The 239,769-nt window shown below is 41.2% G+C and overlaps 7 protein-coding genes, 1 long non-coding RNA gene and 2 other non-coding genes across 19 annotated transcripts; 5 read left to right on the plus strand and 5 right to left on the minus strand.

Moving 5' to 3' along the window:
- The first annotated feature begins 14,493 nt into the window (after positions 1 to 14,493).
- Positions 14,494 to 14,600, plus strand: LOC129504060 (U6 spliceosomal RNA). Its single transcript, XR_008663295.1, has one exon. It is a non-coding gene; the product is annotated as a U6 spliceosomal RNA (small nuclear RNA).
- A 7,464-nt stretch (positions 14,601 to 22,064) lies between these two features.
- NFKBIZ (NFKB inhibitor zeta) lies at positions 22,065 to 51,286 on the minus strand. 2 transcript variants are annotated; one of them, XM_055316260.1, is made up of 12 exons: positions 51,145 to 51,286; positions 30,515 to 30,657; positions 29,967 to 29,997; positions 29,744 to 29,847; positions 28,866 to 29,647; positions 28,069 to 28,174; positions 27,554 to 27,700; positions 27,297 to 27,360; positions 26,822 to 26,991; positions 25,834 to 25,944; positions 25,536 to 25,703; positions 22,065 to 23,472 (listed from the first exon to the last, which is right to left on the minus strand). In XM_055316260.1, the coding sequence occupies exons 2-12, from the start codon at positions 30,644 to 30,646 to the stop codon at positions 23,419 to 23,421; spliced, it is 1,869 nt and encodes a 622-aa protein (XP_055172235.1). In that variant the 5' UTR covers positions 30,647 to 30,657; positions 51,145 to 51,286; the 3' UTR covers positions 22,065 to 23,418. The 2 variants fall into 2 exon arrangements, with proteins under 2 accessions (XP_055172235.1, XP_055172234.1); XM_055316259.1 differs by lacking the exon at positions 51,145 to 51,286 and adding an exon at positions 33,026 to 33,343.
- Positions 51,287 to 55,212: 3,926 nt separating this feature from the next.
- Positions 55,213 to 105,755, minus strand: NXPE3 (neurexophilin and PC-esterase domain family member 3). Of its 3 annotated transcripts, XM_055315859.1 has the most exons (8): positions 105,350 to 105,755; positions 104,938 to 105,044; positions 102,082 to 102,271; positions 98,892 to 99,197; positions 78,364 to 79,118; positions 70,625 to 70,698; positions 61,520 to 61,726; positions 55,213 to 59,175 (listed from the first exon to the last, which is right to left on the minus strand). In XM_055315859.1, the coding sequence occupies exons 4-8, from the start codon at positions 98,982 to 98,984 to the stop codon at positions 58,625 to 58,627; spliced, it is 1,680 nt and encodes a 559-aa protein (XP_055171834.1). In that variant the 5' UTR covers positions 98,985 to 99,197; positions 102,082 to 102,271; positions 104,938 to 105,044; positions 105,350 to 105,755; the 3' UTR covers positions 55,213 to 58,624. The 3 variants fall into 3 exon arrangements, with proteins under 3 accessions (XP_055171834.1, XP_055171835.1, XP_055171836.1); XM_055315860.1 differs by lacking the exon at positions 102,082 to 102,271; XM_055315861.1 differs by lacking the exons at positions 98,892 to 99,197; positions 102,082 to 102,271; positions 104,938 to 105,044; positions 105,350 to 105,755 and adding an exon at positions 86,859 to 87,002.
- A 4,045-nt stretch (positions 105,756 to 109,800) lies between these two features.
- On the minus strand, positions 109,801 to 147,757 carry CEP97 (centrosomal protein 97). Of its 4 annotated transcripts, XM_055315857.1 has the most exons (14): positions 147,613 to 147,747; positions 147,404 to 147,537; positions 145,099 to 145,150; positions 134,554 to 134,726; positions 132,352 to 132,494; positions 131,561 to 131,719; positions 130,296 to 130,397; positions 128,089 to 128,202; positions 127,338 to 127,504; positions 124,730 to 124,894; positions 123,075 to 123,208; positions 120,226 to 121,000; positions 117,160 to 117,235; positions 109,801 to 115,744 (listed from the first exon to the last, which is right to left on the minus strand). In XM_055315857.1, exons 4-14 carry the CDS (start codon positions 134,594 to 134,596, stop codon positions 115,040 to 115,042), a joined length of 2,583 nt encoding a protein of 860 aa, XP_055171832.1. In that variant the 5' UTR covers positions 134,597 to 134,726; positions 145,099 to 145,150; positions 147,404 to 147,537; positions 147,613 to 147,747; the 3' UTR covers positions 109,801 to 115,039. The 4 variants fall into 4 exon arrangements, with proteins under 4 accessions (XP_055171832.1, XP_055171831.1, XP_055171833.1 ...); XM_055315856.1 differs by lacking the exon at positions 147,404 to 147,537 and having other exon boundaries at positions 147,613 to 147,757; XM_055315858.1 differs by having other exon boundaries at positions 120,226 to 120,823; positions 147,404 to 147,747.
- Positions 133,890 to 145,150, plus strand: LOC129503648 (uncharacterized). The gene is made up of 3 exons (XR_008663230.1): positions 133,890 to 134,477; positions 139,285 to 139,368; positions 142,356 to 145,150. It is a non-coding gene; the product is annotated as an uncharacterized LOC129503648 (long non-coding RNA).
- Positions 147,758 to 147,817: 60 nt separating the features above from the next.
- Positions 147,818 to 153,475, plus strand: RPL24 (ribosomal protein L24). Its single transcript, XM_055315863.1, has 6 exons — positions 147,818 to 147,913; positions 148,040 to 148,115; positions 148,621 to 148,731; positions 151,449 to 151,585; positions 151,978 to 152,041; positions 153,349 to 153,475. Exons 1-6 carry the CDS (start codon positions 147,909 to 147,911, stop codon positions 153,427 to 153,429), a joined length of 474 nt encoding a protein of 157 aa, XP_055171838.1. The 5' UTR covers positions 147,818 to 147,908; the 3' UTR covers positions 153,430 to 153,475.
- Positions 153,476 to 156,266: 2,791 nt separating this feature from the next.
- On the plus strand, positions 156,267 to 189,165 carry ZBTB11 (zinc finger and BTB domain containing 11). Of its 2 annotated transcripts, none has more exons than XM_055315853.1 (11): positions 156,267 to 156,593; positions 165,019 to 165,254; positions 165,933 to 166,164; positions 177,282 to 178,126; positions 178,370 to 178,549; positions 181,073 to 181,318; positions 182,643 to 182,787; positions 183,465 to 183,582; positions 185,967 to 186,125; positions 186,241 to 186,416; positions 186,980 to 189,165. In XM_055315853.1, the coding sequence occupies exons 1-11, from the start codon at positions 156,284 to 156,286 to the stop codon at positions 187,495 to 187,497; spliced, it is 3,165 nt and encodes a 1,054-aa protein (XP_055171828.1). In that variant the 5' UTR covers positions 156,267 to 156,283; the 3' UTR covers positions 187,498 to 189,165. The 2 variants fall into 2 exon arrangements, with proteins under 2 accessions (XP_055171828.1, XP_055171829.1); XM_055315854.1 differs by lacking the exon at positions 156,267 to 156,593 and adding an exon at positions 157,236 to 157,812.
- Positions 166,400 to 166,537, plus strand: LOC129504039 (U4 spliceosomal RNA). Its single transcript, XR_008663276.1, has one exon. It is a non-coding gene; the product is annotated as a U4 spliceosomal RNA (small nuclear RNA).
- Positions 189,166 to 194,456: 5,291 nt separating the features above from the next.
- Positions 194,457 to 210,708, minus strand: PCNP (PEST proteolytic signal containing nuclear protein). Of its 2 annotated transcripts, none has more exons than XM_055315864.1 (5): positions 210,589 to 210,708; positions 204,769 to 204,983; positions 201,476 to 201,550; positions 197,372 to 197,427; positions 194,457 to 196,272 (listed from the first exon to the last, which is right to left on the minus strand). In XM_055315864.1, exons 1-5 carry the CDS (start codon positions 210,650 to 210,652, stop codon positions 196,146 to 196,148), a joined length of 537 nt encoding a protein of 178 aa, XP_055171839.1. In that variant the 5' UTR covers positions 210,653 to 210,708; the 3' UTR covers positions 194,457 to 196,145. The 2 variants fall into 2 exon arrangements, with proteins under 2 accessions (XP_055171839.1, XP_055171840.1); XM_055315865.1 differs by lacking the exon at positions 210,589 to 210,708 and adding an exon at positions 205,007 to 205,128 and having other exon boundaries at positions 204,769 to 204,931.
- Positions 210,709 to 220,648: 9,940 nt separating this feature from the next.
- Positions 220,649 to 225,105, minus strand: TRMT10C (tRNA methyltransferase 10C, mitochondrial RNase P subunit). 2 transcript variants are annotated; one of them, XM_055316242.1, is made up of 2 exons: positions 225,038 to 225,105; positions 220,649 to 222,176 (listed from the first exon to the last, which is right to left on the minus strand). In XM_055316242.1, the coding sequence occupies exon 2, from the start codon at positions 222,165 to 222,167 to the stop codon at positions 220,902 to 220,904; it is 1,266 nt and encodes a 421-aa protein (XP_055172217.1). In that variant the 5' UTR covers positions 222,168 to 222,176; positions 225,038 to 225,105; the 3' UTR covers positions 220,649 to 220,901. The 2 variants fall into 2 exon arrangements, with proteins under 2 accessions (XP_055172217.1, XP_055172216.1); XM_055316241.1 differs by having other exon boundaries at positions 224,944 to 225,082.
- Between the last annotated feature and the right edge of the window lie 14,664 nt (positions 225,106 to 239,769).

Genomic DNA, 239,769 nt, shown 5'->3' on the forward strand with positions numbered 1-239,769 from the left:
GAGAGAGAGAGAGATACACACAAAGGAATATTATTCAGCCATAAAAAAGAAGAAAATCCTAAAGAAGGAGGAGGAGCCAGGGGTTGGGGGGCGGGGAGGAGGAGAAAATCCTGCCATTTGCTACCACATGGGTGAATCCTGAGGGCACTATGCCAAGTGAAATAAGTCACAGAGAGAAAAACAAATGTTGTATGATCTCATATACGTGTGGAATAAAAAATAAAAAATTAAAAAAAAAAACACCAAACTCCTAGAAAAAGAGAACGGGTTGGGTTTTGTCAAGGGTAAGGGGTAGAGGTAGGGAAAATGGGTGAAAGAGGTCAAAAAGACACAAACTTCCAGATCCAAGATAAATAAGCCGCGGGAGATAATGTATAGTACGGTGCCTACGGTTAACGATACTGTATTATGTACTGGAAAGTGGCTGAGAGACTAGGTCCTCCAAGTCCCCTTCACAAGAAAAACAAAACAAAACAGCAAGGTGAGGGATGTTGAGCCTACGGCAGTGATCGTTGGCAATACATACACGTATCAGATCACTACACTGCGCATCGCAAGCCAATATGAGGCCATGGGTCGGTCATATCACAATAAAACTGGAAGGAAAAGAAAACAAAACTCCTAGACCCTGCATCCCCTTTTCAGCCTGTCACTTCACAGCCAAGATTCATAAGATTTCAGTCCACATTGGTTTTCCTTCTCTCCTGGGCCAGGTGAGCTGGCCCTGCAGCTGGCCCCTTCAGTCCTCCTGCCCCCCCAGCAGGAGACACATTGAAATCATGGCCTTATGGGGCCACTGGGCAGCACCCGACCCTGTGGGCCAGATGAAACTCCTTAAAGCATCATCCTCCTGGATGTTCCTGGACGTCGTTCTGTCCTCCTTTTCCTGGTCCTCAGACTGAGCCCCCCTCCAGCTAACAGCCCCCACGTCACCTCTTCATGTCTAGTCCCAGATTGTAGGACAGCGCTAACATCGAATAAACCTCTGGAAATACTTGATAGCCGGGTTCAAATAATGCAGTGGTTTTCCGCCCTGGCTCCCCCTTAAATTCAGCGGGATCCTTTACAGAGGTACCGATACCTGCCCCCCAACAACTCGTGATTCTGATTGCACGGGCCTTGGATGAGCCCCAGTTAACCGTATCTTCTAAGAGCTTCTCAGGTGCTCACCACTAACCCTGTCACCCCCAGCAGGGACTCTAAGGACAGGAAATTTGCAAAATGCATAACTATCATTTTAGAACTTAACCCTTTAGTTAGAGTTCAGGTGGAGCTTTAGAATTCTGAGGCAGTGAATCTTAAGGGTCTCGTTGCAAGTTTACACTGGAAGTTGCTCACAAGTCGGCTCATCCATCGTCGCGCAGTCCCAGATTTCTCCTACCCTTGCTCAACCCGGAGCCCAAGAAACCCACGAAGTCACACATTTTGTCAGACGCACAAGTGGCCTGATGGCTGCAAACCTGGGAGGTTTTTTTCTCTCTCTCCCTTTTGAGTCTGCCAGGATTCTTGGGAGTGCCTTTGCCCCACCTTCCCCCGGGGTTTCCAAGTACCAACAGGCCCAGACCTTTCCAGAAGCTCTGGCCCTTCCTCTCCCTCCTGCCTTAAGGGTGCAGAGTCTGCTGTGTGCCTGTTAACTGTTTACCAGGGAAGCGTCTCTCACAGGGTTGGCGTGACCAGAGAGGCATATTCACACAGAGGCAGTTTTATTTGTTTCGTGTACTTTATTATTTGACTATAGTTGTGGTTTCTGGGGGTTCAGGGTGAAGAGGTGGGGAAGGAGTTGGTCAAAAGAGGACTGGAAGTGTAGAAACAAAACAACCAGAAAGAGCTGTGAGACCCAACCACACTGAGAAACAATTCCATCCACCTGGTCCCCCCAACCCCCCACCGGTTTCCTTCCAGATTTTGCTACAGCCATCCACCCACCCACTTCTTTATGTCAGACAGGGAGACAGAGAGGTAATGATTCAAAACTGCATCTTGAATTGGGACCAACCTGCTGTGTCCAGGTGGCTTGGACAGTCATCTTAGGAGCAAGGGGACGGTGTCGTAAAGGTCTGAAAAGTGACTGTTAAAGATTCTGGGAATGGCATGTTGCCAGGAAATTCAGGAGGTCTGGATGTTGCCCCCCACCCCCGATCCTTCTCAGCCAAAACACAAACAAAAAAACAATAAACAAACAAACAAAAAAAAAAAGCCTCCAAAATTCAGTTCATGGAAGTTCAGTCCTGACCGCAAAACTCGAGGTCAGATTGTGTAGGGGTCTTCATACCGGGAACGGCTTAAGAACCTACCATTTCTGCTACTGTTGATAAAGATCAGACCCTACCTATTGACTATATTGGGCAGACGAGCCAAAGGAAGGGTAAGAGGGGGGGCAGGGAGGCAGCACAACCCCATTTGCAAAGGGCAGCAAAGCACACCAGGGTGTGATGACGGCACAACAGAAGGCACTGGTCCAGCATTTGCCAAAGGCAAGGGTTGCTGCGCTTGGATTTCAGCCCTAGTTTGTCCCCCTTCTCCCCCATGAGAAAAGGGTAAAGTTGTCCACCGGCTCATGCTGCCTGTGGGGGGGGGTGCCTGGGGGGGCCCAGCTACAGCCACAGAGGCCCTAAGGTCCTTTTGGGCCAGAATCAGGGACAACAGCCACATAGATTGTTTTCCTACCTCCAGGGATCAATCGATCTATTCCATCTACATCTTACTTGTTCATTCCAATTCAACCTTTTAAGATAAAAATATGTTTAAAAACTAAAATATGAAGTTCACTGGCAAATTTTGAGGCTCTATTAAGTACGCAGCTCAGGGATAGGTTTTCTGAAGGACAATATTTACTATGAGGGGGAACTAAATTTGAGAGAAAGCTAAAGAGTGGAGTCATCTAGATAGGAAATATAAATAGGGAAAAAAATAGAAAAATCAGAACATTCTGGGACCCTCTGGAGGTCTTCCTTTCTCCCCAGTGATGACCATGGAGCCTCCTTCTTTGTAAAGAACCAGACCTTCCCAGCACTGTCTGGGTACTCCCTGGCTTGACTCATTTTCACCCAAGGGTAGGGAGGGCAAAAGGAGAGTGAGGTATTTGTGGAGGTTCAGCCACACTTTTAAACGTGCCCAGCTCACATTCGGATCAGTGTGGGGTGTGGTGTGGGTTTTATAGCTGGCTGCCTCTCCTCGGTGATTAATGGAGCTCCACTGAGACCTCCTGCTCCCGGCTCCTCCTCCATCTGGGCTAAGAACCAATGGTTCTCAGGCTCCAGCTGAGAAGCTGGTATGAAGAAGGTTCCTATGTAGTCAAAGACGACAGGGTGATGAAGACCTGACACCCTGCTAACTGTGGACCCCCCGAGTTGTTTTCCGGGACCCAGACAGCCGTATGATGCCAACACCCTTACCAGATCCCTGTGCTCTTGCTGGGCAAACATGAAATCAAATCTTACCCTCCCTAGCCTTGCTGTGGACCACGGCCCACCCTCCACACAGTCTTCAAAGCTTTCTAAGCTACAACCTGACCCGGATTCTTCCCTGACTGACTTATGTCTGGGGTCCCTCTCTCCCACATAGCAGCTTTTTTGAACAGAATTCAAGACCCTCCGAGATCCAGCTCTTGCCTCTTTCCGCCGTCTCATTTCCCACCACTCCCGGTCTCAAACTCTGCCTTTTGTTGGTATCTTTCTCTCTTTCCAATGTTTGACACACACATACCACCCCCTCCCCACCCCCCATGAACCCGTACTATCCAAAGGTGTGGTCAGTCCTGGGGTTTTCCTAAGCTAGAGCAAGGAGAGGCCAATTTTCCAATATGTGCATTGAAGCCATGAGGAAATGGCAGGTTCTCACTTACTACGTTGCCAGATGCAAGCAACTCACTGTAGGCCCCTCCAGATGGCACTTTTTTGTGGGGAAATTAGCCATGCAACACCTATTTTGAAGCCATTGTGATTGGCCCTCGTAGGCCTAAAAGGAACATTATGGAGGAAGACTTCAGGCAGTGCTTTTCCTGAATGACCCCCACCCCGGGAGGGGAGGAAAGGCTGCCCTCCTCCCCCGGTTCTAGGGAGCAAAGGCGCACTCTCAGTGGAAGACAACTGCAGAGCATAGCGCATGGATCTGTGAAAGTCCTACACTAATAGTACCCCCTTTTAGTCAGGCTTTCCTCACCTCCTCTCCATCTCGCTGACACCATGTCTGCCAAGTTTAGTATTTCATGGTCACTGGGCCTGGATATAAGATTTAATAGAAAATAATCAAATTTGTTTGAATTTCCATTTCTTTGAATCTTTATATTAAAATCACATATTTTTTTTTCTTGATCCACTGGAGAAAATAGAGGTCTTTCTCTGGCAGACATTGCTGATGCATTTTCTTTTAGGTAATACGTAAGCTTTATATTACAGATCCCATCACCAGTCACTTGGAAATTCCTCATCTTTGTCAAGTGCATCATATTTTATTCTAGAGCATGTATTATTACATTTGGTCTTCCTATCAGTCCCCACTACTCCAGATTTTTCTGAATTACAACCCAATCCTGTTACCTCTGTGATTTAGTTACTTTCCCTTTCAACCACACAAAGTCCAGGCTCCTTGGCATAGCACACAGGGCTCTCCAAAATCTGCCCTTTGCTTCTCATTTCTTACCCTCCAGATTTCATACTGTTGCGGCTGACGGAAGATAGAATACTTTCTTATACATTGATGCCTTCATATATTTTCCCTCTCTCGGATTGCCCTTTTGATCTTTGCCTACTTGGTGACACTATTTGTCCCTTGAGAACCAGATCTAGTGTCTTCTGTTCCATGGAACTGTCCCTGGCCACCCAATGGTAGAATTGATTACTCTCTCCTCTGAGTCACAACTTAAATCCCCATACTTATTTCTACTATGGCACTTGTTGCACTGATTTGCAATAACTTCAGTATGTCACCGGCTCCTCTAGTAAGCTGTGAATGCCACAGGAACAAGATACTCATTGTATTAATTTTTATATGCTCATTGCTTGCACAACAGCATTGCCGTCCATCTGTAAATTGTTTTTTAAAACTATTTTTTTAAGATTTTATTTATTTATTCATGAGAGACACAGAGAGAGGCAGAGACACAGACAGAGGGAGAAGCAGGCTCCATGAAGGAGGCCGACATGGGACTCGATCCCGGGTCTCCAGGATCAGGCCCTGGGCCAAAGGCAGGCACTAAACCGCTGAGCCACCCGGGCTGCCCTGTAAATTATTTTTAAATAAATGAGTAAGAATGAATTGCACAGGGTCAGTAAGAAGAAAGAAGACTATTGGTCTGTTATTATAATTCCCATTTAACAGAAGAAGAAACTGGGCTAGAGGCTAGACCTACAAAACTGAAGGCACTTAAACAAAAAGCTTAGAATCTAATAGCTATACTACGAAACAGAGGCAACACAATACTAGGGAAGCTCAGAGAGATTAATTTCCAATTGGGAGGATATGGGAACTGCCATTCTATAGATCCTTAAAGATGAGTAAGAATTAAACAGTAATGATGAGGGCCATATTCAAACTTTGAGGGGCACCCGGCTGGCTGAGTCGGTTAAGTGTCCGCCTTCAGCGGACACTCAGGTCATGATCCCAGGGTCCTGGGATGGAGCCCAGCGTCCAGCTCCCCACTCAGCAAGGAGTCTGCCTCTCTCTATGCTGCCTTCACCCCGCTGCTTATACTCTCCGTCTCTTTCTCTCTCTCAAATGAATAAACAAATAAAATCTTGAGAACAATGGATCTTGAAAAAAATTTTTAAATAAAACTTTTCTGAAATGCAGGAGTAACAAATACAAATACAAATGAAAATAAAGAGGAAAGCCTACTTCATAAGAAACAACATGAGCAAAGGCACAGAGCTGGGAGTCTTGAGGGAAGGTCATGGAGTTCACATGACCACAGTTAGTCGCAGTGTCGTGGGAAACAAGGTCAGGTCGAGTTCCATCAGGCAGATCCTTGACATTTTGACTCTGCAAAAGGGAGGCTTTGAGATCAGAAAATCATTTTCCTTTATAAAAAGCTCTTGATAAAAAATATATATATATTAGAACAACCAGAAATTGGAACTCCTCAGGCAGGATTGCCCATGTTTTACCACAATTTATGTTATTCAGCATGATCATCTACGTCACCTGGCTTCAAATGACATTCCACTCCTTCCAAAATCAACTCTACTCTAATGAGCAAAAGTTAACTCCCTTGAAGGCATTAAAAAAAAAAAATCAAAAGGCTCCAAAATAATGAAATCCCAAAAGCTTAACAAATGGCAATAATGTAGAAACACGCTTTCATTTTGAAGGAGATGGGCTGCATGTGGATATACAAATCCAGGTGTGTTTGTCAAAAAAGAAAATCATATTACTCTAGAGTCAATAACGGGGATGTTTAAAGCATGTACAAATCTGTGTGGGAAGGGAAGGTATATAGATGTCAGAGATGTGAAAACAAAGAGTAGAAAAATAACACATTGAGTGCCAGAGTTTTCATATCTCTCCATTGGCAACCACAGCCTCTTACTCTTCAGATAAAAGGGTGTCCCATTCAGCCACCAGCCAAAACCAGAGTAATGATTTAACTTGCAGCATAATCATGAAGCACAACAGGGCCTGCCTCTTCCTTCACTACCTCCCCAGGCCAATTCTATTAAACTAAAAAAAAAAAAAAAATTTTCAATTATAATAAATACTATGGGGAAGAAGTAAACAACTTTCTAAAGTACCATATTTATTACTCTTACTATCCGTATATGAACTTCTCCCATGACAGAAAAAAGAAAAATATTTACTAATCTTTCAAGAATGGGGTGAAATTTAAATAATTGATGTGACTAAAAGCTACAGCTCCATAAGGGTCAACCCATGTTCAATGTTCTTTTGTTAGAATTAATGGAATCAGCTGCAGAAAACTATAGCTCATACTTTAAATAGCACTTTATTACCAAATCTGTCTCATAACCACAACAGGGAACCAGCAAAATGGTCTTTGTTTTTTTAAACAATTTTGTTGCAGTGGTTGCTCAGCAAGGTTTTAGAATAGCCTTCAGGGAATCTCACTGGCAAGACCATCAACTCATGTGGATGATAGAGTCATAATTATTCAAATCGGGTTTTGTTTTAGTATCTCAAATGTTCTCTCTCTTTTTTTTTTTGTAACAAATAATGTATTTCCTTCTCCTTTTTTTGATACTCAGCAGTTTCTCACCAAGATGATTTCCCTTTTCTGACCATCCTAACATAGACCTACATAGAACGATCCCGGAGACTTCATAAAATGACTGTCCTTGTTGAAACAATGCCCAGACTCAGGACTTCTGAAATGCAAATTACAGGGCTGACTGGTCAAGAAAAGAGGAGTTGGAGTGGGTGAGGAAGGCCTTGGCCACTACTTTCATCCCAATGAAAGTTCAGGAGCCAAAGTGTCTCAATTAGAGTCGAGACCAATGCTCAGGACCAATTTCTCAGACCAGTAATAGCCCCCCATGCGACGGTGTGAAGGAAACAAAGCAAATGAGACAATACATACTAAAACTTAATTTGCAGAAAACACACAAATTTATGTCTGCATATTTTAAAGGACGTTGCCCTTTAGAGAGCATTTGCCAGACACGCAAGCATGGTCACAGCAGCTCGGCCTTTTTAGGACAATGTCAAATAAGATATTTGCCCACACATGTTTTTGCCAAAGTACAGACAAGCAGGACAGGAATCCATCTACCAAGAGAAATGCCTCAGGTTGTTTGCTCTTGACAGGCTCAACTTTACCTACTCTTCCAAATGAGATTTGTTTTCCTTCTCAGTGTCACCTGGTAGATCTACCCTCGTGTCTGCCCTACTCTGGGAGAGCACAGTCAGTCACCAAGAGTAACTCTAAGGCCCTTCTAAAAGGGTTTTCCATCCAAGGAAAGTATACAATTTATTGGGTCTGTTGTCTACCCGCTGCTTTACATATGTATTACTCAACCTGTGCAAGTTATGGGTGATAACATTTTAAGGGGAGAACACGAAGGCTTGGTAGACCAGATGGCATGCTCCAAGTCAGACAACCAGGAAGGTCTCACCCTGCTGTGAATGGCTCCAATGCCATTACCATTTAGAAGACAAGAGAGACTGTAAGACTATGTCTTACCCAAGTGATCCCTTAGCAAAAACCTTGAGTAATATTGTCTGGGCTTGGCAATAGCAGGTATTGGGGTACTGTACTCTAGAGGGACGAGGGGCAGGTCAGAGGTCATTACCCACCCCATTTACATTTACATTTGAAATTCAGGGATGCATGGGGGGGAAAGTAGCCCTGGATTATCCTGGGCTGGCAACACATAACCAGAGAAGCTCTTGAAAGAGTGGGACAAACGTGATTTCCAGGGATCGAACGCAATACCTCTAAGTTACCTTCCTTTTTGTATTGGGCACACTGTTCGAATTTTCCAAACCTCGAGGTAATTATGCCTCATTATTTAAAAAATAGTTCAATTTCTACTAATTGCCTCAGCCCCAGAAATGATGCAAAATTGCTCTTGTCAGTTTCAGGAAATCTTTTCTTCAAAAACAAACCACGGCGATCCACCACCCCTGGGACAGCTAACCCTCAGGTTTCTAAAATGTGCTGAGGCATTTCTGCAGTCTGCCACTGGGCCTGGGCGTGTAGCCCTCACCCTCAAATGTCCCAAGATCAAAATAGTACCTGGAAAATGGTTGCCTTAAAGGTCTCTCTGAAAATTCCATGTGTCTCAGCCATCTGGTGTAAGTTATTTACTAGTCAATGAAAGTTCAATGAAAGCCCTCAGCTACCACCATTCTCCACCCTACCACGAGACCCCCCTAATTCCAGAGCTCATCCAGCAGAAAAGGCTATGGACATGGAAACCAAGTCTACCTTCTGGAGACCCGAACCAAACCTGGAGAACTGAACCAACGTTCGGAATTCGACTCATAGCAGAAAGCAGGTTAAGAGACAGCATTCCACATATCTGTCCACCTCTACAGGCCCCTGTGCATCTTTTATCTCTGCTCAGCCTCCATCCTATTTGTACAACCACACGTCAAATATGTCCAAACTTTAGGTTGGCTGGGGTGAAAGTCTATAAAGCCAGGACATAAGTCATAGAAGGAGGGTGCAATGATGCAAGCTCAACGTTCTCTCCAGTGCGTCTGTGGTACTCCACAAACTCAGTTCAGTGGAATCTTCACCCCAGCAGAATTTAATAGTACATTTTCCAGCACACTCCTCATGCTTTTCTTCAGCCTGACTCCTTCTTGGGTGCCACCTATGCTTTCTGCTCATGAGTGTTTCCCACAAGATCAAACGGACATCCAGACATCAAAAATAGATGAGGTTTGGGACAGATGGTCCCAGTGTTTTGAACCCATTTTTATGGAAATGCTTTGGTCCATCAACAACCTCGGAATGCCAAGGACGTCTTCCAGAATGATCCCATTGTCCTGTCCTGCTCCAACAATCCAAGGAAAAAGAGTTTTCCTTCTTTGTGTATCAGAATCACCCAAAGAGATGGTTATGCATTCATCTTCCCAGGGTCCATACCAAACCTACTGAACCAGAGTATCCAGGAGTAGAAATCAGGGCTGTTTTAACAAGCTTCCTTATTGATCCTAGTGAAAATGAAAATTTGAGAGAAATATCACTGCAACCTAAATTAGTAATATGAAAATTTGAAATCAGGGTGCCAAACACTTTCTTTACAACTTAGATCTTTCCTAGAATATATAACTGTCCTAAGAGATGACAGTTTCCTTTCCAGAGAGCTCCAAGATTATACTTGGAGGCATTCAACAGGGAGTCCCACCCAGACCCAAATCCTGGTCATAAGGAGATGAAGACACAAACTATTGCCTCCTATCTCCCACCTTCCCTCACTCCTGACCAAGAGCTGACTGATCACAAATATGATTACTTTGTTAGTAAGAATCCTTTCCTACACTAGTGTTTGCTTTTTTATGATGAAAAGATGTGATGAGTTGGACAGAATATTTTTAGAGGATTTATTGTCTTCGTTTTCCCATAGAAAGACTGTATCTCCACTTTAATGGTAAATACATTGCACCCAAACACCTTAAGACTAAGATAATTGAGGTGAAAGTCCATAAAGTTAATAGGGCACTGAATACAACTGATAAATAGCTGACTAACAGCATGACCTATAGCGAGTTCAAACCTGAGCACATAATGAGAGCTTTGACTTTACTCTGAGCCTCAATGGAGAGGAAGCTCAAAGCCAGTTAGCCACGAATGGGAAATTCATGTTCACTTTCGACATCTCCTATTTTCCCCTTTTTCACTTCCATAGTTGCAAGTTGAGTTTCTATACGCAAACAGCCCTGGGTAAGCCCAGTTGAAATAGTGCCAACTAACCAGGTCACACAGATATAGAAGCATAGCGACTGATGGAAGGTTAGAGAGAACTTCAAGTGACCATACAAAATAGGATCATTAGCTTCTCATGAAAATGGGAGAGTAGTTGATAGAAATTTTCCAAAATACCAAGAAAAGATAAATGTAAAACAGGTCTGTATAAACCATTAAAATGCTCAGGTAGTAATACAATATAAACCTTTCCATTGATGCATTCAGCAAATGTTTGTTGAGCACCTACTGTATGGCAGGCACTGTGCTAGGCACTGAGGATTCAAAGATGAGTAAGAAACAGATTGGGCCTCAAAGAGCTGTGTTTGTAGTGAGTGGAGACAAATATGTGAATGCAGGTGTGCAATAAGGAACTATGGGTGTTAGGCAGACGGGTGGACAGGTAACTACCAGGACAAAAGAGGGAATAGTCAACGGGTCTTTGGGAAGGCAGGAGATAGCCTGTATAGTCTTCAATCATTAGTAGGCGTTCACTGAACAGATAAAGCCACCAAAGGCTTTCAAGGCAGCATGAACAGAAGCTTTTAAAAAGCCATAAAATGCATGGCACATTTATAAAATGTCAAATAATCTGGAACACCACAGAGTGCAAGAAACAAGACCCTGAAGAATGATGACCCTGAAGAAGTAAGCAGGGGCCTCATGAAGAGCTCTGAGTAGCATGCCTGGGTACTGAGGCTCCAGAGGTTACTACCAAAGAGCTCTCAGTCTTCGAGTCTGAGTTCACACTGGGTGAAATGTAGAGATGAAGTGTAAGCAAGGAAGTATCAGAGGCAAGGAATCAGGGCGGAGGCCATGGCAATGACCTAGACAAGATCATGAAACTGAATTAAAGCAGGGGTAGGGAAATAGAGGTGCGTACAGATGTTAAGAGCTACTAAGAGAGCAAAAACAATAGGCCACAAACAAAAGCCCAGGTGACCTAGTGTCTCTCTTCTTATTCCTAAAGTAGTCAAGTCTAGTTTATTAAATGAAATGATTCCGTGTGGAGCATAAATTTGGTGTGAGGCAACTATCTGCATTAATTTCATTTCTCTGATAAAATGTACAAGAGTACGATTGAGTGGTAAGACAGCTGAAATACACACAAGGCAGGATGGAAAGAAAAGAAGGGCTCAGGGTAATATAAAATAAGCAATTCTCAGGAGTTGCCAGAGGTCAAAGGTTGAGGGTAGAATTTGGCCACAAAGGGTTACTAAAAGGGAATTTGTAGGGGGGGGGTGCCCACAGGAAACAGATAAAATTACTCTATATCTGGACTCTTATGGTAGCTGCATGACTTTTTTTTTTAAGTAAAAACTCATAGACCTATACACCAAAAAGAATGAATTTCTCAGAATAGGACTCTGAGAAAGGAAACCTACTTACTCTTGGATATTCATTCATTCATTCAACAAATAGTACATACTCCATGCCAGAAACTGTTGCATGTTAGATACATGATGGGAAATGGGCCCCATGGAGCCTGCAGTACATTGGAAAAGATATTCACTAAAGAAATATTTCTGTAAATTCAATTACAATTGTGATAGAAAAAAACTAAAGAGCAACAAAATAAGAAAGCAGGATCCCTGGGTGGCGCAGCGGTTTGGCGCCTGCCTTTGGCCCAGGGCACGATCCTGGAGACCCGGGATCGAATCCCACGTCGGGCTCCTGGTGCATGGAGCCTGCTTCTCCCTCTGCCTATGTCTCTGCCTCTCTCTCTCTCTCTCTCTCTCTCTCTCTCTCTCTCTGTGACTATCATAAAATAAATTAAAAAAAAATAAAAAAACAAAATAAGAAAGCATGCAACAAGCTTCCCTGAAGTAGTGATGTCAAAGCTAAACCATGGGGGGGCCTGGGTGGCTCAGTTGGTTGAGCACCTGACTTGATTTTGGCTCAGGTCACAATCTCGGGGTCACGAGATGGAGCCCTGTGTTGGGCTCCACTCTCATCATGGATTCTGCTTGAAAGTCTCTCTCTCCCTCTGCCTCTCTCTCTGTGTGTCTCTCATGAATAAATAAATAAGATCTTTTTTAAAAAAAAACCTATTAAGGGATCCCTGGGTGGCGTAGTGGTTTGGCACCTGCCTTTGGCCCAGGGCGCGATCCTGGAGACCCGGGATCGAATCCCACGTTGGGCTCCTGGTGCATGGAGCCTGCTTCTCCCTCTGCCTGTGTCTCTGCCATTCTCTCTCTCTCTCTCTCTCTCTCTCTCTCTCTCTCCCTGTGACTATCATAAAAAAAAAACAACCTATTAAAAAAAAAAAAGATTCTCACTCTCCCTCTGCCCCTCCCCCTGCCAAAAAAGCCAAACCCTAAGGATAAGTCAGGTTGACTAAAAGTGAAGAGGATGGTCAAGGGAGAACGCCACATCTGGGAAGATCCTGAGGTGTGAGCTCTCGCATATTATGCACTCTTGCATACTCACACACACTCACAAATACCCTCACAAACTTCCCTTCTCATGTACACAGTAATAAATTTTCTGTTTCTTTCTAAGACCCTTTCTGCTGTGTACATTTCCATAATGGAAATTCTTAAGGACTTCCTATAGACCTCCTAGAACTGCCACTTAGCAGATATGACACCCCAATAACATTATTTTACCTATATGTTCCCCAATTTGGGGCCCCCTACTCAGCAGGGAGTCTTCTTGAGATTCTCTCCCTTTCTTTCTGTCCTTCCCCCACCAAAATAAATAAATAAATCTTAAAAAAGAAAAAAAAGACTAACACTTTAAAAAACCCAACAATACCAAGTATTAAGGAAGGTGGACAGTAGCTGGGTCTCCTCCACACTGCCAATGAAATTGAAAAATCATACAACCGCTTTGGAAAACAGTTTGACAGTTTCTTTTAAAGTTAAACAGACACTCATCATCTGAACCAGCTACTCCATGCCTAGGCATTTACCGAAATGAAACAAAAATCATAGCTCCACACAAAGACTGTCCTTGCAACTTTATTCCTAACAGCCAAAAACTGGAATAATCCAAATGTCCACCAATAGGTGAATGGCTAAAAAAAAAAAAAAATAGGTGAATGGCTAACAAATTGTGTCATTGATACTACCCAGCAATAAAAATATCCTACTATTAAATGCGACCACGTAGACGAATCAAAACGTCATGCTGAGTGAAAGAGACTGAACACCAGAGTACATTCTGTATGGTTCCATTTCTATGCTGTGCCAGAGAGGCAAAAACTAATCTATAATCTAATCTATAGAAATCAGATCAATGGTTACCTGGAGCAGTGAATGGAGAGAGGGATCGAGTGCAAGGGGTGTGTACAAGGGAACTGCCTGGTTGATGAAAATGTGCTGTCTCTTGAGTGTGGTGATGGTTGTGTGGGTGTATGCAGTTGATGACCTATACATTTAAAAACACCTTTTACGGTATGCAAACTATACCTCACAAAGTCAATTTTTAAAAGGATAGTTGCCTAACTCTTTAAATTAGAAGCTGTAGCTTCATCATCATCCTGCAAGGAGTCATTCAGCAGTATACTCTATAAGGAACAAGTTCTTTATGAACCATACGCAGGCCCCCCAAATAAATGTCTAACCATGTGTTTGTGTAATATGTGCAGGGCTGCAGACACAGCTGCCCATTAAACTGTCTCCTGCCCATCGTCTCCGATTCTGAGCCGCAGAAGAAACTGTAATTTCAGTTCCCATCTACCTACATATCCTCATTAACTATTTGTTAACCAATTCCCGAAGCAAGTGAGTCTCTGTGTTTATTTTTTAAGCAAGTTCTATCATCAGAAATCTTGGCTGCCTGCAGAGCTTAGGGGTACATCCCCTCCCTACAAAACCTTCCCAGATCAGAGGTAATGATTAGTCCGAGTGTATAACGAACCAACACTAATACCAGCCACATAAGCTGCTCTAATTACCTCCTGCTCCTCAAGGACCCTCCTAAAGACTTAAAAAAAAAAAAAAGGAAAGCTAGGCCTTATTCTCCTTGAAGTTTTCCTATCTGTAGTCAGAAATTGATGGACCAAAGCAAAGCATCATAAACTAAGGGCACCGCTAGCCTGCGCAATGACCACACATGTTGAGTGCCTCCATCTGTTGGAAAACCTCCCTTATGGATTTGGAGCCCTAATAAGGTAGCAGGTTGCTCACTTCAGCAGAACATGTACTAAAACTGGAGTGATACAGAGGACATTAGCATGACCTCTGCACAAGGATGACACACAAAATCCTAAAAAAAAAAAAAAAAAAATAGAAAAAGAGAAGAGACTTGTGGTTACCAGAGGAAGGGAGTGGGGGTGGGGAAATTGGGTGCAGGTGGTCAAAAGGTACAAACTTGCACTTACAAGATAAGTAAGCACTGACGATGCATTGTACCTGATGACTGTAGTTAACATTGCTGTGTGGTACATCTGAAAGTTACTAAGAGAGCAGATCTTAAGAGTTCTCATCATGAGGAAAAACAAAAAATGTTAACTATATGAGGTGACAGATGGTAACTCAATTTCCTGTGGCAGTCATTTCAGATGCATGGATGTCAAGTCATTATGCAGCATATCTTAAACTTACCTACAGTGCTGTATGTCAGTTATAGCTCAGTAAAACTGAGGGGAAGACAAATAGCAGAAATTGCATAAAACTTACCATGAGTTCAAATCCTGTGTTATCTACTTTATTCGTTTTCCATGGCTGCATAGCAAATTACCACTAACACAGCAGCTTAAAACACCAGCCATTTATTATCTGACAGCTTGGCAGGTCCGAAAACTGAATGGTCCTGGTGGTACTCTCTGCGTGGAGTATCACAAGGCCAAACCACAGGAGTCAGCTGGGCAGGGCTCTTATCTGAAGGTTCTAGAGAAGAGTATGCTTCCAAGCTTATTCAGCCCATTGGTAGGATTCAGTTCCTTGGGCTTGTAGGACTGAGATCCCATTTTCCTTCTGGCTATCTGGGAACTACCTGCATTCCTTGGCTCATGCCCACCCCCCTTCCTTCACCTTCAAAGCCAATAATTGTAGGTGTAATCCTTCTCAGGCTTAGAATCTCTCTTCCTCTTCTGTGACCAGCCAGAGTACTTTAAAGGACTCCCTTCCTTTAAAGGGCTCGTGTGATTAGACCAGGTGCACCTGGATAGTCTCCCTACCTTAAGGTCGACTGATTACTAACCTTAATCACATCTGGAAAATAACTTTGGTCATGTAACATAGCGTAGTCACAGGAGTAACACCAGGGGTAGACACTACGAATCCAATCCTAGAATTCCACGTATCATACTGATGCTAGATTTTGTGCAGCACCACTGACCTTTCTTGTAACCCTAGAGATACCATTCACCCAAACATCTTAAAGTTGTCTTTAAAAACAAATACTGCCAGTCAGTGACTCAGAACCTACTACCCAGATTACACTAATTAAGACTAGAATACCATTAAATATACACACACACACACACACACACACACACACACACCAGACTTTAAGGAACTATGCTTAAATCCCAAGGGTTCAGGGCAGAAAGAAGTCAGTATGAGCTGGGAAAAGCTTCATAGAAGTGACACCACCCAAGCAGAGCTTTCTAGGATGCAGAGAATTTGGGTAGGCAAGAGCATGACCAGAGACGGGAAAAATCAAGGCATCGGCTGAGTAGTGAGGAGACCCACCTGACAGCCTATTTGGGAATAATGGATAACCAAACAGATGGGGGAAACTAAAGAAAAGATGGCTTTGTAAATCAGGACGAGAGTTTGCATTTGATTCAATAAGCAATCCTGAGCCTTTGAAACCTTCTTAGGTTTCATAAAAGTATGCCAAATAGTTAGAAATTGTTGGATTGGTGAGAAAAATAAGATTAGAGAAAGAATAATTAGAAAGCTATGGGAGACACAAATTGCTTATCAACTAGAAATACACACTGACATTCTGTGATGAGTGGGGTGGGCTTTCACATCTTTAAGAGAAAACGAAGGGGGAAGAAACAAAAATAATAAAATGATTATAACTGATGAAGTTTCCTGATAGGCACATGGGGTCCCAAACACTATTCTGTCTACTTCTGCATGTTTGAATGTTTCCATAATAAAATGGGGTTTTTTAAGCCTATTGTGGTAATCAAGGAATGAAGTCCTAAAAACCTAGACATAGGTGGTGGCAAGGAAAATAGAAAAAAAAAAAGATTAATTCAACAAATATTTTTACCTTGATAACAGATTTGATATAACAATGACACCCGAGGGAAGAAAAGAAAAAACTGATTCATTTGGAAATAAAACGTCTTAAAATGGAACCTGTCAACTTTCAATGAAGTTCTTCATTAGTCTGTATGATTGAAATGTGTATAGAAATTAATAATCTGTAGAAGTTAAGTTTCTGTCTATAAATCTTTGTCTACTGCACCACATGAAAAAAAATGGACAGATTTTTGTTAAGTTTAGAAGGTCTGTTTGGGAAGAGCAGCCTATTAAAATTATAGCTTTGTCCGGCCTATAGAAAAAATAATTTTGTAAGCCCCTGGAAGTGTCTCATTCATTTATTTTTCTTTTAGACACAGCAATGTGGTATGTTAATTTTAAAGTTTCCTACCATTGAGTCCAGAATTCGATCTCTTTGAAAAATTATCCAGGAATTTCCTGGGAACAAGAATCCAAAAGGCCAAATGCTTTCCTTTTTTCCCAAGTAATATATTTTTAGTTTTCTACAAAACTGCCATCCTGAGGATGAACAAATCTTTTTTTTTCTTTTTTTTTTTTTTTTTTTTTTTGAGGATGAACAATTCTTATTTCCATGTCTGTGAGAGCCTACAGAGGAGAATTTTTTGAAAATGTTAATGTAATTTTAGAAGGAATACATCCTAGGGCAAAAAGGGAGAGAAAGGTTTTTAAAAGATGAATGAAAGTGATATCCTGGGTAAAACAAACATTTGGAGCCATTTCAGAAAGACAGGCCCTCGATGAGCAGACTCCCACTGAGACAAATAAATGCTCACACTCAAACCCCAAGTCCCCAAAAGACAGGGGCAGTTCACCCCCAGAGCAGCCGACACCTGAGCTTCCACGAGAGACGCCTGAGTGAAGTAGCCCACACTCTTCCACAGGGGCTTGACGCTGAGGGTCTGCTGGAGAGACGTTTGGCTGCAAACACAGAGAAAAGGCCAAGGCATTAAGACACCATGAGGTTGAGAAAAGAAGCAATGATTTCAAAAGTATGCTCCAAATCGCTTCAGCTAAGACATCTAATATTATTTCATAATCTTAAAATGTGTCCCTATTATCAGAACCCAAAGGTACTAAGCCGTTCCTACAGGAAACACATACTGGATTCAGGTACCAAGTACCCAGAACTATTGAAATCTCTACTTTCGAATAAATAGCCAGAATCCTGTCGCTTGAAAAATTAACATCTAGACCTAAAATGTGATATTTCAATGGATTTTGGCAAAGTGGTTCAGTATTTATTGTCTGAAACCACAGATTTCCTGGAGTTGATCTTTCACTTTCAAATGTCTCTGGTTTCCAGGAAGTGCCTACCCTGCTTTTATCATTACAAGGTCAGATGGTCAAAAATGAAAGCATGTCATTTATGATTATGGTGCTTTTTAGGCAGTGTGGTCAAGGTGAAGAGAAGCAAGTTCATTCACATGCATACCAGAGAATGAAATGGTTGATGATGATCAAAGACGCTTTCCTGTAAGTTTCGAATAATTAAAGTTTGACCATTATAATAATTTCTAAATTATTATACAGCCCAATAATTATTTTATTGTTTCTACTAAAGTTTGTCAACGTGAAATGAGTCTCCTGGTCAATGCCAGTTATTACATCTTAAAAAAATGAAATGGGAAAAAAAATAAAAAATAAAAAATGAAATGGAGACGATAGATCACATCTTAAACCAAATATGTATAAAAAATGCTCGTAGATTCTGAAGACAGGACTACAGTGTTGCTCAAAAAGAAGTATTCATCTTAACCATTTTATAAAAGGGATAACAGTAGAAGACAAGATTGTAAGGCCCCTTTCCCTGGTGTAGTGGTTTAAATGGTGGCCCCCAAGAAGGCAGGTCCATGTCCTCAGAACCTGTGAACCTTACCCCATTTGGAAAAAGGGTCTTTGCACATGTAGTTAAGAATCTCAAGCTGAAGTCCTCCCTGGATTATTCGGTGGGGCCTCCATGCGATGACAAGGGTGCTGCTGTTAGAGGCCCACAGAGGAGAGACCCGGGCGTGGAGGGGAGAGCTACGTGAGGTGGAGGCCGAGGCCCGAGCGACAGGGCCACGGGCCCAGGAACACCTGCCTGCAGCTGCCGGAAACTGAAACAGGTGAGGAGGGATCCTCCTCTAGGGCCTTTGGAGGAAGCACGGTTCTGCTGACCCCTTCATGTCAGGGCTCTGGCCTCCACAACTGTAAGAGGGCACATTTCTCTCGCTGTCAGCCGCCGGCTTTGTGGTAACTTGTTACATAGTCCTAGGAAACTGATACACCTGAGGATTAAAAACCAAAATGACCTCAGAAAAAGGAAAACAAAAAACAGATTTGGTGACTCCTGATCTGTCAACGCTGCTTCCTCTAACATGCACGCCTGGCACGTAGCAGGCATTCCTCAGTTCGCTACCTTAGCCCCCTGGGTGTTCCAGCAACTCATTCTGTTCCCACCACATGGCCACTGTCCAGCCACACGTGCTCTCTTCAAAGTCTGCATTTCCTAAATAATTTAGATGAAAGCTGCACTTAAATCATCTTCATATATACCTGCCCGGAGCTCTGAAAACCCTGGGAAATTCTGACTCGGGAAGTCTGAGGTGGGGCTGAGGCGCTTGCACGTTTCAGAAGCTTCTGGAAAGGTGCTGATGCCTACCAGATGCCGAGACCTTGGCCCTAGCGCATTCAGCAGCTGAACTAGCTGTTTGACTCCCCGTCGATCCCAAACCCAGTTGGGCTGGGAGGCCAAGAGAATGGGGAGCCTGGACTAGAGGACACAGCCTACACCTAAGAAAGCTGGACACGCTTCCAGAACAATCTCCGGTCGCACTGCGCCTGCAACTAAGGATTCGGGGTCTAGCAAAGTCCGGAGGGGACCAGAAAACAGACGAAAACCAGGGCTGGTGTAACCCTGGAGTATGAATGTATTTCTGCACTAAAAATTGTAATCCCATGTGGGGGATAAAATAGTGACACATCAAAGTATGAAATATGCTGCGAAAAGAGAAAATAAAAAAAATAATAAAAAAATAAAAGAAATAAAAAATTAAAAAAAAAAGAAAGAAAAAATAAAAGGGCTGTAAAGGTAAACCCAAGTATTTACTGACTCCTATGCGTCAGATACTGTGCTATTCTGACAATACTAAGATGGTCCCTCCCTCCTCTCAGGGGCAGGGCCAGGGCACCACCAGGACAGACAGAAACCTAGCAGTCGGGCGTAGCCCCTGCGGACCCCCATACCCCCACACCCCCGCCTGATCTCAGAGGAACCAGGAAGGCCGGGGCTGGGGCGACGGCTCCCCAAGGTCACACTCACCACACAACTGATGCTATCAGGACGTGCATGTCAGTGGTGCTGAGTTTAAGAAGTTGACATTTATTAAAGGTTAGAGGAGTCGGCGGAAATTCTCCTCTCCTCATTATGTAAAAACGTAGAAAGGATATTAAATGTTACTGATTTGATTAACAAATAGAACTGGAAGCTTTGGTCTCTGGCCTTTGAGGGGATTCCTTACTGAAAGACCAAACTACGGTCCTCGGGTTAGTCCTTTGCAAAAGGAACCACCTGATTTTAAAAAGAGCACAGCCAGGGACACCCGGGGTGGGGGTGGGGGGCTCAGTAGGTTAAGGATCCAGCTCTTGATTTCGGTTCAGGTTGTGGCCTGGGGGTCGTGGGATCGAGCCCTGTGTGGGGCTCAGCGTGAAGTCTGCTTGAAATTCTCTCTCCCTCTCCCTCTGCCCCTTCCCCAGTCCTTCCCTCCTGCTCAAATAAATAAATTCTTAAAAGTAAATAAACAGGGGTGCCTGGGTGGCTCAGTTGGTTGGGCAGCTGGCACTTGGTTGTGGATGGCTCAGGTCATGGTCTCGGGGTCCCAGGGCCCCACTCCACGCTCAGTGGGGAGTCTGCTTCAGGATTCTCTCTTCCCCGCTGCCCCTCTCCCTGCTTGCTCACTCTCTAAAATAAACAAATAAATCTTTTAAATAAATAAGGAGTACAACTATGCCCATTTTCATTAACGTACCATTGATTTCACGATTAGATTACACGGCTGAGTCAAGTTCAAAACTGCTATTAGCTCATTATTGCTTAATAATAGAACTTTGGCTCAAACCTGACTTCTGCCCAGAATCGGTGATCCCAACCGGCATCGGCACACACTCATACCTTCATACACTCATTTACCCCATTGTTTTATGAGCTCCTTGTACGTGCCAGGCGCTGTAGCAGGCACTAGGTTGCGGTCGAGCACGTGGTCTTGCTTTCTGCGGGGCTCATTCCTTAAAACAATACCAAGAGCCACTCCGCATACCTCGGCAGCAGATCCTGCTCATCAATCACAGCGCCCTCTCCGGCCAAGCCCCGGGCTGCTTGAGCATGTTCCTCAACATGCCTCTCATGAGAATGCTACCGTCAGGGCTGGAACCCAAGATGAAACTAATTGGCCATCCAGATGCTAACGAAACTACACTGAATCACTGGTGGTTCCCCCAAAATACTATTGTCTTGGTTCACATCATTTTCTGTTTCTGTCCCTTTCGCCAGCCCCTCCTCCGCCTCTAGGAATGTCCAAATCAACTCTTCTGAAGATACAGCTCACATGCTCTACCTTGAAGTCTCCCTACTTACTTCTCTCTCAAAGATATTCTCCTTCTGAATCTCTAGATTTCTCCCCCCCTTTATGCTACCTAGTAGAGCGCATGCCTTGTTTGCCACATATACATCTTAAGAAATAGGCCTTTTGTCTTTGAATGCCTCATATTATCCATTATACAGCTTTGCACACCCACCCACACACACACAAATCCTATGCCTGCCAAGCACTGGTTCGATTAATTATGACAGACCTTGAGAGGCAAGCTCGCTTGAAAAAAGCTCACTGTGTAGCTATGTTCCACAGGGGCCTCTCCTTTCTACTGTTCTGGTTATCAGGTTGCAGTGAAACGCAATGGGAGATACTGTATACAGAATTTGCATATATATGCATAGGTACACTTTTCCAGAGAAAAGATTCATGACCTTTACCAGATTCTCAAGAGCTTTTAAGAATACAATGTATGTGCAGTAACTGATGCTAACAGATGTTGGGATGTTAGTTCTCACACATCAAAATGGCATGTTGGGAAGGAGAAGGACCCCGTTTACTGCCCTTCCCAGGCTGACATCTCTCGGGATGATCCCGGTCATCTCCTGTTTTTCCTGTGCTCACTGTTCCCACAGAATAAAGAATGAAAAATAAAGTCACAAACATAAAGGCTTTTCTGGCACATGAACTTCTAAATGATCAACAGTACCTATTTAAGGCTTCATGATATTCTCAGAACCTAATAAACCTCTATGAACTTGGCAAATAATTTTTTATGTTAAACTTTATATACCTTTAGGAATCATGTTCTTAAAAAAAAACCCAAATTAAAATATATTAACTAATTTAAAGGTATTCAGATTAGTAATTAATAGCACTTTTTCAACCTAGGGGAATATAAATAAGGGACTGGGAAAAGAAATGCACATCCTTAAAATGTAGAGTATTATTGAATTAATGTTTATTTAAATCCATGCATGAGTTTTTCCATGAGTTCACATCACAGCCGTATTTACAGATACCAAATAACTATAACTTTTGTCCACAAGACATACTGGGTCAAACAATGTGATCGATCCAAAGGTCAACTTTTTTAGTAGGATTTAGCTACGAAGACGATAAATCAGCCAAGCTACTTGTGGGACTTTTCATTTAAGAAAAAAAAAAAAAGCTTTTTAATGAATCAAATTTATTACAGTGAATTAGTGTGCAATCAAAACCAAATACATTCCTCGGGGTATGCCAGAGGTAAGCAAAATAATATTAACAGAATCAAGGTTACTAAAAAATAAGGCGTTTTTTTCTGAATGGTAATATAAAATATCATGCTGTGTTATCACTACTTAACAATAAAAAAAAAACCAGTAAGACATGTTTCAGTATTGACTTTTTGATGTTCCCATAAAGGTAAAACAAAATTCCACCAAGTAAATAATAAATTCTAGAAAGAGAACACAAAGAGGTATCCTCTTTAAGAGCATGCAATTCCTTACAAATACCATGCCTCACCTCCATGCATGAGTAAAAGCATATGTACAATTCAAACAGAGCTCGATCAGCCACTAGGGGAACGATTCTCCATCTGTTTCTTCTACAGAGATGGTAGATGGCTGATTACACAGCTCTTCTGAATGTGCAGAATTTTTTTTTAAATAGTGACAGTTCACTTGTTCTTCTGTTTTACTGATTTACATTTCAAATGTGGCCATGTTAATGACCAAATATGTACAAACAAAAGACAAAAACAACAATTATATACAATTTGCGAAAATCGAATTTTAACCATGGTACACTTCATCTAGTCCAACGCCTAGACGCTTTCCAACACCAGTAACGACTATCAGGTACTTCATCAGGCCAAATGAAGCCTCACGACTACATCCAGATTGATTTTTTTCCCTTTCAAGTGCATTCCTTTTTCGTAAAAACAATGTTTACAGTTTACTTGCTTTTAAACTGGCAATCGCTACACAAGCAATGCCCTTTGCTACAAATCAAAGCCTTGTCCTACCCAAAAGCTACTGTTAATTGAAGTCGATTTTACCATTCAAGATTAAATTCAGATGTGTAGATCCCAGATACCTGGGTATGAAATATTAAAATCTGCCAAGAGGAATTAGGTATTTTTCTCCTTTTCCTTTAATATAACCCACTATATAATAGTGAACTAAATATGTTTGTTTCATAGAAACAACTTACATTTGCCAATACAGGGCAAATGGTCTATGTACAGATACATTAGGACTGCCTAACTGACAGTGAGTGTTGCCGACCAGGCTCCAAGCCAGTGGAGCTAATACGGTGGAGCTCTCTGCTGAATGGACTTTCCCTTCAGGATACGTCGGATCTGGAAGAGAAATAAATAGATTTGTGAGGTTTCTTTCTTATGCTCAAGGTACCGTATTTCCTTCAGCGTTTGATCCCTTTTTTGTACACTCTACACCACTCCTATCAACTTGGAAGTAAATAGATGAAGAAGTACGCAACGATACCCGTCCAGATTTTAGGGTGACTTTAAAAACTACTACTGTAACTCCTTTCAAGCTTATTAGAGCTCTTCTATAATGATCTCGGAGTACAAGAAAGTACAGCATCCCCATTAAGAATTATCTAAAGTTGAAAATCTCCGATGATGTCATCCTTTCCTAATCTCTACTCATACTACTTGTGAGAACATTTCACGTAAGGCCGCAGTTATGGCATATTGTGGTATCTCACCCATATCAACGTCTGCTTCAACTAACAAGAACCCAGAATCCACTTCATAAACATACAGGTTAATCTTTAATACACTTTAAAAGTGAGAACAGCTGTCATGAGATCCAATTAAAGCATCTGCACAAAGGGACGCCTGGGTGGCTCAGTCAGCTGAGCGCCTGACTCTTGATTTCAGCTCAGGTCACGATCTCAGGGTCGTGAGAGCGAGCCCCGCAGCGGGCTTGGGATTCTCTCTCTCCCTCTCCCTTTCCCTCTACCCCCACCTCTGCTCACTCACAGGCACTGTCTCTAAAGTAAAATTTAAAAGCCTTAAAAAATAAATAAGTAAATCATCTGTGCATAAATGTTCGAATCACAGGAGAGCCCCTCGGTTCACTCAGAATCTAGTGATTGATTTTATACCCCAGTCTGACAAATGTCATTATCTATCTCCTGGCCCACAGCAGATTAAAAGCAACCAATTGGAGGAAAGAAGATTAGGGCAGGGGACGCCACTGATAGCTGCTGGGATGGGAAACACGATGACCAGAGCCTGACCACAGAAGCAAAGGAGAAAACCCTCCCCTTAACACACAAGACACAAAAACACAAAAGCAGAAAGGAAGAGTAACAGAAGAACAGGGAAAAGCCAAGTGGCTGCCCAACTCTCATCCCTGAGAACACCGCTGGATGGCTGCACACCACAGTGAAGCAGGAGCAAACACTGGGGGCGGGGGGGGGGGTAGGCCTGCCATTTACTATTATTCGATGATGATTCCTATCTGTGCAACCTCTCCAGCTCCATTTTCTCAGCTGAACCTTCACACTGCGACGTTTTTGGAACTATTAAATGGTGTAACAAACAGGAGAACTCTAGAAATTATCAAGAGATTCACTTGAAGTTACAAAGAGCCCCACAAATAGGGTAACAGCCTGGTCACAGTGAGGGCTGTGACTCAAAGAAAAGGCTAAACTGTGTTCTGTGTAATTTTGTGATTATCAAAGTTTGTAACGACCTGCCCACAGCCGCAGTCAACCTCATTTACCTCAAGGAAAGATTTCCATCAAAAAATCTTACGTTCTGAAAAGACTCAGTTCTCGTTATCAGTTAAAGTTGAGTCATGTGAAGCTTCAATCCCCAAAGACAATATATCACCGTATGATGAGTGAAGCCTAACTTTGTTTCAAATATCTGTAGGTTCTAAATTATGTAACCAACCTTCCATTTTCGGTTTAGTATCCGTTAGTAGACAGAAACAACTAGAACAGGGAATGTTTACTGAGCACTCACTACATCCCCAGGACTATCCTGAATGCTCTACGGAGACGGAATGATAGAACTTCACTCACGATCCGAAGACCCATCACTTGTAGACCTAAGAATCTCTTTTCTCAATGTCTGCAGGAACCTTGGTGCCTCCTCTTTCATCAGCTTCCAACTATTCTGACTTCACTCTAAACCCAACTTTGTGTTAGGAAAGGAAAGACTGACCTTTGACCATTCTGGGTCCCTAGATAACACTCAAATTTCTTACTGTTTCTTTAGCATCAGAGCAATTGACTCCACAGTTGGTACAAAGACACTGTGAGACGCGGACGCTGAGAGGGCACCTCTCAGAGCACCCACTGGCCTCTGCCCTACACAACCTCGTCTCCCTTTATGTTTCAGGCCAAGTGCCTGAAACGATTTCCTCTCCCTTCTGTCACCCTCACCTGTTCTCCCACGGGACCATCAGGAACCAAATGCACTGGCTGTTCATTCTCCAAGTTCCGAGTACTTGGGTCTGCTCCCTTCCTCATCAACAGCCTAACTGCATCCAACTGTGTCACCCGATACTGAAGGCTGGCAGCAACATGGAGGGCAGTGTTTCCATTGTAAGCCTGAGGACAAAGAGATAAAACGACACCTCTCAGAGAGGGAGATTGCCAGGCAAGCAGCTCAAAAGCTCGAAGATGGTATAAAAGAGGTCATTCCAAGTCTAATGCAGTCACCAAAGCTTTCTAGACGTACCTTTGCATTCACAAAAGACAGGCAACTGGGCAGCTCCAAAAACAGGCGAATGAGTTCCAGATTTGCTTCTTCTGCTGCCAAATGCAAGGCTGTGCGACCACTTTTACGATCCTTAAAAGAGGCAAAGGGGGGAGAACAATGAACATCCAGACACCACATCTGGATACGCTTTCTACCCAGGCTCACAAGTGTCTGACTCACTCTTGGAGACTCACCACAAATTCTCCCAACCCCACAAAGCCTTCCTTCATCCCAGACTAAACGAAATCTCCTATCCCTCCTAAATTCCCCATCAATTTCCTATAAATCGCCTATCATCGTCTGCTTTTATATACAGGGTGGCCACAAAACGTAGAAGCACAGCCGATACTATTTTATCAAGTACTGTAATGCAAAACAATAAAACATTTATTATGTATTCGCCTGTGTTTCCAGACTTGGTGGCTACCCTGTATACACACACAATTAGCTGCATCTCTCACCTCTTTGGCTTCCCCAGGTCTAAAGTAGCTTCTGATTCAAGCACTCTTCCCCCAGAGCTCCCAACTCAGTGCCTTGTACATAAGAGACACTGAGTAAATAAACCTCAAATTTGAGAATAAAATATTTTCCAGTTTAAAAACCAGATGTAAGTCCAGACCCCACAATGATGGAACAACTCTTACAAGAAATCACTACTTCTTGTGCTTAGTATGTGAAAATGGAAGCCAAAATAACAGTATCAATTTCAGGCATTTTCTTTTCCTTTTCTAAACAAAGACAAATTTATTTCACAGCTTAATAATCTTTTGAATAATCATCCACAAATTAAAAGCAAATTCAGAAAGCTGATGATTTCAAAAATCTAAGCTTAATTATCCATGCATTGCTACTCACTCCATTAATTTAAAAAGAGGGAAAATAGTTTTAATTTATACTCGGGAACAAGGTCTTTGGCTACAACCCCTTTTCTTCCCTATCCTATCTCCAACCTCTTCTGAGAACGTACCTTAGCTTCCACTGCTGCTCCCATCTGAATCAGACATTTGATGGTGTCAACCAGACTCTTGTTCTTCAGTAAAAGCTCCTGAACTTCAGGTGAATGGGGCTGTTGGTTTCTCTGAAGCTCATGCACCACAGCATTGTGCGCCACAACCGCACAGTGCAGAGGAGTCAGGCCTTAAAAAAAAAAAAAAAAGTGTAATAAAGCAATAAAGCAGTGGTCAAGTACCCGCCAGGTCTTTCTGTTGTTCCACAATTACAAACCCTGAGGACGGTCTCTACCATGACCTACAAATGGCCTCTCGGAGAACTGGTAAGGCAATCTGAATATTCCCTCCGTGGCGTCTCAGTGCTAATTTTATCTGTAGAATATTTTAGCTTTAATGGCCTCCCTTCCTTCTTGGTATGAAACTTAATACCCTTAGAACTGATGGGTCCCACTCTCTAAATGGGTTTTCATCCAATAAAATTTCTGTTCTTACCATCATAGTTAGTTGCCTCAAGATCCAAAAACTGATTGCTCTTCACTGCTCCCTTCTGAATTGCCTGCGAAATTTTAAAAAATAGACACATGTTAGCAAAAGACAAGTTACACGAATACGTACTTATTGGTATTGCCAAGAAATGAGTAAGCCGACTCAAAGCAGGTTACTGCAACAGGCTACCTACATCTGGCTTCTCTTATCCGAGCCCTACCTCTTCGGCCCTGTGATAGCAGAAGCTGGCTCGAGGCTCTTACCTGAAGCACCTGGGAGTGACCTTTCTCGGCACAGACGTGCAGGGGGGTTCTTCCCCAGCAGTCAGTGGTGTTCACCTGGGCCCCAAGGTTCACCAGATCCTGCACGATGAGATGCTGATTGGCAGCCACTGCCACCTGAAAGGCACTCTGTGGACATTCAGATGGAAAAAAAGATTTTGTTTAAATATGTAACCCTACCCTCATGAGGAATATGAACCAAAACTAAGAACGGAAAATAAATCCTATTAATAAGCTCAAAGATACTGTAACACAAGGAAACTAACATAAGCCTAGGGTGTGGCTTTATTACACCCAGTTAGTCTTTGGTCAAATAACTACAAAGTTAACGTTAATAACTTCAAGCTTGATGATGGCAAAGAATCAACATCTCAAAGTTAATATTAACTCAACTCCCTCGGTTGGGAGCTCTAAAATGACCCGCACATAAATATGAAACTTCTCAGTGTCCTCTTCCCCATGACATCTCTGCCATTTCACTCGGACGAGGTCCTCACCTGTCCGTTGTGCTCTTTAATATCCAACATGTGAAGCGCATTCATTTTTCTTGCAAGGACGTAGGAAAGTGCCCTCCTCCCCTGGGCAACAGCAATATGGAGGAACCTGGGAAACAAGGAAAGAAAGAGGTGATTACTTCTGACTTCACAACGTTCATCTTTAAAAAAAAAAAAAAAAAATCTACTTTAGCCCCTTTCTTGATACGTTGGTGCACTCAAAAGAAACAGTACAGACGATAATTTATCGTTTCTGTTGGGTTAATAATACATCTGAGTTGCAACAGATGTGTTAAGTTACCAGAAATAGTAAGAAGAATGCCAAGCACCACACCGATGGCCTTAAGTCTATTATATCTAATATTCCTAAAAACCCTATGAGGGAGGTCTTTCCACTTTACGTGTCAAGAAATTGAGACCTAGAAAGGTTAAATAACTTGCCCACGACCACAAAGATGTCATGACAGATTAAGATTTAGTCTACAAGTCACCTCACAGGTGATGGCTGACCAACTAATCACGATCTGTTTTTGCTCTATAGACACAATCCACGCTGGTCTTTCAAAACCAACTATTCAAAGACACGTATGTTTTCATTAATTGAGAAGAGATCATCGGTTCAGACGGAAAATAAGAAGAAAACTCCTGAAATATTAGCAACAGCAATTTCTACCTACGCTCGTCATCCCGATTAGCCACTTACTAAGTAAGGTCCAGCCTGGTACACCCTAGAGAAATTCTGTGCCCACTGTATCCAGGGAGTATGGTTTATCAAATTAGGTTCAGAAAGGGATACTCACGTGTCACCATCTGCATCCTTTGAAAGAAACTGGTCTTGGGAGATATTTGCCAACTTGCTTTCTTCTTGCTCTACTTGCCACTGAAAAAAGGACTTCCCTAACTGTGTGGTGTTCCCTGGATTTCCGATGATGTTCTGGAACGGCACTGAGGTGCTTAGCGTGGTAGCGCCCGCATCATGCCCCACCATGGCCTCACAGGCACCGTGTGGCATCATGTTGAAGTTCTGCAGGGGGGACTCATTTTGTTGCTGAACACTGGGGGGATTCTGAATGGGAACAGCGATATTCTCCGATTCCCGACTATTTAGAAGGGATGCAAAACATTGATCTGGGCAGAACTGTGGTTCTTGACCCTCACAGAAGTTCGATTCATAGCTGGGGGACTGGGAAGTTCTGGAATAAGGACCGTACTCCAGAGCTGGGCTGGGGGTGTAGTGCTGTGGCGGCAGTGGCTGCTGCAAGTGCTGGCTCTGTGGAGAATACTGGTACAGGGAGGCCTGATCCATCATGTGTGGAGAGCTGCTGACTTGGAATGGTTGGTATTTCTGAGGCGGAGAGAAGATCTGCCCTCCGTGGAAGTCCTGACACTGTTCTCGGGGGGAGCCCTGAGGGACCACCACTGGGCTCATCCAGCTAACTTGGACAGTATTTAAGGACACCGGGCTGCATTCATTCTTAATGTTGATTATGTTCTGAAGCAGATCGGCGCTGCTGTCCTGTTTGGATTCACCGTGATGAACATCTTCCATGCTCTCTGCAGGTGTTGGCGTTTGAGGTGGTGTCTGGAAAAGGAGAAAAAGTAGGTTGCGTGCTCTCTTTCAAAATCATTCCAGGAAAAATTTCCAAGCACATTCAGGGGAAAATAGTGAGATACTTACCAAAAACTGGGTATGTAACACAGCTGGCCTTTTGCAAGCTGGTCCATCAGACAACGAATCGGGTCCTTTCCTTTTCCCACTATATGGTACTGTGTTCTTCAATTCTATACCCCGAGAAAGGAATGTGGAATCAGTGATCACCTTATTTTCTAAATTTTACCCACAACCCCACTAAGCTATTTAACCCTAAAGCCCCCATACTATGAATAGAAGGAATGCTTACCTGTGAATTGCTCTCTGTTCACACTTTGTGTCTGTAAGGGAAAAAAGTTTCCAGCTTAGTGCACATCAAAATGGTTTCCTACTTAATAAACATCAATAAAGCAGACTTATCTCTACCACTCTTCACAGCTCATCAAACATCTTTGATAGTTATCCCAGCAGTATTCATTTTCTATCTTAATTTTCATTCTATCTTGCAACTTTCCCCGTTTTCACTTTCATCTTGTTCAAGTCAAAGACCAAAATCAATAAGCCATTTGAGTTTTCCCTTTCTAGTCAAGTTTTCCCATCTCAGTCGAACCCCCATGAATCCGTGGCCTCCAATTTGCCTTCATTTATTCCTTCATTCATTCATTAAAATTTCTCTTGTGTGCCTAGTACCGGGGGCTAAGTGATAGGAATACAGCGGACAGAGACCAATATGCCCGCCATCCTATGACGCTGTGGTGTTGTCTACAAAGACCTACTGGACCGAGGTCAGCCGAGAACAATAAATACCCCGACAGAATAACCTCCCTGGCCTGACCCAGAACAAACAATAGGTGGCACCTTAAAATCATCCAAAGCTTGGCCAGAAGCCTTCTGTTTATGACTTCGGATATGCAGCAGGAGTTCCTTCACCGAGTTCTTCACACGAACGCCTTGAAAGGGTCCTCTCTGTTGCCTTCCAATAACCCCCATATGGGGTTCAACTGTTCAAAAGAAAACGAAACACATCCCAATTTAATCTCATCACAAGCACAAATCTTGATAATCTCAAAAGCACAGCTGTCTAATGTCTGAAGTCCCCAACCCACAAGACTGCAAAGCCCTTCCGACTCTCTCCGGTCAAAGGCCTTGCAGGTCAGTCCCCAGCCCTGCTTAAGGATTCTTCATTTGCTAACACCTTTCTCCACCAGGCACCTAAGAAAATAAAGCTCATAAAGCTGTGGTTTGGGGGGTGGGGGGCTGGGCAGAGCCAACAGATAAACCCGAATTAAACCTCTTTGTCTTTGAGTCCTAGACATCCAAAAGACAGAGTCGCAGGTTTTGCCACCCTCTCACAAATCTTGACTGTTTTATAAACCTTAAGGGAGCAAGCAGTAAGTGATGGATTTTTAGCTTTTTCAAAACAAAGGCTTTATGTTTTGAAGAAATTTAAAGTCTATTCATTCCACTCACCTAGGAGAGCACAAAACTTCTTCCAAAGACCTCAGTGTGCCAAAGCCTAACAATTAACAATGTCTTAGATTTATTATTTCCCTCAGTTCAGCTCTGCCAAGAAAGCTGCTTAAATTCACTAAGCTTAAACGTACACACACAGGATTTCCCCTCACCAGTGGTTTTTGGAATTGCTCACCTAGGCCTTCTAAGTAGAAAGCAAACAATCTCATCTCAGTTTAACTTCTAAAAGACACTTTAAAATGCAGCCTAGGAGTACAGCATTCCAGTCCTGACGGCTACTATGTCACAACCTCTTGGGATGAGCTGAACACAAAGTAAACATGCAGAAAGTCAGGAAATGAATAATTGAGCCACTGTGGAGAGTGGGAAAAAGAAGATGAGGCAGGAAACGCCTAATTTGAATATGCAGAGATACAGATATACCATAAGCAGATGAGAGGAAACACCTCTAGGACGGAGCAAATTAAACGACCAGTTGATCTGATGTTTAAGTTTAGGAAAATCCTGCCAGCATCTAACACGGCATTTCTCTGGAATGACAGCAGTTAATTCGACGTCACGGGGAGAAAAATTCGGTTTCAGAAATCCCCTACGTCTATGTGGTAAACCAAGGAACCAGCATAACAGTTTCAGCCGGAGGAAGAGCAAACGTGAGAGAAAAGGTTCCAATACACACGTACACACGCACGCACAGAGTTTTCACATCTGCTATCCATTTAACACACGGGGAGCACCTTGCAAAATCGAGTGGCTTAAGTTACTTTTTAAGTGACAATGAAAAATCACTTTTTAAAATGAAAGAAAGCCGAAGCCCAAGTGGCTAGCAGGAGGGAACACCTGAGCAAGAACGTTCTTTAAAATCACGCTGAGCACTTTCCAGGACTTGCGATGGCCTAGGCGTCCCTTGACCTACCCACAGCGCCGACCTGTTTTCCTGCAAGTTATGCAACTACGTTTGATAAGAAAAGAAACTACCCGATTCACAACAGAAGAAAGGAACCCTTATGGTTTGCTTTAGGATTTGCTCTAACCATTCTAAGGCTCAAAGAATAAAAACAAGACCACAGAAATTCGGGGCAGACTTCTGAAATCCCAAAACGTCAGAAACAAAAGGCCTAAGCCGAGCTGGCTTTCCGTCCAGTGTCATCTAACATCTTGTTAATGGCAGTTTCTTTTCTTTAGCATAAGGTCTTAACATTTTCATAAATACTTAAAAAAAAAAACAAATTGAACTTGAAGTCCTCAAACCTCACTGGTGACCACAAGAAAAGTTATACCTACAGCAGATCCAAAAACTCGCCCCAAGTATACGAACTATGGCTTAATAATTTCTTTTTTCTTTTTCTTTTCTTTTTTTAAGAAAGAGGAACGGGGAGAGGAATCCACTGTGGTTCACCCCCAGCCCTAGACGTGGGCGCTCTGCTCTCGGGGCCCTCGGCGGTGCCGGCCGGGCGGGGGGGGGGGGGGGGGGCGGGCGCCGGGGTTCACACACGGTCAAAGGGCATCGACTCCAGCACACGCCCGGCCCGGGGCAAGTCCGCCTTCCCGGTGCGGGGCGGGGCGGCGTCCTGCGCAGGGGGGGGGCGGGGGTGCCCCAGGGGTGCCGGGGACGCGGGGTGCCCCGGGTGCCGGGGACGCCGGAGGTGTCAGGGTGCCGGGGGTGCCGGGGAGGTGCCGTGGGGGTGCGGGGGGTGCGGGGTGCCCCGGGTGCCGGGGACGCCGGAGGTGTCAGGGTGCCGGGGGTGCGGGGGGTGCCGTGGGGGTGCCGGGGACGCGGGGTGCCCCGGGTGCCGGGGACGCCGGAGGTGTCAGGGTGCCCCGGGTGCCGGGGAGGTGCCGGGGGTGCGGGGGAGGCGCCGGGGGTGCGGGGAGGGTGCGGGGGGAGCCGGCGGGTACCTGGCGGCCGGTCCGCGCGCGCGCAGCCCCTGGGCCGGGCGTCCACGGCGCCGCAGGAGGAGGCGGCGGAGGCGGAGGAGAGGTCGGAGGAGTCGGAGGCGGGCGAGCCTGGCGCCGAGGCCCCGGGCGGCGAGGCGCCGTAGAAGCAGGCCAGGCTGAGCGGGCTGCTCATGAGGCCGCCGTCTCCGCCGCGCCGCTCGTCCAGCGCCTTGTCCACGATCATGCTCCCGGGCCTCGGGCTCGCGCGGGCGGCGGCGGCGGCGGCGGGGCTGGGGCTGGAGCTGGGGCTGGAGCTGGGGCTGGAGCTGGGGCTGGGGCGCGGGCACGGGGCGGCGCCGGGCGGCGCGGCTTTTCTAGGGGCGCGCGGGGGCGGGGACAGGGGCCGCCGCCTCCCGCCTCCCGCCTCCCGCCTCCCTCCCGGGCCCGCCTCCGGATGCGTCCCGTTTCCAGGAAAATGTACAGGATGAGGCAACGTCCCCCGCCCGCCCGCCCCGCCCGCCGCCGCTCCCTCCCGCAGCCCGACCCCGCCCCGCCCTGGTCCCCGACGGAGGCCGACCGCGCGGGGCTGGGGGGGCCGCGGGGGGGAGGGGGAGGGGGAGGGGAGGGGAGGGGGGGAGAGGGAGAGAGGGAGGGCAGGGGAGCGGGGCCCGCGGGGCGGGGGCGGGGGCGGCCGTCCGGGTTCCGGGCTGGGCAGCCCACCCCCCTCCAGCCCCTCCAGCCCCTCCAGCCCGGCTCGGGCTCGGGCTCCAGGTCCGGGCGTCGCGGGAAGGTCCCCAGGGCCCGGCGCCCCCAGCGCCCAAGCGCCCCCCCAGCGGCCCCCCCGAGCGGGCCCCCCCGAGCGCCCCCCCAGCGGCCCCCCCGAGCGCCCCCCCAGCGGCCCCCCCCAGCGGCTCCCCCGCCGAGCGGCCCCCCCCGAGCGCCCCCCCCCGAGCGCCCCCCGCCAGCGGCCTCCCGGGGCTGCCCGTTCCCCGACGCGCCCGCCGGCAGCGCCCACCAGGTGCCGAGCCGCGCTCGCGTCCCCCAGCCACAACCCGACACCTCGGTGTTCTGGGGGCACGGCCTGGGAATAAAAAACCGTGCCCTACCTCATTTCGTAGCGAACTGAAAAACACACACGTGCGTGTCTGTATCTCAATACACCTGATTTGTCCGTGTTTCTGCATTTTACCCGGCAAACAGAAATTTCCAGCTTTCCTATCTTAAGTCCGTTTTACCGATGGAGTGACACAATTCGTTATTGATGTCCTAAATCTTGTGAAACCCATGGCTAGGAGTTTGCAGCAGGAGAAAATAATGAATGATTAAGTCCCTCCTTTCAAGTACACCCTGATCTCGTGGAAACGATAAGGGAAGCACGTACACGCTACATCAGAAGAAACCAGCTATGATTAAACATCGTGAGGGATACAAAGTCCAGAGTGTCCTAAAAAGAAAGACAAAAAGTGGTGGAGGAAAAGAGGACACGAGGAAAAAATCTTTGCAAAGGAGGCGGCATTCCCTACAGGGTGGGTGGGAATTAAACCAAAAGCACTTACAGGAAGAAGGATCAGCTTGGGGGGGAAAAAAAAAAAAAGAATTGGAAGAGTCAGATAAAAGCTTGCAGTCCCTTCCAGGGTAGTCAAAGGAAAGATGGTAACACAAACGGTAAAGGCAACTTGCTGCCTTTGGGGGGAGCACCTCCAGTGGCCGACTGACACACTGGGTCTTTAATTAACACTGAGCGAACCTGAAAGAATTTGGGGCAGGCAAAATTAACCTGGAAGCTGCTTAGACTTAGGGTAAGACTGAGGGGCCAGAGGCCATTAGGAATCACTGCAATGGTCCAGGTGGGGAGAACGGACTCGACCCTGGTACAGAGGCAAAGAGGAAAGGAAACGGAAAGAAAGGGCTGGACAGCACTGCCAAGACCGAATCTACAGGGTGGGACCAGTCGGATGTGGGCAGCAATGGAGGGGGGGCCCAGCCAGGATGGGGTGGGGGGCCCGCCTGATGACCAGGTGAACAGGGATGCCAGCTTCAGCTCAGAAGTAAATCAACAGAAGCAAAATGCCAGGGTTCCAGGAGGGAAGGAGGGGGACAGGAAGATGAGGAGCTTGAAATTGTTACTCAGCATTAATAGGTGATAGAGGACCCTGCTGGGCGAGCCAAAGGAAATATTTACTTGTTCCCCCACAAGTGCTGTACTGCCTGCCCCCCAAAAACTTCTTGCTGCCTTTCCCCCCCCCCCCGTTTTTGGATCCGGGTAACTTCAAAAAATAAAAAATAAAAAGGAAACAACTCCCTTTGTATCTGCAGGAAATACAAGACTCCAGTAATTGCAGTTCTTCGGAAACCAAAATCACTTAAAAGACGCTCCAAATGAGATGTTGGGTTTTCTCAGTAAAGTTTATTCAGATCTTTTTTTTTTCCTCCCCACTAACATTTTATGTATAAAAAGGCCTTAAATGTCTATCCAAACAAGTTCATGCACAAATATTTTTTACGAAATTAATTCTCCCCCCCCCAAAATTATTTCTGGTTTCACCTGATATATAAAAACCCAAGCTCAAAAGCATAGCTTCTGGAGAACTCATCCATCTATAAATACTACATAAATAAATATGGTCAGCAAAAGACTGATGTTTCAGAATAAACATTCAAAGTTTTCCATAAAATCACAGAATCAAAGCAATCACACTGTTTGAGGAGACCACAAGCCCCAATGTCCAGAAGCCCTCCCACACGCAGTCAAGAATCCTCGTTTGATAACATCACTGCAAAAAGATCTAAATATACTTTGCCTTATTTTACATGTTGAAACATAAACTCAATTTGGTCTATTAGGCTGAATGGTATGACACTACCATTGTCCTAATCAAATATGATAGAACATTCATTCACTCTGTGAGAGACAGCTACCATGGTTATGAGGTCTCTCTGGAAAAGTCCACTGAGGCCAACTGCCAGCACCAACCAGACAGCCATATAAGAAAGCCATTCTGCAAGCAGATCCTCCAGCATGTCAGGCCTTCAGGTGACTGCATTGACCAACATCTTGATTATAGTCTTAGGAGCAACCTTGAGCCAGGATTCCCCCAAAGCCACTTCTAGGTTCCTGACCCCAGGAGCTATATTTAAAAAATGAAGCCTTGAGCATTTGTCCAAGGTCACACTGCTCATCACTGGGGGAAGAGATTAAAATCCTCATGTGTCTGACTCTAGAGCCTGATCTTTTACTTTAAAAGGAAAATCAGAAGACTCATTTCCTCAAGGCTCAGATACTCCATCTACATATAAAGATAAGAAAAAAGATGAAATGACATATCAGGGAGGTTCCCTGACTCATAGAAGGAGAAATCTGCCCCAAAGCAACTGGAAGACACTGTAAATAAGAAATAAAAAATATGATGATGGCTACCTTTCCCTAATTCTATAGATGTTAACAATTATTGTCTATAAAAAATTACCTTATTGTATCTTACAGGATAGAACATTTCTGAATAGTATGGTGCCAATTAAGTTGTAACACCATTTTGAGGTCAATCACTCAAAGTTTTTAAAAAGGTACTGAATTTCTGAACATAGATGTAATAAAATTTTCAAAAGCCAAAACTTATTTGGTGCAACTTTCCAGGTTGGAGATGAAAAACCCAGTGAAGTATCTCATGGGGCAAGTTATTAGAGTGCATTGGCTGAAGCAGTAGAAGAATTTATTTTGCTAAATGCCTTTTAGACTTTGAAAAAAACCGCAAAAGAAATAATGGCCCTGCCCTTTCCAATGATACAGCAACTCATCAAATTAAGATTCGACTGCAAACATGAAAGCCGATCTTGTCTGCAGTACTGCACTTTTTTGCCTTAGAAATGGATAGATCTACAGACTGTCTGGACTTGCTATTTTGGTTGTATTAATCAGGTATTAGCACTGGCTAATCACCAAAGATCTTTTTTAAAATTTTATTTAAATTCAATTAATTAACATGTGATGTAGTATTGGTTTCAGAGCTAGGGGTCAGTGATTTATCAGCCATATAACACCCAGTGCTCATTACAAAGATCTTTTATATGAACACTTGAAAACAAACAGAAGAGATGCTGAAACATTCAAAGTGTACAATAATCTTTTTGAATCTCATCCTTTATCCCAGAATAATTGTACTGAAATTTGCACTGATGGTACAAAAGCAATGGGGGGGTGGTGGTAAACTCCTGGTGCCTTAACAACAAATCAAGGCAGTGGCAACAAAATGAAATAGTAGTCATTGTATTCAACACCACTGGCAGAAAGGGAAAAAATTTAAAAATCTAGTTTTACTTAAAGTCCCACACAAAATAGTTACAGTAATTAATTGTATTAAATATTGAGTCTTGAAATACACATATTTTTAATATTCTATGATGATTGTCTGGAAAAGCACTTGGTCCATTAGGCTGAAAGAATTAAATGAGAATATACTGCCATTTGTTCTACTCCAATCCCATTTAAGTTGTGAGTTGAACTAGTCACGATTTTTCATGGAACACCAATTTACTTGACTGACAAATTGTGGTTATTCTGACTTGGATGTTTATCAGTTTTTTTGTTTTCTTTTTTCTAATGAACAAAGTAAGCCTGTCGTGTTAAGAAATAACTGACAGTATTTATCCCCAATGATAAAATCCAATCCTTCAAATGAAAATTCTAATTAGGGAACTTTCTGACATCCTGAGCTTGGTATCTTCCCAGTATTTATTTTTTAGTTTTTTTGGTGTGTGTGTGTGTGTGTGTGTTTTCTTCAAGATTTTATTTGAGAGAAAGGGAGAGAGAGTGCACACAAACAGGGGGAGGGGGCAGAGGGAGAGGGAGAAGCAGACTCCCTGCTGAGGACTTGGTGCTCCCCAGCCTGGACTTGGGGCTCCTCTGGGTCCCAGGACACTGAGACCACAACCGGAGCCAAAGGCAGACACTTAACCAACTGAGCCACCCAGGCGCCCCTTTAAGGTTCTATTTTTTTAAGTAATATTTGCACCCAACGTGGAGCTTGAACTCACAATCCAGAGATGGAGTTGCATGCTCCATCACCTGAGCCAGCCAGGCTCTCAGATACCTTCCCAGTATTTTTTTTTTAAGATTTTATTCATTTATTCATGAGAGACACACACAGAGAGAGAGAGGCAGAGACAAAGGCAGAGGGAGAAGCAGGCTCCATGCAGGGAGGCTGACGTGGGACTCAATCCCGGGACTCCAGGATCACGCCCTGGGCTGAAGGTGGCGCTGAGCCACCGAGGCAGCCCACCTTCCCAGTATTTGAGGATGTTTTTGTTGAGGTCAAAGGTGTTATGTTATTAACAAATGTGATTTTTTAATATTATATAGCAAAATGTGGTAATATTTGGAAAATTTGCATAACTCAATATTTTCCAACTGAAGAATGTAAGACATTACAAAACCACACATGGTTAAAAGATCATTCAAGGTGAGACAGAAATCAGTAGATATTAATGTATTAAGAGTATAAAAACATTCACTGATACGGTTTCAGGTTCCACATCTCATTTATCCTTTGATGAACTACCAATTATCTGGCATAATATTAAAGAATAAGGAGGCCTGGGTGGCTCAGTGGTTGAGCGTCTGCCTTCAACTCAGAGCGTGATCCCGGGGTCCTGGGATCGAGTCCCACATCAGGCTCCCTGAGAGGTGCCTGCCTCTCCCTCTGCCTATGTCTCTGCCTCTCTTTCTGTGCCCCTCATGAATACATAAATAAAACCTTAAAAAAAAAAAAAGAAAAAAGAATAGCCACAATTATCTGAAAAAGACCACTAAAACATTTCTTCCTTTTCCAGTTACATAGCTATATGGGGCCAGATTTTCTTCATAGATTTCAACCAAAACAATATATTGCAACAAATTAAATGCAGAAACATATAAGAATCTATCTTCTTTGAAGTCAGACATTAAGAGACTTGCAAAAATGTAAAATAATACTGTTCTTCTAATTTTTTTACTTTTTTACATTTGTTTTTGAAGTCTAATTACATTAGATATACAACATTACATTAGTTTCAGATGTACAACATATTGAGCCAACAATTCTATACGTTACTCAATGCGGTCCATGATAAGTACAGTCACTGTCACAATACATTGTTACTTAATATTATTGACTGTATTTCCTATGCTGTACTTTTCATCCCTCATTTTATAACTGGAAGCTTGTATCTCTTAATTCCTTTCATCTATTTTGCCCATCCCCCTACTCACCTCCCCTCTGGCAGCCACCAATTTGTTCTCTGTAGTTAAGAGTCTGGTTATTTGTCTGGTTTGTTCATTTCTCCTATTTTTTAGATTCTAGACCTAAATGAAGTCATATGGTATTTGTCTTTCTCTCTGTCTGATTTATTCCATTTAGCATAATGTCCTCTAGCTCTATCCATGTTGTTGCAAATGGCAAGATTTCATTCACTTTTGAGGCTGAGTAGCAGTCCATCACACACACACGTACACGCACACACTAGATCTTCTTTATCCATTCATCCTAGGTGGACACTTGGTCTGCTTCCAAATGTTGGCTATTGTAAACAATGCTGCGATAAATACAGAGGTGCATGTATCTTTTTGAATTAGTGTTTTCATATTCTTTAGGTAAATACCCAGTAGTTGAATGACTGGATCAGATGGTATGCTTATAATACTTTCAGGAAACCTCCAAATGTTCTCCACAGCAGCTGCCCTAATTTACATTCCTACTAACAGTGCAGGAGGGGTTCCCTTTTCTCCATGTCCTCCCCAACATTTGTTATTTCTTGTCTTTTTGATTCTAGCCATTCTGACTGGGATGATACCTCATTGTGGTTTTGAGGTGCATGTTCCTGATGATGAGTGATGTGAGCATCTTTTCATATGTCTCCTAGTCATCTGTATGTCTGCTTTGGAAACATGTCTACTCAGGTCCTCTGTCCATTTTTTGTCATTGATTGTATTTTCAGTGTTGAGTTGTGTAAGCTTCTTTACATTTTTTCATATTAACCTCTTATGGGATATATGATCTAAAAATATCTTCTCCCATTCACTTGGTTGCTTTTTTGTTTTGTTGATGGTTTTCTTTTTGCTGTGCAAAAACTTTTTATTTTGGTGTAGTCCCAATCATTTATTTTTGCTTCTGTTTCCCTTGCCAGAGGAGACATATCCATAAATATGTTGCTAAGGCCAATGTCTAAGAGATTATGACCTATGTTTTCTTTTTTTTTCTTTTTTTTTTCTACCTATGTTTTCTTTTAGGAGTTTTATGGTTTTAAGTCTTACCTTTAGGTCTTTAATTTATTTTGAGGGTTTTTTGTATGGTATAAGAAAGTGGTCCAATTTCATTCTTTTGCATGTAGTTGTCCAGCTTTCCCAACATGCACCATTTATTGAAAAGACTGTCTTTTCCCTATTGCATACTCTGGCTTCCTTTATCCTAGATTAACTGACCACATAAGCCTGGGCTGTATTTCTGGGCTCTCTATTCTTTTTTTGTTGATCTTTGCATCTGTTTTTGTGCCAGTATCCTACTGTTTTGATCACTATAGCTTTGTAGTGTATCTTAAAATCTAGGATTGTGATAACCCCCAGTTCTGTTCTTCTTTCTCAAGATTGCTTTAGTTATTCGAGTTATCCATTTTTTTCTGGTTTAGAAAATACAGTTTTTCAAATAGGTAAGTAAGCATCTTTTTAAAATTTTATTGAAAGACATATTGTTTCACTCAAACGTGGAATATAAGAAATAGTGAAAGGGATTATAAGGGAAAGGAGGGGAACTGAGTGGGAAAAACTGGAGAGAGAGACAAACAATGAGAGACTCCTAACTCTGGGAAACAAACAAAAGGTTGCAGGAGGGGAGGAGGGTGGAGGGATAGGGTAATTGGGTGATGGGCAATGAGGAGGGCACTTGATGCGATGAGTACTGTGTGTTATACTACATGTTGGCAAAATGAATTTAAATTAAAATAAGCATTATTTTTTTTAAATTTTTATTTATTTATGATAGTCACAGAGAGAGAGAGAGAGAGGCAGAGACATAGGCAGAGGGAGAAGCAGGCTCCATGCACCGGGAGCCCGACGTGGGATTCGATCCGGGGTCTCCAGAATCGCGCCCTGGGCCAAAGGCAGGCGCCAAACCGCTGCGCCACCCAGGGATCCCCAATAAGCATTATTTTTTAAAAAATTTATTGAAAGAATGCAGGTAGTATCATGATTCAAACTAAAATTCCAGATTGTATTCATAATTGTTGAACACCTGGTTCTGGAACTTTCCTCTCCTCTTCATTTCTATTTAAACTCTCCAAGACAGGCCTTTATCTCTCACCTGAGCCAAATAACTATCCATCAACCTTCCCCACTTAAAACCTATCCCCCAGACTGCCATGAGCATGTCATACCTATGACCAAATCTATTAATTGCCCTACCTTATTTATGAATCCTTCGATGGCTCCCTGTCATCTTCAGTAGCAAGTTCAGTCTTCTTGGAATGGCAAGTGTCCAAGCCCTGCCTTCCTCACAAGCCTCAATTTCCTCATTAGCTGCAGTCATACATAACTGAATAGAGTTTTTTGCCATAGATCTGACTGTTGTTCCCTCTATGTGAAATATTTCCCCTTCCTCACCTGGCCAATTCATGCTCATCTTTTCCAAGACTCAAGATTAACATCCACCACCCCTGGAGCCTTCCCTGACCCTCCACCTCCCCATGCTCACTCTCACCCCCAGTCTGGCTTAAAGCTCCTTTTCTGTGTTTCCACAAAGACACAAAGACCATCAGAACTCTCAAGTTGTGTTGAAATTACCCATTTAGGAGTCCATCTAATCTACTCTACCATAAACTCCCTTGTAAATAGCCAACCACCTGTTAGTACATATTTAATTGAATGGTGCATTTTTAAATAGTTACACTTTCAATGGTTATATAAGTGCCTACAAAATATCTTCCATCTTGTCTCTTAGTACACAAAATCTAAAACATTCTTCGAGGTGGATGGAACTGGAGGGTATTATGCTGAGTGAGGTAAGTCAGTCGGAGAAGGACAAACATTATATGATTTCACTCATACAGGAATATAAAAAATAGTGAAAGAGATTATAGGGGAAAGGAGGGGAAATGAGTGAGAAAAATTAGAGAGGGTGACAAAGCATGAGAGACTCCCAACTCTGGGAAACGAACAAGGGTGGTGGAAGGGGAGGTGGGCGGGGGGATGGGGTGACTGGGTGACAGGCACTGAGGAGGGCACTTGATGGGATGAGCAGTGGGTGTTATATGTTAGCAAATCGAACTTCAATTAAAAAATAGAGAGAGATAAAATAAATAAAAATGAGGTATTTAATATGCAAAAAAAATAAAATATTTACTATCGGGTGCATTATAGAAAAGTTTGCCAACCCCTGCTCTAAGCAACGGTGCTCAGAGGCACAAGAGTGTCATGGCTTTGAAACCTGCAGATCCGGCTCTAGCACTGACCAGCTGTGCGACCTGTTCCTTAATTTCTGAGCCTCAAGTCACTGACTGGGTGGCCTAAACAATGAAGACTTATTTTCTCACAGTTCTGGAGGCTTAGAATCCAAGATTAAAGTGTCAGCATGGTTGGTTTCTCCTAAAGCCTTTCTCACCGGGTCCATGGGTGGCCTTTTGTATGGCACTCATCCCTAGTGTGTCTTCCTCTTCTAATAGGGACACCAGTCAGATTGGATTAGGGCATGTCTTAATGGCCTCACTTTATCACTTCTTTAAAAGCCCTGCACCAAACACAGTCACATTCTGAGGTACCAGGGGTTAGAGTTTCAACATATGAATTTGGGGTGGGGGGTGGGGACACAATTCAGTCCATAACACATAGGTTTGATGTAGCTGGATTTTAGAGGTGAAAACCAAGCACAGGGCTTTAGTTATGATATGGGCAGTCATGGGGTCCAACTGTGGTCGAGCAGGGAAAAATATGGGTGTCGTGGTGTTCCTAAACAACCTTCAAGCTGCTCTTGGTTTTGTTTTTTTTGTTGTTGTTGTTTTTTTGTGGTTTTTTAAGATTTATTTACTTATTTGAGAGAGCATGAGCAGAGAAGCAGAGGGAGAGAGAGAGAGAATCTCAAGCAGACTCCACGCTGAGCGTGGAGCCCCACACAGGGCTCGATCTCACAACCCCGAGATCACAACCTGAGCCAGTGAGCAGAAACCAAGAGTTGGACGCTAAACTAACTGCACCACCCAGGCACCCCTCCAGCTGCCCTTAAATGTGATGGTACTGAGAAGGAGGACCTGCGGGGTAGGTGGGAAGCATTTTGGACAAGGAACTATTAGGACTTTTCTACCGCGGAATAAAGGTGCTGAAGGAGTTCAATCTTTAAGTCCTCTAGAGATTTCTAGAAAAATGAAGATAATCTTTTAGGTGGGGGTGGAGAAGAAAAGAGGGAATATGGCAAGTCTGGTTTTGGATCCCTTGATTATACACGTGGCAACATGGAATTAGGACTCAGAGAAATGGTCAGAGCTGGAGATAGGAATCTGGAGTCTTCAGACAGGTCAGAGTTCAACCTGTGGGAGTTGGGGAGCTTGCTCAGAGTTCAAAAACATCGGAGACAAAAACTCTCAGTTCTCAAACTGCTTTGCTGTCTCATAGGTTTGGGAAATAGTTTCACATGACCTCTCCAGCTAATGTAGCATATCTGGTTCTCTCCCTTTGCCTTCTTTGTCTTCATAGCCCATTATTACCCCCCTGGCATTATATTATATAGCTATTTGGGTGTTGTCTGTCTCTTCCAGGTGAGCGTAAGCTCCGTGAGGACACAGACCTGTCTTTCTGTTCAGTACTCTGGAAGAAAGCCCAGAACCGTGTACGTGCTCAATAAATATTTACTGAGTTAAACTATAAATAGATTAATTTTCATAATCAATAGAATTAAATTTAATAATAGATTGCTGAATACTGTCTTTTTATCTTTTCTTAAAATAAAATCTTGTTCTTTAACAAATACCTTTGGATAAATGAACACATAGACGCATATATTTGAGAATCTTGAAACATACAACCTAAAAACTTAGTTTTGTTTGTGTTTTCCCTTAAGTCGTGCTTTCCCCAAATCAAGAGCACCTAACCTCTGCTCTGCAACAGTATTTATTTATGAGAAAGTAAATGTGACTTTCTTTAAAACTCCAGGCATTTTGCAATCTGGTTGCTCTTATCAGACGATCTGCTTGCATCTACTTTTCTTCCTTTTTAAATTTTCATAGCAGGTTATTCGTGGTGTTATTGGTTTCTATCAAGTCTCTGTTCCTTTTACTCACTGGACCTGTACTTTAAGATTCCTGGATCATTGTACTTATGTGGGTGCCAACAGTCCATATAAACATACTTTATCACTTTTCTTTATAATTTTCTCCAGGGGGCTGCTGGCTATGGTACGGCGTCTCATGACATACAGCTATAGGTAAAATAGGCATTTAAACCAAGTCCGCCCTCCTTCTTTTTTCTAAGGAATCATAATGAAAGAAAAATCTGAATCAGTCTGTATTTCATACAGGTGAAGATTTTTGTAAAATTCCAGCCTCTTTTTCAGGTAGTATGAGTGGCATAATTGGCACTAGAATTATGGGATAAAGTAATTTAAAGCAGTTCTCCGACAAATGGGGAATTCTCCGTACAGGTTTAGCAGAAACACTGAGGAAGGGACGCCTGAGTGGGTCAGTGATTGAGCGTCTGCCTTTGGCTCAGGATCGGGCGTGATCCCAGGGTCCTGGAATCGAGTTCTGTATCAGGCTCCCTGCATGGAGCCTGCTTATCCCTCTGCCTATGTCTCTGCCTCTCTCTGTGTGTCTCTCATGAATAAAATCTTAAAAAAAAAAAAAAAAAAAAAAAGATAAACACTGAGGAAGTGTGTTTTCAAGGGCCACATGACCCTTGAATGACATTTTGATGACAGTGGTAGCCAGAGAGCACCTTACTGATGGGAGTATACCATTATCTCTCAGGTGTGCTGAGGGAAATAAAGGGCTGAGAATCACTGGTCAGGCCTGCATTCTGAGAGTTAAAATAAACGGAACACATGAAAAACATGACTGGTTTTTATCTATCCTCTACTCTTTAGAGGATTGGGATTTTTGGGGGGGTTTTGGGTTTTTTGTTTTTTTGTTTTTTTAGTTTTTTGGGTTTTGGTTTGGTTTTGTTTGTTTTTGTTCCTCCAGACCGTGCTTGCTAGAATTTTATGGAACTTTTAAACTGTAAAGGAAAATATAGGCTGACGGGAACAGGACAAGTCCATAAAACCCAGAATGAGGTCAAGAGATGAAATTTGAGCACACTTGTCAGAAACAGAGAAAAATGGAAAGACGTTAACAGGAGAACCTGTTTACTAAATCTCATGGCCAATTTAGTGAATCTTTATCATTGTTTATTATAGTAATAGTTTTCTGACTTCCAAATTCTATCATGATTTTTAAAGCTCATTTATTTTTAAGTAATCTCTACACCCAACATGGGGTTCGAACTCACAATCCCAATATTGAGTCTCCTGCTCTCCCAACTGAGCCAGATAGGCACCCCACACAGTTGTGATTTTATTTTAATACGTTGGGCTCCTTCCTAACCAGTCCGCATAAATGTGAAAGTGCTCTGCGGGGGGGGGGGGGAATGCTGTGGAGATACACGTTATAACTAGACAGGTTTTTGTCCAATATGTAATCTATCCCTCCCTGGTCCTCCCAACCACATACACACAAATAGGCGGTATATGACCACTCAAAGGTCATAATAATTACAGGAGCAAGAAAGGAACTAAAAAGTATTACATGTCGAGGATGTGTCAAATACTTTACCTATATGGTACATTATCTTGTGTGATTTTAGCAATTTGATTTAGATACTAATATGCCAGTTTATGTGTGTCCGTGACATCATGTTATGGCAGCCCTAGCAAACTAATGCGCTCTCCCATCATACTTCCATTTACTACTCAATATGCAGTCTTTATGAGTGATCCTGGAAAACAGCACACTAATTCTTGTTCCTACCTTTTTTTTTTTTTTTTTGAGGGCGGGAGAGGGACAGAGGGGGAGGGAGGGACAATCTTAAGCAGGCTCCACCCAGTGGGGCTCCATCTCACAACCATGAGATCATGACCTGAGCCAAAATCAAGAGCTGGATGCTTAACTGAGTGAGCCACCGAGGTGCCCCTCTTGTCCCCAACTTTTATCCAAGCTAGAATTACTGCCTGATTTTCTTCATCCCTTGCTTAAAAGCATAGGGTTTTGAAGTCAAACAAACCTGGATTCAAATCCCAGCTGCATTCACTTAACTAACAGCTTTAATTAACTTCTCTGAGACTGTTTTCTCATCCATAAATGGAAATATTAACTATATCCAATCAGTATGTACGTTATAATATGCCTAGCACAACTCCCAGCACACAGTGTACAGTACACATTCAACGATGATAGTTGCAATTACTATCCATTTTTCAAAGCCCCATTTAGTACTTGATTGTTAAGCATTTTGGCTTCTCTGGACCACCAGCCAAACTTGACGAGAATATAGAAGGAGGGAATCATGGAGCCAAGTTTGGACTGGACTACAGTCTTGATGCCACTGAAAATGTTGGAGTTCATGTGATAAGCCACGGGGAGCCATTCAGGATTTCTAAACTGGGAAAAACATGACCAAAGCCGTGCTTTAGGAAAGACAAAGCAGCAGGTGAGACAGGTGATCAGGAGAGACAGTCCACAGTGGGGACAGGTACTAAAGGATGGAAGGAGCGTAGTGCCTATGGGAATAGAAAGTGATGAATTGTTTAAAAAAACATTTCAGACAAATAATCTATAGGGCTGGCAACAGACTGAACACAGAAAGATAGGAGAGAGTCAGGAGTACCCAGCACCCTAGGACTGATACAGTGGTAGCACCATGAACAAAAATACGAGCCAGGTGACGGAGAGTGTGGGAGGCATCGAGTTTGATTTTAACCTCCACGCGCCACTCCCCGTGCTGCTCCTACCACCGCATCTCCCACCGCATCTCGCCCCACATCTGCAGTCCGATCAGGGCAGTCTCCATGCCCTTCCCTTCCAGTAAAACTTCAAGAAGGCGAAGGCATTTCAAAATTAAATCACACTGAGACATAAACAGTCATCTGACTATTTGCATTTTAAAAGAGACCTCCCCAAACGAGCCACCATGAAATGTGGATAACTGACAAACACAAGAGAGGTACGAGACGCAGAGGGCATGTCCTTTCAACATTACTATCACCAGACAGTTCCCTTCCGACTTGCTACAAACACTTCGGTTGGCTGCAACCTATCTAGCACCATCTCTGGATTTACACATTAGTGTTGTATCTAAGACTCCTTTTCTCGTCTTAATGCCGGATGATGTTCAGGACCACAGATAAACAGAACTGTTTTCATTGCCTGTTTAAAAGATATGAAACATCAGCACAGAGCAGCAGGCCTGGGAAGGTCCGTGATGCATCAGTGTCTGCCCCGTTCAGATAGTTTCAGTTCATGTTACTAGAGATGCTAAGGGGACACTCAGCAGCCTTGCCCAGGGATCATTTTTCATTTCCTCCAACCCTTGTCTTCCCTATTTAAACCCACCTCCTTTACCCTCGACAAAGGTATGAAATAGAAACTTCTTACAATCTTCAAAATATTTTTTTCACAGATTAAAAAATGATTTAAAATTCACTATTTTTTTTCATTCTGGGTTATTCCGATTTTTTTTCCACATTCTGTGTCCAACTAAAACTCATGGAGTGACCATTGCTTACACTGTGGAGGAGAGAGGAGGAGGCGGATGAGAGGAAGAGGAAAGTGAAAATCTGAAGTCACACAATTCCCTTCCTCAAGGTGTTCCTGGTTTAGTTCATCTTCATCCACATCTGTGGATCACCTCTGTAGCTCTCATCCTTGAGCCTCCCACCAGCCTCTTGAAGTTTCTTTTAAATGTGGGAATCCATAGCAAGGGGCACACATTTTCAAGAGGATCTGACCCAGATGGAATCTAAGTGCCTTCCCTCCATGATTCTCATGGGAGTTATTCACAGCCACGCATTTGTTTGTGTGTTCACTGTAGTATGTGGACAGGTGAGGGTGAGGCTGATTTGTTTTAATAGTCGTAGTGCTGAGTCATTCAGATTATTTATTCTCAATTTCCTATCATTTTCTGTCGTATATTCATAGTACAAACACTTTGTCACTGCACTCCACCAAACACGGCTGAAAATGAGTTAAAAAGCAAGCACCACGGTGCTATAGAAAACAGTACAGCAGTTCCTCAAAATATTAAACATAGAATTACCATAAGATCTAGCAATTCCACTTCTAGGCATCACCCAAAAGAATTGAAAGCAGAAACTCACAGATTCTTATACACCCATGTTCATCGCAACATTATTCACAATGACCAAAAGGTAGAAGCAAGCCAACTACCTGGCTATTGAGGGATGGATGGATAAACAAAATGGGGAATGTATATACAATGGGATATTATTCAGCCTTGTAAAAGAAGGAATTTACAACACATGCCGTAACACGGATGTACCTGGAAGACATGATGCTAAGTGAAATAAGCCAGTCACAAAAGGACAAACACCCTATGATTCCATGTCCATGAAGCACCTAGAATGGTCAACTTCATAGAGACAGAAAGGAGAATGGTGGTTGCCAAGGGTTGGAGGAGGGGGAAACGGGGAGATAATGTTCAGTAGATGTGGATCTTCAGTTTAAGACAACGAAAAATTTCTGAAGATGAATAGTAGTGATGGTGGCACAACAATGTGAATGTACTTAATGCCCCCTACTATACACTGACAAGTAGTTAAGATGGTAAATTTTATGTCACATTTCTCACAAGTTCTTAAAGTATTAAAAACACTTAAGGATATAATAGAAGAAAATATTCCTGAAGTCAAGAAATGTGGGGGAAAAAATCAGAAATCATCCCTCTTCTGGAGGCAGATACTTTAAACAATTGTGGCAAGGATGCAGACACAAAGCAAGACACAAAGAGAGAACAAGTTAGGGAAAAATCTTTTTGACTTCAACTGAATAAGTGTATGTAGAACATTTACAGTTGTTTGTCCAAACTTGTTCTCCTTAGCACACCCCCTAAGGAGATTGTCATTTCTTCCCTAGCTGTCCCCTGATGAAAGTTTAAAACCAGAGATATACTCTGTATCTGTTTACGTGCTATTAGGGTCCTTTACAAGGCCACAGACCACTGTAATATAGAAGATATTTCCTTCCCCCAGAACCAATTTTCCCCAGTTGGAGACAATACAACCCTCTAGGAGAAGGCATGGTTTACTGCATTTGCCACTCTAAAAAATAAGTGCCATGACAAATAGCAAGTTTGACTGAAATAATCACAGGACTGGGGATGCACACTTACTAACCAATGCTAAGATGCGTCGAAAAGTCTTACGCCAATATTAAAAGTTTCTGCACGCTACTAAACCTCTGAACAAAAAGCGAGAAACTCATTTTTAGTGTCTTCCTACATCCGGAAGTTGCAATTATATAGGTGCAATATTTAGGTGGTTGACAAACATTTTGAAAAGCTTAATACAGATATTCGGTATCATGTGAATAATACAGCATCACCACTGCTGTTTAACATAATCAAGCAGAATTTACTTCTCTACGTGGTACAATGACATACACAGATTTTAAAGAAAAGCTCCATAATTGTTCTTATTAACTAGAACTGAAGGAGCCTTAAAATTCTGCTACTCAAAGTGTGGACGTTGGGCAAGCCTATGATCACGTGGGAACTTATTAAATATGCAGAATGATAAGCTCCGCCTTAGACCTACTGACACAGAATCTGTAGTTCAACCAGATCTCCAGATAGCTCTCATGCATATTAAGGTTTGAGACGAACGGCCTGTAAAAGACAACTATTGAAATTCTTTCCTAACTCATCAGAGCATTTTGTTTTTTAACCAAGTAGATTAATTACCCCACTCATAATACCATAGGGCCTACAGGAAAGGTAAACTAGAAAATGAGCATATGAAATTGTTTAAAAAAAAATATCGATAGGCACCCACAGTTCCTCTTCAGAAGCAGTAGCAGCGGGCCCTTCACCAGAGCTTTGACTAGCGATGCTCTTCCAAGCCTTAGCTTTCTAGCACAGAAGGAAACATCCTTCGAGGAGCAAGGGAGGAGCAAGGGTGACGAAGGGTGGGATTCCCCTTTCTTTGTAACCCCAAGTGTTGTGTCCAAAAATGGCTTCTCCCATCCACTAGCCCAACCATTCTCACCGTTCCACCAGATGGCTTCACTCTTGGAGGTATGAAAGATTTTCCTACGGTCTTCTTGAAACACCAAGGCTCATATGGTTATCAACCAAAACTTTACCAGTTAAATCTGAACAGGAAGCAGGGGGGACCCAGAGGGGAGCCAGAGAAAGGGAGGGACCCTGGAAAGAGGTTGATCTCTCCCCTTAGTACGGAGCTAATAGCCCAGTGGCGTGGAGGCAAGGGTACTTACTAGCTACAGAGATCAAATCCAACCTCTGCCACTCACCACCGAGGCGATCTTGAACCGATTGCTCAATATCTCTGAGCCTCAATTTCCTCACCTATAAAATTAGCCTTATTACGTCTACCTCAGATGCTATTACGAAGGCTAAATGAGATCTTGCTGGTCAACTCCCAAAACAAGCGTTCAATACATTTCATTCCCTCCTGCTAACCAACCCCTCCGCCCAGGGAGCAATAAATTATTTTCATCTACCAAATTTGAAAGGAAAGTGTTTTACCTCACAGTCCCAAATTAAAGGAACAGGAAGTGCTTTAATCAGAAACCACATATGCTTGCTTTGATGAGCGGCTTCACCAAAACCAGAGGGGGCACATGCTCTCTGGGCCTGTGAAAGATTACATAACTCTGAAACCGCCAGTCAGCAGAGGGCTGAATTCCCCTCTTAGACATATTCATGTGTCCTCCTCTCACAGAAAGAGTGGAAATTCAAGTTAGTGAAAAGCAAACTAAACCACCAAAATATCTTAGTTCACAAGAAATCGCAGTACAATGCCTATGCGTAAAATTCACAGTAACTCTGAGGCAACTTCAAAAATTGATTTAAGAGATCCAAGAGTCTCAGAATTTAAAAAAAAAAAAAAAAATCCCCCTACCGATTTTGCCTCCATCAGCCAAGGCCAAAGTAACGTCTACCTCCCACTTGGGTATCCGCGCCTTTCTCACCGCCAGGCTGCCTCTCTCACCCTCGGGTAGTGCATCAAATGTGAAGTTCAGCCTCCAGGTCTTCCTGTTAACCTGGGGGGGGGGGGTCAAGAAGCCATCAGATCAGTCTGGTATAAGCCAAAGGGAAATGGTTTTCTCAGGAGCCATTCATTGTAGGTCAATCAGAAAATCTTCCCCCTCATTAGTGCTCTCCAGGGCTCCCTAACTTCACAGCTTCTTTTGTTTTCTGAGAGCAGGACTTCCTTCAGGCCAAAGTAGAATGAGAAAGGTTTGCCTCCTTTCCTCAGGAAGGAAAAGTCTTCGTCTGGGCAACTAAATTATGCTGACCCTGGTGGCCACCTCCATGCGGTGGGGGGGGGGGGGAAGGGACACTGATTTCTTATGCTCCTCATCCCAGACTGACACTCCTGTGGTCCCAGGGCTCTTCCCCTGTACCCTGCCCCACTGTGACTTGAGCGTAGGCCAACTGGAGACCGTACGTTGTATTCTGACTCCAAATAAAAAGACTTCAGGATGATGTTCACGTGTGGATGATCAGAGACTATGGAGGGCAGTGGCTAAACCTTGCGGGTGTTTGGGGGGTGGTGGGGGTGACTGGGTGACGGGCACTGAGCGGGGCACTTGATGGGACGAGCACTGGGTGTCATGCTCTATGTTGGCACACTGAACTCCAAGAAAAAAAAAATCAGTCTTAAAGAAAACCTTGCAAATGTGTCTCTCCTTTTACTGCCTAAACCACCTACTGTCTAAGGAAAACATCTCTCCCCTACCCAGACACTGTGCTGTCTGAAGATCAGATGGCAGATTTCAAGTGGGGAAATCCACAGGCACCAAGTGCTCAAAGTGCCCTACGTAGGGAATGTCATCCTCTTTGGGACACACCCACCCCTTGACAGCCGGTTACAAATCCCCGTGGAGAGGGGGTCTGTCGCGTGCACCCCACCTACGAGGCACCAAGCTCCTCCAAATACTTGATGCAGATTGCCATGGATCTGGGGGTCCGGCCGAGTCACCACACCCTAGGGCTTCCCGCGCCCGGGACCTCGCCTCGCAGCGCTCGCCTCTAACTTCGCAGGGGCGCGGCAGGGCTCGCAGAGGGCGTTACAGCAGCGCGGAAGGCGCGCGCGCCGCGGGCGGCGGGGTCCGGGGTGTCAGCGCAGCCCGGCCCCCCAGCACCTCGGGCCCCGACCCTTCGCGGCCAGCACGAGCCTAACTCCCCCAGACTGGCTCTCCCCCAAGCCACCCACCCCCGCTCCCGCAGCACTGCCCCAAACAGGTCTGGCGACCCACGTAGCAGGAAGGGGTCTCAGAGGAAAGAATCCCGGGGGGGGGGGGCTGGGGGCGAGCAAGTAACGAAAATATACCTGTGAGTGCGCGGAGCACGCCGCGGCCACTCGGTCGTTTCCAGCGGTCCCGGCGCTGCTCGGGGCCCGCGGCCCGCAGCCCTGCGCCAGCCCCGCGTCCGGCCTCGAGGCGGAGGAGGCCGCGCCTCGGCCCTTTATAGCGCGGCGCGCGGGTGGGCACCGGGGCCCGGGCCGGGGGCGGCGGGGCGGGGGGGGGCGGGGGTGCAGGGAGAAGGGCGGAGGGAGGGGGGAGGGGGGAGGGGAGGGGGCGGGGCGGGGCGGGGCGGGGGGCGCGGGCCGGGCGGCCGGCCCCAGGTCTGTGGATTTTTCTCTGCTCGCTGGAAATTCCCGAGCCCGAAAGGTAGCGAGCCGAGTCCCGGACATCCCCCTGGGGGGCGGGGGGCGGCTCCAAGACCCGGCCTGGAATTCCGCCGAGGACCGGAACTCGCCCCTTGTGGATGCCCCTGCGCGAATCCCAAGGAATCCACCCCGGGCGTTAGCGCCGCCCCCTGCTCCCTGGATTCACCTCCTCTGCTAATTGAGCTTTTTCTGCAGGGGCGGGGGCGGGGGGGGGGGCTTCCAGAAGGGAGGAGGTGCGGGGTGGGGGGCAGACACCTCGGGCAGCACAGCTTTTCTGAACGAGCGGCCCTCGCTAAGTAGCGTCGCTGCCGTGGCAGATAACGGGCCACCCATCGAGATGTCAAGGAAGCTGGGGTGCTTCGCGGTTCCGGGGGGCAGGAGGTACAGCCGGGTCAGTTGAAAGAGTCAACTATTGCACAACATTTAAAGGATTTTGCCTGTGACATTTGGTTTCACTGTGACTCCTTTTCCTTTCGGGACACTTGTAATCCCGGTCCTGCTTCCTGCCCCGCCCCCCCCCCCCCCCCCGGACCCCGGGTGCCACAATCCAGCTTGATGATGAGATCGGAATTGTCTGATCCTCCAATAGCACCAGGCATCTAGAGCCCAACACCAGAACGTCCTTAAACCTTTAACAGTATAACAGTAGGATCTTCGTCCTGACTTCCCCTCGTTGGCTGGAGACTATTATTAAAGCAAAATATGAGGGCGCCTGGGCGGCTGGGGTGGAGATCCTGGTGAGTGTGGGGAGATGGGCCCTGCCTGGGGCTCCCTGCAAGGTGCGGGAATGCTTGACAGATCCTCTCCCTCCCCTTCCTTTCCCTCCACTCCCACGTGGCATGCCCACCTGCTCGCTCACTCTCTCTCTCACAAACGAATGGAAAAGATCTTTTAAAAGAAGTGAGATATACTCAAATTCACACTTTTCACAAAAGTTAAGATGTAAATGCACTTAAGAGACCGGTTAGGGATCCCTGGGTGGCGCAGCGGTTTGGCGCCTGCCTTTGGCCCAGGGCGCGATCCTGGAGACCCGGGATCGAATCCCACGTCAGACTCCCGGTGCATGGAGCCTGCTTCTCCCTCTGCCTGTGTCTCTCCCTCTCTCTCTCTCTGTGACTATCATAAATAAATAAAAATTAAAAAAAAAAAGAGACCGGTTAGAAGGTATGTGGTGGAGTGTGTGCACTGTGGCCTTCTGCCTTCTATATCTATCAACTTCTGCCTTCAGCCACCCTCTTCTCTTCCACCACTCCCCAGGCTCCCAATTTCCTAGGTGCTCCCAGTACTCAGGAACAGTGGTCTCACTCTCAGAGAGAAAAAGAAGACCTTCGGAATCCTTTTTTATTGCACACTGGGCAGTCATGCATTCTAAGGGCACTGAGACCACACTGCAGACATAAAGCCTGAAGAGAATAATGCTTACTACAAGAGAATGGATACACTTAAAGTGGAATTTTCTAGCATAAGCAACTAGCTAATGCTAATAAACTGAATTTACCCCAAAGATAATGCTGAGCATCCTTGGGGGTGGGAGTGTTAATGTCCCCATACCACTCTCAGTAACTATTTCCTTTAATAGGCAGGGCCCAGAAGAACACCCACCTCTGGCATGTATTATGGGTATGTAACCGTTTGCTATATATATTCTTGTTACACCCCCAGTGTATCAATCTGAAACTCAATACCTGAAGCCAGGAAGTGTCAGTCAATTGGTATTTAATAAAATGATGGTGCTGAGTGAAATAAGTCAATCAGAGAAGGACAAACATTATATGGTCTCATTCATTTGGGGAATATAAAAATTAGTGAAAGGGAATAAAGGGAAAGGAGAGAAAATGAGTGAAAGTATCAGTGAGGGTGACAAAACATGAGAGACACCTAACTCTGGGAAATGAACAAGGGGTAGTGGAAGGGGAAGTTGGTGGGGGGTTGGGTGACTGGGTGATGGACACTGAGGTGGGCACTTGGTGGGATGAGTACTGGGTGTTATGCTATATGTTGGCAAATTGAACTCCAATAAAAATTTTTTTGAATAAATAAATAAAATGATGGTTGTTCAGAATGGTAAAGCGGATCATATTGAAACACCAAAGGTCTGTTTTATATGGCTAATGAAAGGTTACCCTTAATAACACTTTCAGAAAACATAATTTGCATAGAAGGGCCTTATTATGGATTCTCCCTTTCATAAGTAGCATCAAGTCAATCATTAGAGCTCTAGAATATGAGGAGATCCACTAAGTGAAAGTAATGCTGTCATTCCCAAATAAAAATCCATGGTTTAACCCAATGAAATTGTGTATAAACCACTGTTTCAATATTTTATTATAAACCTAAATGTCCAACTGTAATGACCAACTTAGTTAAGTAATAATAATAGCATTAACTGAACTGCTAGTGGGCAGACTTTTCTAATTCAGTTATGAAGACTAACTTGAAAAATGTATGTTAAATAAAGAACCACAGAACAAATTATATATTATCTGTGATTATAGCTATTTAGTTTTTTAAAAATCCTGGAAGAAAACATATCAAGATGCTAATGCTTACCACATTCAGATGATAGAATTATGGATTCTATCCATAGATTTTCTTTGTCTAGATTTTACAGTTTTTAAGAATAATGATGCCCTTGGGCACCTGAGTGGCTCAGTGGATTAAGTATCTGCCTTCAGCTCATGTCATGAGGGAGTCTAACCCCAGGCTCCAAGCTCAGTAGGGACTCTGTTTCTCTCTCCCTCTGTCCCTCCCTCTGCTTGTGCTTTCTCTCTCTCGCTCTCTCTCAAATTAAAAAAAAAAAAAATCTTAAAAAATAATAATAATGCCCTTTATATTTATAATGGAAAATATATACAACAAAGTATATTATTTGGCTGGCATGCTAATATTCAAAACTATGTGATACTGGCCTAACATAACCTTTTCAGAAGAAATTAAAACACTGTATCTTATTGTTCTGAGAAAGATTTAGGTAATATTCCAAATTCTACACTTAAAGGCATTTTGGGGGGATGCCTGGGTGACTCAGCTGGTTAAACATGGGACTCTTGATTTCCACTCAAGTCATGATCTCACGGTTGTGAGATCAAGCCCTGTGATGGACTCCACACTCAGCACAGTCTGCTTGAGATTCTTTCTCCTTCTCCCCTATTCACGCTCTCTAAATAAATCTTTAAAAAAAATAATAATGGCATTTTTTTTTAAACTTCCACACCAGAGAATAGAAAGACAAGTTAGAGGGATGCCTAGGTGGCAGAGTCAGTTAAAGCATCTTACACTCCTTTTTTCTTTTAAGATATGTTTATTAAGTTCAGAGAGAGAGTGCACGAGTGGGGAGATGGGCAGAGGGAGAGGACAGAGAATCTCAAGCAGACTCCTCTCTGAGTGTGGAACTTGAGGCTGGGCTCTATCCCACAAAGAGTCAGACAGTTAAGCAACTGAGACACCTAAGCACTGCATAAGTATCTGACTTTTGATTTTGGCTCAGGTCATGATCTCAGGGTCATGAGATTGAGCCCCACATCACGGTCTGCACTTGGCATGGAGCCTGGTTAAGAGTCTCTCTTCCTTTCTCTGCTCCTCCCCCGATTCGCACGCTTCTCTCTCTCAGAAAGAAGAGAAAGAAAGAAAGAAAGAAAGAAAGAAAGAAAGAAAGAAAGAAAGAAAGACGAGCAAATTAGAAAAGGAACAAAGTGAAATAGAATACTTCAAGAAACTATGTCATCAAATCTTTAGGGCCTTATGTAACTGCATCAAAAAGTAACAGCAACTGGATAAGATCACAAAAAATCATCTGTACAAACAAGAAGCATCAGTCCAAAGCCCTGGAAAGGTAGTGGAAACTGAAATTCTCCTGAGAAGATGATGCCCCAGCCTCCTCTAGCAATCTTTGAGAAAATGCTCAGAAAGTCCTTTCATGAAAAAGAAAATCTCTCTTCACAAAAGTCTAACAAGTTGTAGTTATAAAGGGCTATGTACTCTCACATACCTTGGTTCAAATTCAAACTCGATTTCCTCATCTATAAAATGTAGCTAGCTAATATTACCTACATTAGGTCGTGATCAGAATTAAATATTAGGGATTAAGCTCCAGAAATAAAAGACAAGCATTATTATTTTCTTAGTTCTATCTTCCTTCTTCCCTTAGTTGTATTTCTCAAAGTATAGAACACTACCATTGCATCAGAATCACTGGACACTTGTAATGAAGGTTGATTCCACAATTCGTGGAGGCATGACCCCTAATTCTGTATTTTTATCAAGTATTCTAGGTGATTCTCAGACACTAAAGCTTAAAGACCATTAAAATGAGGCTATCTTAATATTTTAACTACTTGTTCCTCTTTAGACTCAGAAAATAATAAGAAATCTTGTACCCCTTATATGTATTTTATACATCTGAAGATGGCCCAAAGCTAAGAAAGGAAGATCTTACACTCTCCGTTCTAAGTTAAAACTCCAAATTCTTTGGCCCACTCTCCTAAGACTGTATGTTTTCATGCTCTAAGTATCCCATCTTCATCTCTAAAACCTTCCCAGTCTCTTTATTTGTCCATTTAGGGGAAACTAAAACTAGACTGTTAACCTTGTGGCTAAAAAAGAGAAGAGTACTTATACTTCTAAATGGCCCCAAGTTAACCTAAACTCATTTAAAATTAGTAAGGTAAAGATAGTCAAGTAAAATTGATCATTCAATTATTTTAAGATAGCCAGTAGGAATAGTTTTTTATTTCCAAGCATGAAAGAATGCGTGTACCTTAATAAATACCTGTTCTAGATCTCAATATATAACTTTAATTTCTAATTAGATTTAGATTTCAATTTCTAATGTTGGTATGCAATTCAAAATAACAACCAAAAAAAGAAACACTTGAAATTGATGTACGTAAACATCAGTATTGTTTACATAACAGTCAGTTCTTAAAACCCTCAAACTTCAAAACACAAAAATAAATTTCCATTTATAGATTCCCCCTTCCAGCTCCAAAAGTGGTTATTCTAAAGTATTCATCATGTAAAATGTAGGTGAAATAAGTAACAATCACCCAGGGCAGGTATCAATTCAACACACAGATTTTGTGTACTGCTTTCATATTTTCCTTTTGCTTCTCTTCTAGATAAAAGCAGGATGTCGTAAATATATTCTCACAAGAAAATTCTAATCAAGGATACTGGCCTTTTTGAGCACTTCAGAAAAGGTGAATCATCAAGAGAAACTCCTGAGACACAGCAATTTTCAGCGTGCTACAGGAGCCACCAACCATAAGCCTCAGGAGTTCATCCCACTCAAGATGGACCAACTGTGCTATTCATACAGATAAGCTCAATCTCCTTGACCAGATAAGCTGCAAACACTCCACTACCCACCATTTAGTTCAGAACATTTTTCACATGTTTTAGCATAGTAATCTCCCCTCTCAGGAGAGGCTAATTCAAACCCACTCATTAGCATCTTTGGTTACCAGGGCAATACAGTGAGTAGATGTTGTTCATAATGGTTCTCCCATGGCTATGTAAAGATTGGAAGAAATCCTATAGGTAGATATAAGTGCAACCTGCATTTTCCAAGCTCCTTGTAAGTCTTACATAAAGTCCAGTTCTTTTTGAAATTTTGTACATGTCCATAGCAGCCATCTCTCCATGGGACCAGCCATTAACTTCCTGTAATGCAGGTCATGTGATTCCTCCAGTCCCCCTCCAGGGCAGGCTAGGTCTCCAAGGGGCACACAAAGGACAAGAACATGTCCAGCTGGTTCTTCACAATAACTTCATCTGGATGTAGCTTGTGGGGTAAATAATGAGCCAAGGTCATCTCCCAGGCATCAACAAGATACACTCCAACCCCTGAGAACATCTTCCGAAGGATAGTGTCCAGCTGAAAGTTGTACCAGTCACTGTTGAAAAGGCTCACCTCAGGCCCCAGCTCTTGGGCATTAGCTGTTCGGATGACTACCACGGTCTTAGGGCTTCGATCCAGGAGCTGGACCACTGCTCGACGGATATTCCTAAGCCGCCGGATATACACTTCCAAGGGGAAGGTGCTGAAATGAGACCATATAGCTATGGCAACCACCGTGTTCTTCCCTCCCACGATGCCATTCAGCTCATTTGCCACATAACGGAGCTCACTGCTAAAGACAGTTGTAAAACGGATGGGTGGACCATGGCAGCGATACTTGAGCAGGATGTTGTGCTTCTGGTCCACCGCAAGGAAAGGACCCACATTCTTGGGACTACCCAAGTTAAACTCCACTAAATCTGAAACAAGGAAAACGCAAATGCATAAAAATGTTCAAACCAAACACATATATTATGATCATTCTTAGTAGCTTAAAAGAACTTTTTTTAAAAATAAAAGTATAACAAAAAGGTACAAGTATAGAAAGGAAATACCTATTTCACTGGCCTCAATGGAACTTTATTCTAACATATTATTTAAACCATCAATGATAGATTCTATACCTATGTCCATATACCTCAGAAGTAAAATAACCTGTTGACCTCTACCATTAGGCCAAGAAATCTTCCTGTTTGCACGGACTGCTGAATATTTAAAAAAAAAAAAAATTCAATGTGGCATTTACACACGATTGTTCTAATAGGCAAATACTATTTCTTCCAAGACCAGGGCTATAACGTCTGCTTTTTTAAGAACACGTAATAGTAACCAAATACTTCTTTTTGCAATACATGAAAGAGCAACCCTGTATCTTTTGACTTTTGATTTCACCCTAGGGATGGAAAATCATATTAATATTTTAGAGAATGCCGCTCTGTCACAAGAATAACAAAGCGGCACAAGTTAGAACTCCCTTCTTCCTCCTCATTATCTAGTTGGTGTTTCAAAGTCTAGTCCCCCTGAGATCTTCTGAAGGTCCCAGGAATCAGTGATTATTTCTCTTCTGTTAACCTCTAAAAAAACTCGTATCTATACAATTCATCACTTAACATATGCCCCATAAGAAAAGAGGGCCTGTCTCATATCCTTAAAAGTTCCTACAAGTGCTTTACAGAGCAGAGACTAAATAACTTCTGGCAACCCAAGTCAATTAACACTTCCTAAGCACCTATTCAGCACCAGCCATGTATTGCCATGAGCCAACAATGCTCAGACTGGTAAGTCACAGTCCTTGCTCTCAAGAGGTTTCCAGTCCATTCTGAAGAAGTCACATCACACTATAATTGGCCTACAGTCTTCTTAAGGGTTAAAGTTTCACTCTTCTCTCCATGCAGTCCCAGGTTCCTCTTCTAGATTTTCCCACCTAATTCATAACTATTCAGCATTTGGCCCCACTTAAACTGAATAAACTCAAGTTATCATTTTTTTCTTTTGATTAAGATCAAGCACTGACACAAGGCTTTATCAGGTGAAAATCTGTCTGGAAAGGATACGGTGGAAAGCAATTAAGACACTCAATATGATCACCGCTGTGAAAGGAAATAATGAGCCACATCATTAGAACTTAAGAAACAAACAACTACAGACTCATGGAGGGCCCTGCCTTGTCAGCACCAAACATCAAAACATGTTTAGCATTAGGCCATACAAATTATGTCTCTTTTGCTAGTTCTTAACTTATGCTTTATCAACTACACTCAGCTATGTCTGTTTCAGAAAATCAAGCAAAACAGAAGGAGGAATTAACTTTCTACTTTTGGGGATCATATCTATTTCTTCCTTTCCTTCTAAACATTAAATCTGAAACTACATTGGTGTAAAAAAATAAAAGAGGAAAAGAAAAACAACTCACAATAAACTATGGGAATGTGCTTTATGGAAAGTCCTGCCCATACACAGCCCTCAAAAATAGTTCCCACAGAATTATTTTTCAGCTCTCTACACTATAAGCTGGGTCTTTAGGAAGGTTACTGAGATTCATCCCTCCTCACCTGGTCCATACATCTTCCACGAAGAGGAAAAGGCCTTGAATAAAGGATGGCCCTCCAGTGAGTGGGGCTTTATTCCAAGTCCGGATAGCACCCCCAGAGCTCAGGAGTGAAATCAGGAAGCTAAGAATGCTGGGACTTACCAAAACTCCCTCCATAGGAGCCAGCTCATCTCAGAATCATACCAATGGAATGACCAACAGATGACACTGGGAAGGCTTTGGTGAATAGATGAATTAAAATGGACCACAGTTTGGCTGCTTCCTTCCAGTTAAATCTATTACAAACTTGGAGTCTGACCAAACAGAACTAGGAGAGAATTGATTTCCAATATGTCCACCTCTATTTTAGAGCCCAGATAGCAGAAGTAAAAGACTGCTGTAAGGTGATACTGTCCAGCTGCCTCATTGCAAACATGGAGAAATGAAGACCCAAGAAGTAAATAATGTGTCCAAGATTGCATAGCTAATCAGTGGTAGGAAACTTCAACAAGAACCCAGCACTTCCATCCAATACATCAACCCCACCGTGGATCGGAAACCATCACACATCTCTCCAGGGTTAGGATACCTCTTTAGTCCCACAGAGATATAACTACTTATATCTGATAAGTAGTTCACCTGATGCCCTGATGCCCTTCTTCAGGAACTGGAGTGAAGAAAGCTGATTTTGTGCATGTGGAAAAGAGTTATAAAATAAAATGCAAAGTACCAACCTGGAACAAAGGCAGTAAGGTATTCAAACCACTGCCTGATTGTTGAGTCACCAAATAAATACACCACTTTTCTTTGTAAGCATTCTGTAATGTTGTCAGGGTCATTGAACTGGCGCATCTTAAACTTTCTGGGCCTCCATTGATCTTTATAATAATACCCAGAAGGAAAAATTCCTGAGCCTTGAGATAGTTCTGAATTCTTCGTTTCTGAAAAGAAAGGGGAAAAAGTAAGATATCCTGAAAGTGTCCTCCAACAAACCATAAATGGAAAATGCTCCACGAAACAAAATTATGCCCCTATACTTATTAGTTTGCTGGTATATGGGTCACATTTCCTTACATCACACTTCAAAGAAATCCCAATTTTTCCCCTTGCTATAAATGGTTCTCCTTTGCACAAAAATAGGAAGATCTGAAACGTGTGTGAGGGTACTGGTGGACAGAGGGGGAAAAGAGGACTTTGAGCATTCTCCTCTGATTATACGTGTTTTTCTATCAAAGCCAAAAATAAAAGCAAGCAAATACCATGGAAATGTGTAGATAAAAGAATTGTCCAGTTTTATCCCAGAGTAAGTTTTCATACAAAGGCTTATGAGGTAAGTAATATCTTAGTTCATATTTTACATATGTATAATAAAATCAGTCCACTGCCGCTCAGCCTATTAAAAGGGAAGTTTTAACCTACAGGTCCTGATAATCAAATATGAATTCAGAAGACCACCGCTTAACACAGAGAACAAACCAAATATACCCACTCTCAAGAATTATTCCCCACAATGCAAAAGATTTAGAAGGTCTTTCTGCACAATGTACAGGATTTAAAATGCAGCAGCAGTGTGTACTCATGGTTGTAGCTAGGCTACAACCATGAGTACACAAGCACCAGGACACGTTTCAGAGGGAGAGTCAACATCCTTCTGCCCTAACACCTCCCTTGGAAAATGCTTCTGTAGAAACAACACACTTTACATGCTTCAAAATAAACAGACAGGGATGACTAATATTTCTTGTGAGTTTACTTTGCAATTAAACGTATTATCTCATTTGATGCTCATGATAACCCTTTAAGGTAGATCCTATTGTTACCTCTACCTTTCAGAACAGTTAAGCAACTTGACCTAGACCCAGAGCTAGTAAGTAGCAAAGCCAAGACCTGACCTAAGCAGGTGATCCCCAAAGCCCATGCCCTAACCACTGTGCTACATCACCTCTCAAAAACACATGGTTGTAAATGTAGATTTTCTTTTCGGCTTTTTTCCTGAAGGGGTACACTTACTCATTTCCAACACTTATTCAAATCTACATTCTTCAAAAACCACCAATTATTTTACATCACTCCTTATATGCCCCAAGGGTCAAACTTTTTTTTTTAATAAATTAATTTTTATTGGTGTTCAATTTACCAACATACAGAATAACACCCAGTGCTCATCCCGTCAAGTGTCCCCCTCAGTGCCCGTCACCCATTCACCCCCACCCCCAGCCCTCCTCCCCTTCCATCACCCCCAAGGGTCAAACTTTGATCATAATCCAGTAATTCTATAGTCTCCTCGGTTAATCCACAATTCGAAATCCAAATGTTTACATGACTCAGCAATTTAAGAGTCCTGTATTTGTGACTATTTTCAGCTTATCATCTTGATATTATTCATATTAACTCAAAATTACTTTGATTTTATTCTCTACAAAGAAGATGCTCTATTTGACAGTGCATGTTTCATTTCTTAACTTAGCCATCTGCTAATTCTTTGAGGGCTCAGGGCCTAAGTAGAAAAGTAAATAGCATTTTTTAAAAACTTTACTTGGAAAAGAGAAAGAAAACTAACAACTTTACTTGGAAAACGTGATTATCAAAGAAAAAATTAGGGTGGAGGGGTAAATATTTATCTGGCCTATTCAAAAACAATTTCTCCACATGTTACCAAGTGTGGCTTTACTATGTTGCCACATCTTACCCAAAGCTCCCTCATTACATCAGCATCTCAAGGTTACACAGGCTGCGAGCTCTAGAGCAGATACCTGGGACCCAAAGAAAACATTTACTAGATTGGGAATTAAAAGTGATTTTGAAGTTACAGTTTTTACCATGGTTAATTCAGAAGACTTGACTATTCTGTGTCAAATACATGTTATAAAGAAAAGTATGTATCACACAGGAAACAATTACCACTTCTATTCAAATGTTAATTATATTTACCACCAGAGTTAAGTCAAGCAAAGCAAATCAATTACTGAACCTGACATTAATTCTGTACACGTGCAGCACTAGATAAGAGTAGTTTTAAAGTGAAATGCATGTACCTACATTGCCCTCTTATGGTCAGCTAAGACAAACACATTTCCTATTTTAATAAGACTAATAATAAGCAGGCTGAGGTTGTTTCAAAAGTCAGCATTTCTTTTAATTCCCAATCTAGTAAATGCATTTTACGGAGGAAAACTAAATACTGGTATAGGTAGAAATACCTATAGATTCAAAGATTGTTGAAATGGACCTCAGGCAATGGCTAGTCCAAATCTCTTTTTCAAAAGGTGAAGACTGTCACAGAGTGACTTGCCGACGTTTCTCAGAGAGTTGTAGAGAGACACTTAGTGGTAAAGGGAGTACTGTTTACAAAGGCATACATCATTTCATTACTGGTAAGAGATCTGGGAGTGGGCTTCGTACCCCCAAATGATATCAGTTAGTTGGACTTTATATGTAGGATATGAGCCCTTTGATTTTCTAAGTTAACCAAGTAAAATGTATTATGTACTCCGTATTTTTTCCAACAACGGGAAAGTAGTTGTCTTTAAAACAGCTTTGTCTAATTTGTTATGCTATTACATCAACATCAGAACGACGTCTCATCCAAAAAGGCACTACTAGTTTGGTTTTCACCAAGCAGCATCAAACACTATTTTATCATTCACGCCATCGTTTGGATGCACTAAGTAGTAGAGAGTTGATAAATGTCACTATTGCAGACAAACTTAAACATCAAGGTGTCTTTCACACCTCCCAAGCATGTAAAGAGGTAGCATAAAATGGGGTGAACTTGAGTGAGAGGCTCTGGTTAATATCTGACTCCACCTCTCCAACATGAAACCTCAGGAATCACTTAAACTCATATCTTAATCATCCCCTGCATTCTCAGAGTTTGGTCTAGCATCAGGCACAGAGCAGATCAAAACGAGGACTGAGTCTCTGGAACTTGGTTTCATTATCTACAAAACAGGTAAATGACTAGTTATTTTGAAGGTTTGTTGTGAAAGTTCAATGCTAGAGTAGTATTAATAGTTTTTAATATAAACGGCAACACTGGAATGCTAGAAATATTCTATATGTTCTAAACATTCTATATCTTTATGTGGGTGGTAGTTACACTTTATTAGTTTTCCGTTGCTGTGTGACCACTGACCACAAACTTAGTAGTTTAAAAACAAGGGACATTTATTATCACAGAGCTCCGTCTGTCAAGAGTCCAGGGCATGGCACAGCAAGGTTCTCTGCTCAGAGTCTCACAGGTTGAAATCAGGTTGTCAGCAGGGCTGTATTCCTTTCTGAAGACAAGGAAAGTCTGCTTCCAAGCTTATTCAAGTGGTTGGCCAAATTCACTTCCTTGTGGTTATAAGATCATGTTTGCTTGGTGGGTGGTTGTTTGTTTTTGTTGTTTTTTGGTCTATAAACAACACAGATTTATTTCCTACATTCTAGAGGCTGGAAGGCTGAGATCAAGATGCCAAAATTATAAGACATTCAAATCAAGACATGTCAAGTGAAGACATCAAGCATGGCTGTGTTCTGATGAGAGTTCTCTTCCTGTTCAGAATGGCACCTTCTTGTTTGGTAGAAGGACAAGGGATTTTTCTGGAAGTTCTTTTATAAGGATACTAATCACACCCATGAGAGCACCAACCACAAGACCTAACTAATCACCTCCCAAAAGCTCTACTTCCTTTTATTTTTTTTAAAAGTTTATTTATTTGAGAGAGAGAGAGAAAGTGAGTGAGAGAGAAAGAAAGCACAAGTTGGCGGAGAGGGACAGAGGGAGAAGCAGACTCCTTCCTCGATGTGGGGTTCCGGTCCCAGGAGGATTGTTAGCCTTCAGTTCCTAGAACCTGTCTATATTTTTTTGCCAAATGGCTTCCTCCACCTTTAAAGCCAGCAACAAAGAATCTCCTTTACTTGGAAGCCTTCACATGCTTTGAAGCTCTTCAAGAAGAACCTGGTCCCTGTTGAGGGCTTATCCAATTAGGTCAGGTCTACCCAGGATAGTATCTTTTTTAAACATCAACTTTGTTACATAATCAAAACATGGGAGTGATCCCATCATATCTTAGGTCCTTCTCACACTCAAGAGGGAAAACAAATTATATAAGGGCATGGGTCACTGGGAGTCATCTTAGAATTCAACTACCACAGCTACAAAGACAGAAATGTAAATTCCATTGTACTATACATTTACAATCCATGTGTTCTATTGTGTATAAGATATACCTCAAAAAGTAAAGAATATAGCAAAGGGCTACAAAGATGTTACTGTTTATTCTACTTGCTATTAAATCTAGTTTCATCCCAGACTCTCAGTAAGCTCGCCCAAAAATATGAGCTCTAGTTTAGTTGTTGACGAGGTCAGAACCCATCAAGGCTTTGTTAGGCTATGATGGTCTAGGGACCACAGTTACATGTACTAAGAAAAAGTCAACAGCAATTCTGACACTGAGAAAGCCTATCAGAAACCAGATGCTTGTCCCGATGATTCTTTGCTTCCAACTGCAATTATACCCATGCGCGGGGATTCAAACAATTCAGCAGATTAAACATGCATCTTAGAATAATTTTAACTTATAGGAAAATCAGTTAAAACTAACACAAAAAAAAAAAAGAGAGAAGGGGGAGGAAACCCTTCAAAATAAAAGATTCATAAGCAAAATAACACAAGTCGAAAGAACCTTTCAAGGCCAGGGCAAAGAAAACATAAGATGGGCCTGAAACATCTTTTGGTGCCAGAAAAGTAAGGAAATGCTTATGGGGCGGGGGGGGGAAATGACAGGATGTCAAAGGGTATAGGAGCCAAACTGAAAAAGTTCCCAATTGCCAAAACTGGAGCAATTAGAGCAACAAAATAAATAACAATTGAATTAGGTAATAACTGAAATGATCACGAGTCTGTAGTGACATAAACAAATGGGAAAGAAGGGACAACACTTTCTTACAGAAAAATTCCAATTAATAAGTGTGTTAGGAATGAGTGATTAAAAAATCAGAATTACAAGACGCCTGGGTGGCTCAGTGATTCAGCATCTGCCTTGGCTCAGGGCATGATCCCAGGATCGAGGATCGTGTCCCACATCAGGCTCCCCATGCACAGCCTGCTTCTCCCTCTGCCTGTGTCTCTGCCTCTCTCTCTGTGTGTCTCTCATGAAAATGAAAGGAAGGAAGGAAGGAAGGAAGGAAGGAAGGAAGGAAGGAAGGAAGGAAGGAAGGAGAAAGAAAGAGAAAGAAGAAAGAAAGAGAAAGAAAGAAAAGAAAGAGAGAGAGAGAGAGAGAAAGAAAGAAAGAAAGAATCAATCAGAATTACATACCAGAGAAATAATTGCTGCTGGCAAAATCTCCTAATGAATGCAAAGATTAGTGGGTGAAAGTATAAGCAGGAACAGGATATTTGCATCCTGATGTAAGACAGAGACATCCGGAGAGTAGCTTCCTGTGGCTACTGTAACAAATTGCCACATATCGGGTGGCTTAAAACAACACAAATTTATTCTCTTAACCATTTTGGAAGCCAGAAGTCCAAATTTAGTATCACTGGGTCAAAACCTAGGTATCAGCAAGGCCATGCTCTCTCTGGAGGAGCTAGGGAACAATGTCTCCTTGCCTCTCCTAGAGCAGTATTCTCTGGCTCATGGTCCCTCTCTCCATCTGTTAAGCCAGGGGCATGACATCTTCAAGTCTCTCTCTGCTTCCACTGTGACACTGCCTTCTGCTTCTATATGAAATCTCCTTCTGCCTCCCTCTTAAGAGGACACTAGTGGTTGTGTTTAGGGCCCACTCAGTATATCCAGATAATCTCTCCCCATCTCTAGAACTATTAATTTAACATACATGCAAAGTTTCCTCTGCCATCCATACACAGCAACATTCATAATTTGAGGGATTAAGATCTGGGTATCTTGGGGGGGGGTGGGCATCACTCAGCCCGCCACAGTCTCAAAGTATCTCCCCAGAATACAGAGTCCACATAAAGAGAAGAGGGTAGCCCCAGTGGCCCAGCGGTTTAGCGCCACCTTCGGCCCGGGGTGTGATCCTGGAGACCTGGGATCGAGTCCCACATCGGGCTCCGGCTCCCTGTATGGAGACTGCTTCTCCCTCTGCCTGTGTCTCTGCCTCTCTCTCTCTCTCTCTCTCTCTGTGTGTGTGTGTCTTTCATGAATAAATAAATAAAATCTTAAAAAAAAAAAACATAAAGAGAAGAGAGCCCTGATGGACACCACATGAACCAAGTGATCTAAGTTAACATCATTAACAATACTACTAACATCACGTACTCCCTTAAAAGGATACGGCATCATTTCTGTGCTATTCTTCCAAAAATGTGTAATCTCATGCTAATCATTAGAAAACATTAGACAAATCCAAAGTTAGAAACATTCTAAAAAAATCTGACCAGTGCTCTTCAAAGTGCAAAGGTCATGGAAGATAATGTCATAGAGGGAAGACTAAGGAAACACAGTGATTAAATGCAGTGTGGGATCCTACACTGGATTCTGGAACAGAGAAAGGACATTAGTGGAAAAACTGATGAAATCCAAATAAACTCTACAGTGTCGTGATGTTAAAATCATAGTTTTGAAAGTATTAGGTGGTTATGTAAGGGGAAGGGTGCAGGCTATGCAGGAACCTTGTACTATTTCTGTAACTCATATTTAGGTTTAAATTATCTGAAAACAAAAAAAGTTAAAAAGGAGGAAGAGAGGAAGACAGGGAGGGAGAGAGGGAGGGATGTAAGCCCATGGTTTAGGGTCTTTGATTCCAGCCTGCTGGTCACAAGAGTGGATTGCAGTGAAGTTCTCCTAAACTGTGTGTCTTTGATATTATGTAAGCAACTGCTCTTCTCTTTTCTTTCCAACTATATACCTGCTCTGAGACAGTCTTCTCAAACCAGGCTATTCTGCTCCTATTGATTCACGGTTCCTTTCTACCTCTAAAAATCCATCAAGGGAAGCCTGGGTGGCTCAATCAGTTAAGCATCTGACTTTGACTTGGGTAATAATCTCAAGGTCCTGGAATCAAGTCTAGCAAAAAGGCTCCTCACTCAATAGAGAGTCTGCTTGTCTCTCTCCCTCTGCCCCTCCCCATACTCATTCATTTTTTCTCTCTCTCTCAAATAAATAAAATCTTTATGATAAATAAAAAATAAAAGTCCATCAAAAGTCTCACTGGTTACTAAATCTGCCTTCTCTCTAACCAGAACAGCACATCACAAACCTACAACCACTTCTTGGCTGAACACCAAGACCTGTCATGTACAGGTCAACCATCCAAAGTTCCACCCACTGGCTATTGCACTAGACACGTAGGGACAGGGCAGGCAAGCCAGAAGGCTGGGACTGTAGCAAAGAGTAGCTGTGATATACCAGAATGGGGCCTCCTGAGGTGTCAGACATTAAAGAGTATGAGGAGTGAGGACTATGGGGGATAGATATGGAAGGTGAGACCCAGGCAAATAAAAGATTTCCATTAATGATGTTTCATATATAAATTTTTTCAAATTAGTAACTCCCTGGCTTTCAGTAAATCAAATACAGTCTTTCGCTGGGAAAAGATTGGGATTTCTTGTGGTACATGATGGTGGAGACCAGAGATATAGACTGGCAGCATCCTGGCTGCATCTGGGCCACAGACAAACGTTACTTAGCCATAACAAAATATTTTAAAGTTTTCAGCCAGATGCTGATGTTTTGAAATCTAAAGACATTACACTTAAAGATTGAAGATTAAGACTTCTGATGTTTCTCGTAGGAAAAAAAAAACCTATAGATCTGGCCACACTGTGTCTACATTTCTGCATAGCAGCAAAGCAGATGGAACTGCAGAGAAGCTGTCCTTGCTCTTTGGGTACTTCACCACTCACACAAGGCATGTATATGACTAGTACCCACCGTTACTAGATACATATATTATATACGCAGGCTCTATGGTATCTGTGTTTGCAGTATCTGTGTGGGAGACTACACATAGATGCTTTCAACAACTATAAGGACCTTGCCTGCCATCTGCATAAGCTTTCTAAATAATATTCATCCTTTCTTTCTAAAAATCACCATGGCTATTTATTTCTGTTCTGCAAAAAGAGAACACATACATTTACTCTTCTGAATTCTGTTGTCTTCCTTTTAATAATATCCTATACCAATGGATCAAAATCATGAAGAAGGTTTGTTAAAACACAAACTGCTGGGCCCTACACCCCAGAGTTTCTGATTCAGTAGCCTAAGACCTGAGAATCTGCAATTCTAGCAAGTCCCCGCCCGCTAATGCCGATGTTGCTAATGCAGACATCACGCTTTGAGAAAATGGACATTCGATAACCCAATGCTTTTGATTTCAAAAAATTCCCTGACAATTTTACACACATTTCTTGAATAACTCTAGAACACCACTATTCTCCCACAGAACCTCTGCAATAATGGATACATTCTATATAAAATGCTGTCCAACATGGCAGTCACTAGCTACACGTGGCTCTGAAAGATGTGTGACTTAACTAAATTTTAGACTTTACTTAATTTTAATCAGCTTAAATTTGAAGACTCACATGAGGCTAGTAGCCACCATATTGAACGGTATAGCACTAACAGCTCCTAAGGAGCCAACCAGAGAGGAAAGAGGGCGAAGAAGATAACTTTTACATGCATATATATAGCAGAGTCCAAGATTATGCACATGAGGTCTGATTTATATTAATCAAAAGGTTCTTTTAGTATTTTCAATTGTGCCCAGAGGTATGGCCATGGCATATTAAAAGGAGGAAAAAAGTTTTCATGACATAAGTGAAACCACAAAGCCTCAATCCATTTAGCAAGAAAAACAATAAATCATCAAAGTTCACTCCTTTTTACCTTTGATGCTCGTGGGAATCACAGTCACCCAATCAGGTCCACTGGAGTTGATTGGCATTTTGATATTGACACCACTTTAAAGGGAATAAAAAGAGTACAAGCTTAGATTAAAGAACACTTATTTTCTAATATGTATCTTCATTTGTAAATTAAAACACTGGTGTGATTTGACAGAACCTTAAGATGAAATATTCTTATAAATGTTAACACAATTAATAAACTATGTCTCATAATAAGCAGTTTATATAGACATATAAAGTAAATACAAATTAAATAGGTTTTTTTTATTTTTCACTGCTTCGCACTGAGAGTCTAAGCTCCAAAATGACAAATTCCGGTCTGAATTATTTATTCCCCTTGGGACTCAGGAAATGGCTCACACTGATGAGAATGTCCCTTCTGTTGCTAATTTTCAGGCTACAAATCGAGGCAGCATTAAGTCACATGTTGGATTCCTCAGACCTTGGCCAGAACAAAGAGAAGTCTTACTGGAGACACTCATCACCAGATACACGCTCTTGCAGTACTTTGCTCACCTCTGCTACGGCTCTATTGTGCCTCTTTCTAAAACATACACTCCTCAAAGGCACAGTTTGTGTTTCACTACCCTTTTGTCTTCAGTACTTAGCATAAGCCCTGAACTAGAGTCCACGTTGGGAAAATAACTGATGGAGAGCTGTGTGGAAAAGTGGGGGCGAGTGGAGTCCAGGGGAAAAGTACTGAAAACTTGGTATAACTATGCCAGAAACTGATCACAATAACTAACCTCCTACACTTAGACAGAAAACAAATAACATAAAATGATAACTTTCCAAATTCCTGATACAGGAACTGAGTCATATTTTGTTTCATCAAAAGACAATTCAAAAGAGAGGGGCGCCTGGGTGACTCCATCAGTTAAGTGTCCGACTCTTGACTTCAGCAAGGCATGGAGTCTGCTGATGAGTGTCTCTCTCCCTCTCCCTTTGCCCTTCCCATGCCACTCACCTTCTATTTCTCTCTCTCAAGAGAAAAAAAAATTGTCCTTCAGTAATTCCTACACTTCAAATGAAAAATGGGGGAAAAAAGAGACAAACCAAAAAACAGACTCTTACCTATACAGAACAAACAGATGGTCTCCAGAGGGGAGGTGGGTTGGGGGATGGGTGAAATAGGAAATGAGGATTTAAGAGTACATTTATCTTGGTTAGGACTGAATAATATATGGAATTGCTGAATCACAATCAATATTGTACCCCTGAAACAAATATAACACTGAATGCCACTCACACTGGAATTACAATTTTTTAAAATATAATAAAAAAAGCCCCATTGTGGGCTCCCTGCTCAGTGTGGGGTCTGCTTACGATTCTCTCTCTCCCTCTGCCCCTCCTATCCTACATGCTCACTCTCTTCCTCTCCTACTCCCTTCAATAAATAAATAAATCTTTAAAAATAACAACAATAATAATTTTGAAGCTTCTACTATGTGCCTGGCACTGACCTAGATGTCAGGGATCTAACAGTACACAAAACACACAGCATCTCCTTCTTCATGGAATGGACATTCTAGAATGTGGGGGAGAGAAACAACAAGGAGGAAGGCAGTACAGCTGACCCTTGCACAACGTGGGTATGGACTGTGCAGATCTATTTATGCGTGGATTTTTTCAATAAATACAGTACAGTACTGTAAATGTATTTTCTGTTCCTTGTGATTTTCTTTTCTCTATCTTACTTTATTATAAGAATACAGTATATAATATATATAGCATATAAAATATGTGTTAATCAGCTATAAGGGTTCTGGCCAACAGAAGGATATTAGTAGTTCATTTTGGGGGGATTCAGAAGTTAGAAGTTTCAGATGGACTCTGCGGGTGGCTGGCATCCCCCCCATGACAGTCGTTTTCAAGGCTCAACTATATCAGGAAAAAACAGATTAAGTGACATTTAAGAGAAGATACAACTTCTAAAACAACACAAATAAACTACTTTCATGAGAGAACTTTGAGGTAAGGAAAAGAAGAAAATTTCCCTTTTGTAATTTTCCTGTAAAAATGTTTTAACCCCAATTTGGTCATTGAGAAACAATAAAGCAGCAAATCCAAACTAAGGGACATCCTACAAAATGGTGACATCAAAATTCTTTTTTTAAACACTTAAAGATTCTATTTATTTATGAGAGAGACTGAGAGAGAGAGAACGTGAGCAGGGTGGAGGCAGAGGGGGAAGGAGAGGGAGAAACACTCTGCTGAGCGCAGAGCCCAAAACAGGGCTCAATCTCAGGACCCTGAGATCATGACCTGAGCCAAAATCAAGAGTCGGATGCTTAACGGATTGAGCAGCCCAGGTGCCCCCAAATTCTTAATATTGTAAAAAAAAAAAATAAGAGGAGTGATAAGTCCACTGTGGCCACCAAGTTCTCGCTGGGCTTCCTGACCCTGCTTCCGCTGCTGCTGGACTGGCCACTGGCAGCACGCAGTAGAGAGTTTGTGGGCACCACACACACTGGGTGAGAGACTGATGCTTCCTCTCTTCGCTATAATTTCTTCATGACACCCAAGCCCAGTTCTGGACAACCACAGTATGAGACTCAAGGAAATATCAATGAAGACATGTTTCTTTCCTATGCCTGGTGGTGAAAAGGTCAAACTCTTTGGTCCTCTGGGGATGAAAGTGAAGAACATAGAGTTCTTGGAGAGACAGATGGAAACTCTGAAAGACCTGCCGGAAGAGCTCAAAAACAAACTTCTTGACATAAAAGCAGAGACTTTCACTAACAGCAATTCTCTCACCAAGGAGGACAGAATGATGTGTGAGTTTGGGGCCATCAGACACACCAGTGGATCCTGGCAGTTTGGCTTCAATGGGTGGATAACCTACCTCTTTGATTCAGAGAACAGAAAGTGGACAGTGGTTCATCCTGGAGACTGATCATGAAAGGCTACTGTTGGATAGTGACAGAGATGTGACCAACTTCCTCATGAAGATCTCAAAGAGAGGTTCTAAGAGCTGGCTCAAGGCAAGTACTGGTGCACTGGGATGAAATGCCAGGGACAGTAGTACCATTAACCACGCCTCAAGGCATGGCCCAGTCCAGGGCCTCAGCCATCAGACCTGGCACCCGGGTCTTCCCCCTCTTCCTCAGCTGTGCAATCATAATTGGCATCCAGGTCAGAGTCCTTTAGGGGGACAGACTGGCGAAGCTATCAAGCAGCCCCTGAGAGTGGGGGCCAGCTCAGCAACTCTACCTTTTAGTAGGCTGCCTTTGCATGAGCTGTTTATTTTTTTAGACCACCAGAACTTTCGACCTTGCAAAGTCAGAAACATCAGTCAGGTGTTCTGTGCTACACCACACAGCGCAGCACAGGAAACATCCCATGTCCCTTCTTACATATGGTGGCTCTCCTGTTTAGCATTTTTCCTTGGCTTATTATATGCTTTTTTCTGTTGGTGCTAAGTGATGGGATTCTTGCACTGAAATGTTTAAATGCTTGATCAAGAAATCTCAACAAAGGGCAGCCCAGGTGACTTAGTGGTTTAGCACCGCCTTCAGCCCAGGGCCTGATCCTGGTGTCCCGGGATCGAGTCCCATGTCAGACTCCCTGCGTGGACCTGCCTGTGTCTCTGCCTTTCTCTGTGTGTGTGTCTCTCGTTAATGGATAAATAAATTTTTTAAAAATTAAAAAAAAAGAAATCTCAACAAAGAGAACATTTTTTATCTTCTCCTTTTGTTGTGGAATATCAGGTTCTTCTCTGTAGATGACTTTGTCCTTACAGACAATATTGCCAAAAAGATGTTTGAAGCTACAGAACCTCGGGTTTTTTCTGTGTCCTGAGAAGCAACTCACTTTTTTTTTCTTTTTTAACTTTATTGGGCTATATCTTACATATCATAAAATCAACCCATTACCTCATTGACTTTTAAACAGAATACTTTATAATGTGATTGCTTTCTTCAGTAATTTATTTCCATCTACATATATTTAAATAAACATATCTCTTATAAAAAGTTTTTAAAAAACAAGCTAGAGACCTCTTCCAAATTAAAAGAGGTTACAGAGATAACTAAACACAATGTGATCATAGATTAAAATCAACTAAAATAAATAAATAAATCTTCTAAAAAATAAAAAGAGGTGCCTGGGTGTCACAGTTAACTGAGCATCCAACTCTTGGTTCTCACTCAGGTTGTGATCCCAGGGTCGTGGGATTGAGCCCCTCCATGAGTGTGGAGTCTGCTTAAGATTCTTTCTCCCTCAGGGCAGCCCAGGTAGCTCAACGGTTTAGTGCTGCCTTCAGCCCAGGGTGGGATCCTGGAGACCCGGGATCGAGTCCCACGTTGGGCTCCCTGCATAGAGCCTGCTTCTCCCTCCGCCTGTGTCTCTGCCTCTCAAGCTCTCTCTCTCTCTTTCTTGTGAATAAATAAAATCTTAAAAAAAAAAAAAGATTCTCTCTCCCTCTCCATCTGCCTCATGTTCACCCTCTCTAAAATAAATAAATACATCTTTATAAAACTTTAAAAAAAGACAGCTCTAATGGACATTACAGGGACAACTAGAGAGAATTGTATCAAAGATAAATGTCTCAAGTGCAGTAGCTATGCTCTGGTTACATACTGAAGAGTGTCCATGTCCTAGGAGTTACATACTGCAACATCATGATGTCTGCAACTTACTCTCAAATGCCCAGGGTAAAAGAATTATACATAGGTATACACATATATAAACACACAGAGAGAAAGCGAGAGAAAAAAATGTAGCAGAACAATAACAATGGTGAATCTAAGTAAAAGACATATGGATGTTCACTTTTATTATTCTTGCGGTGTTTCTAATGATCTGAAAAGTTTTTTTAGACAGAGTTAGAAAGAAAAAAGATATTAAATTATGCTACAAATATATGGAATGGAATACTACTCAGTCATCAAAAAATGAAAACTTGCCATTGGGAAAGATGTGGATGCAAAGAGGATATTATGCTAAAAGAAACAGGTCAATCACAGAAAGATAATTATCATGCAATCTTGCTCATATATGGAATTTAGGAAACAAAACAGAAGATCATAGGGGAAGAGCGGAAAAAATAAAACAAGATTAAATCAGAGGGAGACAAACCATAAGAGATTCTTAATCATAGGAAACAAAACGAGGGTCACTGGAGGGGCAGAGGTGGGAGGATGGGGTAACTGGGTGATGGACATTAGGAGGGCATGTGATATAATGAGCACTGGGTGTTACAGAAGACTGATGAATCACTGACCTCTACTTCTAAAACCAATAATATGTTATATGTTAATTAACTGAATTTAAATTTTATTTATTTTTTTAATTTAAATATTAAATAAATAAATAAATACACATGGGAAGCTTTTCATGTGAGGAGCTTACTCTTTCAAGAGGCCTTCCTTTATATTAATAGGATCTTTTAAGCAAAGTACTGTTGTTCCTTCTAAAACCAACATTTTTTTTCCTTAGGAGTAAAGAACCAAAAATTAGATCACCTTAATTGTCCAACTGTAATTTAGGGAACCGAATACCAAGGCTAAGCCTCTTAAATCTTTCTGAATTAAGCAATGTTATGAGCCACCAAGGGAAAAAGGTAAAAATAGGTGTCAGCTTAACATATTCAGGCCATGAGCTCAAAACAATACACCAAAGTGCACCTCAAAAGGTCAATTTCAATCTTTTTCTTTCTAGTTAGGAGGCACAAAACTTCAGAATTTTAACAGAGAAAACAATACAAAAAAAAAAATCAGTATCAGGACTATCAAATGTTTGGTTTCTAAAAGTTCACCTCAAACTCTATTTTCCCAGCAAACTTCCAGGTAAGGAAAATTTCTTATGATTCTACTACAAAGTCTGTTTCTACTACAAAGTGCCATCAGCCAGCCTTATCCAGGACATACAAGTAAGGACAGGGACATACATTATTTCATCCTTCACAATTCATAGGTGTCTTCTAGTTTTTTGTTTGTTTGTTTTTTGTCTTCTAGTTTTAATGGTAGGAATTGATGTCAGGAATATTCTTAAATTTTACAAATCCTCTAGCCTTTTCCCCATTTTTTCCCACATGGAATTTCCATAAATTACAAGCCATGATGGGCAGCCCGGGTGGCTCAGCGGTTTAGTGTGGCCTTCAGCCCAGGGCCCGATCCTGGAGATCGAGTCCCACATCAGGCTCCCTGCATGGAGCCTGATCCTCCCTCTGCCCGTGTCTCTGCCTCTCTCTCTCTTTGTGTCTCTCTCGTGAATAAATAAATAAAATCTCAAAAAAAAAAATTTACAAGCCATGCTTCCTCTTTTTTGCTAAGCTACAAATGCACTGACAAGACAGCTCCAAAAGGGGAGTAACTGAGCAGTCTTCACACATTAGCAGAAAGTACACAGAACTGAAATAATTTGCTCACCGTCACTGATAAACAGCTTGTCTGAGATCAAACCCGGGATAAAATTAAAGCTGAAGTCCTGGTGTACTTACTGAGCCACACAAAAAACTAGTCTTCTGAACAGTACAGTAAACACATTGAGTAGTGCTCCCCCTGCTGGCCTTCCAACAGCATGCAGGAGTCCACCAAATGTGTGTTTAAAACTGGTAGGACCAAAAGCTGACTCCAGGAAAAATGGAAAAATCAGAGGGCTTTATTTTAGAATCTCCCGTAGACTGCAGACCTTATGATAAGTACTTCTCCCCCACTAAGGAATGAATGTATGTAAAACAAAATTTTTTAGGGTTGCCCAGATATACTTAACAAAACTACCTCTCTACCAGGGAATATTTTTTTAAGTACTTATTTCACTAAAAAAAAAAAAAAAAAAAAAAAGACAATTTTACATTCTTTCACATAACTGGACTTTGTGATAATATGGCTTTCTAACTTTTTTTTCCCCCTGAGGCATTGCTATTTTACTTCAGAACTATATGGAATGTTGAAGAAATCATTTTTAGTCATACTGATCCCATACATTCTATTATTTTTCCATATATTGATCACCATGCTGAAAAAATTTTACACTTAGGTTCAAAAACAGAAATTTGTGCACAATAATGCAGAAATTTCAAAGATTATTAATTCAAAAAATATAGTTTGCTGTGGTATTCCTCTGCCCATGTTTATCATTAAATCAACCCAGCAATGTTGTCACATTCATAGTTCTTTTCCTATCAATACATGTTTAATACGTCACTTAAAATTTTTTCATTTTATTAGACATGAAGCTAAGACACTAGCCTGACTACAAGACCTCTAGTTCTTGGGTGATTTTTTGATCCGTTCTGTGAATAAGCAATTTTTCTTATATAACTATAGATATACTATGTGGTTCTGAAGTAAAACATAGATATAAGGGTAAAAAAACAAAACCTCAAGGGTAAAAAGTATTTAATTTAAACTGGAATAAGATCTAAGCTTCACTTTTTAAGAACTATTCACAAGAAGGCATCTGGCTTAGTCAGTGGAGTATGCAGCTTGATCTCAGGGTTGTGGGTCTGAGCCTGACAATGGGTGTAGAGATTACTTAAAAATGAAAAGAATCTTTAAAAAGTTTTTAAATAAATAAATAAAAATAAAAACTATTCAAAAATATAAATATTTATTTTCTTTTCACTACCTCTCCCAAATTAGGACAACTTCAGAGAGATATATGAAGCAAATAACGAAAACAAGAAAGTCTCCTAAATGGGATAATGTCTCCTAACTGGGACAAAAACAATGGAAAAGGACCCTTAAATCACCTCCCAGAACAAGAAGCCCATACCTCTGGAAGAAAGCATTCTCTGCAGTAGTCAGAAGGCCCTTCAGGTATCCTCCTTTGAAATGGTTAATTCTGCTGCTGCAAGGGAGCTTCTTTGGTTTGAAGCAGAACCAGGGTTCTCCAGTGTAGAGATCTGTAAAGTTACACAAGGGCAGACTCCCAGGAAGACACACATTGCACTCCGTGGTTTCAGAAATTCTTCCTGAACGAAAGAGACTCTTGAAATAGACCCTGTGTGGCTTCTCTTCCTGTAGGTGCTGAAGAACTCTGATCCCTTCAGTCGGGTGGACCAGAGATATGGACACTTTAACTTTGCCTGGCCAGAGCAAAGTAAAAAAGACCTTGTAAAACCCATTCTGGTAGTCTACCACTCTGCCCACAGCCCCTGCCTGCAGCTTAGGGGAGTGGATTCTGGCCTGCAGGTAGTCTCCACCATATTTCTTGGGCTTTCTTTGAAAATCCTGTACATGAACCAGCACTTCTAGTTGGCTTCCCACCTTGAAGAAGGCTGCAGAGTTCAAGATAACAAAGTAGCTGGAAGAAGGGTCAGTGCTCTTTAAAAAGGGGACTGGACCCACATCAGGCACCTGCCACTGTAAGGCAGCCAGCAAGGAGTCCTCCTCCATGCGCTCCCGACTGGACAGAGTCTGATGCTCGTAGCCACAGTAAGGATTCCGGCTAATTCCTGTCATCTGGGAGGAAACAAACTGTCCGCTACTATCGATGAATGTGGCTGCAACAGTCTCATGGTCCAAGTACTGAAGAGAAAAACACAAAAACAGAAACCACAGCTACAATAAATGTCCTTCTATCAGCCAAATATATCTCTGCTATAGCTTAATTCTAATAAAACTACTTGGAATGATATTGTTTCAAAAACCAAAGCTCACTAGTTTTACAGGGCTATCTTACTGTAACACAGAGAAATCAATATGAAAAATAACACAGAGAGATCTCCAACCTTCTGTGAATTTTACCTCCAGGAGCTCAATCAGGTTCCCAAAATCAGTATCAGAAGAAAAAAAAAACAAAACAAAACAAAAAAAAAAAACAAAAAAAAAAAAAAAAGAAAGAAAAGAAAAGAAAAAGAAAAAAGAAGAAAAAAACCTTCAAAGCTTCCAGCAGAGTAAGAAGAAAAAGAACCATCTGGAAATATAACAAAGCATTCTATTCTTCTTAACAAGGCCTGATTTCAAGAGAAACTATTTTACCAGAGCCTAACCTATTGGGATTTTATCAGAACTGAACCAAACTGGGGTAAGAGGCATACCCAGCTCCAGCCCATTCTAATCATCTCTCCAACTTAAGGAGTATGGGGAGAGGACTGAAAAGCAATTCTGAAGTTCACAGCCCAGTAGCAAAAGCTCACTAAAGGACTGAGACTTACTCATGGGACTATAAAACGCTTCACCTCACCACCTTACAACTAATCAGTTCCTTTTACCCAGTACATAACATTCAGCTTTCAAAAAAAGAAAACTGGGATCCCTGGGTGGCACAGCAGTTTGGCGCCTGCCTTTGGCCCAGGGCGCGATCCTGGAGACCCGGGATCGAATCCTACATCGGGCTCCCGGTGCATGGAGCCTGCTTCTCCCTCTGCCTGTGTCTCTGCCTCTCTCTCTCTCTCTCTCTCTCTCTCTCTCTGTGACTATCATGAATAAAAAAAAATCAAAAAAAGAAAACTACAAGACTACTAATAGGCAAAAAACATAGTTTGAAAGTACAAATCAAACATCAGAACTAGAATTAGGTATGGCAGGGTTGTTGGAACAATCAGACCAGTAATTTAAAGCAACTATGATTAACATGCTAAGGCCCCTAATAGAAAAAGCAGACAACATGAAAGAACAGATGGGCACTGTAAGGGGAGAGATGGAAATTCAAAGAAAGTATGAAAAAAAAATGCCAAGAATAGAGAACCTAGAAATGGACTCTCAACTCTATGGTCAACTAATCCTTGAAAAAGCAGGAAAGAATATATCCAAAGAAAAAAAGATGGTCTCTTCAACAGATGGTATTGAGAAAACTGGACAGCCATTTGCAGAAGAATGAAACTGGACCATTTTCTTACACCATACACAAAAATAAACTCAAAATGGATAAAAGACCTAAATGTGAGACAGGAATCCATCAAAATCCTACAGAAGAACACAGGTAGCAACCTCTTTGACCTCATCCAGAGCAACTTCCTGCTAGACACCTCTTCAAAGACAAGGGAAATAAAACCAAAAATGAACTACTGGGACTTCATTAAGGTAACAGGCTTTTGCAAAGCAAAGGAAATAGTCAACAAAACCAAAAGATAACTTACTGAATGGGAGAAGATATCTGCAAATGTCTTATCAGATAAAGGTCTAGTACCCAAAATCTAGAGTGCCAAACTCGGGGCACCTGGGTGGCTCAGTCGGTTAAGTGTCTGCCTTCGGCTCAGGTCATGATCTCAGAGTCCTAGGACAGAGCCCTGATTTAGGATCCCCACTCACTGGGAAGTCTGCTTCTCCCTCTGGCCCTCTCCCTGCTCATGCTCACACACGCTCTCTCTCTTTCCCTCAAATAAATAAATAAAATCTTTAAAAAGATAAAAATAAAAAAAGAACTTATCAAACTCAACACCCCAAAAACAAATAATCTTTAGGTCAAAAAATGGTAGACGACAAGAACAGACATTTCTCCACAGAAGACATACAAATGGCCAAAAGACACATGAAAAAATGCTCAACATTACTCAGCATGAGGGAAATACAAATCAAAACCACAATGAGATATCACCTCACACCAGTCAGAATGGGTAAAATTATCAAGTTAGGAAACAACAGATGTTGGAGAGGATGCAGAGAAAGGGGAACCCTCTTTCTTACACTGCTTGTGGGAATGCAAGCTGGTGCAGCCACTCTGGAAAACAATATGGAGGTTCCTCAAGAAGTTAAAAATAGAGCTACCATGACCCAGCAACTGCACTACCAGGTATTTATCCAAAGGATCCGACACAGAGATCTGAAGGGGAAGGAAAAAAAAAAAAAGAGGGAGGCAAATCATAAGAGACCCTTAACTATGGAGAACAAACTGAGGCTTGATGGAGGGGAGGTTGGCAGGGGGAGGGGATAAACAGGTGATGGGTATTAAGGTGGGCACTTGTAATGAGCACTGGGTGTTATATGCAACTGATGAAACATTAAACTCTACCTGTGAAACTAATAATACACCGTATATTTATTGAATTTAAGTTAAATTAAATCTTAAAAGCCTGAAAGAAAGAAAGAAAGAAAGAAAGAAAGAAAGAAAGAAAGAAAGAAAGAAAGAAAAGAAAAGAAAGGAAAAAGAAAGAAAGAAAGATGCCAGACAAAGCAGAGAGGATTTTTAGGGCTGGGAAATGGGAAATCTCCATAATCTTCCCATAGTGTAAACTCTGACAGTTGTTTTGGTAAATTAAAGTGCCTGACCTCAATTTTGATTGCCAAGGCATGAATTTTCAAAGAGGTATCCACTTAAAAGACTGCTATCTCGGAAAAACACAATGCCAGCCACAAGACTAGATAAAGGGCCAGGCCACTACCTGCCTCAATAAGCTCCTTTGCTTTAGAGATCTTGGTAGATTTAGATAAATGACCATTTCCTGTGCTTTAAATTTCCACTCTTATGTTTTAAATTCACTAATAAAAACTGAACCTGTGAAACCCCAGGCCCCTATTCTTAGATTCCCCCCTTAGTAACCCTAGACCTGTACTCTTTCTTTCACTATCCATGATCTCACTGTGTGGCCTCCAGTGTGCTGTATACCCTCCAGTACCCATGAATAATAAAACTTGTTATTTTTTTTCAAAGATCCTTGCTTGCAGTTATAGTAAGAACCACAAGAACCAGTCCAGCAACAACAGTGGTGATCAAGAGGCTGAGACCAGCGCAAAACATTTCCTGTCAATTTTGCTTTAAGCCTACAAGAGACTCATTTTAGACCTAAAGACACCTGCGGATTGAAAGTAAGGGAGTAGAGAAACATTTATCATGCAAATAGGTCCGAATAGCAAAACTTATATTGGACAAATTAAACTCATATTGGACAAATTAGACTTTTTTGTTCTTGTATTGTTTGTTGTCGTCACTATTTTGTAAGAAGGCTCCACACCCAGCATAGAGTTCAATACGGTGCTTGAACTCACGATCTTGAGATCGAGACCTATGCTGAGACCAAGAATCAGACACCAAACCAACTGAGCCACCCAACAGCATCCCTGTTCTTGTATCGTTTTTATCTGCTTTGGTATCAGAGTAGTACTGGCCTCATGGAATGATTTTGAATGTGTTCCCTCTATTCCATTATTTGTAAGATTGTGACAAAGATTGTCATTAATTTTTTTTTTTTAATGTTTGGTAGAATTCACCAATGAAACCATGAGGTCTTGGACTTTTCTGTGCTGGGAGATTTCTGATTCCTAATTCAACTTTCATTCTTGTTATTGGTCTAAGAAGATTTTCTACCTCTTGAATTCAAGATTCATGATTCAATCTTAGTGAACTGTGTGTTTTAGGAATTACCTGGATTTTTTCTTCTAAGTTATCTGAATTTTTAGTATATAATTGTTTATAGTAATCTGTTATCACATGATGTATTTCTGTGCTTCTCTGTTGTGTTGTTTTCTCTTCAATTTCTCCTTTTGGTTTTTGAGTCTTTTTTTTTTCTTTTTAAAGATTTTATTTATTTATTTATTTGAAGGAAAGAAACAAAGACAGAGAGAGCACAAGCACAGAGAGACGCAGACAGAGAGGGAGAAGTAGACTCCCTGCTGAGCTGGGAGCCCAATGTGGGGCTTGATCCCAGGACCTGAAGATCATGACCTGAGCCAAAGGCAGACAGTTACCATCTGAGCCACCCAAGTGCCCCTTCTTTTTTTTCTTACTGTAAACTATTGCTAATTAAAAAAAAAAATTGGTCATTACTTTTAATGTAAAGTAATTATTTATTCTGGTCTCTATTTGTTTCTGATTTTTCTTTGTTATTGCCTTCTCTACTAAATTTCAGCTAAGTTTCTTCTTTTTCTAGTTCCTTGTGGTGTAAAGTTGCTTATTTCAACTTTTTTTCTTAATACAAGCACTCATAACATAAATTTCACTCTAACATCTGCTTTTTTTTTAATATTTTATTCATTTATTCATGAGAGACACAGAGAGAGAGCAAGGCAGAGACACAGGCAGAGGGAGAAGCAGGCTCCATGCAGGGAGCCCGATGTGGGACTTGATCCAGGGACTCCAGGATCACGCCCTGTGCCGAAGGCAGACACTAAACCGCTGAGCCACCCGGGCTGCCCCCTAACATCTGCTTTTACTGCATTCTATAGGTTTTGGAATATTATTTTTTCCTTTTTTTTTTGTTTGCGACATATTTTGATTTGCCATTTGCTTTCTTTTTGGGCCAATTGCTTATACAGCAGTGTGCTGCTTAATATTTACATCTTAAACATTTACATAGATTTTCCAGCTTTGTTTTATTCTTGATCTTTAGTTTTGTACCTCTGTGGTTGGAAAATATATTTGGTATGATTTCAGTCTTCCTAATTTTAATATTTGTTATGTCTTTTTTTATGTGATTTAACCAGGGGATTCTTCTGGGTGTACTTGAAGAAAATGTATATTCTATTTTTCTGAGATGCAATGTTCTATATATACCTTTTAGAACCATGTATTCTGAAGTATGCTTCAAGTTCTTGCTGAAAAAAAAAAACATAACTTTAACAGAAGGTACGCATTTAAAATAAAGCATATCAGGGATGCCTGAGTGGCTCAGGGGTTGAGCATCTGCCTTTGGCTAAGGGCATGATCCTGGAGTCCCAGGATCAAGTCCCACATCGGGCTCCCTGCATGGAGCCTATTTCTCCCTCTGCCTATGTCTCTGCCTCTTTCTCTGTCTCTCATGAATAAATAAATGAAATCTTTAAAAAAATAAAATAAAATACAGAGTATCAGAAGGGAGGTAGATGGGGATGGGTAAAATAGGTGAAAGAGATTAAGAGTACAATTATAGAATTGCTGAATCACTATACTGTACATCTGAAAATCTAATACAACACTGTATGTTTACTATACTGGAATTAAAATTTAAAACAATAAAAAATTTTGCTTTAAACATAAAATTTCTCTTAAAAAAATCTTCGGGGCACTTCACAGACTCAGCCAGTATATAAAATGCAATTCTTGATCTTGGGGTTGTACATTCAAGCCCCATGTTAGGTTTAGAGATTACTTAAAAAAAAAAAAAAGGGGGATCCCTGGGTGGTGCAGCGGTTTGGCGCCTGCCTTTGGCCCAGGGCGCGATCTTGGAGACCCGGGATCGAATCCTACATCGGGCTCCCGGTGCATGGAGCCTGCTTCTCCCTCTGCCTGTGTCTCTGCCTCTCTCTCTCTCTGTGACTATCATAACTAAATAAAAAAATAAAAAATAAAAAAAAAAAGATTTTTTTTTAATTTTTATTTATTTATTTATGAGAGACACAGAGAGAGAGAGAGGCAGAGACACAGACAGAGGGAGAAGCAGGCTCCATGCAGGGAGCCCGACGTGGGACTCGATCCCGGGTCTCCAGGATCAGGTCCTGGACTGAAGGTGGTGCTAAACCGCTGAGCCACCTGGGCTGCCCAAAGATCTTTTTTAAAAAAATAGTCATCAAAAAATAAAAATCAAAAAACTAAAATAAATGACCAAAAGCAATGTAACAGAAATGGAGAGTGCTTTTGAAAGTCTCATTAGTAGACCAGACACAACTGAGTAAATAATCTCTGAGCTTGAAGATATGTCAATGGAAACTTCCAAAACTAAAAATCAAAGAGAAAAAAGGATGAAAAAAATGAGAACAAAGTATTTAAGAGCTGTGAGAATACTTTAAAAAGGTGTAACATGCCCCAACAGGAAAACCAAAAGGATCAGAAAGATAGAAAGGAACAGAAAAAATATTAAGACAACAATGACCGGAAATATCCCTAAATTAATGTCAGATTCCAAATCACCAATCCAGGAAGCCAAGAGAATACCAAGTAGAATAAACACCAAAGAAAACACACAAAAAAACTACATCCAGATATACCATATTCAAACTGCAGAAAGTCAAAGATAAAATATCTTAAAAGAAATCAAAGCAGATTTTAAAAACACTTATTTTTGGAGAAGCAAATATAAGAATTATATCTAACTGCCGAGAAATTATGAGAAGTGGAGAGAAGTGGAGTGCAATGCTAAAGGTAATGAGAAAAAAAAAACCTACAATTCTGTACATTGCAAAATTATCCTTCAAAAGTGAAAAACTAAAGACTTTCTCCAAAGAAATTGAGAGAATCTGTTGTCAGCAGACCTGTGTAACAAAAAATGTTAAAAGTTCTTCATAGAAAAGCAAAAGATATAGATCAGAAACACTGATTTGCATAAAAAAGGGAGAGCATGAGAATAAATAAGGTGAAATAAAAGCTTTTACTTTACATATTTTTTGCCTCAACTAACAATTTATTCTTCAAGAGTAATTACTGATCCATTTTTGTGAATACTTTTCATATTCATAATTTATCTAACAGATAACAATTTGCCCAAAATAATAATAGCAACAATGTATTCAATTGCATATGCATGTGTACATATATGTTTATGTATAACTGAAATAAATGACAATGATTACTGTCATTATACAAAAAACAAGAGGAAGAAATTAGGAACACGTTGTCATTACAAGGTATCTGTACTACCAAAGCAGCAGTATGGTATTGATAGCAGATCTGGATTGGTTGTAAGTGTATACTGCAAACTCTTAGGAAATCACTTAAAGAAGTAAAATAACAAATATAATTGATATAGTAATAAAAGAGAGTAAATGGAATATGTAAAATGCCCAATTAAAACCACAAAAGGCTAAAAAAAGAGAAGATAATAAAAACAAAAACATTGAATAGAAAACAATAACAAATATGATAGGCATTAATCTAACTGCATCAATAATCACTCTAAACGTTAATGAACTAAACGCATCAATTAAAAGAGAAATCGTCAGAGTGGATCAAAAAACAAGAGTCAATTATATGTTGCCTACAAGACACTTGCTTTATCTTTTTTATTATTAAAGTATAACTGACATACAGTGTTGTATTAGTTTCAGATATACAACATATTGATTCAACAATTCTATATATTACTCAATGCTCACCATGGTTAAGTGTACCTACCATCTGCCATCCGACATTATTACAATATTATTGACTATATTCCCTATGTTATATTTTTTGTCTCTGTGACATACATATTTTATAACCGGAAACTTGTACCTCTTAATCCTCTTCATTCATTTTGCCCATTCTCATCCTCCCACTCCCCTGTGGCAACTACCAGTTTGTTCTCTGTGTTAAATCTTTTTGTTTGCTCACTTCTTTTGATTATAAATTCCACATATAAAAAAAAAATAATAAATTCCACATATAAGTGAAGTCATATGGTATCCATCTTTCTCTGACTTTCTTCACCAAAATAATACCTTCTAGCTCTATCCATGTTGTGGCAAATGGCAAGACTTCATTCTTTTTTATGGCTAAGAAAGAGTCCATTGTGTGTGTGTGTGTATACACAAACACTATATCTTCTTTATCCGTTCATCCATCACCAGACATGTGGGTTGCTTCCATATCTTGGGTATTGTAAATAATGCTGCAATAAACATAGAGGTGCATATATCTTTTTGATTTACTGTTTTCATTTTCTTTGGGCAAATACCCAGTAGTGGAATTACTGGATCATATGGTATTTCTATTTTTTTAATTTTTTGAGGAAGCTTCCATACTGTTTTCTACAGTAGCTGCACCAATTTATATTCCCACCAACAGTGCACAAGAATTCCTTTTTCTCTGCATCTTTGCCAATACTTGTTATTTCTTATCTTTTTGATACTAGCCATTCCAAATGGTGTAAGGTTATATCTTAGTGTGGTTTTGATGTGCATTTCCCTGATGAATAGCTATGCTGAGTATCTCCAATGTGTCTGTTGGCCATCTGTATGTCTCTTTTGGAAAAGTGTCTATTCAGGTCTTCTGCAAATTTTTTAATTGATTTTGTTTTTGTTTTTAATATTTTGGATATGAACCCATTATCAGATATATCTTACAAATGTCTTCCCCCACTTAGTAAGATTCCCTTTTTGTTTTGATGGTTCCTTTGTTGTGCAAAAATTTATTCTGGTGTAGTCCCAAAAGTTTACTTTGCTTTGGCTTCCCTTGCTTTAGAATATCTATGCATAAATATGTTGCTAAGGTTGATGTCCAAGAGATTATTGTGTGTTTTCTTTTGGGAATGTTATGATTTCAGGTCTCACATTTAGGTCTTTAATACATTTTGAGTTTAGTATGGTTTAAGATAGTGGTCTAGTTTCACTCTTTCGCATGTAGCCATCCAGGTTTCCCAACAACATTTATTGAAGAGACTTTTTTCCATTGTATACTCCTGCCTCTTTCATCATAGATTAATTGACCCTAAAGACATGGGTGTATTTCTGGGATCTCTATGCTGTTTCACTGATTTATGTGGGGTTTTACTGTTATGAAATTTGGCTTCTTGTCATCAGTTCCTGAAAACACTTCAGAGCCATAAAGGTGAGATAGGTGTCTATTCAAAACAAGCCTCTTTTGGAAAGCACTAAGAATGGCAGCTGGCTGCCAGGCGAACCAACCATGATTAGAGGATTGGACCTTTCGGTCCCACCACCTAACCATCTGGGAAGGGAAGAGTGGCTAGAAGTAGAATCAATTGCCAATGGCTAACAACTTACTCAATCATACCTGTGGAAGGAAACCTCCATAAAAACCCAATAGGATGAGGTCTAGAAAGCTTCCAGGTTGCTGAACACATGGAGATTCAGGGAGAGTGGCGCACACAAAGAATATGGAAGTTCCATGCTCTTGCCACATACATTGCCCTATGCATCTCTTCCATCTGGTTGTTCTTAAGTTATATCCTTTTATAATAAACCAGTAATCTAGTAAGTAAAATGTATCTCTGAGTTCTGTTGAACCACTCTAACAAATTAACTAAACCCAAGGTGGGGGTCCTTGGAACCTCTAAACTATACCCAATTGGTAAGAAGCATAGGTGACAACCCAAACTTACAAATTGCATCTAAAGTTGGGGGGGGGGGTAAGGAAAGAGTCTTGTAGAACTGAGCCGTAATATGTGGGACACAATGCAATTTCCAGGTTGATAGTGTCAGAATTGGGTTGAGTTGTAGACTACCCAGATGTCTAAGAATTACATTGTGGTGTGGAAAAATCCCCCACATACACACTGGAAATTGTATGCAGAATCTTTTTAGTACTTAACACAGAAAACTGCATCTAATATTATACAGTGAGGCAAACTGCAAGGGGGAAAAAAACCAATAACAACAACAAAGCAAAACCAAAAATTATTCTCAATAGCTAGTATTACCTGTTACAAACCACTTAAACAAATGCCTCAGGCTCCCCACCTATGCCAAAACACTTCAAAATCCTATATAAGGTAAATATAAACCCCACACAAAATAAAAAATAACCCCACAATATATAAAGGATTTGTAATGATCTTCTTGGAATCTATATTATTTTCCCTTTCATTTTACACTTACAGACATTTTCAATTAAAAGGATTTCATTAGGAGCCTTCATTTTAAAAGAGAACATGGTATTATTTGTTAATTTTAAAAAGTAATGGAGTAGGGCAGCCCGAGGGTGTGATCCTGGAGACCGGGGATCAAGTCTCATGTCCGGCTCCCTATAAGGAGCCTGTTTCTCCCTCTGCCTGTGTCTCTGACTCTCTCTTTCTCTCTGTGTGTGTCTCTCATGAATAAATAAATAAAATCTTTAAAAAAATAAAATAAAAAGTAATAGAGGAAAACAAAAATGACTGAAAATGTCCTATTAGCAGAATTGACGTCAGCATAACAGCCTAAGATAGTCCTCCTTTTCGTCCCCCTTTCAACAATTACTTAGGCATCTGTCCACAAACAAAAGTGCCTTTATGGGAGTTGTGAGAAACAGAACCATATGCCAAGGGACCCAGGAGTCTCACCCACATGTGCATCTGGTAATAGGCAGACAGACCTCAGCACAGGCTGCAGAAGAGCCAGTGGACCTGCCCCAACTCCTCACGACCACAGTCAGGGAAAACCTGACCTGGGCAGATCCCAGTGAATGAAAACGAATCTGTGGAAATCCAGCCTTCCTCACAGGGAGAGGTTCTGGCCCGCCACTGGTGACGCAGTGCAGCCCCTCCCTCAACACAACACAGTATGGCTGAACTATCTGGGGGCATCCTCTCCCAAAAGGGAAACGGGAGAATAGTGAGTTCATGCTCAGTCCCCCATGCTGTGGAGGGTGCTGCTGGAGAAACCCATATCTCTCCAGCAGCACCCAGAGTACTGAGGCTGGGCCTTCATGACTGGTGGGAGGGAGGAGATCAGGAAAAAGACAAATGAGAATATCCAAAGGCCCTGAAGGGACTCAGTTCCTGCTAACTGCACTCAAAACTTTAGCAGGAAGTTGATCCACAAGCCTATAGGATCATCACCTGACAATCTCCCCACTGGGCCCAAGAGCTAAGTGATAAACTCACACCTCCCCCCTCTGCAACCAGCTCCTCTCATAGGTTTCCACCTGAGGTGGCAACTGTAAGTCTGATAGGTGAGTGCTATCAGAAAAACAGATTGTTATCTATTGGCAAAGAAGAAACCAGAAACTTGAGTTACAGTGCCACTTTCTGGAAAACAAAAAAAGTTAACAGCAGCTAGCCTGGTGGTTCGTAAGAATCAGAGAAAAGATAAAAGCTTAAGAATTGTGCCGCATGAAGAAGCAAAAATGTGGAGATGTTATCCATATAAGGAGACAACCCAGGTACAAAAGGACTAAGAAAGAGCATACCCCGTCTAGAGACAACTAGTATAGATTTGAGGAAGTGTTTGCTACCTTAAATGCAAAAGCAGCAGTTCAAATCTACATGAAAAATCAAGGAAATACATCGTCACCAAAAGATAACAATAATCGCACAATAACCTAACTCAATGGCACAGAATTTAACAAGCAATATGATAAAGAATTCAAAATAGCTGCTTAAGAAAATTCAACAAAGAAAACACAATCAACAAAGTACATCAATAAATTGAGAAATCTACAAAGACAGAGAAATCATAAAAAAGAAAACAAATGTAACGAATGCAATGAAAAATGCCATACAGAGCATCTACAATAGAGTAGATCAAATGGAAGACATAATAAGTAAGGTGGAAAAAAGAAATTTTGAAATAACCCAATCAGAAATGAATAAAGAGAAAAGAATGAAAAAGAATACAGCAAGTCTACATGACCTATAGGATGACAGTAAATGTACAAATATTAAAATAATCAGGATTTGAGAAAGAGCAGAGAATGAAAAGGGGTCAGAAAGTTTATTTAAAAAGATAATAGCGGGGATCCCTAGGTGGCTCAGCGATTTAGTGCCTGCCTTTGGCCCAGGGCGTGATCCTGGAGACCTGGGATTGAGTCCCACATCAGGCTCCCTGCATGGAGCCTGTTTCTACCTCTGCCTGTGTCTCTGCCTCCACCCCACCCTCTGTGTGTGTGTGTGTGTGTGTATGTCTTTCATGAATAAATAAATAAAATCTTTAAAAAATAAAAATAAAAAATAAAAAGATAATAGCTGCCAACTTTCCAAATCTGGGGATATAATTGGATGACCAAGTCCAGGAAGCTAATAGATCACCCAATTATCTAAATTCAAAAAAAAACTTTGACTAAGACATAATATGACACTGTCAAAAACAAACACAAAGAATGCTAAAAGTAGCCAGAAAAAAAGACTGTAATTTCAAAGGGACACCCATTTGGCTATCAGCAACTTTCTCAGCAGAAACTCTTAGGGCCAGGACAGAGTGGAATGACATTCAAAGTGTTGAAAGAAAATAAGTGTTGGCCAAAAATACTGCATCCAGCAAAGTTAGCTTTCAGGTATGAAGGAGAAATAAAGACTGTCTCAGACAAACAAAAGCTGAGAGAGTGCATCACCACTAGATCTGCCTTGCAAAAATGCTAAAAAGAGTTTTTTAAGCTGAAATGAAGACACTAATTGGTGACACGAGAACATATGAAGGTATGCAACACACACACAAAAAGTATATAACACAACAGTAAAGAGAAATATATGGTCAGATTTAGAAAGCTAATTCTATAATAGATTCTACAAAACTCTAATTCTATAAGAGTAGTGTGTTAACACCACTTACCTACAGCATAAAAGTTAAACGGAAAAGCATCAAAAGTAACTATAGCTACTACAGTAATGAATACACAATATAAAAAGAGGTAAATTGTGACATCAAATATATAAATATAAAAGAGAGAGAGTAAAAGAGTGGAGCTTTGTATGCTACCGAGGTTAAGTTGCCATAGGGTTAAAATGGACTGCTTTATCTAAGAGATATTTTATATAAGTCCCATAGTAACTACAACACAACACAAAAACAGAATAGATTCCAAGAGAAAGGAAAAAACAGAGCATACCACCATGGAAACACACCAATTTACAAAAGAAGGCAGAAACAGAGGGGAAAAGAAACTATGAAAATACAAAACAACCAGAAAGCAATTAATAAGATGGCATTAGTAAGTCCCTATATATCAATAAATACACTAAATATATGTGGATTGAATTCACCAAGCAAAAGGCAAATAGTGGCTGAATGGGAAAAAAAAAAAAAACAGACCCAACTATATAGGCAGCCTCCAAGATACTTCAGATTTAAGGATACACATGGGCTGAAAGCAAAGAGATGACAAATGATATTCCATCCAAGTAGAAACCAAAAGAAAGAGGGGGTGGCTATATTTACATGAGACAAAATAAACTTTAAGCCAAGAACAGTAACAAGAGACAAAAAAGGTCATTATATAATGATAACGAGATCAATTCATCAAGAGGATATAATAATTGTAAACATATACCAACCCAACATCAGAACACCTAAATATATTTTATTTATACACATATGTAAATAAAACATTAACAGAACCGAAAGGAGAAATAGACAACAATAAAAGAATAGTAAGGGACTTCAATACTCCACTGTCAGCAGTGAACATCATCCAGACAAAATCGACAAGGAAACACTGGATTTGAACCACACATATAATAGATCAAATGGACCTAACAGACATTTATAAGGCAATCCCTATCAAAATTCCAACGGCATTTCTAATAAAAAAATAGAAAAAACAAAATTTGTATGGAACCATGAAAGACACCAGTAGCAAGAGCAATCCTAAGAAACAAGGATAAAGTTAAAGGTATCATACTTTCTGATTTCAAACTTCACTACAAAGCTATACTACTCAAAACAGTGTAGTACTGGCATAAATACAGAAGAGAATTAAGACCCCAGAAATAAAGCTCCACATATATGATAAACTAATTTTTTTAACTAATCTATATGCCCAATGTGGGGCTCAAACTCATGACCCCAAGATCAAGAGTCATATAACTGAGCCAGCCAGGGACCCCTAGGATCAACTAATATTTGACAAGGGAGCCACAAATATTCAATGGGGAAAGCATAGTCTCCTCCATAAATGGTGTTGGAAAAACTGGACAACAAGCAGATAAATGAGTATACCTCTTTCTTAAACCATTCAAAATGGATTAAAGACTATGTTACAAGGTCTGATATTGTAAAATCCTATGGTGATAATCAAATTGCAATATATAAATATAAAATCAACACTGCTGCACAACTTAAACCTACATGTTATATGTCAATTGTATCTCAATGAAAAGAAAGAAAAGAAAATCTTTCCTTATCTACTGATTACCTATTAGGAAATATTCCAGCCTCCCTCTCTTCTTTAATTGTTGTAAGGATATGACAAACCATTAAGGACCAAACCATGCATGCTTACAACATACCCCCTTTCTACCCATTTCCTCTCTTCCTCTCCTACTCTTACTCTTGTTCCTTGGGTAGCCATCCCAGCTACTCAAGATCAACCAATTTCAGGATACAAAATCAATATGCAGAGATTCTTTGCATTTCTATACACTAACAATGAGACGGCAGAAAGAGAAATTAAGAAAACAATCCTACTCACAGTTGCACCAAAAATAATACAATACTTAGGAATAGGCCTAACCAAGGCAGTGAGAGACCAGTACTCTGAAAACTACAAAACACAATGAAAGAAACTAAAAGATATTCCATGCTCATGGATTAGGAGAATAAATACTGTTAAAATGTCCACATTACCCAAACCAATCCACAAATTTGATCTAATCTCTATCAAAATATCAACAGCATTTTTCACAGAACTAGAACAAACAATCCTAAAATTTGTATGGAACCAGAAAAGACCCCAAACAGCCAAAGCAATCTTGAAGAACAAAACTGGAGGTATCACAGGGTGCCTGGGTGGCTCAGTCATTTAGGTGTCCGCCTTTGGCTCAGGTCATGGTCTCAGGGTCCCAGGCTCAAGCTCTGCATCAATGGGCTCCCTGCTCAGTGGGGAGTCTGTCTTTCCCTCTCCCTCTGCCCCCGCCCCCACTCATGCTCTCTCGCCTCTCTCTCTAATAAATGAATTAAAAAAAAAAAAAACTGGAGGTATCACAATCCCAGATTTCAAGATATACTACAAAACTGTAGTAATCAAAACAGTATGGTACTGGCACAAAAACAGACATATTGATTAACAGAACAGAATAGAGAGCCAGAAATAAACCCATGATTATTTGGTCAATTAATCTTTGAGAGAGGAGGCAAGAATATGCAATAAGAAAAAGTTTCTTCAACAAATGGTGTTGGGAAAACTAGATGGCTACCTGCAAGAGAATTAAAACGGACCACTTTCTTATATCATACACAAAAATAAATTCAAAATGGATTAAAGACCTAAATGGGAGACCTGACCATAAAAAATCCTAGAAGAGAGCACAGGCAATAATTTCTCTGATTTGAAAAAATATATACCTCCTTCTGTTTACTGCAACATTATTTATAATAGCCAAGATATAAAAGCAACCCAAGTATCCATCCATAGATGAATAGATAAAAAAGATGTGGTACATATATACAATGGAATATTACTCAGTCATAAATAGAATGAAATCTTGCCTATTTGCAATAACATGGATAGATGTAGAACACATAACGCTAAGTGAAATATGTCAGAGAACGACAAATACCATATGATTTCACTTATATGTGAAATTTTTTTTCATATGTGAAATTTAAGAAACAAAACAAAGAAAGGGAAAAAAAGACACCCCCCCCCCCAAAAAAAGACTCTTCAATAGAGAGGACAAACTAGTGGTTACCAGAAGGGAGCTGTTAGGGGTTTGGATGAAATAGGTGAGGGGAATTAAGAGTACACATGTGGGAGATATCAGAAAGGGACACAGAACATAAAGACTTCTAACTCTGGGAAATGAACTAGGGGTGGTGGAAGGGGAGGAGGGCGGGGGGTGGGGGTGAATGGGTGACGGGCACGGAGGGGGACACTTGACGGGATGAGCACTGGGTGTTATTCTGTATGTTGGTAAATTGAACACCAATAAAAATTAATTTATAAAAATAAAAAAAAAAAAACAGTTAATATGGGGATCCCTGGGTGGCACAACAGTTTGGCGCCTGCCTTCTGCCCAGGGCATGATCCTGGAGACCCGGGATCGAGTCCCATGTTGGGCTCCCTGCATGGAGCCTGCTTCTCCCTCTGCCTGTGTCTCTGCCTCTCTCTCTCTTTCTCTCTATGTCTATCATGAATAAATAAATAAAATCTTAAAAAAAAAAAAAAAAGAGTACACATAGGGATGAGCAGTGAATAATACACAGAATTGATGAATCACTATAATGTTCACCTGAAGCTGATAAAACACTGTATGTTAATTATACTAGAATCTAAAAAAAAAAAAAAAAAGACCAGCTGAATGACCCATGTAGCCCAATCCAAGAATCAGGAGATACTTGGTGCTAAGCCACATGAATTTTATTCACAAATGAAAAAGAAGGCAAAAAATTCAATTTGCTTAAATTTTCCTAAATGACAACTCTATTCTAGGCCAGTGACAAGGACAACCTCAGGGCCTGCCACCTTTTTAGATTCAAAGCCAAGATGAAACACCACCAATGGTCACTCTGGAGCCACTACCGGTGGTAAACCGGAGTGAACATTACATCCCACATGTTTCACTCTCTGCCTACTGAAAAACAGCACTGTGGTGTGCTGACCTGTCAGCTCGGGGGCACACCTGACTGATCAAGGCATAATCCCAAGTGACTGATCCAGGAATGGGCATGGGACCCAACTCTGGCCTATGAAAATTCAGAAGAGGTTGCTGGAGGTTTCTGGTGGATGCATGCAGCCAAATCCAGACCTGCCAGTGCTCTGGTAACAGCTATCTGAATTTTACTTGCAAATGGAAAAATGCAAGAAATCTCTTCAGAAAGTGAAGAGAACAAACTCTCAAACTGGACATGAACAAGGATGCAACCACCTATTGCTACGATGACATCCTACAATCCAGCCATGAAAGAGGATGCCATGGACAAAAGCTAACACAAAGGAAGGAGGGCAGAGACAAGACACAGAAACAGCCTCAAGTGTGCCCAACTTACCTCCTGACTCTACTGTAAATGACTAATATTCCTTAATAGGAAAGCCAGCCAGAATTAGGTTTCTTCACTTACAGCCAAAGGCCCCAGAGACTGGTGGTGTTTTTTTATAATGAAAGAAATATATGTATTTAAAATATCAATGAATAAGCGGGAAGAAAACAGGCCATGCTCAGTGAGGGCTTATCAGAGCAAGAGTATTGATCCCCTGTACAACTTTTGCTGGATATTGCTTCATATACCTCCCTTTCATATTATGTGGTATTTTTAATGAAAACTGAGTCTGTGTGTTTTAGAAAATGCTCACTCTTATCACAAGAAAAGCATACTCAGGATCAGAAGCATAGGATGGAAAGGGGATTAAGGGATGGCAGACTGCCAACCTTCAGAGCCTTTCCTGCTCCCCCCATCCCTCACCCAAAACTTCTTTATCAATTATCATCACAGTAATAAACTGAACAGTTTAAAAGTCATGGCAATATTCTCATTTTGGACAAGATGATCTCCTTAGGCAGGGGAAATGTTTTACCGTGCTCTACTGAAAGACCTATTTATTATTTTCAATGTCAGAATTGTCTTAATCGTTTATTACTGCCATCTCCTTTCTCCCTTACGCTTAAGCTTGTGTTGGTGGTGAATAATGAGAGCTATTAGTTGTCATTCAGTCCAGAAGTTTTTGAGAACTAAAGTAGGAATGTTAGGGGAATTTTCTCACATTCCTTCCTGACTGTAATAACATGAATGATGTGGGACTCTGACCTACCCTCTCAAGTCTCTCTTTCTCCCTTTCTCTGCCTCCTCACCAAACACAGACCCACACAAGTTTCTCTTTTCTCTCTTTGTATAACCAGGCTATTGAATGTGGTAAAACACATACACATACACACTCACAAAACCAATGAAGATGAGTGCCAAGCACACCTATGGTCCTGAAAGATACTGCCCCTCTGTCAACCTGCGGGGTCAGCTCCATCTCCCAACCCTGTTCTTCAAAGCTCCTACACACAAACCTCCTGCATAGCACCCCCTTCCACCTTCCACTTCCTCTACAGGCAAGAACTACTTCAATGTCCTACCCTCCAGCAGCAAACGTATCTACACTGCCAATCATCATGATAGTTTTCCTTCTTAAGTCAGAGGAAAGAGCAGAGCCCCTCCTACAGAATTGATATTAAAATGGTAACAAGAATACCCACAATGTACCATGTTTCTCATCCTCCATAAAGTTATAAGTGCCAGGGCACCTGGGTGGCTCAGTGGTTGAGCATCTGCCTTTGGCTCAGGTTGTGATCTTGGGGTCCTGGGATCGAGTCGTGCGTTGGGCTCCCAGCAAGGAGACTGTCTCTCCTTCTATGTCTCTACCTCTCTCTGTGTGTCTCTCATGAAAAAAATAAAATAAAGTGTCTTTAAAAAACAAAAAGTTAGGGGGATGCCCGGGTGGCTTGGCGGTTGAGCATCTGCCTTGGGCCCAGGATGTGATCCTGGAGACCTGTAATCGAGCCCCACACTGGGCTCCCTGCATGGAGCCTGCTTCTCCCTCTGCCTGTGTCTCCGCCTCTCTCTCTCTCTCTCTCTCTGTGTGTGTGTGTGTGTCTTTCATGAATAAATAAAATATTTTTTAAAAAAAGTTATAAGCTCCATTTGTGCTCTAGATCCTATTATCTCCTCTCCTTGGTCCATTAATCCTTCTCTTCTCTGGCTTCTCAATTATCACTATCCCCTCAAATTCAAATTCCTCAGACTTCCACTTCCAGCCAGGACAAAGAAACAGTGAAATTAACCCTTCCACCTGAAACAACTTTTTTTTAAAAAAAAGGCCAGAATATATGAAAAAATGACCCTGGATGTTAGACCACAAAGGATAGTGATGCCTGAAAGATGGGAAATACAGGAAGTGATCCTTTGCTTACAGCCTTGAAAGCATTTCCAGGCTGAAGCATAGAGAGAAGATTCCAGGTGGAACCTAGTCAACTACTCAAGCTGAAGAGATGTGGCTGAGTCTTAATAAACCAAAGTGAATCCACAGGACAGAGTAGCAGGAGAAGTCAGGAGATGTACAGAGGGTCCCACTCAAATACTGAACGGAGTACTGGAGGGCCCAAGTGCCTGATGAAACTACTGGAGCTGAAGGAAGAACCACCTGAGAGCATGAAAGACAACGGTAATCTGAGCTCCCTTGGGACCGGAATGTTTGTGGACACAAACATTCCATGGATAGCAAAGCCCGACAGGCAGAGAAACACTGTAATTAAGCTGGAGCTGCAACCTAAAAAGTATCAAAGACCCACAAAAGTAAAAGAACAGCATCATTTTTTATAGAATTACTCCATAAATTTTGGTGACGTATGAGAGGCAAGAGCAAGGGAGAGGGGAATACCACTAAATTCCTTCCTGATGCCAAGCACTGGAAACGGTTCAATAAGACACAGTCCCGGCCCCAGTGGGCCATTCCATGGTCTTCAGAACAGATTCATCAACTTCCTCCTCTGAGTACTCCTTCAGCTTTTGGCCAGGAGTCAGCTAAAAGGTCCCCTCCTTGAAAAAGCTTTCCTTCACCTCGCTAACTACTACAGAGTAGCCCGCTTTCCTTTCTTCACAGTACTTTTCACAATTTCTAATTATCATTTATTATTACTGTATGATTATGATTACTGTTTTCTCCCATGCACAATTAGAATATGAGCTCCATATATGAAGAAATCATGTTTGTCATCTTCACCACCGTACCCTTTGTGACCACCATGGTCTATAACCACTGAAGGTACTCTACTTACTGAATGAAAACAAGAGCTATGACCAGGATAAGTTTTCCAATGGTAACATTTCCCAGGCTAGTTTGCTCCAAATCCTTAGATTTAGTTCCCTTAGTTACAAAGGAGTATACAAAGTACTCACCTCAACCTGAGTAACATTGATGACCAGCACCACCACCATCAACACTGCAAGCAGACAGCAGAAAAGCCGTAGTTTGAAGAAACTGATCCACATTGTCTGGCTGTGTCTTGATCACCCATGGCCGACGCCATGCTACCTTCACTCCTCAAAACTCCATTTCTTTGTTCTTCTGATTTGCAAGTGAGCTTTTAGTTTTGCAGGTGAGCTTTTAGTTTAATTTGCTTCTTTTCTGCTAGTATCAGTAAGAGTTCTTTGTATGGAGGAGAAGCTGGGGTTGATTTAAGAAGTACATTCTTCAAAGGACTCCTTCAAAAAGGGAAGATGAGAATACGCGTCATCAGCTGCAACAGCCTAGTGTGTGCTAAGAGGAAAGACGCTGCATTTCCTCTTCAACCCTCTCAAAGGCCCAAAGTCATAAAGAGAAAGCAAAGAGCAAGAGCACAGTAAAATCTGTTCCATATCCAATTTGCTCAAACCCAACCCCAGGCTTCCACATAAACAGAGTGATATTTGTCCTACAACCTATTTAGGTTTTAACTTTTAAGAATACAGAGAAGAACATCTTCAAACTCTTAGAAATAGAAAATTAGAGTCACTGTTAAATTTCTAGAGGTCTAAGTAAATAAAATCATTTCCCTTCCCTTATGGTTCAAGTTATATAATACCTCTAAAGTAATTATATTTTATCAGCATTAAGAGGAAACCTCATGATTTTATGAGAAGTTCTGGGATACTGTGCAAACCATCCTGACCTCCTCTAGAAAACAAGGAGCAGTGTATTCCTGCACAGCAGAAAACGTGAAATACTCTTTGGATTTTCAGCTCCCCACCACATATATAGAACTGATAATGCTCCCTCAGCTGTGTAACAGGGCACAGGAGGGAAGACACTTGCCCCGGAGATATAGGAAAGAAAAGCTAAGCCTGAGGATTAAGAGGAGATCCAAATCTTTCATCATCTCTGCCAAAGAGAGAGGACTTCAGAGCCTGCCACTCCTAACTGTTCTCCCATATAATGATTTCAAAATGCTGCCCCCAGTTGTTATTTTGGTATATGTAAGCAGAGAATGTACCATTTTTTTTTTTAGGATTTTTTAATTTATTCATTTGAGAGAGAGAGCACAAGCGGTGGGGGGGGGGGGGAAGAGGCAGAAGGAGGGGGAGAAGCAAGCTCCCCGCTGAGCAGGGAGCCCCACGTGGGGCTCGATCCCAGGACCTGGAGATCATGACGTGAGCCAAAGGCAGATGCATAACCAGCTGAGTCACCCAGGTACCCCAAAAGTACTAATATTTGTTCCTAGCTTGGCTTTCCATAGGGGGCAGTGTGGAGAAGATGAAAGGGTGCATAACTATGGTACAGAGGACCACTGAATACCTCAGCCGCACCAGCACTCCCTGCGGCTGTGTACTGGACCTGGCAAGCCATCCTATTCCCTCACTCTTCCACACTGTCTAATCCATTCCCATGCCACAAGAACCACAACTCTCCCTCACCTCCACTTTGTAAAGGAGACGGGGCTAGGCTATTCTAACATGCTCTCCATCCTCAGAATTGCCACAGTCCTTTCTTCTCATTTCTCTTCTCAGTGTTTTCACTCCTCTGTATTTGTATGTTATTTCCTGTCCCCCCCAACTAGACTATACCAAAAACGACTATTTAAAACATACACGCGCGCGCGCGCGCGCGCACACACACACACAGAGAAACTAGGGGCACCTGGGTGGCTCAGTCAATTAAGCATCCAACTCTTGGTTTTGATTCAGGTGGTGATCTCAGGATCATGAGACCAAGCCCATGTGGGGCTCTGTGCTCAGCATGAAGTCTGCTTGTCCCACTCTCTCCCTTTGCTCCTCCCTCTGCTCTCAAGCTCTCTCAAATAAATAAAATTAAAAAAAAAAAAAAACAGAAACCATATATCAGAGAAAAAGCAACTTAAAAACAATATATCATTCTTTGAATCCCTCATAGTACCTCCCCCCTTACATGATATATGTTGATGCAACAATCTACACAACAAATAATTATGGAGGCCTACTCTGTACCACACACTGCACTAAATGCCAAAAATTCCCATGGAAAAGCTTACACTCATATTAGGCAAGAGGTAGTTCCTCTCCTAAATTAAATAGGAATAAATCCACCACTCCTGGCCACCTCTATAGGGATACCAAGTACTGTGAAAGGCTGCACTTAACCATTTGATCACTCCTCAACACTGGCCCTCTCCAACACCCAAGCACACACTCACCCCAAAGTGCCTGTAAATTCTGGAAAGAATGGCTGTGAACTAGAAGAAATAACTCTGTCATCAGGGCCCAACTGCTCCTCTGCAGAAACCCTTCTCAAGGAGTTGGCCATAAAAATCATAGGTTTCCCTCATGCCCAGAGAAGGAGAAGACCAAAGGTGATACTCCACAGAGATTCAGCAGCACCATAGTAAGCACGGTCTGTGTACCATGGAAACGCCAGCAGCTGAGAGAAGCTCAGTGTTATTCAGAGCCACGTAGCAGCAGCAGTCAGGGGTGCAGAAGGATGCCAAAGGGCAGCAGACTCTAGAGCTACAGGAACTATAGGGAAATAGACAGCAATGCAAATATGCAAGAAGCCTCCCACAGCCAAGGACTTCTACGGAAAATCATCATTGGAGAGTCATGCCAAGGAAAGACCTGACTTCCTGCTGGGAGCAAAGAGAGCACTGAGTTTTGAGAGACCCATTTGTATATCTAAGTAGATGTGGTTGGAGGCGCACTTAGACCTCTTGAAAAGACATATATTAAAATGTTGATAGTTGTCACCTCTGCGTGGTTTTTTTTCTCCTTAGTCTTTATCTTTCTGTCCTAACTTTTCACCAGGAAATAAAAATTACAAATATAAAATAAAAAGCAAGTTCTAAAAGTAATAATTAAAGATAAGCCATAAGGAGAAACAGAGCATTACACCAAATATAGGAAAACAATTCAAAATGAAAAATTTCAAAGTTGAAGGAAGAAATCTCTAACCATTCTCTACTATTTTTCTACAAATATAAAACCTAGGCATTTTAAGTTTATTTGCAAAGACAGCAGGACAATATCACTTGAAATCTCAAATTACCTTAGAATTGAGTAAAAACAAAAGGGTCAGATGGGAATGACTCTAACAAAAAATTTCCTAAATCAACCAAAAATAAAAATATATAACGTGATTTACCTTTTTTTTTAAATGTCCGGTTCCCAAGGAGAGATGCTTATTAGAACTAAGAAATTAGAGCTTACAGCTAACTTTCCTTCCAGTGTAAAGTCCTGAATTCAAGCAATCGTGAAAGCAGCACTTATTCTTGTCTTGCCATATTCAAATCATATAGGTTGATACTTTTTTCATTTGTATACCATTCTTCCTTCTACAACAGGGATAAACACATGACACACAGGTTAAAGATACTGAAATTAAGGAAAACATATTTGAAATCAAGAGTATAATTTATACCAAGATGTACACAGATTTTGGTATATAACATAGTAGGAAAAACATTTCCTTTACTACTAATAAAAAAACAATAACTGGATATTTATATATGTGAACTTAAATATGGCAAGTCATGCCCAGACCTAAGCTGAAGGTCAAAACCTTATAAGTAGCATTATAACTGGAATAAATAAATAAATAAATAAATAAATAAATAAATAAATAAATAAAAGATAGAAGTACCCTATGTTACTTTTTCTTAAAGACTAGAATAATCATGTACTTAACAACCCATCCTACCACAATAGAAAACAAGACAGATCCAAAAGTTATGATTACTCCAGGAGAAATTTAAATTTGAGCAGTCTGATTTTCAAATCTTTCTAATCTGCCAGTCCACCACTTAGTCATGCTTCATATTTAGGTTTGAAGGACAAGCAAAATGTAAAATGCATGGTCTGTTGGGTCTTTCACCAAAGCTTATTAAGACAACTTACCTGGGGCGCCTGGTTGGCTCAGTCAGCTGACCGCCTACCTTGGGCTCAGATCATGATCCCAGGGTCCTGGAATCAAGCCCCATGTAGGGTTCCCGCTCAGTGGGGAGCCTGCTTCTCCCTCTCCTCCCTGCTCACTCTCTCTATCTCTGTCTCTCAAATAAATAAATAAAATCTTAAAAAAAGAAGACTACTTACCAGCCAATCTAACTTCCTTATGACCTAACAACCCCCGACTACCTCTCTGCACCTGTCTTCATCCCATCTTGCGAGAGAATCACAGTGATTGCTTACATCACTTGGAATTAAAATCGTCAGTAACATCAATGAGACAGTTGAGTTCAGTACTAAAAAGAAAATTAGGCAGCAAACCCATGCCCTAGGGAACTAAAGTTCTTGGACAACCATTTAACAAAGACAATAATGTACTAGAGGATAACCACACATCCAGTTTCTGGGACAGTTCCTGTCCTAAATACCCTGAACTGCTATCCACATAAATGTAATTGTACTTATCAGACCAAGTGTCTAGAATTTTAATTCAGAGTACAAAGACTACTTCACAAAAGACAATCAGATTTACAAGGACAATACCCAAATTTAAATATTTATATATCAGGGGAGCCTGTGTGACTCAGTCAGTTAAGCATCTGACTCTTAATTTCAGCCCAGGTCATGACCTCAGGGTTGTGAGATCGAGCCCCACATTCAGGCTCCATGCCTCCCCCAAATTTATATATTAAACTTTCCAAATTGCAGCCATAGAACTCATAAATACAGAGAACAAACTGCTGGTTGCCAGAGGGGAGGGGAATCAGGGGGATGGGCAAAATAGGCGAGGAAGATTAAGAGATACAAACTTCCAGTTACCAAATAAGTAAGTTATGGGGATGCAAATATAGCATAGGGAATATAGTGAATAATACTGTAATAACTTTGTGTGGTGACAGGTGGTAATTACACTGATCATGGTGATCATTTTGTAATGTATACAAATGTCAAATCACTCTGGTATACACCTGATACGAACAGAACATTGTATGTCAACTGTACTTCAATAAATAAATAACAAAGAGCAGGCATATTTCACAAGGTGCTGGGTAAGATCTTGAAACTTAACGAGCCAGGATCTAGAGAAAGAACTGGAGACCTATCCAAGAACATGACAATGATGGGTCACCAAGTAAGGTCCATCCTTGGGCGAAGAAGCAGCACAGCAGAAGTCTGCAGGACTTGTTTCCCCTGATTCCATTTCTCTTTCATTTATCCCCACTTCACACACCCAAACTGCTGACTCACCACCCCGGCCTTCCCTCGCCCTTCTTCCAAAGCAGCACCCCATGCTTTCACGGGAGGAGGGAATGAGAAGGAAACAAATCAGTTAAATAAGTCAGAGGGTGGTAAATGCTGTAAGAAAAAAAAGTAGGGCACAGTGATAGCCTATGTTCTTTAACCTGGCATGCACATTAATATCACATTAATATCATCCTGTGAGCTTTTAACAATGCCAATGCTTAGACTAGACCCAACTAGCTCAATCAGAAGCTGTGGGATCAGGACCCAAAAAAGAGCTTTTTAAAAAGGGTCTCCAGGAAATCCCTGGGTGGCTCAGCGGTTGAGCGCCTGCCTTTTGTCCAGGGCGTGATCCTGGAGACCCGGGATCAGGTCCCATATCGGGCTCCCTGCATGGAGCCTGCTTCTCCCTCTGCCTGTGTGTGTGTGTGTCTTTCATGAATAAATAAATAAAATCTTTTTTTCAATAATTTTTTTTTTAAATTTATTTATGATAGTCACAGAGAGACAGATGCAGAGAGGCAGAGACACAGGCAGAGGGAGAAGCAGGCTCCACGCACCGGGAGCCCGACGTGGGACTCGATCCCGGGTCTCCAGGATCGCGCCCTGGGCCAAAGGCAGGCGCCAAACCGCTGCGCCACCCAGGGATCCCTAAATAAAATCTAAAAAAAAAAAAAAAAAAAAAAAATTTAACGAGGTCTCCAAGTGATTATAACATGCAGCCAAGTAGGGGAGCCACTAGTACGGGGTGCAGCGGTGTTCAACTGGTAAGAGCGGGTCAGCGACGGCCTTTCCAAAAGGCTCTGAATTGTACCTCACGCCGTGTCCCCAGGACAATCGGACGCCAGGGTGACGGGGAAAGCCACCTCACTCCGGTCGTCTATTCCTTCATCTCCCTTCTCAGCACGCGTCAGGCCGAGGCTGTGGAGAGAAGAGGCCCAGCGCGGTCAAGGGAGCGCCGAACGCACACGCCGCGGAGCAGGAGCGTGCGGCCGCCTCCTCCGCGTCGTCAGGCGCCGGCGGCGCCGCCCGCCTCAAGCACACGCCGAGGCGCCCAGCGAGCGATAAGCGCCCGGAGGAGGGGGAAGGCCCCCGAGCCGGGTGCTTCTTCACCTTTGGGAGACGGGCAGCAAACCTCCTGCAGAGCACATCGGGCCAAGAGAGGGAAATCTCACAGACGAGGACCCACAACACTCGGGTAAGTCCTGACAGCGAGCGCCACCTACCTCCGCGCCAGCGGCCTGGGATCCCGCGGCGACGGCCACGGGCCAGGGCGCCCACATCACACCCGGCAAGGTCGCTCGCTCGGGCCCCCACGACCTGGGCCCGGGGGCCCGGGGGCCCGGGGCGTCAGCGCGGGGACGCCGGGAGAGGTCGGCGCGCGACGGCGTCGCCGGGCAAGTGGCCGCGCACCTCGGCAGCGGCCCCCGCGCCTCAGGGGTCGGCGCGTGCGGAGCCGCGGCTTCTCGGGCCCCCGCCCGGCGCCTGCGCACAGCCGCGCCCCCCGCGCCCCCCGTGCCCCCCGCGCTCCCCGCCGGGCGCAGCCGTCCGCGGGGCTCCCTCAGGCCGCCGGGCATCCGCACGCGCGAGCCCGGCTTCCTGGCCCCGCGGCGCCTCCTCACCCCCGACCCCCGGCTCCGATTGGTCGAACGCCGGGAGGGGCGGGGCGAGGGCGCTGAGTGACGGCGGCGGGCGCCGGCCGCGGGGGGCGGGGCCGCGGGGGGGCGGGGGGCTCCGGGGGGCTCCGGGGGGCTCCCGCCGGGGCGGGGGGCGCGGTCCTCGCCCGGAACCCGGAGCCCGGAGCCCGGAGCTCTGGCCCGCTCGGCCCCGCTGCTCCCGCCCCCGAACTCCGGGCTTTCCCGTCTGTTTTCCGTCTGTTCCAAGGCTTTGTTGTCGTCGCCGAGAGCGGTGGAGCCGGAGAAGCCGCCGCTCGCGCCGTCTGGGCCGTCGGGGGCGGGTGTAGCGTCTCCTCCGCTGGAAACCTGCGGCCGCGCGTGAGCGCCGAGCGGGCCGCCCGCCTCCCGGCCTGCCCGCCTCCAGCGCGTCGCTCGGGTTGCCCTCTAAGCCGCCCGCGTGCCTTTTACTCTCCCTGCACGTAACACGGGTCTCCCCCCCCGCCCCCCCGCCCCCGCCGCCCTGGGGTGTCCTGGCTCGGACCTTCGTCTACGCAGAGAAACGTCCCCAGGTACGTGAATTCGGAGCCGACAGGAGTCCTTGAGGAGACAGAGGACCTGCCCCCGGAGCTGGGGGGTAATGGGGTGCGTGGAACTTACGCGAGCCAAACGCGGGCTCTAAAAACAGACCTACCCCGAGACCGTCATCTCAAGGTTGAAGAAGAAAAGGTAATACCGACCGCAACTAACCTCGATTCTTTCGCATTGGCTGACCACGGTGGCCTCTGCGTGCTCACTCGGAGGCTTTCACGGCAGGACTGCACGCATGGGTGAGACGAGACCCGGGGATGGAGCAGAGAGCTCGTGCCTCGGGCGCTCTTCCGGAGAAGCCACTTTTCTCCTTCCTTGGGGAATTCAGCCTCCCAGGGCCCTGGCTTCGGTTCCCTCTGTGCCAGGTGGAGAGCCCCACTGGATAACCGTGTGTGTGCGCTAAGTCCTGTCTCCCAGACGGCCCATCGCTTATCATTCACAGCCCGGCTGCCTGGCAAGTGGCAAATGCTAAAACAGGGCCCACCGACTTGTAGGTCGTGGTTTTGGCGCAGGGGAGAGACCCCCGATAACCCCATTCTCACACAGGCACTCATAACCCTGAGGCATTTGGGTCATCTTACATATATACAGTCATTACAGCCACAAGCAAGAATCACCAGGACCAGAGAAACCTGCCTGTCACTACTAGATACTTTATTTTTTATTTTATTTTTTTGATACTTTAAAATAAGTGCAAAGTCACCACACTCCCAACAAAAAAAAAAAAAAAAAATGCCATCATTCAGAAAATATGCGATTTGGGTCTTAGCCTGAACTGGGCCCGACACACAGCTTTGCTTCTTCCTAGCAGTGTCATCCTAGGCAAAGTACTTACCTTCTCCGGGCTCAGTTCCTCAACTGTAAATTAGGGGCAACACTACCTGCACTTAGGAATGAATAAAGTGACAAATGAGAAATTCCCTAGCACATTGTCCCTAATCTCTCCCTCTTAAATTCCCTATCTCGGGTTATGGCACAGCATAAGGAATTTCTGAATACTACATTTATGATAATCTAACTTTGAAAGCTGGAAAAAAAAATGAGGATGTGAGATTTGGTATGTCATAATACAAAACCAAAGGAACTGTTCGTTGCTGACCTATCTGCAAAAAAGTTTAGATGCTAATGGTTCAAAACTCGATTTCTCTAAGCAAACAAAGCATGGGGGCACCTGAGTGGCTCAGTCAGTTAAGCATCTACCTTGGGCTCAGGTCATGATCCCACGGTCCTGGGCCATGTCTGGCTGTCTGCTCAGCAGATAGCCTGCTTCTCCCTCTCTGCCTACTGTTCCTCCTCTCTCTCTCTCTCTCTCTCTCTCTCTCTGTCAAATAAATAAATAAAATTTTAAAAAAGAAAAGAAAGCATGGATCTTAAAGTTAGATAAGCAAAAAAACAAATTAAGCCTATTTCTGATGTAGCTACCTTGGGGAATGTTTACCAGCAATCTGGCTTTATCTCTGATGAAGCTTGGGGCACAAGAACTTCTGAGCCCATGTCAATTCCTGATTCCGTTCCTTTGCTTCTGAACCCTTTGAAAAAGTGTCTAAAAGCCCCTCAAATGCATTCTTCAAAATAAGTGACTACAGTCACATTAGGTACCAACCCCCCTAATCCCAAAACACCATAGACTATGAGAAGATGCTGCCAAGGGTAGGAGACTAGAAAGGAGATATTTGGTGCCTATGTTAGTCTGTTCAGGCTGCTATAATAAAATGCCATAGACTAGGTGGTCTAAACAACAGAAATTTATTTTCTCACAGTCTGGAAGCTTAAAGTCCCAGATCAAGGTGTCTGGTGATTCAGTTCCTGGTGAGAGCTCTCTTATTGGCTTATAGATGAACACCTTCTCACTGTTTCCTTCTTTTTTCTTTTCTTTCTTTTCTTTTCTTTTTTTTTTAACTGTGTGAGATGCCTGGGTGGCTCAGTTGGTTATGTGTCTGCCTGTCTGCCTTTGGCTTGGGTCACGTCAAGACCCAGAATTGGGCTCGCCACTCAGTGGGGAGTCTAATTCTCCCTTTCCATCTGCCTCTCCCCCCCACTTATGCTCTCTTGCTCTTTCCCTCAAATAAGTAAAATATTTAAAACTAAATAAATAAAAATAAAAGGAACTCTGTGCCATTTCATGGGTGGAGGGGCTTGGATTCAGGCACTTGGGAGGCCTCAGGAGCTCTGCTGAGCAGTGCAAAGGAGTTCTCCTCCTGCTATTTCCATATCTGGTCTTTGAATTCTTCTCGCTGTGTTGATCCTCCTTCTCAGGCGGCCATAGCTCCCTCTTCTGCTGTATAGCATAGTCCTTAAACCACCTGGCCTGTTTGGCAATCTAGAACATAGCCCCAGGGAAGGTGAAGTAGCATGTTTTCTGAAATACGTCCAGCTTCACCCCCATCTTGATTCTCCATCCTCTTCCTCTTATAAGGATATCAGTCTCATTGGATTAGTGCTCCACCCTTATGACCCCTTTTAACCTTAATTGCCTCTTGCTGAGAAAGGCAGTCTCATGCACGCAGTCTTTCATATGACCTTGGCTTGAAGAACTTCTTTACCAAGAGATGAAAGAGTCCTCCCAGCTTGTGCCAGATATTTTGCCCTATGTGGGACTTTGTGTATTCCTTTATTTTGTTTAAGACACCTAAGAGGGATCCCTGGGTGGCGCAGCGGTTTGGCGCCTGCCTTTGGCCCAGGGCGCGATCCTGGAGACCCGGGATCGAATCCCATGTCGGGCTCCCGGTGCATGGAGCCTGCTTCTCCCTCTGCCTGTGTCTCTGCCTCTCTCTCTCTGTATGACTATCATAAAAAATAAATAAATAAATAAATAAATAAATAAATAAATAAATAAATAAATAAATACAGACACCTAAGAGTTCTTTTACCTTTCCACCATGTGAGGATACACTAAGATGGCCATCTGTGAACCAGAAAGCTACCCTCACCAGCCACTGAATCTGCTGGTACCTTGATCTTGGACTTGTCAGTCTCCAGGACTGTGAGAAACATATTTATGTTGCTTATAAGCCACTCAGTCCATAGCATTGTTCGGGCAGCCCAAATGGACTAAGACACTTATACTATCCACTCAAAACAGTTTTCCAAGGTTACTTAGGTCATTTTCCTTTTTCTTAGACCATTCAGTGAATTTATGTCGTACACCTAATGCTTAGATTCAATTGTCATAGTCTATACTCCATCATAAGATCCCCTGACATCCTACTTGAAATTTCGGGGGTAAAATGTACATGTAAAAAACTTTAGTCTTTGTGTACTATTCTATTAATTTTAAAGGTCAGTATGTGATAAAGAGGTCAATTCATCAAAAATATCTAACAATTGTAAATATTTAGGTATCCAACATCAGATATATTACCTAAATATATAAACCAAATACTACCAGAACTAAGAGGAGAAATACAAACCAATATAACAATAGTTGAAGACTTTAATATTCCATTCTCAACAATGAATAAATTATCCAGAGAATCAATAAGGAAACAGGCTTAACACTACAGACCAAATGGATCCAATAGACACGAACAGAACATTCCATCCCAGAGCAGCAGAACACGTTCTTCTCAAGGGCACATGGAATATTTTTAGGATAGATCATGTGAGGTCACAAAACAAGTCTCAACAAATTAAGGAAAATAAAATTACATTGAGTATCTTCCAACCACAGTGAAATGAAATTAGAATTCAATAACAGGAGGAAAACTGGAAAATTCACAAATACATGAAAATTAAACACATTCCTGAACAGCCAATGAATCAAAGAAGAAATTAAAGGGATATAAAAAACATTTTGACAGATGAAAATAAAAAGGCAAAATACCAAAATTTATGGGTGGGATGCAGCATACTTTTCAGAATTGTCAACTATATTTAAATTTAAAAATTTTAACTTAAAAAGAGCATCAGAGCAGAAGGATCAATAGTCTAAGGGGCAGAATAAAGGGGTAAAAAGGTATGCAGGGAGGGACTGATAACTGATTGATGATCAGACTTGTGAAACTACCTGGGGAAAGCTTCTTAAATGTGTACAGCAGACCTAGTGAAATATCTGGAAAATAAAGAGTGGGTATATAGCAGATCACAGGACTGAAAAAAAGAGGGCAGTTTTCAATTCCAAGAATTTTTTTTAGATGCAAGATGGGGCACCCTAGTAGCTCAGTCAGTGGAGTGTCTGACTCTTGATTTTGGCTCCAGTCATGATCTTAGTGTTGTGACTGTTGTGAGCTAGAGCCCCACTACTGGTGCCATGCTCAGCAGGGAGTCTGCTTGAGATTCTCTCTCCCTCTCCCCCTCCTCCCATTCACATGGGCAAGCACTTTCTCTAAAATAAATAAATCTTTTAAGATTTTATTTATTTATTCATAGAGACCCAGAGAGAGAGAGAGGCAGAGACACAGGCAGAGGGAGAAGCAGGCTCCACGCAGGGAGCCTGATGTGGGACTCAATTCCAGGTCTCCAGGATTAGGTCCTGGGCTAAAGGCAGCGCTAAACCGCTGAGCCACCTGGGCTGCCCTCATTTCATATCCATTATCATAAGGCTACGACTATTTCAGTGTAAACTCATTTATATAACAATACTCTAGAACTTCCTTAGAATTCTATCTGCAATTTGTTCTGGATTTTAGTTACCCATTAATTGCAAACACAATGAGTATCAACTATTACTACTAATCACTGTAATAAACAGATGAATCACTGAAACAAATGTACAAACTTTTTTATTAGAGACTCAAATACAAATTAAGTACAATATAAAATATTAAGCCTTCATAAAACAGATCATAACCACTTTAAATCACCTATTTCTAAAACAAAACTAAAGAGAAATCTAGAAATAGTCCAAAATCAAATTACTTTTAAATACTTATTATCAACATCAAAATTATTACAAAATGCTCAAAGAAATTTAATTAAAAAATGAACAAAGCCACTAGAGAGATTCCTGCTATCTACTAAAATCAATTAAGGAATTAAAATTTAGTATGATTTCTATTCATTCACAAATAAAAAGCACCTCACTTAAAAAAGACAATTATCTGCTTCACTCCAAGGTTGTGAGAACTGTTTACTTGACTTTTAATTTTAATATGGCACAACAGGTTTGACCGGTGTTAAGCAATAGAACTAAAAATATTTAAATGTTCTTTACAGACTCTTTCTGTTTTGCTTTATGAACAAAGGGATCATATGTTTAAAAGTTAAAACATTACAATATCATTAATAAGGTACATAGTAAAATAAAAATATACATTAAAAACTAAGTCTTTTTCTTTTATTGAATGGGAAACTGATCAGACTCATGTTATACTTTCCCTTTTAACTCTGGGAAAAAAAGTTTTATAATATTTCATATTATTGTTATAAATCCAATTCTAAGAATCTGCACCCAAAAAAGTACCAAGGAAATAGTATAATATCTTAAGCTTATATTGTATCTGAAAATACTTATAAAAAGTGGAACCAGACTTGTATTAAGTAGATAACAGGAAAATACTATTACAGTGTTTACATATTTAAAATAACCCAAAACAAAAATAAAGGTCCACACTCAAGAATGGCACCCCATTGTTCAAGAATAAAAGTTCTTTGCATATATGCAAACCAGTGTGTGGCTAAATGTTTTCCGAAAACATGCATATTATGAGGCCTTGCATAATTAAGCTTATAGAACCAAACTATATTGAGTTTATATCAACTGACATGATTGGACATTTCTGCACATCAAGAGAGTTAAAGTCTGGTATCTGTTGTTCTTTAAAACTGAAGATGAAATTCAAACAAACTCAGCATTTCACTAGAATTTTAGGTATCTCAGCAACCTTTTATACTTCCTGTCATGAAATAAATGGATTCCAAGATGCAATTATTCTTTTAAATTTTTAATTCCTATAAGTGCTCTTTAAAATCATTTTAGTAAAATCACATTTCTTGGAGAAAATTTACTCAGAGTTCTGAATGACTTAGTCATTTTCTACAAGCAGTCTTTTTGCTCCAAGTGGTAGAGTTCTAGCTCTGTCAGAAGTTTTTTTTTCTTCTTTTGAAGAGAATGAAAAATGCACAAAGATGTTCCTACTGACTCACTAAATATAAAACTAATAGTGTATAATAACAAATTTTGGAATGCAATAACTTTTAAGTTTTCACAGTTTATTACTACTAACTAGGTATAACATCAGGCAAGTCACTTAATTTCTCTGTACCTTAGTTTCATTTTTAAAGCAAAGAGATTAAAATAGATAATCACCAAGATTCCTTCCAATTTTCCCATGGTAGGATTCTGTGCTTCTGGAGGAATATCTCATTGATATATTGAATTTTCTATGTACCAAGAAAACTGATATAAACTAAAATAGCACAGCTAAGCTAATCCTCTCCTGTAAGAAAAAACACAAGGACCACGTAAACCTCAAACTTCCCAAACTTTTCTAGACCCATTCTCTCTTTAGCCAAACCAATGAGTAGCCCATGACATAACACCAAATATCTTAATTACATAAGTTATTTTAAATTACGCTGTAAACCTATTAAAATATATTAACCTATGCCACAATTTTCCTGTATTCTAATTTACATTATTTTCATTCAAAATAATCTGTACAGTTAAGGTAGGGAGCGCTACTTAGTATTCTTGCACTTCAAAACACTAGTAAGGTGAAATCAAATGAAGAGCAGAATATTAACTATTATCATAATCTGCCAATTTTAAAAGTACACTAATACCATTTATGGGCTAGAAAAACAAGCCAAAGCTAAAAAAGGAAATCTGGCTGACAAATGCTGATGTTCAAATGAATTTAGTTGTGTTTTGCCATTTCTTAGAAAAAGAGGGGGAAGATATCAGCAGAAACCTATTTAGGCAATACTGAACCGTGACATTTCAAGAACTTTTATGAGAAATTAATGTACCATGAAACAGTACTTTGGTATTAGTGCAGAGCAAGTTGGGGTTTTTTTGTGTCTAACTATGGGCAGCAAATGAGGCACTTAATTGTAAAATAGAAAAATAGGGTATTATTTAAGAAGAAATTCAAAATCATTCATAAAAGATTAGCATTATTCAAAAAGTAAAAAATTCTATTTGTATTTAACATGCATTCAACGTTACACATGCTTCATTTGGGAAAATTCTGAGTGTAAGATGGCTGTTTCATTTATAAGTGAGAGAATATATTTCCTTTTAAAGAAACTCTAGATTTCTGAGAATGAAATCCAAGTCTTCTCAACCTGAGTGCTACATATTTATAAACCACAAAAAATGCATCTTACCCATGCTGGAGAAATGTTTCTAGCTATCAACAAAGTATATAACATGTGATCCCTGACTTTATTCTTGAAGGATCAAAAGTTTTTATTTTATAGAACTTCAAAGAAAGGGATCTAGTGACTGTAACAGAAAAATGAATAGATATTTAGCACCTAAATTCAGAGAACACTTAAGTATTGCCATAGTTTTAAATAGTTGTATGTCCAGAGAACAGGGGAAATCAGCTATGCGTTGTTCAATGATACTATAACATTCTCAAAGATTAATATATCAAGCTTCCTTGATTTGCAAATGCATCCATCTCTAACGTTCAAACACAGTATTATCATTTCTTCCTGAAGTTACAGATATATATTCTCCCTAACAAGAAATAAGTGAGGTTTATTTTTTCTTAACCACCGTTAAATTCTCTTCCAAATGTGGCACTTTTTCAGAGATTTGGATAGAAAATAGTCCTTTAAAAAAGTCATTCATACTCTACCACTAATATTTTAAATGTCCTTCACTGTGAGGTCAGAGGTCAAAAAATGAAGTAAATGGCTATAGACCTGCTGAAATACATAAGCAAATATAAAGCAGGGTCAGAGAAGATGAACATATGGTAATTTCTCGCAATATGTTGGCACATAAATGCTTATCTGTAGGGTAAAAAAAGCACTGAATGAAATGATAACGTCTGCTGTGACATTATATCAAGCAAATGGAGTCTAGCATCTGCTTCCTTCACATCTGAGAGAAATATTCTAGTACTGCCTCCTTAAGTAAGCTTTATTTTAATTCCAGATGGAACACTTTGCTTCATATGTTAAAACTGCTACATGACATTAATTAAAGTTTTCCATGAGACAATTGTATTCATTTCCTCTGAAACATCCTAAAATCTTACCTTTTCTATCTGCTGATCAGAAGGCTTTCCTTACTCATAAGGGAGGAAAAAAAGGCTTAAAAATATATGTTCTCATTCCAAGGAGGCTGGAAAATTTCTATAGTTCACAGTCCTGGTATTTGTCATCTACACTCACTTTAACAAATTGCATTCCTTACTACATAATTAATTTACTGACATACAGAAAAATCAAAATTATCTTATTTATATCTTTAAGGTAAATTCTTCTATTTTCTTGAAGATACTCTATTTTTGAAAGGAAATGAGTACATTAAAAAACACGAACACTGTTGATGCAATTCAGTTGTTAGGAAATAAAGTGCATATAGCTTTTAATATAAATATTGTTCCATAGATTACAGCTAATAGCTAATAAAATCAAAATGAAGATTCAGCCCAGTATCTAAAATATGGAAAACATGAGACAAGAATACAAATTCTATATAAATAGTAACAAAAATGGGGATGATATCTCCTTAAAAAAAAAAAAAAAAAAAGGCAACCGAAAATGTTTAGAGTTAAATAGTAGATTCTGCTTCCCAAGCAACAACCAGATATGCTACACGGTAATACCAACATGCAATACCTGAAATGTGGAATCACAGTCTGACTGTTGACCTTGAACGTCAGCATTTAATTTACAATTTTCTGGTGCCTGGCTGATTTCATCTTGCAAAGTAGGAGATATGCCATGAGGATCACCTACAGAAGCACCGTCAGACAAGGCATCCAACTTTTCAGGGGAAGGAGCTATGTGAAGCTTACTGTCTCCTGCCCCTTCATCAGAATTTGTCCTCTCATCAGCATCTTCCAGCTGTTGAACTGAAGTTAAATACTGCTCAAGTAGACTATTATCCTGCTCAGTGTTAAAGCTTTCCTGACTCCATTCAGCATGTTCATCACTGACATCCCCTACACCTGACTCTTTACCATATCTGACTGTGTCAATGGAATTCCCCATTATGGAACTTTCACTGCCTTCTGTGGAACTTTTTTCAAAATCCAAAGAATCCTGCAAACAGTGAACTTGCTCTGTTAGGGAAGAATGAAAACCAGAGTCTGGAAATTCTGGTAAGGATTTCTCTTGAGGGGCCTCATCAGGAGCAATGAACCAATCAGAATTTTGTTCAGCAGAGGGCTCCTGACTTTGGGTGAATAACGGAAGTTTAGGTGGTACTAGGGTACTTGATATAGGAGGAACATCAGTATGCCAGGAACTGAGACGCTGATCCACCATCTGCTGCCAAGCTTGCAGAGACCTTACCTGCAAACCAAAGGATATAGTTTTATTTATAAAATAAAAATCATGCCTGTTTTACAATGTTCTTTAAACTTTTTTCCCCAACACTCATGGAGTTGGTAAATGGCAGATGGGGCAACTGGAGTTAGAAATGGCCTGACTCCCCTTTTACCATCCACAGCACTCCCGGCGTAAACCAAACTGGCACAAGCGACTCACATCCTTGGTGACAAAAGGTCCTAACCAAGAGAGTCAGGATGGGCCAAAGAAATTCTCTTGTTGCCCCTGGAAAAACTATCAGAAGCACAAGAGTCTGTGACCAAGGGGTCAATAATGTACTCAATATAAACTAAAGTCTTTTGAATAAGACAGATTAGAGCCCATAAGTAGATTCTCTAAAATAAAAATCTCATTGTAGATACCCATTTAGGATAGAGTTTCTAAGTATTATCTAACATATAGCATATAGAACTCTACAATATCCCAAAATGCCCTGGGTTCTTGATAATATGACCTTTAGATTTTTAAAGTACAATTGAAATCACACAATTTTACAATTAAATCTGCAACAACAAAGCAATATGTAGAATTTTGTAGTTTCTCTTTGACTACCCACCCAGATAATTACTGATAGCAGTTTGGTGTGGGTCCTTCCAGACCTCTCACTGTGTTTTCAAACACACACGGAGTTTTAAAAATCAAGCAGAATCTTAAGTGCTGACAACTTGCTGTTATTCTAGAGATCTTTCCACATCAGTCCCTACTGTTACCTTATTCTTTTTAACTGTTCCACAAAGTTCCATGATGTTATTCTATAATTTATTTAATCACCTTCCCTAGTTACTTAAAAATCAGTAACTATTTCTTAATTTTGTAGGTAAAATTCTGTAATAACAAGTTGTTTTATAAAGATATTTCCAAGACATTACTGTCAAAAAATATTTGAGGAGATAAAATAACAGTAAAACTGATTGTCTGAACTGTCCCTGAAGTATGTTATTACAGAATTTAAGCTCTCTCTCGCAAGAAGTCACATGCACTTTTTAGGACATGCTTATCGTAGCCATCCTACACCATTTCAGTCACTTTTCATTCAAATATTCCCAAAAGGTAAAACAAGATAGATGGCTACATGAAACTTTGAGTTTTTTCTACCTATTGGGAAGGTCTGACAACATCCCTCATTTTAGTCACTTTCCTTCATCTTTACAGTTCTTTATTTTTCTGGTTAAAATTATGAAAATATTTTTCTTTAGATTAAATAAAATGTAACAAAATTCACTGTTCTGGTTCAGAGTTAGTGGCAAAGAACATAGACCACACCCTTAATTAACCTTGAGAAAAGGTGCTTAATATGCCTGACTACTCTATGATTATCTCAATAAATCTAGAATTTTTCTTGGTTCACACATTAGATAAATCAGCAGGAATGGGTTTACCTGGTTCCAGAGGAATCTGACAGCCTCTTCTTGCACAAATTTTTTAATACGTTCTTCATCTCTTTCTTTTCTTAATCTACAATAATTCAAAATCCATTACTGACACAAGGAAGGTGCTTTGACTTGTGCCTATTGTTAAAACTAATAAATCTATGTGCTGTAAAGAGATTAATAGTCCAATAACATCCTTTTCCACTTTTAGACTACCTAAGCTGAAACTTAGAGTAGCTTCCCTCTCAAGTGGAAGCTATTTTGAGACACCTGGCTGGCTCAGTCGTAGAGCATGTGACTCTCGATCTTGGAGTCAGGCGTTCAAGCCCCACGTTGGGCATGGAGCTTACTGAAAAAAGAAGCTATTTTTTTCATTTATACAGCAGGCTCAGAAGATAGCTTCTCATTGCTGTCAATAAATGTTTTTTGCCTTCCTCTTTGAAGAACTCCTGCCATCCTATAAATTTCTCCAAATTCTTTTTCAAGTACTGGCCTCCCCCAGAATCTGCCTGCATTCACTGAAATCTCAGCACCAGTCTCTCTCTGCTTCATTCCCATCATCAGTTCTGGAGACCTCAGCATTCACATGGATGATCTGACAATAATCCACCCCATGTCATTCTTTCTCATAGTCTCACTCTTATTTTTTTTTTTAAGATTTTATTTACTTATTCATGAGACACACATTGAGAGAGGCAGAAACACAGGCAGAGAGAGAAGCAGGCTCCATGTGGAAACGTGATGTGGGACTCGATCCTGGGACCCCAGGATCACACCCTGAGCTAAAGGCAGATGCTCAACCACTGAGCCACCCAGGCGCCCCTCATAGTCTCACTCTAGACCCAATCATTTTGACTACACCATTTTCAAGAACAATTTCAAGCACCCACACAAACCTCCCATCCTTCCAGTTCACTTGCTCTTGCACTCCCCTCCTGCAACAATCTAGACATCCAGTCTTCATCCAGACCTCCAAACCAACGATCCCCACCTCTTCCTGTCTTTCCTTTTACCTTCTTTAAATTCCAAGATCCACTGTTGTAATTATCCCCTCCCAAATCTCTTCAGCTCCTTTGCCCTTCCCTCTCCCCCTGACATACTCACCTGGAAACAAACCCATTCCTGGAGGGACCAAATTAACCATGTCCAAATTCGAATAGAACAGCTGAGAGTTGGTGATGTAACTCATACAACCCGACCTATTGTTTTACACTTTAGTTTTTCCTCATACAGTCTAATAATCCTGCACTCTCCTTCTAGGTTCACTTCTAAGATGAATACCTTACCCCTCACATCTTTCATAAACCTCCGACACTCTCACCCCCTTCCTCATTTTCAAATGTTGACCAAGTCTTCTGTATCATTGAAAAAAGAGAAGCATTCATCCGACAGAACTTGGCCATTCACACCATCAAGCCCATCACCTTACCTGCTTCTGCTGTCGCTTCTACCTCAGGCCACTCCCTCTCCTCCTGCACTGGATCCCTTCTTTGACCTTCTCAAGAACTTCAACTTCATACTTCTCCTTTCTTTCCTCTGCACCATCAGTTTTCCCTTCTTTATTGAATCAATTCCATCAACACATAGACATGTTCTACAACTCCCATCTTTAAAAAAGAATCTTCCTTAACTCCAGATTCTCCTCCAGCAACATACCCCAAACAGGGTCCCCCCCCACCAAAAAAAAAAAAGAACTAGCTACACTCACTCATCACCTCTCCTTCACTATTCAATGCATTCCAAACTGCCTGATTCCACTATTCACTGAAGCTGCTCTTAGGAAATTCACTGGGCAGGAAAGGGTTAACTCAGCAGGCTTGGTGTGTTCAACCCTACACATTCCAACAAGAAGACAGGCTTCGACTGTCTCCCCGACATGACTGGACATGACATCCAAGCCCATGGAATACCCTGCTTGATAAGAGTATCTGTGAATGTGGGGTTTGGGGCCAAACTAGATAGTTTATGCTAACAGTCATTTTGACTACATTGAATACGTGTTTTGTTCACCTAGAGCCCTGATACAGACACTGTTATCAGTCTGACCCTGGGTAGGAGCTAAGTAGTTAGGTCAGTCATACGGGTACTCCATAAAAACCCTGCATGTCAGGGCTTCAGTGAACTTCCCTGGTTGGCAATACTTCTGCGCTGTCACACGTCACTGCTGGGAGACTCAAGCCCTCTCTATACAACACCACTGGAAGACGACACCTAGAAGCTTGTGCCTGCTCTCTGGACTCTGCCCTAAGCACCTTTTTTCTTTGCTGACTTTGATCTGTATCCTTTCACTGTAATACACCATAGTCATGAATGGAATGGCTTCCCTTAGTTTTGTGAGTCTGTTTAGCAAATCATCAAACCTGAGGATAGTCCCAGTACAGTCACCAATAATCTCCAGCTTCTAAATACATAATCCTCTGTCATCCCTACAGTACCTCTCTTCTCTCCCAAATTTCCCTATCAAAGTGGACACACACACTCTCTCCGTCATCCTATCACACTGGTTGTCCCTTCTCAGTCTCTTTTACTGCCTCCTCCCTCCCACTTGATAATGTTAATAAATATTGCTAGTTGCAATACTCAAAATAAATTTATGAACTCCTAACTTTCCTGGCTGGAAGTCAGTAAAATGCGAGTCACAGAAGTGAGGAATAACTCCTACCATTGCCCCAGAATTTTAGTCCCTTTTAAATCCCCACTCCTTACTTTAATTCTATGCACCTACTGGGTTCTATGTAGACTTTCTCATCTTCTCATTCCTATACTTAATCAGTTTTTCCACATTTTCTGTACCTATGTTTAAGTTTATAAATATCTATAAGACAAGCAATTGTCGACATGTATTGCTGTGCTGCATCAATGCACCAACTGCCATGCTTGCAGTGTTGATGTGAATGGCAGTTTCTGTCCTCAAGATGCTTTCAGTATGTTATAGGAGACAAGGAAACCAAGAATGGCAACACAGGATGAAGTGTCCTGACCACAACAGCAATGGTTCAGCGCTCTGACTGAACTGTAACATTCGGACACTCCCGAATCAACAAGACAGCACCTAACCAAGGACTTTTGACCTACCTCCTTATTTCATCAGTTAAGCAAACAATGTGTTCCTGCATTCTGCGCAGCCGAATTTCATGACGGACGTCTTTAGCTTGCGGGTTGTAGTTCCTGGCATAAAAGCCCCGCCAACAGGCCTGAAGTTTGGTGGCTGCTTCATTCAGCTTTTGAAGGGCAACTTTATCTTGTCCCAAAGCAACAGATCTCTGGGTTAAAACTCCACAGGCAAGTCTCTCTGAAGCTGATTGAGACATGGTTTCTTCATGGTCTGGCTGTGTATGGAAGACACTGTGTACAACTGACTCAGGAAAAGATGTAAGACTGTGGGTGTCATCCTTCAAGACAGCACTAGTTACTGTTGGCTCTAGACAAGGTAATAGTCCACCCTTCTCATTTACCTCTGTGCTGATGACACTTTCCTTCATTTGAACAGAATTCTCATTTGTAGTCCAAAAAGCCTTTTCCTCTTCCTTATTAAAGTCCTGGTGTTCCAGCCCTTTCACAGATTCATCTCCAACACCATCATCTTCTAGGCCCAAGTTAATGCCTTGTAGCCTCAGCTCAACTGTAGGTGATACTGGAGAGAGTCCTGACGCAACTGGCATAAAAGTAGACTCTGAAGAGAGAAGACTACAGTTTAACTTGTCCTCATCTGTCTGTATGTCTTCCAAGTGCAGGTCATTTCGAGAATATCTTGTATTGTGTGCAGAGGCTGGAAAGTTATTCTTAACAGCATATAATTGATCATCATTACTGTTAATCCCAACCCAAGAATTGACTTGGATGACAGGCTCTAGAAGAATCAACAAAGTATCATTGAAACTATTAAATATTTAAAAGTGTTTCTATAGTTGTATCTTTGTAATGAAATCTAACCCCTAAAATACAGTAAAATGCAATAAAATGCTTTGGTGATTTCCTCCAATATGCCTAAAACATCAAACCAAAGACTTTTTAAAAAGTGAATTCTTTTTTTTAAGATTTTATTTATTTACTCATGAGAGACACAGAGAGAGAGGCAGAGACATAGGCAGAGGGAAAACAGGCTCCCTGTGGGAAGCCCGATGCAAGACTCAATCCCAGGAACCTGGGATCACGACCTGAGCCAAAGGCAGATGCTCAACCAATGAACCACCCAGGAGCCCCAAGAAAATGAATTTTTGCAATAATCTTAGAATAATTAAAGTATCAGGTCAATACAAAAGGTAGCAACTCTCTGAATGTTTTTTAAAAATTAGAAATAAAGCACAGTGAAGGAAACAATCAACAAAACTAAAAGGCAACCTACAGGATTGGAGAAGATATTTGCAAATGACATATCCAATAAGAGGTTAGTATCCAAAATATATAAAGAACTGATACAACTCAGGCAGCCTGGGTGGCTCAGCGGTTTAGCCCTGCCTTCAGCCCAGGGCGTGATCTGGAGATCAAAGATTGAGTCCCGTGTCAGGCTCCCTCCAGGGAGCCTGCTTCTCCCTCTGCCTGTGTCTCTGCCAATCTCTCTCTCTCTCTCTCTCTCTCTCTCTCTCTGCATCTCTCATGAATAAGTAAATAAAAATCTTAAAAAAAAAAAAGAACTGATACAACTCAATACGCCAAAAATAAATAATCCAATTAAAAATCAGAAGACACAAATAGACATTTCTCTAAAGAAAGCATCCAGATGGCCAACAAACACAAGAAAAGATGCTCAATAACACTCAAATCAAAACTACAGTGAGATATCACCTCACAACTGCCACAACTGTCAGAATGGCTAAAATAAAAAACACAAGAAACAACTGATGGCAAGAATGTGGAGAAAAAGGAACCCTCATGCACTGTTGGTGAGAATGCAAAATGGTGCAGCCATTGTGGAAAATAGAATGATGTTCCTCAAAAAGTTAAAAATAGAACTATCCTATGATCCAGTGATCTAACTACTAGGGATTTACCCAAAAAATACAAAAAATGGGATGCCTGAGTGGCTCAGTGGTTGAGCATCTACCTTTGGCTCAGGTCATAATTCCAGGGTCCTGGGATTGAATCCCTTATCAGGCTCCCCATAGGAAGCCTACTTCTCCCTTTGCCATGTCTCTGCCTCTGTCTCTCATGAATAAATAAATAAAATCTTAAAAAAAAATACAAAAACACTAATTCAAAGGGACACATGCACTCCTCTATTTACTGCAGCATTATTTATAATTGCCAAATTATGGAATAGCCCAAGTGTCCATCCATAGATGAACGGATAAAGAAGCTATGAGATGTATGTATATATACACATACACACAATGGATTAATATTCAGGCATTATAAGGAATAAAATCTTGCCGTTTCCAACAACAATGGATGGAACTAGAGAGTATACTGCTAAGTGAAATAAGTCAGAGAAAGACAAATACCACATGCCACTCATATGTGAAATTTAAGAAACGAAACAGATGAGCAAAGGAAAGAGAGAGAACGAGACAAACCAAGAAACAAACTCTTGACTATAAAGAACAAACTGATGGTTACCAGAGAAGAGGTGGGTGGAGGGATGGGTCAAATAGGTGATGGGGATTAAGGAGGGCACTTATCAAGATGAGCACTGAGTAATGCATAGAATTGTTTAATCACCGTATTGTACAACTGAAACTAATATAGCAATGTATGCTAACTATAACCAGAATTAAAGTAAAAAATGTTAAAAAGTTACCAGTGACAAAAATAATAAATACTTTAAAATATAGTTTTACATGTATGTCTGTACATATACATACATATAAGACCTAAATGTTCACTTAACAAACCAAAAATTATGAAAATATGTACTTTTTTCTGTTTTATGGTACTCAACAGATTGAACTTGGAGAAAAAGGATCAGAGATCAGTTAATTTCATACCGCTTTCCTGGACTATCTGGCCATCTTGAACAGGGCTTGAATGCTCAGGTACAAGGGGTGCTCTTGTTTCAACAGGAGCAAGAGGAGCTAGCTCTTCACTCTGGCTTTGGTTCATCAACTGTCTCTGGTGAAACCTAAAAACCAATAATCTCTGATGTCATTTAACACAAACCACAAAGTTTTGCTGCTTCTTATATAATACTGTCAAAAAGGTAGACATTTACAAGTTTTCAAAGTAGTTATCTTTAATCACCACCAAATTACAAAGTCTCGTTTGAAAGCATTGGATAGTAAGGTTAAGAAACTTATTTTTTTTTAAAGATTTTTATTTATTTACTCATGAGAGACACACGGAGAGAGAGGCAGAGACACAGACAGAGGGAGAAACAGGCTCCATGCAAGGAGCCTGATGTGGGACTTGATTCCGGGTCTCCGGGATCACACCCTGGGCTGAAGACGGCGCTAAACCGCGGAACCACCCAGGCTGCCCAAGAAACTTATTTTTAACCACAATCACATAGACACACACGTGCGTAAATACTCAAAGGCAGGATCTCTGACAAAAAGAAGTGATCTAGCTTCACTTCTTAATGTTAGTATTAAAAAATCCCTATGAGGTTTCACTCACATGTGGAATATAAGAAACAGCGCAGAGAATCATAGGTGATGGGAGGGAAAACTGAATGGGAAGTCATCAGAGAGGGAGAAAAACCAGGAGAAACTTTTTGTTTTTCAAGATTTTATTTATTTTTTCATGAGTGACAGAGAGAGAGAGAGAGAGGCAGAGACACAGGCAGAGGGAGAAGCAGGCTCCATGCAGGGTGCCTGATGTGGGACTCAATCCCAGATCTCCAGAATCACGCCCTGGGCTGAAGGCAGGCACTAAACTGCTGAGCCACCCAGGGATCCCCCAAGAGAGACTCTTAACTATAGGAAACAAACAGAGTTGCTGCAGGGGAGGGAGGTAGAGGGGTAAATAGGTGACAACTATTCAGGAAGGCATGTGATGTGATGAGCACTGGGTGTTGTACACAACTGATGAATTATTGAACACTACATGTGAAACTAATGATGTACTATATGTTGGCTAATTTGATTTAAAAAAATAAAAATGAAAGTAAAATAAAAAACTCATATGAAACACCTACATTAAAGGGAAAATATATATTTTTTAAAAATCCCAGTGTCAGGGCACCTGAGTGGCTCAGTTCGTTGAGTGACTGACCCTTGATTTTGGCTCAGGTCATGATCTCAGGGTCATGAGATCAAGCCCTGAATTGGACTCCATGTGCTCAGCACAGAGTTTGCTCCAGATTCTCTCTCTCTCTCTCATTTTCTTCCTCTGCCCCTACCCCTACTCATGCTAATAAATAAAATATTTAAAAAAAAAAAAAAGAAAAAGAAAAAGAAAATCCCAGGCTCCTATACTGCTTGACTCTCACTACTCAGGAAATTAACATTGCAGCTGCTGCAGAGCAAGCTTGACGGCACTGCATGGTTTAGTTCCCCAACAGGACTGCTGCAGCAACAAAGGGTCCCAGTGCCCAGAAATGGGGGTCATAGCACTTCATTCAGTCCTACTTAACCCATGCAGGAAAGACTCAGAATTATTTTCACTTATGATTTCCTCAGCTGCTATAAATAAAGAGGCTTACCTCTGTTTGCTCAGAATCTTCTCTAGTTTGGCATCCTCTGCAGTTTGAAGACCCAGTGTGGAAGTGAGAGGACAGACTGTAGCCAGATACTGGACAAGCTGGATATGCTGGCCTGGCCGATATGCTCTCCCCTTGCCTTGACTATAGAGCCATTCAGCTTTCAAGCTGGATTTGGAGAACATACAGTAGAGGAGATGACATCAGCATAGACAAGATATATTTTGAAGCAACAATGATCTTCCTTCTTAATTTACAGCATCACTGGATGACTTATAAATAAAATTCAGTTAAGTTTTTTAAAAAAATCTTCCCTTCTGATTCACTCCTTTTACCCTTTATAATGTTTTAAACCTTTTTCTTGCTTAGAGGGCACTTCCAAAAGTTGCATTCATTGTTCTAAATATTTTTAAATTATTTTCAAAGAATCAATGAGTATTTTCTCTCTTCACTATCAAACTAAAGTACTTAAATACATCAATTACATTTAAATCCAAAGTTCATGACAGTTAAAGAAATGCTAATTGGTCACAGCTGGAGGATGCTAGTGAACCATCAACTCATCATTTTTATTTATTTATTTTTTAAATATATTTATTTATTCATTAGAGATAGAGATAGAGATAGAGATAGAGATAGAGAGAGAGGCAAAGACATAGGCAGAGAAAAGCAGGCTCCATGCAGGGAGCCCCATGTGGGACTGGATCCTAGGCCTCCGGGATCATGCTCTGAGCCAAAGGCAGACGCTCAACCGCTGAGCCACCCAGGCGTCCCTAGTATTGTAATTATTTCATTAAGAGCCCTTATCTTTTAGAGATATATGCTGAAATATCCACAGTTGAAATTACGTTTAAGTTTGAGATTTACTTGAACATAATATAGAAGAACAGGGAGTGGATGAAGGTACAGATGACAAGGTACAGATGAGTTGCAAACTGTAGAAGTTGGATAATGGATTCATGGGAAATCATTACACTACTTTTACTTTTGCATATAAATTTCCATTTTTTAAAAGATTTTATTTATTTATTCCTGAGAGACATAGGCAGAGGGAGAAGCTCAACTTGAAGTTGAGGTTGGATCATTTTGGTATTCTTTTTCTATTTTTATAGCATTAACTCAGCATTATAAATAGTTTGAAAATTACTTTCAACCCATAGCCCTTTACTTGGACTTTGATATTAAGTTATCGACATCATACGAACTCTACAGTTCAAAATTGTCAAGCCACCCAAGTTCTATTATGGACTAAAAAAAAACTGGACCATTAATAACTGGTAAAATCATGCGAGAGTCATGGTGTAAATAAAATAAAATGAGATTAGTTTTACGTGATTTGCCAATATCACAAGAAAGGAAAAACTTTTCCACAATGAGATATGAAGCATGCCTAGCTGATTAACTGAAATCATGAACTCTCAAACTTAGTCTAAGGATAAAAATTTTATTCTACCTAATAAAAATAATTTGAAGTATTTCCTCCATGAACGAGTCCATGTATTAAATAAAGATCAGGGCGCCTGGGTGACTCAGTCAATAAGCATCCAACTCTTGATCAGGTCATGATCTCAGGGTTATAGGATCAAGCAAGCCTTGCCCTTGGCTCCACAATGGGTATGGAGCCTGCTTAAGATTCTCTCTCCCTCTGCACCTCCTCCCACCCACACTCACTCACTTTCTCCCTATGGACTGACATTTGGGTTGTTTCCAAATGTACCAAATAGCTCTGAAATGTTTGCAGCTATTATGAGTAAAGCTACTATGAGGGATCCCTGGGTGGCGCAGCGGTTTAGCGCCTGCCTTTGGCCCAGGGCGCAATCCTGGAGATCCGGGATCGAATCCCACGTCGGGCTCCCGGTGCATGGAGCCTGCTTCTCCCTCTCCCTATGTCTCTGCCTCTCTGTGTGTATGTGTGTGACTATCATAAATAAATAAAAATTAAAAAAAAAAAAGCTACTATGAATATGCTTGTGTATGTCTCTTGGGACACATAAGCACCTATTTCTGTAGGGTATATACCAGAAGCCAGATTGCTAGGTCATAGGGTATTTGACTATTTAGCTTCACTAAATATGCCATTTTTTCAAAGTAGTTGCACCATTTACACTCTGAGAACAGAGTATGAGAGTTCCACATACTCATACTCCACATACCCATCAACACTTAATATTGTCTGTCCTTTTAATTTTAGGTACTCTGCTGGAAGTTGACTGAAAACTCCCTAGTAACCAGGAAAAAAATAATCTTTCTGAACAATCAAAAAGTGAGTACATTAATTATCTGAGACTCTATAAAGCATCCATATGATTTCAATAGAAAATACTCTAAGCCCTGCAAACCACTTAACAAAAGAACTTTCAGAAATCAAATTCTTAGATGTTGGGCATTAAGTTAAACTCACTAAACCCTACCTCTCGGGCTGATATTGATCTTATTTTTTCTTAGAAAGGATAGAAAATCCTAAATGACCAGCATATAGTTTGCTATATGATTGCATTAATGATCTTAATTTCTAAATACACATTAAAAAAATATTCAGTTTATTAATCTGTATTAAGCAGTCTTTTCAAAACATCCATGATAAATGTGATGTTAAAGAGGTCATGTTCACCTTTCCTTCTGAGAAATCACATATCCATCTAGGACTCTGAGGTTTAAGCACCAGCTGACGATGTATGGCCGATAGTCAAACCCTGGAATGGATGGTGTTGCCATCACACAAGGATTGTTCATTATCGACAACTGTTCCAATTCAGTTAAGGATGCCAAAAAAGAGATCTGGAACAAAGGATATCTTTGTTGAATGAAATGGACTATTTAGTATCAAGCACAGGGCTTCCTTTGAGTACATATCTTTGGTAGTTTGAGAATGTAACAATTTCCCTCTTGTTCTGAAAAGCAACAAGTAACACTCTGATATGATCCACTGACTTTCAAAATTCCATCAGTATGACCATTTGTCCTTGCTGCACAAAATCCCTTACAGAGTATCAGCACTATTTCCTAACAGAGAAAATCCTATTTTGAAGACATAATAGCAGCAAAAGTGCACAGTATCGCTTATTGACCCCTTTAATGTAGTTACACCTCAATACACCCCTTTAATGTAGTTACACCTCTACCACAAATCAGTTCTGGATGGAATGATAGTTGCAGCATTACAAATGAAATTAAGCCTAATGACCCACTGACATTAAGAAAAAGTAGAAAGAAAAATAATGATCATTTTGAGTCAAATGTTTCATCTTTTTGGTAATGTCTTCCAAGATATACACGGTTTATAAATGAGGTCACAACTCTCTCCTGAGTCTCTTCCATACTTTGCAGTTTCCTGGATCCCACAGAATACCCTCAAATTTTACCTCATTTAAGTCCCGGATTTCATTTTCTGCCAAGGAAAGTATAGCAAGACTCCTGGGTAGATAAGCAGGTGCCATTCTAAGAGAGGTGATGATGTTTCCATGTAAAAGCAGGGTCTTGAAAGTAAAAACAGGATGAATTACAAATAAAAAGATTATGATCTATTTTGACATAACCGAAATGGTGCATATAAAAATAAAGGAATCTATTTTATTAGACTTTTCATCACTTAAAAAACAAAGACTATTCGTGCTACAAGGGTCCGAGGTGATCTGGTCCAGCTCTCTCTTTTCACGTCCATACTTTAAGCTCAAGAAAGTTTAAAGATTTGTCCAAGAACACATGCTTGGTGTAACTAGCATTTTTTGAGATTTAAGTTATTAAAACTGGAGCAATCTCCAACATATTGCTCATTTCCTTTAAAAAAATCAAAATTGGGGCACCTGGGTGGCTCAGACAATACAGCATGTGATTCTTGATCTCAGTGTTGTGAATTCAAGCCCCAGGTTAGGTGGAGATTACTTAAAAATAAAATCTTAGGGGATCCCTGGGTGGCTCAGTGGTTTAGTGCCTGCCTTTGGCCCAGGGCACGATCCTGAAGTCCTGGGATTGAGTCCCACATTGGGCTCCTGGCATGGAGCCTGCTTCTCCCTCCTCCTGTGTCTCTGCCTCTCTCTCTCTCTCTCTCTCTCTCATAAATAAATAAATAAATCTTTAAAAAATACAAAATAAAATCTTAAAAAAAAAAAAATCAAGGGGTACCCAGGTAACTCAATTGTCAAGCTTCTGTTTCTTGATTTTGGCTCGAGTCATGATCTCAGGATCATGAGATCAAGCCCCTCCATGGGCTCTGGTCTGGTCAGGGTGCCTGCTTAAAATTCTCTCTCTCCCTCTCCCTCTGGCCCCCCTACCCCCTCACACGCTCTCTCTCTAAAGTAAATAAATTAATTAATTAATTAAATTTTAAAAGTTCAATCAAAATAAAGGATGAGAGAGGTGAAAGAAAACATTCATTAAAACAATCACATACAAAAAAAAAAATCACATACAAAGCTAATTTTCCAATAGAGAAAGAGGTAACCCACAACCTATAATTTACAATTGTATTCTCTTAGAAACTAAGAATTTAAGAAAGGAACAACGTGCTACTTGGAGATGAAGCTGACTCAAAGTGAGTCAGCAACAATGAAAAACAACTGAAGGCTTTGAATACCCAGGCTTCTGATAAAATAATCATTACAGAAAAAAAAAAACTCCTTAGTTCATCTGAATTTTCATAGTATCTGGACACATCAGATTGTTTAGAGTAATTGTCACTAAAAATGACTTATGTTAAAGATGTGGGGAAAGTTGAGCTAATAATATGGCTTCCAAGGTTTAATGAATTTGTCTGATGGGAATAATATCTAATGATGCAAAAACATGGAAAAAGCCTACATGTTTCTGAAGCTATAATTGCAACTGTTTCGTATTTAATGGCATGATACATTTCCACTCCATAAAAAGTACTATATGCCACAGGTTTACCTTTTATTTTTTTTTAGGTTTACTTTTAAAATAAAGTGAAGTTACTTTTTGTTTTTTTTTTTTTTGTTTTTTTTTTAATTTTTATTTATTTATGATAGTCACACAGAGAGAGAGAGAGAGAGAGGCAGAGACACAGGCAGAGGGAGAAGCAGGCTCCATGCACCAGGAGCCTGATGTGGGATTCGATCCCGGGTCTCCAGGATCGGGCCCTGGGCCAAAGGCAGGCGCCAAACCGCTGCGCCACCCAGGGATCCCCAAGTGAAGTTACTTTTGATAATTTAGTAATACCTAAAACAAGCAATCCCAAGTTAAAAAAAAAAACAGACTCAAATTCAGGAATGATCACTCTCAACCTCACCAACACATTACATATCAAATGGCTAAAGCTGCTAGTGTTGGCTGACTGGGCATAAATGGGACTTCATTATGTTCATAGGACGGCAAGTAAGAGTTAACCTTAACTACAATGACCAGTTTTAGTTAAAATAAGTCAATTATAGCAACTAACAACAAAGAGCTGCATACTTAATTTCTGGTACTCTAATAGAATTTTTATCATAATATACACAGTCTGTTCTTCATACAGAGTAGGCTTATTTTAGGCCAATCAGATCACTTTCTTCTGACATATTAGTATAAAATTTCAGAAATGACATGAAAATGTCAGAAATGACACACTTACCTTCAGTGACACCAATTTAGATAGATCACCTATCTGGGGTATGTTATTGTCTGATAAATCAAGGTGCTGTAGAGCTGCGCAGCTACTGATTTGTTCCATGGCCTATCATAAGAAAAGCATCACACTAGTTCACGTACACAAATCAAAAAATGAAATTCTTCCTTAGTTCCTCACACCTGAGTCTCCTGCCTCCTCTGCTTATTACTGGAAGCAGAGGAGCATAGTTTAGCAAGAGAAAGAGGAAGTAATAACAACAGAATTTCGTTAAATTGTTATGTAGCAAGCCTCTACCATCATTAACCCTCTGAGAATAGAGGATCGTATCATCCCAGATATTTACAGCTTGAAAAAAACCTTAGTAATAACACAGGACAGTTGATATAGTGTATAGAGTTTACAAGTTAAGAGAGGAGTCGAACTGCATGGATTCATATCCTGGCTCTGCAACCTCCTGGCTATGTTAAGCAAGTTACTTTATTTCTCAGTACTTCAGTTTCTCATTTATGCAATAGACATAACAAGTATATCCACTTCATAGGCTGTCATGGCAGTGAATGAGTTAGTACAGTTAAGGTGCCTAGAATAGTACATAGCATAAATTAACTGATCAATAAGTGAGTGAGCTATTAATAGCACTTAATTGAGTCCCCTCATCTAACATATTAAAAAACAAGACACAAATATATTTTTTACACAAAAATATAGTTACTGGAATGCCTGGGTGGCTCAGCGGTTGCTCATCTGCCTTTGGCCCAGGGCATGATCCCGCAGTCACGGGATCGAGTCCCATGTCAGACTCCCTGCATGGAGCCTGCTTCTCCCTCTGCCTCTGTCTCTCTTATCTGTTTCTCATGAATAAATAAATAAACTCTTAAAAAAAAAAAAAGTTACTAAGGGATAGGAGAATCCAGATCTCTTGACTTTTGAAACATTATATTCTCCTCTATACTATTTAACATTTACTTACAGCGTAATTCAGCATGATATAGTAGCCCTGCTAACATTTCATTCTGTTTCACTATTTTTCTAAGTATAATACAGACAATTCTTTTCCACATCTAAAAGAATATTATACTACATTATGTATTTCAAAATAAATTTTTTCTTCTGTTTATGTTAACTGAAAGTATCCCTGGGAAGTGAGAGTAGGTACTTTTACTTTTTATTCTATTTATTTCTATACTGCTTGAATTTTTTTTTTGCAGTGAATACTTTTACAAATAAAAAAAAAATGTAAGTACTAAAAGACAAAGGAAACAATTCACCTTGAGATTATTTCCTGCCAAATTCAGCCATTCCAAATGTACTAGATCCTTCAGCCCTTCCACATAGCCAATGCTATTATGAGGCAAATTTAAAACCCGGAGTTGGGTCAGTTTGGCCACACCCATCATTCGCACCAGCCGATTATTAGCCACTGACAACTGTGGAAAGAAAACATATCATTACTCTTAGAAATAAAATATGCATATTACTTTCACATGAGGGTGGTTAAATGGCCAAACATTCCCAAATATACAAACCTGATTTGAACTTCTCAAATATTTTGTCTAAATATGCTACATTGTAAATATTTGTTGTTAAGTTGTTCCTAAGCAATGGAAAATATACATAAAGCTGAGCAATCAGACCCTCTTCAACTGTTCAAGAGAAAACATTTTTAACAGAGCAACTACTTGAGAATGTGAGTTCCACTAGAATGAGGTCCTAATCCTGTCTGTCAAAATCTAGAACAGTGCCAGACAGATGAGGAGTCCATCTTTTGTTGACAGAATGCATGAACTCTTTACCTCCATCATGATGTAAAGGGTTATCTTAACAACACAATGCTTTGCCACATAATATGCTTTGTTTTTTAAATAAATGCTTCCTTCACTAGTCTATTTTAAATGTAGCACAAATGTGGTTATCTTCAAGGAAAACTGTCATGTAAAAAGTTAAGGTAACATTTACTGCTTTCCCAGCTTGCCGAGTTACTTTTCGTTAACGTTATTTTATTGTTTTGTATAATAATGAACTGGTCTTATATAACTATTCCCCAGATAGCAGTACCTACCTGTATTAATCGTCGGCATTTCTCAAGATTTTCCAACTTAATAATCTGATTTTTATCCAGAATCAAAGTATGAATATCAGCTTCACAGGGTAAGTTTGGACTTAATTTCTGTAGCCCCTGTCCTGACCAGTTTACCACTGATCCTTGAAAATAGAGAAATTGTTACAAAACACAAATACAATAACTGACCATAGGAATAGAATTACATTCACAAACTCTATAGTTAGAGTTAGAAAACACTGGAGCATAATAAATATCAAGATTTAAAACACTAAGGCAATTGAGTTCTAAATGACCACAGACTGAAATTGCTCACCTTCCCTCAGAAATATCATATTACACCTAGAAGTTTGTGATACTCTGCTCAAGTTTTTATGATCTAATATTTTGGAATTCTTCACAATGAAATGAGAACTATTGGGGGCCTGGGTGGTTCGGTCCTTGGGCTCAGGTCATAACCTCAGGGTGGTGGGATGGAGCCCCCCATCAGCTCCACCCTTAAGATTCTCTCCCTCTCCTCTCCTCCCCTACCCCTTCATACCCCATGGCCAGCACAGGTGAAGCACAGGCCCATGCACTCTCTCTCTCTCTCATTCAATAAATAATTAAATAAATAGGAACTATTACTTCCATATTTTGTGGCTAAGTAATGATTGTATTTTTCAAATGGAACTAACCTTTTGATAGAGATCAACCTGCTTACAACCTAACTACCAGTATATTCTAAAGTGCCCAAACTTTTTAAAAATCAAAGTATAGTTCAGTTAACTTACCTACAAAAAGGGAACAATACACCTAATTAATTAAATTGAGGTGGGGATGAAAAGAGAAACCATATAAACAAAGCAGCCCCATTCCTGGCATCCAGCACTCAAGTAATTTAGTTTCAGACATTCAAATCCTGGCTTCCCATTAACCACTGTGGTATCTTGAGCAGGTTATTGATCTCTTTGGGGCTCACTTTTCCACTCTGTAAGATGCGGGTGATAATACTACCTGCCTTACAACGTTAGTCTACAGAGAAAATGAGAGCATGCAAAAAAAAAGAAAAAGAAAAGAAAAAGAAAAGAAAAGGGCACTCAGTACATCGTCTGGCTCCTATAACAAGCGCTCTGAGGCTGTTCACTGCTATTATTGTTAAGTTCCCTTGGTGGACCCAAGAGGTGGAGTTCAAGAGAAGCAGATTATCAAAAAGGGGTGGGGCCGCAGAACCTGCCAATTTCAAATTTATACCCGGATTAAGATTACTGTGGGAAATAATTATGCGAGGTCGCTCTCCTGAAAGGTCTCAACGTGTTTTCACTGGCTACTGGATCCCAGCATTTGGGGGTGGTCGTGGGGAGTCCCTGGGAATTGGGTGAACGCTGTGTGCTGTCCGAAGGAAAAGTCCACGGGGTCGACAGACCTCATGGAACCTCCGCCCCCCGCCCTCCCCGCCCCCCCGCCCCCCCGCCCGAATCGCGGCCCCCGATAACGACCCCGACCCAAGCCGCGGGGAGGCCTCGACCCGCCGCCCGACCCCCGACCCAGAAGGCAGCTGCGGAGCCTCGGGGCTGTAACCAAAACAAAGGAGCTCGGCTCCTGCCAGGCGACTCCGGGCCACGGAAGCCCGCACACGCTGGGGAGCGACCGAACCGACCCCAGGTCCTGGTCCCAGAACCAGGGGTGGGGAACTGGGGCTCCCGGTCCCCCGAGCTCTTATCACGGCCACCGAACACTTCCAAAAAAGGGGTTAACGTCGGTCTCGGGAGCTAGGTTTGAAAGACGATTTCCTGAAGGTGACGGGGAGCCGAGAGGAGAAGGGAAAGGCGTAAAGCCAAAGAGGGAGCTCCGGCAATTTCCCCTCGGGGACCCAGAATTCAAAGTAAACACCCAGGAAAGGTCACCGCAGCCCGAAACCCACCACCCGGGCAGCCTCAGAAGCGCGGGCGCCAAGCGCCCGGCCGCGCAAAGGGCCCTGGGAATGTAGTCCCCAGCCCGGCCCTCGCCGCAAAGCCGCCGAGCGAGGCAGCAGCCGGGAACTACAACTCCCAGAGGGGAGCGCGGCCCCGCGACGCCCACAGCCCCGCATCAAAGGAGCTGGTACAGAGCTGCATCCCTAAACCCAGGTTTCTTCTCTCCGCCAGGTAACTATTTAATTTAGTTCCACGGAGTAAACCTTAGGACTCAAGGGTTCGGGGCGGGGGGAAGGGACCGCCTTACCTTCTCCAGGGGGCAAAGCCGCGTCGACGCGCGCCACCGCCATACTTCCCGCTTGCTAATAATACCAAGCAACCGTCCTCCCGCGGCTCGGAGCTTGGAGTCAGGAGGACGGAGCCGGAAACTACAGCTCCCAGGGTGCACCGCGACCAGACGGCCCGGTCGGCTGCCTGCGTCTAACGATGTAAAACTCGGGTTAGACTGAGCCGCGGTGGGATTAGGAACCCGGGTCAGCCCCCTTACCGGACACGTAAGCAAGCTACTGAGAGAGGATCGTTTTGCTGCCTTTAACAGGTGTCTGCGAAATTTGACACTTTTACCATTGAGATCATCATAAGGTCTCAGATCGAAGTGGAGCGCTCACTGCTAGAAGTCCCTGGGGTGGCCGCCCCTTTTTTTGGACAATTCTGAATAAGTTGAAAGTGTCTTACTCTGCTAGAGGAATGACTTGCGTAATCGTGTCGAGATAGCAAACGGATACATCTCATTTGAAAATTTAAAGCATTCTGGGATAGAAGGTTTCGCACAGTATTTTTAATTGGTTCTTGAATAACATAACTTGGGACCTAAGGGTGTTTTTTAAGAAGTATGAACCTAGAATTTTTGCAACGAGTACCCAAAAGAATTTTACAATGTAGTCACCAAACTCAAGAATTACACAGCCTGACTCAAAGGGAGGAGGCTCACACTTTTGCTGTAACTATGACCTACTAACTAGTATGATTGTATCTATTAACACAAGATCTCAGCGAATGGAGAAAGAAATGGAAACAATAATCTTCAGAGACTTGAAGGAAGTGAAACTGAACTAGCGCTTAAAAGATGGGTAGACTCTAAGGAGTTCAGAGGTAGATAAAGACATTAGCATAGGCTGCAAGTGGGGGCAGGTGGTAATGAAGCTGTTCTCACGGGAAGTGAGAAACCAACCTAATAGATGTACAAAGGGAACTTCCAGTTTCTATTACACATGCCTCCATTCCCTCTTGCAGCCTTTACTCGAACTCCCCACTTTCTGAAACAGCAATGTACAAAATCTCTGATCATTTCTGTTTGGGAAAATAACAGTAACTCACACTTTGGGATTCCCAGGCCCTTGGTCCTGTGAGCCTTCCTTCCTGGGTTCTCCTCTGATCTCAGGAACTACACCTACCCCTTTGTCTTTTTTTTTTTTTAAATTTCAAGTGTTTAAATTTCAATTAGTTAACATATATGGCAAAATGAGTTTCAGGTTAGGGGCACCAGGGTGACTCAGTTAATAGAGGGTCTGATTCTTGATTTTGGTTCAGGTGATGATCTTGGTGTCATAGGATGGTGGGAATCCAAGTTGGGCTTCATGCTCAGCGGGGAGTCTGCTGCTCTCCTTCCCTCTGCTCTTCCCCTCCAAGTAAATAAATTTTTAAAAAACTGAGTTTCAGGTGTAGAATTTAGTGATTCATCACTTACATAGAACACCCAGTGCTCATCACAAGTGCCCACCTTAATACCCATCACCTACTTAATCCATCTCCCTGCCCACCTTCCCTCTATCAAGACTCAGTTTGTTCTCCATAGTTAAGGGTCTCTTATGATTTGCCTCTCTTTTTATCCCTTTCCCCTATGTTCATCTGTTTTGTTTCTTAAATTCCACATGAGTGAAATCATATGGTATTTGTCTTCCTCTCTCACCCACCTTAACTCTTTTACTCTATTTCTCACTGTTGTATTCTGAAGACAAATTTCCTAGTTCTGAAGAGGTAATTAAGACTAGGAATCTTAAAAAAAAAAAAGACTAGGAATCTTTCTCATCTAACCAAGAGACTCCTTATTTAGAAAGCACAATCTTAGTATAAAGGTATAAGAACAAAGCAAGTTTTAGTACTACCTCCTACTTTTGTTCTCTGGAATATCTGGTGAGGATTGAGGGGAGTCTCTATCTCAGGGAGACAGAAAGGGTTTACAGTTCTCTCCAATTTGGCAGGATAATGACCTGGGAGAGGGATCCTGGGCCAGAGGGTCCCTGAGGAGCACAGGTTCCTAAAAGTGTATAGCAATAGCAGAATTAGAATTTTGTCTGGTTCATCTGACCCAGAATGCAGAGGAAAGTACTCCTTTTACAAAGTCAATGAAGCATAGTTATGGATCCATAAAACAGTGGCCAGATGTTTCTGGGCAGTCAGTCCCACATCCTAAGTGAACCAGCAACCCTTTAAAATCACAGGGCAGGGCAGCCCGGGTGGCTCAGCGGTTTAGCACCGCCTTCAGCCTACGGCCTGATCCTGGACACCTGGGATGGAGTCCCAGGTTGAGCTCCCTGCATGGAGCCTGCTTCTCCCTCTGCCTATGTCTCTGCCTCTCTGTGTCTCTCGTGAATAAATAAATAAAATCTTAAAAAAACACACACACACACACACAATAAAATCACAGGGCAGAAACTCTTTTGTGCTTCAGATACAGCTTGTACAACTAAAATCAAATTGCTACACTTTAAATTGTCTCACCTTGTAGATCTTTTAAACCTGCAAGCTCAAATCAAATAGGAGGATTCTACTAAGCAATACTATGAACCTCTCAACGAAGTAGCATTGTTTTTTGGTCAAGTCTAGGCTCCATAACACTTTCCTTCCTATCATCACAGTGTTCCTGATCTCTGCAATAGCTAAAAGCCCTGACTCATGTCCTGCATCTCTAATGCATCTGCCAACTGCTACAGGGGTGACTAAAACACCTATATCATGTTAATCCCTTCCTCAACTACTTCCCTTTTGAAACTCAACTTTCAATCTGACCTCACCCTACCTCTCACCATTCATTCCACTAATTTTCATTTGGTGTCCTTGAGTGACAGATTGACAAAATGAAACTTGTGTTTTAGAAGGTTAAACTGCTCATATAACAATGATGAACTGAATAGTAGCACAGTGGCAGGAAGGAGACTGTTTTAACAGTGGAGGATAACCTTTAAGAGGGCAGTTTCAGGAGAGCATTATATACAAGTTTAGATAACACAGAGAGATAGACAGGAAGCTAGAACAATGTTTGTGGATAGTACATCTTGACAAAACAAAGGTTTTTTTTTTTTTTTTTAAAGATTTTATTTATTTATTCATGAAAGACACACACAGAGAGAGAGGCAGAGAGAGAAGCAGGCACCATGCAGAGAGCCTGATGTGGGACTCGATCCCAGGACTCCAGGATCACGCCCTGGGCCGAAGGCAGATGCTCAACCACTGAGCCACCCAGGTGTCCCCAAAGGAGGTTTTCTAATTAGTATGAGAGCTTATATTTCAAAAAAATAAATATAATAATTTCGAAATTTTAAAGCTTCAAAACTGCACAGCTCTTAACGATGCAGACTGGCCTGGTCTGAGGACCCAAAGGGGGTCCCACAGGACCAGCCAACAGGATCCTTGGTGTTGTGCAGGAAAGAAGAAAACACAAGCTGAAAGTGAGAGCAGAGTTTATTGAAGATATATAGAGAGAAGATTACAGATGGAGCATCTAGGAGACCCAGCAAGGAAAAGGAAAATGAATCTCCTCTTTGCTTGAGGTCTGCAGTTTTTTCTGAGGACGGTGGTCAGGTGTACCTGTCCTGTCAGGCACCTAGGTAGTAGTCAAAACAAGAGCAAGTATTCAAGTGTCTCCAGAAGCCATTTATGCCCTGGAGCCGGGGTCTTGCTGTCAAGGTGTCTGGAGTACCTGGTCTTAGAAAACATCATGATGACGTCACCTAGTCACTCCTTAGATGTTATCTATTGTCCTGGAAGACTCCAAAGAAATCACTAACTCCTTGACATTTACAAGGAGGACATACAGTATTGGTACTTTAAGCCATGTGTATGGCAGGGATCCAGGTCTTAGCAAGAATATAAGCAGGAAAAGGAGCAAAAAACTAGTTTTTTCATGGGGTCCCTTTAGTTTCTATCTCAATATAAAGAATTTTGGGGAAATTTTGATACTGTAAGGATTTTGAAAATGATTTTTTTACAGTAAAAAAATATTTATGTGAAGTTTAGGTGCATAAAATAAAATGTTTTCTTCTTTGCTCACTATTCATTGGGAGACTCTTATAGTCTTGCTTTCTTATATGTGACCTATGTAAGTCTTTCTCTTCCATGTGACATGGAAAGACTGCCTTCCCATAGATATGATGATATATCTATTCATGGGTTATCTAGAAATCCTAAATGACTACTAACTTTCCTCATTATTATTATTACTTAATAGCTGTCACACGATAACAAAACCCAAATGCGCAAAAAGCTGTACACTAATATTTTCGTGTGTTTTTTCTGTCCACTTGTCTGGAAGAAAGGCTGAAATTCTTTCAGATTACTGAAGAGGTCTGTAAATTAAAAAAAAAAAAGTTAGAACCAAAGTTTAAAAATTTCAGTAAGAAAATTCTACAATAATATTATTTGGACAGAGAAGCTGATTGCTCTGCATTATTATTATAAAAAGATTCCATTTGTGCTTCTGTCCAGAGATTAGGGCTGAATAAATAGGAAGCTCTTCCAGAGAGAGGAAACAGGTTAGGGAACCAGTGAATGATTATCTCCACCATGCCCACTGGATGTAAACTGCTAGCTCACCATTCTCTAAAGCAATTAAGATTTCTTTGGTAGACAGAATAGTCTTAAAGCATCAGTTATAAATAAATGGATAAATTAATTCTAAATAAACGTAAGCACCAAAATAATGAATATAAATGAGCTGGCCATCTCAATGATACACTAAAATTTTTATTTTTTTCCCCAGGTAATACATCAGCTAATATCTGAGAAAATAAGGTGGAAGTACAAATAAATTTCAAGAATAAAGCCACTCTGAGATATTTTTCAGGTACCTTTACCTAATTAACTGTGAAGAAGTTGTCTTTTGTATAAAAGAGTAATACAGGAATCCTTGACACATTTTTGTTTTATTGATCATGTTTTTTGAAGTGTTTCCAAAAGGCAGTGAAACCTATAACCTATAAAAGTGATTCATCATATTCTCAATTGAAAATTAAATGACTGTGTAAATAAAAAGTTCTAACTTTCATTTGAGAGAGAGAGCATGAGCATGTAGAAGGATGGGGGAGCATTTGATAATGTTTTATTCTGATTTTTTTTTTTCAGATTGATCGATTGATTGATTTGAGACAGAGAGAGAGAGAGAAAGAGAACACAAGCTGGGAAAGGTGCAGAGCTCCTCCCTGCTGAGCATGGAGCTGGGTGGATGCAGGGCTCAATCTCATGACCCTGAGATCCTAACATGAGCCAAAACCAAGAGTGAGATGCTCAACCAACTGAGTCACCCAGGCGCCCCAATAGTGATTTTTTTTTTAAGCTCAGAGTAAAGATTGAAATTTTTCTAAATGGAAAGAACTCCTCTGACCACTACTACGGAACGCTAACAAGGCTTTAAAATTCATTTTTGCTAATTTACTAATTTTGATCATTTAATTATGCTTAATGAATTCAACCTAACAGTATAAGACAACACAGCACTTACATGCAAAACTTATTCAAAAGTAAAGCCATTTTGACAAAAAAAATAGCATTATTAGATTTACAAGTTAAAAAGATTTCCATTCTCACACAAATCTGCAGTGATTATATTTTTGATCTCAAACTACATTTTTAGCAGTATTGAAAGACCTCCATGGGATCCCTGGGTGGCGCAGGGGGTTGGCGCCTGCCTTTGGCCCAGGGCGCGATCCTGGAGACCCGGGATCGAATCCCACATCGGGCTTCCGGTGCATGGAACCTGCTTCTTCCTCTGCCTGTGTCTCTGCCTCTCTCTCTCTCTCTCTCTCTGTGACTATCATAAATAAAAAAAAAAAAAAGAAAGACCTCCATGAATATACAAAGGAAATTTCTATATTTTAAGACCCATTTAACTGTGCAATTGAGCTTTAACTTAACTTTCAATTGTTAGTAATTACTAATCATTCTAAAAGGAAAATAACAAAAGAAGTATCTATTTCTGTAATTGCATTACAAAAGATTGACCTGCTCATTATATGCCCTGCAATTGATATTAATATTTACCAGTTTTTATCTGAGTGAAAATAGATTTTCCAATGTAAATCTCCTTACAGATTAGGATTACAAACATTGACTTGAATGGTAATTGATTTTAATGGTAAGGAATAACTTTGATCCCTAATTAAGAGAAATGTCTATCCTCCACCTCTCCCCAAAAGAATTTCATTTTTCTCTTTAGACCTGTTTTACAAAAACTCATACTCAATACTGTGTTATTTTAAACCTCATCAATGAAAATGTGAAAAATTTTTTCTCGTTTTATAAATGCCTATATAATGTCCTCAATCTTGCTTGTTAGCCCACAAAGCCTAAAATATTTACTATTTGCAGATCACCGTTTTAGATGAAGTAAAATCTGAGTAGGAATTTAGCCAATGGAAGGAAGGAAAGATTTCCAGCCAAAGAAAGACAGCTTGAATTCATGAATGAGAACAGAATATGAGACAAAATAAGCAGTTATTATATATATAACAAACGCCATGCTTTGTTCCTCTTGCACTTTTGAGCCAATTGGTAATACCAGTTTCTTCCAGAAGATGGCTCCCTTTAAATATCTTCCAACATTTTATTATGAAAATTTTCCAACATCTAGAAAATTTGAAAGAATTCTGTGAGCACTCGTAAACTCACTACTTCAATTCTTTTATCATTTTATTATGTTTGCTTTATCACACATCTATCCATTTATGTATCCCTTCATCCATCTTGTTTTTTTGAAGTTTCAGTACATGTCCCCTATTAAGCCAATATTTCATTAACTAGTAACATGTTTTTAGTTTCCTTTTATTTTATTTTTAAAAATTTATTTTCTTATTCATGAGAGAGAGAGAGAGAGGCAGAGGCAAAGGCAGAGAGAGAAGCAGGCTCCATGCAGGGAGCCCGATGTGGGACTCAATCCCCAAATGTGGGATCATGCCCTGAGCTGAAGGCAGATGCTCAACCACTGAGCCACCCAGGTGTCCCAGTTTCCTTTCTTTTAAAGTAGAATTTACATACAACGAAATTATAATTGTTTGAAACTTTTTATCAGAGAAAAATATTTAAAAGAATACATAACAACCTAGAGACTATTTTAATGAACACTCCTACCTATTACTAGCTTCAACTCCTATCCAGTCCAGGTCATTTTTTTATCCATGCCCTTACCCACTGGCTGCTCTCTCATATTAAATTGAATCCCCCCGCATCAGGCTCCTGGCATGAAGCCTGCTTCTCCCTTCTCCCTCTGTGTCTCTGCCCAGCCCCCACCCCACCCCCGTGTCTATCATGAATATATAAATTCAAAAATCTTTAAAACAAAAAAAAAAAGACAAATTCCAACCATCACGCTATTTCTCTTTTCCATCATGCTATTTCATCTGTAAATATTTAGTATATATCTAGAAATATAAGAACACTTTTTAAAATTAAACATGACCACAATGCAATTAGAACACCGAAAGGAGGGGATCCCTGGGTGGCTCAGTGGTTTAGCGCCTGCCTTCAGCTCAGGGCATGACCCTGGAGTCCGGGATCGAGTCCCACATCGGGATCCCTGCATGGAGCCTGCTTCTCCCTCTGCCTGTGTCTCTGCCTCTCTTTCTCTCTCTCTGTGTCTCTCTCACAAATAAATAAAATCTTAAAAAAAAAAAAAGAACACTGAAAGGATTAACAATATATCCTAGTATCATCAAAAATCCAGTCAGTATTCAAATTACCCCTGTGGTCTGTCCAGTATGTTTGTTCAAATCAGGCCTCAAATAAGACCCATATGTTGCAATTGGTTGAGGAAGTTCTTAAATTTCTTTTTATCCATAGGTAGAGCCACTTTCAAGTTGTGGAACCAATGCAGTTGCACAGGCCTGATGCCCAGAACACTTAGGGTTTAATGCTCTGCACTTGCTGTCTTGGAAAGCGATCATCGTTTTGTGTTCTGTAAGTGAAGTACAATGTGGACAATAGGGCATATGCCTGGGCCTTGGAGCTTCAGCTCACAGGCAGGTCCCCTTCCGGCTGCCACACTTTCTAGTGAGTGTTCAGAGAGTGGCTGGTTCTGCAGTTTGCTAACACTAGCTCCTGCACTACACTCACCGAAGCTAGGGGCACTGCCATGCACCCCGCAAGCAGCTGGATGCCCACCCCATCCAGGACCCATGTACATAACACATCCCACAGGATTGCCTATTCCATATGGGTTAGGCCAGGAGTACAGTGTAAGAAGAAGGCCACAGCCTTCTCCCACCCTCTGTGGGGTGTAACATATTGGTCTAGAACCTCATAGTAGGAGCAACCCAAAAGCTGGCCGGGCCCCGTGTGTTCCAATACATGCATCAAGTGACAGGGCGGGTCCCTGGGCACCTGAGGGGCTGCAAGGCCCTAGCAAATGTCCTTGCCTGAGGGAGATGACGTTAAATAGCGAATGAAAAAACACCATGAGAGGTCAAGAGATAGATTACTGAAGAAATGAAATAGCTTAGTTATTTTATACCTTTATCCTGATATTTGAAAAAGGGGACCCCTCTTTCATTTTACACTGGAAATTATTTGTGCAGGTAGTCCTATCCATAGGCTCTAATCTCCTTTCAATTCACAGATGCCAACTGCATCCATGTGGAATTGTTTCACATGTTCCTGTCCCCTGTATATCATATAATCAGTAGATATGAATACTTGATTAGATTTAGATTTTAAAGAATACTCGTAACTTATTTTAATGATGCTTCATAATTTTATTTTTTAAAGTAATCTCTACACCCAATGTGGTGCTTGAACTCATGACCCCAAGATCCAGAGTCACATGCTCGCTCTATCAACTGAGCAGCCAGGCATTCCTTAATGCTTCATAATTTTAAAGAAAGCTTCATATTTTTTTAAAGATTTTTATTATTTGAGAGAGACACATCATGTGAGAGAGAGCAAGGGAAGCTGCAGAGGGAGAAGCAGGCTCCCTGCTGAGCAGGGACCCTGACATGGGGCTCGATCCCAAGACCCTGGTCAGGATTATGACCTGAGCTGAAGGCAGTTAACTGACTGAGCCACCTGGGTGCCCCAACTTCATACTTTTTAATGCCGTATAGTTTTGTTGTTGTTTTTTAAGATTTTATTTATATGACAGAGAGTGTGCATGCACAGTAGCACAAGCAGGGGGAGATTCAGGCAGAGGGAGAGGCTGGGTCCCCACTGAGCAGAGAGCCTGATGTGGTGCTCAATCCCAGGACCCTGGGATCATGACCTGAGCCCCAGTTAGCTGCCTAACTGACTGAGCCACCCAGGTGCTCCAATGCTATATAGTTTTTAAACCAGTTACTTTCTAGTTATTAGGCATTCCTTTCAAAGCCTTCCCTGAAGTCAATGCCTGAGAGTCTTGGGACTGACCAGCCTTCCAGGAACTATGGTAGTAGGTTCTAAAAAAGGTATGTCCCTCCCACACCTGTAAAGAGAACTCTATGGGAAGAAACATTAAAAATGGAATGTAAAGTCATTCCAAAGGCATTCATGTTTATGTTCCTGTCGTCTTACTAGAACTTTATGTGGCTTTTAGCATTGTCAAGTCTCTTCCATAGGCTTCTCTGAAGTGACTATCATGGATCTCTATTTCCTTTGACCTCATCTGCCCAGGCTTCTTCAGATAATTCTCTCTCCAGTCCCTTATCCCTTAAATATTGGTATTCCTGGATTCTTTTGCACGAACTCATTCTAGTTGCTCTTTCTAGAGTTGGTAGACACAGAGATGCAATATCCATATCCCTCTTCAAGCAAAGGCTTGCTGCCGAACAGTGAACATTGATCATTGTCACTGGCATCCTCAACTCGCAGTAGGGTCTGGCTTAGCTACTGAGAACCACTTTACTTGGCTCATGATCTCTCTGGGGGCAACACACATCCAGGGACAAGGTGGGGGTATAAACAGGGTTGATTATTTGGCCCAACATGGAATGCTCTGACAGGCAATAACTGTTCAAGAGCTCCTGCTGGGATTGACTGAGGTTTAGTTAGACCAGTAATTTATTTAAACTGCTGCTTCATATTGCTTTCTCCCCTCTCCTTTCACAGGACTTGATCCCTAATGAACATCTTGCATGCTAAACGCAGTCTCAGGAAGCGCTTCCATAGAAGCCAGCCTGTAACACTAGGTGATGTTATCACACATATTCTATCACCTATATGTCCATTACTCTTAAAATATATCCTTTTCCGAATACTCTTTTGAACTTGTTTAACGTCCTAAAACACAGCTCCACCTTAACATGCTATAGGCACCTTGAGCTCCAACTTTGCAAAATTGACCCTTTGCCTCACAAACATGCTTTCTCCTATCTGACCTTTGGATAAATGATATAATTATTCACTAAGTTCCCATCTTCACAATTTCCTAGGGGATCCCTGGGTGACTCAGCAGTTTGGCGCCTGCCTTTGGTCCAGGGTGCGATCCTGGAGTCCCAGGATCGAGTCCCACGTCGGGCTCCTGGCATGGAGCCTGCTTCTCCCTCTGCCTGTGTCTCTGCCTCTTTCTATGTCTGTCATAAATAAATAAATAAATCTTTAAAAAAATTTTCCTTACCTTCTCTATTAATTATCTGTTGCTATGTCGACAAAGTATTCCTGAACATAGTCTAAAAAAAAAAAAAAGAATTTATTGGAGAGACAGAGAGTGCACGTGCATAAGCACAGCAGGGGGGAATGGCAGAGGGAGAGGTGGAAGCAGGCTCCCTGATTCAGAACTTGATCCCAGGACCTTGGTATATGACCTGGGCAGAAGGCAGATACTTAACTGAGCCAATCAGGTGCCCCTAAACATAGCAGTTTATTTTTTTTCTATTTTTTTTTTATTTATTTATGATAGAGAGAGAGAGAGAGAGAGAGAGAGAGAGAGAGAGGCAGAGACACAAGCAGAGGGAGAAGCAGGCTCCATGCACCGGGAGCCCGACGTGGGATTCAATCCCGGGTCTCCAGGATCACGCCCTGGGCCAAAGGCAGGCGCCAAACCGCTGCGCCACCCAGGGATCCCAACGTAGCAGTTTAAACCAACAAACATATATGATCTCATAGTTTCTCATATAGAATTCCAGAGGGTTTATCTGAGTGGAAACAGAAGAGAGAGGAACATGAGGAACATGTTCTGCCCCTGAGCTTTCAGACTCTGGAGCAAGGATACTTGATTTCAACCCAGTGATATTTTAGACTTCTAGCCTGCAGAAACTAAAGAATACATTTCTGAACTTTTAAGGTACCAAGTTTGCGGTAATTTGTTACAGTGACCACAGGAAACTAATATAGCAAGTAAGTATAGTGAAAGGTGAAGAGGCAACGAACAGCAGAATGCTCTGTTCTCAGGAGATACAAGAGGCTGAGAAGGCCAATGTTGGTTCAGTATTGCTCCATAAAAAAAAAAAAATAAATAAAATGAAGGACAGCTGAGCCTTTTGCCTATAAAAGAGAATGTCAACAGATGCCTGAGCAGCTCAGCTGGTTAAACAGCCAACTCTTGGTCTAAGATCAGATCAGATTTTGATCTCAGGGTTGTGAGTTCAAACCCCGCATCAGGCTCCAAAAAAATAAATAATAGAGAGAGAGAGAGAGAGAGAGAGAGAGAGAAGGATAAAGTCACCAGAAATTTATAGATGGTGTTGGAAGCCGTTTTATGACAGTATATAAAATACCTTTAGAGGCTTCTGTATATTTTCTTCTTATTCTAAGAGTGTTTGAGCATAATTTAAGGTGTGATATATACAATGTGTTACAAAGAACCCTAAGATGCCAGCTCAAGAATGCCCTCCAAGAAAGAGTAAAAGCCCTAAAATCCCTAAGGTCTAGTTTTCTGCTTTTCCTCCACAGAGCTACTCAGGCCAAACTTAATTTTGAAGACCAGTAAAATAAAATCTTCCTAAAATGCTTGGGAAGGTACTATAAATCCTGGGGTTCTGTGGACCAAATTCCTGCTTATAAATCTTGGCCCCATCCTCTACGCATTCCAGCTGGGCCTTATTGCCTATAGAAGCCAGGTCGTTTTCTTCTCTCTCTCTTTTTTTTTTTTTTTTTTCCAAATGATCAAACATCTGTTTAATCAGGAGTGATTTAACACAAAGAGAGCAAATAATAATAATAATAATAATAATAAACAAAGAGAGCTGTATGAATGTCATAGCTAAGTTCATCAAGCCATGGGAGCCGGAGGCGTCCATCTGCCCATAGTCTATTTAAACAACGTATTCCAAGTAACCAGGTATTCTGAAAAACTGGTAAGAGTTGGTTGGAATGTCAAATTCCTCCCCTTTGCTTTTTGATTCCACGCTGATCTCTATTAACTCATTCTTATTTTTTAAGATCTTATTTATAAGTAATCTCTATGCCCAAGGTGGGGCTCGAACTCACACTCCCAAGATCAAGAGTCACTCGCTCCACTGACTGAGCAGCCAGGTGCCCCTCTATGAGCTCACTCTTGAGACTGGTTCCAGCATAACCGTGCAGCTTTCTTAACATCAGCCAGCCACCTCGTTGGACTTCACAGATCTTTCCACCTACCACTTACCGATGCTTTTTAGAGGGAGCAGCTTACACAGGCAGCTTCAATCATTGCATTTTTGTTTCCTAGTCAAACCCTGCAACACGCAATTCAAGGACTGCCTCCTTCCATCACCCCCCAACATGCTCGTTTCTAGCGTCACGGGGGGGTTCAAGCTATCGAGGCACTGCCCCCCCCGCCCCCCGTGGGCTTGGCCAGGGCTCCCTTTCCCAAGCCTCCGGGCAAGGGCTTTGCCCTTCACCGTCCCACCACCGGCCCCGGGCTGCAGTGGGCGGAAGGTGGCGCCTAGCTCTTCCCAGACAGGCGGGCGGCGTCACTTCGCAGGGCCTTGGCGCGTACTCACTGGGGATTTTGCAAACTCTACACAAGTGCGTGTGAACGCTCCAGCATGATTCCTAGCGCAGAAAGAGAACTCCATGAGCGCCAATCAGTGCAAGGCGTGGGAGCCACTTCAGACGGCATCACTATTTTCCAAAGCTGAAACCGTTAAAATTTGATTTTGTTGGTGAAGTTGGCCGGGCAGCGCGAAGGCTGTGCGACCTGAAGTCTCACCTGTGGGTACTGGCTGTCGGTCACCGGACTGTGCAGGTCCCACTCGGCGCGGCAGGACCACGCTCAGGACCCCCGACCGCAGGAGACGCCGCCGCGGAGAGACCGACCGCTCGCCCCGCGCCCCGCGAGCCGGCCCCGCCCCCAGCGGAAGGAGGCGGCTGTGGCTGACGTCATCGCCGAGCGCCGGGGTTACGGAAGGGACTCGGGGAGGGGCTCGGCCCGCCGGCTTATAAGGCTTCTTCCCATGATGCTCTCCTTCTCTTCGCCGTCTCGCCGTCTTCCCGGCCGCCGCAGCCATGAAGTGAGCAAGACCCCGGGTCGCAATCCGCTTCCATCCTCGGGCCGAGCCGCCTTCGCACGTCCAGGGCTCGGCCGCCCCTTGCCGCCGACACCCCCCCTAACGGGCTCTCTTGGCTTTTTGTTACAGGGTCGAGCTGTGCAGTTTCAGTGGGTACAAGATTTACCCCGGACATGGCAGGCGCTACGCCAGGACCGACGGGAAGGTGAAGGGCAGCTTGCGCTCCTAGGAGGGGAGCGGCCCGGTTGGGTCTAAGCGTGTGCACGTCCCCCCTCGCTCCCGGCCCCTGAGGCGCTTGTGTCGGGCGCCGCGGGTGCAGTGGCTCTTAGGATCGGAAGCCTCAGAGTGAGCCGTTTTCCGAGGCTGGACGTAGTGTGAGCGAGGTCGGAGGTTAGGAGTTCGGGAGCTCCGGTGGCCCGGGAAACGGACGGCCCAAGCACCTGGCTGTGCTGGGGGCACCAGGCCTCTTGGGACCCGGTAGGGACCGGGCTGGCTGCCCCCCGGGATGCCCCGCCCTTCCCTGCCCCGGGAGCTCCGGTTCACCGGCTTCCGTGTCGGGCAGGACGGATGTCCCAAGGCCTCGGGGTGCCACCCGCTCCTGCCGGCCGTGACCCGCACACGGCCTTTTGGTCTCTGGGCCAGGGAGGCGGTAGAAGTGAGAGTCTGGAGGGTTCCAAGCTGAGCTGACCGCCTTGGACTTGTTCCTGCAGGTCTTCCAGTTTCTTAACGCAAAATGCGAGTCGGCCTTCCTTTCCAAGAGGAACCCTCGGCAGATCAACTGGACTGTCCTCTACAGAAGAAAGCACAAAAAGGGACAGTCGGTAAGTTAACTGCAGTCTGGTCTGGGGGGGGGGGGGCTCTTAAATTTAAACTGAGCGTCAGGTGCCGCCCTGTGAAATTGTAGTAAAGGAGACAGGACGGGAGAGTGCTCTTAGGCTGTAAAGCATCAGTGAAGCGAAGACGGCTGGTACGCTCGTCTCCTTCTACATCAGGCTCACGGGAACGTCGAATTGAAATTTAGAAGCATCCCCTTGCCAAAGTAGGTAAATCCTATTAAGTGCACATCTGTAGAAGTAATTCAGAGGTTCCAGTGGGTGGAAGTTAAGTAGTATGGTAATTTGGTTTTGAAGGTTTACAGGATTAGTTCTAAGGGCTGTCACTGGAATCTTCAGCATATTGGTTTGTTCTCAAGATTGAGTGTTTTTTGAAGCGCTCTTTGACCTTGATGGAGACTTTTGAGGAAAGGTTTTTGTGCCCTGGCAGTAGGATCAGTGTCCAGGAGGCTCAGAATATTTTAGTGAACACCTTCTGGGTGAAAGACACCAGTAGGTATTGTGGGAGCTCAGAGGAAGGAGAAATTTATTTCTAACTTAGATTTGACACACCCATTAGGATAGTCCGTATCCAGAAAAGGGAAGATTACCAATGTTGCGGAAGGTGTGGGGAAATCAGAACTTTGGTGCATTGCTGAATGTGAGATGGTACAGGCACTGGAAATGGTCTCACAGTTTCTCAAAAAGCTAAATGGAACTATATCCAGCAACTCTACTTAATAGGAGTATACCCAAGGAAACTAAGCAGGAACCTAACACATAACTTTTCCTTTTCTTTTTTTTTTCTTTTTTCTTTTTCTTGTTATGATTTTGACAGCACAGGCAGCAGGAGAGGGAGAAGCAGGCTCCCCATTGATCAGGGAGCCCAATGTGGGACTCTGGGGCTCAGGGCTCCTGGGATCATGACCTGAGCCAAAGGCAGATGCTTAGCTGACTGAACCACCCAGGTGCCCCAAGACAGATAACTAATATACCAGTGTTCATAGCACTGGTTATTCACAATAGCCAAAATATGGAAACCGCCCAAATGGCCTATCCATGGGTGAACGGATAACAAAACATTACACACACAATGGAATACTATTCAGCCTTAAAAAGCTGGTAACTAGCCAATATAATAAACCTGGAAGACATACTAAGTGAAATAAGCCAGACACAGAAGTACAAATATTGTTTAAGTTCACCTTTATGGGGTGCATATAGTGACAAATTCATAAAGGCAAAGTAGAGATTACTAGAGGCTGGGCAGGGGAAGCAATGGGGCATTTGGAATGATGAAAAAATTAGAGATGGACAGTGCTGGTGGTTGCACACAACATTGTGAATGTACTTAATGCAGTTAAAAATGCCTTTTTTTTTTTTTTAAAAGGATTTTATTTATTCATGATAGACATAGAGAGAGAGGCAGAGACACAGGCAAAGGGAGAAGCAGGCTCCATACCGGGAGCCCGATGTGGGACTCGATCCCGGGACTCCAGGATCACGCCCTGGGCTGAAGGCAGGTGCTAAATCACTGAACCACCCAGGGATCCCCTAAAAATGCTTTTAAGATGATTAATGTTACGTGTCTTTTATTAGCAAAAGTTTGAATTGTACTGTCTTAATTCCTGGACATTCCCTAGTACTTAGTAGCTTTCCTGTCATAAATCATTTTCCAATTCACTATTTCTTCCAGCAACAGTACTTTAAGTAAAAATAAAATAGGTAGGTTGAGATCTGATTTTTTTTTTTCCCCAGAAATATATTCTTGAAGATAAATGGTCTTACTGAAATCACTTTTGAAGTGAGGTGCCTGGGTGGCTCAGCCTGTTAAGTATCTGACTCATGGTTGTGGAATCAAGCCCTCCTCTGGACTCTGTACTCAGTGTGGGGTCTGCTTGCTTTCTATTCTTTCTTTCCTCTCCTCTGTCCATCCCTCCTTTTTTTCTCTTAAATTCCTTTTTTTTTTTTTTTTTAAGATTTTATTTATTCATGAGAGACACAGGTAAAGGGAGAAGTGGACTCCATGCAGGGGCCTGATGCGGGACTCGATCACGGGACCCTGGGACCATGCCCTGAGCTGAAGGCAAACCTCAACCGCTGAGCCACCCAGGCCTGCCACTGTCTCTTAAATCTTTTTTTTTTTTTAATCATTTTTGAAGTACTATCTAGCTAACTTCATCAGAGTTTAACTTTTGTATCTTTAAAGTAGTAAATGCCCAGGATATCTGAGATCGCTTAGCCAATCTTTAATTTGAAAACTTAACCTGCCTGTTGGCAGTGTTTTGCATATATTCTTTATATATTTCTTTTGAAATGATTGCATGATATTTTGGTTGAAGGTTCCTATGATCTGAATGTAAACTCCTAAAATTCGTATGTTGAAACCTACCCCTCAAAGTGTTGAGAGATGAGACCTTTGGGAGGCACTGCCTTCAGGAATAGGAATTGTGCCCTTATAAAAAAAATGCCCAAGAGAGAGCTCCCTTGGTCTCTTCCAACATGTGATAACAGGTACAACAAGAGGGTCCTCAGGTGACCATGCATGCTGGAATCCTGACTTAGACCTCTAGAACTGTGAGAAATTTGTTATTTACCACCTGCTCAGTCTAGTATTTTGTCGTAGCAGCCCAAGCACACTCAGACAAATAAATGCAAGTCATAAGACTGTTTCTCCCATACTCCTGAAGCAAGGTTCATAAGTATGCTCCCATCTTGTTTTGTAGGAAGAAATTCAAAAGAAAAGAACCCGCCGTGCAGTCAAATTCCAGAGGGCCATCACTGGGGCATCTCTTGCTGATATAATGGCTAAGAGGAATCAGAAACCTGAAGTTAGGAAGGCTCAACGAGAACAGGCCATCAGGTGAGGAAGTCTTCATTATGAGGAGGTCAGCTACTGGGGGTGGGTTATAGATTATGTTTGAAGTTATAGGCATAGGAATCTAATTTGATATTGTGTATTGATAATTCAATCTATATAGAAATTGCTAGTCCTAAATATTGAGTTTAATCGTATAGTATTTAATGATTTGTTGAAATTCTGTATACAGTTAAAGCTACTGCACAACTTCTAATCTATGTTAGGCTGACATGGTTAATGACATGTATTGACAGACCCTTTGGATTTATCCTACAAATACTTGCAGTTGGGGAAGGAATATGGTAATTCTTTTGCAAAACAGTCTAGCTCCTTGTTAATAAGCTGTACTCTTAAGGAGTAAAACACTTTGCCTTAAGTTATTTTTAACCCCACAGGGCTGCCAAGGAAGCAAAAAAGGCTAAGCAGGCATCTAAAAAGACAGCAATGGCTGCTGCTAAGGTAATTATATGAGTTTTCTTGATTTTGTTATTTAAAACAACAGGAGGGGCCCTGGCTGGCTCACTTGTTAGAGCATGCGACTAGATCTCAGGAGTGTGAGTTCAGGCCCCATGTTGGGTGTAGAGATTACTTAAAAAACAAAATCTTTAAATAAATGAATCAATCAATCAGTGGCACCCAGCTTCAGTTGGAAGAGCATGCACCTCTTGATTCAGGGTTGTGAGTTAAACCCCCACATTGGGTATAGAGATTACCTAATAAATAATAACGGGAAGATTTATTTTAAATCTAAATTGTGGTTAATGAAAGATCAAAAGTTTTTGTTTTTAAAGATTTTATTTATTTATTTGTGAAAGACAGAGAGAGGCAGAGGGAGAGAAGCATGCTCCCTGCAGGGAGCCTGATGCAAGACTCCAGGATCACTCCCTGAGCTGAAGGCAGAGGCTCAACTGCTGAGCCACCCAGGCCTCCAAAAAGTTCCATGTTTTTTTTTTTTTTTTTTTTTTTTTTAAGATTTTATTTATTTATTCATGAGAGAGAGAGAGGCAGGGACACAATCAGAGGGAGAAGCAGGCTTCACGCAGGGAGCCTGACCTGGGATGGAGTCCCAGGTCTCCGGGATCAGGCCCTGGGCTGAAGGCAGCGCTAAACCACTGAGCTACCTGGGCTGTCCAAGTTCCATGTTTTTAAGGAATTTAGTGCAGGGCCTGATCCCAGGGTCTGAATCCCACATTGGGCTCCCTATAGGGAGCCTGCTTCTCGCTCTTCCTGTGGCTCTGCCTCTCTATGTCTCATGAGTAAGTGAATTTTTTTTAAAAAAGAATTTAATGCAAAGCTCCAATGAAAATGATGTTCGTAACTGGTTTGGGGGTGAGTGATTTCAGAGGTCCCTCTACCAGAGCCAAATGAGTCTGCCAAACAAAAGTTGGAGAAGGGAAAAATAAAGGTGGCTTTAGTATAGAATTTTCCCAGCTTTTTTCAATGTTAATCTATTTAGAAAACCATAGTAAAATTTCAAAGCCATTGGTCTTGGTTAATTTTTTCTGTTCTAAGGACACAATTCAGGGTCCCACACTGCGTTTTGTGTCACCTCATATAACCCTTCCATTCTGTGACCGTATCCTTGTGTTTCATTTACATCTATAGAAGTAGACTATACTTTTTTAGGGGGAGGGTAGGTCTTAAGAATATTAGGAATGTAATTAATAAGGAAAGAAACTTGGAATACATAAGGAATCGATATGAAGAGGTGATTTTAAAACTTGCATTGGAATAATAATAATGTCACTTAACATGTTGTTTTACAGGCTCCCACAAAGGCTGCACCTAAGCAAAAGATTGTGAAGCCTGTGAAGGTTTCCGCACCCCGAGTTGGTGGAAAACGCTAAGTTTTAGTGGATCAGATTTTTAAATAAACATCTGACTCTAACTAGATCCTGGTGTCTTTTTACTCTCAAAACAACATATTGGGCCTATACTACGGTAAACAGCGGGACTAAAATTTACTTTGTAGTGGGCTTGCCTTTTGTTCGCTGGTACTTCACCTATTACCATTACTTGGTAGCTGAGTAAAAGTGCTTAAAACTTTAACTGTACTATTAATCTGCTCTTGCTTCCAGAAAGTAAGTTTAAATGAAGAGTACAACTTCGCTAGCACAGGAGTAGACCGTGCTTACCAATTTCCAAGGTAGTTTGTTAATAAGCTGGAATTAAGAATAGGCTTGCACTTCTGTAGCAAGTAGATCATCTTAAGTATCACACTTCCAAGTGAGAAGACTACAACCGTGAACAAGCCATATCCTCATCTGAGATAAATGTTTTTGCACATAGAATACTTGGGCAAGGTAAAAATCACACATCACGCCCCTACCCCCACCCCCTCCACATACCTACATTCTATCCAAGTTATGGAACTAATGATTGTTCTGTCAAAGGAATGTTAAATTCAGGTATTGTGCTAGGTGTTGGGAATAAATAGTCCTTTTGGGAGACTTGAAGACTAAAAATAGGTGTAAAATCAATTTTTAAAAAAATGCAAGATACACTGGCTCTTAGAAACATCTAAGATTTTGGTTGGTGGAAGAAATCTTCATTTTTATTGTGGCAATGTTTTCTTTACGAAATTACAAGGAAAATAAGATTAGTTATGGATAAGGAAAGCTTAACCAATCAAAATACCCATCTTGAATACAGTGCTAGAGATTTCTAAATTTTTGGACACAAAAAATGTCCTTTGATTTTTTTTTTTTTTTTAAAGATTTTGAGTGAGCTAGAGCACAAGCAGGGGAGAGGAACAACCAGACTCCAGCCTTGCCCCTGTTTGCCCCACAGCAGGGAGTTGGATGTGGGGCTCCATTACAGCACCCCAGGATGACCTGAGCTAAAGGCAGATACTTTAAATAAGTGCTTTTCTGGCTTCTACGTCTTAATGAAGTTAAGCTGCTGATTCTGATTACCCTTGATTCCTGGGTAGCCTGCTTACCCGGAGGAGCTAGAAATAAACAGTATGTGTTTTAGGAGGATGGCAAGTTAAACTTTGAGACCAATTAGACCACCTGTTAAACCTTTTCTCCACATTGGCACAGAGGAGAATGCAAGTACACTGGGCTTCATGCTTTCACAGGTGGTTTTGGCAGCAACTGAGCTGGGGGTAGGGTCAGTTTTTCTTCTCCACCTCCACGACTTAGGTTTTTATTTAAATCTATTTTTTAAATTTAAAGGGAGTTGACCTCCCAGTTGAAGTGATGGTGCTAACCCAAACAGTTCTCAGAGGGCTGACCTGGCTTTGGGTGCCCCACTCCCAGGAGGGGAGGAGTGCATCTCCATCTTCTAATTGCTTCTCCCCCAGCTGTTTGTCTGAATTGAGTGACCCCAAATAAGTCCCAGGTCTGGTGGTTTCTCTTTCCCCCACCCCTGGGAGCTCACGTACTCCAGGATGCTGCCTCCAGTATCTAGGCCATCTGCTAACTCCTGCAGCCCCCACCCGCAAGTACCACAGAGTCAGTGCCATCCTGTTTTTTGAGCCCAGTGTGTTCACCGGTTGTCAGCCCCTAACCTGTGTTTGTAAGGTCAAAGGGCCTCACCCAGCGACCGCGACCAGGCTGCGGAGGAGCAGTTGGCCCCGGAGTTCTCGCGCAGCAGCAAAGCACTGCCCGGGCCTGGCCCGTTGTCAAGTAGGATGTCCCAAGTCTGTGGTCTCGTCTGCGCGGCAATTTAAACCCACGGAAGGTGACGGGCCACCGCGCTGGGCTCCCCGCTCAAAATGTGAATTAGGGCACACAGTGCACCCCGGAAGACGCAGTTCAAGTCGCCTCGGCCTTTATTGTGCATTGGTGTAAAATAGAAAATCCCTCTCCCCCGCTTAGTTTATGTAAAAATAACGTGCAAACTAAGCTGTAAGAGTGCCGGCTACTCCCCCTCACTGCCAACGTGATTACCTTCATGTACAGAAAACACCCCTATGCACGACGATCATTCCAGAAAACTCCCGACTATTCCGTGGGCGATTTGGAGCCAACAGTTCAAGTTTAGAAGTTAAGTCCTATCATTGAGGGACTTAGATTTTAAATGTTTTAACTGGAGATTATATTTACATGTGAATGGGGCTTTTGATCCTGCGTCCGGAGGCTGACATTTTAGTAGGAGCCTCAAAAATCTGATGCTCCTATGTTGGACTAGGGGGTGGTCTCATAAGGTAGGCGGGTGGAAAACAGACTCCTGCGCATCTGGGTGTACCTCGGGCACGGTAACAGCAGCCCACCGCCTCCCGCACGTGCTCCGAGCAAGGCAAGGAAGGGAAAACTAAAAAAGGGAAACTGCCAGGACTTAAGATGTCTCCTCGAAGCGACTTCGCCCTCCCAGCAGAGGGCTACCCGCTTCCAAAATGTCCGCCCGCAGTCCTGACGTCACCCGGCCGGCTTCATCAAGCCAGAAAGCCAGCGCGCTCCAATCAGGACTCAGTCCCCTCACCCACTGCCCTTGATCACGTCACTTCCGGTGGTGCAGCAGCCATTTTGTCAGTCGCCAGCGGATCCCGCGCGCTGGAGAAGTGCAGTTCCCCCTGGTTACCGACTCGTCCGATCTCCCTTCGCGCCGCGGGCGCCGTCGAGGAGCGCTCACCGCAGACCCAGCCGTTCCTCCCGCCGCCGCCGCCGCCGCCGCCGCCGCCGCATCCGCCCGGGGCCAGTGCGCTGTCTCCCTCCCCCGCCACTGACGGGCGCCCTCGGGCCGCCGCCGTCGGCGATGTCAAGCGAGGAAAGCTACCGGGCCATTCTTCGCTACCTGACAAACGAGCGTGAGCCGTACGCGCCGGGCACCGAGGGCAATGTCAAGCGCAAAATCCGCAAGGCGGCCGCCTGCTACGTGGTGCGCGGCGGGACTCTGTACTACCAGCGGCGGCAGCGGCACCGCAAGACCTTCGCGGAGCTGGAGGTGGTGCTGCAGCCGGAGCGGCGCCGGGGGCTCATCGAGGCGGCGCACCTGGGCCCGGGCGGCACTCACCACACCCGGCACCAGACCTGGCACGACTTGTCCAAGACTTACTGGTGGCGAGGTAGGGCTCGCGGGCGGCGGGCGGCGGGCGGCGGGCGGCGGGCGGCCGCTAGCTGCCCGGGCGAGGCCCGCAGGCGGAGGCGGCCCTGCGTGCGCACGGCCGAGGCCGGGGGGTCCCGCGCGGCCCCCGCCCGGCCCCCGCGCGGCCCCCGCCCGGCCCGACCTGCGCCCGGCCCGACCTGCGCCCGGCGGCGGAGCGGCTGCCAGGCGGAGCCGAGAGGGTGGGGGACGCGAACGGAGCCGCACTTCCCACAGGAAGGAGGCCGGGGACGCTGGGGGCGGGCCCTGGCCCGGGGTGGGGCGAAGGGGGCTTCCCCGGGGGCCGGGCCAGCGGCCGGGCGGGGCCGGGGCGTGCGGGCCGCGGCGGGCCCGCCTCCTGCGGCTGCGCGGGGCGGGGGGGGGGCGGGGGGCGGGGACGGCGGGCGAGTGCGGGCCCGAGTCCGCGGGGGGCCGCCGCCTCCGGCCTGGCGATGGGCGGGAGGTGGGTGTGGACGACCGCGGACCCTCCTCGCTGCGAACGAGTGTGCTGCGCTTCCCTGGCGGTGCCGTGAGGAGCGCGGTGGAAGCGGCGAGGCACCGCGAGTACCCGGACAGACAGATGCGGTTGTCCGCGGGCGGGCGGGCGGACGGACGGATGCACGGACGGACGGACGGACGCACGGCCCTGGCTTCCCGACCCCTGCGGGCCGGTGGCGAGCGAGAGCGGGCCCTTGGCCTTCCTCGCCGCCCCCGCGCGCCCGCGCCGGTTGCCGTGGAAACCGTTGGGCCGGACTCGAGGTCCCGCAGGTGCTGCCGAGGTGTGGTGGGGGCACGCGAGGGGTCTCGCTTCCTTCCCGGCGGGCGAGGACGGACCTGGTCGCGCTGACCCGTGGTCCTTCCTCTCGTTCCTTGGAGAGATCTTCCGTGTGTTCAAAAACCGTCGAGCGCTCTTGTCTTCTTTGATGCTTTTTCAACTCCTACCTTCCGCCCGCAATCTGCTTTCTATTTTAGGCGATACTGGGATTGAATTCTTCTAAAGCGACTGAAGTGTGAGGAGTAAAAACTGTAGTTGCTGCGTTTTGTTAGGACGGATTGGCTCAGACCCTGTTTCCTTGAGCAAGTGTTTCGGATTTAAGACCTTAGCACCTACCTGTTGGGTGCCCTGACTCCCTCCGGAGTCCGAGGAGCCTGGGGCTCTCCATCTCCGGGCGCTGAGTTCCAGCCCCACGTCCGGCATAGAGGTTACTACCTACCTACCTACCTACCTACCTACCTTATGACATGTCATAGGGACATGACAGTCAGAGGGATGCCCGGGTGGTTCCGCGGTTGAGCTTCTGCCTTTGGCTCAGGGCGTGATCCCGGGATCCAGGATCGAGTCCCACATCGGGCTCCCTGTGAGCAGCCTGCTTCTCCCTCTGCCGGTGTTTCTGTGTCTCTCATGAATAAATAAAACTTAAAAAAAGTAACATCAGAATTTTACACGCAGGCAGAGTTCTGAGCTCTTAATTTTTCATTCATTTAATCGTGATAAAAATCCTTGTAAGGTGGAAACCTACCTGTTTTACAGATGAGAAAACTAAAAGCATCAGAAAGTTAAATATGCTGGGGATCACACAGATGATCTTTGTACTTTCACCGTCTTAACCACTCATATGGTGCTGCAAGGGTTTAGTGTTAAGGATTTCCCTTCCCTGAATTTGTTGTCTGTGAATGTTAGGAATGCAGTTGTGGGGGAGGGTCTCTGTTTTTTGGTGTGCAGTGTCTTAGTCCAAAAAAACCTGAGACCATGTGTATGTTTAACTGAAGAATAAGTTTGTGATTTTTATACATTTGTAAAACTTAAAAGCCCTTAAACAACTAGAACAGCTGGTTCTTGAAGTGCCATGCTTATGGTACTAAACTCCTGACAAGGGAGGCCCTGAGATCTTTCAGAGGATCTACAAAGTCACGATTATTTTTATGATAATTCCAAGACATTATTTGCCTTTTCTGCTCCTTGTCTCCCAAGTATACACTCGTGTCTTCCAGAGGCTGTGACATATGACGTACGGCAAATGATTGAAGGCAGAGGCGTATATGATTTTCTTAAGCCATACGTTTAAAAGATTTTCAGAAATGTGAAGTAGTACCCCTTTTTTTCACTTTTTGCCTTGTTTTGTTTTGGGAAATAGTAATTTTTTGTAAAATGCTATTTTGTTGACGTGTAATGTTCATTTGACATTTGATGAGCTCATTACTTTTAATATTTTAATATTTTCTCTTAAAATAAGAATTTGGGGGCACCTAGCTAGCTCAGGCCATAGAGCATGTGATTCTTGATCTCGGAGTCGTGGGTTCAAGCCCCACTTTGGGTGTAAAGCTTACTTAAAGTAATAATTCATAGTAAGCATCAGAGAAGTTTGCCTCTAATTATTAGCTGTTCATTTAAAAAAATAAAGTGGCTATTCATTTTGATACTTATTACATTAACAGTTGAATTGCTTTTACTCAAGATATACATACTCCAAAACCATTGTAGACTGTTTACCTGAAAGCTAATAAGATTTGATCACTATAGGTGCCAAAAAAAAAAAGAAAGAAAAACTGTTCCAGAGTCAGACCAATAGAAGTTATATCAAGGACAGTTTATTGTGATTCTTATTCTGCTTTTTTGGAATGCTGCCACCATAAGTTATATTCTAGTGCTCAGGCAAGTTTGTAGCAGTTTCTCTCCTTTGAGCAGAGTTGAACTCTGGCTCAGTACCTAATGTTTACATATAGCATATTTCATTTCAGAATGTAAAATGTTAATAAATATTCTCATCCCCCCACATCCTCTTATTTTATCCTGTTGAATTATATGCTGGAGTTTGAAAATAATTATCTCCCCTGCCTCAGATGCTGATGCATGAGGACCTACAGTGAAATGCTTCCAAGGTGTGAAGATAAAATTAGGAGGGGAAACAAAGATTAAATTAGCAAAAAAAAAAAAAAAAAAAAAAAAAAGTAATAGGTTAAATAAGCTGCCTGCAGAAGTTCTACCCTAAGTACTGATTTATTTTTGTATGGACTATGGGGTTAATTGATGCCACTGTTATTTAGTGTAGAAGAGGAAGATGTAATCTCTAGGAAACCCACTAAGAACTAGGTCTGTAAATAGCTGTAACCAGCCACTTGTAACCTCTTTGAAGAAAACAAAACAGACCAAGGAAGAACTAGAAATGGGAGCCCCTGAACTAGAAATGGGAGCCCCTGAACCTGGTGTGGTTGTTGTATCCGAAACTGACAGGGAAGGAAGATCTTGAACAGCTGACAGGAGCAAATTGTTCAGTTTGGCAAATAGATCTCTAAACTATTGGTTCTCACCCAGGGACGGTTTTGCCTCCCAGGGGATGTCGAGCTGTGTCTGGAGACAATTTTGGTTGTCAGAACTGGTGGTGGTTGAGGTGTTGCTATTGACATCTAGTTGGGTAGAGGTCAGGAATGCCCCTAAACATTCTACATAAGAATAGACAGGACAGGGATCCCTGGGTGGCGCAGCGGTTTGGCGCCTGCCTTTGGCCCAGGGCACGATCCTGGAGACCCGGGATCGAATCCCACGTCGGGCTCCCGGTGCATGGAGCCTGCTTCTCCCTCTGCCTGTGTCTCTGCCTCTCTCACTCTCTCTGTGACTATCATAAATAAATAAAAATTAAAAAAAAAAAAAAAAAAAAAGAATAGACAGGACAGGGATCCCTGGGTGGCGCAGCGGTTTGGCGCCTGCCTTTGGCCCAGGGCACCATCCTGGAGACCCGGGATCGAATCCGACATCGGGCTTCCGGTGCATGGAGCCTGCTTCTCCCTCTGCCTATGTCTCTGCCTCTCTCTCTTTCTCTCTCTCTATCATAAATAAATAAAAAATTAAAAAAATTAAAAAAAAAAGAATAGACAGGACAGCTGTTTGCGCCCCTCCCCACTCCAACAAGAGTCATCTGGCCCAAAATATCAACACTACTGAAGTTAAGAAACCTTGATCTAGTGTAAGAAACTGTTCCTTCAGTTGTTTTATTATTTTTTTAAAAGATTTTATTTATTTATTCATGAAAGACACACACACACACACACACACACACAGGCAGAGACACAGGCAGAGGGAGAAGCAGTCCCCACACGGAGCGGAGCCCAGTTTGGGACTCGATCCCGGGTCTCCAGGATCACACCCTGGGCCGAAGGTGGCGCTAAACCTCTGAGCCACCCAGGGGATTCCCCAGTTGTTTTATTAGAAGACTACCCACTTAAGTCTTTTGTCTATCTTTGTTTTCATTCTATGCTCAGTGAAGAATCTTTTAATGGTAACTTGGTGTTTTATGTAGAGTTTTTGTTTTTGTCTTTTTTCAGTACCAGAGAGGTTGATGAGTGAATGTTACAGTATTTAACAAACACCTATGGGGACGCCTGGGTGGCTCAGTGGTTGAACATCTGCCTTCAGCTGAGAGCGTGATCCCGGGGTCTGGGAATCGAATCCCACATCATGCTCCCTGCATGGAGCCTGCTTCTCCCTCTGCCTGTGTCTCTGCCTTTCTCTCTCTCTCTCTCTCTCTCTCTCTCTCTCTCTCTCTCATATGAATAAATAAATAAAATCTTTAAATTTAAAAAAAAAAACACTTATGTAGTGACCGTGTGTCATACACTTTTCAAAGAGCTTTATAAATATTATCACAACAACACCATACTGTTACCCCTTACAATTAGCGCGTAGGCATAGATAGGTTTGGCAACTTGGCTGTGATCACAAAGCTAGTTAGTGGATTCAGATTATACTGCATAAGTGGTTCAACCCCTTGCGGTAGTGTAAAATGAACTATGTTTACACACTGATGCCTTTTCTGTGGTTAACTTGAGTCAGTCTTCAGCTTAATCAATTCTGGATCAACTAAAGATGTCAAGCTTCTGAATCTGTAAAGCTAGATTTAAGATGATCCCATCAAAACGCTAATACTCAGATGAAAGTTCTTAAAACATATCAGGTGACTTTTGAGACAATTTAGCGACTATCATACAATAATAATTTTTTCCTGCGGGTTTTATTTGCATCCTTTTCAAATGCTTCCTATGTAGTTTTTGTAATACCATTTGAACTTAACCAGTTTATAGTGTAATCAGACTTTTGCTTTATGCAGAATATAGTGAACTGTGTAGAATCCTAGAATGTTTGGAAATACAGCCAAAATTAGGAAAAAATGATGCCTTCTTTACTATGAACATGGAAATTTCTACATTTTCTAAGTGTGTGTGTGTGGTTTTTTAAAAATATTTTATTTATTTATGAGAGATGCAGAGAGAGAAGGAGGTTCCATGCAGGGAGCCTGCTGTGGGACTCGATCCTGGGTCTCCAGGATCACACCCTGGGCTGAAGTTGGTGCTAAACCACTGAGCCACCCGGGCTGCCCACTAAGTGTGTTTTTTACCTAGAAATATATATTCTTGGGGCACCTGGGTGGCTCAGTTAAGTGCCTGCCTTTGGCTCAGGTCATGGTCTGAGTCTTGAAATGGAGCCTCTCGTCAGGAGCCTGCTTCTACCTCTCCCCCCTGCTTGTGCTCTCTCTCTCTCTCAAATGAATAAAATCGTGTGTGTGTGTGTGTGTGTGTGTGTGTGTGTGTGTGTGTGTGGTTTTCTTGGAGTGCCTGGGTGCTGAGTTGGTTGAGTGTCCAGCTCTTGATTTCAGCTCAGGTCACAATCTTAGGGTAGTGGATCGAGCCCTGCATCAGGCTTTTTGCTCAACGCTGAGTCTGCTTGTCCCTCTCCCTCCACCTTAGCCCTATGCCCTGCATGCACTCTTTCTCTCTCTCTCTCTCTCTCTCTCTCTCTCTCTCAAATAAAATCTTTTTTTTTTTTAAAGATTTTATTCATCCATTCATGAAAGACAGAGAGAGGCAGAGACACACAGGCAGAGGGAGAAGCAGGCTCCATGCAGGGAGCCCGACGTGGGACTCGATCCTGGGTCTCTAGGATTGCACCCCAGGCTGAGGGCCACGCTAAACCACTGAGCCACCCGGGCTGCCCTCAAATAATAAATCTTAAAATATGTGTTCATTTATGTGTTTCCTAGTCATACACATATTTACTTTTTATCGAAATATAGTAGACATACGGTATCATTAATTTCAGGCGTACAACATAGGGATTCAACAATTATATACATTATAAAATGCTCACCATGATAAGTTTAGGGACTGTATATCACCACAGAAAGTTATTACCATGTTATCCCCTATGCTATACTTTCATCCCCATGACTTATTTATAATTGGAAGTTTGTACTCATTTACTTTTTTCTATTGTAAAATATAACACAAAATTTATCATTTTAGCCATTTTAAGTGTACAGTTCAGTGGCATTAAGTACATTCACGTTGTGCAACTATCACTGTTCATCTTCAGAAATTTTTCACCACTTCAATCCTTTTACTCTTCTTATTTTTTTAAACAAATAGAATGAACATGTTTTTCCTTTTATTTTAAGTAAGCTCTACACCCAATGTGGGGTTTGAGTCCACAGCTCTGAGATCAAGAGTCACATGCTCTACCGACTGAACCAGTCAGGCTCCTCTCCATTTACTCTTAATTGTATGTAAAAATTAAATATTTCTTCAGCCTTTTCATCATTTTTTTAATATGCTAACTATATACCTCCTACAGATACAGACTTTTTATTGACTTTAGCATTTTCAGACATTAAAATATATATTCTCTAAATATGCACGTGTAATTGTCTTTTTTTTTTTATGTGATTTTTATTACGTATTCATGAGAGAGACAGGCAGAGACACAAGCAGAGGGAGAAGGAGGCTCCACGCAGGGAGCCCACTGTGGGACTCAGATCCTGGGACTATGGGATCATGCCTGGGCAGAAGGCAGGCGCTAAACTGCTGAGCCACGCAGGTGTCCCTGTAAATACCTCTTTTATTTAATCCTAACCCATTATTTCCTAAGTTCTCGATTGGGGAATGGGGGCCTATGAACAAATAAATTTGACAAAATCTTGTTAAACACTGTAGAACTCTCAGGGCTTTGAGTATGATAATATCTATTACGTGTTTGTAAAATGAAAGTATACTTTTCTGAGTTTGTTAGTCCACTGTATACTTTTTTTTAGTGAGTATGGGACAATACAGTTGAGAAGTATTGCTTGAATATTACCTGAAGGTTGAAAGTTCAAGGAACTGTGGTATAATTTGAAATCTTGAAATTCTTCTCAGTAATTCACTATCTCTATATCATTTTAGCTTATTAATGAGCCTTTCATTTACATTTTACTTGGGGATTTTAAGGGGAGAATTTTGTCATAGTGATGGAGAGATGTGTTCCTAAGTTAGCATAATATACTGAAAATCACATGGCTTCTGGAGGCCCAGTTACGTAATTTACTAAATGCAACTTTGGACAAATTTTTTGCTTTTTAGGGCTTCATTCTCCTCATTTGTAGGATGGAAATAATTGATCTTACCTTATAAGGATCATGTGCGTGTGTGTGTGTGTGTGTGTGTGTGTGTGTGAAGTGTTTCCTCCCTGCTCCGTACACCTACCCCAACATGCTGAGCTAGAAGTTGAAATTCAGAATAGGGTTTTGTGAGTATAATGATGTAATGAAAGTTATATTGTGTATGGTGGTGTTTTATACAACCCTAAAATCTCATGGCTTTCAAAAATGAGATTTATTTTACACACTCATTACAAGTTGTGGTTGTAGTTCAGGTTGCTGTTGACTCCACTTGTCTTTTTTCATCTGCAATTCAGGCTCTAAAGGATGGCATCCATCTGGAACATGCCATCTGAGCACCAGTGGGAAACCATGCCTCTTAAAGTTTCTGAGACATGGCACACATTATATTTATTTATATTCTGTTGACCAAAGCAAATTGCACGGCCTGAGGTTAGTAAGGTGGAGAGGTAACCATGTTTATGAAGGTAATATTGTCATTTTCATAATTTCCTATAGCATGAATGAGTTGGAGCTCACACAGAAAAAGGCCCTGCTATATAATCATCTTACATGGTGGGGAAGTGAATAACTAGGAATAAACAAAAATAAGCATGGAAATAAACCATCAGTGGGGATCTCTGGGTGGCTCAGTGGTTTAGGGCCTGCCTTTGGCCCAGGGTGTGATCCTGGAGTTCCGGGATTGAGTCCCACGTTGGGCTCCTTGCAGGGAGCCTGGTTCTTCCTCTGCCTGGGTCTCTGCCTCTCTGTGTGTGTGTCTCTCATGAATAAATAAATAAAATCTTAAAAAAAAATTTATAACCTTATATCTATGAAAAAAATGTACATTCTAAAGAAACCACTTTTACGTTATGGGGCATTTGTGTGTCTGGACATATGCATTCAAACATACATCAGTGTACATAGATTAACAAACAGTAAATTTTGAGTTTTCAAATGAAAGCAGCATTAAATTTGACGTGTTAATTTTTATTTTTATTGTAGGTATATTAAAGCAAGTGAAAGATTACATTAAACAGTGTAGCAAATGCCAGGAGAAACTAGATCGCTCCCGTCCAATATCAGATACTTCAGAAATGTTAGAAGAATTGGGACTAGACCTTGAATCTGGAGAGGAAAGTAATGAATCAGAAGATGATCTGAGCAATTTTACTTCACCTCCAACTACAGCTTCCAAGCCTGCAAAAAAGAAGCCCGTATCCAAGCATGAACTTGTATTTGTAAGTGGAACTTCCATTGAGCTTTAACATCTGTAACTGGGAAAAAAAAAAAAAAAAATCTGTAACTGGTATATTAGTATTTGTAGTCTTAGTGAATTTTTTCTTAAAGTACGGGAACTGCTTGCCCATTGGCACTGACATTAAAAATTTAAGTAAGTCTGCATCTCAGTTAATGAACTTTGTTGTTACATATACTAAAAGTATACTAAAACGCTTTCATTAATCACAAATATTCCTGTTGTTTCTTCTCTTCAGAATGTTACTTGATTTGTTGTTAATTATTCGTCCTATCTTTCTAAATGGTATATTGGTACAGTACAGAATACATTTCTGGAAGCAGTCTCTAGGTTGTGAAACAAGGTCCAATTAAACTGTCTAGGCCTTTGTTTTTATTTTACCTACATTACTTTCATACATCATCAGATTTCTGACTAGTAAGAAGAAACAGCAAGAAGTGAGATGCAGGTTTTTCATTGGGTTAAGTAGAATAAACGGCAGAAAATAGAATGACCTAGCTTTTTATTTAAATATATAGACGATAAAGAATATATGGCTATTTCTTCATATTAATTAGTGGTGTCTTTAAAAGTGAATAACGTATCATGTTTTAAATTCTGTTAAAGGTAGAAATACAAATGATATGTAATAAAACTCTTGATCTTAAACTTATTTTGATAGGTTGACACCAAAGGAGTGGTAAAACGTTCTTCTCCAAAACACTGTCAGGCTGTCTTAAAACAGCTCAATGAACAGAGACTCTCCAACCAGTTCTGTGATGTTACTTTGTTAATTGAGGGAGAAGAGTACAAAGCTCATAAATCTGTTTTGTCCGCTAATAGTGAATATTTTCGAGATCTTTTTATTGAGAAAGGAGCTGTTTCCAGTCATGAGGCAGTGGTGGATCTTTCTGGTAAGAATTTTCTAATACTCTTTCCTTATAAGTACGTACCGGAAGGACATGTTTGTGTCTTAGAAAGTCAGTATTTATGCTGCAGTGGTAGAAGCCTTCGTATAGCAGCAGACGAAACTGAATTGGAAAAGTCCTTCCTTTTAGCAAAGTTTCGAAGGTACAGTTATGGAAAAGGCTGTCACTTTCTAGGACTACGCGTTAGGTGAGACAAATGTAGTGGTAGAAAAATTTTTTTAGCTTTGCACAGTGGCAGTATTGTAGCCAATGAAGTTTATCCAAGGTGCAATTATTGCTAATAGAAAAAATTTTGAGATTTACACAGCTAAAAACATTTTGAGAGAAACCTGTAATTGCATCAGTGTTATAGTACACTAAGTGAATATGTTATTTAAAAATTGACTTTAAAAAAAATGACTTCCTGTGTCTTGTGTTGTGGAACATGTAGTAATAGAGCACTTTTCTAGGTCTTTTGTTTTTCATTTTTAAAGATTAATTATTAAAATTCATTAGTTTTAATCAAATTGTTAATGTACGATAATCAAAATTCTAGGTGTGGCTTTTTTTCTTTGGTTTTATTATTGTTATTGTAAATGAATAATTTGACTTTCTTTTGGCTCACTAGAACTTATATATTGGCTTAGGAGTCAACAAATGAAAATTTAGGAAGAATTAAAATAGGTAACCTTATTTATACATTTTCTCCTAATATTAACTTACTATATAAATTGATTACTGAATTACTGACATCACTGTGTGAAATATCATTTCCCTTTTCTGAAACAAAAAAGTGACTTTATCCAGGTATATAAATACTTACTTGTTTAACCACTGATCCTTTTCTACCTTATACTTTAAAAAAATATTTTATTTATTTAAAATAGACTCCACACCCAATTCCGGGCTCAAACTCACGACTCCAAGGTCAGTGGTTGTGTACTATACTGACGGAGCCAGCCAGACATCCCTACGTTATACTTTTTAAAATCACTTCTTCTGAGAAGACAAATAAGTATATTTTTCCTTTGGAGTAGCTCTATGTTCAGTTATTAAAACCTATTTATTAAGCATCCACTGTGTGCAGGGTACTAGCCTGGGCTCTTGGGGATGCAGTGATGAGCAAAAATTTTCATGCAGCATAAAATTGCATTACATTTTAGATTAGTGATAATTACTTTTTTCTGTGTTTGATGACTCAGGAGAAAATATGACTAATACGAGGCCATCTGAATAATAAAACTCATCACGATGTAGTCTTTTTTGATACAAGTTTGCTTTGGAATTGTTTTTTTCTTTTATGCATCTGAAGCAGAAAGACAGGTGTATGAATGTTGCTCTGTTTCTCAGCAGCTTACAGCAAATGAAATGTCTGCTCCAAATTAACTGCAGTGCAGCATCCTAATATTCTAATAAAATACCTCATTTATTCTTCATCCTATATGTTTACTTTTATATATTGTGCAGCAAGTATAATGTAAGCCAGGGCACCTGGATGACTCCGTGGTTGAGTGTCTGCTTTTGGCTCAGGTCGTGATTCTGTGATCCCGTAGTCTCAGGATCAAGTCCCACATCAGGCTCCCTGCAAGGAGCCTGCTTTTCTCTTTGCCTATGTCTCCGCTTCTTTCTCTGTGTCTCTCATGAATAAATAAATGAAATCTTTAAAAATGTGTGTGTGTGTGTGTGTGTGTGTGTAATGTAAGCCAATAGGCAAAGCAGACAACTTTTATTTGGTTTAAATATTAGGTAAAAAATATGAAATACATGTACTATCTAGAGAGATAAAATGTATATTTTTTAATTACCTAGTTAATGTAGTTGAATTATCAGTGTTTTCCTTTATTTATGTTTGTAAAAAAATTTTCTCTACTAAGTCATAAAGACAGGTTCATGGATTGTCTTTTTATGATTTTTTTTTGAAGGTTTTATTTATTTATTTGAGAGAGAAAGTGAGCACACAAGCAGAGAGAGAAGGAGACTCCCTGCAGAGCAGGGAGCACAACTCAGGGCTCCATCCCAGGACTTGGGGGTCATGACCTGAGCTGAAGGCACACACTTAACAGACTAAGCCACCCAGGCACCCCTGTTTTTTAAAATTTCCAATTTTTCTTTCATATTTAAGTTTTCATCTGTCTCTTAACGAATTTCCACATGTTTGGTACGGATTCTAGTATTTGCTCTAGTCTATTGGTTCTCTCTCCACACACTATTTTCACTTGGTCTTAGTTACCTTACCTTTCAATTAGTAGGGAAAGTCTCCCACATTTATTATTCAGTTAGGTCTTAGTTTCATAACCCTTTGCTCCATAAAAACTGTAAAAGGAGCTTGTCACCATACACACAAAATAGTGTATTTTGATAGAAATTATGTTGAATTAATAAAGCTTTAGAGATTTATCCATAACAGTCTCAAACATCTTTTGTAGAATTGTTCCAAAATACTTTATATGTTTTAAAACGATTGTATTTTTTTCTTAGTTGGTCCGAGGGCTGTGGGTTATTGTTAAGCTGTTTAAAACGATTGTATTTTTTTTCTTAAAATTATATAACTTTGGATTTATTTTGGGTGTCTGTTTTTACAGTAATCAAATTCCCTTAGTCCTCAGTCATTTATCTATAGGTTCTTTGAAATTTCCATATAAAAGAGATAGATTATCTGCTAATAGTGTTGCTTTTGTTTCTACCTTTCCAGTCCTTGTATTCTGAATTTTTTTTTCTTGCTTTACGATGCTGTCCAGGACCTCAAAAAAAAAAAAAAAAAACCAGCAGTTGACTAGAAAATAGTGATTGAGGGTTCACTTACCTCATTCCCATTTCTAAAGAAAGTGCTTTTTACCTTTAAAAATATATCATTTGGGGATCCCTGGGTGGCGCAGCGGTTTGGCGCCTGCCTTTGGCCCAGGGCGCGATCCTGGAGACCCGGGATCGAATCCCACATCGGGCTCCCGGTGAATGGAGCCTGCTTCTCCCTCTGCCTGTGTCTCTGCGCCTCTCTCTCTCTCTCTCTCTCTGTAACTATCATAAATAAATAAAAAAAAATTTTTAAAAATATATCATTTGGTAAATGTTTTAGGTAGATAACCCTGTATCCTTTAACGGTAAAGATATTCTCTCTAAAATGAGTGCTGGTTTGTAACTCCCTAAGGAGGTTCACAAGTGTTATCTGAAACTAGCCGCCTGTACACAGAGGGTAGGTAGAGACAGAAGGAAGGGGCAGGCCACTTCAGATTGAGGGATAGCACGTTTCATAGACAAGGGCTGTCATGAGGATTGTCTTGGGCAGCTGCAAGATGAGTAGATCTCTGTGCCAGAATCTTAAAAGTTTATAAAAGGCTTTAACTGTTCAGTCGTGTACCCAGTCCAGATAGCCTCAATAGCATGTTTCTATCTCACGGATATATTTTTGGGGCTGCTGCTGGGAACAGAGAAGGCAAGTGGAATAAACATTCTAGGAACAGGGGAGACATGGGGGGCCTCCAGTTGTCTGGAACTCAAGGCTCAACTAGACATCAAGTTTTGATGACCTCCTCCAACAATACTGACTTACCACATATTTTTTCTGTATTTATTGAAACTAGCTTTATTTTTACCATTCTACTGCGGGAAATGACAGTGATTTTCTGTTAAGCCAGTTTTTCATTCTTGATATAAATCTAGTTCAGTCATATTATCATCTGTTGTGTAAGTTGCTGTTCAGTTTGCTGATGTTGTCTAGCGTGTTTGCATGTAGAGTCATGAGTAATTTTTCTTTTTTCTTTTTCACAGTTTGTCATGTTTTGATATCAGAGTTGGTCTAGTATGCTCTATCCAATTTTTACTGAAATACTTTGTGATTAGAATTATATGTTTCTTGAATGTTTGGTAGAATGGTGGCTAAAATTGCCTGGGCTTGTAGTGGTGGGGGGGAAGGGATTTTTAACTGCTAATCTAGCACATTTAATGATGGCAGAGTTATTCAAGTTTTCTTTCTTTTTTTATTTTTATTTATTTATTTATTTATTTATTTATTTATTTATATTTATATTTATTTATTTATTTATTTATTTATTTATTTATTTATTTATTATTTATTTATTTATTTATGATAGTCACACACAGAGAGAGGCAGAGACACAGGCAGAGGGAGAAGCAGGCTCCATACACCAGGAGCCCGACATGGGATTCGATCCTGGGTCTTCAGGACCACGCCCTGGGCCAAAGGCAGGCGCTAAACCGCTGCGCCACCCAGGGATCCCTCTTTCTTTTTTTAAAGATTTATTTATTTGAGAGAGAGAATGTGAGCAAGCACGCTCAAGAGTAGGGAGATAGCAAGGCTCAGTCTCATGACCTGGAGATCGTAACCTGAGCCAAAATCAGGAGTTATTCAAGTTTCCCATTTCATCTAAGTTTTCACGTTTATTGGCATAAAATTTTTCACATTACTTCAAAATGTTTCCAGACACTATAGATACATCTCTTATTCTTTGATATTGGTTATTTGTGCCTTTTCTCGTTTCTTTTAACCTTTTTTCTTAACTGTTAAGCTCTACACCCAATGTGGGGCCTGAACTCATGACCCCCAGATCAAGAGTCTAAAGACCAGATAACCTAGCTAAGCACCCCCCTTTTTTCTCCTTTTTAAATCTTTTTTTTCTTTCTTTCTTTTTTTTTTTTTTTTTTTGCACCGCATGTGGTTGAACTCAAGACCCTGAGATCAAGAGTCATATATGTGCTCTATCAGCTGAGCCAGCCAGGTGTTCCTTAAATTTTTCTTACTAGAGGTTTACTCATTTTTTTGTTGTTTTTAAATCTTCCAGATCTGACCCACTGCCTGTTTTTGTAAATAAAGTTTTATTTACACCCATTCATTTTCATTGTGGCTGCTTTTGAGCTTACAAGGGCAGAATTAAAAAGTTGTTACATAAACCAGTGACCCACAAAGCCTGACATTTTGCTTATCTGGCACTTTACAGAAACCCTTTGCTTATCACTGTGCCAAAACATAATTTGTTTAAAGTTAAAAACCTGACTTTTATGCATATCTAGTCCAAGATTTGTATATAATTGAGGAAACCAGTAAGATGTTAAAACTGTTTCTAATAGAATTTTGAAAGGATTCTTCCAGTCAAAGGAATATTGAAATGAAGTTGCTAATAGTTGAACTAGTTGACACCCTGCAGGGAACTAAACTATAAGTTTTGGTGTTACCTTTCCTACTTTGATAGAAATAGCTTCTCGGTCTTGTACAATTCATTTGCATTTTTTTAGATTTATTTAGAACAAACACAAGCAGAGGAAGGGGTGAAGGAAAAGGAACAAAGAGAGTCTCAAGCAGAGTCTGCACTGAGCACAGACCCCAACACAGGGCTCTATCTCATGACCCTGAGATCATGACCTGAGCCGAAACCAAGAGTTGGACACTCAACCTACTGAGCCACCCGGGTACCCTTCATTTGCTTTTTCTATCACTTTTCTGTAAGTTATATTTGCAGAAATGTAATATAGTCAATAGCAGGTAATCATCATGCCTCTTCAACACTGTTCCTAACACCTGATAACCTTTTTTTTTTTTTTTTTTTTTTGCCTCTTACCGAGTTTTGACTTTTTTTTCTTGACACACCATTCAAAGGACACCTGTTGGGTCGCCTCGTGGCTCAGTTGGTTAAGCAGAGGACTCTTGATTTTGGCTCAGGTCATGATCTCTCAGGGTCATGAGATTGAGCCCCACATGAGACTCCACACTCAGCCAGTGGAGAGTAAGCTTGTCCCTCTCTGTCCCACTCTGCCCCTCCCCTGCTTGCACGTGCTATTTCTCTAAATACAATCTTAAAAAAAAAAAGTTATTTTTTTTAAAAAGCTATAATTTTACTGATTTCTTCTCATTAATCTTCCTTTTACTGTATTTGAGCATTTCTTTTTTTTACTGTTATTTATTTTTTTAAAGTAAACTCTGTATCCAATGTGGGGTTCAAACTTAAAACAATGAGATCTAGAGTCACATGCTCTACTGACTAAAACAGACAGGGGCCCCTGTTACTGTCATTTTTTGACTATTAAGTACAATGCTTTTAATTTGTTAACTTTCCAACTTTCTGGTTTGAGCATTCAAGGCTATAAGTTTCCCTTAAATAGTGCTGATTTATTGCTTTTAACCCCACATGTGTTCTATTTTTATAAGTTTCATCTTGCTTGAATAGAATATGAGTTTTTCTGTCAGGAGCAATGTTCAATATATTATATAGCTTGCTAATTCTTTACTGATTATTTCGTGTGCTTAATCTTTTGGTTACTGACAGAGGTACTTTAGAATATTAACTAGTGTGATTCATTTGTCTATTATTGAGTTTCTTCAGGGTTTCTTTTTTCTGCATCTTGTGGCCATGTTATTAGATGCATATAATTTTAGACTTACTGATTTATGAGAAAATACTCTTTTATCCTTAGATTATGACCTTCTGTGTTTATTAATGCTTTTTACCTTTAAAATCTACGTTGGCTGCTTACGTAAATGTTTTTTAGACATGTAAACAATATTTTCATTACTATTTGCCTAGCGTATCTTTTTCCATCTTTTTATTTTCAACCTTTTTGTTTATTTTTACGTTTCTCTTTAAACATTTTATTTCTGGATTTTGTTTGTAATCCAGCAGGGGTATCTTTGACTTCTAACTGCCTGCATAGAAATTGTTGAACTTCCTGAACCCAGCAATTGAGATTGTTGTCCTTAATCAGTTGAAGAAAAGTGTTAGCCGATACGCCTTTAAAAATTATTTCTGCCTCGTCTTCTCTCTTCTGCCTTTCTGAAATTCCAGTTAGATAAACATTCTCACTTTATATTCTGTGACCCTTAATATCTCTTTTGTATTTTATGTAGATTATTTCGGAAAATTTTAGTTTACATACTCTTTGGGTGTTTAATTTGCTGTTAAATTCACTTAACTGAGTTTTTCATTCCAGTTTCTTTTCCATTTTTTAATTTTGTTTTATTTAAGTAAGCTCTGTGCCCAACATGGGGTTTGAACTCACAAATGTGAGATCAAGAGTTGCATGCCAACTGAGCCAGCCAGGCACCCATCTTTTCCATTTTTAAAGGTTCTGAACACTTCTTTTTCAATTGTCACTTTTAGGAGACTACTTTTTATGACCTTTGCTCTTTACTGGTGATAAGCCACTCTTGACTTGACTTTCTATATCTGATCATGGCAATACTTAAAGTCTGCTGGTTTTGATTCATGCTGATTGTTTCCACTAGCTCTTGTTCATGGTGCCGTGTGTGTGTGTGTGTGTGTGTGTGTGTGTGTGTGTTTCTATCCATAATGAATTCTTACTCTTTTTTTTTTTTTTTAAGATTTTTTTTATTCATGAGAGACACAGAAGGAGAGAGGCAGAGACTTAGGCAGAGGGAGCCCAATGTGGGACTTGATCCCAGGATTCCAGGATCATGCCCTGAGCCGAAGGCAGTCGCTCAACTGCTGAGCCATCCAGGCGTCCCTGAATTCATATTCCTTAGAACTATGTGGGAAATCTTTTGAGTTCTGGGTTGAAGATCTTTTCCACAGAGAAAACATTTGATTCTTAAGAATGCTGAGGGCTGGGCAGCCGGTTTAGCGCCGCCTTCAGCCTGGAATGTGATCCTGAAGACCTGAGATCAAGTCCCATGTCAGGCTCCTTGCATGGAGCCTGCCTTTCTCTCTGCCGCACCCCCCCTCCCCCTGCCGTGTTTCTCATGAATAAATAAATAAAGCTTTAAAAAAAAAATAAAAAGAATGCTGAGGGCATTACCAGTCTGGAACTGCTTTAAATTATGGGCCTGGGTGTGTTTTTGTTTTGTTTTGTTTTTTTAAAAAATTTTTTTTTAATTTATTTATGATAGTCACACAGAATGAGAGAGAGAGAGGCAGAGACATAGGCAGAGGGAGAAGCAGGCTCCATGCACCGGGAGCCCGATGCGGGATTCGATCCCGGGTCTCCAGGGTCACGCCCTGGGCCAAAGACAGGCGCCAAACCGCTGCGCCACCCAGGGATCCCCTGTTTTGTTTTTTTTAAGATTTTATTTATTTATGCACGAGAGACACACATAGAGGCAGAGACATAGGCAGAGGGAGAAGGAGGCTCCATGCAAGGTGCCCAATGTGGGATCATGCCCTGAGCTGAAGGCAGTTGCTCAGCTGCTGACCAACCCAGGGATTTTTTGACTACCAAAGTGCTATATGGTTTTTTTTGTTGTTGTGTTGTTTTTTAAGATTTTATTTATTTATTCATGAGAGACACACAGAGAGAGGCAGAGACACAGGGAGAGGGAGAAGCAGGCTCCACGCAGGGAGCTTGATATGGGACTTGATCCTGGGACTCCAGGATCATGCCCTGGGCCAAAGGCAAGCACCAAACCGCTGAGCCACCCAGGCGCCCCAAAAGTGCTATATATTCAACAAAAAAATCGCACCAAATTAAGGCCTGGTTTGTAGTCATGACTAATCAGGAAAGATTTCTAACCTCTTTCATCAGTGCTGAGGTACCAAGTATATTTAAAATAATAGTTAAAATTTTTAATCTTTTTTTTTTTAAGTGAGTAGATCAAATTAGGTTATCATAGTCTGCCATACTGCTGGATGTGGAAGTCCCTGTCATAATTTTTCTATATGTTGGTTGGTAACTCTCCATGAGTTTCCTGATATAATCTGAAATTGGCCCCTGTACCAAAGAAACAAGTCATTCCAGCTTGAAGGTGGCAGTTTTAACAAGCAAAGGGCACTTACATACGAGGCTTGTCTTGAGCAGTAGGAAGATGAGTGGATCTCCGCATCTGCCTACCAAGTCTTTAAAAGTTTAGAAGGAGGCCTTTACTGTGTCAAGTTACTAACATCAACTGTGTAGGTGTTCTCAGTATCACATCGCTGTCTCAAGGTTATGTCCTTAGAGCAGCCTCTGGAAGGAAGAAAGGCAAATGGAACCCACATTCCAAGAACAGGAAGGCGGGGGTGGGGGTGGGGGTAAGGAGCCTTTGAGTGCCTCAGTTCAGTTTCACAAGTCAGCTGGAGATCACATAGCTGTTTGATAACATTCCCTAACACTACAACCAACCATTGTTGTCAGGGTTTGTTTTTTCTTTTTTTGGTGTTTAATTTTGGTAAACACCCATTATAAAATTTATCCTCTTAATGACTTTTCAATAGCAACTTTGTTCACATTGTTGTGTAGTGGATCTCTGGAACTTTTTTGTCTTGCAAAATTGCAAAGTATGAATATGTCACTTTTAGGGGACTACTTTTTAGCTTTATGTAAAAAGGCTAGGGGTAAAGACAAAATACCAAAATTCTCTGCCTCTTATCTCTTGGCAGAATTATGAATGATTTTTTTTAAATTTTCTTTTGTGTTTTGCATAGTACAGTAAATATGTGGGCTTTTGAAAAAATTGTTTTAGATATTTAAAGTGTTCCTTGGAGAACAGTGTTAATTCTTTCATGGGGCATTTTTTCTTATGACTTCAAACTCAGAAGTTAAAAAGGTACTAGGTAGAAGGCCAAAATACATTATTTTGTTTGAGTTTTTTGCATTTTGAAAGAGATACTTACCTCAAGCTTATTTAACTTGATCTTATAATTTGTAGCCGAATTAACATGGCTTCAGCCTATTTAATTACCAGCTTTCCTAGGATTACTGAATTAGCCGTGTTGATAATGTTGATATGTAGTGCCCTCAGTTTTCAACTGGACTGTTAATATACCTCACAATTGGGGATCCCTGGGTGGCGCAGCGGTTTAGCGCCTGCCTTTGGCCCAGGGCGCGATCCTGGAGACCCGGGATCGAATCCCACGTCGGGCTCCCGGTGCATGGAGCCTGCTTCTCCCTCTGCCTGTGTCTCTGCCTCTCTCTCTCTCTCTCTCTCTCTCTCTTTCTGTGTGACTATCATAAATAAATAAAAAATTTAAAAAAAAATATATATATATACCTCACAGTTTAAGGCTTCCTTTCTTTTTCTCCATCATTTATCTACTGATCTAAAAGGACTATGTTTTATGTGTCTTGAGTCCAAACTGAAAAATATAACAAATGTGAGTTTTTAAAAGGTTGCTTTGGCTCTGTGTTTTGGTAGAAGATCTTCAAGATAAATTATGACATAAGAAAAGCAAGGTACAGGGCAGTGTATATAATATGCTACCTACTGTAAGAAGGGGGAATAAGATTATTTGCTTAACTGCATAAAGAAGCTCTGGAAAGCTGTACAGCTTCTTACTTTCATACTGGTTGTGGAGATGGAGTTGGACTTACTAGCACTGTTACATCTTCTGATTTTTGGGTCATGAATATTAATGGCTTTTGAAAGTGATGTATTGTGAACTTAGAAATAAACTGCTTTTATTTTCTCACATAAAATAAGCATGTCATACCTCATGGGATAGTAATTATCTCCTTCCTTAGACCAGGAGTAGGTAAACTATAGCCCAAAGGGTCAATCCTCTCTTCCCTCACTTTTAAATAAAGTCCTGTTGGAACACAGCCATGCTCATTTGTGTACATACTATCTTTGGCCACTCTTTTCTTTACAGTGGCAGAGTTGAGTAGTTGAAATACACCTTACAGCCTGCAGTAATTATTATCTGATTCTTGACAGAAAAATTTTGCAAACGCCCCTGTGCTAGATTTTGTCCTTAGATTTTCAGTAGTATAGCCCTTTGTTCACAATCATATTTTTATATGGACTTCTATTATTAAAATATACAGTTATACTTAACAGAAGTGAGGTTAGGGGACAGGTTGGTTGAACCCTGCCTACTCACCTGCCTCCCTCTCTTTTTTTACCCTCCATTCTCCAGCAGCTGTTTCTTGAGGGGAATTTGAGGAACCCCCGGGGTTCTAAGGAGTACAGTTTGAAAATGACTGCCTTACAACAACTCTTTGAGGTAGTAAGTCTGATATTATTTTCTATTTTAGGTATTGAGAGACTCGGCTCATAGAAGTGAGTTAGTCAAGGCTTATTAAGCAACCAGAACACAAAACAAATCCAGAGTGTTCAATTGCAGAATAAATGGTCATGTTTGTTTTTATATTTTATTTTAAATTGTCATAATCATGTAGTTGTTTTTCTAAGGTGTTTTAGTAGTTATTTAACTTTTTTGTACCCCCATTTTATTTGTTCCATGTAGGTTTTTGTAAGGCAAGCTTCCTTCCTTTATTGGAATTTGCCTATACTTCCGTGCTAAGTTTTGACTTCTGTAGCATGGCTGATGTAGCCATCTTGGCTCGTCATCTTTTCATGTCGGAAGTTTTAGAAATCTGTGAAAGTGTACATAAACTAATGGAAGAGAAGCAGTTAACAGTATATAAGAAGGGTGAAGTCCAAACGGTTGCATCTACCCAGGACTTACCAGAGCAGAATGGAGTTACTACACCTCCTGCGGCTAGCAGCGAGGGAACCACAACAACATTATCTACTGAACTTGGGGATTGTGAAATTGTACTACTGGTGAATGGAGAATTGCCAGAAGCTGAGCAGAATGGAGAGCCAGGACAACACTCTGAAGCCCAGGCTTCTTCAGAGACTCCAGCCACTGTGTCACCTGCAGGCTGTATAACTGGTGCCCATCCTCAAATGGAGTCTGTGGATTTAGCAACAAAAAACAGTGAGACAGAACTAGAAACTTCAGGTAGCAGGGAAGACAGCACAGTTTCTGATACTCACCCCAAACTTTCAGAAGAGAATGTAATCAGTAGCTCTCCAGAAAACAATGATATGGGAAATGGCACATCACCTGAAGATATCTGTGCTGAAGACATTCCAGAGCATATGCAGAACCTTGGCCAGTCTTTGAAAGACCAGGAAAATCTGGTTGCACTGGCAGCAAAGACAGACCTCGGCCCTGATGATGAAACCTACAGAAGCAGGCTTCGGCAGCGTTCTGTTAATGAAGGGGGATATATCCGACTGCACAAAGGAATGGAGAAAAAGCTACAGAAACGGAAAGCTATTCCCAAATCAGCAGTTCAGCAGGTATGATGGAGAGGTGACCTTTGTGATTTTAGTTTAAGTCAAAAGCATTCTATTCATAAACTTAATATCTATCATGAAAATTATTTGAGGAGGAAAGGGCCGTAGGTGCAGGAAAGCAACCTAATGTTTTAAATACCAATATTAACAAAATAGTATCAATTTGAAATATTAAAACATGATTCATGGCTTTAAAAATTAAAAGGAATGTATTTACTTAGAATATGCTTTCTGTCCCTTAATTAGGTAGCCCAGAAATTAGTTCAAAGAGGGAAGAAGATGAAACAACCAAAAAGAGATACTAAAGAGAATCCTGAAGAAGCAGCATCCCATAAGTGTGGGGAATGTGGAATGGTTTTTCAGAGACGATATGCTCTTATAATGCACACACTGAAACATGAAAGAGCTAGAGATTACAAATGTCCAGTAAGTAATTGGGAAGCTAATTGAAGATGGTCTAACTCCATGATGACTAGAATCCAGTTTACTGCTTCATTGTTATTCTAGTACTTACATATTCTCTCGGTGTTCTCTGTCTCACTTATATTGCAATGTTAGAGTCATCTTCCGATTTGTATTATGTCATTTCTTTGACCCCCACCCCCACCCCCAAAATCCCACAAAAAACAGTGATGTATCTTTGCTTCTTCCTGATACTATTCTAGTAGGACAAGACTGAAGTTATCATTTAAAAAAATGTAAGCTCAGGGGCATCTGGCTGTCTCAGTCAGTAGAGCATGTGACTCATGGTCTTGGAGTCGTGAGTTCGAGCCCCACATTGAAGGTAGAGATTACTTAAAAGTAAATAAACTTTCAAAAATTGAAAAATAAAAGCTCATAGAAGGGTAAAGAGAATAGGAGGGGAAACCTTAGCAACTACTTTCTGGTCCCTGATAAATAGAGGGAATAACTAATTTAGCAGATTTAAATGGGTTCATTCCTGGGCTTTCAGTGGGGAAAGCTAAGAATCTGTCCAAATTGTATAGTAGAACTACCAAATGCCTCAGGAATTAGTGTTGCCAGCCTCCTTTGAAAGTAGAAGTGAGTCTGGTTGTAAGACAGTTGTTAAGCAGTTAAATCACCACCACTCCACAGCCAAAGATCCGTCTTCTACTTTCTGGGAGAGAGAAAACCATTACTGCTCTGGGGAACACTGTGTACAGTGAGGGTGAATGTACTATACCCAAAACAAGGAAAAAGTAAAACCTTACGTATTGAGTGTGGAGACCTTTCAAGTTCTCTTTACCTACTCAAGTCCCAGAATTATTAGCAGCCACACCCTCAACCCAAAAGGAAAGGTTCCTCACAGATGAGGATTTTGAAGCCCAGTAACAAAGGACCTTGAGAGAGTGCTGACTAAAGCCTGTGGTTGACAGCTCCCCACATACCCACCCCACTTATTACAGAAATTCCAGTCCGTTTTTTAACACTCAAATATGAGTCAGTATCAGGAATCATCAGATGCATGATAAATTTTTCAAGAAAAAGCAATTTTGAGGGATCTACAAATATAAAAATCTCAGAAAAAATTGTAAATAGACTAAAGGTTTCAGAAAATAACGCAAAAGACAAGGTAGGAAGTGAGAGTAAAGAAATCTAGAGAATTGGTGTACGATTTCTGATATGCAAATAACACCAAACAGAACATGGAGAGAAGGAAATCATTGGTGCATTAAGGAAAGAATATCAGAATTTAAGTTTCCTTGTGAAAAAAAGGCACATTAAATACCCAGAACCATGGATGAAGGTAGATGTATATCAAGATAAATTATGAAATCTTCAGGGGACAAAGAAAAAATCTTATAAATAATGATAGAGGGGGGAAAAAAGGTAGACTCATAGAAAAGATAAAGGTCAGATTGGCTTCAGGCTTTTCAGCAGCAACAATGGAAACTAGAAGACAAAGGCACAGTGTCTTTAAAATTCTAAAGGGAAATTATTTCCACCTTAAAATCTGTAGCCAAACTATCAGTTATTTGTGATGGTAGATAACATTTTTAGACATGCAAGATCTCAAAAGTTTTACCTCCCAAACTCCCTTTCTCAGGAAGCTTATTGGCAGAGGTGTTCCAATAAATGAGCAAGACCTGGGAAACCGGGAAACATGGGGGCCAATTCTGCAGAGTCCAAGCATAGGAAACAACCAGTCCAGGTTGGAACAGGACAGAATGCTTGACAGAGATCTCTTTCTTAAGGTGATGTCTTTCAATCTGCTCTCAGTAGACAATTGAGGGAAGGGTTTGGTGATGAATTAGCAGTAAATACAAAGAGAAATAAGTAAAACAGAGAAAGGGAGAATTGTAGTGTACTGTGTGGCCTAGCTGTAATAATAACTACATCCTGGAAAAAATGTGAACACGGAAATTAGTCAAAACGACGACATAGCTATATTGAGAAAGTAAGGTGATGAGAAGGGTCTGCGTATGTGTAGGGAGTGAAGGGGTGAAGGGAGAGAGTCCCCATCCATTATTCATTCATGTTAGAGTTACCAAGATAAGCATCATGAGAGAGTGAGAAAAATATATATAAATAGTAGACCAAAAGAAGAATTTTAGGGACCATCACAGTTCTATCTTTCTACGTTCTCTAACCCCTAGTTTTACTCCCAACTAACAACTGTACTCATATAATGATAACATTCTTCTGTCTCTGTGTCCTGCTATTCCTTCTAGACAGACCTAGTTTCCTCATTTTGATGCCTTTCTTTATTGCTTCGATTACTCCCTCTATGGTTAGATTATAAACCTCTCCAGAGTAGGGGCTGGGTCTTAACACCTCTTGTCCTTCCTTATATTTGATATCTAGCATATTGTCTTTTATATAGTATACTATATGCTATTTTATTGATTTATATGCTTGTAACGAAATGGGAAACTGAAATAAGAGTCAAGTTTCACTTAACATTTGTTACAGAATTGCACTTAGAATATTATTTACTTTTTTTTGTAGTTGTGTAAAAAACAGTTTCAGTACAGTGCCTCCTTGCGAGCACACCTTATTCGGCATACCAGAAAAGATGCACCCACTTCATCCTCTTCCAATTCTGCATCTAATGAGACATCAGGAACGTCGTCTGAGAAGGGGAGAACCAAAAGAGAATTTATATGTTCCATATGTGGAAGGACATTACCTAAATTATATTCTCTTCGAATACACATGTTAAAGCATACAGGTGTAAAGCCACATGCATGTCAGGTAAAGCCATGAAGTTTATTTTATTATATAAAGAAGATTTGAACTTAACTAGTTATGAGACTGGTTGATTCTGGAGTCACCCTCACTTCTGTAAAATGTCACAGAATTCTAGCACTTTCTCAGTTTGTTGCTTGGATTAAGGGTGATTCCCAATTGTGTTCCTTATTTTGCTCCTTAATTTGTTGTGATTTGAAATGAATGTATTAGGATGGTCATGAAACTTACTAGGATTCAGAGGATATACTGGGTGAGAATAACCAGTTCATTATTCCATTCATCCCTTTAACCTTCAGCAGGAGCAGTCTGGACTAAAAAGGAACCCAAGGCTTAAACAAATCTCCTTAGCAAAAATCCTTCTAAGCTGTGTGTTGTCTAGAGCTGAGGACTGAGACTATCTAAATGCCTAAATAAAACTTCTAGGTAAAGAATCTTGTGATTAACCAGCTCAGGGCTATTTGGAACAGTGAAAATTCTCTAGTAGCCCCTGTAGCTTTGCATATAAGCATGACCCCATTTTTTTCCCCAATGAGATTTTTAATGATTCTCTCCCCCCACACACTTTTTTCTTTTTTTTCTCTTTTTTTTTTCTTTTTTTTTTTTAGCTTTTTATTAGAATAGAGTTGACCCTCATATACCAGCATCAGTAACTAATCAACACATGGTCAACTGTGTTTTATGCATAACTGTCACTCACTGTCCTCATCCCCTCATGTCTTTTGAAGCCAAGTACTAAGCATCATTTTATTCATAAATTTTAAAGATAGGTCTTAACTGGGCATCTGGTCTTCTAGTGTAGCACTACTCAAAATGTGTGGTCCATGGAAGATATGTACAGAAATTGAGAGTAGACATCGAGACACTGTCAGAGCAATTGACATTGTGATATTTTTATCATATTTAACAAAAAAATGGATTGAGGAAAGGAAAAATAAAACCCTAGTTCTTCATCACAGAGAGTCTGAGAAACACTGTTCTAGTTGATGTAGCAAGAAAATAGTATATTTTCTTGATAAAGCTCCTGTGTCTCTCTTAATATAGGTATACTGTTTACTAGTCTGACAAGGACAGTGTGAGGGTCTTTTGTACTGCTTTGAGCTCCAGTGATCACCTGGATGTAAGAAAAGTAGCAATATTTGTTAAGTACTGAGTCAGAAGATGATCAACCAGCTAATACCCTTGACACTTGTTTCAACTTTCAGTTTGTCATTTTGTTTGTAATTCTTTTTCTTTAAAATGGCATACACTTTCTCTGTCTTCATCCTTCAGCAGCAGCCCTGATTTCTCTTTTTCTATTTTACTGGTTTAAACACCTGTGCTGTCTTAGGTCTGTGGAAAGACTTTCATCTATAAGCATGGTCTAAAATTACACCAGAGTCTCCATCAGTCACAAAAGCAGTTCCAGTGTGAACTATGTGTTAAGTCATTTGTTACCAAACGGAGTCTTCAAGAACATATGAGTATTCACACAGGTAATGAGAAATTAGTATTGATATAGCTCCACGTTATATACTGTTCTATTGGTTATGCTATAATTACTTTAGAAAATATATTGATATACTGATGGCTGTATGCGTGCAGATTTTTATTAATGAAAGTAAGGCTAAAAAGTGTTCTTAAATCTAGTTTTAAGTCTGTCTTATTGGTGTAAGAATATTCATTGTTTCCCTCAGTGTAGGAAAAAATGTACTGAATATTAAATCGTGCATAATTTAGATCCAGGCACCTAATAAAATAGTCATGCTTTTAAAAAGTTAATTAATACACAGATGGTAACTGCCAGCATGGTATAGGGCTTATAATTTTATTAGAACTTTTAGTCCATACGAAATTATTTTCTAGTGCTTATAGCAGTTAGGTGGAATTTGTTACTCAAGGGTAGACACCGGTTCTAGAACTTGTATTCAACTCTGTACTATTAGAATCTGAGGATTATGCAAGCATGTCACGTTTCTTTGGGTAGTGGTAACTTTGCTAGTGCTGTAGCTGAGAGGAAATAAGAGATTCTGACCTGGTTTGTTCTGAGATGTGGCTGCCAAATGTGATAGCTTCTGTGTCCCCTTGGTAAAGTAAGTTCTGAAGTAGGACATAAAGTATTCTGTTGGAAAACACCTGATTGTTGGATTTGTGATCTTTTTATCTTTTATAGGTGAGTCCAAGTACCTCTGCTCAGTTTGTGGAAAGTCTTTTCACAGGGGCTCTGGACTCAGCAAGCACCTAAAGAAACACCAGCCAAAGCCTGAAGTTCGAGGCTATCATTGTACTCAGTAAGTATTTCATAAACAAACTGTTAAATTTTCTGTGTTCCTAGTAGGTTTACTTGAAAGTCATTTTCAAAAGAAAATATTTGAGATAACTTTAGTCTCTAGCACTATTGTGTAATTGAAATTTGCTAAGAGAGTGGAACTTAAACACATATATACGTATATCTAATGTGATGGGTACATGGATACGTTTATCAAACCATTATGATGCACATTTTAAATATCTTACGGTTTTGTCAGTTATACCTTAATAAAGCTAAAAAAAAACACAAGGAAATGTTTGAAGATGATACTGAATTGTTATTTATTCTTGATTTGGATCAGTCTTTTTTTCTTCTTTTTGCCTAGGTGTTGATATTTATGGTTTTTTAGTTTTATTTAGAAATCACCATACCACATCACTCACTTGAAATAATTTAAAGATATTTTTCAAATGTATTACCTGGAGATGGAGACTATAAGAAAGGTTTCCAATGCAAGCGAGAGATTTTTTGCTAGGCAGTTTGTCTAAGGTGCTGGGCTGTCTGCTAGTTTTTTCCCTTTTCAGACTTTTTCTTTTCTCCCTCTTTTTATTTTTCAAAGCCTCTTGAGACCTCTTTTTTTTTTTTTTTTTTTTTAAGATTTATTTATTTATTCATGAGAGACCGAGAGAGAGAGAGAGGCAGGGACACAGGCAGAGAGAGAAGTAGCTCCCTGCAGGGAGCCCAACGTGGGACTCAATCCTGGTACTCCAGGATCAGGCCCCTGGGCTGAAGGCAGACGCTCAACCGCTGAGCCACCCAGGCATTCTGAGGCCTCTTTATAATTGAGATAAAGCTCAATATAAAATTCATCATTTTAAAGTGTCTAATCCACTGATTTTTAGTACATTTAATACATTGTGCAATTAGACATCACCATTGTCTAATTCCAGAATGCCTTCAACACTCAGCTAAGCTGTTACAACTCTATTTTGGTTTTCTCTTCTGTTGGTTTAGAGTCAGCCAGAGATGAGAGCTCAGGGCCTTCTCAGGTCTTTTCTAACTATGTTTTGCCCTGGAAAAGTGTGTGGATCTCAGTTCCTGGGAATCTGAGAGTTTTCCAAAGCCCCCATTCTATCACCATTGCATCCCCCAGGCTTTTTTCCCAAGCTCTTGGTTCATATATTGTTTGAACCAAAGTATTATTTATTCCTTGCCGAGTGCAGAGGCAAATACATTTGCCTTTAAATGTCTTCAACAGACTTCTCCCTTCCCCCCAAGTCCCAGCCCTGATAGAGTTGGGTGAACAAAATGGCAGGCTTTTTTTATTATTATTATATGTTTGCCTGGTCACTGTATACTTCTAAGCAGTTTCAGAGTTCCGGTAAAATTGATTCTCATAGTTTGGGCCAGTTTTGTGGAGCAGTGGGCTTGTGGGGTTCCTGACTGCCATTTTTGCTGATGTCACTTTAATTGGTCTTATTATAAAACAAGTATATTTTATTGCCAATAGATTTTTAGTTGCAAGTGAGAGAAAACCCAACCTAAACTGGCTTCAATGAAAGGTAAAGTCTAGGAGTCTGAATGGATTAATGTAAACTAGATTCACATTCGTTAGCACTTGGTGTCTCCAGGGCTCTCTGGACAAGGCAGTAGCAATGGTTTCAGCCTCACATCCTCACTCCCGAATCATCAAGCTGCTTTTCTGGTAATTCCTAGCTAGGTTCTGAGATCCATATCCATTGGATCTGGTTAAGTCCTTTGATTATCCCTAATCAGTAATTACAGCCAAGGGAATGCTGTGCTCTGATTGACTTAGGCCTGCCTGAGGCAGTTGCTTCACCCTATGGTCTACAGTGAGGCCTACTCCAAACACATGGACAGAGAACAGGAGAGAGTAAAAAGGGGGATCAGAGGGAGCATAAGGGAGAAACAAAACAAATGTCTTATATAACAGCCTTTGAGAGCTCTGCACGGTTCATTCTAAAATGTTTGTAGTACTAGAAACAAAAAGAAGCAAAGTGAAAAAAGAGGGAGGCAAACCAAGAAACAGACTCTTAACTATAGAACTGAGGGTTGCGGGAGGAGAGGTGCTTGGGGGATGGATCAAATAGGTGATGGGCATTATTAAGGAGGGCACTTGTTAATGTTGAGCACTGGGTAGTATATGGAAGTGTTGAGTCACTATATTGTACACCTGAAATTATGTTACTAACTGGAGTTTAAATAAAAACTTTAAAAAAAATGTTTCCAGTACTTCAGAGCTAAAATAAGTTAAAACCCTGAAGCCTTATTGCAAGATTGGAATAGTAGGCGAATTCTTGTGTTTTCAGTTGGGATCATTTGGTAGAGTTCTAGCAACCCTAGTCTTGGAAATCTGTTTTAAAAGAATAAGTCTCATTGAGTGCTTGAACTTTATTGTTGCAGATGTGAAAAAAGTTTCTTTGAAGCTAGAGATCTTCGTCAGCACATGAACAAACATCTTGGTGTGAAGCCATTCCAGTGCCAATTTTGTGATAAGTGCTATAGCTGGAAGAAAGATTGGTATTCCCATGTGAAGTCTCATTCTGTCACTGAGCCTTACAGGTAGAAAAATTTGAGCAGGATCTGAACTTAATTGAGATGTATGTGTACTTGGATTCATTCTTTTGGATGCTGTTGCTTTGGAAAAAATAATTTAGGTTTTTCCTCCCTATTATAGGTGTAATATATGTGGCAAAGAATTTTATGAGAAAGCATTGTTCAGAAGGCATGTAAAGAAAGCTACCCATGGAAAAAAAGGAAGAGCAAAGCAGAACCTGGAACGGGTGTGTGAACAATGTGGAAGGAAATTCACTCAGCTAAGAGAGTATAGGAGACACATGAACAACCATGAAGGTAACTGTACCTGAATTATGTATATATTGAAATAGAATAAAAAGCCAACCCAGTAGTAGTGGGTGTCCTTTTACCAGCCCTTTTGCCTGTTACCTTGCCTTCCTTTGATAAGAGCTGAACCTCATATCATGTAATATTTATTCAAGTGATCAAGGTGATACTGAACCTGGGTACCTAGTGGGTGCGTATGTAGATAGTTTCCTTTTTTATAAGTGAGCTTAATATTCTAGGTCAACATTTTTATGCTGAACTGGACTATTCAGAGCTTCTGTTTCCTTACCCTAAGATTATAAGATTGCAGGGAAGGCTATCAAGACTATGCCTGGAAACTCAAAATTGTCTCTCAGTAACTTCTCTTATTGGAAACGCGTCTGGAGAGATTAGAGTGCAGAATCTAGTTTATTCCACGGTACAGCATTAAGGTCCTGAACAAAAGATTGCCAGGTCCACATAGAAAGGGCTGTGGGTGGCTGAACTTAGAACCATTATATATCAGGGAACGTCACTGTATTTCGTTCCTTACCACACGCATCTCTCTCTCTCCGCCCCCCTCCCTTTAATAGGAGTTAAGCCATTTGAATGCTTAACCTGTGGAGTAGCTTGGGCTGACGCCCGATCTCTAAAGCGCCACGTCAGAACACATACTGGCGAACGGCCCTACGTCTGCCCCGTATGTAGCGAAGCCTACATAGATGCTCGGACGCTCCGTAAACACATGACTAAGTTCCACAGAGATTATGTGCCTTGCAAAATTATGCTGGAAAAAGATACCCTTCAGTTTCATAACCAAGGAACTCAAGTGGAACATGCCGTTAGCATCTTAACAGCAGATATGCAGGAACAGGAAAGCAGTGGTCCTCAAGAACTCGAAACTGTGGTAGTGACCGGAGAAACCATGGAAGCGCTCGAAGCTGTCGCGGCTACAGAAGAGTGTCCATCAGTATCTACACTTTCTGACCAAAGTATTATGCAAGTGGTTAATTATGTGCTGGCACAACAGCAAGGACAGAAGCTGTCGGAAGTCGCAGAAGCTATTCAAACTGTTGAAGTGGAGGTGGCCCATATTTCAGAAGCAGAATGAAGGTAGTAATGGAGATAAGAGAAGTGACGTGTATACTGAACTCACAGAACACTTGTTTACAGGACTGTGTGACTCTGCCTAGATTTTGTGTGTCAAGGTTCTGGGCTGTTTGGTGAGGTTTTAACATTTAACATTTCTGAACGGTTTGTCTGGCTAATGGGTTCTGTTGAAAAGTCCATTTACTGTAAAGAAATTGAAAACGTGTACTTGGTGGCATTGGTTTATCATGGTGTACTTTTTATGAATTAATGTTTATAAAGGACTGTACTAAATTAAAATCTATATAGTTTCACTTGCATTTTGACATTATTACATACTTTGAGTTTAAAAGGCTGCACTAGTCAGATCTTCTTCTCTTTTATTCTCAAAATAGAGAGGTTTGTGATTTCATTTGCCCTGTTTATAGGTTGAAAAAAATTCTAATATAAAGCATTTGAGTAGGATGCATAGGTATATTACATTTTTAAAATGCTTCAAATCTGTGATTCTTGACTTACTATTTATTTTAACCCCTTATAAGTCAGGGATTTATTCTATTTTAAAGCACTTAATGAGTTACATGTTGTAATCAAGTTTGCACAGTATACTTAATCTGTATGGGGAACCCTTAAATAAATAGCTGATTTTTAAATGCCATTAAAATGCATGAAATGCCTATTAAAGCCTTACTATATACTATCTCTTCAAGGCAAGTAAATTGACCATGAGCAAAGGACACTGTTACTAAACACTGTTGATGGGAAATTTCTCCTTGATAACATGGGACAATGAATGAAAAAAAAAAATCTTCTTTTGCTGAAAAATGAACAAGTTAAAACTAGATTTCATATGTTTGCAGCTTTTGTATCATGTTTAACTGTTCAATTTTGTTGAAAAACTGCAATTTAGAAATAGGATAGCAATATAGACCTCTACAGCGGTCCTGTGGATACCCTATAATTGTCAAGGAACTTCAAAATATTGAAAAGTCTTCAATTCAGCCCTCATTTTAGTGTACGACTTAAAGAAGTTAATTGATTATGCTCCACCAAATTGTCGAAAGTAAATTATTTTTAAAAGTTACCTGAGAATTATATTTATTTGTGCGTTTGATTTTTTTTTTTTTTTAATTCCCACTCCTAGAAGCTATCCAGTTTTCTGATCTTCAAAATAACTGTGGGAAACTACCACTCAAGCTATAATTGTTAAGATTAAACTTTTTAAATATTAGAAGCTAATATAAGGTATAAAATGAAGATATAAGCAAATCACATGTAAATCATTCCTAAAGCACAAGAAAAGAATGTGCCTTGATGTACATATATTAAGATACTTACTCCAGTTTACTTTTTAAAAAATGGCTTAAAAAATAAAGAATAAATGTGATGCCATGCATGCATTATACCTGCATATGTAATATTTGCATTTGCAAATTTCCCATTGTTTCTGTAGCTGTGTGGCTGACTTTCTATTTTAAGTGAATTGACATACAGTCCATGACTTCATAATGGCTGCTTGTTCATCGTACCTTTCAGTTAGTGAAAATGTATTTCAACCCAGCTCAAATTTGGAATTGTCTTTTATGTTCCATCTTCACTGTTGTTACTAGATTTAGTTAACTGTATGAGACCATTAATGTATGTCAAAAATATGTAAATAAAAGTTGTTGAATCTTGTTTAAAAGCATAAGCTTCAGAGTTGAGCTTGTCACTTTGTAAATCACTTGCTGTTTTATTTGAGATGTTATTAAACCTAATCCATTATTAAAGGGAAGGGGAATTGAATACATTAAAATTTGTAAACACTGGGTGGAAACATAATAATGTTAAAGCTTCGTTCCCATAAGCAATTTTACTCCCAAATTGAAACCTGTGATTTACTGCCCACTTTGTGTCCGGCTGGCTTAGTCGGTATGTGACTCTTTGGTCTTGAGGTTGTGAGTTTGAGCCCCGTGTTGGGCATGGAGATTACTTTTTAAAAAATGTGTAGAATCACATAAATTACACGCAGAATCTAGTGTTAGGGTGCCGAGAACTCAGTTCCCCATTGCCATGGGGGAAACTTCTAGGTTTAATTTGCAGTTCCCTTTTGGAAACACGTGTTGCTTTGTTGCCAGGTGGCTTTCCCCTAATTGCGTGGCTACCACTGGCTAAATGTACTTGCTACTCCTGCTGCCAGACAGTTTGAGTCGTTAGTCACTGAAATGTATGAATTGTCGATAGCAGTGAATGGCTTCTCTGACGTGGGTTTTAATCTTCTTCTTAAAAGTGGCTGTCTACAGAATTTCACAAGGTCGCCTAAACTGCTGGACTCCGAGCTCACCCAAACCTCCAGCGTTTTGTTGTTGTTTACTGCACGGGTGTAGACTACCTGTGCGGCATGATGTTTCCCGCTCAGGATTCTTCTTGTCAAACCTGTCGTCTCTTGGAAGTTCCTAAACAGCTTTACACCTAATGTTTGGAACATACGTAATAAAAGCCTTTGCTTCCTCTTGATCTTCTATACTGATCGATTATAGTGCGTGGAGCAAAGATGCACAGGTAACATTTAATCAGTTTAAATATCCCATGTTTGTGGTCTAGTACTTGACATTTGGAGGTTTACCGCTGCTTATTGGTTTTTTCCTGAAGAGTCTTTGAGATTTCGGAGTATGAACCCAGTAGGGCCTCCCCTTTGGAAGCCTGTGCCACCCGCCTCGGTTGAGGGATGGGTCTTTCCAGATCGGGGTTGTGTGGGCTCCACGTGTTGGTGGTTAGGTACGATTTTCATATTAATTCTCAGACTGTGGCTTCCCCGAGCGGCATCTAAATTTGAACTCGGGGCCACTTTGAGAGAAGCTCGCTGCTCGAAATCTCCGAGGGACGCTCTGTGTCCCCAGGAGCCCAGCCTTGGACAAAGACCCTTAGCTGCCTGGGCTGGTGGACTGAGGTTTTCTTGATTGTTCTTCCTGAAGATGTAGCTCGTCAGTGGTGCCAGCGTTTTGTTTAAGTAGGTTCCCTGCCCACCTTGGGGCTTGAACTCCTGGCGCTGAGATCCAGGAGTTTCGTGCGCTACCACCGGAGCCAGCCATGGTCTCAGTATCGTGTGGAATTTCTTTTTCCAACTTCTGTAGACCCAGATCCTGAGCTCTTGTTGCCCTTCAGCTGTCAAAAGCCAGCCCCTCTGGAAGGGCCAGGCCCTGTGCGGCCGGAGGCCACCACGAGCTCCACTCCTCTTACTCAGGGACCCTGGGAAACTGCCTTTCTTACGAACTTAGTACCATGATTTTTTTTTTAATTTTTTATTTATGATAGTCACACAGAGAGAGAGAGAGAGAGGCAGAGACACAGCAGAGGGAGAAGCAGGCTCCATGCACCGGGAGCCCGACGTGGGATTCGATCCCGGGTCTCCAGGATCGCGCCCTGGGCCAAAGGCAGGCGCCAAACCGCTGCACCACCCAGGGATCCCAGTACCATGATTTTCTAAGGAATTTGTTATATTTTATCAAGTAGAGAGTTTCATGTATTTTAATCTCTTCCCAACTCTGGACACCAAGTAGTATTTTAGATATTTTCTCTTCTGGTTACTTTTTATTTCCAAGTTTTATTTCTACCCTCAATACCTCTTTCACTCTCCCCATCTTCTTCTTCCTGATAACCTTGGAGTTCCTCAACCTAATCTTTCACTGTTCTTAATCATCTATTCTTCATTTTTAAAAAGTACATTTATCCTAGCAATTCCAGTTGGTTCATAGGTGCTAATTCCCGCTTCCCTTTTCCATTCATCTTTTCCTGTCTTGCTGGTTGGACGTATCCTGTTCATTTTGAATTCTGTGTCCCGTGTGCCCTGCGGAACAATTCTGTGTCTATACCACAACCTCACCGTCCTACCGCTGATGGATATTTGGGTCATTTTCAGCTTGGGGTTCCCCTAAAGAATGCTGTAGCACCATTTTTACCCTCTTGGTACATATGTGTATACAGGCAAGCATTCCTGCTGGGTACGTAACTCAGAGGAGAACTTGAGATACTTGGATTTGTGAACCAAAATACCTCCCAAAGAGATGATACCAACTTGCTCTCCCCAGTGGTGGTGGCTCTGCGTGCTCCCCACTCACTCTAGGCATTCCGAGGCGAATGTGCTGAGTGTCCCATGTGGTTTTAACTTCTACTTCCTAGATAACTGATAAGCTTGCCACTCACTTATTTGATGGCCATTTAGATATATCCTCCTTGTGAGGCAGTGGAGTACCCTGAAAGTTTTTAATTAGATTGTCTTTTCCCTTTCTGAAAACAAGCTGTTTTGCGATTGCCATCTCCTATTTTAGAGTTTGTCTTTTTATTCTGTTAATGGTATCTTCTGATGAATAGGTCTTTAATTTTATTTTTTTAATAGGTCTTTAATTTTAATGTCCAGTTTATAAACGTGTGCCTTTTTACAATCCTCCCTGCTGAAAGATTGTATTCCCCTATTTTACCTTTTAAAAGCTTGGGCAGCCCGGGTGGCTCAGCGGTTTAGCACCGCCTTTGGCCCAGGGCATGATCCTGGAGAACCCAGGATCAAGTCCCGCGTTGGGTTCCCTGCATGGAGCCTGCTTCTCCCTATGCCTGTGTCTCTGCCTCTCTCTTGTCTCTCATGAATAAATAAAACCTTAAAAAAAAAAATTAACAGATTTTACTACATAAAAAATGGAAGCTTTCTGCATTGCAAAAAACCACCAAAGTCCAAGCCAATAGACAATTAGTCGGGAAAACTATATAACACATCAAAGATAAAAAGTATATAAAGAATTCTTAAAATTTGAGAAAGGACCAAAAAATCATAGTAAAATAGGAATGACATGAACAGATTGTTCATAAAGATATCCAGATGGCCTTTAAATATAGCAGATACCCGACCTCATTCATAACTGGAGATGCAAATTAAAATGATCTGAAATACCATTTTTTACCTATCAGATTTGGCAAAAGTTAAAAAGTTTGACATAACCTATTGGCAAGGCTGTGAAAAGGAGGCGCTCTCACACATTCCTGGTGGGAAAACAAACGGTACAACCCTTTTGGAGAATTTGGCAAAAATCTAACAAAAGTACATATACACTTATATTTTGACTCAGCAATCCTGTTTCTGGTATTTACCTGCAGGAAGCTACATCGCAGCAATATGAAAATACCATGCACAAGGCTATTCAATTATAGCACTGTAATGGCAAAATATTGGAAACGACCTAAATGCCCACACAAAGAAGAGTAATTGCATAAACTACAGTATATTCCACTATACAGCTGTTAAAAATGCTTTTGGAGTAAGAGGTCCATGAACTGGTACAGTTTCCTGGGTACACTGTAAAGTCGGGGAAAAAATACCAAAATATAAAAGAATGAACTGTAACATGCTACATATCATGTAAGGAAAAAAAGGGAAATAACCACTCATCTACTAATTCAAAGGAGATGTAGGAAGGATAAAACAGACACCAAAGACAGATTACCTACAAGGGGCAGGTGCAGACAGGATAGGAAGGCAGGAGAAAGAACGAGCTAGAAGAGGACAAGTAGTGACACTTTTGTATAGTTCTAACTTTTGGAACTATGCTAATATTTTACATACCAAAAAAAAAAAAAACAAATTAACAAAGAGTGCACAGCATTATGAAATACAAACAGAAACAAGTTAACTAGTTTCATTACAGATAAGCAGCAGAACCATACTAAAAGGAGGAGCAAAGAATTACCCCAGGTTACTTTGTAAAACAGTATTGATTACGCACTGTAAGACTGCACAGGTTGGCAGGCTCTTTTCGCTGGTAGATACATGGATTAGTAATTCTGAAAGTACTTTTATGTGTATTCTAGAGACTGAGCAAATAAAAGTCAGCATACTACAGATGGTCAAAGTCAGATTTCTTACTGTTGGATAAAAGTTTCAAATATACGAAGACGAGAGCGAACTCTGTGCTGTTGGTCTGGTATTGGAAGTTTTAACACTGAAGGGTCCCAGATTAAACGACTGAAGAGAGACAACTACACCATGTGGGATCACAAAGCGGATCGTGGCTTAGAGACACATTAATGGAGCAAATGGTGAAATGTGAAAAAATTCTGTACAACAGTACAAGGAAATTAATCCATTAAAGTATTATAATGATATTAGTTCCCTGATTTGGGCAATTGTCCTGTAGTTATTTAAGATGTTAGTAATATTTGGAGAACATGGAAAGACTAGTATTTTCACAGCATTCTGTTAAGTCTGAAATCTTGTCAAAATGAAGTTGAAAACTCAAAAGAACTACCTTCACTTGACCAGAAAAGTTGACTTGGACAATCCTTCCACACGGAGTCACGCTAACCTTGATTACTGGAGCTAAGGAAACATTTGAAAACCCACAGCCTTCACTTGTAATCATTCAAATTGGAATGAATCTTAATTCCAAAACGTAGTTCAATTTTTTTATTTACTAAGACCTGACCACTGGCAGCAGCCTCATAAACATTTCAAACACATGACATGGAGCGAAGGGATGGTAGACACTTTTTTTTAGTATTTTATTTATGAGAGAGAGAGAGAGAGGGAGAAAGAGAGAGAGAGGCAGAGACACAGGCAGAGGGAGAAGCAGGCTCCCCGCAGGAAGCCCGATGTGGGACTCGATCCTGGGACCCCAGGATCACGCCCTGGGCTGAAGGCGGCGCTAAACCGCTGAGCCACCCAGGGATCCTGATGGCAGCCCCTCTGTATATCTTCTCACACTTAGGGATTTTCCAAGATGGGACAGACAACACTCGCAGCGGAGAAGAGGGAGGATTTGGATGAAGTCTTTTCCAACCCCAGATAACCAGAATGCTATGTGCTAAGTTAGGCAGACTTCAATAAATACTCATTTTAAATCTCCCATTACTTCGGCCAATGATCTGGGCAAGAGCAACAATCACAACATTTGTCTCTTTTTTTGTTAAAAAACAAAACCCAGCGACAATGATGTAGAATAGAAAATAAGAACACTATTGAGTTTGACAAATTTATTGGTATTTTAGTAAAGACATTCATCTCAGTCGTTTCTCTCCCATCTTGACCTTAGGTTAATATTTCATTTGAGTCAAGAAAAGATTATGTAGGAAAGGGATGTTATTTTAACATAAACAGTAAAATGGACAAAGTGAAAAGTTTGCCTACATTAAAGCAAGTTAAATTCATGTATCTTGATATAATTAAATCATGTAAGAACTAACAGTTCTATATACATTTCCATTGTTTTACTTGGGGCTTACTCTAAACTTAAATGCAAATGAACAAAGTGTTAGGAGTATATACAGGCTGCTTCTCTGGAGTTATTACCTATTAAAAGAGCTCAGCGAGTAGTTACCACCAATAAAATAGTCTGAAGCTGCCTCCAAATTAAACATTGCAGGAGTTTTCAAAGAAACCATTATACTCTGTTTCTTTTATCTGGGACTAGGCTTTTAAAGATGTGTTTTAACTGTCACATTAAAAAATAATCCATATACAAAAATTCTAAAAAAATCCTACAATACATAGATCTAACAACAAATATGTGGTCAAAGAATCCATAAAATGCTTCAAGATGCATTTTCTTTTTCATCTTCAGTACCTAAAATGTGCTTTTGAGAGGCCATTGGTTAATATGTATACACTTCAAATGAACTGTTATTACTGTACTAAAATAAGAATTGTTGCATTAAGTTCAAATCAAATTCACTTTCACAAGTTAGTAACTTAAAGTAAGCTTTAACAAAGTTACAGAAAGTGCATCTTTCTCATTTTCATCTTCACACAATGTTGCTTTTTTGGTGTTTCTACCTTTTAAAAATTAAAAACAGCCAAATATTTAAGTATTATGTACATTTAAATTTTTGGTGGTGGTTTGTATTTTAAAAGAAACAGCTTCCTTATGATTTGCCTCAAGATCTGGTGGAAATGCTTACAGGAACTAGCTAATAACAAAAACCAAGAGAAGCACATTCAAAATACTGATTTACTTTGGTAGCAAATGGTCTTTGAAGACTAATGAAGGTAGACAAGACCCGTTAAAGTGAAGTGGGCTATCTCAAATACACAACAATTTACATAAAAGTCCTTAAAAAATTTTTTAAAGAGCTAATTAAGCATCTGTACCAACCGATAGCAATGCAATACTTAGTTTATGATGACTTGAAACAAAACAAATGCCCATTAGGAAAAAGAAAAGCTGTATTTTATCTAACATACTTTCAGTCAATAGTCCAGTAACATTTTCCTCCCAATACGATACTCCCTCTCTATAAGGCTGTTCCTGGGAGCCAGACACTTTAGGTTAATAAGGGAGTTAAGACTAATTGCTTGCAGTTTAATAGACGATAACTTTTTGCGTCCCTCTTAATGTGCTAATAGTTGTGTCTAAAAAAATATGCAATTCTTAGAAAGGTACCATTTCTGATTTTTTTATTATCTGTAACCTTTGGAAACTAATCACATGAAACTACAAAATTAGCAAATGTCTTGAAATCTGTATATAAAACATAAATTACCTCTAATTTCAAACTCTCATTTATTAGTGTACCACTCAATCTTTAAAAAACAAAACAAAACAAAACAAAAAGGCGGCTCCAAAGATAGTCTTATACCATTCTTTAAAAAAGGAAACTGTTCCTTTTAACTTTACACCCACCCCACACCCCAATTTCAAAACACATCATTTAATTGTCTTGGTCATGAACATTTCCAAGATGAGATTTTATATTTCGCTCCCATAGCTTCTGGTTATCAGAAAAACCATGCTTTCCTTTATTGAAGGAGTTTGGTCCTGCTGATGTTGGTGTATCCCTGTGTTAAAAGATAGGAAATTTAAAGGTTAAATAAAGCCTTTTGGGCCATGTTCTTAACTCATTCAAAACATATTTGTTTAGTATCTATTATGAACACAGGCTGAGTATCACAAGCCCCTACAGAGTTCTTCAAAAATACCCATTCTATAAGACCCCTAAAGTTTCAAATTCAGTAGGTCTGAGGAGGGACTGGCATGTTTAACAAACACCTAAGGTGATTCTGACACACAGCTAAGGGTGGCAACCAGGACAGTTTTTAAAACTGTTGCTTGAAACCCATTAAAATAGGGTCATGAAATCAACTGATGGCTTGCCATCAGCATCTATTAAAAAATGAGATAAAAGAAAAATATGAAGATATACTACACACAGAAAGGTTCAGTATCACTATGGATTTGTGTCATGAATTTGTTTTACATCTTTTACATATTTTTAAATATATAAAACAAAGCGAGTGTTTAGACTGGGTTACAAGGTCAGATGTACTTCTTACTTTTAGGTCCCTGTATGAAAGGAAAGCAGGCAGTCACCGGGACTGCTCCTATTTGAATCTGAAGACTGACGCCTGCATATGGACTTAGTTCTTTGCGAGTTTATATTTTGGTAGAAATGAGGACAGACCATGGGTTGATTTAAAGCCAAACTTTCTCACTAGCCTCTAAGATATCTATTTATGCATACAAAGACAAGAAAATGGGCATTCTGTTAACCTCATATTAATGTTATGTCTATAACAACAGAAACAATGGAGGAAAATTAAAAATTAAAATACTTGTTTTATTTCGGTATTTGGCATCTTAATTACCAACAAAAAAGGGACACGTACAATTAAGATTAAATGTGAAGATTAGTATGACAGGTCAATGACAGAAAGTCTTTTCTTTTTTATACTAGAAAAACTTAAATTTTAAATCATAAACATTTCTCAAAGCTCTCTCTAAAATTACTATTTTTTCTTAAAATATTCATTTTCTCTTACCAGGAAAGAAAATAAGATCACTGATAGTTCACAAAACAAAATTGTTTTGCCCAAATATGCAAGAAAAGCCCAAACACTAAAAGATCATTCTCTACAATGTTTATAACGAATTACATACCTTCCAATATTCTTCATCCGCATCTTTGCTTCTGGAGGCATTTCCTCTGGTTCACTCTGGAGGAAAAAAAAAAAAAAAAAAAAAAAGCAAACGGATGATACGTTACAGGTCTATTAAATTTACTTGACTACTGGGGTACCTGGGTGGCTCATATGCAAGTGCCAGAGCTCTCTCTCCCTCAAATAAATAAATCTTTAAAACAAAAAAAGCCTAACAATCCTACCAAGTGGGTGTAATTATCATTTAAGGCATTTTAAAGGTGAGGTAAACAAGGTTATTTTGTCCAAAGTCATAAAGCTAATAGCAAAACAGCTGGATGCCAAAGCGAAGACTCTTAACAACTTTATGGTATTGCTCCTTCTAAAAATGTCTCCTTTACTATAAAGATATCTTGAAAGTTCATTCTTTCCATACTTACAGATGTTGAAAAGATATGGGATAAGTTAAATTCCTCAGATCTGTTTTCATGTATAAATGTGGCTGGTGAGCTTTTTAATTCTTTAATTTTTATTTATTTTTTTCAAAGATTTTATTTATTCATTAGAGACACACACACACACAGAGAGAGAGAGACAGACAGACACTCAGGTAGAGGGAGAAGGAGGCTCCATGCAGGGAGCCTAACGTGGGACTCAATCCCAGGACTCCAGGATCACGCCCTGGGCTGAAGGCAGCGCTAAATTGCTAGGCCACGGGGGCTGCCCAGCTTTTTAATTTTTAAGTAGGCCCCACAACTGACATGGGGCTTTAACTCACAACCCCAAAATCAAGAATCACGTGCAAGATCTACAGACTGAACTAGCCAGGTGCCCCCTAACCCTTTTTAAAGTAAGCTCTAACAACTCTCAGATCAAGAGTTGTGTGCTCTACCAACTAAGCCAGTCAGGAGACCCTAAATATTCTTTTTGAGAAGAGTGTCTTCAAGATCTAGCCTAAGGGAGTTTCTCCAGGTTAAATGTGGGACAATTTGAGCATTATTGTCTATTGAATAAAGAATCCATGAGCCTACACTTACATAAATAAAGTTCTTCCTTACAGTAAGAGACAATAAATATAAAAGAGATAAGGACAATGAGAAAAATCACCATTTGGCAAAATTCATAATAATTGAGTCTGGCAGGAATCATCAATGAGATTTTAACATTCATGAGAGTGTTTAAAAAGTTATCTCAAAAAAAAATAAAAAAAAAATAAAAAATTATTATCTCTTTTTAAAATTTTTTATATTTACTCATGAGACACAGAAAGAGGCAGAGGGAGAAACAGGCTTCCCTGTGGGGAGCACAATGCAGGACTCCATCCCTATCCCGGACCTTGGGATCACACCTTGAGACTAAGGCAGATGCCCAGCCACTGAGCCACCCGGGTGCCCCTAAATTATACATTTTCATGTATTCTTTTTATCTTTTATTAAAGATTTTATTTTTAAGTAATCTCTACACTCAACTTGGGGCTTGAACTTAGAACCCCAGCATGTTCTACTGACTGGGCCAGCCAGGAACCCATAAATTTTAATTTTTTTAATTTTTTTTACTTTTTAATTTTTAGTTTTTTAAAGATTTTATTTTTATTTATTCATGAGAGACACAGAGAGAGAGGCAGAGACACAGGCAGAGGGAGAAGCAGGCTCCATGCAGAAGCCTGAGGTGGGACTTGATCCTGGGACTCCAGGATCACGCCCTGGGCCAAAGGCAGAAGCTCAACCACTGAGCAACCCAGGGATCCCCTATTTTTTAATTTTAAGTAGGCTCCATACCCAACATGGGATCAAGAGTCTCTTGCTCTAATGACTGAGCCAGCCAGGCACACCCTAAATATTCTTCAAGCATACCCCTACAGATAAATTTTAATTACAAACGGTAAAATAATAATTTGAAAAGTTGAGAAATCTGGCAGGTATCACTTTAATCAAATGATCAAAGTTAACACTGTCAGTAATGGGACATATTGACAACATGCACTCCCTGATATGATGCATTAAGAACTTGGCATCATTTCTGTGGTATTCCTGCCAAAGTAAGTAACACGAATCTATCTTCTATGCTGCTACATCTGGTTATTTGGCTTCTCTTCCTGCCTCAAATTTCCACATCACTTCTCATGTCTTCAAATTTTTGTTTTGTACCTTTTTTTTTTAAAGATCTTATTTATTTATTCATGAGAAACACAGAGAGAGGCAGAGACACAGGCAGAGGGAGAAGCAGGCTCCATGTATGGAGCCCGACATGGGACTCGATCCTGGGACTCCAGGATCTTGCCCTGGGCCAAAGGCAGGCACTAAACCGCTTAGCCACCCAGGGATCCCTTATTTTGTACTCTTTTATACCCTGCTAGACTGAATTTCTAGAGGAACATATCTGATTAATCTTTGGAATCTCACTGTGCCTAACATATAGAAAGTGATAACCATAGTAATTCTTTACTTATCGATTTGGGCTCCAAACATTCCATATTCATCCTTGCCCAAACTTCTCTACTGAAATCTCCACTCCAATCAAATGCACCTGCTAAGTATTTACTACTTGTCTTAGCTTATAAAAGTACTCTTTGGTTTGTCAAAACTCGGCCGAATGTTTTGGCATCCAACTCCTATTTCTTCTCTTATTTATTTTTCCAAATTATTTCAGCGCACAGTACGCTCCTCTGAATGAATAATTTTTATCCATACTGCTTCTTGGAGCAATTATTCATGTACTGTTAACATTTGTTATACAATGGGGTCACATTTGGGCAGCCCGGGTGGCTCAGCAGTTTAGCGCCACCTTCAGCCCAGGGTGTGGTCCCGGAGACCTGGGATCAAGTCCCACATCAGGCTCCCTGCAAGGAGCCTGCTTCTCCCTCTGCCTGTGTCTGTGTGCCTCTCTGTGTCTCTCATGAATAAATAAAATCTTAAAAAAAGGGGGGGGTCACACTTTAAGTGGGGGGTTAGTTTCTAAAGCCAGAGACCAAAGAAAAAAAATCAAAATGATGCTTAAAATTCGATATCATATGCTATTCTAAAGCATAAGAGAACGATACTGTGAGAGGCATGAGGGAACTAAGACTGCCTAAGAGAACAGCAGGTAAGCAACTCATGCTCACTCTGGAACATGTGCTTATCGAACAGAACTTCTAGCAGAATCACCGGTACTACTAGCTTTTCTTCTTGGGGATACCGGAAGAAAGCATCACACCTGCCTTTTTTAAGTTGAATGTATGTATGCACAGTATCTCATCACTGAAGACTCCAACTACAAAATTATTAGACAGTAACATTAAGTTTTTCTTTTTTTGGATTCTACATATTTCCTAGCATGTATCTGTATTAATATTACTCATAATAAGCATTTATTTATTTGATTCTTTTTTTAAGTAGGCTCCACAGGAATCCCTAGGTGGCTCACCACTGGCACCTGCCTTCAGCCCAGGGCGTGATCCTGGGGTCCGAAGATCGAGTCCCACATCATGCCTGCTTCTTCCTCTGCCTGTGTCTCTGCCTCTCTCTCTGAGTCTCGAATGAATGAAAGAATGAAAGAGAAAGAAGAAAAGAAAAGAAAGAAAAGAAAAGAAAAGAAAAGAAAAGAAAAGAAAAGAAAAGATCCCTGCCCAGCATAAAGCTCAACATGGGGCTCAAACTCATTACCATGAGATCAAGACCTGAGTCAACATCAAGAGTCAGACACTTAACACTGAGCCACCCAGGTGCCCCTGTTGATTTGATATTTTAAGGTTATTGCCCCCAAAGGCAATATTTTAATAATCCTACAAATAAAACATAGATACAGCCAGATTTTGCAGGTGTCACACAAAAAAACCCTATTCAGAATTTAAAAAAAAATTCACTAGTACCATTAATACAAACTACAATCTGCCATTAACACCTTCCTTAAGGAATGGTTAAAGTAAAATAAACAGGGGCACCTGGTGGCTCAGTGGTTGAGCCGTCTGCCTTCGGCTCAGGTCATGATCCTGGGTTCCTGGGATCAAGTCCCACATCAGGCTCCCTCTAGGGAGCCTGCTTCTCCCTCTGCCTACATCTCTGCCTCTCTGTGTCTCTCATGAATAAATACATAAAATCCTTAAAAGAAAAGAAAAAAGGTAAAATAAAACTAGGTGTCGACTTACATCTTCATCTTCGTTAAAAGCTGCTGCTACTGAAAGGGTTTTTGGAGCAAGCGTTGGAACAGTTTCTTTAGGCTTCTGAAGAAGAAACACATTAAAAAGTATCACATAATGTTTATACAGGCTTGTTTAATGATACAAATAAGTTCAAAGTTTCAATTTTATGTTTTCATAGAAACATACAGTAAGGAACTCAGAACAAACTTTAAAGAAATCCATTTTCTCTTTTTAAAAATGTGGTTATCAACAGGTAGCTTTATTAATTATATGTTCATTTGTTTTCATCCTGTAAAAGATTTTCTAGTCATGATCTATAGTATCATTTAGCTAAGGGGTACCTGGAAAACGTGAAAGAAAATGATTAGTAGTATTTTCCCACAGTAACAAAAAATGAAGTGCAAGGTGCCTTGAGAACATAAAAGGCACCAAGACCATCTCTCTCCTGGCTAGCTTTCTGCCCTATAGCCTGTAATGCTTCTCTTCTATCTAACCTAAGTTTCTGAGATCACTTGTCCTCAGTATCTTCATCCTCTCACCAACCATTCTGTCTTTCAATCCACTGCAATGCGGCTTCCTCCCTCATTCCCCCACGGCTCCTTATTCACCTAGAATCAAGTCCTCATGATTCTATGGGGTCACCAACGACCAGGGCACTGCTTTTGACTGTAAACGCCGGCTACTTTTTGAAACACTCCTAACTTGACTTCTCTGACACTGCTTTTTAGAGGTTGTTCTAATTCTCTGATCTTTTGTTCCCTTTGTTTCCTCCTGTTCCCCACCTTAAATGGCAGATACCCAAAATTCTGCCCTTCGGGATCTCTCCTTCTCTATACTTCCCTAGTAAATTCCATTCACTCCCATAATTTTAACTACTGAATCTTACGTCTACCCCAAACAGGATGTCATATGCTGTCATATACTGGATAGCTCCACTTAGAGCCCCAATGGGTATTTTAGTTTCACAGTGTTCTAAGTAATGAAACCAGAAAACCTCTTCCTCAACTTGCATTCTCTTATAGTCCTGTTGATTAAATCTCTATCTAATAGACCTACATCTCCCTCTGCATTCTCATCAACTACCACACTACAGACATCTAAGGTCCCTTTAGGGCATTACTTGCCTAAACGTTTCTGTTAGAAATACCATCTCCCCACCATCAGTGTTCTTTCCCTCTAATCCTCTATAATGGTACCAGAGTGATATTTCTAAAATGCAAACCGCCTAAGGGTTAAGTTTCCATACTTTCATAGCTCCACTAGAACTTCAAGAATAAAACTTGCAAACTATGTCATGCAAGTCCTTTATGATTCGGTTCTCTGGTCTCATTTGAGGCAGCTTTCTATCCCTACATTTGCATACCACTTTCCAACTACAAACAATTTCCTGAATGTACCATGTGGCTTCACATATAAACTACTTTTGCACAGAATTCTTTTTGAGATGCCCTTTGCCCCCTGTCTACAGTGAAGGGCAACTCAAATCACCTCATCAGTGAAATATTCTCTGATTTACTGAAACAAAATGAACCACCCTTTCTTCTATAACACAAATATTTTTTATAAATGTTTGCTTTTGAAGGAGTAAGAAATGTTAATTTGGAGACTGTGCACAGAGACTCCAGAAACATCCTTTACTCTTTTAAAGACGTCACGTGTCTGATGTTGTACAGACAACATAGGACACAAGTACCTGTTGATCAACTATTTTTTCACATCATATAATCAAAAGCAATAGTTTAACATTTTTGTACCTTACATCTCACGTCCTCAAGATGACTGTGTTTATACTAAAGTTTACTTTATAAAAACAGGTTTTTGTTTTTTAAAGATTAAAATGTTTTACTGAATAAATAGCCTTTTTCAAACAAAACCCTCTCATCTAAAATGATCAGCAATTACTAAATCATGTTAATGATTTAGAAAAAGTAGGGATTTAAATATCTAATTTAGGGGTGTGCCGAACACAGTAAAATCTATTTTCAAGAGTAACATCTATATGGAAGTGTACATTAGAATACATGTTTAATGACTACCAAAAAAACCCACAAATGTTTATGCAATTAGTCTATGCAACTTTACAAAATAAGACCGAACAAAAAGAATCGGCTCAAACAGGAAGAAAATCATGAAGTAATGAAATTACAAGCTGAATGTCATTTGTTCAGAAAGAATTTTTTGAAAAAAGGAAAAAAGAAAAAGGCAAAAAAACATAGGGTGGGAGTAGGGTAACTCAAACATACTGTCTCTAGTAGGAGCCTGATCCATATCACACTTTTAAGATCTCTAAATGAACATCTAACACAAAAATAAAGCTAAATGCATCTGGCAAAGAAACATTAATTTTCACAGAATAGATATGAATAAACTACTTAAAAGCAATAATCCTAATAATTTTAGGATTGCTGTTTTAGACAAGAATATAAACTACTTTCTAAAGTTAACAGTAATATACTACTTAAGTAACATTTTTTTCCTTAAAGATCTATGTGGTTGAAGAATATGAAACTGCCACTTTTATAGGTCAGAAATAGTCAAATACCAAAACTTTGTAATTTCAATCTATTACCTCAAAACTTGTCAGATACTCCATGGTTAATGATTATTTTATTTTTTTTTTTTAAATTTTTATTTATTTATGATAGTCACACAGAGAGAGAGAGAGGGAGGCAGAGACACAGGCAGAGGGAAAAGCAGGCTCCATGCACCAGGAGCCAGACGTGGGACTCGATCCCGGGTCTCCAGGATCGCGCCCTGGGCCAAAGGCAGGCGCCAAACCGCTGCGCCACCCAGGGATCCCCATGGTTAATGATTATTAATTCAAGCTTTGTATTTAAAGTTGATCTGTGATAGGATATACAGAGCTCAATGTCCATTTGTAGCTCCAAAGTAACCAGGAAGCTCTTATCAAAGAACACCTTACTAGCACTGATTTCTATAGGCATTACTTTTTATATTACTGGAATTGAAATACAAGGAAAATAAGTGAATTTATTTCTGAAAATATTTTTGAGAGGTTTTTGCTCAACTTGGAAAAATTCTAAGCTGTTACTTCATAAACCATATACTCTTTAGAATAGTTGCTCCTTCTCATACTCCAAACTTTTAAAAAGCTTTGAGTTATAACTTGCCCACACCATTCTTGAAATCAGAGCTAAAAACTTCTTAAATACTTCATGTAAGTTCACACACGAATATACTTTTTCAGACTCAATTTACCATAATCTCGTAAAAGCAGGTTTCTGAAACAAATTTTTAAGACCCATTATAAACATCATATAGATAAAATAACAACTCACACTCGATCCAAGTTTGATGGATATGGCTGAGGCTTTCTTTGTCGTCTGACTACCTATGGCAAATCCAAACTTGGAGATCTTTGTAGGCTTTGTTGGGAGGTCTGCAGCTTCTTCTTCAGCTGATCGCTTCTCAGCGCTGCGACTGGAACTTTCCCCTCCATTACTGGAAGAAACAGTCTTAGTTTTCACAGGTTTTTCTGCTTCTTCTTCAGGTCCTGGTGAAGTCGAAACAACTTACCAAGATGAGCTATTTTTACTGAGCAGATTGATGGGAGCAGCAACCTCAAAAAGCATCGTTATAAGGAAGATACCTCTGCAGTTGTCACCTACTGACCCAACAGTCTCTTCCACTGTTTGTTAGAGTATACAGCAGGAACTGAGATTGTGTGGCAGTAGAAGAGGCTCCCATGAATTAACTAGCATAAAATACAGAGCAATTTAAAATTATAAACAGAGTTCACAAAATGTTAAGACCCTTCAACTAAACACTATTATGTAAGTCATATAATAATCTAATCATTTGTGGGGGTTTTGCTTCTTAGAAATTAAGGTCTATAAGTGCTTCTATACAAACTAGTTTGGGAGCAATTGGCCACAACACATGATAATACATTTGATCAATAAATTCTGGCATTCTTCAATTATGTACTACTAGTTACACAAAGTACCTAGTTGTGTGTATTACAAGAACTACAATGTTAATACAGCCTGGAGTAACTTTCTTGAGTGATGTGTTCCTCAAGTACCTCTCACACAATTTTTAGAGTTGAAAAGGAAACTCAAGGAAGATGTCAAGTCATCCCCTTCTATAATTTAATTCTACTCCAAACGCTTGGTTATCACCTATTATAACAATCATACTTAGGTTTACACCTGACTTATTCTCGTGGAAAAAAAGATGAGCTAATTATAATTTCAAACAGTAGAAGCCATAACATATGTAGATTTGGAATGCAGTATGGCTCTCAATAACTGTGTGTTTATATCAATCAGTGAAGAAATACGTTTGCATCTTGACTATCTTTGGTTCTTTACACAGGCTATTTTAGAAGTAGTCTAGTTGATAATTAAAAATTTTACTTTCTTTCCCCCATTTCACCCTGTAGAATGTTTTCTGATACACTAGAAAGATGAGAAGATGCTCTAAGTGACAGCCCTGACAACAATTAAAAAAAAAAAAAAAAAAACAGGACATACAACTGTTAGAATGCAGGAAAAGCAGAAAATCAAACACAAATAAATGGACAAGTAACAGAGTAAAAAATCCAGAGGCTACAGCTCTCAATCTGTATAATTTTAGAATGATGAGGTCTCTAGATTAATAAGCACTTTGAACAGAACATTTGATTTTGTTTAGAGCAAAGGTAACAGGAATTCTTTATTCTCTTTGGATAGGTGGTAAAAGTTGTAATAACAATGCAGGGGAGGTACTAAGTAGGATTAGAATTTGGGACTTCCCAGGAGACAAAGATAGTACTGAAATGGTTGCTGGAGGTGCCATTTACTTATTTAGATATGAAATTATAAAAGCACCTAAAGAATGTAAGATCAATATTCAATGGTTGAAATACAGAAATCAATTTAGAATTTCTAGGGGTGCCTGAGTGGCTCAGTCAGTTAAGCGTCTGCCTTCAGCTCAGGTCATGACTCCAGCTGGAGTCCTGGGATGGAGCCCTGCATCAGGCTCCCCACTCAGTATCATCAGCTTCTCCCTCTGCACAACCCCCATGCTCGCTCACTCTCATATAAACAAATCTTTAAAGAAAAACATCAATTTAGAATTTCTAAAAAAGGAAACTGTTATGCCAACATTAATTTTTTCAAAGCCTAAATTTATAACTAAAAGCATCATTCTAAATTTTATTCTACATTCTGTTCAGTTTTAATCAAGTATGAATTTTACTGTAGAACCCAAACAGTGATAACTATTTCTTTTTGACTGACAGCTAAAACTGCAACTGTAGTCTCTACATATGGGAACATACAGAAAATGCACTGAGTTTGCATAAAGAATCTATACACTAAGGCACAAATTCTGTACAAATACAAACTCCGAAAAACACCAAACAGCATAAAGAACATTTAGTCTTGACTGCACTATATTCTGCTCTTTGAAATGTGACCCAAGAGCTACACATAATTAGTCAAGACTTCTAGTTCTTATAAAAGAAAATAAAAAACCTATGTTTTCTTAATTCTAGGTCTTTTACCCAGAAAATAATTCTGAACAAAGATCTAGAAAAACTAAAGCATAAGTATAAAACAAAGTGAAAAACATAAATCTTACTATAATATTAATGCCATTAAGTGTGACACTGGCTGAACTAGTATGTGATAACATATGGAACACAATACTAACTGTCCAATCCCATGATGCTATAGGGAAGATTTCTATAGACACTGCTATAGAAAAGGTAGCATGAACAGAGAGTTGGGAAAACTGCCACTAATTAAGGAATCAACTGGCAGCAACTCAGTTTTGTTCACATTTGCTTTCTCGTCACCTTAAGAGGCAAACTATTAAGACCACCCACATCTCATGTCCACATTGGAGATGAAACATACTATGCCTAGCAGGTCATTTCCTTTTTATTTTTTAAGAATTTATTTTATTTATTTGAGAGAGAGAGAGAGAGAGAGAGAGAGAGAGAGAGACGGAGAACACAAGCAGAGGGAGGAGAAGCAGACTCCTCACTGAGCAGAGAACCTGACATGGGACTCCATCCCAGGACCCTAGGATCACGACCTGAGCTAAAGGCAGTCACTCAACCAACTGAGCCACCCAGGTGCCCCAGCAGGTCATTTCTAAACATGACTGATTCCAGATCCAACAAATTATTTTTGAATATAGTAAATAACTGTTTGGCTGCACTTAACTCTTAAGTTTTTTTTTTTTTTTTTTAAGCAACTGTAAATACTCAACAGCTTTAGAAAATACCCACTCTTCAATGAAGAGATGGGGGAAAAGGAGTGAAGGAAGAAGGTGAGTGTACAATTAGTACTCTTACTTAGCTTTAAATGGCTCAATGTGTCATATGGATTGGAGCTGTTATTTTCTCTTTAGGTAATCCTCTTCTAACAATTATGTAGTAAATACACATAACATTTAGGAAATAAAGCAAATGGAATAAGCAATGAAAATGGAAAAATGTGACGGACAAATATTATCATCAACGCAACTGTTACTAGATTCTACAAGTCTTTATATAGGTCATTAGAAGAGAAAATTATTTCAACCTAAGGTGAACTTTGAAATATATCACTAAATATCAATATTCATTTCTAAATCCATTAAAGTGTTTTTTCTTTAAATACAACATGTACTACACTTTGGCATTTGGGGGCTTTTAATCAAGAACTGCTGTTTTCAATTTATTTAAGGAGTTCTTTATATTTTGGGCCATTAAAAACAAAATTTTTAGATGACCATAGATTAGCAATGTGAAAAATTTTAGCCATGTGACTTACATTTTAAAGAGTGAATAAATGAATAAATACGGTAATTCGTTTTTAAAAATAAGAAAATCACAATTTATAGCAACACATGCATATAATTGTATAAAAGTACTAGATGCTTTACCAGAGAATATTTCACAAAAGGGACTTTCATCTAGTTTGCATTCATTCTGAGCTAACAAAGTGTGTAGTTAATGTGAAATCAAATTACACGTGGTACACATGGTACTAGCTTTTTTTTTTTTTTTTTTTTTCTTTTCCACTGATTAGCTGGAGAGGAAAGGTGGGCCTTGGAGGACAAAGTCACCTTACTCTGAAAAAAAAAGTACCTAATAAGAAAGTTTAAGTCTATATGGGTATATCCTCATGACCCATTTGTATTCTGGTAGCTTCATCTGAAAAAAGGGCACATAGTTACCTCTCCAAAAAGACTGGTGAGCAGCTTATAGGAAAACATAGTCAAGACCCTCCTAGTGGCAGGCATAACGAATGTCGATTTCATTAAAGTAGTTCTTGGATAACTTAAAATAGCACAGGATCACCACGATTATGAGATGGACAGCTTTTTTTTTTTTTAAGATTTATATTTCAAGGAGCTACAAAATTTTAGCCAAAAGAAGAATAAAAATCTGCCCAAAGCCTTATCCGTAGCATCACCAGACTCCTCTTTAAGGGAAGAGCCCTTAGGACAAGTTTGAGGGTGTTTGACAATAGTGCCAACTTGCCACAAGATTTGCAATGCAGCGATTCCGTAGTATTAAATAAACGTTTTAGCTACGATTTCTCTGTACATACTCATTAAAAATATCTTGACATTCAAAAACGGTTTATATGCAACATCGCGATTTTCTTGTACAGGCAGGCACATCCAAGGCAAATTATGATGAAGTCACTAAGGGGTGGGTAGCACTTACTCTAAATCGCCCACAGGGATACCATAAGTTTTGACCCCAATCGCCCCAGTTAATCGTGCACTACCACCCCAACATACAAAAACAGGCTACAATGGAAACACCAACATTCCTACTACACATCGGATCATCCTCGCGGGGGGGGGGAGGGGGGTGATACATTTCACAGTCCAGTGCGGACTTGCGCTGACACTTAAGGTGCGTGTGGGCAACACAGCGACACAAGCTCTCGAGACGCTTAATAAGCTTCTCTCCAAAGTTAAACGGCTGTCTAAAAGCCAGTTAGGATTCTTTAGGTTACACATCTTTGTTTTTCCTCAAACTACTCATTTAAAAAAAAAAAAAAGTGATTTTACTCAATGATTTCCGAGACGGTGTTTGGGGGGACGGGGGAGGGGGGGGCCTTATGAGATAGTCCCACACGGTTTAAGTCGCTGTTTAGCGAAGAAACCGAACACTGCGCTTTCCTCAGTTTTTGTGGCCAAGGCAGTTCACCTCCCTCCACCCGTCAGGCTAGTGACGTCCTCCTGCCTCCGCAGGCTATTCATCTGCGGTGTTTTCTCCAACTAAATACGTGAGGGGTAAGATGGGACGGAGTCAGACCCGAAAGGAAAACGTTTCTAAGGACGTCCGGACCGCGCCGCCCGCACGTGCTGAGGTGCCCGCCTCGCTACGACAAAGGGGGGCGGGGGCCTGGAGACGCTGCCCCCCCGCGCTCGGGGACCAGGCGGGGGGGGGGGGCAGGCGGGGGAGGGGCAGGCGGGGGCGCGGCCACAGGACGCGCCACGCGCGGGTGGAGCCGCCCGACCTCGGCCCCGCAGCTGGCGGCCGAGAGCCTAACTCGGGGAAGGCGGTGAAACCCTAGCCCGAGGCCCGAGGCCCGCGGCGGCCACCGGCGGGCGGCAAAGGTCCGTCTCCCGCCGCGCCGCGCCGCCCCGCCCCGCCCCGCCACACGGTGGGATCGGCCCGGAGCTCGCGGGGGGAGGCCGGGGCCGCTCCACCTCCGGGCCCACAGGGAGAAGCGAACGGACTACGGGGGCCTGGGGCCGGCGCGGCGGCCACCGCCGGGGACGCGGCCCGGGCGCGCGCGGAGCCGTGCGCTGTCGTCTGCGGTGCGGCGGCGGCTCCCGCGCGGCCGCTCCGGGCCCCACCCCGAGCCCGAGCCCGAGCCCGAGCCCCCTCCTGGCACCCCCGTCCCTCCTCCCCGGAAGCAGGGCCTCCGCGGGGGCCGGCAGGGGACGGACAGCGGCCGGCTCTGCCCCGGCAAGGAGGCGAGGTGGGCCCGGATCCCGGCGGGCCGCGCCGGGCGTGCCCGGGTGTCGTCTGGGCCCAGCACCTGGCGGGCGAGCGCCAGGCCCGCCCGTGCTCGCCCCCGTCCTACCCCCCACCCCGGGGAGCCCAAACAGAGGCCCAGAGCACCCCACGCAGCCCGCGACGCTGGGGTTGTGTTCACCTCCGGCGGCTCCAGCTCGCTGCGGTTTCTCGGGCTTCTCCTCTCCCGCCTTCCCGTCCGCCATTTTCCCCGCCGCGGCCTCCCCTGCAGCCACGCCAAGGACGTCACGGCCCCGCCCAGCCGCCATTGAGTTTCGGAGGCGGCGGCCTAGAGCGGCCCTGGAAAGGCCGAGGAGGCCGTTTGGGAAACGGAAGTGGGTGTGACGTCATCCCCAGGCGCCTCTGCAGGAAGGGCGGGAAAGGTTGGGCTGCGTGTCTCCTGACGACGGCTCGGGGCCTGGCGGGACCTTGCTTAGGCTCCCACAGTGCAGAGAAGTGGGAGCGTCACTCCGGGAGCGGCGGCGGGACCTTGTTAAGCTTTCGGCGGACCAGGGTCAGACGACGGCCGAAGCGAGCCAGCTCCGTTCTGGTCTTTGTGGATCACCTGGGCTTTAACAAAAAAAAGGGGGGCGGGGCAGTGGGGGCGCCTGGCTAGCTCCAAGGAGCGTGGGACTTGATCTTGGGTCCTGAGCTCCAGCCCGATGTGAGTGTACAGATTACTTAAGTGAATTAAAAAAAAAAAAAAAAAAAAGGCGTCCGGGAGTGGGAGGATCAGTGTTTATGGAGCGCCCTCTCGTGTCCTGCGTCTTGTTCAGTCCCCACCACAGTTGAGTGCAGGATTACCCGCTTTTTAACTAGGAGAATTGAGGCTAAACGGACAATTTGTCTAAAGTCACGTAGTCAGGGGATCCCTGGGTGGCTCAGCGGTTTAGCGCCCGCCCTCCGCCCGGGGCGTGACCCCGTGGTCCCGGGATCGAGTCCCGCGTCGGGCTCCCTGCGTGGAGCCTGCTTGGAGGCTGCCCTATAATTTTTTAAATGGAGATGTAAACACTTTTATGACATTTTTATGTGATATTATTTATTTGTAGATGCCTTTATCTTTGAGTGAGGAAAATGAAGTTCAGAGAGGTCATGTACAGCTATCTAGAAGCAGATTCAGTTCCATATATTGCGTTGTAGAAGTTAAGGTTAGAAGATAATAATCCATTCGCTCGTCAATTCCAGGAGGTTATATGGTGCTCATCTTGCATAGCATTGTTTCCCCAGGACCTAGATTACACCAGTTTCAACAAATATTCATTGAAGAGATGGGTGCGAGCTTCAGTAACCCTCTGCAAGTGAGTTAGGCAGTGTAGTGCAGGGCAAAGAGCAGCAGTATTGCTTTAGACAAAAGTGAATTTAAACTGTAATTCTGGGGCACCCGGATGCTCACTTTTGAGTGAGTGTTGAGTGTTGAGTTGAGTGTTGGCCTTTGGCTGGGATTGTGATTGGGCGGGGGTGGGGGTGGGGGGTTTCCTGGTCGGGGGAGCCAGCTTCTCCTCTCCTGCTCTTCCTGCTAGTCCTCTCACTCTCTCTCAAATAATCTTTAAAAAAAATAAAAAAAAAACCTGTAACTCTGCCATTTGCTAATTCTGTGAGTTTGAACTGAACAATTTTATTGAAAATGTTTTAACTATAAAAATGTAATATAGGATTTCTGAGAAGATTAAGCAAGATAATACTGGTAAAAATTGTAATACAGAGTGCTTAGCTCATGATGGGCATTTGCTTAGCAGTACCTATTAACCTCTAAAGAGCTATTCAAATAATGGTTTAAAAAGCTGGAAATACGGGATCCCTGGGTGGCGCAGCGGTTTAGCGCCTGCCTTTGGCCCAGGGCACGATCCTGGGGACCCGGGATCGAGTCCCACGTCGGGCTTCCGGTGCATAGAGCCTACTTCTCCATCTGCCTGTGTCTCTGCCTGTCTCTCTGTGCCTATCGTAAATAAATAAAAATTAAAAAAAAAGCTAGAAATAGGTAATATGAACAACTATTATTTTAATTTAGATGTGTGAAATGGCAGCTAGGATATTCAACATTTGTTCATGTCTGCTATATGCCAAGTATACTTGCACAGTTTGCTATGCATAGTTTGATAGCTTTTAACATGAAATCAAGTGCATTAAATCATCACAACAACCCCATGAATTTAGTGCTACTATACTCTCATTTTTACGGAAGAAGAAACTGGGACACTGAAAAGGCAAGAGACGAAACAAACTTGGAATTCAGGCAGAGAGCTACAACAAAACCAGAGAGGAAAAGTAGCCAATCAGAGTTTCACTGTGAGTATATTCTTTTATTTATTTAGGGTTTTCTTAGTGTAATTGACACACAATGTTAAATTAGTTTCAAGTGTACAACACAGTGGTTTGACAAGTCTACATTATATGATGCCCACAAGTGTAGCCACCATCTGTCACCATACTATGCTATTACAGTTATCACTGACTGTATTCTTTATGCTGGGCCTTTTATTCTTGTGACTTATTCATTCCATGACTGAAGCCTCTATGTCCCACCATGAGTAGTGGTTTGTTGTTGATTTTAGGGAGGGACGTGGGGAAAGTCAAGGGAGAGTAAGAGAGAGGATCCCAGGCAGGCTCCATGCCCAGTACAGAGCCTGACGGGCTCAATCTCCAACCCCAAGACCATGAACTGAACAGAAACCAAGTGTCGGATAGTTAACCAACTGAGCCACCCAGGCGCATTGCCCTGCCCCACCTGTGAGTTGATTCTTAATATAGCTTTGGAAGCTTACTATATTTCCCTATAACATCTTCAAATTTCCGTATACATCAGAATGACCAGGGCCTGTTAATAAAACGCAGTTGAAACTCTGGTATCACTGCCAGAGTTCTTGATTCAGGTAGACTCAGCGGGGCCCCCAAATGCACATTTCTAACCATTTCCCAAATGATGTGGATCCTGCTGGACTGGGGGCCACACTTAGAGAACCACTGCCCTAATATATTCACTTTCTTAGACTATTTTTACATGTTCTCTGCTCTCCAAACTTTTTTGGAGAGTATTTACTCTCCCCCTAGGTCGATGATTTTGCTCCTTATTTTCATGGAGAAAGTAATTAGAAATCAAAACAGAACTTCTGCATATTCTCACCATCTCTGTGGTGTGGTACCTGCATTTGTACTTAATTTTTTTCTTCTCTGTTACTTATGCAATAGATCCTATCCTCTTGCTTACACACAAGAGCATCACTCCTCTCACTCCACTGTTTCGTCAGATCATCAGATTATCCTCCATAACCAGATCATTCCCAACAGCATACATACATGTTTTCATATCTCTCATCAAGAAAGAAGACTTTTCTTTTGATCTTGTGTCTTCCTCTAGCTTGGTACCATTTTCCGTCACATGGGAACTCTTCGAAAGGACTGTTTATACTCACTATCTCCAATATCTCTGGTATCTGGTACCTACTGTGGTACTGTGGTACCCAGAACCTTCTTCCAAACCACTGTTCTTTCACTTTTGTGACTGCAATAGTTTCCTAACTGGTCTCCCTTGTAGAATCTTGTCTCAATACAGCAACCAAAGCAATCCTTTTAAGATGAATCCGATTCATCCACTAAAGAAAATTCTAAGTACTTGTTATGTGCTAGGACTGTACCAGGCCCTAGGAATACAGCAGTGAATAAATCAGGAAAAAAATAAATCCCTGCCCTCAGTCAGCCTCAGTGGCTCAGCTTTAGTGCTGCCTTCAGTCCAGGGCGTGATCCTGGAGACCTAGGATCAAGTCCCACATCAGGCTCCCTGCATGGAACCTGCTTCTCCCTCTGCCTATGTCTCTGCCTCCCTCTCTCTCTGTGTCTCTCATGCATAAATAAATCTTTAACAAAAAATCCCTGCCCTCATGTATTCTAATTCTTTTTTAAAAAATATTTTATTTGAGAGAGAGAGAAAGAGTGAGCAGGGGCAGGGACAGAGAAAGAGAGGGAGGGAGAAGCAGATTCACACTGAGCAGGCAGCCTGATGCAGGTGGGTCCCAGAACCCCGGGACCATGACCTGAACCAAAGGCCAATGCTTAACCAATGAGCCACCCACGTGCCCCCGAATTCTTCTATTATAACATCAAGAATATGTCATTTCTTTGTTCAGGATCATCTGACCTTCCCATCTCATTCACAGTAGAGACCAAAGTTCTTAGGATGGACTAAGAGGCTTATATGACAGACCTGCAGCTACTCCTCTAACTTTATCTTCAGCTTTCTTTACCCACTCGGTTTCAGCCACACTAGCCTGCTTGTACTTTGAACCCTCAGGCTTTTGCACTCAATCTTTCCTTTACCTGGAACTCTGTCCATGTCTCCATAGGTTACTCTTTCGTCCTTCAGGTCTCTGTTTCAGTGTCATTTTATCAGTCTTTGTGCAAATTAGAAAAGGGATACTCTTTTATTGGATACGATCCTTTCAGTACATGGCTTAAAGGCAAATAATGCCTTAGTCTGAAGAAAATGGTGTTTCTTCCTTCTAGCAAACATGGCCCTGCACCAGAGTGCACGGCTTGGAGAGGTGTGCAATGAGCAACCTGCTTAGAAGGTATACCTCAGTCACCTTTTATAAGATAGTAATGCCACCTCACCCCAGCATTCTGCTTTCTTTCTTAACCTTGCTAAAGTTAATTTGATGTCAGGCAAGACCCACAAAATTGGGGCTTGATCCAGTGACCCAGTCCAAGTCACAAGTCTAAACCTAAGTCAGCCTGCACTTATGGGAAACATAAGTGCCAAGAAAATCTAACGTAGACCAGTCACAGACCTCAGCTTTCGCTAGTTTATCTTACCTGAGAAAAGACCTCTTAGCTCTGTTTTTGAGTTGCCCCTTCTGATGCTCTATAAAACTCTCTCTTGCCCCGAATCTCTCGGAATAGTGTACCACTGCTGTTAGGCACTGTACTCCCCCAATCCATGGATTGTTTTCCCTTGAATAAAGGACATCAAACTTGTTGCTAAATTATATTGTATTATTTTTGTCATTTGACAACCTTCGTTATCACTTATTACCATCTGACATTTAACATATTTATGTCTGTCTCCTTTCTGCTCACCAGAATTTTTTTTTTTCTCACCAGAATTTAATATCCATGAAGGCTGGGAATATTTTGTTCACCACAGTTTCACCAACACCTAAAACACTTTTAGGCACATTATAAGTGCTCAAATAAATATTTGCCGAATAAATGAGCCAATGAGGAAGCTGCTAAAGTGAGAAAAATCAGACAATTACTGTGGTTTAGAATTCAAGGGAGAAGTATTCCAAAGAGGGAAGAGTTCAGGGTGATATGCAACAGTTCATTAATTCGTATGAAGTGGCCACTGAATCTGGCTGTTTTGATGCAAACACAAAACAGCTCACACGATTATCAAGCGGTAGCCTACAGCTGCACTATTCCATGTGGCAGCCACTGGCTCCATTGACTATTAAGCACTTTAAATGTAGGTAGCACAAATGAAGAACTGAACTTCTAATATTACTTGATTTAAACTAAAAAAATGGAAGCAATTAGCTTTTGTTAAGCACAACTCTACTGTTTTGATAGGACTGCAATTTACTTTAAGCATTGAAAATTTGGCATTCAAGTTAAGATATGCTGTCACCATTAAAACACATACCGGATTTTGAAGGGTTAGTATATTAAAAGAGAACATGAATTAAAGTCTCATTAGTTTTTATGCTGATTACAAATCAAAATGATAATATGTGGGCATATGTATTAATTAAAATACATTAAAGTTAATTTCACCTGCTTATTTTTAATATGACTACTGGGAATTTTTTTTTTAATTTTTATTTATTTATGATAGTCACACAGAGAGAGAGAGCGGCAGAGACACAGGCAGAGGGAGAAGCAGGCTCCATGCACTGGGAGCCCAATGTGGGATTTGATCCCGGGTCTCCAGGATCACGCCCTGGGCCAAAGGCAGGCACTAAACCACTGCGCCACCCAGGGATCCCTACTGGGAATTTTAAATGCACATATGCTATTGAAAGGCAGTATGGGGAGGAAACAAAAACAGTGTTCTATTCAGAAGCTGAATAAAGGAGCTGGCCTAGGTATTAAGAACTTAAACTGGGTAATATAGTACGGATAATAGTTAACAAGTAAAGACTTCTTTTTTAAAAAAAAAAGATTTTATTTATTCATTCATGAGAGACACAGAGAGGCAGATACATAGGCAGAGGGAGAAGCAGGCTCCATGCAGGGAGCCCAATGCAGGACTTGATCCCAGGACTCCAGGATCATGCCCTGAGTCAAAGGCAGGCACCAAACCGCTGAGCCACCCAGGCATCCCAAGACTTCTTTTAAAATTGTTTTAATAATTAAAATCTGGGAGGTTGGTAGCATGTTTGAAAAGAGCAGGAAGAGAGCTAGAAACGGTATTATATGAAAACCTCTAATAGGTAAGAAGATAATTAGAACGTAGGCAACAAAAAAATACCTTCAAAGTGGATGAATATTATAAATTATTCGGTGTTTGAGATAAAAAGAAAAGCCACTACTTCCTACTTAGTGCCTGAGAAATCAGACTATTGTTTGGAGAAGTCGAAGCAGTATCTGGGGTTTTGTTAAGTTCCAAATTCCATTTGGAGAATTAAAATTGTATGAGTTCAAACTGTGAATGAGCATGCCATTATGATTTATCTGCGTAAGAGTCTTAGAAATCAGTTACACTTAGCTATTTAAAGATTTTATTTATTCATGTGAATACACAGAGAGGAGAGAGAGAGAGAGAGGCAGAGACACAGGCAGAGGGAGAAGCAGGCTCCATGCAGGTAGCCTGATGTGGGACTCGATCCCGGGTCTCCAGGATCACGCCCTGGGCTGTAGGCGGCGCTAAACCGCTGAGCCACCAGGGCTGCCCTGCTTAGCTATTTGGAAAGAAAATGATCTTTTAAAAAAATTTAAATTCTAGTGTTATCCCAGTGAAATATCTTTTTTTTTAAGATTTATTTTTATTTATTTATGATAGAGAGAGAGAGAGAGAGAGGCGGAGACAAGGCAGAGGGAGAAGCAGGCTCCATGCAGGTAGCCCGACGCGGGACTCCATCCCGGGACTCCAGAATCACCCCCTGGGCCAAAGGCAGGCGTGAAACCCGCTTTCACCCAGGGATCCCCCCAGTGAAATATCTTAATATACCATTACAAAAAAAGAATATACTCAAGGACAAACTTGCATATACTCTTAGAAATTCCGTATCGTTTGAACGTAGTCTCAATTAGATAACTAGTGAATATTTACTTAGCATTCATGAGCCAGATTCCATATTAGATGTTTTATGAGTAAGAACTATTTCTAATCTTTTCATAGATGAGGAAAACTCAAATTTCAAGAGATTAAACAATTCAGGTGTCAGAGCTGGAACCCAGGGTACTCCCTGGGCTGGGACTTGGCAGATCAGTAAGGTGTCCTAGGAGCCTCACTCTAGGTGCCAGTCCTGTCGGGAATCCTAAACCCTTGTTCTTAACCACAGTACTATTTTATCTTCAGTGTATCTCGAATGGCTCAAGTATTACCACCTTGCCACTTGATTGGGCCGAAGGTAGAAATTCATTCAGAACGCATTTATCACCAGGTCTGAGTCTACACATCGTTTTCTGAAGGCCTCTCCAGATCCCACTCACGAGTTTAGGTTAGGCGTCCATTGTTTTTCCATTGCACTTCATAGTCGCCTTACTGTAGAGGACATAATTTATATTTTGAAAGCCAGGACTTTAGAGTGAGACATCTTTTGAATTGAGACTATACTTAAAGGCTGAATTTTGAGTACATTTTCCTTATCCGTAAGAAAGATAGTAAGCAACTGAGTTACAGATACTATTATAGCACCTATAACTTAGTTGTTTAAATAATTCGTATAAACTTCATATTGAGTAGATACTTAGTATTTGGTAAAAGATTAAATACTGCCTTAAGAAATGTATTGGACTGCACATCTCATGTTCATTCCCAGTTCAGAAACTAGGTAGAAGTAGTTGGCCATCCATCTCTATTTTCCATGTTTTCAAAAAATTTAATGGAGCAGGTAGTCTACAATCAACATTTCCTAAAGTTCTTCTTTTAGGAAACAAATACACATTTTCTCAAGTATGTTAAGACTTACTAGGTAGCAAAGGGCAGAAACCCAACTCAAACTGGCTTTGCAAAAAAAAAGGGGGATATACGAGAGGGATTACCAGAGTATAACATGAGGTTTGACCAACCAATAGAGGCTAAAGGCAAATCCACAGCTGGACCTCAGGGATAACTGGAAACAGGGATTTAAACAGCTCCAAAAACTGGTCTTATTTTTACATGTAAGCTTCACTCGCTCCTACTACATAGCCAGTCTTGCTTTATAAAAAGGAAAGACACCATCAATTCCAGAGCTTCCTATCTGTCAAAGCCCACCATCGGATAGTGACATGGGTTTAGCTCTCAAATCCAAAAATCCCAGGAAAGGGTTCTGACTGGCTGATCTTAAAGTTAGATGCCCATCTCTAAGCTTGAATGAGGTGTCTCCTTTGGGGTAATCAGCTGGGGCCAGGATAAGCTCTGTAAAAATATGGCAGCTTCCATTCAAATCACATGGCTGAAGAAAGTTTTTCCTAGAAAAGCAAAGCTGGAGCACCTGGGTGGCTTAGTCGATTGTATCTGATTTCAGCTGGGGTCATGATCTCAGGGTCCTGGAATGGAGCCCCACATCCACATCCAGCTACCCACTCAGCAGGGAATCTGCTCCTGCCTTGGCCCTCACTCGCAAATAAAACCTAAAAAAAAAAAAAAAAAAAAGGAAAGCTCTCTATACTACAGTAGGGAAGTGCTGTATGTAATGTTCATCAAATAACTCCCCCTTTTTTCTAAGAGGACAAGAAATCAATTTCACACACACCCCAAAACCATTTTTTAATAATATAGCCAAATCCCATGATACACCAAGGAATGTCTTAACTTTTTGTTTAACCAAGATTCGGTTAAACAATAAATTTTAGTGCTTATCACATGCCCAGCATTGTACTAAATGTTACCTTAATAAGTGAATCACACCACCTGAAGTTTAAAATCTTTTATCAGTTTTTTGTAAAGACTTTATTCACGAAACACACACAGAGAGGCAGAGGCAGAGGGAGAAGCAGTCCCCTGATGTGGGACTCATTCTTCTGGTACCCCGGGATCAAACCCTGAGCCGAAGGCAGATGCTCAACCACTGAGCCACCCAGGCATCCCTCTGTATCAATTGTTGATGAAATGGTAGTTTTTGGCATTGTTAAAGGAATATTTTAGAAGGAAAATGGAGGGGCACCTGGGTGGCTTAGTAGGTTAAGCAGCCAACTCTTGATTTCAGCTTAGGTCATGATCTCAGGGTCCTGGGATGGAGCCTTGAATCAGGGGGCCTCTACCCTCAGCACGGAGTCTGCCTGAGGATTCACTCTCCCCCGCCCCCTCCTCCTATCCTCTCTAAATCAATCAATAAATAAATCTTAAAGTGTAGGGGAGGCACCTGGGTGGCTCAGTTGGTTAAGTGTCTGCCTTCAGCTCATCATGACCGCCAGGTCCTGGGATGGTCCTAAGCAGGGAGCCTGCTTCTCCCTCAACTTCTGACCCTCCCCCACTTCATGCGCATACACTCTCACACTCTCACACAAATAAAATCTGAAAAAAAAAAGGGGTGGGGGTGGGGAATGGAGTCTGAGACTAAAAAATATTCACAAAAAAGCTACAGCAATAGTACAATTGTTTTACTGGGCTCAACAAACTTGGACATTTATTATCTATTTCTTTTTAAAGATTTTATTTATTCATGAAAGACACTGAGAGAGAGAGGCAGAGACCTAGGCAGAAGGAGAAGCAGGCTCCATGCAGGGAGCCTGCTGTGGGACTCAATCCCAGGACTCCAGGATCACCCCCTGGGCCAAAGGCAGGCACTAAATCGCTGAGCCACCCAGGGATTCCCATGGACAATTCTTTTAACTAAGACTATTATTTTTAGGGCAGCCCCGGTGGCCCAGCGTTTTGGCGCCGCCTGCAGCCCGGGGTGTGATCCTGGAGACCTGGGATAGAGTCCCACATCAGGGTCCCTGCATGGAGCCTGCTTCTCCCTCTGCCTGTGTCTCTGCCTCTCTCTTTCTGTGTCTATGAATAAGTAAAATCTTTAAAAAAAAAAAAAAAAAAAAGACTATTATTTTCATAGTAAACAAAATATATTTCCAAAGTTTTGCAGAAATTTAATTAATTGGGGAAAAACACACTTAGGTTTGGAAAGAAAACCTTTAAAAGAAAAAGTGAACTCCATTCAGGAAGAAATATACCAGCAGAACTGTATTTCCACCCTGTTTGCCTTTTCTCTTCCAGTTTTATTAACTGACATACATTACAGTATAAATTTGAAGCATAACAGCATCGTGGTTTGATTTACATATGTTGTGACCATTTATTTAAGTTATCCAGTATTCTCATTTAAGCCACCTTTTCTGTGTGCGTATTTTTAGAGAGTCTTTTGGAAATGAATTAAAAGTCTTTGACCTCTTCAATCTGTTGACAAGCTCTTGAGAAGACGGAGATATCTCCAGATAACCAGCATGTTTTCTCTTAGGAACAAACCTCAGCGCCTCTTCCCAACTACCAGTGTTTTTTAGGCATAACAAAATACGCATCATTTGATCTAAGGTGAGATTTTTGGTACCAGTATCCCACTGTAAATACCTATCTAATGGAAGGCATTCTGTTGCCAGCTTCAGCCGTTTTGCTTTGGCTAGGGATATGCCTTTCTGCGTTCCTTTATCAACAAAAGACCCCACTATGTAAATTTTATCATGCTTGAAAGTAGTCATAACATTGGGAGAATCTGCAGTTAAATATATAATACTATCCTTTGGGAATAAATCTACGTAAGACTTTTCTGTTGCTGTTAAAAGCAATTTACTCCATTTTTCTTCATAACGTTTAACTAACTCTTTATGATAAGCACCACCTACTTGAAGGTTGCAGAAATAAATATGGAAAGGATCGACATCTCTTCTGTTCCATCCTTCAGATTCTAAAAGTTGGCAAACAGTATTCCGAAGTTCTTTTGGTTTCATATAGTTACCATAATCCATGTCAAAAACCAAAGGCTGCCCGAATTGCATGGCCTGAGCACCTTTCCAGCCCATGGCAGTGTCCATATTCCTATCCCAAAGTCGTAGAAATAGAAAGTTTTGCTGTTTATCTTCCTTAGTGGTTTCTAGCATCTGGTCTTTTATTGCTTTTTCCTTTGTTGCTGCTTTCAATTCCTTTTTTGTTTGCCTAGCTTTTTTTGCTTTTTCCTTGATAAATAAATATCTTAAGTATTTTTTCTTTGATGATTTAGAAACACATTCCATGGCAGTTTTGAGTTCTTCTTCACTGATGTGTTCTGGTACTTCTCTGCCAAGCAATCTCCACATCTCAATTAACTCCTTCATGGCAACTACAGGATCTTCATCTTTGCTACCTGAGTCAGTTGAAACATCTTGCACACTAGATTTCATCGTAATTTTCCAACTATCCAATTCCAGCTTTTCAGGAGGTGATGTACTCTCCTTATTGGGATAGGACACAGCTGGTATCTTGGAAGACAAGTATCGTTGCAGAACTCCTGAACATAAAACCCTTCTCTTCCTAGGAATGGTAAATGGCACCAAAAATCTGGCCAAAGATCTTAAGATGATACTACCATTCATTTTGAGGAAAACAGACATGTAAGACCCCTATAAAAGAAGCAAAATGTAATGCAAAGTTAGATAAAGATGTTTAAAACCTGTCAACTAATTGTGCAAGTATAAATTTGAGACCCCCAAAAAGCAACTGATTTTTGAAACACAAAGTAAGCTCAACTTTGCTATTCCATTAATTTTTCCTAGACTCCTGTGGCCTAGAGTCTGTAATCACTCACCAGGCTAAAAGTTTAACTTATTTGGGTTATTTTAGACATGAATTTCACTAATGCTTCAGGGAAAATAATACCTTGAAGATCCTTTTTAGATTTGTATTTAGGGGCCCAGAATAACAGTATTTCTGGGTAACAAAGTAATGTACTGCTGAAAGGGGGAGATCATGACACTGTATTCTTCTCCATTCTATACTGAGTCTGGATACAGACCCAAACACAAGATCCTTAACATAATCAACACATCAAGACAAGAAGACGAAGGGCAGAAAAGCTAAAGAAGATGGCAACTAGTGAAAAAAACCCTTAGGAGCTGCTTTATTAATGCTCTCATGTTTTCAAAAAAGAAACAGAGGAAGACCTACTGATTTAAAAACAAAATAGAGGTGCCTGGGTGCCTCGGTCCATTAAGCGGCTGCCTTGGGTTCGGATCAGCAAATTGGAAAGGGAAGGGAGAGAGATTCTTATGTTTTTTTTTTTTTTTTAAGATTTTATTTATTTGTTCATTAGAGGCAGAAACACAGGCAGAGGCCAAAGCAGACTCCCTGCAAGGAGCCTGATGTGGGACTCGATCCCAGGACCCTGGGATCACAACCTGAGCCGAAGGCAGATGCTTAACTGCTGAGCCACCCAGGCGTCCCAAGAGATTTTATTTTATTTTTTTAAAGACTTATTTATTTATTTATTTATTTATTCAGACAAAGAGAGAGCGAGAGCGAGAGAGGCAGAGACACAGGCAGAGGGAGAAGCAGGCTCCATGCAGGGAGTCGGATGTGGGACTTGATCCTAGGTCTCCAGGATCATACCCCGGGCAGCAGGCGGCACCAAACCGCTGCGGCACCGGGGCTGCCCTCCGGGAGATTTTAATATGTTGCATTTGAAGTGTTTCTTGTGTTGAATGGTGACTGAAGCCATGGAGATAGATTAGACCTCACATGTAAAATCTTAGATTGGAAAAAAAATCAAGGGGGCTACAGACAGGTATTCATCCATTTGCTGAAGCCAGAAACTGGGAGTCATTTTATTACCGCCCTCACACACACCATATATAATCCATCGGAATTATAGTCCCTTTATTTTCTAAGTACATCTTGACTCCAGTCACTTCATTTGAATCCCATTATCTTTTTTTTTTTAATTTTTTTTATTTATTTAGGATAGTCAGAGAGAGAGAGAGAGAGAGAGGGAGGCAGAGACACAGGCAGAGGGAGAAGCAGGCTCCATGCACCGGGAGCCCGACGTGGGTTTCGATCCCGGGTCTCCAAGATTGTGCCCTGGGCCAAAGGCAGGCGCCAAACCGCTGCGCCACCCAGGGATCCCTGAATCCCATTATCTTAACTGCATCCTCTGGAGTCCAGATCTGCTCTGCCTCACCTCTAACCCATTTGGAGTTAGTGCAAATCTGATCAGTACACTCATACGTTCCCAGTGTGTATTTGAAATCCATGGCTGCCAGGCTACACTGCAAACTTGGCTCAACGTTTTCCACAAAACTTCAGCTACATCTCTAGTTATTCCTCATCTCAAGCTTCGCTGCAAGCATCCCTCCTACTAGTTCTTACAGCACACTCGACCTCTCTATCATAGCGTTTGTGACGCTGTTTGGTCTTTGCCAGGCTACTTACTTGTCTGACGAGGTGGTACATGCTACCAGGACAAGGACTCTACTAACACTGAACTCAGTGCCTGGCAGTTTATGGCTCATAGGAATCACTTAAGTATTTTTCAAATAAATATCCTGGACCAATGCTTTTCACATTTAAAACATGTTCCGTTATAGTTTCTTAAAACAAAGTTTAGTTTTGGGGCAGCTGGCTGGCTCAGTTGGTAGAGCATGTGACTCTTGATCTTGGGGTCCTGAGTTCAAGTCCCACCTTGGATATACAGCTTATTTAAATATTCTTTTCTAGTTGCTGTTTTTTGTTTGTTTTGCCCCCCCCCCTTTTTAAGACTTTATTTATTCACGAGAGAGGGGGGTGGGGGCAGAGGGAGAAGCAGGCTCCATCCAGGGAGCCCGATGCGGAACTCGATCCCGGATCTCCAGGATCACGCCCTGGGCCGAAGGCAGGCGCTAAACCGCTGAGGCGTCCCTTTTTTTTTTTTTTTTTTTTTTTTTTTTAAGTAATCTCTTTACCCAATGTGGACTCTCACTCAGGTCCCCGAGGTCAAGAGTCGAGGCTTTTCAGACTGAGCCAGCGGGCGCCCCATGTTGACGTCTTTCCAAGAAAAAAACAATTTAGGCTCCCTGAAATATTTAACGGGGAGTCCTCCGCCCCAATATGAGGAACACTGATTTCAGAAACAAAGTCCTTCGAGTTTTGTCTTTGTAACTCGCCAAGATTTTTCTTTTTTTTTTTTTTAGACTATCATAGAAACGAATCCCAAATTCTAAAACAAACAAGGAAATCATTTACGGCAACAGGGCTCTGGTTCCCGGTCTCCTCCTCCTCGTTCCCGACCTCACTGGGCCTCCCCTCGCCTGCGGGCCTCGCGGGCGCACACGCGCCGCGGCGTTCCCCGAGGGGGGGCCCGGGTCCTCTCAGCTCAGCACACACGACTAAGAGGACAGCAATCACGCGCATCCCTACCCGGAGCGCAGACACAGAGGCCCCGCTGCTGCCCGCCGCAGGGACCCCGGCGGGACGCGGGCGACGCGGGGAAGCGCCGAGCAGGAACACGCACCTCAGTCGCCGCTCGGCTCGGCGGCTCCGCTTCCGGACCTCACGGGCCCCCGCCGCAGCCGGAAGTCCCGCCCCCTCTCTCCGGCGCTTCCCTATGACGTCGGCCGCGAGCCGACCGCCTTCCGGTCCTGACAGCCGCGCGGTCGTGGGGACCGTGGGCCCCGGGTTTGCGGCCCTGCCAGGGGCCTTTAACCCGCGTGTGCTCCTCGCTGGTTTTATCCTCTTACGCCAACTCTTTAGAGAACTTCGCTTCCTCTTCACTTAACCTGCTCTCGGCGTGGTGAGAAAGTGCTCTCACGCCGTGCTGAGATGTCTTCACACGTGTCGCTCCTCGTCGGCTGCCTGATGCCAGGACTTTAACGCGGGGACCTCGGCGACCTGCTGCGGGGCTTGGGACGTGAAGGCGGCACGGGATCCCTCTCGCTCCACTGAGCTCACCTGTTAACTTTAACGTGAAAATGAAATCGAGCCACGTAGTGCCAATTCGTGGCCTCTGGGTCGAAATCCCGTCTGCGCGGCTGTGTGCGGCCAGCACGTTTTCGAGTGTTTTAACTCAGTTGCCGTTATTAACCCATTAGGAACAACGTCGTTCACTGGGGAAAGGACAGTCTTTAAATTAACAAGGAACGGTACTGAACAGAGGTGGACCCTTAACCTAAAACCACGTAAAAATTACCTCGAAATGGATCAAAGACTTCAACATAAAAGTCAAAACTATAAAAACTCTTAGAAGGAAATGTGGGGAGGGGGGACGTCATGACATTGGATTTGGCGACGGTTTCTTGCATGACCCCTAAAGCACAGGCAACAAAAATAGGTATTTTGGATTTAACCAAAATCAAGAACTTATGAATGTCAAAGGACCTATTGACAGAGTAACAGATTTGGAAGATATTTAAGAGGTAAAAATGATAGAATTTGATGATTGATTGGGATTCGGGAGTAGAAGGAGAAGTAGTCAATATTCTAGTCTGAGCATCAGGACAGAGTGATTAGTGCAGGGAATGGAGAAAAGGGCTGCAGATGGGGTGAGGGCAGAGTTGGGGAGAGCAATTTTTGACACAACAGCTGAGCTTCCTTCAAAGTCTGATGATGTTTCCTTTACAATATATGGCAGTTGGCTGCGTGGGTCTAAAGTTAAGGAGAAAGGAAATGAATCAAAGGTACATATTTGAGGCTTTGAAACCGGTCTGTGAAACCATCCTGGTGGAAGAGATTACCCAGGGTCTGGTTAAAGTGGAGGAGTAAGCAAAGGAGACTGAAATTGAGCAGCTGGCAATACTGGAGGAAAATAATCAGAATGTGGCAGAGGCCAAGGGAAGAGTGTTTCAAGGAAGAGGGGCCCAATGGATTTCAAACGGGTCAACTGGGTTAAATGCTGCCTGTATATCATGTAACATAGACAGCGAGGCATCCATTGCTTGGGACCCTATCCTGAGGGTTGGACGCTGAAGCCAGATGAGCGTGATTAAGGGATGAGTGGGTTCTAAGAAAATGGAATCAGTAAGTGTAAATGTTCTAATGAAATTTGTCAGGGGCGATATACAATGGGTTCAATCCCCAGCACACAGTACCCTGTGCTGCTAGCCTTCATCAGTCTCTTTTCATCTTCCCAGGAAGAATCTCAGAAGCATCAGAATTTTCCCATCTCCTCTTTGAGTATCTTTCCTTTTTTAAAACATTTTTTTAAAAAGATTTTATTTATTTATTCACGAGAGACACAGGCAGAGAGAGAAGCAGGCTCCATGCAGGGAGCCCGACGTGGGACTCGATCCTGGGACCCCAGGATCACGCCCTGGGCTGAAGGCGGCGCTAAACCACTGAGCCCCCAGGGCTGCCCTTGAGTATCTTTCCTGATCTAGTTTCTCATTTTCTCTCTTTATGCTTGTCAAAGTCAGTGTGGCATCCATCAGGAAATTTCTGTTAGTTATTATTACTGTTATGTAGGAGAGGCTTGACCAAATGATAGGATTTTTAGCAAAGGAATGAGGAAAACAAAAGATACTGAGAAGAGTGAACTTCCTGAGGAGATTGAAAGAGATGGTATTCAGAGGACAATTGGAGGGAACTGGTGTTGGGTAGGAGGAGGAAATCATACTTCCTTTGTAACACGAAGAGAGGAAGAAATGGGGTGGGGTGGGGGGAATAGAAGCCAATTTATAGATATGGCAGCTTACTTTGAGTTTCCATTTCTGGAAATGGACTCATGTCTCTTATTTTTAATTTGTATTTGTTTTTATATTATGTGGAAGACAACTGGAAGGATTTGAAGAGTGAGATGCAACCTTCCCCTTACTACAGGAGGGAAAGATAAATGTGTCAGTTCACATGGATCATAAACATGGGCTCAATGAACTAACCTCTTTTTGTTGCTTTCCTCAGGGGAGGAAACTATAGGCCCGATGATAGTCCATCACAACTTTCACCTCACATGGGGTAAATTTAACTTTATTATTATCTCTCTGGCCATTTATTACCTAGTCTTTCTTTTTTAAAGACTTTACTTATTTATTTGAAACAGAAAGAGGGCATGAGCAGGGGGAGGGCCAAGAGAGAGAGGGAGAAGCAGACTCCCTGCTGAGCGGGGAGTCTGACATGGGGCTCGATTCCAGGACCCTGGGGTCATAACCTGAGCCGAAGGGAGACACTTAACCAACTGAGCCACGCAGGCAACCCTGGATATTCTTTTATAATATGTAAATCTGAAAATATTCTCCTGTCTAAAACCATTCGATGTTTTCCATTTTTATGAGAAAAAAGTTGAAAATCACAACCATGGACATTGCAGCCTTGAGCAAGCTGCCTCTGCTTATTTCTCTAACTTAACTTTCCTGCTACTGACAAAACTTCTTTCCTTGACCAAATCTGAACCTGGCTCCTCTGAGCACCCGTCTCAACTAGGCTCCAATGTTGGACTCCATCCTTGGTCCACTTAGTCCAGTTTTTGTTGATGTCACTTAGTCTAGTCTTAGCAAGAGTTCTGGTGTAAAAAATCTTCCCTCTTTGGCATCTGATCATCCTCTAGATCTGATAAAATTCCTTATCCTCCACTGCCAGTATGTTACCATCCTACCCTGCCTTGAGTAGGAATTAGGTTGAATCAGTTTGTAAGAATCTCTCTTATGCTTAATGTTTCCTCTTAGTTAATTTTCCATTCAGTGACTCTCACCCTACACTTTGGCTATGAGGTTCCCCCCTCAATTGTCCTTGTGAATCAGAAGTTAAGCCTGATCTCTCCCTTACTGCAAAACCCCCATTGCAATAATCCTTCCTGAATAAAGTCTTCCTTATGTCTTTTAACAAATATCATGAATAATTTTTTCCTTCACACTACTCTCCCGTAATTTTTTAGCTTCAGCTGCACTGGACTTCTTTCTCCCATGTCAAGACTTTTGCATATGTGATTCCTTTGCCTATGAATTTGTGTTTGCAGCTAACTGCCATTGTCCTTCAAACTAAGCATCATCTTCTCAGGGAGGCATTCCCTGTTAGCTCTCATGCTAGATGTTCCATGGCACCTTATATTTCTTTCTTTCTTTCTTTCTTTCTTTCTTTCTTTCTTTCTTTCTTTCTTTCTTTCTTTTTCTTTCTTTCTTTCTTTCTTTCTTTCTTTCTTTCTTTCTTTCTTTCTTTCTTTCTTTCTTTCTTTCTTTCTTTCAAGATTTGATTCATTTATTCATGAGAAACACAGAGAAGAGGCAGAGACACAAGCAGAGGGAGAAGCAGGCTCCATGCAGGGAACCTGATGCGGGAATCGATCCCAGAACTCTAGGATCATGCCCTGAGTCAAAGGCAGATGCTCAACCACTGAGCCACCCAGGGATCCCTTCTTTTTTTTTTTTTTTAAGATTTTATTTATTTATTCATGAGGGACACACAGAGAGATGCAGAGATACAGGCAGAGGGAGAAGCAGGCTCCATGCAGGGAGCCTGATGTAGGACTTGATCCTGGTACTCCAGGATCACAACCTGAGCCGAAGGCAGACGCTCAACCACTGAGCCACCCAGGCATCCCAGCACCTTATATTTCCGAACACTCTTCACACTTGCATTTTGTCGCCCATTGTGAACTCCATGAGGATAAAGATAGTGTTGGTCTTGTTTGCTGGTGTCCTCAAAAGCTACAATCGACTGGTACATAGTAGACACTCACATATTAGCTGAAGGTGTGAGTAAATACCTTTAATACATTTAAACATAAGACCAATACATTTAAGCAAAAGAACACAAACATACAAAAAATGGAGGTTGTTTAGGATAATTTTTATGTTCACATAGTTTTAGTATGGCATTAACAACATAGAAATCAAAGACTGACTTAGTATTTAATCTATATCAATTTAATCTCTATCAATCTGCACTTCTATTAAGCCATAAGAAAGCTTTTCAAAAGGTCCTCTAATTGAATAATACTATAAAATATTAAAGATGGTATTAACTGTTCATCAACACAAAAGAGAACATATTCACTTTTCAAAGAAAGTAGCAAATCAAATCTCAAGCCAGCATATAACACTGCATATTCTTTTCATAACATAATACTGTGAAGCATTCCTTTTCTTCTAGCATCTACATTAGCAACATTTCAGCAAGACAAAAAAAAAAAAATCTTAGATGACAAAGCAACTTAAGCACTTTGCTTTCTTTTTGTGGAGCTTCTAGTTACTACCGGCACTTGGGAGAAATTAATAGTTGTTTTGGTTTTCAAAGCTTTTTTCAAGTATTTAAAAATGGACTGAAGGCTAGAGGAAGGGGCTAAGTTGTGTTCTTCTGTACCAGCTGAAACGATAGGGAAATCCTTTTTCAAAACAGTAGCTGCAGGTTTATCCAAAGGCTTAGGACTTGTTACCCATTCACGGCAGTGGTGCTTTATCCAGGCTAATAACTGTACATCGCTCCCCAGCTGGTGTCCTACATGATGGTCAGAGTCAATAAGTGCAACAGCATATACTTTGTTCATCACTTCCCACTTTCTACGTACGAGTAAGTCCATAAAAACCAATCCTCCATAACCATGTACTATGAAAGCAACATCCTTGCTTTCAGTCTTTGAAATGAAGTAATCCCAAATGTAAGCCATGTGTTCTTCAGGGGTGTTGCTGCATCTTTTAGAGATGTACTGGAGAGGTTGCTGGAGAGATAAAACATTCTCTGCCTGAACCATTTTTAGGGAAGAGGACCCAATATTTTGTGTTAAAAGGCCTTTCCACTCTTTTTCCATCTTTAGGTCCACAAAATTGTCATTGGGATTTAGCACAATTACATCATAATGGGCCTGCAAGGCCATTTGAATACATGGTATCTGACTTCCATGTTGGAGACCATGATGTATTATTGCCTGCTGACTCCATTGACCAGCTCTAAAGACCCCATGGTCTTGAAGAAGAACAAGAAGAACAGAACGATGACTTGTTAATAATGCTTTCTCACTCATGAAAAAGAAGCTTCTTGATTCCTTATCAGCCTCTGGTGGGATATACACTTTTTGTAATTTGCATACTTTCTCCAAAAGCTCATGAATGTATTGTGCAAGCAAATGGCCAAGGGCCTGGTAGCGCTTGCTATTCCTCTCAAGAACATTTTTATAATAGTTAAAGACAAAAGGCCTTTGTGTCTCCGTGTGTCTCAACTCAGCTTTTTCATTGAAGTCATATTTAAGTTCTTCTAGTAAGTCAGATTGTTCAATAAATTTTTGGAAGCTCAGCTCCTGAGTCACTGGTAACCACTGAAAATAAAAAGCAACGTGTCAGTGGTAGAAAAAAATAAAATTTTCAGCTTGTTAAATTATTCTTGTAGGAAATCATGCTAAAATTAAGTACTTTGCTAAGACATGATCCTGGTAACTTATGCTAAAGACTTTAACTCAAAATTATTGTGAATGAAAAAAAAATTATTGTGAATGATGCAAAATAGTAAGGCACAGTGAAATAAGGAACAATGGCCAGACCATACATCATGACAGAAATGACCAACAACCCGTAGCATCTGCCCAGGATGCCAACCCCTTATCTACAATAAATACCCCGGGAAGCCAGCCTGCTGTAAGTCAGAGTTGTAGGAAGCCAGACCACTATGTCTAGTGACAATCCAGGAAGCTAAACAATGACCTCTGTTACAACTGGCCCCAGAGGGCAAGGACTTAACTAATAACTGAGAGTTTTCCTCATTTTTATCTCCACGTCCAACTTAGGACCCATCAGAAAAAGTCAAATATGCATCCCTAACCAATGACACTAGATATTCTGCTTCTAGTTAGTACACTGGCAGCTTCCCCAGATCGATAGTCCTAGGACATACCAACAGTCTTCCCTATTTTCCACTATAAAGCTTTCCCATCCTTCGGCCTGCCCTTGGGTCTCTGACAAAATGCAAGTGATGGTGGCCGACTCCATTGTTAGATTGAGCATAGAATAAATAGGTTTGGCTTTTTTCGTTTGGTTGGTCTTTGTTTATTTCTATAGTAAACAATAAAAAATAAATAAATAAATTTTGCTGTTAAATGGCAGGGGATGGCAGTGGGGGTGAAATGTCAAACAGGCAGTATAGGCTATGATCAATCTATCTTATACTAGAAGATAAGGTTATTCAGAGAAGTGAAAAAGCTGCTGACTAAAAAGTTGATTTAGATAGTGATTATGGACAAAGCCTAAAGGGAAAAGATTTTGAAAGGTTAAGTGGCTTGCTATGAAGATTATTAACTAAATTATTATTCAATAAATGATTGGGTACTAAGGCTGACTTTGAAATTCATGTTCCTGACAAATACATGAATATGCTCTCTACTTAATTTCTTGAAACTGACACTGGCAATCCATAACCATCACTTCCAATAAGTAGTACTGAAAATGACTTTTAGTGCCACACAAGACGCTATTAAGGCTTAAGACAAAATTAAGATGGCGCTTGCTTGCTTTATTTTCTTTTTTCTCACTTTCTGAATCTTATATTCTGATTTCCATATATAACTGGCACCTTATAAAGGTGTTTGGTTATCCAAAGCACCCAACCCATCTAGACTGTTCTCTATTCCTCCCTGTTCCACTAAAACCTTTTTCTTCTAATGTGACTGACCTCAGGTGCTATTATGTAATTAATGTCATTTTCCAAAGTGTAAATGATGATTAGACCTAACCATCCTTTAAAAGGAGAAGCTTCTGGAATTAGATTGATTTAGGTTTAAATCCTAGCTCCAAATTTTTAGATTGAGTGACTTTCAGCAGGTTGCTTACCTTCTATGAGTTTCTTCAACTTCTGAGTGTTAGCTTATTTATGCCATCTAAAATAATCATCCTTATTTCTATCCTGCTACTCTATTTTTCTTTTAGCCTATATCACTACTTAATACATAATTGCTTGCATATTTTTATTTTTTTAACCATTTAATTAATTTTTTTAGGAGGGGAGAAGGAGAGGGACAGAGAGAGAATCTTAAGCAGACTACTGGCCTAGTATGGAGCCCAATCTCATGACCTCAGGGTGAACTGAAATCAAAAGTTGGACGCTTAACCTACTGAGCCACCCAGGCACCCCTTGCTTGCACGTTTCAAAATTATATGTCTTCCCTCACTAGAATGAAAGCTGTAGCAGAACAGAAATTTAGTTTACTGTATCTTTAATACTTAGGGTGCCCTTTAGCACAAATTAATATTTTTGAATGAATACATGCAAAATAGGGTTAACATTTATTTCACAAGGCTGTTGTGAGAAAATAACTAATGTAGGTAAAAACCATATTATACACTATCTCACACATGGAAGGTTCTGTGAAATTGACAGGATGAAATTCCTTTTTGAGAAATGTGAAGTTAAAAAGCCACATATATCTATATATCTTTCTACCTTCCTTATTCACTTTAACATTGTGACATTTATCCATATTAATGAGTGTACTTCTAGGTCATTCATTTTGTCTGTTTATGGGTGTTCCATTTTTTGAATATGCCATAGTTCAACTATTTTCCTGTTGAAGAACATTTAGGTTACTCTAATTTTCCACTATTATAAACAAAGCTATGATGGACATTTTATAGCTGTATTTTGTGCACATATCAAGAATTTCCCTAGGCAATATACTTAAAAGTGGAATTTCTAGGTTATATCGTCATCTTGCACTTTGCCAGACATTGATTGCCAAAGTGCTCTCTAAAAAGGAAGGTCTATTTTACAATGTGGCATAGATGACCAGGTTTGCACAGAAAAGCAGTAGTCTCTCAGATCTAAAATACTCTGTTTAGGAGCACCTGGCTGACTCAGTCAGAAGAGCATGCAACTCTTGATCTCAGGGTCATGGGCTGAAAGCAATCTCTTTTTGTACTGAAATAAAGAGAAATAAAGAGAAAGATACAGTATATATAAAACTCAATGAACTGAACAAAGAATCTTGTGAAGAATTCTAATGAATTCAAGAAGCTAGTAAATTAACTTTTCTTTTTTTTTAAAGTCATTTTGTTGTTTTTTTTTTTACATTTTTATTTATTTATGATAGGCACACAGTGAGAGAGAGAGAGAGAGAGGCAGAGACACAGGCAGAGGGAGAAGCAGGCTCCATGCACTGGGAGCCTGACGTGGGACTCGATCCTGGGTCTCCAGGATCGCGCCCTGGGCCAAAGGCAGACGCCAAACCACTGCGCCACCCAGGGATCCCTTAACTTTTCTTTTAATCAGAGAGTAAAATAGACAAAATCAGTATTGTTAATACATATAGTACAGCATTTAATTATTCTTTTCCACTTCTGTGAAGTGTGTACTTAGTTGTTTGAAAGACAATTGAGAATTTGCAAACTGCAGAAACAAAATGGCACACAGCTTTATAAGTGACAGGAGGAGATTGGGTGAGCAGGAGTAAAGTAGACAGTATCTTGCAGAACGGAAAGCGAGACAATTCTTTAGAATTTACTTTAGCACATTTTGCTTGGTTAATATATTCCAACCTGTAACTCTTCCCTGAATTCATATTTGGCTACTCAATATATTTACTTAAATGTCAAGGAGCCATCTCAAGCTTAACATGTCCAAGAGACCTCCTTCCATCTACTCTCTCTACTCTTTACTACCTTAGTAGATGGCAAATTTATTCTTTCAGTTACTCATGTTGTAAATTTTCCTTCTTTTTAATACTCAATCAGCAAATCTTTAGGCTCTGTTATTTGAGATTATATCTGTGATCAAATCACTCATCACTCCTCCACCTCTACCACCCCAGTCCAAGTCACCAGTTCTCACGTTCATTATCAAGTCTCTTATGCAATCTCTTTGCATAAGCTCTTATCACCCTGCAGTCTGTGATAAGACTTTCCACACAGCAGCTAGGAAGATCTTTTAAAAGCCTCTAAATTGGATCTCACACTCCTGTTCAAAATTCTCCATGGTTTCTCCTCTCAGAATAAAAGCCTAGGTCCTTATTACCACCTACAAGCTCTCACATGGCCCTTAGCTCTGCAATGTCATTTCCCTCCATTTTCTTATTTGCTTACTCATCTAGCTGCATGATTTGGTTCTTAGCTCTCTCAGGTGTCATTTCCCAACATGCTCTTGCTTACTCTGCTCTCACCACACCTGGCCTTTTTGCCTCCAATCGGTGAAGCAAGCTCCTGTTTAAGGGCATTCCCCCTTGCTATGTCTACACCTTGGAACAGTCTTCCCCTAGATATCTATAAGGCTTTATTTCCTTCAAGTTTCTGCCCACTTGTTTTCTGATCAGAGATCAGAGCATTCTATTTGAAAGGGCAGTCCTCTCCAATTCTTCATTCCCCTAGGATTCTTCTCTCTCTCTCTCTCTCTCTTGTTTTTCTTTTGTTCTTTAGTTCTCTTTCTGCTGCCTCTCTCTGTTTTAAGCACTTACTACCTATCCTACCAGCTGACATATACTTGCTTATTGTCTTCCTGCATTAGAATGTAAGTTCCATGAGAGCAGGGAGAAGGACTTTGTTTTGTTCATTACTTCTCCATCCTTAGTTCTTGGAATAATGCCTGAATACTAGGCATTTAAATATTTTTGTTAGGACTTTATGATTTTTGCTAAAGGCATTAGGAAGTAATGAGCAAAAGTCCTCTAGCTGTATATGCAGGAGAAAGATACATACAAAGCTTTTAAAAAATTATAGAGGTTTCTTGTATGATTTAAAGTCAGTAAAAGTCAATTTAATAATCATTTTTAGAGAATATCCTATGCATATATGTTTTCTCTTTTACAAATCAAGATGGTCCATTAAAATAAAGGAGAGAAATTAAATTTTTTAGTTTTTGAAAGAATGGATAGGATTAAGATGGCTTAGTTTTAGGAATAAGATTGTTAGAACTGCAAAACACAGTTTTCGGGACACCTGGGTGGCTCAGCAGTTGAGCGTCTGCCTTTGGCCCAGGGCACGATCCTGGAATCCCACGTTGGGCTCCCTGCATGGAGCCTGCTTCTCCCTCTGCCTGTGTCTCTGCCTCTCTCTGTCTCTCATGAATAAATACATAAAAAAAAAAAATCTAAAAAAAAAAAAACAACCCACAGTTTTCTCGGTCAATATGTTTATTTTATAGAGAAGTGAGGCTTTCAAAGGTAAAATGACATGCCCAACGTAACTCAGGCAGTTCTAGGAGCCTGAGAGAACATTCATTTTTACCAGTGATCTTATAAATGCATAATATTTAACTGTATTTCATTAATCTACCAAAAATTTAGTGAAGGCATTTGTTAGACACTTAGTGTCTTATATAACATAGCATAGACATTTTACATGGAGTGGAATAATAGAGAACGGTATGTGATCATTAATGAGAATTTTAAATTAGGTCCTTCTAGAAACTTGGATTAGGAGGTTGACACAGCTTTTATTTTTTGTTCCCAGGATGGCTATTGTTCTTAATTATTTATTTAAAAATTGTGGTATAGGGATCCCTGGGTGGCGCAGCGGTTTGGTGCCTGCCTTTGGCCCAGGGCGCGATCCTGGAGACCCGGGATCGAGTCCCATGTCAGGCTCCCGGTGCATGGAGCCTGCTTCTCCCTCTGCCTGTGTCTCTGCCTCTCTCTCTCTCTCTCTCTGTGACTATCATAAATAAATAAAAATTAAAAAAAATAAAATAAAAATAAAAATTGTGGTATAATATACTAAAATTTACCATTTTATTTATTTATTTTTAAAGATTTTATTTATTTATTCATGTGAGACACACACACACACACACACACACACACACACACACACAGGCAGCGACACAGGCAGAGGGAGAAGCAGGCTCCATGCAGGAAGCCGGATGTGGGACTTGATCCCGGGTCTCTAAGATCAGGCCCTGAGCTGAAAGCAGCACTAAACTACTGAACCACCCGGGCTGCCCAAATTTACCATTTTAACCATTTTTAGGTGTACTGTTCAGTGGCATTAAGTACATCACATTGTTGTGCAACCATTACTGCGATCCACCCACAGAACATTTTTCATGTTGCCAAACTCTAACTTTGTAACCATTAAGGGATAACTCCTCATTTCCCCTTTGCCCCAGCCCTTAGCAAACCATTTTTTTCTATGAACTTGACAAGATAGTAGCAGGGGCAACAGACTCACAGATGTAAATAATTTCAATTAGCTTGATTTTTAAGGAACTCCTTTCCTATTTAGGATCATAATGTGGCTATACTGAACAATATTTTACATTCTTTAAAGGTGAATAGTAGGGATCCCTGGGTGGTGCAGCGGTTTGGCGCCTGCCTTTGGCCCAGGGCGCGATCCTGGAGACCCGGGATCGAATCCCACATCGGGCTCCCGGCGCGTGGAGCCTGCTTCTCCCTCTGCCTGTGTCTCTGCCTCTCTCTCTCTCTCTCTCTCTCTCTCTCTCTCTCTCTCTCTCTGTGACTATCATAAATAAATAAAAATTAAAAAAAATAAACCTTTAAAAAAAATAAAGGTGAATAGTAAGGTTTTATGAAAATATAATTTTACTTCATTCCTGTTTCAGCAAAAAGAAAAAAGAAAATATAACTCTAAATTTGAGAAGTTAGGGTCTAACCCCAGATTACACAGTAATACCTTATTACTATAATTAGTCCTTGATATACTTAAGAGTTCCCTTTGTGTAGCCTATATATACCATTAGGAAGCATAGAATGAAGGATGCTTTAAAGCATTTAAAAGTATCTAAATCCTTTTTTTTAACCGTGAACATCATTTTATTTGTTTGTTTAGAAAAACAAAACAAAGAATATTTAAAACATATTTTAAGATAATAATGGCTATTTTGGTACAAAAGCAGCATTATTTTTTCAACACAGAATGCAATTATGAAGCTTTTTACTAAAATTATGCCTGTATACCACGCCATTTAGTAAATTATAGAAAATGATAAAGCTAATGAAATGACATTATATAGAAGGTTCAAAAAAAAACCAAACTAAATCCCTTCCTTCTGGTATTCCTTCTCCTTGCCTATCTCCCAGGAAAGACTAAAATAGCTGAATTTAATCTACCTGAGGCAAAGACCTATAGAAAACAGGATTTTAGAAATAGAAAGTAAAAAAAAAAAAAAAATCAGATGTCACCAAATCTTGAGTTTCCCAAATTTGAGTATGCAACAGAATTTTCCAGGAAAGTTAAAAAAAAAAAAAGTTTACTGAACAATTATAAAGAGAAACATCCTGTAACCACTCTTAAAGGGCCTTCACACACTTATCCCTATCTCCAAAAGCAACCACTCTGGACTTTTATAGAAATCACTGCTTTGCATCCTTTATGGTTTCATCTCTTAAGAGTACAGCCCTAGAAATTATAGCTTAGTAGTTCAGATTCATACTTAAAAACTTTTGATATGTCTTTCTTGGAAAAATTTCAAACATACAGATTATTAGGCTCCACTTCTAGGAGATTCTGATTCAAAAGGTCTGAGGTAGGACCTGGAGGTAGTTTAAAAAAAGATGCTCCCAAGTAATTTTGAAAACTAGATTTTTGGATTTACTGACTTTGTCCCATCCTGGATCCTATGTTTCTTGATTTGGATTATTTAGAGGTAAGTGGGTACCAAAAGTTGAAGGCTAAAGAAGATTGAGACTACCTAAAGCCTCAGTTTTACTAAACAGTAACATAAAACGAAATTTTTCTCTTGAAACTAACCAAATGAATTAAGGCAAAGAAATACTAAGTAAAGACAACATTTTAAGATAGAACACTTCATAGAAATTAGTGGTATATATACAGGATCACTTGGCTCAGCCCCAGGGCCAAACAACAATTTAGGGATCTTCGGTTAAAGGTTTGTGCAGATTCCTCCTATAGCTTTTTGTACAAAAGATTATCCATCTGCTGCTCAAATACCTAGAATTACTGAAGGTTTTCATGACTACTGGAAATAGGCTATCCCACTGCAGGGCAATTACAATTGCTGGTTATCTTAAAAACGAAGTATCTTTAAAACTAAACAACCTATACGTCTCTTTTCATGATTCACAGGTTATTTCATTTATATATGGAAGAAAACTTCCCTCACGTAAAAATTCTCAGTATTTTAAAGATAAGAATCAATTACTAATGAAAATCAAGTGAACAGCTACATAACACAGTGCTCCATATATGTTTGTAAAATCTAAGCTTTCCTGAAGCCCCTGGAAAGAAGTTCCAGATTTCTTGGTTGCTTTTTTTTTTTTTTAAGATTTTATTTATTTATTCATGAGAGACAGAGAGAGAGAGAGAGAGAGAGAGAGAGAGAGAGGCAGAGACACAGGCAGAGGGAGAAGCAGGCTCCATGCAGGGAGCCCGATGCGGGACTGGATCCCAGGACTCCAGGATCACACCCTGGGCTGAAAGCAGGCGCGAAACCAGAGCCACCCAGGGATCCCCTAGATTTTTTATTTTAGTTTTTAAAACAGGAAGTCAAAATGTTCACACTGCCCATCTAATCCTCTTTACAGGGGTGCCTGGGTGGTTCAGACAGTGAAGCATCTGCCTTCTGCCCAGTTCATGATCCCAGGGTCTTGGGAGTGACCCCCGTGTTGGGCTCCCTATTCAGTGAGGAGTCTGCTTCTCCCTCTCCCTCTTCCCCATTCCCCTGCTCATTCTCTCTCAAATAAGAAGAAAAAAAAACTAAAAAAAAAAAAAAGCCCTCTTTACATTCATTTTGTACTTAAAGTTAATTCACTTGTGATAAGAAAGGGCCTTTTGCAAATTTTAAGTTCTCTTCAAAGGAATAGTTAATCAAAGGGTAAAATAGTTGATCAATTTCACACTGCCACTTTATCTTGAAACTATTAAAACGATACCCATTGCTTAGAACAAAAATACAATGAATACCTAACTTAATCACTTTATATGCATTTTTAACATTTAATAAAGAACCACACGCATGGAGCTAAAACCTGTCCATCCTCTTATAAAATACCGGGTTAGTAAATGTCTAATCTCAAGTGATTTTAATTTGAAAGGCTCTATACAGCATGAGCTCAATGTACAAAAGAGAAATGATATTACTCCCATACTAACGCAATCATTCACTTTTTTTGGGGGGGGGGTGTCTTTCTTATTTTTATAATATGGAAACTTTCACCTGAGCATCATAAAACACTATAAAAGATCAGTTAACCAGTCTTTCATAAAAGAAAAAGTGAGGTTGTTAAATGATTCTCTCAAATGTAGAAACTGAACTTTTTCAGTCCTTTAGTTGTTTGCAATGCAGTTAACTATGAGCCAGAGATGAATACTATAACAATAAAACTACTGGTTAAAAGGCAAATTTGAAAATTCTTGAGCTTGAGTTCTTGAGTTC

Source organism: Nyctereutes procyonoides, unplaced genomic scaffold, assembly GCF_905146905.1.
Source record: "Nyctereutes procyonoides isolate TBG_1078 unplaced genomic scaffold, NYPRO_anot_genome, whole genome shotgun sequence".
In the NCBI taxonomy this organism is placed as follows: Eukaryota; Metazoa; Chordata; class Mammalia; order Carnivora; family Canidae; genus Nyctereutes; species Nyctereutes procyonoides.

What these genes read in the sequence shown, in the direction of transcription:
- NFKBIZ (XM_055316259.1), bottom strand. Translation starts at nt 33,248, where the DNA reads ATGATCGTGGACAAGGCGCTGGACGAGCGGCGCGGCGGAGACGGCGGC. An exon ending in TGTTACATACCCAGTTTTTG is followed by an intron (nt 29,648 to 29,743) that starts GTAAGTATCTCA and finishes CTCCTTTTCCAG; the next exon opens with ACACCACCTCAAACGCCAAC. An exon ending in AAGGATGCAGATGGTGACAC is followed by an intron (nt 28,175 to 28,865) that starts GTGAGTATCCCT and finishes CTTGTTTCCCAG; the next exon opens with GTTCCTCCATATTGCTGTTG.
- NXPE3 (XM_055315860.1), bottom strand. Translation starts at nt 98,984, where the DNA reads ATGTGGATCAGTTTCTTCAAACTACGGCTTTTCTGCTGTCTGCTTGCA. An exon ending in GATTCCCACGAGCATCAAAG is followed by an intron (nt 61,727 to 70,624) that starts GTAAAAAGGAGT and finishes CTTTCTTTTCAG; the next exon opens with AAACGAAGAATTCAGAACTA. An exon ending in CCTTACTGCCTTTGTTCCAG is followed by an intron (nt 59,176 to 61,519) that starts GTTGGTACTTTG and finishes TCCTTGTTTCAG; the next exon opens with ATTTAGTGGAGTTTAACTTG.
- CEP97 (XM_055315856.1), bottom strand. Translation starts at nt 134,596, where the DNA reads ATGGCGGTGGCGCGCGTCGACGCGGCTTTGCCCCCTGGAGAAG. An exon ending in TGGCAGGAAATAATCTCAAG is followed by an intron (nt 130,398 to 131,560) that starts GTGAATTGTTTC and finishes TTCTTATGATAG; the next exon opens with GCCATGGAACAAATCAGTAG. An exon ending in AAATCCGGGACTTAAATGAG is followed by an intron (nt 127,505 to 128,088) that starts GTAAAATTTGAG and finishes CCTTTGTTCCAG; the next exon opens with ATCTCTTTTTTGGCATCCTT.
- RPL24 (XM_055315863.1), top strand. An exon ending in ACGCCAGGACCGACGGGAAG is followed by an intron (nt 148,116 to 148,620) that starts GTGAAGGGCAGC and finishes TTGTTCCTGCAG; the next exon opens with GTCTTCCAGTTTCTTAACGC. An exon ending in CAGCAATGGCTGCTGCTAAG is followed by an intron (nt 152,042 to 153,348) that starts GTAATTATATGA and finishes GTTGTTTTACAG; the next exon opens with GCTCCCACAAAGGCTGCACC.
- ZBTB11 (XM_055315853.1), top strand. Translation starts at nt 156,284, where the DNA reads ATGTCAAGCGAGGAAAGCTACCGGGCCATTCTTCGCTACCTGACAAAC. An exon ending in CAAGACTTACTGGTGGCGAG is followed by an intron (nt 156,594 to 165,018) that starts GTAGGGCTCGCG and finishes TTTTTATTGTAG; the next exon opens with GTATATTAAAGCAAGTGAAA. An exon ending in TCTGTCACTGAGCCTTACAG is followed by an intron (nt 186,126 to 186,240) that starts GTAGAAAAATTT and finishes TCCCTATTATAG; the next exon opens with GTGTAATATATGTGGCAAAG.
- PCNP (XM_055315864.1), bottom strand. Translation starts at nt 210,652, where the DNA reads ATGGCGGACGGGAAGGCGGGAGAGGAGAAGCCCGAGAAACCGCAGCGA. An exon ending in CTTTTAACGAAGATGAAGAT is followed by an intron (nt 197,428 to 201,475) that starts GTAAGTCGACAC and finishes TTTTTCCTCCAG; the next exon opens with AGTGAACCAGAGGAAATGCC. An exon ending in CGGATGAAGAATATTGGAAG is followed by an intron (nt 196,273 to 197,371) that starts GTATGTAATTCG and finishes CTTTTAACACAG; the next exon opens with GGATACACCAACATCAGCAG.
- TRMT10C (XM_055316242.1), bottom strand. Translation starts at nt 222,167, where the DNA reads ATGTCTGTTTTCCTCAAAATGAATGGTAGTATCATCTTAAGATCTTTG.